At 42.9% G+C, this 288,358-nt stretch overlaps 2 protein-coding genes and 1 long non-coding RNA gene across 4 annotated transcripts; 2 read left to right on the top strand and 1 right to left on the bottom strand.

The window, feature by feature from the left end:
* Nucleotides 1-55,135: 55,135 nt before the first annotated feature.
* LOC138740703 (UAP56-interacting factor-like) lies at nt 55,136-92,438 on the bottom strand. 2 transcript variants are annotated; one of them, XM_069893747.1, is made up of 9 exons: nt 92,245-92,438; nt 86,259-86,405; nt 84,320-84,471; nt 84,125-84,219; nt 81,148-81,238; nt 77,744-77,793; nt 66,618-66,692; nt 60,120-60,237; nt 55,136-56,503 (listed from the first exon to the last, which is right to left on the bottom strand). In XM_069893747.1, exons 1-9 carry the CDS (start codon nt 92,315-92,317, stop codon nt 56,411-56,413), a joined length of 894 nt encoding a protein of 297 aa, XP_069749848.1. In that variant the 5' UTR covers nt 92,318-92,438; the 3' UTR covers nt 55,136-56,410. The 2 variants fall into 2 exon arrangements, with proteins under 2 accessions (XP_069749848.1, XP_069749849.1); XM_069893748.1 differs by lacking the exon at nt 92,245-92,438 and adding an exon at nt 91,510-91,632.
* On the top strand, nt 64,362-67,439 carry LOC138740704 (uncharacterized). The gene is made up of 2 exons (XR_011343122.1): nt 64,362-64,638; nt 66,923-67,439. It is a non-coding gene; the product is annotated as an uncharacterized lncRNA (long non-coding RNA).
* An 8,516-nt stretch (nt 92,439-100,954) lies between the features above and the next one.
* LOC138740702 (leucine-rich repeat and calponin homology domain-containing protein 2-like) lies at nt 100,955-278,193 on the top strand. Its single transcript, XM_069893745.1, is given in 23 exon segments — nt 100,955-101,183; nt 101,186-101,242; nt 157,428-157,572; nt 161,857-161,983; nt 172,019-172,124; nt 172,213-172,349; nt 172,491-172,621; nt 180,168-180,255; nt 195,529-195,640; nt 200,361-200,470; nt 203,034-203,098; nt 209,314-209,421; nt 210,059-210,136; nt 213,723-213,785; nt 219,422-219,470; nt 219,928-220,065; nt 226,279-226,329; nt 238,049-238,144; nt 239,424-239,484; nt 242,121-242,233; nt 244,010-244,147; nt 264,337-264,414; nt 270,799-278,193. Coding segments are annotated over 23 exon segments (2,298 nt in total). The 5' UTR covers nt 100,955-101,056; the 3' UTR covers nt 270,919-278,193.
* The last annotated feature ends 10,165 nt before the right edge of the window (nt 278,194-288,358 follow it).

The following is a 288,358-nucleotide window of genomic DNA, read 5'->3' as shown; positions in this document are numbered from 1 at the left end:
CTTCTGGGAGAACCTGGGGGACATCCTGTTACTCTGGGTTTATATTTGGTTTGTTGAAGGGTCACTAACTCTGTAGATTTTTTGTTTTATATGTTTGTTTAATTTACATTATCATTTCCTTGTGGTATTAGGATCTGGGAGGGATGGGCAGGGTGGGTGGGGGAATGTAATATATCATTGTTGAGAGGTTGTTTTGGATTTGCATGAGTCTTGGAAAATAAAAAATAAAATATTCAAAAAAAAGTATGAAATAGGGTCATTGTTGATTAAATAGTATCTTAAATGACCATGGAAATGCAGTCAATTTTACGCATAGCATTTTTTTTTTCAACACTGAGTAATGGAAATTTGGTCTAACTAAATGCAATATGTTTCCTTTTGATAAGTTTGTGGCCAGATTATACTGTCATTCATTCTGTGAGAATTAGTTGTGCAAAGCCATACTTGCAATTCTTAATAAATATTTGCCTCTTGCAAAGTGATAATAATTTGTTATTCTCAGTCATACAACAAAAATGTCATGCCTATGCAAAGAGCTAAATGTGAAATGTGCAAGTGTCAGCTGTTATGTAACAAGAAAAATGTTAAGTTTTCTTCAACTGTTCTGCATGTCCCCGCCAATAGCAATAATATACATTTCTTAAAGAAATGGCCATTTCTGCTGTGGGGACATTTAGCCCTGTCTTCAGCCAGTGTTAGAGAATGTACAATACTGATAGAGTCTTGGGCCTGGGTTTTCTCTAGAGAAATATAGGAGAAGGCAAGGAGGTGAGTGATTTATGGAAGGAATTCTGGAGGGGAAAGTAAAAAAGAAAATCTGCTGATATCACCTCCCCTCCCCAGTCTCTCACTTCCCTTCATCTCTCAGTCTCCCTTCTTCCAGGTCCTGACTCCCTTCCCTTCCTTCTATCTTTCTGATCCCTCTACTCTCTCCCCTATAGCTTCTCAACATGTGTAGAATATCCCATCACAGGCTCTTCAGCCCACAATGCCGTGCTGACCATTAGAACATATTTTCTCTTCCATGCTCCACCCTTTTGGTTGTGCTCCTCCCCCTTCCTCCCATCACCTTCCACCTTTTTATCCAGGTGGTCTGCCTGATTGCCACACAGCATCCTGAAGAAAGGTTTGGGCCCATAATGTTGACTGTCTTTTGCTTCCTATGGATATTGCATGACCTGCTGAGTTCCTCCATCATAACAAAAATATTTGTGTACTGCTCTGGTGGTGAGGGCCCAGGTAGCTGAAGCATGGCCATCAATCTTTTTAGGGATCTGGGTCCTCAGAAGATGGGGCATAAAAAATTAGGGTGAGATAGCATTGAATAAGGAAGGTGAATTCATTGTTCAATTTTCTTGCAAGTGTTAAGGAGTCTAAAAGTTGAAGGTTTTTGATACAACTTTCCAGGATACGACTGAGCCAACATCGGAACTACTGCGCACAGTTTTGGTTTCCCCTTTAGGAAGAATGTGCTTGCATTGCAGTGGACTGAATGAATCTTAAGGGGATATTTCCACAATAGGATATATCTAGGATCAGGGTTCATAGTATCAGATGAGAAGGGGTTTCTTTGTCTGAGGGAGCTGCAACTCTTTAACATTTTTTATGAGCCCAGAGGACCCCAAAATCCAGCAGCAATAGATACCCACCAAGACAAATGGTTAATTAAACAAAAGTTGCTTTTAATTATCTTTAAACATGAAAACAGAATCAAACTTTAACTTACCACTATTGAGTTAACTAACCTGACTAACCCATTCTAATTCTAAGCGCATGTGTGTGTAATATGTGTGTGTAATGGAGGATTAAAACCATGTGCCCAGATGCTTTTTGCTTATGTGGAACTGACGACACTGGGCCACACTCAGGTCACCTTACTGTCAGAACTAGCAGATGTAATTAAACTCAGCCATGGGGATTTATCTGAAGATACACTTTGAAATGGAATTCCACTGTGAGGCCCAGGGAAAGCAGTTGTCAAATGCGACACTCTGAAATTGACGAATTGGTCACAACCTGTCTTGCTCGAGAATTTTTAATAAGTCTTTGTATCTACGAGATAAACCAGGAAATCATAGCATCCTGGTTCCATAATAATTAATCTTCTAAATTGTAGAATAGCATGTTCAATTTTGATTTTGACTGACAAATGTTAGAAGGAGTAGGCGCATGATTAATTGTTTTTGGGGTATATAAGCCTGTGGTCCTGCTGCTGAAGTTTAGACTCTCCGAGGGGTGGGAACATCCCTTGTCAAGAAGGAAGAACAGTCAGAGTTTGAGCAATGTCCCGGTCGGGGGAGGTGAAGAAGCTGCTACCGGCGCCCCGGCAACCTACTATAAGTGTGCCGTCATTGCCTCGCTTTGGCAGTTGAGACCAGTCCAGGCATTGTTAAGTATGATTGGGGAGGGCTTGCATATTGTAGTTTGAAATCTGCTTAAGACTTTGTAATAAAGATTTGTGTAAACTGAAGTGCTCTCAGTGTGTGTCTGTTTTCTTTCAGTAGCTCAAACACTGTGACCAATCTAAAACGAACAAAGTGAAAGGTACAAGTTTGCCCAGAACAGTGTGTAAGTTCAGAAAAGTTCTTTGGTTCACAGTCCAATCTCGCTTCTCATTCCTCCAAGTTCACTGGTTGCAGGCAATTCTTATACTGTGCACAAAATTTAACATTTATAAAGTTCACCAGACTTTGGTGCTTGAAAGGTAAATGGTTACCACTCAGGAAGGTTGTCAGTTTTCAGAGAGAGATTTGTTGTTTGCTGGACATCCACAACTGATTCCTTTTTAATCAGCCACTCCAGTGTCCTGCTGACGAAACCTGCCCCGTCAGGGTTCTCCAGATGATAACCTCTTTCTTTCAGGTCACCACAGAATTCCTTTTTGTTTCACTTATTTCAAGTGAAACATTAGGCAGCCAGTCCTCTCCTCTTGCATGAACCACGAGGGCTTTGACCAGGCTGTATCAACTGTATCAAGCACTCACAACCCGTCTTCCAAATGGGGTTTTCCACAAGCTTACCAGCTTGTCCTGTTCCAGTCCCAGCTGCTGTTGCTGACTGTAGAACTGCAGAATTGATCTCTCTCTCTCTCTCTCTCTCTCTCTCTTTCTCTCTCTCTCTCTCTCTCTCTCTCTCTCTCTTTCTCTCTCTCTCTCTCTCTCTCTCTCTCTCTCTCTCTCTCTCAGAGAGAAAACCTGTTTTACTCTCTCTGCTTGCAAAACCACATGATCATCCTAGAACAGCAAATTCCCCTCCAGACAGTCTGCAGCTCCAACAAGTTCTTTCATCTGTTGCCTTTTTGTTAACAACAATCCATTAGTGAAGTCTCTTGGGCACTCTCCAAAGTTTTTGCAAAGTTTCTGGGCCTGACGTGTCTAGCATTAGCAGAGCTCCAGTATTTTAAATAAGATCCATTTTAAAGTGTTTGTATGTGACCTACAGAAAAACCCTGCCCCAATTTATCTCCCAAAAAGTTATCTATATACAATAAAATACCACATAATCTGTCACACATTCCCTACCCAAGAGAACTGTGAAGGCAAAATTATTAAATATACTGAATGAAGAGACTGACAAGACATTTAAACTCCAAGGATGTATGGGGGGAAAATTGGGAAAGAGCTGCAGAGGGTACGATTATATCAGCTGTGATCTCATTGAGTGATTTGGTGAGTTTCCTGGTCCATGCCTACCCTGGGTTCTTATGTACTAGGGATCTCAGGACATTAGAGATCCTGTAATTCAGAGGCAGGTTTCTGAGTTAGGAAGGATGAACCGAGCCAAGGATTTTGAGAACAAGCATTGGGATTTTATACTACATCCAATGATCATCAAGCAGTTGACCAAATTTGATCCATAGATGGTTGGATGATTGTGGTCAATTTCGGATTTTCTTGTCTGAGTCGACATTGTGGAATGTTCTAATGAGAGGACAAGTGTCCTTATCAGTCAATCCTCATTTCTTTATTTTTTTAAATTTAGACATACATCACTGTACCAGGCCATTTCAGCCCATGAGCCTGTGCCGGCCAAATACACCCAATTAACCTACACCCACCCCCCAGTACATTTAGAATGGTGGGAGGATTTACCCCAAGGTAAATCCACACAGACACAGGGAGAGAACATTCCAATTCCTTACAGACTGCCCTGAGTTCGAACCCAGGTCCCAACAACGTTGCATTAATGTCGTGATACACCACTAGCCTACTGCAGGGGGCGACCTGTGTACCTTCAGGAAGATCACCAGAGGACATACCACACCTGGTCAGCTGTCAATCAGCTGACCTGAATGGACCAAGCCCCACCCGGACGGCTGCCAATCATCTGCTGGGATATAAGCCACATCTGGCCCCTTGAGGTCAGTCAGACGGAATTGCAGCTAACTACAGCAGAGACTTTAAGTAGAATAAAGCCTCTGTAAAGTTCATTCTTCAGAATCTTGTATCTGCTTACTATCACTACAATGCATCAGAACTAACTGCTATGCCGACCATGCCACCTTTCAATATCATTCAATATCACAATGGATCCTCCTTTGTACAAGATAACACGTCAACAAGGGAATCTCTTGTTTGGTCCATTTTGATCAGGAATAGTCCTCTCTGTGTGATATGCAGACACATAAAGCCCACTGAAAGCACAGCAGCAATGTTGGTCTATGTGCAATGTTGGAAGTCATGTATGAGGTTTGTGTATTAATGGTGTGAAGATGCTTCTTATGTCTAAAGGTTAGCAGACACATTTTTATTGGGGTGATTCCAATGTCTGATGACGAATGTGTGAATTCCATCCTTTGGACACTGGGAGTTAGGCAAGAAGTTAAAAGGTAGGACCTCAGGGGTGGTAATCTCAGGATTGCTGCCTGTACCATGTTCCAGAAAGGGTAGGAACAGGAAGTTGTTGCAAATGAATGTGTGGCTAAAGAGTTGGTGCAGGGGGCAGGGGTACAAATTTCTGGATCTTTGGGATCACTTCTGGGGAAGTTCTGACCTATACAAAAAGGATGGGCAGCACCTGAACTGGAGGGGGACTAATATCCTGGCAGGGAGGTTTGCTAGACCTATTGGAGAGGGTTTAAACTAGTTTGGCAGGGGGGTGGGAGTCAGAATGTGATGGCAGAGATTAGGGTAGAAGGACAAGATCATGATGCAATGTGTTCTGAGTTGGTGAAGAAGGACAGACAGGGGACAAAACATAAAGGTAGCCAGTTAGAGGGGTTGAAATGTGTCCATTTCAACACTAGGAGTATTAGGAATAAAGGGGATGAACTCAGAGCCTGGATCAGTACGTGGAAGTACAATATTGTGGTCATTACTAAAACTTGGCTGGAGGAAGGACAGGATTAGCTAATGCAGATACCAGGGTATAGGTGTTTTTTAAAAAAATAGGATGGGAGGTAGAAAAAGGTGGAGTAGCATTATTGGTCAGGGAGAGTATAACAGCTATAGAAAGAGAGGACACTGCAAAGGGAGTGTCCACTGGTTCAGTGTGGGTGGAAGTCAGAAATAGAAAGGGAGATGTCACCATGCTGGGAGTAGTCTATAGGCCCCCAAATACCCCTCAGGACACTGAGGGGCAGATAAGCAGGCAGAGTTTGGAATGGTGCAGGAAATAGAGGGTTAACAGTGATTTCAACTTCCTTAATATTGACTGGCACCTACTGACTGCAAGAGGGTTCAATTGGGCTGAATTGGTCAGGTGTGTACAAGAAGGATTTCTGACACAGTATGTGGACTGGCTGACTAGAGGAGAGGCTATACTGGACCTGGTTTTGGGGAATAAACTTGCTCAAGTGGCGGACGTCTCGGTGGGGGAACCATTTTGGTGAGGTGAGAGTGACCACAACTCCATTAGTTTCAACATAGCTATTGAAAAGGATATAAACCATCAAATTCTGAAAGTGCTAATTATGACAGGATGAGGCAGGAAATAGCAAGAGTAAATTGGAAACAGATGTTTAAGGGTGACAGCACAGAAGTAACATGGAGGAAGTTTATGGACCACTTGTGCAGGGCTCAAGATAGGTTTGTCCCACTGGGACAAGGAAAAGATGATAAGAAAAGGGAACCATGGCTGACAAAACAGGTCAGACATCAAGTCAAGAAGAAAGAGGCTACATTAGATATAGAAAGCAAGAAACAGGAAGAGCTCATGAGAACTATATGGCAGCCTGAAAGGAGCTTAAGAGAGGAGTTAGGAGACCTCAAAGGGGGCATGAGAAGGCCTTGGCATGTAGAATTAAGGAAAACCCAAGACGTTCTATGCATACGTGAAAAACAAAAGGATATCGAGAATGAAGGTGGGGCTGCTAAAGAATAAGGGAGGCAACATGTTCCTGGAGGTGGAGAAGGTTGGCAAGGTCCTAAATGAAACCTTTGTGTCAGTATTCACAAGAGTAAAGAACCTTGATTATGGTGAGGTCGAAATTAAACAGGCTTGTGTGCTAATGTGGAGATTAAGGAAGCAGAAGTGTTGGATCTTCTTCTTAAAAACATCAAGGCTGATAAGCCCCAGGGCTGAACATAATATAGCCCAGGGCTGCTGTGGGAAGTGAGAGAAGAGGTAGCTGGGGCAGTAGCTATGATCTCTGAATCCGCTTTGGCCGAAGGGGAGATGAGGGAGGATTGGAGAATGTCAAATTTAGTTCCCTTGTTTAAAAAAGGTAATAGGGAGAATTATAAACCGGTGAATCTTGCGTCCATGGTGCGTAAACTAATGGAGAGGATTCTTAAGGATTCTTAAGTCCAGTCTACTCAAGGATAGTCAGCATGGCTTTGTGAAAGAAAGGTCGTGCCTCATATGTCTAATTGAGTTTTTTAGGATGTAACAAAATAAATTGATGAGCGTAGGGCTGTAGATGTGGTCTACATGGATTTTAGCAAGGCATATGTCAAGGTCCCCCATGAGAGACTCATTCAGAAAGTCATGAGCCATGGGATCAGTGGAACCATGGCTATATGGATAAGAAATTGGCTTGTAGGAAGAAAAACAGAGAGTAGTAAAAAAAGGAAAGTATTCTGCCTGGAGGTCAGTGACTAGTGGAGTGCCAAATGTATCTCTTCTGAGACCCTGCTCTTTGTGAATTTTATACATGACGTGGATGAAGAGGCGGAAGGATGCGTCAGTAAGTTTGCAGAGTTGTGGATGGAGCTGAAGGTTATCAAAGATTACAAGAGGATATAGACAGGATGCAGAATTGGGCAGAAAAGTGGCAGATGGATTTCAATCCGGATAGGTATGAGATGATGCATTTTGGATGGACTAACCAGAAGGCTGACTACAGAGTTAATGGTCCACACTCAAGAGTGTGGATGAACAGAGGGACTTTGGGGTGCAAATCCTTACATCCCTCAAGGTTGTCGCACAGGTTGATAGGATAATTAAGAAGGCCTATGGGATGCTGGGCTTCATTAATGTGGGATTGTGTTCAGGAGTAGAGAGACATGTTGCAACTCTACAAATCTCTGATAAGACCAAACTTAGAGCATTGTGTTCAGTTCTGGTCACCTCATGATAGGAAGGATGTGGAAGCTATGGAGAGGGTGCAGAGGAGATTTACCAGGATGTTGCCTGGATTGGGAAACATCTTATGAGGCAAAGTTAGCAGAGCTGGGACTTTCACTTCGGAGTGTAGAAGGATGAAAGAAGACTTGGTAGAGGTCTACAAGATTATGAGAGGCATAGATAGGGTGGACAGCCAACACCTGTTTCCCAGGGCAGAATCAGCAAACACCAGAGGACATCTGTACAAAGTGAAGGGAGGGAAGTTTAGGAGAGACATCAGGAATATTTTTTACACAGAGAGTTGTGGGAGCCTGGAATGCCTTTCTGGGGATGGTGGTGGAGGCTGAAACATTAGGGGCATTTAAGAGACTCTTAGACAGACACGTGGATGGAAGAAAAATAGAAGGTTACGGGGTAGGGAGGGTTTTGTATTTTTCTTTGCAGGGACTATATGGGTCGGCACAACATCAAGGGCTGAAGGGCCTGTGTTGTTCTACATTCTATATTAGTGGGGATTTCCATTGTTCTTCAAAAATGCTCCTTCTCCTACCACTCCAAGTCACATCGGCCCTTGAAGTATCGGTGTCTGTTTGAAAACCACTGTTACAATGTTCATGATGGTGGGACATCAGCTTTGTGATGCCTATCTGTAGCATGGAATTATGCAGGGGTAACAATAGTGTGCACTCTGGAAAACCGTTTGGCGGTGGTCATATCCAAAATTAGAGTCAAGGAGTCCTGCAGCTTGGAAATAAGTCCACAACAAGTCCTCCTACTTTAGTCCCACTAGACTGCATTAGGCTCAGACCCCATCAATCCCCTCCCATCCATGGAGTTATCCCAGCATTTCCAGAAGAAACCTAATGTCCCTACCTCCACCCCTATGTCTGGCAGATAATTCCTGGGCCCACTATTCTTTGAATGAAAAGTCAAATGGAAAGAGAATGAAAAGTCAATGAAAAATAGAAACAGGCCCTTCGGCCCACCAAGTCCACACTGATCAATTCTACATTTAGAATTTGACATACATGAAATTCTTTAACTTTTTGTCTACTGTAGGAAGACAGAGAGTCACCACATTGTCCAGCGCCCCCCACAGAAACCTGGTGTTCCCGGGTGGTCTCCCCTCCAAGTACTGTCCAGTCCTGAGTCTGCTTAGCTTCTGAGATCAGTCAATCTCAGGCGTATTCAGGCTACTGCAGATTTTAACACTCAGCAGCACACTCGGGGCCAATCTACACCCCTCCCCCAACCTGCAGCTGTTGGGATGTGGGAGGAAACCGGAGCATCCGGAGGAAATGGGGAGAACAGGGAGCACCCGAGGTTAGGATCGAGCTCAGGTCCTAGTACTCTGCTAGCTGTGCCATTCTGTCAATGCAGATCTTAAGGCCCATGCCCATGTTTATAAAATATTCTTGTGCTCCCATTAATCTATTTCCAGACTCCCAGTTACCACATTATTTCTATGAAACATTTAGTCTCACTCTCCATTATGAAGCTTAGAACTACCTTAAGATATTTTTCATCTCTTGTTAACCACAAGGAAAAAGAATTGATTATAGATTTCCTGTTTAACATGAAGGAGGCTGATTAACACTTCCACTGTTAACATCGACTCCTGACAACAGTGACTAATCAACTTGGGACATCCAGAAACATCATCAGCCATGAATCTAACTTCTGATAGCTTCTCCAAGATGCTCTCCACTGGATTACTGGCAGCCTGTCACTCTCCCACTGACTCCCCCTGGTGAACATTCCCACTAGGTTCCTAGGGCGAGCCATCATATGCTGATTGAATCCTCTTATTGGCCATCACTCTGCACCTGGAACCCGACAGTGAACTCCCTTGTTCACACTGGATCTCTGTAGTGAGGTTTAACCCTCACAGTAGGCCCACAAGGCAACCTGCCATTCTCCCACTGGACCACACCGAGACCGCTCATATTCCCACAGGTCCCCATGGTGACCTCTGATGCTTCCACTGGATCCTACGGTGGGTGACATCTCATGTTTCCACGATGACCTCTTGTATCCTCACTGGATCCCCACAGTGAGCTCTCGCGTCCCCACTGGGTCCCACAGCCAGATGGGGGAGGTGGATGAACTCAGGCCAGGGATTGTTCAATGGAACTAGGTTGTAATATCCACAAGAGAAACATGGCTAGGGGAGGGGCAGCTCATTATTCTGGGGTATACATGCTACAGGTATGGTAAGAGGCATAAGAAGGGACAGGGAGATAGATCCCTTTTTGATTTGGGAGAACATCATGGAAGTCCTTGGAGAGGATATTCTTGGGGGATCATCCACTGAGTGTAAATCAGCAGAACTTAAAAAAATAGAAGGGGATGATCACTTTTATGAGGTTATCAGCTCCCTAATAGCCCACGGGAACATGTGGGGAGATCGCCAATGATTATAGGATGATGATTCAATGATCGTAATGAATTATAGGATTTTAACTCGTTGGTAAATTCTATTTCAAACATATTGACTTGAATTCTCACAGTGCAAATGGCTTGGACTTGGTGGAATCTATTAGGTTTGTCTGGAAAAGTTTCCATAATCAAAATGTAGATGGGCTTACAAGACAGGACCTCCTATTGGGGCCAAGGCAGTGCAGGTGTTTGAAATGTCAGTGGGTGATCACTTTGGAATGGTGACCATAATCATATTATTATTTTTAGGATAATTATGGAAAGAGATAAAAGTAGTTTGTATGTGAAGGCATTAAACAGGAACTTGCAAATGTTGATTGGGGGAAGTTGCTTGCAGATAAAGGGACATCTGGGGAGGGCAGGGTGGGGGGGGGCGGTTAGAAAAAGATATAGTGAGAGTTTGGGTCCTGCAAGTTGTGGTTAGAGTGAAGGACAGGGCGAAACATTTAGGGAACCCTAGCTAACAAGAATTGGTCAGGAAAATGGTATTAGATATCAAACAAATCCCTTGAATAGGTAAGAGTACACGGAAGAGGAAAATCAGACAGCCAAAATATGCCTCCCAATATTCTTTGGAAAGGAAATTGAATAATTTGTCTGTAGAACTATGACAGATGAGTCAGTCAATGTTAAGTATTGTTTTCTGAGGTTAATATGAAAAGTGACAAAAGTTACGCCACTATCTAGCTTGTGTTGAATTCCTCAACATCTAAACTTAAAAATAGATGTGTTACCTTGTCATGGCTCAATATTTTACTTGCAACATATTTGAACTGGATTGTACTCCTTCTTTTCACTCACTACTTGTTTTTGACTGATTTCTGGGTATGGAATTGGCCTTTTCCTGCATTTCCTGTCATGTTATTCCAAAGTTTTCCATTGTATTCCTTGTGAGCTGTTCTGATCCAACAATGTTTGGCTCGCTTACTGTATATTTACAACTGATTCGCAGAGCACCTTGGTATTTTCAATCCTTTTGGATTTCATTTACATTTTAAATTTAAATTTAGACATATAGCACAGTAGCAGGCCATTTCAACCCACGAGCCTGTGCTGCCTAGATACACCCAATTAACCTACAACCCCCCCTCCCTCCCGGTATGTTTCAAGCGGTGGGAGGAAACTGGAGCCCTTGGGGAAAACCTAAGCAGACATGTACAAACTCCTTATAGACAGCACAGGACTCGAGCCCCGGGGCCGATTGCTGGCGCTATAACCGCTGCGCCAACCGGGCCGCCCCACAGTTGGCTAATTTCCTTTCATCAGCGAGGTTATTTCAACTTCAGTAAAAAGCACTGTGCAGATTGCAATCAACCGTTCCAGATGCTTAATGGGCATTCATAGGCTCATGGGCCGAAAGGGCCTGTTACCGTGCTGTATTAATTTTTTTATGTATTAAAGATTTAAATTTAAATTTAAATTTTTTTTAAATTGTTCCCATTACATAGTTCATGTGAAATGTGGTCCCTTTATATTTAACTGCTTATTTAGAGTATTTGAGAATTCCTTGCTGGAAAGGTTTAGCAATTTGCAGGTTTCCTGTTCATAAGAGTGGATCTGAATCCCACCCTTTCAGCTTCCACTTTGCTGACTGATAAATTGAAGCTAACTCATGGCATTGTCCATTAATTGTTTTCTTTCCTGATTTCCGTCGAGCATAATGAGATTCAAAATAATTCACGAACTGCGTCCTGGGAATTTGCTCCGTCAAGGCTGTGACTGCCTTCAATGAAGATCAAAAGGATGCTTGACCATTGATCTTCCAATCAGTCTCTCGGTGGCCCAGTGCTTCCTTCACTGATCTCTGGCTTCTCTCCTTTGTGTTGATAGCCTCCTCTTTCAGTGATGCCAAGAATTTTCAGTTCACTGAAGCCGTTGAATGGTGGGAGACTCTGGGAGGAATGGTGTCTCTGGCTTATTTTGGGTCCAGAAGGCATGGAGACATGGGTAGACATGTTGAGAGAGAGTAGATTATTTTGTGAGATCAGATACTATTTTGTTATGTAATAAAACAGAAATATATTATTACATAAGGCAGACAAAAGTTTGTCATTAGCATTGCCTGGTGCCCATTACAGTCAGAGAAAGAGGAGCAAAAGAGTGATTGAATTCGCATCTAGCATTCCCACATCTTCTGCCTTTCAGGAATTCTTCATTCCTTCCGCACCCTCTCAAATCCCAGTTCAGATATCTGGTTCTCATGAGCCAACAGCCTGCTGTGAGTCCTTTGATTGCAAGTCGCCAGCAGCCTGCAGCCTGCATGGGCTCCTTGCCCACAATTCACCAACCGCTCTTGATGCCTGTGTGTGTCCTTCAGCCGCAGAGTCCCTCGCTGGTCTTTTAAAGTCATGAGGTTGTTTCAGTTTGTTGATATATCCCCAAGACTCAGTGATTTAAATTTAAATTTTTGAAAATATAGCACAGCACATTTTGGCCCACGAGGCCATGCCGCCCAATTACACCCAATTATCCTACAAACCCTGGTACATTTCAAATGGTGGGAGGAAACTGGAGCCTCGGGGGAAAACCCACGCAGACACGGGGAGAACGTACAAGCTCCTTACAGACAGCGTGGGATTTGAACTCTGGACCCAATCTCTGGCACTGTAAAGGCGTAGCACTAATCGATACCCCAACCGTGCCATCTATCGATGCTCTCTCCAACTTCCCATCTGACCTATATCCTGTTGTTGCCTTAGGCAACCTTCCTCAGTATCCACAACACATCCAATTTTATTGGTTTAATGTGCATTTGACACAGATCCAGTATCACTCAGTTTATGTTGCATTGGCTTCAAAGGCCAATGAGGACAAAAGTGGCAGAATTGCACCGAAAAATACCCTTGTAGTGTGTGTGTGTGTGTGTGTGTGTGTGTGCGTGTGTGTGTGCACATTCTTTCTCTCTCTCTCTCTCTCTCTCTCTCTCTCTCTCTCTCTCTCTCTCTCTCTCATGTTCTGACAAATAGAGCTATATATTTCACATACATTACAGCAACTTCAGGTGAGAAGCAGATGTATGATTCAATGCCAAGACGCATAAATTACTGCCTATGTCTTCTTAATTCATTAAATAAAATATATTTGAAATAAAAGGAAACTAAAATGATCAGGCAGTATCTGGAATAATGAAATTTCAAAGATAACAGTTTAATATTGAACGATAGAATATCTTTTTCTTTGCCTGTCTTCGCGGACGAAGATTTATGGAGGGGTAATGTCCACATCAGCTGCAGGCTCGTTTGTGGCTGACAAGTCCGATGCGGGACAGGCAGACACAGTTGCAGCGGTTGGAAGGGAAAATTGGTTGGTTGGGGTTGGGTGTTGGGTTTTTCCTCCTTTGTCTTTTGTCAGTGAGGTGGGCTCTGCGGTCTTCTTCAAAGGAGGTTGCTGCCCGTCGAACTGTGAGGCGCCAAGATGCACAGTTTGAGGCGATATCAGCCCACTGGCGGTGGTCAATGTGGCAGGCACCAAGAGATTTTTTTAGGCAGTCCTTGTACCTCTTCTTTGGTGCACCTCTGTCTCGGTGGCCAGTGGAGAGCTCGCCATATAACACGATCTTGGGAAGGCGATGGTCCTCCATTCTGGAGACGTAACCTACCCAGCGCAGTTTGATCTTCAGCAGCATGGATTCGATGCTGTCGGCCTCTGCCATCTCGAGTACTTCGATGTTGGAGATGAAGTCGCTCCAATGAATGTTGAGGATGGAGCGGAGACAACGCTGGTGGAAGCGTTCTAGGAGCCGTAGGTGATGCCGGTAGAGGACCCATGATTCGGAGTCAAACAGGAGTGTGGGTATGACAACAGCTCTGTATACGCTAATCTTTGTGAGGTTTTTCAGTTGGTTGTTTTTACAGACTCTTTTGTGTAGTCTTCCAAAGGCGCTATTTGCCTTGGCGAGTCTGTTGTCTATCTCGTTGTTGATTCTTGCATCCGATGAAATGGTGCAGCCGAGATAGGTAAACTGGTTGACCGTTTTGAGTTTTGTGTGCCTGATGGAGATGTTGGGGGGGGGGGGGCTGGTAGTCATGGTGATCCCTCTGGGATCAGCTGAAGACTGCCATACTGCAATCCACTGAAGAGGTACTGGGCTTCTCCTCCAGGAAATACAAGGACTGGTTTGACGAAAACAACCAGGAAATCCAGGAGCTGCTGGCAAAGAAGCGAGCTGCCCACCCGGCTCACCTTGCAAAGCCGTCCTGGCCAGAGAAGAAATGAGCCTTCCGTCGCGCATGCAGCCATCTTCAGCGCAAACTCCAGGAGATCCAAAATGAGTGGTGGACTAGCCTCGCCAAACGAACCCAGCTCAGCGCGGACATTGGCGACTTCAGGGGTTTTTACGAGGCTCTAAAGGCTGTGTACGGCCCATCACCCCAAGTCCAAAGCCCGCTGTGCAGCTCAGATGTCAAAATCCTCCTCAGCGACAAGATCTCCATCCTCAACTGATGGTCAGAACACTTCCAATCTCTTTTCAGTGCCAACCGCTCAGTCCAAGAATCCGCCCTGCTCCAGCTCCCTCAACAGCCCTTAAGGCTAGAGCTGGATGAGGTCCTCACCCGGGAAGAGACATACAAGGCAATTGAACAACTGAAAAGTGGCAAAGCAGCAGGTATGGATGGAATCTCCCCAGAGGTCTGGAAGGCTGGCGGCAAACCTCTGCATGCCAAACTGCATGAGTTTTTCAAGCTCTGCTGGGACCAAGGAAAACTGCCTCAGGACCTTCGTGATGCCATCATCATCACCCTGTACAAAAACAAAGGCGAGAAACCAGAACGCTAGAATATAGAGAATTACTAAAGGCCCATTTAATACAGGAAAGATGTAGAAATGGAATTCTCCAACCAGAATAACAGGAGAATCTGCTCCCAAAAGGATAATATACAAAGGACATTTTTATTTTACATGGAAACATAGTTGGATAGAGGTGAAAACTTTCTCAAAGAGATGGCAGAGGCACGGGAGTAATGTCAAGGCCATGTTTTGTGAGTATTTAATGCCTCAATGATCATTTAGAAGTAGCAAATATCAAAATGACAGTTTGTAAACTTTTCTTTGTTCCCTATAATTTCCTCTGTTTTCCCCATTCTTCCCTCTTTCTCATTCAGTAGTTGATACTAAATCTATCCATTTTAACTGAAACTGTATTATATGCAGTTTAATGTCTTGTTTGCTCTTTCAAGGTGCCTCATTTCCCACACAGTTCAGGAAGAGCTCCTATCTTCAGCAAGTCAACTGAGCAGAAGAAATTTTGAAGGAGAGCACTGCTGTGCGAATAATTCTGACACAAAATCCACAGACTGTACAACAGGCTTTAATTAGCTTAAACTCATACACACCGAGTCACTGTATCTTTACTGGCTCCATGTGTCTGACTTTCTGAAGGGGCTGGCTCTAGTCTTTATATGGGCCAGTGATTGAATGGCATGATGGCCAGTCTCCCAGGTTGCCTACCTGCAAGGTACAGTAGTTGCCCCCTGCAGTAGGCCGGTAGGAGTGTGGCCAGTGTAGTGGTTGAATCACCACATTCACCCCTTCTTAAAATGAGTCCTGGTGTTCTCTGTATCAAGTAGTATCTAGAAGTTCAGGCTGTCTGGCGGTTGACTGTGCCTCTGGGTCCGTCGCAGGACAGGCTCCTGGTCAATGATCAGTAGAGGCAGAGGGCTGCCTGAGGATCAGCTGGGTCCAGGGTGGCCAGGGAAGCTGGCGGTGTGGGCAGGATGGTGTTTGGCAGTGTAGGTGTGGGGTAGGTCTGCAGGGAGTGGGGCCTTCTGGAGAGGCGGAGAGTGGGTGTCGGTTCCCAGAGGATCTTGGATGGGACAGAGATGCCCGGGCTGGGCCTTTGCTGGTGCCAGGTCCCTGATCGAGACGGTGTCCTCACATCTATTGAGGTACCTGACTTAGGCATAATTTGGATTAGCATGAAAGAGGTGCACCTGCTCCACCAGGGAGTCAGATTTGTGGGTCCTCATGTTTGTGGAAGATACTGGTCCCAGAGACGTCAGTCATCTATTTCCTAGGAAAGGAAAAAAAGGCATTTGTGAGGGGTCTGATTGGTAGCCATGCATAAGACAGACTGTATGGCATGGAGTGCCTTGGGAAGCGCCTCTTGCCATTAGTTGATGCACCAGCCTTTCGACCTCAGGGCCAGCAAGACTACCTTCCAGATCACCCCATTTTCACACTCCGTCTGCCCGTTGCCCTTGGGGTTGTAGCTAGTCGGGCGACTAGATGCGATGCCTCACACCATCAGGTACTGGTTCAGCTCTTCACTCATGAAGCTGGACCCCCGGTCGCAGTGGATGAATGCCGGGTATCCGAACATGGTGAAGATCTGCACCAATGCCTTGATAACGGTGGCTTTGGAGGTGTCAGGGCAAGGGATGGCAAAGGGAGAATGGGTGAATTTGTCTATCACTGAGAAGAAATAGACATTCTTATTCGTTGAAGGAAGTTGATGCTGAGTCGCTCGAAGGGTCGAGTGGACGATGATGTTGGCCCGTGGTAGGTGGAAGAAGCGCAGTTTGCACTCTGCACAGACCCTGCAGGACTCAGTCATGGTCCAGATTTCTTGGATGGTGAAGGGGAGGTTCTAGGACTTAATGAACTGGTACAGCGCATGATGTCTGGGTGGCAAAGGGTGTTGTGCAACGCCTGAAGATGTTCAGACTGCACGCTGGTGCAGGTGCGGGACAGGGTGTTAGGGGAGTTATTGAACTTCCCTGTTCTATAGTGGATGTTGAGCTGAATGTGGCCAGCTCGACTCTCCAGTGCAAGATCTTGTCATTCTTGATGTTGCCTTTATGGGTGGTGCAGAACATGAATGCCACTGAACGTTGGTTGGTGAGGAGGGTGAACCTCCTGCCTGCCAGGTAGTGGCACCAGTGGCAGACCATTTCCACGATGATTTGGGCCTCCTTTTCAATGGTAGAGTGCCCAAGCTCAGAACTGTGGAGGGTCCTAGAGAAAAAGGCCAGGGGCCTCCCCCACACCCCAGTTGATGGTGGCAGCGAGGGCAACATCAGAGGCATCGCACTCCACATGGAATGGGTGTACACGTTCTCGACATGTATCATGGCATCGGCAATGTCCTGTTTGATGTGGGCGAAGGCCACTTGTGCCTTGGCAGGGAGGAGCCTTGTCCGAAAAGTGAGGGACCCACTGGGGGGGAGTAGTAAGAGAAGAGCCCTGGGCACCTACGGAGGGTCTTGAGCGTGTGGGGGAGGGGAAGTTCCATGAGAGGGCATATGCTTTCGGGGTCAGTTCTGATGACACCATGTTCCACAATGCACCCCAGGATGGCAAGGTGGGTAGTGCTGAACACTCACTTCTCCTTGTTGCAAGTGAGATTCAGTGTCTCTGCCGTCCGGCGAAATCTCTCCAGATTTGTATCGTGGACCTGCTGGTCATGGCCGCAGATGGTGACACTGTCCAGGTATGGGAAAGGCACTTTTACATTGTGCCAGTCTACCATCTCCTGCTAAAACACAGAGACTACATTTGTGACCCCAAATGCTACCCAGTGGAACTGGTAGAGGTAGCCGTCTGCTTCAAAGGCAGTATAAGGTTTATCCAAGGAAGGTGGTAGGCCAACTTCAGGTCAATCGTAGAGAGGACCTTATAGTGGGCTACCTCATTGACCACATCTGATATTTGGAGTAGGGAGAAGGTGTCCAGCTGAGTGTACCAGTTGATGGACTGACTATCATCGATGACCATCCTCGGTTTGCTGCCCCCTTTTATAACAAGGATCTGGGCACTCCAGGGGCTAGTGCTGGGCTCTACAACTCCTTCTGCCAGAAGCCCTCTCACCTAGGCCTTGACAAAGGTCCTGTTGGTCACACAGTAGCACCTGCTCTTGGCTGCTATAGGTTTACAGACTGGTGTCAGGTAGTTGAAGAGGAATGGAGGGGACACCCATATGGTGGAGAGCCTGCAGGTGGACTGGGGGTGGTTGCTGGACTTCGTGCTGTGATAGTGAATGGGAGGAGTGGGCCACCGAAGGCAAGGAGGTGACAGTAGAAGTCTCGTCCCAGGATAACCAGGGCACAGAGCTTGGGCATAATCAGGAACCTGAACCCTTGATAGGTTCCCCTCCACTGTCAAGTTCACTGATCACCACCCTAGTGCTGTGAAGGAGTGGTCCTGGGCAGCAAAAGCGATAGCGAATTTCACTGAGTATACTTCAAGTTTCAACATATGGACCACATTCGGGTGCACAAAGCTTTCAGTACTGCCGCATTTTATTACCTTCCCGTTGACAGCGATGTCCATCATCGAGTGCTCGAGTCCATGGGGAATGTCCTTCATTAGTGTGGTGGTGCTAGGACTGCCTCGGGTCTGAGCCACTGAGTAGCGGCCAGTAGGTTTAGGAGCATAGGGTGTGGTTTTGCACATGCACGTGTTGACCACATCGTCCAATCGGCGAGACAGGCGAGTTGGGGTGGTTAGGGGTCAGATGGACCATGATGGCAGTGCCCCGGAGATGCACATGGCATTGGTGTGGCTGGGCGACTTGACTGGAAGAGATGTCGGAAGTGACACCACTGGTGTGGGTGGAAGTTGGACAATGAAAGGCGGCTCCTGTGGTGAGCACATGTTGGCGGCATGGTTGGACAGCTGGGCCGGAAGTGAAGTCGTCAATGCGGGTGGAAGTGGTGGGCGAAGTAATGGCCTGCCTGGCATCTACACGTGGAGGAATCCAGAGAGTCGGAAGGGGCTCCTGGTTGGTCGTGGAAGGCCACAGCACTCCTGGTGGGTTTGGAGAGGCACACTTTAGCGAAGTGGCCTTTCATGCTGCATCGGGAGCAATACAAGTTCCTCACAGGGCACCTCTTTTGGGAGCCCCTGTCCGACCCACACTGGGACCCACAGTATTTACAGCAGCGGACCGCATCGGAGGCGGCGATCATCTCTTCCACGTAGGACCCCTCAGAGACTGCTGTCGTCAGCGTTGGCCAAGCCGGAGTTGGGGGAGGCAAGCATCGAAGGCCTCTACATGGTGAGATTCAGCTTCTAGAGAGCGGACCATCTCTATGGTCCTAGTAAGGGAGGCATTATTCTCCTCCAACAGTCTCTGTCGAGTTGTCCTCGACCGCAACCCTCACATGCAGGCATCTCAGATGAGTCGCTCCACCTCCCCAGCAGACACTCCAGCTTCGACTAGGCACGGGCGTCTCACCTGGTTGCGGCACCCTGATGCCGGGCTTAGAGTATGTTCATTGGGGGCCAGTACATGCCCTCCAAGATGACCATCGCTAGTTTGAAATCCATGCAGATTCGGATCGCCTGGACAGCACGTGGGCCCAGCTTGGTGAATAGCACTGTGAGTTTCTTCTGGTTAGTATTGATGACCTCAGCCTGTGTGTGGATGATTGCTTCAATTGCATGCTTCCAAATCTCAAAGTATGCTGGAGCATCCGGGTGATGAGGGTCGATATCCAGCCTCTCGATGTTGAGGAACTTCTCCATGGTCCTTTAATTTTAAGCTGATTAAATTGTGAGTGCTGGCTGCCATGCAAATAATTCTGACACTAAGTCCACAGGATACAACAGGCTTTAATTAGCTTAAACTTGTACACATCAGGCACAGTATCTTTGCTGGCTCCACGTTTGAAATGCCCAGCTTGAGTCTCTATATGGGCCGGTGATTGACAACCAGCAGGTGATTCCAGCCTCCCAGGTTGCCTACCAACAGGTACAGCGGCCGGTAGGAATGTGGCCAGTGTAGTGGTTGTATCACCACAGAAGGCAACCACCTCCTCTGATACAACTAAAATCTGCCCACTGAAATCAGAGATGTGCATAACCAGAGGGCTCCATCCCGTAATTCAAAACTACAAGGTGCATGAGTACTTGCAAGCTTTCATTTGCTAGTGACTGCACCTGATAAACTCACTACACCTCTCAAAGCTGCCTCCATCACCATCAAACACAAGGTTACTAGGTGCCTTGTATCTCCTGTATTTGAGAATGGGTTGACTTTCAGGATAGCACACAAAACAAAGCTTTTCCTTTATGTTGGTATGTGCAACAATACACAATTGAATTCAATTCAGAATAAAATATAATAGGTGATTCAGCCCATGTACCTGCTCTCCCAAGTCATTAGATCGGAGCTGGGCTTTTATCTCAGTGCCATTTATATCCACAGATTAATTTATTATTCACAATTTCATCAATCTCTGACTTGAACATGCACAGGGTCTCCAGGTTCCACAGGCCTCTAGGGTAGATAATGCCACAGGATCACATGCATGACCTTGAACCGCTGCTGACCTTTTGAGGAGGATGCTGTCAACGTTCCACTGGGAAGGAGGATCCAAGAGTCAGCGATGGTGTAGGTAGAGCAATATAGCTCAAATCATTTGGGAGTGTAACGTGGGTGCCAAGTATCGGCGCCGGGATTCGAGAGGGTGCTGAGAGCAGGAAGGTCTTCTGAATGGCCTTGGGCGCTGAAGGCTTCCCAATCGTATCAAAGTTTTGGATCTGGAACTCGGGTGGCCAGTGGTCTGAACTGAATCTGTGCCACTGCAGGGAGCTGCAGGTGTGCTGTAGGTGAATCCATGGATACTCAGTGCCTCTGAAGGGGCACTCTTTTCCTTCTCTTTCTCTCTTACTGTAAGGGGAGCCGGGTGACACTAATGGCGACCTTACGGCAGGCAGAATTCAATTCCAATAAATATTGCATGTTCTGCACTATTGTAGCAATCTGGTCCAGCCCCGTACACAGGGGGCTCGGTGCAGACGTGGTCCTTTCCCTTCACACCATACAGTAGGTGCCATACTATTACATGATAATAAAGGGATCCTAAATCTTGAATCTCTTGAATAAAGCAGACAGACCATTGGTGGTCCCAGAACAGTGTTATGGTTAAGGAAGATAGGTAAAGGAAAAAAACTGTTTCAGGCTGTGATGGACCATCTGCACCTTCTGCCTGGGTGAGTAGAGATCATGATCAGGGAGACAGGGATCCTTTATAATGTTGACTGCTTTCCTGAGGCAGTACCAAATGCCAATGAAGGCAGGGTGGCAGAAATTGCCTATCCAGGTGCTATCGACGCACTTGCCAAGATTTTGCATAATAGGTTGCTCTCAGGATCAATGCACATGAAATGCAAGGAAAACAAACTAAATTATTCCAAAATTGGCTTGATGACAGGATAGAGTAGTGGTCGAAGAATGCTTTGTTTGGATGTCTGCCTGCTCCGAAGATTGGTGCCGGGACCCTTGTTGTTTGTGATATGTATTAACTACTGAGATGTGAATGTAGGAGCCATGAATGGTCAGTTTGCAGGTGGCACAAAGGTTAGTGGTCTTGTAGATTGGGAGGAGTGTTGTCTAAAGCCACAGCAGGATACAGCAGGATACAGATTAGATGTAAAATTAGGTGGGGCATTGGCAGATTTAAATTAATCCTGACCAGTGAAAGGTGATGCATTTGGGGAAGGTAAATGCATCCAAAGAGGGAAGCCAAGGATCTGATTGTTGACTTCAGGAAGGAAAAACCAGTTCTTGTGACTCACTATCTTGGAGGATCTTTCCTGGACCCAACACAATAATGGCATCATGAAAGAAGCACTATAGCGCCCCTACTTCCTCAGGGCTTTGTGGAGGTTTGGTATGACATTGGAAACCCTGACAATTTTCTACAGATGTGTGGTGGAAAGTGAGCTGTGTTGCCGTCTGATATGGGGACACCAATACTTCCGAGCGTAAAGCCCTTCAAAAGGTATTGGACACAGGCCAGGACATCATCACAGACTTCCTACCATTGAGAGCATAGTTTAGCTTAGTGTAGAGTCACAGAGCAGACACGATGGGCCCAGTGGCCTGCTCCTGTTCCTGTTCCTGTTCTTTTATCTTGTGATCTACAGGGAACGCTGCCGTCAGAGAGCAGCAGCAATCATGAAGGATCCACACCACCTAGCACATGCTCTGTTCTCGCTGCTGCCATCAGGAAAGAGGTATCGGTGGCAAAAGACATGCACCACCAAGTTCAGGAACAGCTGCTACCCCTCCAACATCAGACTCCTCAACGACAAACTCAATCAGGGACTCATTTAAAGGCTCTTATTTTTGCACTTTATTGTTTCTTTTCTCTCTCTCTCTGTATTGCACAGTCAGTTGTGTACATTGTGTACAGTTTTTTTTTGCCCTACCAATAAGTGCTAATTCTGCCTGTAGGGAAAATAATCTCTGGGTTGTATGTACTCTGGCAATAAATCTGAAATCTGAAATCTAAATAGGGGTAGGATATATACAGTAAAAGTTAGGGTGCTAAAACATTTTGATGAATAGAGAGATCTTAATATTCAAGTTTATCATTCTCCTCTGAATTTGAAGTGGCAACACAGGCAGATGGATGATGAAGAAGGTACATTGTATTCTCTCTCTCCTTCCCAGATTGGGAATTTAAAACATGGGACATGATGTTGTAACTTTACAAAGCATCGATCAGAGCACAGGAGGAATTTGGCTGTGTTGGAGTGAGTGCAGAGGAGATTCACCAGAATGTTGCCTGGCTTGGAGGGTGTTAGTTGTGGATAGGCTGGGTTTGTCTTCTCTGGCGTGAAGGAGACTGGGTGATGATCTGATCGTGGCATTTAAAATGATTGGAGGGATAGATAGAATCTTTATTTGCATGTTGGGAGTATCAACATCAAGGCAGCCTAGGTTTAGGGCAAGAGGAAAAAGTTTGAAAGGGGATTTGAAGATTTATTTTAAATGTAGAAGATGATTGAAACCTAGCACTCACTGCCAGAGGAAATGAAGAAACCAGCCACAATTACACTGTTAGAAAGAGCAAGGCGTGGGTGGATATAGTCCTGCTGTGGGCAAATGGAATTAGTGTCGATGGGCAGCAAAGGTCAGCTAGAAATGGGACGTTGTGCTAAAAAGTAAAAGAGTATCCACAAAAGGAACTGCCTCTTTGTGGTGCGATCCTGAGCCCACCCTTGATTGTTTGCTTCTAAATCAAAGAGGAGGCTGCTCTCCACCGACCTCAGAGTCAGCAGAACCCGAGTGAAACATTCAATAAGGTCAGACAATGGGAGTAATTTTAATCTCAGCTTGTGGCCAACAGGTCAGGCATCCAAGGTGCTGCACTGAACTCTAGTGGTTGCTTTAGTAATCTGTCCCAAACCTTTGCTTTGGAAGGGCCTCGTCCTGATTCATTCACATAAATTGTCATGTGGGCAAATTTTAATGGTGGTTTGAATGAACTGAGAAGACAAATGGAGTTGAAGATATTACCATTGTCCAAAACTTCTGGAAACCATTTAACACTTTCTTCCCTCGATTTACAAACAGTTGAAGACTCATTTATACACACACCTGTCGACCAGAGCAACACAGGTTTCACCAAAAAAACCAGTGGCTATGAGGCCGGAGCTGCTGCGGATGCTGGGAGAGCAGGGAGAGGAGACGCAGACCTCCCCCGCATCCTACTGCCCAGTATTCAAGGCTCCGTACAGGCCTTAAATAGCCTGTTAAAGGGGCTGACAGTTTTACTATAAATTCCAGAGATCACAGGATGTTGGCCCAACATGGATGCTGGCAGCAGCCTTGAAAGGGTTCAGAGTCCGGGGAAGCAGATATCGTAGCCATGGTGGTGGACCAGTGAGGGGCTTTGTAGCAGAAAAACCCACTGGCAGCAGGCTGTCAGCGACTTGAGGCTGTCAGCCACGCAGACTGACGGCTGCTTGTGACTGTTGTCAGAGAACTCACGCCAGACTGCAGACTGGCTCAAGACTGGCTGAAGGGTTACCAAGTGCAATGAACTGGGATTCACTGGTAGGGTGTTGTGCTGAGGGCTGGCCCCATCCCCCAACTCTGCCCCCATCTGCTCACTTATAGCCCTGGTTTCCTGCCTAAACCCAGAACCCTTTTGAAGACCACTGTGAGACCCAATCCATAGTTATAAGCTAATAACCATATAACCACTTACAGCACAGAACAGGCCAGTTCGGCCCTACTAGTTCATGCCGTAACAAATCCCCACCCTCCTAGTCCCACTGACCAGCGCCCGGTCCATACCCCTCCAGTCCTCTCCTATCCATGTAACTATCTAGTCTTTCCTTAAATGTAACCAATGATCCCGCCTCGACCACGTCTGTCAGAAGCTCATTCCACATCCCTACCACCCTTTGTGTAAAGAAATTTCCCCTCATGTTCCCCTTATAATTTTCCCCCTTCAATCTTAAACCATGCCCTCTAATTTCAATCTCCCCCACTCTTAATTGAAAAAGCCTATCCACGTTTACTCTGTCTGTCCCTTTTAAAATCTTAAACACCTCTATCAAGTCCCCTCTCAATCTTCTACGCTCCAGAGAAAAAAGCCCCAGTCTGCACAACCTTTCCCTGTAACTCAAACCTTGAAATCCTGTCAACATTCTCGTGAACCTTCTCTGCACTCTCTCTATTTTGTTTATATCTTTCCTATAATTTGGTGACCAAAACTGTACACAGTACTCCAAATTTGGCCTCACCAATGCCTTGTACAATTTCATCATAACCTCCCTACTCTTGAATTCAATACTCCGATTTATGAAGGCCAACATTCCAAATGCCTTCTTCACCACACCATCTACCTGAGTATCAGCCCTGAGGGTACTATTTACCACAACTCCTAAATCCCTTTGTTGCTCTGCACATCTCAATAGCCTACCATTTAATGCATATGACCTATTTAGATTTGCCTTTCCAAAATGTAACACCTCACACTTATCTGTATTAAATTCCATCAGCCATTTCTCAGCCCACACCTCCAGCCTTCCCAAATCACCTTTTAATCTACGGTAATCTTCCTCACTGTCCACAACACCACCAATCTTTGTATCATCCGCAAACTTGCTTATCCAATTCTCCACCCCTACTTCCAGATCGTTAATATATATAACAAACATTTATACGCACACCTGTCAACCAGAACAACACAGTGTTTGTTCTCCCTCCAGTCATGAGAGCTTTTTATTGTGCTACAATTTTATTAGCTTATTTCCTAAAAATTGGAAGAGCTACTTAAGCCAGGTATGCTACTGATAGAACCTCTGCCCCACCGACGTGGCTGAAGAGTTCACGTACTGGCTAGACTGCTTCCTGGCCTACCTGAATGCGAGCAGAGACGTCTTCCACACCAATGAACTCAGGAGGTCCGTACTCGTTTTGAGGGTAGGAACAAAAGGGTGTGCAGTCATCAGGGACTTCTCTACATATGATGCTGAGATCAAGGCATTGAAGGCTCAGAACCTGAAGTCGCAGAACAAGGTCCTAGTGAGGCACTGACTCGCTCTATGTTGCCAGCAGCCACAAGCAACCATCGATAACTACCTGCTGGATCTGTGTTCACTTGCCAAGAAGAGCAGGTACGAAGCAGCTACGGGCCATGTTCTTGAGGAAAAACAGATCCGGGACATTCTAGTCATGGGGGTCCGCTCGAGGTACATGAGGCAGTGACTGCTCGAGTTGGGAAAGAAGGACCACTTTGAACTGGCCAAATCATTGGAACAAGCCAAGCTTGAGAAAGACGACCTCGAAGCCAGTGAGCTCACTCACCCAAGAGATCCCTTCCAAGGACCAGCTGCTCCCACTACCCTAGACCTAACGGATGCCCCTTCCAGTGCCAGGGAGTGCTTTTTTCTGCAGCAAGAGCCAGCTTCCCCGATCACATTGCCTGGCTAAAGACTCAATGTGTTCCAGCTGAGTTGGGAAAGAAGGAGTATTGGGCGAGGGGTTGTCACGTGACAGGAAGCCCGGGGAAGTCCACAGCCTGCACCGCAGGCTCCCAAATCCAATTCCAGCCCCACGACATCTGCCCCGAATTCACCTGAACCTACTGGCTACGCGACATGCCAACAGTTGGTGGTGGTGAAGAAACAGCATGAAAACAGCAGCCATCTTGTCGTGACACAAATTCAAACTCGGCGCCTTCATCGTCGGAGGAAGGAGGAGGGTGGTCATCTTGCCACACCTCGAGGTCGATGCTATTTTACCCATGCAGGGCAACCCAGGATATTGGGGGCCACTCGAGTGTGGAGTATGGGGTCTCTGGGGACCTAGCCTCGAAGGTTCTAGATCAGGACAGACCTCACCAGCTCAGCAACTTCATAGTGACTGTGAAGGTAAACGGACATTCCACTAAATGCCTGATCAACACAGGCTCTACTGAAAGCTTCATAGACTCACAAACTGTACAAGAATACAACCTAAAGATGTATCCTTCCAATTACCACATAGTTCTCGCATCTCATTCGCATTCTACGCATGTTCAGCAACATTGTATAGTATATCTGTCATTTAAAGCAGGGGAATTCTGTAAATTTCACTTGTATAAACTTGATGAATTGTTGGGTCTGGACTTCCTGTGTCACCTTAAAAGCATGACCTTGAAATATTCTGGTCCCCTCCCCCCGTTACGGTTCAGAACAGAGGGCCCCTAAAATCAGAATCCACATACAGCCTCTCCACACTAAACATCGACACCCCCGCCCCCACTTCTCATCCCGAATCTGTCCTCAGGCTGCAAACCCATTGCTACCAAGAGCAGGAGGTACAACACAGCAGACAGAGATTTTATAAAGTCTGAGGGACAATGTCTGCTTGACGAAGGTATCATCAAATCGAGCATCAGCCCGTGGAGAGTGCAAGTGGTAGTGGTAAAAGGGGAAAACAAGTCCAAGCTAGTAATTGACTATAGCCAAACTATTAACCAGTACACACTCCTGGACGCATACCCCTCCCCTCGAATTTCAGACATGGTGAATGATATTGTGCAGTATCAGGTCTATTCAACCATCGACCTGAAAGCCGCCTCTCACCAGTTGCCAATTCATTCCAAGGACTGTCTATATACAGCATTTGAGGCTAACGGTCATCTCTATCAATTCCAGAGGGTGCCTTTCGGTATCTCTAATGAGGTTTCTATCGCCCAGAAGCAGGTGAACAGAATGGTGGATGAGTATGAGTTAAAGACTACCTTCCTCTACCTCAAAAACATCACCATCTGTGGCCACACCTTGGAAGACAATGACACCAACCTCCAGAGTTTTCTCCACATGGTGAAACCACTGAATCTCACTTATAACTCTGACAAGTGCATGTTCAGAACTGAATGTCTGGCTATCCTTGGTACATGGTGGAGAATGGCATCACTGGCCCCAATCCCGATAGGATGCGCACCCTGTTAGAGCTTCCCATTCCCAGGACCATAAAGGCTTTAAGAAGATGCCTGGGTTTTTTTTCATATTCTTTTTTTCTTTGGCTTGGCTTCGCGGACGAAGATTTATGGAGGGGGTAAAAAGTCCACGTCAGCTGCAGGCTCGTTTGTGGCTGACCAGTCCGATGCGGGACAGGCAGACACGATTGCAGCGGTTGCAAGGGAAAATTGGTTGGTTGGGGTTGGGTGTTGGGTTTTTCCTCCTTTGCCTTTTGTCAGTGAGGTGGGCTCTGCGGTCTTCTTCAAAGGAGGCTGCTGCCCGCCAAACTGTGAGGCGCCAAGATGCACGGTTTGAGGCGTTATCAGCCCACTGGCGGTGGTCAATGTGGCAGGCACCAAGAGATTTCTTTAGGCAGTCCTTGTACCTTTTCTTTGGTGCACCTCTGTCACGGTGGCCAGTGGAGAGCTCGCCATATAATACGATCTTGGGAAGGCGATGGTCCTCCATTCTGGAGACGTGACCCATCCAGCACAGCTGGATCTTCAGCAGCGTGGACTCGATGCTGTCGACCTCTGCCATCTCGAGTACCTCGACGTTAGGGGTGTGAGCGCTCCAATGGATGTTGAGGATGGAGCGGAGACAACGCTGGTGGAAGCGTTCTAGGAGCCGTAGGTGGTGCCGGTAGAGGACCCATGATTCGGAGCCGAACAGGAGTGTGGGTATGACAACGGCTCTGTATACGCTTATCTTTGTGAGGTTTTTCAGTTGGTTGTTTTTCCAGACTCTTTTGTGTAGTCTTCCAAAGGCGCTATTTGCCTTGGCGAGTCTGTTGTCTATCTCATTGTCGATCCTTGCATCTGATGAAATGGTGCAGCCGAGATAGGTAAACTGGTTGACCGTTTTGAGTTTTGTGTGCCCGATGGAGATGTGGGGGGGCTGGTAGTCATGGTGGGGAGCTGGCTGATGGAGGACCTCAGTTTTCTTCAGGCTGACTTCCAGGCCAAACATTTTGGCAGTTTCCGCAAAGCAGGACGTCAAGCGCTGAAGAGCTGGCTCTGAATGGGCAACTAAAGCGGCATCATCTGCAAAGAGTAGTTCACGGACAAGTTTCTCTTGTGTCTTGGTGTGAGCTTGCAGGCGCCTCAAATTGAAGAGACTGCCATCCGTGCGGTACCGGATGTAAACAGCGTCTTCATTGTTGGGGTCTTTCATGGCTTGGTTCAGCATCATGCTGAAAAAGATTGAAAAGAGGGTTGGTGCGAGAACACAGCCTTGCTTCACGCCATTGTTAATGGAGAAGGGTTCAGAGAGCTCATTGCTGTATCTGACCCGACCTTGTTGGTTTTCGTGCAGTTGGATAATCATGTTGAGGAACTTTGGGGGACAACCGATGCGCTCTAGTATTTTCCAAAGCCCTTTCCTGCTCACGGTGTCGAAGGCTTTGGTGAGGTCAACAAAGGTGATGTAGAGTCCTTTGTTTTGTTCTCTACACTTTTCTTGGAGCTGTCTGAGGGCAAAGACCATGTCAGTGGTTCCTCTGTTAGCGCGAAAGCCGCACTGTGATTCTGGGAGAATATTCTCAGCGACACTAGGTATTATTCTATTTAGTAGAATCCTAGCGAAGATTTTGCCTGCAATGGAGAGCAACGTGATTCCCCTGTAGTTTGAGCAGTCTGATTTCTCGCCTTTGTTTTTGTACAGGGTGATGATGGTGGCATCACGAAGATCCTGAGGCAGTTTACCTTGGTCCCAACAAAGCTTGAAAAACTCATGCAGTTTGGCATGCAGAGTTTTGCCGCCAGCCTTCCAGACTTCTGGGGGGATTCCATCCATACCTGCTGCTTTGCCACTTTTCAGTTGTTCGATTGCCTTATATGTCTCATCCAGGGTGGGAACCTCATCCAGCTCTAGCCTTAGGGGCTGTTGAGGGAGCTGGAGCAGGGCGGAATCTTGGACTGAGCGGTTGGTACTGAAAAGAGATTGGAAGTGTTCTGACCATCGGTTGAGGATGGAGATCTTGTCGCTGAGGAGGACTTTGCCATCTGAGCTGCGCAGCGGGCTTTGGACTTGGGGTGAGGGGCCGTACACAGCCTTTAGAGCCTCGTAGAAACCCCTGAAGTCGCCAATGTCCGCGCTGAGCTGTGTTCGTTTGGCGAGGCTAGTCCACCACTCATTTTGGATCTCCCGGAGTTTGCGCTGAAGATGGCTGCATGCGCGACGGAAGGCTTGTTTCTTCTCTGGACAGGACGGCTTTGTAAGGTGAGCCTGGTGGGCAGCTCGCTTCTTTGCCAGCAGCTCCTGGATTTCCTGGCTGTTTTCGTCAAACCAGTCCTTGTTTTTCCTTTTTTTCATATTACACCCAATGGATCCCTCAATACACTGATAAGGTTCGCCCTTTCTTAAAAGCCACTAATTTTCCCCTCTCGGCTGAAGCCCAAATGGCTTTTTCTACCTCTGGAACCACATTGAGAAAGCCGTCATGCACATGGTAGACGAGAATGTGCCTTTCGAAGTGGAAAGCGACGTTACGGACGTAGCCCTGGCCACTACCCTCAACCAGGTGGACAGGCCATTTGCATTTTTTTCTTGGAAATTACAACGCCATGAGCTCCGAAACCAATGGCTCAAGCCATTGTAGAAGCCATGAGGCACTGGAGTCACTACCTGGCTGGTAGAAGATTTACGCTCCTCACTGACCAAGAGCTCGGTCGCATTCATGTTCAATAATGTCAAGAGGAGCAAAATCAAGAATGAGAAGATTTCAAGGTGGAGGATCGAACTCTCCACCTACAATTATGACATTGCCTATCGGCTATGAGCCCTTAATGACCCTCCAGATGCCTTATCCAGATGCCTTATCCGCCAACTGTGGTCTATGCATAATGAGCTATGCCATCCAGGGGATTCACTGTAGGGTGTTGGGCTGATGGTTGGTCCTGCCTTCTAGCTCTTCCCCCATCTGCCCACATACAACCCTCATTTCCCGCCTAAACCCATAACCCTTCCTAAGACTACACGTTATAACTGTGTGTTCTCCCTCCAGTCCAAGTATGGGAACCGGGATACGAGAGGCTGGCAGGGATCCCTGAGAAGTCTCAGACACTGAAGGGTGTTACAGAGTTCTGTGTTGTGTATTGGCCTATGTGTTGTGTGGTTTTATGTTAAAAAGTGACAGTTTTCCTTAGGTGAAGGTGGACTGCTGAGAGAATGAGAGAAGGACTAGACATATGCAGAAAATGATCTAAAAATTTCTGGACTTGGACGATAAACCACCACTGGGGGTGCTGTGAAGTGGAAGAAGGCCCAAAGCATGAGTCATGGTCTGGAGGACAGTTTCAAATGTTGGGCATTTTAAAAGGGATGAATATTCTGAAGGCAGTCAGAAGGATCTGTACCAAGCCATTGTTCCTCTGCAAACAACACAAGACAACTTCGAATGTTGTGCTCTCTCTCTCTCTCTCTCTCTCTCTCTTTCTCTCTCTCTCTCTCTCAAAGATTGTAGAGCTCGTCGAAAGAACCAAAGACTTGTTGATCCAAACCAAGGCTTTTATTAGCAAAAGACCGGAGCTCTTCACAGGTGGCCGACCAGTCCGGAATGATCCGACCTGGCTAGGGACACAACCCTTTAAGGCCCAAACAATAGGTGTGGCTTAGCTCTCAGCCAATCGCTGTAAGCACAGTCTAGATACAGTAACTATATACACTATGTACATTGGTGATAGATCTGTACTATCACATTCACCCCTTCTTGGAGAATTGACCCTGGAAAAAAAAACAAAAACGAGGGAGAGAATGAAAAGGAAGGGGTAGGTCAAGGACTGTAGCGGTCAGGGGGTCTGACCATCCAGCGTGACCGCCGTGGTGCCGGGATTGGGGTCACTGGAGTGGTGTCGCCAGCGGGCTCATCGGGTGCGACTGCTCCGTCGCTCAATTCCCCAGTCGTTTTGTCGGCAGGGTGGCCCGAGTCATTGGGGTGCTGTTGGTCCTTCTGTTGCGGCACGGGGCCTGGAGCATAAGGAGTTGGGGGGTTTGCTGGGTCTACCGCGTCCTGAGCTAGGTCCCGCACCGAAACAGTGTCCTCCCGCCCGTCTGGGAACTCCACGTATGCGTAATGTGGGTTCGCGTGGAGTAGAGTCACTCGGTCGACCAAGGGGTCGTTCTTTGAGTGCCGGACGTGGCGTCGCAAAAGGACAGGGCCAGGGACAGTGAGCCATGCCGGTACAGTGGTTCCCAATTCAGATTTCCTCGGGAAAAGGAACATCCTTTCGTGGGGGGTGGCATTTGTTGCAGTACATAGGAGGGAGCGGATGGAGTGTAAGGCACTAGTGAGAACCTCCTGCCAGTGAGAGGTGGGGAGACCTTTAGACCGGAGAGCCAGTGTAACCGCTCTCCATATGGTGGCATTCTCCCTCTCGACCTGGCCATTACCGCGTGGGTTATAGCTCGTGGTCCTGCTTGAAGCAATACCACACTCCAGAAGGTACTGTTGCAGCTCTGCACTCATGAATGAGGACCCCCTATCACTGTGGATGGAATTGGGGTACCCGAAGATGGTGAAAATACTGTGAAGGGCCTGTATCACTGAGGTGGCAGTGGTGTCTGGGCAGGCCACAGCGAATGGGAAGCGGGAGTATTCGTCGATGGCCGTAAGGATGTAGGTATTACGGTTGGTCGACGGTAGGGGTCCCTTAAAGTCTACGCTAAGACGCTCGAAGGGGCGGGTGGCTTTGATGACGTGGGAGTTATCCGGACGGAAGAAGTGGGGCTTGCATTCGGCGCACACCGAACAGGCTCGGGTCATGGAGCGGATCTCCTCAACTGTGTAGGGTAAGTTGCGCGCCTTGACAAAGTGAGCAAACCTAGTGACCCCTGGATGACAGAGCGCCTCATGGAGTTTCCGTAGTCTGTCCATCTGTATGCTGGCGCACGTCCCCCTGGAGAGCGCGTCAGGCGGGTCGTTGAGCTTACCAGGCCGGTACAGGATGTCATAGTGAAAGGTGGAGAGTTCGATTCTCCATCTGGCGATTTTGTCGTTTTTTATCTTACCACGCTGGGTGTTGCTGAACATGAAGGAGACCGCGCGTTGATCAGTCAACAGTGTAAAGCGCCTCCCAGCGAGGTAATGTCTCCAACGACGTACCGCTTCAACTATGGCCTGGGCCTCCTTCTCGATCGAGGAGTGTCTACTCTCCGGACCCTGGAGGGTTCTGGAGAAGAAGGCTACAGGCCGACCGGCCTGGTTCAAGGTGGCTGCCAGGGCGAAGTCGGATGCATCGCTCTCGACTTGAAACGGGACAGACTCATCGATCGCGTGCAGCGTCGCAGCAGCGATGTCAGATTTGATTCGATCGAAAGCCGCTGTGGCTTCGGTCGAGAGGGGAAAAGAGGTGGTTTTGATAAGAGGACGTGCCTTGTCGGCGTAGTTTGGAACCCATTGGGCATAATACGAGAAAAGGCCCAGGCAGCGTTTGAGAGCTTTCTGGGTATGTGGGGGGGGTAAGTCCATTAAGGGACGCATGCGGTCAGGATCTGGCATGACTATCCCGTTTTCCACCACACAACCTAGAATAGCGAGTCGTGTGGTCCGGAAAACACACTTGTCCAAATTGTAAGTCAGGTTTAGCTGACGGGCAGTTTGAAGAAATTTGTCTAGGTTGGCGTCATGGTCCTGCATGTCGTGGCCGCAGATGGTGATATTGTCCAGATACGGGAAGGTAGCGGTTAGCCCGTTCTGGTCCACCATCCTGTCCATTTCCCGCTGGAAGACCGCGACACCATTTGTGACCCCGAATGGTACCCTGAGAAATTGATATAGCCGCCCATTCGCTTCAAAGGCCGTGAATGGTCGGTCCTCGCAGCGGATCGGGAGCTGGTGGTAGGCCGAACGTAGGTCAATAGTGGAGAAAATGCGGTACTGGGCGATCTGGTTCACCACATCCGTGATGCGTGGCAGGGGGTACGCATCCAGGAGTGTGAAGCGGTTAATGGTCTGGCTATAGTCGACCACCATCCGTAGTTTTTCCCCATTCTTGACAACCACCACCTGGGCTCTCCAGGGGCTTGAACTGGGTTCGATGATGCCCTCATCCAGCAATCTACGCACCTCACTCCTAATGAATTGCCTGTTTTCATAACTATATTGCCAACTTTTGGTGGCCACAGGCTTCCAGCCAGGGGTGAGGTTTGCGAAGAGTGCTGGCGGGGCAATCCGGAGTGTGGAAAGGCCGCAGGATTGGCCCCGGGGCACGGGGGCGGGTTGCTCGGGTGCTTCGGGAGTGGGGCGATGGCAGACCGAGAGGGGGGCGTGGGGTCCCCCAAAGTGTAGGGACACCGTTTGGAACTGACACTGGAAGTCTAATCCCAGCAACACTGGGGCGCACAATTGGGGAAGGACGAATAATTTAAAGTGGGTGACCGTCACGCCCTGTACTTCCAGCGTGGCGATGCAATACCCCTTTATCCCAGTCGAGTGCGACCTCGTCGCTAATGAGATCCTCTGGGTAGTGGGGATAATGTCAAGTCCCCAACGGAGGGCCAGATCTGGCTGGATAAAACTGTCAGTTGACCCAGAGTCAAATAAGCAATTGGTGTAGTGTCCATGCACTTTAATCAGTTCCATTGCTCTGGTGAGGGGATGAGAGCATTGCTGGTTTAATGTTATTGAAGCAGTTGACAGGCGAGTTTTGCGCGATGACGTCACGCAACGGGATGACGTAGTCAACGCTCGAGGAGCAGGTTGGAGAACCTCCCGGAAGTGCTGTTGTGGCGGGTGAATGGTAAGTAGTGGGGTTTGTAGTTGCTCGCGATCGGCGGTCGGGCCCTGGCGGTCGTCAGCGATGGACGCTAGGGTGAGCACCTGGTTGGCCGCGGGGGTGGCTGCGGCGGCGGTAGCGTCGGCCCCAGGGGTGTCTGTGGCGGCGGCAGCAGCGGCGGTAGCGTCGGCCCCGGGGGTGTCCGTGGCGGCGGCAGCAGTGGCTGTAGCGTCGGCCCCGGAGGTGTCCGTGGCGGCGGCAGCAGCGGCGGTAGCGTCGGCCCCGGGGGTGGCTGTGGCGGCGGCAGCAGCGGCGGTAGCGTCGGCCCCGGGGGTGTCCGTGGCGGCGGCAGCAGCGGCGGTAGTGTCAAGTGTTCTGCACGGGGGCGAGAGGCAGGCCATCACCATGGTTGCGACGGTGGGTTGCCCCTTCCGGGTTCGGCGTCTCCGTGACGTCAGGCGTTGCCGTGCAGGGGAGCCCTCGCTCTGATTGGACGAGAGCTCTGGGGAAGAAGAGTTTGAATGGGATAGTGGCGGTTGAGCTTCACACGAGGCACTGTGTTTGCTGGCGGCCATTTTAGACCTACAGACTGCAGCAAAGTGGCCGTTTTTAAGGCACTTCTGGCACCTGGCTTTTCTTGCTGGGCACTGGGACCTGCTGTGCTTGTCCCTCCCGCAGAAATAACATTTCGGGTTCGCACGGGGCAGGGTAGCAGCAGCCGACAGGCCGTCAGGGGTAGGGTAGAAGGGCACTCTACTCACATCAGAACGAGGGGTCCAGTCCCTAGAGAGCTCGGTGGACTTTAAGGCTGCATCCTCCATTGTGATTGCAATCCGGGCCACGTCCTCTAGTTTTTCTACCCCTTGTTCGAGCAAGCGCAGCCTCACTTCGTTCGATCGGAGCCCGGCCACATAGGCATCCCGGACGAGGTCGCTAGTGATCTCGGCAGCAGTTTTGTCCACACAGTTACAGTCCTTGCCCAATGCCTTTAATACTTGTAAATATGCCCTGCTGGACTCGCCGGGCTGTTGCTTCCTCGACGCAAGCATGAGCCGGGCATGAACTCTGTTCACCGGTTGATCATACAGTTCCTTCAGTACCTTTATGGCTGCGGTGTAAGTAGTCTCATCCTGGATGTTCTCGTAGACTCTCAAGGACACCATAGACAGCAATGCTGTTAGACGCTGGTTATCCTCCTCTACCTGAATGAATCTCAGGAAGTTTTCAAAGTTCAGCAGCCAGAACTTAAAGGCTTTGAAGGCTGTAGCTGACTGTGGGTCGATATCAAGTTTTTCTGGCCGAGTTAAACGCTCCATCCCTTTCAAAAAAAATTCTTTTTGCTAATAAAATTGTAGAGCTCGTCGAAAGAACCAAAGACTTGTTGATCCAAACCAAGGCTTTTATTAGCAAAAGACCGGAGCTCTTCACAGGTGGCCGACCAGTCCGGAATGATCCGACCTGGCTAGGGACACAACCCTTTAAGGCCCAAACAATAGGTGTGGCTTAGCTCTCAGCCAATCGCTGTAAGCACAGTCTAGATACAGTAACTATATACACTATGTACATTGGTGATAGATCTGTACTATCACAAAGATCTTTTGGCTTCAGTTTACCAAACAAACTGAATTTTGTTTCTGATCTTTGCTTCGGTTGAGATCAAAGTTTTGTGAGTCTTGTGTCTTTTGTGTCTAAGTTTTTCAGTAGGCTGGTTGAAAGTGTAGCTTAGACGTTAATTACATATGTTATATTTAGGCTGGGGAATTTATTAGTTTTACACTGTTATAGAAATTTGCATAGTAACCAGTGGGTATTGTTATAAAAGGGGGGATTTTGAATTAAAGTTTGAAGGTGAATTTTTGTTAATAAAGTAATTGTTCATCTTTACCCCTGTGTGATATGCCTTCTTTATGGTTACTGGTTTGATCTTGTAACAAGAGTTTCTGATCGTGTCAGAGGTTTGGGTCTGTAGCTTGGGTTGCCGATGGTTTGGACTGAAATCTGTGTAACTTCAGAGGCTTTGGGAATGCTGGAGGTGAAACCATGGCACTCAATGATTCTGAAGGGACTCTCATTTGTTTCTCTGACTGTAGCCTTTACAGCAATCTAAATACAATTTTGGTTAATATCACCTGTTTTATTTTGTGACAATAAAATAATCTTGAACATTGAATCTTGGGGGGGGGGGGGGGGCGTGGCAAGATGGCGTAAGGAACAGACGTGCCTTCCAGTCCTCTCCTGACTCTGATTTATTGTTTTGTTTCTAAGTGCCTGTTAAAATTCTTTAAAAAGTTTAAAAATAGTAAGAGATGTTCAATTAATGCCTAATGGTACATTTGTTAAAAAAAAGTAAAAGAAAACACCAACAGATTGTTAAAAAATTACATTTCCCGAAATTATCTGAGCCTACCTGTTTACAAGAAGCCAGGACTCAGCATGGAATGGATCCAGGAGAAGAAGCGTAGGATTCGGCATTGGAGCTCCGCTCTGTACCGGTAGGGCTCTCTAAAGATGGCACTTGGCAGCCTTTAGAACAAAGGGCTGGCCGGGTGCTTGTATTTCAAACAACAACCGCTGTGAGCGCTGTCACCGAAACTTTGACAGCTGAATCAGCTGGAGCACCGCCAGCTGGACAGTTAAAGAGCCGACCTCCGATTGATATAGCAGTGGCGCTGCGAAATGTACCACCACTCATGACATTTTCCCCAGGTATGGATATAATGGAGGCTTTTGATGACATATGGCTTAAGGATAAGGATAACCCTGATTATCAGCCTCCTGATATTACTGAGGGGGCTGTGGTAGGAGTTTCTACACGGAGCCATACTGCAAGAAAGACTGCTAAATCAAGGGAAGGTTCAGAAGACCCTTTGGTTTCTCAGAAACAGCAGGATCCTACTATGTCTGAATCTACTTTTGCTGATATGATTGTTAAGAATCTTGAGTTTAAGATATATTCTTCAATGAAACAGCTAGGTAACTCTATAACCCACATCCATTCTAAGCTTAATGAATTGGTGAATATCAATACTCAACAGATGGCTGACTATGGAACATTTAAACTTGAAACCACTGAAAGACTTGATATGTGTGATCAAGGTTTAGTTGATGTACAAGACGTAAAGATGTAAACAAAACAATTGAAACATTGCAGATTCAGAATAAAAATCTAGCAAAAAAAGTTGATTATTTGGAGAACCAATCTAGATGGAACAACGTAAAAATTGTTGGTTTGCCAGAAGATATAGAAGGGCCAGATCCAAGAAAATTCTTTACCGAATGGATTCCATGAGTGTTAGGGCAAGATAAGTTCCCTGAAGGTTTAATATTGGAACGTGCTCACAGAGCTTTAAGAAGGAAACCTCTTTCAGGACAGAATCCGAGACCTGTTCTGGTCCATTGTTTAAATTATTGTGATAGAGAGACAATTTTACGTGTGGCTATTAGAAACGCTCAGCAAAATAGATCTCCTTTGAAGGTCCAAAATAACTTTTTTTTATCCGGATCTGAGTCAAGAAATTATGTTTCAACGACGTGAATTTAATTCTGTGAAAGAGTTGTTGTGGAAAAAATGATACAAGGCAACTTTTAGGTACTCTGCGGTATTGAAGATTTTTCAGGATGGATATCAGCCAAAGTTTTTTGATAATCCTAAAGAAGCTATGGACTTTACTGATCATGCAATTTCAAGAATGACGTAGTCCTCCTCGGTCTCCAAAGAGAGTGGAGATACAAGATGGGAATCAGATTCCAAGAAGAAATGGAAACAATGGTGGTCGAAGTGATAAAATTGATTAAAAAAAAATACATCTTTTTTATAATTTTTTTTTTGGAAGATCTTAGTCATTGATAATAGTTTAATATGAAATGGGTGTTGGGAGAAGGAACTGGGTGGCACTATTTTCCAGAAGTTGTCAGCTACGTGTGAGTTATCTCACACCCAGTATTTTGTGGGAGTTACTGCATTGTGCAGTTTAAACAGGAGGAGGTAGTAGTAACCTCCTGCCTGTTTTTTTTTCTTAATTTTTGGGTTAAGGAGTGAAGTTTTTTTTAATTACATTTTTTTAAAAATAAATATTTTTTTCTTTTTTTTAATTTGTTTTTGATTGTAGTTTTAAGAGGGAATAAGAGGAAGGGTGTTTTGGGGGGGGGGTTCTTTTCTTCTTTTTTTTCTTTTTTTTTCTTTTTTTTCTTGTGTTGAGTTGCTGTAAGGAATGTCTAAATTGAAGTTTGCTTCTTTTAATGTCCAGGGTTTAAATAATCATATTAAGCGTAAGAAAGTACTTGCTTACTTAAAAAAAATAAAAGTTGATGTGGCTTTTTTACAGGAAACTCATTTGACAGATAAGGAACATTTTAAACTCAAATGTGAATGGGTTGGACAAGTTTTTTATTCTTCATTTAATTCAAAAGCAAAAGGAGTGGCAATTTTGGTGCACAAGAATTTATCATTTCAGTTACAAAATGAAGAGAAAAATGGTGGAAGATTATTAAAATTGAACTGTACAATTTTTAATGAAGCTTGGACTTTGCTTGACGTTTATGCTCCGAATGTTGAGGATACAGCTTTTGTTGTCGATATGTCTTTATTACTTGGACAATCAAATTCTAATGTGATGATTGGGGGAGATTTGAATGTGGTATTGGAGCCTTTATTGGACAAGTATCCAAGAGTAATTTGGAAATCGAAGATGGGAGTTCAAGTAACTAATATGATGTCAGATTTGAATTTAGTTGATATTTGGTGAAGATTTAATCCTACAGAGAAAGATTTTTCTTTTTATTCGTCACGACATAATTATTTTTCTAGAATTGATTATTTTTTAATTTCAACACATTTGCAGGATAGGGTTACATCTGTGGATTATAAGGCAAGACTGGTTTCGGATCATTCATTATTATTATTAGAATATCAGAGTTCACAGGATGTTCAGAGAGCTCCAAGATGGAGATTCAACACTATGTTACTGCAAAAACCGGAATTTATTAGTTATTTAAAACAACAAATTGAGGTTTTTATTAGTAATAATAGTAATTCTGTTTCTAGTCATTTTGTTTATGGGATGCAATGAAAGCTTTTTTACGAGGTCAAATTATTAGTTATGCTTCTAAAGTAAAGAAAGAGAGAATTAAAGAGATTGAAGATTTAGAGAAAAAGATAACTGTTATTGAAAAAGAATTTCAAAAAAATGCTACTGAAACGCAAAAGAATCAGTTAACTAAAAATTTTAATATAATGAATTGCAAACTTATCGGTTTGAATGTTTAATGAACCGAACTAAACATAAATTTTATGAATGGGGTGAGAAAGCTCATAAAGTTCTGTCATGGCAGTTAAAAAAGGAACAATTATCTAAATTATACCAGTAATGACAAAGAAATTGGGTATTACTTTTAGTCAAAAGGAAATTAATGAGGAATTTTTTAATTTTTATAAAAAATTATATACTTCGGAATGTAAAGAAGTAACTGAAGATGCTATAGATTCTTTTTTGAAAAATATTAAATTGCCACAATTGAATCAAGAAGATAGACAGGAGTTAGATAAATCCTTTACAGAAAAGGAAATATAAATGGCGATAAGAGATATGCCAAATGGAAAGGCACCTGGTGAAGATGGGTTTTCTATAGAGTATTATAAAACTTTTTATGCTGATATATTTCCTATTTATAAGGATGTTTTACAACAAATTTATGATACTTTTCGATTACCCGAGTCTTGTTCCAATGCAATAATTACAGTTATACCAAAAAAAGATAAAGTTCCTTTACAGGTTTCTTCTTATAGACCAATATTGCTGTTAAATGTAGATTATAAAATTGTAGCAAAAGCTATAGCTAATCGATTAGCTCAATATTTGCCTAAAATAATATATAGTGATCAAACGGGATTTATAAAAAATAGATATGCGTCAGATAATATTTTGCGTTTAATAACTTTGATAAATAAATCTAAATCTCAGATGAATTATCCAATAGTGGTTTCGCTGGATGCAGAAAAGGCTTTTGATAGAGTGGAATGGAAGATTTTGTTTAAAGTACTTGAGAAATTTTGTTTTGGTTCTTCATTTATTGGATTGATAAAGGCTTTATATAATAGTCCGAAGGCCAGAATTGCTGTCAATGGGCAAATTTCAGAATCTTTTAATTTAACAAGGTCTACTAGACAAGGATGCCCATTGTCACCTGCTTTATTTGCTATAGTTATTGAGCCTTTGGCACAATTAATACGTCAAAATGAAAATGTTAAAGGCATGAGAGTTTTGAATGAGGAATATAAGATTAATCTATTTGCTGATAATGTTTTATTATATTTGGTGGATCCGGGTATTTCTTTACCAGCAATTCAAGAATGTTTAGAAATTTATGGTCAATTATCTGGTTATAAAGTAAATTGGACCAAAAGTGAAATTTTAACAATTTGTAAAAATGATTATTCAATGTATAAAAGTATTACAAATTTGAAGTGGACCACACAAATTAAATATTTAGGAATTAATGTTAATACGGAATTTCATGATTTATATTCAATTAATTATCTTCCTTTAATAAAAAGGATTAAATTAGATTTGATTAGGTGGAAGGATTTGCCTTTGGGTCTATTGGGGAGGATTACTACTATAAAAATGAATATTTTTCCTCGAATACAATATTTGTTTCAATCAATTCCTTATTTTTTAAATAAAAGTTTTTTTAAGGATCTCTATGAAGCAATTAGAGACTTTTTATGGAAGGGAAAATTTCCGAGGGTAGCGATGAGAAAGCTGATGTGGGATTTTCAATTTGGAGGTTTAAGATTACCGAATTTTCAACATTATTATGAAGCAGCTCAATTTAAATTTCTTAGTACATTAATGAATATGGATGACCCGCCCAGTTGGGCAAAGATAGAAATGGCAGTTATTTCAGAAAAATGTTCTCATGAGTTTTTGTTTCGATTGAATAAAAATTTATTACGAACTTATGATGTCCCAATATTGAAGCATTTATTAAATTTATGGACAAGTAAACTTAATAAATTGGGGCTCAAAAATAAATGGTCTGGACGATTGCCATTATATAACAATCAACTTGTTGCTTTTACAGTTTCCAATATTACTTTGAAACAGTGGGAAAGGAAGGGAATAAAAAATGTATCCGATTGTTTTTCTGAGGGATGATTTTGTTCTTTTGATGAATTACAAAGGAAATTCAGTATTAGTGGAAACTCTGTATTTGTGTATTATCAATTAAGATCTTTTGTAAAACAAATATGTGGTCGACATATGATTTTATTGCCTGATTCTAATTTTGAGGAATATGTACTTTCAATACCACAAAAGGGATATATATCTGATTTGTATTGTTTTTTACAAGAAATTGATAGTAAAAAAGATTGGGATAAGGATAAGTTGAAATGGGAAAAAGATTTAGATTTTTTAATAGCTGAAGAAGCCTGGATGGAAATTTGTCAGAATAGTATTAGGAAATTGGTTAATGCTAGATTAGCGATGATTAATTACAATTTTATACATCAGTTATATTTAACACCGGAGAAACTAAAAAAGTTTGGTCTTAGTAAGTCGGATTGCTGTTTTCGTTGTGACCAGATGGCTAATACTTTTTTGCATACTGTTTGGTTTTGTGATCGATTGCAACAGTTTTGGAAGGGTATTCAATCTATATTTAATAGTTTATATAATATTTGTCTTGTATTAGATCTTGGTATATTTTTATTAGGGAATATGCAATCATTAATTGATTTGGGCCTACAAGATTATCAGACTTATTTTATCTATTTAGCTTTAGCTGTGGCCAAGAAATGTATAGCTCTTACTTGGAAAGATAGAAATATATTAACTTTAGATAGGTGGTATTTGGAGATGAAGTTCTGTTTGACTATGGAAAGGATATCTTTTTCAATTCAGGATATGATGTCTTTTTATAGGTTGAAGTGGACTCCGTTTGCTAAATATATGCATTTAAGTTTGATTTAAATATGTTTTTAAGTTTGATATTTTAGTATTGATAATTTTTTTTGATGTTAGTATTTTTATTTGTTATGTTTTATCTTTTTTTGTGTAAGGGTTTTTTTATATATAATATTGTTCATTTTATTAACTCTTCACTCTTTCACTCTTTATTGGGGGGGGGTTAGACTAACTTTAAGCTAGGTCATTAATGTTGTGTACTAATTTGGGGGGGGGTTTAGTTTATTTAGTCTGCCGATGTAGTATTGTAATTTTTATTATCTTATGTTTAATCTTTTTACTGTAACTTTCTATTTTATTCATGTTATAAAATCTTAAATAAAGTTTAAAAAAAAACATTGAATCTTGAACCATCCACCCTTCTCTCTGACAAATATTTCTTCATCATTTATCTATTCAAACCCCTGGCCACAATGGAAACCGCCTGAAGATATTGCATTCCAGATTCCAACCACACATAACTTTAAAAAGATTTTCCTTGTGTTTTCTCAATTCTTTGCCCTTTTACATGCACCTTGTGAACTTGAGTCTGATCCCTCCACAAACAGGAAAATCCATTCAGGCCAGAACCCATCACCATTTAACATCCTTCTTGAGAATAAACAGCTGCAGCATCCCAATCCATTCTTATAATTGTAGTTCCCCTATCCCAGGGCCACTATCTTAGGCCTCCTCAGGTCTCTTCCATTGTCTGCACATCTGGGGCGGCACGGCGCCAGCAATCGGGACTGGGGCTCAAATCTGCGCTATCTGCAAGGAGTTTGTATTTTCTCACTGTGTCTGCGTGGATCCCCCACCCCCCACCCCCCACCCCGGGATCTCCATTTTCCTCCCACCGTTCGAAACGTACCGGAGGTTGTTGGTCAATTGGGTGTAATTGGACAGCATGGGGACATGGGCCGAAAGTGGCTGTTACTGTGCTGTCTAAATCTAAATTGAAAATTTACATTAAACAATTTTTAAATGTAAAATGTAGATAAATTTAAATTTTAAAATCTTTATTATTGTGGAACTCCAGTTGAGAATGAACTAGTGTTTTGTACAATATCAGGATGATTTCCTTGCTTTTAAAATTCGAGAAAGCCAAGAATAGCCCTTGTCTTATCGACCTTTTTTTTAACTGTTCTGCTATCTCACTCATTCATCCCCCCAGGTCATTTCTACTCCTTCACAACTGTACAATTTATTCCATATTAGTTCACCTTATTCTTCTGACCAGAATGCATGAAGTGTGAGGAATGAAGTTTATTATCATGGGCATGTCCGATCTATCAACGGCAATGATTTAAATTAATTACTACAATGTGTCATGAAACATACAGAGAGATAATAGATCTAAATGAATAAATATTCTCAGTTGCAGCAAGTGATATTTTAATGGTGTCACAGAACTTGTGGTGGACCCAGAATACATTGCATTTCCGTCATGGAGAGAGTGGAGAGAACAAAGTTTGTTCATGAAATGAATGACATTTCTTTGACCCACAACACCTTCTCATTAATTGAAAAGTCACAGCAGTGCCTAACCTTTCTAAGGAGGTTGAGGCAGGCAAGGGTAGCGGCCCCATTGCGACTAATTTTTTTTAACAGGAACGCAGCTGAGAATGTTCTGTAAGGCTGTATCATTCTGCCCTTTCACATTGGGTTTCCACCCAGAGGCCAGCTACAAGTGTGGAGGGAAAAAATAAATGACCTTTCATGGTGCAGCTTCTCCTGCATTGCATTCATGTTGTGCGGTGTCTCGTAGCGCCCTCCGGAGCTGAAGGAGGTGGGGCGATAGGTGCCATAGCGCTGCCCGCCAAGTTGACATCATTTATACGTGCCGATACAGAAAGTGCATCATGGTGGTCATTAGAAGTCATTAATTCCTCACTGCTATTCCAAAATGTGAACATACCTGCAATGCTTCCCTATTGTTCACACCGTTGGCATTTTAAAAATCCCGCTCCTGCATCTCAGGCTGCAATGTCATCAGCCCGCCTCTAACCAGTCACTTTCAGCAGTATTGCATTCATGAGAGGCAGCGGAGCTCAGCGCTCTGCTGATTACCCTTCTCCAAGTGGCATCACAGTCAGTGCCTTGGAGCTGGCCACGGGGCATTCAAGGAGGTAAGTGTCTGGACGTAAGGGCAGAGAATCTCCACCTTTACATTCGGACTTTTTCACCGCAGGAAAGGACCGACTGTGTGGGATTGGAGCTGCCAAGCATCGGTCTGGAAGTTAATACAGAGAATCATCAAAATGGCCAAAAAGATCACTGGGTTCCCTTTTTCTCTATTGAGGGTGTTACTGGGATCGTTGCTTAAATAAGGCTCAAAGAATTATCAAGGACCCTTCCCATCCACTGCACAGGATCTCTGACCCACTACCATCGAAAGAAGGTACAAGAGCATCAAAATCAGAATGACCAGGCTGGGAAACAGCTTCTTCCCACAGACAGTGTAACCAAGTAACCAAGTAAATCACCTCAAAATATTTATATATATTTACTTTAAATGATGTCATCATGGATATATGTGATTATTATGCTTTCTGATTAGTAAGGGATTGCTTAAAGTGGTATGTGGGTGGAAAGAAAATGTTTGAAAACCACTGTTTTAATCATACCCAATTGACTCATTATGTGCACAGTTTCAGAACTCCAAAGGAAACGGGCCAAAAACATTTTTTCTCAAGCAAAATATTTCAGTAACAATTGGGTCTAGAGCAGTGATTCTCAATCTTTACATCCCACTCACATACCCTCTTAAGCGATCCTTGACTAATCACAGAGCACCGATGGCATAGGGATTACTTAAAGTGGGATGTGAGTGGAAAGAATAAGGTTGAGAACCACTGGCCTAAACCTTTCCCCTTTAACCCTAAAGCTATGTCCTCTCGTATTTATCTCACCTACGCTAAGTGGAAAGAGCCTACTCGCATTTATTCTGTCTATACCTCTCATAATTTTGTAAACCTCTAACAATTCTCTTCTCATTCTTCTACACTATAAGGAATAAAGTCCTAAGCTGATTAATCTTTCCCTGTAATTCAACTCCTGAAGACCGGGCAACATCATCTCTGCACTCTTTCAATCTTACTGATATCCTCCCTGTAGGCTGGAAGTCCATTTTAATTCCTTGGTCTTGTCCATTGTTTGGGTCAGGGCAAATATAAACTGGGGGAAACACCACATCATATTCCTCCTGGTCACCCTTAAATATAATGGTTTGAACATCATTTTTCTAATTGTATGCACCTCCCTATCTGGTTCCACTCCTGTTCTTAATCTCCTCCCTATCCTCCCCCCCCCACAAAACTCCTTACCCCATTGTTTCTCCCTCTACCTGGGTCTCCACCTCACTCACCTTCCTTCCAATACCCTATCACCTCTAAGCCATTCCCCAGCTTCTTCTACTCCATTTTTCTTCCCCTCCCATCTTTGGTCTCGGTAAAGGGTCCCAACTGATAATGTTGACTCTCCTTTTCTACCATGATCCACTAAGTTGCTCCAGCTTCTCATTGCTTGCTTAAAGTTCCAGCACGCAGTTTTTTCTGTTTCTTTTCAGTTTACTATTCGGTATCTCGAAATGAGAAAGGCCTAGGGGTGCAGTCATGGGAGGGGGTGGGGTTGGTGGCAGGTAGATGTGGCCTGTTTCAACCATTTGTGTCTTCCAAGCTGCAAGGAGCAGATTCATGATTCTAATTCAAGTTCGCCAGGAGTGCAGGTCTTGAGAAATTTCATGTGTTCAAAAACATGTAACTGAAGGCTGTGTTTCTCCTCCAATGGGATGCATACTAAAGTTCTGACAACCATCCCAGAGTACATTCCAATGTACATGCCAATTTAAGCACAGTTTTTAAGCAAATTTCTAACCCATGGAGTCCCAGTGACTTAAATCTTGTTTTCAAATTCTCTATTTGCACTACAATGCATTCCAAATATATTGTAATTATCTGGCTATATAACCAATCTATTGTTCAATTAAATAAAACATTGTGGTGATGCACATAATTGCAGCAGCGATCTGGCCCCGCTTGTCACGTGCAGTCAACGGGACAGTCGCAGCAAAGATGGCGTCGCAGGTCCTTCTCTTCCGATGCAGACCATAAATGCGTGTATCCACTTACGTCAGTGTGACATAAGCTCCAGGAAGGGAGGGACCAGGCTTCAGACGGCATTAAAGGCTGCAGTGTGAACTTCAAAGTAAATCAGTTGTGCTAAACGAGCACTCTCTTTTGCCAGCTTGGACCATCCTGCTTCACTCCAGGCCTAGAAATGTGGAAGGGTTCTGGAGAAACTGTTGGTAAGATGTGCACTTTTAAAAGGGTTGGGAGCATTTAATTAGTCTTCTGAGTAGCATAGAGCCATGCCTTCATCAATGGGCAGTGGGGCATCATAGTGATTTTACCCTGGTCAGTGTGTGTGTGTGTGTGTGTGTGTGTGTGTGTGTGTGTGTGTGTGTGTGTGTGTGTGTGTGTGTGTGTGTGTGTGTGTGTGTGTGTGTGTGTGTGTGTGTGTGTGTGTGTGTGTGTTGCATCAGTTGCCATTTTCCCACACTTGAACCCTTCCCTACTCAAAACTGTGTTCAGAGTCCTTGCCTTAGAGAGCTACAAAACCTGTTTCCTCACTCACAACAATGTCCCAAAGCCTTTCAACCATGGAGCACATCAGATGCAATATTACCTATTTCTCTGGATGAGAACAACTCCAACAGCTTTCAAAAAGCCTAACACCATCTTAGACAAATTCACCCATTTGATTAGCACCCTCTCCTTCCTCTCCATCACTGGTGCCTAGTGGCTCCAGAGTGCGGCATGGGATAAGGGCATGTTACTGGCGTATTGTGCTGAATTCCGGCCACTTCATTATTTTAAGGATGAGGAAGGACTGAGGAGGGGCAGGGGGAAAAAAAATTATGAGATTGGTTGCTGTGATGAAAGACTGTATTTCCAAGGATTGTTTCAAAAGGCAGAGAGTGTGGTCCTTTAGAGATGATGCTAAGGGGATGGACAGAGGGGACTGTGAGAGGCTGTTCCAGTTGCTATAGAATTGAGAAGTAGAGATCACAGGTTTAAAGGGGAAGTGATGTGAGGAAGAAAAAAAAAACCTTTTGCACAGTATGTGGTTGGAATTTGAAATAAAATTGCACATGAGGTAAAAGCTAAAATTTGCCTTTGAGTTGAAGTCAAGGGTATATTCTCTTCTTGAGCAATTTTAATGAAACAGAAGGACGACTCTCTGCCCATTCATGCCCAGTGGTTACATGACGTACTGTTCTATTTAAGCTTGGAGAAGATTTGATACTGTAGTCACACTGCATCAGGATGAGAGAAAGAAGTGGTCTAACTCGAATGGCATCCATTTGGAAAAACGTTTTTGGATCAGTTATATTTAACCCCTGAAAAATTGAAAAAACTTTACTGGCTTTTCACGTGCGCAATATTAGAGGGAGGGGTTTGATTAGTCCGAGGATTTTTTGCTTTCTTTTTATCTTTTCACCTTTGTTTAGATTAATTGGTTAAACGTGGCTTTAAATATGGGTAATCATTAAGATAAAATTACCCTAGATTAGCAAAGTATTTACCACAAGTACTACATTCTGACCAGACTGGTTTTATTAAAGATAGGTATTCTTCAGATAATATTCTTAGAGTGGTTTCATTGATCAGCGCTTCACATCAGTATCATTAGATGCTGAAAAAGCTTTTGATAGGGTTGAATGGAATTTTTTATTTAAAGTTTTGGAGAAATATAAATTTGGACCCTTATTTATTGGTTGGGTGAAGGCACTATATAATAATCCTGTAGCAAGGGTGGTGACAAATGGTCAAACTTCTTCCTTTTTGAATTAACACGTTCAACTCATCAAGGTTGTCCTTTGTCGCCAGCCCTATTCGTGTTGGTTATTGAACCGTTAGCTCAGGCTATCAGGCAGAACAAAAATATTACAGGTATAAGGATTGGACAGGATGAATATGATTAATTTATTTGCTGATGATGTTTTGATATATTTAACTAATCCGGATCAATCTTTAATTTATTTGCAAAATTGTTTAGAATTATGTGGTAAATTATCTGGATATAAAGTGAATTGGGATAAAAGTGAAATACTGCCAATTTCTGAAGGAAATTATGATCAGTGTAGACAAATTAGTAAATTTCGATGGACTGATAAAATTAAGTACTTAGGGATAATGATTGATGTAAATTTTCAATCATTGTATAATTTAAATTATGTACCATTAATGAGAAAGATTAAAGTGAATTTGACTAAATGGAAAGATTTACCTTTAACTTTAATAGGTCAAGTAAATTGTATAAAGATGAATATTTTTCCACGAATTCAATATTTGTTTCAATCGATTCCTTGTTCTCTTCCGAAGTCCTTTCTTCAAGATTTAAATAAAGTAGTTTGAGAATTTTTATGGAAAGGAAAATTAGCAAGAGTAGTGATGCATAAATTGACCTGGCAGTATGCTTTGGGAGGTTTGCAATTACCTAATTTTTTAAATTATTATGAAGCAGTTCAATTAAGATTTATTAATCGTATGTTAGATGTTTTGAATCCTCCTAGTCGGGCTAGGGTGGAATTGGGTGCGATATTGGAACCTTGTCCCCATCAGTTTGTATTTAAATGGAATACTGTCTTCCTACAGAAATATAATGTACCAATTTTGAAACATTTATTAGAAATTTGGACAAAAAGAAATTTATTAATAGGATCCAAAGGTAGTTTATCAGTTCAAACCCCAATATATCAAAATAAATGGATTCCTTTTTCATTGAATAATAGTTTTAGAAGATTGGTGGATTAAAGGAATAAAAAAAGTTTGCAGGATTGTTTTGAAGAAGGGAATTTTTTATCATTTAATCATCTTATAGAGAAATTTGGGATTTTAGAGAATTCTCTGTTTATTACCAAATTAGGACATTAGTGAAAGATAATTTTGGAAGAGAAACGAAAATTTCTAAGTTAATTAAATTTGAATTTATGGTTTCATATTTTTCAGATAAGGGTTTTATATCAGAAATGTCTGCATTATTACAAGATACGATGGTTAAAAAATTTAGATCCATCTAGGATTAAATGGGAGCATGATTTAAGTTGTGAGATTAGTCAGGTGGATTGGGAAAATATGTGTTACGATGGGTTGACTAAATTAATTAATGTAAGATATAGTATGGTTAATTATAATTTTTTGCATCAGTTATATTTAACCCCTGAAAAATTGAAAAAATATGGATTTAGTAATTCAGATTTGTGTTTTAGGTGTGGATTATGTGTTGGAGCATTTCTACATTCTGTTTGGTTTTGTTATAAATTCATCCTTTCTGGTTTAAAATTAGGGTTTTTCTTAAAAATTTGTTTAAAATTCAATTTCCTTTATATCCAAACAATTTTTTGTTAGGTTATTTTATTCAGTTAGTGGACTTGGGGTTGGATAAGTTTCAGACAGCGTTTATTCGTCTAACATTGACAGTTGCTTGTGAATGTATTGCTATGTCCTGGAAAGATGAAGCTGAGTTAAATGTAGTTCGATGGCATAATGAGGAAGTTGTGTATCTATATGGAGAAAATAACATATAATTTACATAATAATTATGATTTTTTTTGTTAAGATGTGGACACCTTATATGAAGAATATGAATTTGGTAATATTGTAAATTACTGAATGTTTTTGTTTATTTTTAAAGCTTCCCTTGAGGGATCTGTTGAGGGAGGGGGGAGGGGTGGGTTTGTTTTATTGTTTTATCATTATTATTAGATTACTTACTCTGTAAAAAAAAGATAAAATTACCCTTTGTTTATATAAAATGATTGTTAATTTTCTTATCTATTTTCAGACCAGAGTTATACTGGGATAGGTTAAGAAAAAGGGATAAACTGTTAAATACCATATTTATAGAATTTGATACTTTAAAGAAACAAGTCAAATAAACAATTATAGATAGGTTTTTAAGATTTACATTATATGTTTAATGTGTATTATATGACCTGTTGTTTGTTATTATTAGATGATTTTGTACGTAGGATTTATATATTAAATTCAATAAAGATTTTTTTTTAAAAGAAAGGAATTTGAGATAAAAATGTAGTGCAGGCAGGCTTAATTGTGGCCTTCAGGAAGGTGATTATTATTGATGCAAAATCAACTAATCCCTTTCACAATACATAACCTTTCCTTTAGAGAATGGGAGAGAAAAGGGATCAAAAGAATAGAAAATTGTTTTTTGGGAAATAATTTATTAACATTTGAACAAATGAAGTACAAATATGGAATAACTCACAGTACAATGTTTGCATATCACCAACTGAAAGCCTACTTAAAGGACAAATTGGGAAGCAGGCTGAGATTACCAGAAGGAAGCAGCTTTGAATATGTGATTACAGACACAATGATAATTAAAAGATTTATAACAAACATGTACATCAAGCTGCAAGAGAAAGAGAATGATGAAATAAGCTGTAAACCCAAATAAAAGTTTGAACAAGATCAAAACATAAAGATAAAAAATGAAAAATGGGAAAAGCTATGCTCCGGAACAATAAACATGAGGTTATGCATGATACAATATAATTGGTGCACAGGCTATATATTACACCTCAAAAGTTAAATAAATGGGACCCAACAGTATCAGATAGATGTTTTCACTGTAAGAAGGAAACGGGAACAACAGTACATGCAATTTGGATGTGAGAAAGTGAAAAAGTTTTGGGAAGATCTAAATTAGGTATTAAATAAAATCACAAAAAGCAACATACCAAAAAATCCAGAGATCTTTCTTCTAAATAATATAAGAAGTAAAGAATTAGGCATCAAACTGGATGAAGCGCAAAAAAGATTTATTATGTTAACCTGAGAGTAGCAAAAAAATGTATAATGTCAACCTGGAAATCAGAAGAGAGCCTGAGAGTATACCAATGGCACATAGAAATGAATAAATGTATTCCATTGAAAAAATAACATATAATTTAAAAAATAAAGCCACAGTATTCGAACAAATTTGGGAACTGTACATGGAACACAACAGAGAGGGCCTACCGAGGACCTCCACCCCCTAAAATGGTAGAATGAGAAGAGGACGAAATGAACTGACCCAGTGTGTCACAGTAGATGACACAATTTTTTTGTTTATTTTCATTGTGTGATGACATTGTTTAATTGATTTATTGTATGTTTAACGTTTAATGGGTTGGGAGGGGGTGGGAATGAGGGAGGGAAGGGAAGGGAGGGGGGAAAGGGGAGAAAATGACACTGTGTATATTCAAGAGGGAAATATTTGTGTGCAATTTGGTTAACATGGTTCATAGTGTGAAAAATTTAAAAAAATTAAAAAAGGAAGGTGATGAGGGAAAGTTAACAAGGCTATTGAGAAGGAGCCAGGAGATGGAACTAGTGAGTTGCCCTGGTATGCAGCTGGAGCAGATATGATGGCACCTTCTGTGTTGTAACAATTCAACAACTGATGCACCAATCAATAACTCCAAAAGATTGGAAGTTATGTAAAACTGACAGGCTTTTATCCGCAATAGAATGGAAGCTTGTACATGCTGGTCGACTGCCCTGAACTGGGGAGGGGGCAGTGGAACAGTCACCTTTATTCAGGAGTCTGTGCACTTTGCCTGGTTGATAGAAGTGCAGTTTACACTCTGTGCAGACCTGGCAGTTTCTGGTCATGGTCCTGATCTCCTCAACAGAGAAAGGCAGATTGTGGGCTTTGATAAAGTGGAAGAACCTGGTGACCCCGGGATGGCAGAGATCATTATGGAGGGTTTGCAATCGGTCTATTTGTGTATTTGCACATAGAGTATCTGGGGCCGAGAGGGTGCGGGAAAAGAAGGTGATGGGTCTGCCAGAGCAAAGTCAGCTGCATCGCTCTCCACCTGGAACAGGATGGATTCATCCATGGCAGGCATCATGGGCTTAGCATTGTCTGCTTCAATGTTGCTGAAGGCTGCATGGACCTCTGATGTCAGGGGAAAGGAGGTAGATATAATGAGGGAGCGAACCTTGACCCACAGGGCACAGTAGGAGAAGAAGCCCAGGCACCTTTTCAGGGCTTTGAGGCTGTGAGGGAGGGGGAATTCCAAAAGCGGGCACATGCAATCGGGGTCAAGGTCAATTACTCTGTTCTCCACGATGCAGCCAAGGATGGCCAAGCGAGTGATGCAAAATACACATTTATCCTTATTGTATGTGTTTGGCAGTCTGGAGACATTTTTAGAGGTTGGCATCAAAATCCTACAGGTCATTGTTCAGATACAAGAATGTGGCCTGCAGCTTATATTGGTCCACCATTCCATATAACCATACAACCATATAATCTTCAGCAGCGTGGAGTCCACGCTGCTGAAGATCCAGCTGCGCTGGATGGGTCACGTCTCCAGAATGGAGGACCATCGCCTTCCCAAGATCGTGTTATATGGCGAGCTCTCCACTGGCCACCGTGACAGAGGTGCACCAAAAAAGAGGTACAAGGACTGCCTAAAGAAACCTCTTGGTGCCTGCCACATTGACCACCGCCAGTGGGCTGATATCGCCTCAAACCGTACATCTTGGCGCCTCACAGTTCGGCGGGCAGCAACCTCCTTTGAAGAAGACCGCAGAGCCCATCTCACTGACAAAAGACAAAGGAGGAAAAACCCAACACCTAACCCCAACCAACCAATTTTCCCTTCCAACCGCTGCAACCGTGTCTGCCTGTCCCGCATCGGACTTGTCAGCCACAAACGAGCCTGCAGCTGACGTGGACATTTTCCCCCTCCATAAATCTTCGTCCGCGAAGCCAAGCCAAAGATAACTATATAACCATTTACAGCACAGAACAGGCCAGTTCGGCCCTACTAGTCCATGCTGTAGCAAATCCCCACCCTCCTAGTCCCACTAACCAGCACCCGGTCCATACGCCTCTAGTCCCCTCCTATCCATGTAACGATCCAGTCTTTCCTTAAATGTAACCAATGATCCCGCCTTGACCACGTCTGCCGGAAGCTCATTCCACATCCCCACCACCCTCTGCGTAAAGAAATTTCCCCTCATGTTCCCCTTATAATTTTCCCCCTTCAATCTTAAACCATGTCCTCTAGTTTGAATCTCCCCCTTTCTTAATTGAAAAAGCCTATCCACATTTACTCTGTCTGTCCCTTTTAAAATCTTAAACACCTCTATCAAGTCCCCTCTCAATCTTCTACGCTCCAGAGAAAAAAGCCCCAGTCTGCACAACCTTTCCCTGTAACTCAGACCCTGAAATCCTGTCAACATTCTCGTGAACCTTCTCTGCACTCTCTCTATTTTGTTTATATCTTTCCTATAATTTTGTGACCAAAACTGTACACAGTACTCCAAATTGGCCTCACCAATGCCTTGTACAATTTCATCATAACCTCCCTACTCTTGAATTCAATCCATCTCAGTTGCAGCAAGATCCATCTCCCTCTGGAAGACTGAAACCCCAATGGTGATGCCAAAGGGAACCTACAGGAAATGGTAGAGGTGACCATCTGCCTCAAAACTATTATATTAGTGGTCTTCAGGGGGATGGGGAGCTGGTGGTATGCTGACTTTAGATCAATATAGAGAAACCCAATATTGTGTGATTTGATTTACCATATCGGATTTGCGGGGGAGGGAGTACATGTCCAGCTGTGTGTATCTGTTAATGGTCTTATTGTAGTCAATAATCATGCTGTTTTTCTCCCCATTCCTCACCACCACTATTTGGCCTCTCCAAGGGCTGGTGCTGGCTTCAATTATTCCCTCATTGAGTAGCTGTTGTACCTCTGACCTGATAAAGGCCCTGTTTCCGGCACTGTACCATCTACTTTTGGAGGCAATGGGTTTAAAGTCAGGCAAACAGCGGTGGAGGGGAGATCTTGAGGGTTGAGAGTCCGCAAATTGTGCGCCGTGGGGCATCTTGGCTGGCGAAGGTGGGGGAAGAAGCCTGGGGGATGTGTTTTGCTGGTGGGTTATTTAGGAACTGCTGTTTTCAGACAGTAGGGGGCTGGGGGCCAACACATATCATTGTCACATTTTTTAAGGTAGCATTGGAAGTCCAGTCCCAGTAGCACAGTAGAGCAAAGCTGTGACATCACCAGGAGTTTAAAGTCATTGTAGAAAGTTTCCCACATGGTCAGGGTCTCTACCCAATAACCGCGAACATCACCTGTATGGGACTTCGAGGCCAAGGAGACTTTGTGACTCACTGGCGTAACTGTGAGGGAGTAGCGCTGCATCATGTCCAGGTGAATGAAGCTCTCCTTGCTCCCACTATTGAACAGACAGCTCGTCACATGGCCGTTTACTGGATGTTCATCATCATTCTGGTGAGCTGATGAGAAATGCCTTGATCCAGCATGATGGAGGTCAGTGTCAGGTCACTACCTGTAGCTTAGGTGAAGAGTTCGTGCATTTGGTTACAAGATCGCAGCATCCAAAATTGCAGCTCACGTGGCTTGCAAGCGGCGCTGATGGGTTGAGGTGGCTTGGATTTGCAAACTTTCACATCGTGCCCTTTCTTCTCGCATTGGAGCCAGCAGCATTTCCTCAGGAGCTTGCCCAGGGCACAGAAGTAGCACTTCGGATGCTCGTGGACTATTGCGGTCATGGTCAGGTCATTATCAGGATGTGTCGATGGCAGTATTAGGTGTTTGTGGAATAAAGTGGCTGTGATCCGGGTTGCTGACAGTGCGTAGCGATGGTGGTGTGTTGTAAAATAGCGGCACCCGGGACAACCACGAGGTGGCTTCATTGATGGCCAAGTAGGCTTCCATATTCTGGGGGGCCACCTCCAGCATCCCTGCCAGTTCAACCGCCCTCCGCAAATTGAACTCACCTTAATCTAACAGTCTCTGGCAGATGTAGTTGGTCCTGATGCCTGCGACATACACATCTCTAATCAGGTTCTCTGTGACAGTCACAGCCTTACAGTCACAGGCCTGTTCGAGAGTCCGTAGGGCTCGGAGGTACTTGGTGCTCTATTCCCAGGGTCGCCGTGTTTGAATAGCCAGGAGGTGTCTTGTGTAGGCCTTGTTTACCTTCTTCAGGTACTGGCCTTTCAGGATGTCCATTGCCTCCAGGTACGATGCAGCGTTCCTGATCTTTGAGTAAACCAGGGGCCCGACCCGAGAGTGTAGTACCTTCAGCTTGTCATTCTCTGATTGAGCGATGGCAGATGATGCCTGCAAGAACGTTTCAAAGCAATGCAGTCAGAGTTTGAAGTTGGTGGAAGTTTCAGGTGATTGAGGGTCGATTTCCATCTTCTCTGCTTCAGGATCTGCTCCATTGTCAAAATTTATTGTGAATAAAATTTATGCACCTTCAATAACTCTAAAAGAAGTTAGAGAAAACTGACAGGCTTTTATTTGCAATAGAATGCAATGGAATAGAATTTATTTGCAATTGCCATGCTGGTCGACCGCCCCGAACTGGGGAAGGGGCTGTGGAACAGGCACTTTTATTCACGAGTCTGTAGGAGGGGCCACAGATACAGTCGGGCAATTGGCGTGCCCAGACAGGTAAAATACACAAACAATGGTTTACCACAAGGACAGTGTGATTTCAAATGCTAATCTTATCGGTGACATCCAAAGCCCCAACTTATTGGTGTGCATCAGTCATGTATCATATATCCAGAATCTCAATTTGTACCAGATCCTTTGTAACTGTATACAGTCAGTAAAAGCCATGCTGTAACGTGATGCTCACACACTAGCAAAGAACTCACAACCCCAGTTTCATTGTCCAATTTGACAGATTAATGATGCAGAACCACAGTCCTCATCTTTAACATAATGTATTGATTATATTTATATTAACTGTTCATTTACATTGCCTTTAAACAGAAAATGTTGTTTCTTGATTTAATTTATTTGTTTCATATTCCTTTAGTTGATTGTTTCATTTGAACCAGTGGAAATGTCACTTTCTATGGGAAAGGCAACACTACATTAATGAGTAGACTGGGCATTTGTTGAATAGATTGCAGGGGATTCATAGACAGAGTTTCTAATTTTCTCTAAATTTAAACATAGTATGGTTTGGGTAAACCATTGGAAAACAGTGGGAGGATTTACCTCTTTCCAATTTAATAGTATAGATCTTCTAGCCATTAGTGTAAGAAAAGCAATCATACGATCCGCAGGAAGAGATAAATAAGTCAAATCTATCATAGGTAATCCAAAAATTGCAGTAATGGGATGTGGTTGTAAATCAATATTCAAAACAGTAGATATAATGGAAAAAATTTCCTTCCAATAATTCTGTAAAGAGGGACAGGACCAAAACATATGTTTAAGGGAAGCTATTTCCAATTGACATTTATCACATATAGGATCGATATGAGAATAAAAGCGATGGAGTTTATCTTTAGACATATGAGCTCTATGAACAACTTTAAACTGTATTAGTGAATGTTTTGCACATAGAGAAGAAGAGTTTACCAGTCGCAGAATGGATTTATTGCAGAGATTGCAGAGAGCATGTTAGACCCAATAAATATTACATACACAATATCTGCAATCAAATCCAATCTATTTTAAAGGATCACCAATAAATAAAACTCATCTTGTATTTGTTACCCTGAAAATTAAATGTGAAACATCAAGGGCAAACATCAGCCCATAGTGACAGTTCTGCCTCCTCTTGGTGCTGTTGAATGACGACGACTCTTCATCAAGGAAAATCGATCATTCAGAGTCACGTTTGTCTGCAAGAAACACTTTGTTAGAGCTTAAAATACAGATTAGTCAGGTATAAATTATTAGAAGAGACTTAGCATGATCATGTCAAACAAATCCAGATGAATTTTTAAGGAAGTGTTCGTGAATGCATGAATTATAAGTAGGGATTTGATCATTTTCATTTATTATAAAAATGTGAAATGAGACATATTGGGAGAAATTTCAATCAATGTAACTCCCTACCACAGGTTTTTAGCATATAGGTGACCCTGCATTACAGCTGGGGTTGTGGGGGGGGGGGGGGTTTGTGTTCCTAGAAAAGGGTCAATATTATCGTTTTCCTTAATGTGAAGCTATGCCATCTGCGCATATTTCAAGGAATTTAAGTTAGAAATAATAAAATTTGTTGATTTATTCGGATATTTCACATAAATTTCATGAGTGAACTTTTAATTCCATATTCCAGATTTTTTTGGTGAGGATTTATAAATTCTCCAAGGGCAAATTTTCATTACCTGAACTGCCTAATGTAAAATAACCTGCATATCTATGACTTAGATAATAGAAAAATCTATAAGGAGGCAGATGGTGTATAGTATAAGAGGAAGTATCAAGTGATTCAGCATCTTGGAAAGGAGAAATCATGAGGTCTTTATGAAATATATCCAAGACATTTAAAAGAAGCAGGAAAGAAAATGATAGAGGCTCTGTATCATACTTCTATCTTCATACCTTAGATAGTGTTAAAGGTTGTCATGAATTACAACAGGGTATAAACAGTTGGGCAGAAAAGTGGCAGATGGAGTTAAATCAAATAAGTGTGAGGTGATGCATTTTTGAAGGACAAACTTGAAGGCAGAAGACATGATTAATGATAAAGCATTTAACAGTGTGGAAGAACAGAGGGACCTTGTGGTCCAAATCCATAGATCTCTCAAGGTTGCCACGCAGGTTGATAGGATTGTTAAAAAGGGCTATGGTATTTTGGGCTTGATTAGGTTCAGGAGTTGTGAAGTCATGTTGCAGCTCTATAAATCTCTTGTGAGACCAAACTTAGAATATTATGTTCATTTCTGGACACCTATTGGAGAAAGGATGTGGAAGCATTAGAGAGGGTGCTGAGGAGATTCATAAGGATGTTGCCTGGTTTGGAAAATGTCTTATGAGGCAAGGTTAGCAGAGCTAGGCCTTTTCTCTTTGGAGTGAAGAAGGGTGAGGGATGACTTAATGAAGGTCTATAAGATTGTAAGAGGCATAGATAAGGTAGGCAGTCTGCACCTTTTTCACAGGGTGGGAGTAGCAAACACCAGAGGACTTTTGTACAAGTTCAGGGGAGACATCAGGGATACGTTTTCTTTTATACAGAGAGTATGGGTGCCTGGGATGCATTCCCAGGGGTGGTGGTGAATGTTGAAACAATTGGGGCATTTAAGAAACTTTTAGACAGGCACATAGACAAAAGAAAAATAGAGGGTTATGAGGTACAGAGGGTTTACTTTTTTTGGAGGGGAGGTATTAATATGTCAGACAACATTTTGGGCCAAATAGCTTGTAGTGTGCTGTAATATTCTATGTTCTATGTTCTATGTTCATTGAATCCAGGTGTGACATCAAAATAGTTGCTTAGATTGGTGCTGAACAAGTTGGAATGAATTTCAATTAAAAGTACAAGTCTTCATTTAAATTAAATTGGACAAACAATATGTTTGGTTGTAGAAAGTTTTATCTGCCTAAGTTGATTGGATTTTTTTAAAGAGAAAAAATAGGGTGGCATGATTAGCGAAGCATTTAAAGCAATGCCTTTACAGCATCAGCGATCGGGGCTGTACCAGGGTTCGAATCCTGCGCTGTCTGCAAGTTCTCCCCATGCCTACGTAGATTCTCCTCCGGTTTGCTCCCACCGTTCAAAACGGACCGAGGGTGTAGGTTAACAGGATGTAAATTGGGCGGCACAGGCTCGTGGGCCAAAATGGCCTGTTACCGTGCTGTATGTCTAAATTTTAAAATGTAATTAAAAATTAAGAAAATGAGAAAGCTTAATGTAGTCTGCCAAGATTTAGTTGAGGTCTTTGATAAAGCCTCACAAAGAAGGTTGTTGAAGAGATTAATAAATTGCCCATGGAATCAAAGGGAGAGTGACAGGTTCAGTCACAGGAAGAAAAAGATAAACACAAAGATATTTTTATTACATTTAGCCTGATACCAATGGAATCACACTGAGCTCAGACCCTTGCAGCTTATGTTACAAACTTGAAAAGGCTTAGTCTTGCGTGCAGATGTCAAAATAAAAGAGAATGCAGAGAATACAAAATTTGCAGAATTTTTGTATTCATGTAAGGGGGAAAGTTTAAATTGGTAGGATAATGAAAGCTCTGGTGACGGGCTAATGAAATTCTTTCTGGAGAAGTGTATGGTTATTGCATTGGGTGAGATACAAAAGGCAAGGGAATTCCCAATATCCTTGCATTGAAGAACGGGGGGACATTGAAGTGATGTCTATTTTGGTCAGCACATTATGGTAAAGATGTGTTTACACTGGAGTGGGTGCAAAGGAGACATATGAGGATGTTGCCAGGATGTTAGTCTGAGCCTGGGATTGTATCATTTGGACAGCAGAGACTAAGGGCATAAAATCATGAGTCATGGATAATAAGGCCATTTTAGAAGATGGATCAAATTATGTGGGGATAGATTTAAACTATTTAGTGGGATTGGAGTGACAAGTTATAAGGTCCCAGAGATGTACAGAATGTGTACTGTGGCCAACCTTTTTGACCATCTATATTAATCGTATTTGCATGCATTAGAATCTTATCCTCCAATTCCTTGCCTGTTTCAGCTCTGTCTAAATGCCTCTTAAAGTAATATTGTAATTGATTTCACCACCTCCATCTGGCCACACATTTCATGTAGCAACCACTCTGTAGGTAAAACATTATGTCTCAGATCCTCTTTGAAACTCTTGGCTTTCACCTTGAACCTCTTATGTTTTGACAAATAAATGTTACATCATCAGAGTGTAATAGGGATATGGAACTCATTGCCCAAAAGGAGAGTAGATCCAGAAATCACTGTCATTGTTTAGAAATAGTAGGTCATGGTTTCGAAGAACCCTGCACCAGGAACTGGGTGGTGGGATTAGATAGGGTGATTCTTTCTTACTTGGCATGGACATGATAGGCCAAAAGACATTTTAATATGCATCATAAACATTTTATATTCTATGACTCTCTGCTTCTAATCAACAACATTATCAAAATAAACAAATATCTGAGAAAAAATATGATCCTTTTATCGACAGCAAACTATCTTGCAAAGATTATACATTAAAATGCAATCCCAACCAATTTTGTCAATGTTTTTACTTCACGTTGTTTTATGTGATCATTTTAAAAGTACATGTTAAGATACTTCATTTTCAGTGTTACTAATTCAAGGAAATTATCAGCCTTGTTATCATTCCCTTTTGGAAGTATTCTTAGGCCTATAAACGTCTTTGCTGGGGCCATAAATGTAGATAACCCCTAGCATTGAAGATTCCAATAATGAAGAAGATTTAGTTCAATAACTATTCTCGTGCTGTTGAAGTTAATACTTTTGATGACTGAATCGCTGCACATTGGATTAGTTATAATCTGCTACCTGATTGGCTATACGCTTGAAGTTGAATCCAAGGTAAACTCCCTTTGGCTGTTTTCTTACTCCTTTTATTATTCTTTGGTTTCTTCCAGTTAAAGACTGCTGAATTCTTGATCTTTGGCTGTAGATACAGCATACATCACAGTTAAATCCCTCCATAGCATTCAATTAAGCTTTTATAAACTTTACACTGTTGTTTACAATGTATATCAATGGCTTAGATGTGGGAATAGATAGCAATATCTCAAAATTTGCAGGCAACACTACGTTGGGTAGCGGGGTTTTCTGTGTTGAGGACGCTAGGAGAGTGCAGGGTGATTTGGACAAGTTAGGCGAGTGGGTCAGGACGTGGTCGATGCAGTATAATGTGGATAAATGTGAGGTTATCCACTTTGAAAGTAAGAACAGGGAAGAGGTCTATAATCTAAATGGTATCTGTTTAGAAAAAGAGAAGATGCAGCGAGACTCGGGTGTTGCTGTGCATCAGTCGTTGAAAGTGGGTGTGCAGGTGCAGCCGGCAGTGAGGAGGGCGAATGGTATGTTGCCGTTCATAGCAAGAGGATTTGAGTCCAGGAGTAGGGAGATCCTGCTGCAGCTGTACAGGGCCTTGATGAGATCACACCTGGAGTACTGCACACAGTTTTGGTTGCCTTATCTGAGGAAGGATATCCTTGCCTTGGAGGGGGTGCAGAGAAGGTTCACTAGGCTGATACTGGGGATGGAGGTTGGATAGACTAGGCTTGTATTCTCTGGAATTTAGAAGACTGAGGTGGGGATCTTATAGAAACATAAAATTCTTAAGGGTTTAGACAGACTAGACGCAGGAAGGTTGTTTCCAATGCTGGGAAAAACCAAAACCAGGAATCACAGTTTAAGGATAAGGGAGAAGTTTTTTTACGACTGAGATGAGGAAAACTTTCTTCTCTCAGAGGGTGGTGGATCTGTGGAATTCTTTGCCACAGGATGCCACAGGAAGTAGTTGAGGCCAGTTCCTTGTCATTATTTAAGAGTAGGTTAGATTTGGCCTTTGTGGCTAAGGGGATCAGGAGGTATGGGGAGAAGGCAGGAACTGGGTACTGATCATCCATGATCATATTGAATGTCAGTGTAGGCTTGAAAGGCCAAATGGCCTACTCCTGCGCCTATTTTTCTATGTTTCTAATACGTATCCTATAAGGTGATAAAATTGATACTTCATGATTCATGAAGAAAGTTAGGTCTATACTTTGTTGTCATTATTACTCTGGTCTGCACCTATTAACATAAAGTATCTACAGTAAAATCCCAGTTATCCAGAATTCGGCAAGAAAAAAATTGAGGAATAAATAAAAAGTTAAATGAACATTGAAAATTGTTATAATAAATGTTCTGCAAAGCAGCACACAACCCCTTGGGAGCAGTCATTCAGCCAGCGGAGTTGTGCTTGAATAAAATGGCAGTGCCCAGAATGAAGAGCCGGTTGCTGCCGCTCACCACTGGGGTGACTCTCCCAAAGTGTCTCCATATTCCTGCCTTGTAAGAGTCTTTATCTTTATTGGTATATTATTAGGTTTATTAATAAGGCTTTATCTGTAAACTTGGGGGAAGGGTTTTATTATGATGGCAGCGCAGTTAGTGTAGTGGTCATCGCAACACTGTTACAGAGCTAGCGACTGGGGTTTGAATTTAAATTTTGGAATTACCTGATTAAAGTGAACTTTACATAATTAAGAATGATAATACTGATTTTTTTTTCCAAAATACATTTTGAACTTTCTTTAGATTTTTTAACAATTTATTCTCAGTGCTGGTGTATTAATAAGAGTGAGTCTCAAGCTACCGGAAAATTCACATATCTGGCATCTACCCATCCTCAGAGGTGCCAGATACCTGGGGTTTTGCTGTAACTAGCATTTTTAGAAGGTGTCACATAAGCAGTTATTAAACTTGAGTGCTTTATGTTGGGATAATATGCAGGCATTGATTGAGAATAAAGGGATACTCCAGGTCTAAAATATTCGAGCTAAACAAGAAAGGTTGCAGATTCTGACGTCGAATGTAATACACAATTGTGCTAGACTAATTCAGCAGGTTACACAGCATCTAGAAGTAATGGGCAACCAACATTATGGGCTTTTGAGTCGTGAGTCTATGACTAGTGGTGTGATGTTAGCATTGGACCAAGACTCCAGCTGTTGACCATTTATTATGTTAATTGGATGAGATCATGGGTAAAATATCCAAGTTTGATGTTGGTGCAAAATAATGTTTGAACATTAGGAGCACTAATAGGCCACTCATGACTCTTTTGCCATCAAATAAAAACATTACTGATTTAACTGTAACCTCAGGTTCACATTTCCCAAACCCTTTCACTTCCTTGAATGTCAAGAATCCATCTAACTTTGCTTGAGAAAATATATGACAACTCATCTTCCACTGCTCTTTCAAGAACATTTCAAAGATTCACAATCATTCATCTGATGGAAATAAAATGACTTCATCTTTATTTCTTATTTTGCCGTCTCTGAGAGATACAGCATGGAGAGAAGCTCTTGGGCCTGTTGAAAGTGTTCTGACTAATTTTTATACAAATCATACCCTAACAAATGTTATCTTGCCTACATTCCCACCAAATCTCCCCAGGCTTTACCACTTATTTATCCACTAAGGGGAATTTACAGTGGCTTACTAACTTATCAAGCTCCATGTCTTGGGGATGTCGGAGGAATCTGGAACACTCAAAGGAGACCCATGTTTTTGAAAGGAAGAACTTGCGAACCCCAGAAAGGCAGCACTGATATTCAGTGTTGAATAAAGCATGGGAGTTGTAAAGCATCCAAAGATTTTTTTTATTTCTCTTGCACTTGACAAGACTGATGTCTCTCTCAGCTGTTCCCAATCAAAACCTGGATTGTACACCAGATGTACCCTGACAGCTAATTGGTATGTACACTTTAGATGGCAAAAGTCTTCCCAATCCTTTTGTATCGTCATGATGTTCATGACACACACATTCAACAGGACGGAACCATCCCTCTGGAAGGAGGAGGAAATTTTGGGGGTATAGGAACACAGATTTTTCATACTTGATACTCAACTGAAATTCTTTCCTACCGGCAGGGGAATTGCAGCAAGTTTTTGTATTTCAGGATCAAGCTCATCCTTAAAATCAATAAGCAAAGGCCAGAGTTATCCATCTCATGTGAGGACATCTCAGGATATCACAATGAAGTAAACTATTGTGATAGTACAGACCTATCACCAATGTATATAGTTACAGTATCAAGAGTATGTAATGACTGTGCTTACAGCAATTGGCTGAGAGCTTAGCCACACCTTCTGTCTAGGCCTTAAAGGGTTGTGTCCCTAGCCAGGTTGGATCATTCCGGACTGGTCGGCCACCTGTGAAGAGCTCCTGTCTTTTGCTAATAAAAGCCTTGGTTTGGATCAACAAGTCTTAGGTTCTTTCGACGAGCTCTACAACTATTTTCTCTTTTCTACTGTGAAGGTTTACAAGGATATTGCCTGGCTTACAGCATCTGGATTACAGGGAAAGATTAAGGAGACTGGGACTTTATTCATTGCAACGTAGACGACTGAGAGGGGACTTGATAGAGGTATTTAAAATTATGAAAGGAATAGATAGATTAGACATAAACAGACTCTTTCCCCTGAGGGTAGGGGAGGTTGGAACAAGAGGCCACGAGTTAAGGGTAAGGGAGCAACACTTTTGGAGAAATATTAGAGGTGGCTTTTTCACTCAGAGAGTGGTGGCAGAATGGAATGAACTTCCGAATGAGGTAGTTGCGGCAGGGTTCCTTCTGTCACTTAAGAGAAGGATGGATGTGTACATGGAGGTGAGGGGGTTGGAGGGTTATTGGCAGTGAGCAGGAGGGCTGAGCTAGTGGAGTTGTTCTAGCGAACCGGTGTGGACTCGAAAGGCCGACATGGCCTGTTTCCACTCCGTAAATAGTTATATGGTTATATGATTGTAGATTTCCAAGGGAGTGGGGGCTGCAACACCAATGATTGTGGCTAGGAAGGGGAATTTCTTGGCACGTGGATCCAAAACTTGCTTGCATTTTACTTCACTGGGTTTTACACATCGATGTTATTCACTTCTGATCCTGTTTCTTTTTGTGATAGGAGTCAAATTGTGAAACAAATAAGCTGGGTTCTTTGGTTTCGGTTTCAACTGTCACTTCTAACCAAGTTTCATTTGGTTTGTTTCATTCTATAGTTTCCTTTTCCAGATATGGTTAATCGAGCAGTTCTATGTGGTGCAGTTCTGAGAGCAAAAGGTTCCCTTAGTCCTTCTAAGTGCAGCTTACATTTGTTGTCAACCTTAATACATGGAACGTTGATTTAGGTCAGACCATTATGCTTAGGTTATTTAGTTCTGTGCCCTTATTTGATGATCTGAGTGATCAGTATCACAAACTGCTCTGTGATTTCTGCGGATGTGAATAAAACCCACACTTTCTTGGATGGTGATCAAATTATATTTGTGTGTATGATCGGATCTTGGAGGGCACTGTTGGTAAGTAATGCTGATATGTGGCTTGGATAAGTGAATGAGCTGATGATACAAAACCCAAACTATGCCAAACCTCCAGTCATTATTGCACAGTTTTATCCCTCTTCAATGTCATAATGACCGGGACGATGCTGGCCATGAGTTTGCATCTGATCCAGGAAAAATCTATCAGTCACCCAAGGGAAATAACTTTTTTTTTTCACGTGATATATTTTCCAGGATTTTTATTTATTGGAATTCACTACCAATGTCAATTTATATCGCCGTTTCCTCAGGGGCTTTGAGAACATGGTGTTGAGGCAGCTTGTCAAATTCTTGTTGTCTTTTTTGATGAAGGTGTTCCAGGATTTAGCGCAAGTAAAGCTAGATGAACTGTAACACATTTCCAGGTCAAGATGGTGTCCCCTTCAGGTTTTTAACCTTCACTTTGGGAGATGTTGTTGAAGTAGCTTATGCAGTCACTGCTGTACATATATATTATGGTGATGGCTGGGGTACCAATAAAGTGGATTCCTTTGCCCTTGATAGAGTTGAGGTTCATGTGTGATGTTGGAGCAGCGCTCAGCTGTGTGGAGCATGTATATTCACCCTTCTAATTGGTGTATTGTAGATGGAGGATATGTTAGAGCACCCCTGCAGGATACTCCGTAAATGGTTATATGATTGTAGATTTCCAAGGGAGTGGGGGCTGCAACACCAATGATTGTGGCTAGGAAGGGGAATTTCTTGGCATGTGGATCCAAAACTTGCTTGCATTTTACTTCACTGGGTTTTACACATCGATGTTATTCACTTCTGATCCTGTTTCTTTTTGTGATAGGAGTCAAATTGTGAAACAAATAAGCTGGGTTCTTTGGTTTCGGTTTCAACTGCCACTTCTAACCAAGTTTCATTTGGTTTGTTTCATTCTACAGTTTCCTTTTCCAGATATGGTTAATCGAGCAGTTCTATGTGGTGTAGTTCTGAGAGCAAAAGGTTCCCTTAGTCCTTCTAAGTGCAGCTTACATTTGTTGTCAACCTTAATACTTGGAACGTTGATTTAGGTCAGATATGTTCCTGTAGCTATGGTATCCATGAGGCTGGTCAGGTTATGTTTCTGATGCTATTGATGATAGGAGACTCAGCGATGTTAATACATCAAATGTTAAGGGCGTCATTTCTTTGTTTGATTAGAAATGATAATTACCTGCCATTATTGTGATATAAGCATCATTTGCAAATTATCAGCCATTTCTGACTACTGTGTCGGTCTTTCTTGCCCCATGTGTCAGTTCTATGCCAGCCTCCAACAGAAAGTAAACAGGGACTCACTATACATCTCGACATCTGATGCTAAAGTCTACCAGCGCCATTCTAATCACTTCTCTTTTCCCCCTAACGTAAGTAAGATGACATCTTTTTTTTACCCAGTTTTCCCTTCTTCCCTCATTCCTCTGAGAGCCAAGCTTAGGAGCATACTTGCTGCCCTATGCATTTTAAAGGTAAGGGTTCCATTACTGTCACATAATATTACATTTAAAATGTAACATGCATGAAATTCTTAACTTTTGTCCACCATAAGGCAGATAGAGAGTCGCTTCTTTGTCCAGCGTGCCTCACAGAAACATATAGCACCTGGTGGGTGTTCCTTGGCGGTCTCCCCTCCAGTACTGTCCAGCCCTGAGCCTGCTTAGCTCCCTAGATCAGGCCATCTCAGGCGTATTCAGACTATCAGGTGCTGTCCAGGCTATTAGGTGATTTACATCAAAGAAAGCCAAGGCATGGCACGCCTCCATCATCACGACTTACAGACATCACTCTATAAATACATTACTAAAAGGAACTGAAGCAATAGGAATGAGAATGGCTGTTAAATACCAGGAAGTGGGATATGGACACATGAAACCTGACTCAGCTTCCTGTTCTTACAAGACTCTGGTATTTCTATTGGCAGCCACAAGATTTTATATTTTGACAAAAATGAATTCTTGTTGTTGACTTACACTGGTGGGTGGCTAGCTGGCAGATTGGGTACTGATATCGTTAAGATGGAGTTGGTATTTGACCATTGTCGCCTCCTGGAAAACCAGATACGCAAAGATCAGTCTGGAGTCAGCATGGTGTTGTCCTTATACATTGTATACTTAAATGAATGATCATTTGGTTCCATAAAAATGCTCTTAGTCATGCAGAGATATGACATGGAAACAGGCCTTCAGCCCACCAAGTTTACACTGATCATCAACCACTCAATGACATTAATCCTACTCAAATTATATTTTATTCATTCTTCCCACATTCTCAACAGCTTCCTCCAGGTTCCAATTCTGTCCAACATATTGGGGACAATTTACAGTGACTAATTCAGCTTTGGGATATGGGAGAAAACTGGAGTGCTCAGAGGAAACCCATTATAGTCACAGGGAGAGGATGCAAACTCCACAGAGTCAGCACCAGACTGAAGATTGAATCTGGATCCCTGGTGATATATTTTATTAAGCTATTGTAGCACCAAATGGGCACACAGCGCGGTATCGTGAACTGTCACCAGCACAGTTCTGCGGGCGTGCAGAACCATAATACAGACAGCTGAATACTCACCAAATGGACCGCATGCAAGAGATACTGAGTGATGAGGAACAGCAAGTTGATCTGCCAAGTCTCCTGCTGGAAGGCGCGGGACACTCACAAGGCTTAATTTAAACCTGCCGATCCCGTGGTTTGGCAGAATACTCATAGTGACATCCCACCTTGTCCCGTGGATCCCGGGACATGCGTTATATAAAAGAAGCTTGTAAAGTCTGAATAAATCATTCTTGAGTTGACTAATCTGGTGTGTGTGTTTGTATTACTTTAGTAGCTCTACCGTAGTAGCTGAAGTCTACTACATGAACATAGCTGTCAATACTGAAGTCCTTGGAAGATTTTTTTGAAAAATGGATTTGGAAGCAACATATTTTCCAGGCATATATTGAAGCTTTTCTAATCAAAGTACAAATTTGAGCTGGAACCTTCTTTCCATATCTTATTGTGTCAAAATTAAAATATTATCCATAAAAAAACAAATCTAAAAGCTATAGAAGCTGGAAATCTGAAATAAAAATTGCAAATGTTGTTAACATTCAGTAAGTCAGACTGCATATATGGAAAGAGAAGATGTTAATGTTTCAAGTCTGGGAATCTTCATTTAGGAGCAGAAAAAAAAAGAAACAAGTTAGTTTCAACAGGATAAAAGATGAGGTAGGGATGTTTCGAACCAAAGAATATCTCTTGAAGGGTGAATGAGTGAAGAGCAAGAATAGTTTTAGGTGTGGACTCACCCTATCAGTTTGAACTTGCCCTTCGCTATCTTCTCCCCAAATGAAAATTAATTCATTTTTTTTCCAGTCCTGAAATGTGAACTCTTTCTCATGACCTGTCTGAGGGTTTTACCAACATCTTCTGCTGTTATGATGACTCAAAAGATTATCAATTCAAATTCAGACACTTCAGATGTGAACAAATCATCTAAGCTGACATTTAAATGTTAATTTTTCAAGATGTGCACAATAGATGACACCTTCCTTATTCTAATATATCCTAATTTCATTGTATCATCTTCCAAAAGCATGAGCTACGATAATCCGAATTTTGATCTCTTTAATCCAATAAATCAAAGTCTGTGGCTGCTGCTTTATGTAGCTTTAATTTGATGATAAAACAGATAAATATTTTTCATAGCTTTGCATTAAGACTTTCAAATGATGAATAACAAAGCTTTTACTGTATAATGATACGAAATATCTATAAAGATACTTGCTTAAAGAAATACACAAACTTTAAAGAGATGCAAAAAAGTGTTTAAAGAGACAAAAAAAATTCAAAGATTTATCGTGCTCACGCTTCCTCTACATCTGGTTGAATAATGAGCGGATATTACGACACATTACATCATAGTCACTATGGTAACACTACAAACAATAGTCTCTTCAAGAGACAGGCACAAAATTAACTAAGTTAAAAAAACACAAGGTTTTAACCTTTACACCCACTTTCATATGAGGCTGCTTGAGACTTTGAATGTAGATGCAGCGAGCCCTGGTGAGACTCTATCTGGGTTCTGCATTCAGATTTGGCACAAAATATCAGTAATTATTTAATCTTGGAAAGATGTACAAAACATTGTTGAGGCCATGTTTAGAGTATTGTACACAGATCTAGGAAAGATGGAAGGATATTTATCAGATGCAAGTAGGAGAGTTTTAGTTTGATTTAGACATGTTAAATGAAGAGAGTGTTCCGATGTTGCACTGTTCTATATTATGGCATTAAAATTATCTACGTATTTATCTTGGTGTTAGTAGTGAGACTTAAATGTATTCTGGCTACTGCAGCTGCCTACATTGCCACAGACACTGTTTCAAAATTACTTCACTATTTTATGCCCATCAAACCTTCTTGAAGCTTTGGAAAAGCTTGAGAGAGAAGTCCCATTCGGAGATGGTGTGACCAGATTGTTATAAATTGATGACCAAAGGATAGTTGGATTCCCACGCAGCACTTTGTGTCACACTGTCCATCTGTGATTGTTGTATTTACTCAATGTTTGTTTACATTTAAATATGCTGTTAGGATTATTTGCAACAAAAGATGAAAGAACATTAATCAACATGGTTGTAAGAGTGAATATTGCTTGCCTTTTTTTTTCTTGCTCTCTGGAATTGCAGATCTGGATTTTTCAAATTCAATTTTTTGTGCTTCCATCAGTCATATTGAGGCAAGATGCAAGTAAAGATGATTATGTATAATTCTTTCAAAAGTTCAATCAAATCATGGATTGAATGTGGAAGAGATGGAAGTTTGTTATGGAAAAGACAGAGGTTCAATATGACATCAAAAACCTTGGCAAACTTTCACAGACGTGCAGTGGAAAGCATGCTGACCGGCTGCATCAGGGCCGAGTTATGGGGGCACCAATTCTTCTGAGCGGGAAGCCCTGCAAAAGGTAGTGGACACATCCCTGGACATGGAACACTGTCATGGATCCAAACCACCCAAGGCATGCCCTGTTCCTGCTGCTGCCATCAGGAAAGAGGTCTCAGTGCCAGAAGACTCGCACCAGCAGGTTCAGGAACACCTGCTCCCCCTCCATCATCAGACTCCTCAACAACAAACTCAATCAGGGACTCGTTTAAGAATTCTTACTTTGCACATTATTCAATCCTTTTTTTCCTGTATTCCACAGTTTGTTTACATATCTCTTTTGTATACATATCTATTCTCGAGTATAGTTTTTTGCACTAACAAAAAGTAGAAATTCTGCCTGGCCTGCAGGCAAAAGAATCTCAGAGTTGTTGTGTATGTATTCTGACAATGAATCTACACTTTGAATACTTCATCATTGATGATAGTGGTGGACATAAAAGTTGATAAAACGTTGGCTGGTTCCACCCAAAATTGGATAGATATTTGAAGTGTTTGTTAAGCTAAAGAAAGAGCATGTTCCATCCCCATGAGCTTTATCATGTCATGGTACAAGTCTACCAGCAGGAATCAGCATTCAGATTTAACTGTTTTTGTTAATTTTTTGTTTATTTGAGATGGTTTGTTCAACACTGAGGGTATGGTACAAATTTGGAGGAAATGTTACCAAATTATATCATTTGTGGAATCCAAAACTTGAAGCTCAAAGAGAGGAAAGTAAATTGTGAGCAGGATTTGATTTTGCCTGGGTAATGAAGATAGTAATCCAAGAAAGCATGGGATTTACATTTACATTTGTCAGAAAAAGCAGTGAGAAATAAAAGATGAAACCTAGCCTTTGTACATCTTCAGGGAAAATGAAGGAACATTGTGACACTTGTGGTAACATTTGACATGGAGCTGCACTGCCCTCCATATTTGGGTCAAATACACTACATTTTTTCTTTCTTTGCCCCTGTGCTCCACCGTTTTAAATTTGTAATCAAACAATTCGCATGTGATTAAAATCCACATTTCCGATTTTATTCAAGGTTATCTGAAAGCTCGGAAAGTAGGGGCTCATAAATCAAGGCCAAGATGGGAGGTAGATTTGAATAAGCAAATAGATGAGTGCAATTGGATGGAGTTATGTCGAGAAAGTATAAAAAGTACAATAAATGAGGTATAAATTGCTACAATATCATTTTTATTCTTCAATTATATTTGACACAACAAAACTTTATATCTGAAAAGATCTGGTTCAATTTATGTTTTAGATGTGAACAGGAAGTTGGTACATTTCTGCATTCTACTTGGCAGGGTCCTAAGGTTAAACCTTTTGGGTTGGAAATAGGCAACTTATTAGAATTAATATTGGGGGTTAAATTCCAACAGGATCCAGTGTTATTTTTATTGGGTGATACTAGAGAGGTTAACACTAAATTAAAATTGAATATGTATTAAGTGAAGTTTGTTCAAATTGCTTTAGCAAAAGCTTGAAATGTATTGCTATAACTTGGAAATCTGATACGGATTTTGGAATGGAGAGGACATGTGGAAGTTTGAAGCTTTATACCTCTTGAGAAAATTACTTGAGATAAATATATATTTTGTAAAATATGGTGCCCATATTTACAAAGTGTGGGCATGAGTATTTAAATTAAACTCAGACATTCTCTTTCTCCTAAAGGTTTCTGTATATAAAAATAAACCTTATAGTAAGGAGAATATCTCTTGTCCTATACTGTAGAGGGTTGGGGTGGGAGGGGGTTTACAAAGGGGTCTTTCTTTCTATCCTTTTTTTTCTTTTTTTTTAAATGGATTTGTGATATTGTAAAAGATGTGAATTTTTTGTGGTTGTAAATAATTTTTTTTTAATTTATTCAAAGTCTCCTCATTCCAGGGCACCATAATATGTGGGATATTGCAATGGTATGTATATTAGTCATGTCTCGTACTATTGTTGCATATTCCTTACATGCATTGACTGTTTGAAATCTGTGATTCCTAGACATCACCAGGTGCTGAGAATCCCACGCAGGCACAGAGAGAAAGTACAAACTCCTTAAAGACAGCTCTGGATTCAAACCCAGATTGCTTGCACTATAACACTTTAGCACTAACCACTATGCTAAAGCAATATGGTTGGTGTAGCAGTTAGCGCAATGCCTTTACAGTGCCAGCAATCAGGACCAGACTAGGGTTCAAGTCCTGCACTGTCTGTGAGGAGTTTGTACGTATCTGTGTGGGTTTTCTCCGGGGACTCCAGTTTCCTCCCACTGTTCAAAACAGACAGGGATGTAGGTTAATAGGGTGTAAATTGGACAGCACAGATGCGTGGGCCTGTTACCATGTTGTATGTCTAAATTTTAAAAATAAATTAATAACCATGCTGCCCTACATGATGGAAGCAGTGAAAGTTAACCAATGCTTTATTTTCTTTTTGTTCTGGGTCAAGGAATGAGAATCAGAATCAGGATGTATTGTCATGAACAAGTCATGAAATTTGGTGTTTTGCGGCAGCATCACAGTGAAAACATTCATATTATGACCATCTTACAAGATTACTATAAAAAAATAAATTAAAATAAAAACAATAATAGTGCTCAAAAAATAAGGCAGTGTCTTTAGTTCAATGATTATTCAGGAATCTGATGGCAGCGGGGTAGAAGCTGTCTTTGTGCTGCTGAGTGCTCGTCTTGAGGCTCCTGTACCTTTTCCTCAATGGTAGCAGAGTGAAGAGGGCCTGGTCTGGGTGGTGGGGGTCCTTGAGGATTAGATGCTGCTTTTTTAAGACACCATCTCATGCAGGTGTCCTCGATGAAATCTACTCCTGTGATGTCGCAGGTCGAGTTAACAACCCTCTGGAGTTTATTCTTGTCCTGAGAGTTGGCGGCTCCATACCAGGAAATGATGCAACCAGCCAGAATGTTCTGCATGGTACATCTGTGGAAGTTTACGAGAGTCTTCAGTGAAATTCTGAATCTCTTCAGACACCTCACAGAGTGTAGCCGCTGGCGAGCTTTCTTTGTGATTGCATCAACATGGAGGCTCCAGGACAGATCTTCTGAGATGTTGGCACCCAGGAATTTAAAGTTCCTGACCCTCTCCACTACTGTGCCCTCGATGAGAACTGGGTGGTATTTCCCCCAACTTTCTCCTGAAGTCCACTATCATCTCCTTGGTTTTGCTGACATTGAGTGCAAGGTTGTTGTTGTTAATGGGGAACCAATCTGATTTATTTTGTGATCCTTATAAGCTGAAGATCTATGGTATCACTAAACTATATTGAGACATAGGAGGTGCTTGAAGGGGCAGGGGCATTTTTCTGTTGTTTTCACTGGTTTTCAAGTCAAGTTTATTGTCATCTGATTGAAACGGCGTTCTCCAATCCTCAATGCAAAACACAGAGGCAAACAACCATCACACGCATATAGACAAACATCTGCAGGACAAGTATTCATACATACAGACAAATAAATAAATATTGTTTAATGAATATGAGAGCCTCGGATGGTTAATGTGAGCAGTTCCTTTGGACGCTAGTTACTTCTAATGAAGGACGAGGTCCTCAGTGCCATTATGGATGCTCTTACATTTTGATTCATTATGGGCCAGGAATTATCAGGAGTTGGTGAGGATGCTTTTCAAGATGGCTTGTAGAAAATCCTTGAAGCACTTCCTGTGCCCTCCCAGAAATCTCTTCGTGTGATGGTGCTCAGAGTGTGTCTGACGTCAGCATGTGTGTGGCATGGATTCTCCATTGGAGTCAGTGTGGATAATTAGCGCTTCCATTCTGAGAAAGGGTGAGGACACTGATGATGGATTTTTGTGAAAGGGGCATCCAGTTCTTTGAGCTAAAATAAAAGCACAAAGCTGGAGAAACTCAGCAGGTCAAACAGTGTCCTTTATATAGCAAAGATAAAAAATACATAACCAACTTTTCCGGCTTGAACCTTTCACCAAGGTATTTTTATCTTCATTCACACCAGCATTTGGACTGCATTGCTTGACACCAAAATATGTAGACATTTCAAGACACTCATCCTCTTAGACATACCTCATGGGCAACTTTCAAGCCAACTCTTTTGGCTTGTGTCTTATTTCAATTTTGATCTCATTCCTTTTCTGATTGTCATGGAACCACTTCTCCATTTGGGGACTTCAGCAATTTTTAGTCACTTGATTTTAAATGGAAAAACTACTGAAAACATGAATGTTGTGGTGACTGGGATCCAATTTTGGATTAGACTTGTTCAGCACACTGCTTTTGGCTACAGGACAGATGAATTTGTCCAATTCAGTTGTATTTATTTGGGATCTTTACATTATTACAAGCAGTTTTTTTTTCTTTCAATGCAAACATCAGTCATGATTCAGCCCAAACTGGTTGAAAACCTCACCAGAAACAAACTGTAGATGTATTACAATTGCTGATGTAATTTCATACCAGAAAATAGCACCAAGCGGCAAAAAAGATTCTGCACCATGACAACCATTAACTCATAGAGTTGGTTCCTGCTTTGTTAACATGGGTTTGCCTGCACAATGATGCTTCCAAGTCATGATCCTTCACCTTTTTTTAAGAAGGCATGTTACTGCTGGGGTAATTAACCCATTTGTGGTTCTGACTGTGTAGTTTCGAATGCAAAGGGAAGAAAAGGCTGTGAGGATGCCCAAACTATTCTATCGTGGTTCTTTAGCATATAGGTTTCCTTTTAAAAAGTGTTTTTAGATTATCCTGAAATGCAAGCATAGTCAAAGTTCCCTGCTCATTACCTAAGCCTTCTTGAGAAACTTAGTTTTCACAAGTTAAATTTTGTTACTAATGACTATATGGAACTCACTAATGGCTAATACTTTAAAAATGCTGTATTCATTGTTTTAAAGAAGAAAAATTTGCATTGCTGCTTTCCTAATGTATAAAAGCCCTTGCACCCTTCTGGTAGTGCCTTGAGACAGTCAAGTACAGTTGGCTGGTTGTCTTCTGACTCTAAATTCATGACAAATATGAGAATGGTGTCATTTAATCGCAGCCCAGAACAGTAGTATTTTGACAGCCAAAATACATTGTTTCAATCGCTTTTAAGCTGCAGATTTGGAAAATGCCAACACAAAACTGTATGTCACTCGAACAAAACTGCTGAGAGACTTGGAAAGCATGAAAAATAGGTTATGTTTTCATGACCAATGCTGTGAAAAGAACACCCAGGGTAACAGATATTTGCCAAAAACTACACCTTACTGTTAGTTTCAGCACACTGACAAAAGGCAACATTATCCATCGCAGAAATCAATGTTTGGCAGGAGTGATGATAGAGGTAGAAAATACTTTTAAATAAATGATGGAGATGGGTGGTATGAGATGCAGTACATTTTGTTGCAAGATGGATTTGCTCATAAATTCACTTACCTCAGCAATGTCATTGAACTTTTTCAGCACTGTCCTTTGATCTTTAATGTGGAGCTTTTATTTTCCTCTCCACCTCTTCAATTGGGATATTATGTGCTAAGTCTGAGAACTAGAGTTCAATGCAGCAAGAGTCAAAGGTATTGAATAGCTAGTATTTAAGAGGGGGAATCAGTTGTCAGACTCAGCCGGTGATAACAAATGGTGAAATCACTCTCCATGGATCCACAAGCGACACCAAGGTTTAACGAGGGAGGTTTTCAAAGCTGGTGAAGGGACCTGGACCGGCTGGAAAAATGGGCTGCAAATGAGCATATGGAATTTAATGCAGACAGTATGAAGTGTTGCATTTTGGAGGGACAAACATAGGGAGGATATACATGGTAAATGGTAGGGCACTGAGGAGTGTGGTTGAACAGGGGATTCTGGAAATTCAGATGCACCACTTTCAGGTAAATCGGGTCATCAAGAGACCTTTTGGCAAATTGACCTTCATAAATCAAAGTATTAAGTATAACATAGAAAACACAGCACAATACAGGCCATTCAGCCCACAAAGTTGAACCAAACATGTCCCTACCTTGGAAATTATATAGAGTTTGGATGTCATAATAAAGTTGTATAAGACATTGGTGAGGCCAAATTTAGAATATGGTGTGCACTTTTGGTCACCTAACTACAGGAAAGTTATCAATAACATTAAAAAGTACAAAGAAGATTTACTTGGATGTTGGCAGGATTTGAGTAACTGAATTGCAGGGAAAGGTTAAGCTGGTTAGGACTTTATTCCCTGGAGCATAGAAGAATAAGAGAAGATTTTATGGAGTTTTACAAAATTATGATGAATATAGATAGAATAAACGCAAGTAGAGGTTAGGTGAAATACAAAATAGAGGACATGGGTTAAGGGTGAAAGGGGAAACGTTTCAAGAGAACATTAGGGGAAATTTCTTGAATACAGGCTCAATTTTAACATTATGAAAAATTTTGGCAGGTACATGGACAGAAGGGGTATGAAGGGATATGGACTGGGTGTAGATCAGTGTAACTAGTATTATGGAGGGTCATTGCTATCATGTGACAGGATTGCTCATTACTTGGTCAGTCTCTCTCTCTCTCTCTCTCTCTCTCTCTTGCTCTCTCCCTCTCTCTTGCTCTCTCCTTGCTCTCTCCCTGGCTTCTCTCTGCCATCTCCACCCTGCTTCACTCCAGGTTGAGTACCGTGGAACAGGCACTGGAGAAATCATTTCATAAGGTGTGTACTAGTAAAGGGTTGGGAGCATCTTAGTTAGTGTCCCTAGTAGCACTGAGTCAAGGGGTGGCAGGTATTGTATTGTTTCTTTTCCTTGATTGTATGCAACAGCAACGGCTCTGTATACGCTTATCTTTGTGAGGTTTTTCAGTTGGTTGTTTTTCCAGACTCTTTTGTGTAGTCTTCCAAAGGCGCTATTTGCCTTGGCGAGTCTGTTGTCTATCTCATTGTCGATCCTTGCATCTGATGAAATGGTGCAGCCGAGATAGGTAAACTGGTTGACCGTTTTGAGTTTTGTGTGCCCGATGGAGATGTGGGGGGGCTGGTAGTCATGGTGGGGAGCTGGCTGATGGAGGACCTGATAGCAACTGAAAAACCTCACAAAGATAAGCGTATACAGAGCCGTTGTCATACCCACACTCCTGTTCGGCTCCGAATCATGGGTCCTCTACCGGCACCACCTACGGCTCCTAGAACGCTTCCACCAGCGTTGTCTCCGCTCCATCCTCAACATCCATTGGAGCGCTTACACCCCTAACGTCGAAGTACTCGAGATGGCAGAGGTCGACAGCATCGAGTCCACGCTGCTGAAGATCCAGCTGCGCTGGATGGGTCTCGTGTCCAGAATGGAGGACCATCGCCTTCCCAAGATCGTGTTATATGGCGAGCTCTCCACTGGCCACCGTGACAGAGGTGCACCAAAGAAAAGGTACAAGGACTGCCTAAAGAAATCTCTTGGTGCCTGCCACATTGACCACCGCCAGTGGGCTGATAACGCCTCAAACCGTGCATCTTGGCGCCTCACAGTTTGGCGGGCAGCAACCTCCTTTGAAGAAGACCGCAGAGCCCACCTCACTGACAAAAGGCAAAGGAGGAAAAACCCAACACCCAACCCCAACCAACCAATTTTCCCTTGCAACCGCTGCAATCGTGTCTGCCTGTCCCGCATCGGACTTGTCAGCCACAAACGAGCCTGCAGCTGACGTGGACTTTTTACCCCCTCCATAAATCTTCGTCCGCGAAGCCAAGCCAAAGAAGATGCAACAGCACTATGTACTCTAGTTCATTGTTGTTTGTGTGTGTGTGTGAATGTATGCCTTTCAAAAGAGGATGTGGATTATTGACATGGATCACATTGACACTAATTTCATACTCAATATTACTGCTTTAATATACAAAACTTAGAAGTTTTGCAAACAAGCCAAAAGTGGGGTTCCTTTCTAACTGTTAGAGACAAATCTAATCACAGACACTTTAAAAATAACATGGGATCCTCAGGTACTAAAATCTGTCACAAGTATAGACCCAAAATAAGTATTATGCACTCATAGACTGTATTAATTAGTTTAGTGTATGTAATCCGTTTAATGCATCCTGCACAATAAACTGAGGTTTCCAGATACTAACAATTGACAGTGCAGAGTGATTCAGTGCAATCGTAAAGCTATTAATAGATTTTGTAAAAGGTCACAGGAGTAACTTCCTCTGTAACTACAAAGAGTTTTATTCAGCAGGCAATTACTTACACTCGAGTCCACTGTTTCTTCTGTCCAGGTCTCAAACCCATTTGCAGAAACTTAAAAATTACAGACAAAACCAAATGAATAAAATGCTTTAAAAAAAATGAATTATCTCCAATACGATCTTACTAAAATTAATTATGAGCAATGATCTGCATTAAATATACCTGTAAAAATATTAAATTCCTTTTAACAGTCCATACCAAGTTATTTAAACACACTGTAAAACAATAGTAAAAGTTTAACAGTTCATTCTGGTTACTAAGTTTAGAAAGCAAGTTAACGCCTGAAATATGATGCAAAAAATATTTACAAGAATGTAATGTGGGGTAAGGAATTTCAGTTATATGTCGAGATTGTAGAATTTGACTGGAGTGAATGTGTGATGTTCGGCATTATTTGAAAAGTAAGATAAAAAATATGCTTGTCTGTTGGTACTTTTCCAAGTCATTTCATGATTCATGACATCCATAGCATTCTCGGCAAATATCTACACATGCATGACAGATGGATGCACTGTGGAATTTCAGTTCTATTAACAATCTGGAAATTAGGTGAACACTTGATCATTAATAATGATGATCACTGAAACTACTGAATTGTTGTAAAAATCAATCTTCAGGAAAGGGAATTTGCTGTTGTACCTGATCTGGTCTACCTGTGATTTAAAAACTCCTGCTAATGTAGTAGACTCTAAAATAGCCCACCAAGTCACTCTGTCATTGGGGCAGATAGTCAGCAAAAATAAATGGGCAATACTTTGAAACTTAAAGAACAACTCCTGGTGTCAGCCCAAAAATGGGCAATAAATCATCATTTTGATCACCACCTACAGTTCTCCACATTGAATGACACCGGAAAGAAGTATTGGAAGTAGCAAGGGCACAGAATGAATTCCAGAGTGGAATCCAATGTCATCACCAAAAGTGACTTTGTAGTACATGCAGTGGCTACATTCTGATAGACAAAGTTGCTGGATAAAATCTGCATGAAGTGAGTGAACCAACACAAAGGATGCGAAATAAACTGCCTGCAGTTCCAATGCCAAGGAAGCTTTCTATCACTTTATGTGATAGTAAAATGTAATAAATCTGTGAACCATCAGAATCCAATGATAAGCCACCTCACGGACTGGTGTATCCCTCAAACAGAAGGACAATCTGGAAGTAGCTCCAAGTATACATAAACATGATCAGGTGCCAACCAAGTGACACTGGAACACATACACTAAACAACAAAAGCAACATTTTGCATTCAGATCTAAGTGAACTCACAACAACCAATGGATCAAATTGAAGCTCGTATATTGTTGTAAAATGTGGAGGACAATTAAAGGGAGGAGGAAGGTCAACATTTAAAGCTCCAGCATGTGAGTGGAATGGAGAGAGCAGAAATATTCATAACCATCCAGTTTGATTCAGGAGATATCAAGAAGCAGCTAAGAGGATTAGATACAGCATAGGCAATATCCTGGTTCTAGTTCTGAAAACCTGTGTTCCAAAACTAGCTGTGCCTCCAGTCATGCTGTTCTAGTCCTGTTATAACACTAATGTCAACCTTACAATGCAAAAAAAAAACTCAGAACAAACCCAATCTGGCAAATTGCTGACAAATGAAGTCTTCATCAAAGAGACAAATGCCACAACTCGTGGTGCTACAAATTGGCACTTACCTGCTCACCCGTGCCCACCAGAACTGCTCAGACCCAACCTTATCACAGCTTTGGTTCATCACATACCGGCAATTTCAGAGTTGAAGTGGAAGTGACAGCCTTTAACGTCATTTGACTGTGTGAGGCAGCAAATTTAAATTACTATTTTTTACATTTAATTTTATTTATTTACGGCATGGTAGAAGCCCATTTCGGCTATATAAACCCATGGCACCTAATTACACACAAATTAATCTACAGCCCCATATGTTTTGAACGTTAGATGGAAACCAGAGCACTTGGGGAAAATCCATGCAGATACGGGGAGAACATACTCCTTACGGACAGCGCGAGATTAGAAACCGGCGCTCTAACAGCGTCACGCTAACCACGTCGCCCCAAAAAAAACAAATGAGAAGCTGGAGGGACTCAGCGAGTCAGCGAACATCCATGGAGAGAAATGGACAGTCAACATTGTGTGCAGAAATCCTTTTCGGAGACCTACTTGTCCCGAAAAGCCCTCTGTCCATTTCTCCCTATGGATGGTGCCTGACCTGCTGAGCCCCGCCAACTACTCATTTGCTCAAGATTACAGGGTCTGCAGGATTTTTTGATGTCCCTGGCATCAAGAAGCCCAGCTGAAAATGAAGTCAATAGGCATTAAAAACCAGCACTCCAGTGATTGAAATTATTCCTTGCACAAAAGAAGGTGATTTGGCAATTGTAGTTCTTTCATTAGAACACAACTGCAAGATTTCTCCAAGGCAGTGTCTAACCTGATCGTTTTCAGCTGATTCATCAATTACTTTCATTCTTCATGATAACACAAGCCACAAAGATGCAAGGAAATTACCATTTTCAAAAAGGGAGAATGGAAACACTACCCCTTGACATTGACATTACCATTTCCGTCCCACCATGAAGATCTTAGGGGTCACCGCTGACCAGAAATTTAACTGGTCCAAACAAACCACAATAGCAGATCAAGGACAGGGGATTCTGGGGTAATTGACTCACCTCCTGTGGTCCTAAACTTTTCTACATCTATAAGGGACGAGTCAACAGCATGGTGAAATACTCAGTTCACCTGGAAGAATGGAGCTCCAACAGCTCTCAAGAAGCTCAGCTCCATCCAAGATAAACAGCCCATTTGACTGTCATCATGTTTAGTTTGCCTCCCCCTGCCACCCCCCCCCCCCACAAGAGATTTTTACAAGCCTGATCAAAGGAAGGCTTCAACCTAGCATAGTGATTTTAATTGATGGTTACTTGGAGATCCACACCAGGCTAGACTGAGAGGAAGTTGAGAATGACGTGTTGTAAAACTACTTTGCTCATTGATTCAAAGTTTAGAGCAAAAATTGGAGTTTTTTTCTGCTTTATCAAGATGCTTGGGTTATAGCAGATTGGGAAGTGTAAGTTTGTGTTGGCAACCAGCATGTGCACTTGCACAGGTCCTCTGATTAGACATTTGATTGCCTCAGTGTTTGCTTGTAGCTTCTTTGGTATTTAGAAATGCAAAATCAATCCTGTCTCAACTGCACAAATACCAACAGATATACTGACCAAGTAAGCTGTCAGGATACTTTTCCCGAAAATGGTGGTTAAAATAAATGCAGCAAAATACAGTGACCTGCTGTCTGACAAGTGAATTAAACGCTTCATTTTCTTTTTCATTTACTTTGGTAAAATTTGGAACTATTTGATTATTCTCTGAAATTAAATGCATGCTTCCAAATTTATTCATAAAATGACGCACCCCTTTTTTAATGTTCACTTGTGTTTGACTCTGTTGATTCTGTGGTTGTTGTTTTTGCTGCTGGCTTGAATCTTTATTGGGGAACATAAACCTGTAACAGTTAATTCAAACACGGAATTAACATTTTTCAAAAAAAAAAGTATTTTGAAAAGAAGTGCACACAAACATATTCATATGGCTTGACTATTTCAGAATTGACCTTAAATCCTTACACACAGTATGAACTCTGAGAATCTTCTGAGGACTAGGCGAACAATATAAATTTACATTTTATTTCCGTTACATAGGGAGTTTAGCTACTAATATAAATTATGGAACTAGGAATGAGGTATGAGGAAATAGATGCAAATCAGAACCAAATTCAAATACTGAACTTCTAAAGATAGCTAATTAATTGTTAACAACCCTTATATAAAGTAACATATAATTCAATAGAGCAAAGTTTTCAGAGCATGGCTGAAAGTGTAAAACGAAGGCTCACCGGACGTTTTGATTAGGAAATAGGTTGGAACTCAGCTCCCCTGCCAATCAAGGATAGACCCACCCACAGGTGAGGCTGCCATGTAATTGGTTCTCTTTGACACCTTAGGTCACGTGGGTACACCTTGGGCGGCTGCAGTATAAGCCCACCACAACTCATTCTTTTTTCCCCTTGGAACTCCAGATTGTGAGCCATGGGCCACGCTGGAGAACAAATTGCAAGGTCTGTGCTGGTAAAGGGTTGGGGGCAGGGGGTGGGGGGGAGGGGGCGGGGGACAGGGTGGAGGGGGGCTGTTACTGCGCTTACTCAAGAGAGGCAGTCATGTCTCACTTGTTGTAGATGATAGTTTGTACTTTTTACTTAATGGGTGTGCCTGCTAGTGAGAGAGGGGTGGCGGGTATTGTTTCTTAAACCCTCGCAGTACACTTGGGAGTTAGGTTATCAGCAATGATTAGTGATAAACCAGAGTCCATTGTTGCTTAACTTGGTGTCAAGTGCTTGTCTGTGTGCATGAGTGTGTTCCCTTTTGCAAATTCCCCCGCATGTAAATAAAAGTCTTGTTATTTAACCGAGTAGAGGACTTGTCACTTCTTCAACCCTCCAAACCTGTTCTCACCATTACAAAGAGTCAATTTTGAGATTAGAGTTTGACTCGCGCAACACTGTACTGGGGCAAAAAGAGCTAGCTTTTTGCAATGAATTCCATTTAAACTGGGCAAAAGTAGAGTCTTGGTGAATCAGATAACCAAGGCAAAAGAGAGTACTTTAACTGGAAATAGAAGGGATCACAGGTGAATATAGAAGTTATAATTTCAAAAGGTTAAGACCAAAATAACAATTTGCTAACAATAGACAAAATGCAACATGATACATTATTAGATGATACAAAATGTTATTTTCAAAGATAGTTCCACTGGTATAATAGGGCATAATGTGTGCATTGCATTAATGTGTATTCCATCCCAGATCTATACATACACACAAGTGTTTGGCTAAATTCTTTCAGATCACTATGCATAAAATGTTGTAAGATCATCTGTTAATTGCCATAATCGCAGGAAAAGAGAGAGAGAAAAAACAACTTTGCAGAGTGTTCAGATGAGTTTAACTGAAGTTGGCAGAGAGATACAGCACAGAAACATGTCATTGGGCCCACGCTGACTTCAAGAGAGAGAGGAAGTGGCCCTGGAAAACCCAGGTTCAGAGACCATGTGACACAGTACACAGTTTGCTCAGGAGCCATTTTAAGGAAGCTGTGGAGCAGAGTTCTTGGAAGTAATACAGTACTGAAGTGGCCTTATGTGTGGCTATAGACAACCTGTCTGATTTCCCTATGTTATAGGGGAATGAGTAGTTGCCATTTTAAAGAGGCAGCACTTGGAAAAGCAACCTATTAAAGGAAACTGTGGTGATAGACAATTTGTTTAAATTCATACCACTCTATGACCAAAAAAAGTGAAGGTCACTGTGAATGGCTGACCCATGGAAAGGGTTTGTGGAAGCTTGGTGAAAAACACTTGCTTCGTGTCCCCTACAACAAGGAAAGGGGGAGTTTTGGTTGTCACTTGACAGAAAAAGACATTTCTCTGGTAGCATCTCGACAAGGATTTTGTGAGTTAATAAACAGTTTGTCATCCTGGTCTCTCCCACCTACTTGGTAACTTATTTGTATCCATCTAAAGCCTGTGTGTCACATTGATTTAAAACCTGCATGTCAACATAGGATTTTATGAGACTGAACTGCCTTTCCAGAATTAGGCCTGAGCTGTCGTGGCAAAGGCATGCCACACACACACACACACACACAAAGTTTAGATAAGTGTACATCAGGGGTCCCCAAACATTTTAGATCATTGACCACTTCAGGGACTATGTGGTCCCTCATTGACCCCAGGCATTGGTATCCTGGCATTAGACAATGGGCGGGAGGTGGATGGGGGAATGGACAGGGGAGGGGGCGCTGGATGGGTGGGAGATGAATGGGGGGGGCGGGCTGGACGGGGGTGGAGAATGCTGGGTAGGGTGGCCAGGTGTCCAGTCTTAGGCCAGACAGTCTGGCTATTGAGCCCTCTATCCTCCTTCCTGTGCCACCTCAAGCAGACATTAATTTGGGGGGGGGAAATGGAGGCCCTACACACCCAAATGGAGGACAAATTACAGAGCAGAAAGGGCACTTACCTGTTAAATGCAGCATCCTGGGGTCTGCAGGCCACTGGCTAGCGCATGTGCGATAAGGGAGAAGCATTATACCGTTGCATGAAGGTTCATGGCAGGTAAGCCTCCCCCAGCCCTCCCCCCGGGTGAATGGTGGGTGGTCTGGGCAGGAGACCCCTAGTGTACATAAATTAGATAAATTGTGGTATTATTGTTAATTAATAATTAAAAATATTATTTTAAATATAACTGACTGGGCTAATTTCTGTTGCTGCTGTCTGGTACGTAACAGGTATAAAATTCTGGCTGCAGAATTAAAGGAAACATTTGAGATATTGTTACCTCCTTTCCAGAATTTGAGGAAGCCCCTGTCTTGTAAGCCTGAAACTCTTCTTCGTCTGCTGTGATCTTCCTCGCATGATCCTTGGTGATCCTTTCTGAAAATCCAACAAAGAATGTCGGAAATTTGTATTTAAATTCTAAAATTTACTGTGCTAAAATGATCGTTCACATGGTCTGATAATTCATTTGCGTTACCTGGGAGATGTTGAGTTTATGATTTAAACGGCTCATTCGCTTGCCTGCTGCGGTCGGTCTAATTTTGAGATTTTTAGCCTGCGTTTGCCAATGTTGATTAATCCCTCCATACCCTTGTGATCCAGAAGCATTTCTCCATGGTCGACTGGATCCTAATTCAATTGACACAAGAAAATAATTTGCTGCCACTGCACCACAGTGTGGAACGTTTGTTGAGGAGCATCGAATCGGAGGTCAATCCACAGGACAATAAAAGCAGAAGAGAGAATCACTAGGGTCTTCCTTCCAACCCCTCCCCCCATTTCAAAACCAGATTATCAGAGCAAGAACCACCAGGTTGAGTGTGGTGATATGACTTCTAGCCTACTACAGGGGGCGATCTCTGCACCTATAGAAGGACCACCTGGGGGCTGACTTCACCTGGCCAGCTATCAATCAGCTGACCCAAATATAAGCCTGAGTTGGCCCCTCCTGACCCAGTCATTTGGGAACCACCACAGCTGAAATTGGTGTGTACAGACTTTTAGCAGAATAAAGTCTTTTGTGTTTTGTGTCTTGTGTCTTGTGTCTGCTTGCTGCTACCACAGAGCGTCACACTGAGGAACAGCTTCTTCCCACCAGCAGTGAGAATGCTGAATGCTAAAACAACTCTGCATGACTTTAGTATTTATTAAGAATATTAATTTTACTAGAAGTACATATGTACTGTGTACATGTATCATTTCTCTGTATGTGTGTTGTGTCTGTATGTGTCTTTTGCACTGTTCTGCACTGTGGAACTGAGAACGCTGCTTTGTCTTGTTGTTCTACTACAATTTGATGACAAGTAAACTTGGACTTGATAACATTTTTGATATGCATTGAATCATCATCTCTGGAATTCAGCACTAGGGTTAATGAGTAAATTGCTTTTGCCTATTTGGAGGTAAATCTCCTTTCTCCATTTCTCTCTCAGGTCCATCTTTTGCCATATGCCTTCTGACTGCTCAACAGTGCAAATTAATGCAACTTCGACAAAGCCAAGCCAATTGTCTGCAAGCCATCTATAATATCCTCCCTCCACTGTCTTAGCAGTCTTCCACCAGATAAGCTATGGGCATTTGAGTAAAACTGTTAGGAAGAAGAAGGAGAGATAAAGCCACACAGATTAATGGAATGGTCCAATGTGAATACATCAACTAATTTACAATTGGTGCCTATTTTTAACATTATGATCGAGCAGTGTCCTAGGCCCCAATCAGGCTGCATCATTAATAGGGTCAGTATGTTTTCTGATGATTGGACCACATACAATTGCATAATAGCTTACAAATTAGGTCCAGCAGTTGGCTACTTGGCTTCTCCATCATATGCTATCCTTTAACAAACTTGTGGCTGATGAGTAACCTCAACTTTCCAATTGACAATTCCCAGTAACTTTTCACCCTTTTGTATTATCTAGCTATCTCTGCTTCTCAAGACTCATAATCCATTTAAAATGTGTAACCCTATATTTTTAACCAATGAACCCGAGTTCCAGGTTTTCCGACAAGGGGAAACACCAAGTCTACTTCAAAGCACCTCCCAATCCTGCGACCTCGGCCATTTGAAAGAAAGATTGGTTTCAGATGTGGAGAACTGTACCCCACCCCCACAACCACCAGTCATGCATGGCACACCATCCCAATGAGGAAATATGTTGCTACTCCTCCATCCAGTAAAAAGTGCACACTTTGGCCGATAAGATTTTCAATAGTATCTCTCAAAGAAGGTGCTAATTCTCTCATTTTCTCACGTCAATGGTCAATGCACAATTCCTGGGGTCACAAGAGTAAAACAAAAGTCTACAGATGCTGTGATTGTATAAAAACACAAAGATGCAGGATGAACCTAGAAGATCACGCAGTGACTGAAGCAGGTAAAGATTTGGTGGTGTTGATTTTGATGAGGATGAACTCACCTCGTATTTTTTGCTGCATTCGTTGACCTGGCTGAATCTGTGGATTGCGAGGACGTAAATTCCATTGTCTTTTCTGTTGTTTTCTTGTCCTGTTCATTACAGTTGCAGCAGAGTTATTTTCCCTTATATTAAGTTCAATAATGTCATCTGAATAAAAGATAAACATATTTAACATCAAGATTATAATTCTTGCAAATACTACCACATATAATGCAGAAAACTGAATTGCATATTGGGACACAAAATAGAATGATTTCATGTAAAAAGTACAATGGTGGAAAAACTCAGCAGGTCAAATGGTGTTCTTTATATAGCAAAGGTAAAGATACAGAACAGACGTTTTGGGCTTGGGGCCTTTATCAAGGTATGGAAAAATGCCAGCAGTGTCCAAACAAAAAAATGGGAAGGGGGGGAGGCATGGTCACAAAGGCTGGAGGTTGTAGGTGAAGAAGGAAGGAGGGCTGGCTAGATGACTAGAGAGGGAAGGGGGGGGGAGGAGAGCTGAAGGGGGAGAGGGAGAAGGAAGTTAAAAAAAAAGGAGAGTAAGTTAGCAGAAACCAGAGAAGTCGATATTAATGCCATCTGGCAGACTGAAAATCAGGTTTTGTTCCTCCAGTTTACTTGTGGTCTTGGTGGAACAGTACATAAGGCCATGGACAAGTTTGTGAGTATGGGTGTGTGATACAGAACTGAAGTGGTAGGCTACTGGGAGGCCTCTATCACTGGTGCGGACAAAGCGAAGGTGCTCAACGAAGCGATCTCCCAATCTGCACCCAGTCTTTTATCTCAGTTTGCCAAAGGGAAAATGGAGAATAATGCAAGGGAAAAGGGATATTTTTGGCTGAAAAAATTCTAAATGACAGTTTCTCCATAAAAATAATGGGAGTTTTTGTCATAAAATTGTTGATACTATTACCATCCATAATATTTGTAAAAATACAAATACTACTAAATTAGAAACAATTACATGTAAAGACATTTTATGAAGAGTGCTTTAATATATAGATCCCAGCATGCTAGATTGCATTGAAAAAAATGTTTCAACAACAGACTGGTTGATAATATAGAAATTCAAATAATTTGACACTAAATATATTTTGCACAAGGTGCATATATAATCTTATTTATTTATTGCCTTCAGATTTATGTTTATTATTTTATTGCTTTTCTTTATAACTACCTGTTTGGCTGCAACAACTAAGAATTTTGGCACGGACTTCATTGTAAATGCGTGTGTAAACAAACTTATCGTCATCACATTGAGCTTTACTTGGCATCTATCGGCCCAGACTTGGTCATTGTCTGCACATTAGGCAATCAGCAATAAATCTATCAATTTTTAACTTTACAAATGAAGGAGCTTGACGAATTCACTGAAGATGGTTGGGAACTCCTGCAGATATGTCCAACAGCTGAGGTGACTGAACTCCAATCACCACAATTATCTTCCTTTGTGCTGTGTGTAGTTCTCACCAGCAGAGTGTTTTCCCAATGACTGCCGTTCAGCCAGTATTGTGGCAGATTCCCCCATTTTGAGGTATGCCTGATGGTGCATTTAGCATGCCCTCCTGAACTACGGTTGATTTTGGTTGAGTACAATTCTGCTGCAGACCTACAATGCCTGACAGTTGCCCAGTCCTGAATTGCTTGGTCTGTTCACAGCCTCACCTAGCATGGTGGCAGTATCACACATGGTTCTTAATGAATACATTGTGGTTACCTTCACAAAAGAGAATGTTGTTGGGGGGGAGGGAGGGTTGTTGAAATATTAGATGGATGAAATATAACAAGGAAATAATAATGGCACAGCATCTTAAAAGTGATAAATCATGAGGCATGAATGACCTTCATCCAGACTGTTAGAAGCAAAGGTGGAAATTGCAGATTGTTTCAGCATTTGGTTACAGCAATTGGTGACAGAGGGGCAGAGGAGAGCTAACACTGTTTAAAAAATGGAAAGAAGGATAAACCAACTTGCAGTGCCCTCAATAATGTTTTAGACAAAGACACTTTTATTTTTCCTTTATTTGCCCCAGAGCTCCACTGTTTTAAATTTGCAATCAAACAATTCACATGATTAAAGCGCACATTCCAGATTTTATTCAAGATTGACTTTGGAGAAATGTACACGATGTAGTGCTTTGAATTGAATAAGACTCTTCCTAGCGCACAATGATGAATTGTAAATCAGGCCCAAAATTGAAGTCTATTCTTCTTCTGGGGAAAAAGATATTCAGATAATTCTCACATTCATTTTTAATTCCACTTAAAGAAATTGCTTTCATATTCAATAATTTATAATATAAAGCATTTATACTGTTCAAATTTATTCTGATATTAGTTCACTTTGTGACAAATGTAAAATATTTGATGCCTTTTTGTTTTGGACTTTCTGTAATTTGCAAAAATATTGGGCCGATATTTTTAGAACTTTTTCAACCCTATTTAGGATCACTTTAGATCCACGTCCAGTCACTGCACGATTTGTTTTTTTTTCTAAAGATGTAAATATCATTTTATCTTCTAATCAAAGAGAAGTTCGAGCATTCTCCACTCTATTAGCAAGAAGAGCAATTCTGTTAAATGGAAAGATGAGTTCACACCCACACATCACCAAATCTGGAGAATATTAGGCATAATGTCACAAAAATCAAGACTTTTCAAAAGTCTTTTGATAAGACTTGGGGCCCATTTCTAGCTCACGTCCATCTTTTGACTAATTCGGTGCGATGATGAACGTTACTGGGTGTGTCAGATTTAACACTACAAACAATATGAATTTTAACCTTCATTGCTGTGGGTCTGAATTTTTTTTAATTTTTTTTTCTTGCTTATCTCTTAAACTGTACATATTATCATTTATTGGATTTAGAATTAAGTTGTTTTGCTACTGTTATTATTTTCAAATCTGCAAAGGTTTCATTGATTTACTGCTTTTTTGTTTGTTTTTCTGATAAAACTGAATAAAAATAATTTTAAGAGAAAGGCAATCATATGAAGATACATAAAAAAACGATCAATTTTTAAAATATTTATTATGTCAATTCAAGCCTTACTGTTTTTCAATCAGATCTGTCTTGTTTTCCAGAAATAAAGTTTGTATCCAGATCTTATTCAAGGTTATTTGTATACATTTTGGTTTGACCATATAAAAGTTACTGCACTTTTTATACCTTGTTCCCCTATTTCAGGGCACCATAATATTTGGGACATTTAGCTTTACAAGGGTTTGTAAGTACTCAGTTATGTTTAATTGCTTCATTGGTGCAGGTATAAGAGAGCTAGACTTGCTTTTAATCACCCTTAGAGTCTATAGTTGCCATTTTTCAACATGACGACCAGGCCGATGAAAGTCAAAGGACCCATTACAAGGCTAAAAACAAGAATAAAACAGTAAGAGACATTACACAATCCTTAGGATGACCAAAATCAACTGTTTAGAACATATTTAAGAAGAAAGAGTGTACTAATGAGCTCAGTAATCACAAAGAGAATGAGAGGCCAAGGAAGACTCCACTGCTGATGACAGAAGAATTCTCATCATAATGAAGAAAAATCCCCAAACGCCTGACGGACAGATCAGAAACACTCTTCAGGAGGTTGGTATGGCTGTGTCAATGGCCACAGTACTGTCCGCAGAAGACTTCATGAACAGAAATACAGAAGCTACACTGCAAGATGTAAACCACTGGTTAGTCAGAGAAATATTATGGCCAAGATCACAGTTTGAGAAGAAGTATTTAAAAGAGCCTGCAGAATTCTAGAAAAAAGGTCCTGTGACAGATGAGACCACAATTAACCTGGATAAGAGTGATGGCAAGAGCAAAGTGTGAAGAAGTAAAGGAACTGTCCAAGATCCAAAGCGTACCACCTCATCTGTGAAACAAGGTAGTGGGGGTGTCATGGCCTGGGCATGTTTGGCTGCCACAGGTGCTGGCACATTTATCTTCATCGATGATGTAACTGCTGATGGCAGTAGCAAAATGAATACTGAGGTGCATAGAAATATCTTATCTGCTCAAGTTCAAACAAATGACTCCAAACTCTTTGGACGGTGCTTCATCCTACAGCAAGAAACACTACAAAGGAGTTTTTCAAAGCTAAAAACTGGAAAATTCTTGAATGGTTAAGTCAATCATTCAATGCAAATCCAATTGAGCATGGCTTCCATATGCTAAAGAGAAAACTTGAAGATACAAGCCCCTGAAACAAGCAGGAGCTGAAGATGGCTGCAGGAGAGGCCGGGCAGAGCATCACCAGAGAAGATATCAGCACCTGGTGATGTCTCTAAATCACACACTTCAAGCATGCAAAGTATGTGCAACAAAGTACCCAACATGACTACCTTAATATACATCCATTGCTATGTCCTAGATATTATGGTGCGCTGAAATGAGGGAAAAAGTGTTGAAATTTCTACATGGGCAAACCAAATTGTACACAAGTAGCCTTTAATTAATTCTTTGATTACAAATTTAAAACTCTGGAGAACCGGGGGTGGGGGGGGGGGGGGGCAATAAAAGAGAAAAAAAATCTTTGTCCCAAATATTATGGAGGGCCTTGTATTCCTTGTTGGCAAATTGTGGGATGATCATTGGAATCAATCCCTGGATACTGTAAACTTTCAAATAGAAAGGCACAGACCAATCCGAGATAGTTAAATGAAATTGAACCACAGCAAGAAGTGTCTAAGGGTGTAGAAGGGTGGATAGGGAGAAAAACAGGGAGTCTTGGAGAGACTTACCACTGCGAAAAGCAGATAGGGAAGGGGGAGGGGGGGAGGAGAAGGTGTGGCTGGTGGGGAGGCAGGAGTGAAGTTGGCGGAAGTGTCCGAGGATTAACACGTCGGTTGGTGGGGTGGAAAGTGAGAATCCAGGGGAGCAGGTTCTTGTTACCCCTGGGATGAGGAGAGGGGATGGGTGGAGAACTAGAAATGGAGGAGATGCGGCCTCGGGCTTTATCAATGACAATCAGGGCAATCATCTTTCCCGCATCTACCTTTTCTAAGTGCATTCTGCAAAGTTCAATTCAATCACCTCTCGTTCTTTTAAAGGAAACCTCGAACACTGTTAATCGCGGACTGTAAACCCGCCAACACTCGCTGAAACTGGAGGTGAAGTGGGACAAAACTCCAAGCAGACTCTGAAATAGAACGATGGGAACCACGCACTAATTCCCAACTGATCGATCAATTGCTGGCAACCTCTTCCCAAGCACGAAATCGACGCCAACTGGCAATCCCCCGACAAACCTTTCACGTTTCAATCAGTTGACTTCTCGGATTTGACTTCGTGCTGTAAGGCAGCTCGTTTAAGAGCAGAAAACTTCCAAGCGAACCATTAGATTAGCCACCGACGACAGTATTAGTCATACATACAGATATAAACACACACCAAGCAGCACCGTAGTGTTCCTGATCGCTTCTCTCTGACGCTGGATGGATTTGATATCCCTGCTCTTAATTTAGCGCTGACTCCGACGACTTGAATCCGTGTAATGTCACGCCACATCTTCCACTTTCCCCCGCTCCCAGATCCCACTACAAACCATCATTTTAAAACACATATTCAATAGGCTTGTCACGGGAACCCTGCTCTCCCGGGGTGGGGGGGGGGGCTGGGGATTGGGGTGGGGTGGGGGGGATTGGGGGCTGGGGTGGGGTGGGGTGGAAGGGTTGGAGGCTGGAGGGGGTGGGGGGATTGGGGGCTGGGGTGTGGTGGGGGATTGGGGGCTGGGGTAGGGGGGTTGGGGGCTGGAGGGGGTGGGGGGGGGCTGGAGGGGGTGGGGGGGCTGGAGGGGGTGGGGGGGTTGGGGCTGGGGTGTGGTGGGGGATTGGGGGCTGGGGTAGGGGGGTTGGGGTCTGGAGGAGGTGGGGGGATTGGGGGGTGGGGTGGGGGGGTTGGGGGCTGGAGGAGGTGGGGGGATTGGGGGCTGGGGTCGGGGTCCGAAGTCCTGCACACACAATGTCAGGGAAACTTGTACTTGCCCAAAGACATGTCGATCTTTTCCGAGTTCCTGCCGCCTTTGATAGGAGCAGGTTCAGCAGTGAGCTCAGTCATTTTTCTTTAAGTTGGGAGCCAAGGAACTGTTCAAATAACAGCGAAGTTGCTCATGTGAAGGAGTCTGTCGCTGGTTCCAACTCACCGTCTCCCCGCACAGCGCATGCGCTGCATGCTGTCTGCGCTATCGTGACTTGCCCTGGCCACAATCAGGGGACCGGGGGCTGCAAGGGCATCGCACACATTCTTCTCCAGTTGTACACGAGGGCCAACATGTCAACAGATATTAAATATTATCGCCATGTGCAGTGATGTCTCAAATAACTTGGCTCAAATAAACTCGAAGTGTAAAGCCCAACTTTCTGCGATTTTTCTGCACTCTGAAAGTTCAGGATCAGGATATCTTGTCATGAGCAAGTCATGAAATTCGGGGTTTTATGGCACTGTCATTCATATTATAACCATCTTACAGGTTACTCTATTAAAAAAATTAAAATAACAGTGCACGAAAAGTAAGGCAGGGTCTTTAGTTCATTGATAATTCAGGAATCCGACGGCAGCGGGGAAGAAGCTGTCCTCGTGCAGATAGGAGCTTGTCTTTTAGGCTCCTGTACTTTTTTACCTGATTGTAGCAGAGTGGCTGGGTGGTGGACCTCTTTGAGGATGGGGGCTGATTTTTTTAGACACATGCAGGTGTCCTCCATGGAGTGAAGTCTGGTGCCTGTGATGTTGCAGGCCGAGTTCACAACCCTCTGGAGGTTATTCTTGGCCTGAGAGTTGACGCTTCCATACCAGGCAATGATAAAACCAGCCACAATGCTCTCCATGGTACACCTGAAGAAGTTTATGAGCGTCTTCGGTGACATACCGAATCTTTTCAGACACCTCACTAAGTGTAGCCACTGGCGGGCTTTCTTCGTGATTGCATCAACATGGATGCTCCAGGACAAATCCTCGGAGATGTTCACACCCAGGAACTTAAATTTCTGGACCCTCTTCACTACTGAGCCCTCAATGAGGATTGGGTCATGTTCTCCTAACTTCCTTCTGAAGTCCACAATCATCTCCTTGGTTTTGCTAATGCTGAGCTCAAGGTTGATGTCGAAACACCATTCATCGAGCTGATCTCTCTCCCTCCTGTACACTTCCTCATTGTTGTTTGTGATTCTGCCGATAATTATGGTGTCATCAGCAAACTTATTTATGCCATTGGAATTGTGCCTGGCCACATAGTCATGGATGTATAAAGAGTAGAGCCATGGGCTCAGCACGCATCCTTGGGGTGTACCTGTGTTGATGATCGGTGAAGAGGAGACGTTGTTTCCAATTCATATTGACTGTGGTTTTCCGATGAGAAAGTCAAGGATCCAGTTGCAGAGGGGGGTACAGAGGTCTAGAGTTTGTAGCTTCTTGATCAGCACTGAGGAAAAAATGGTGTAGTCAATGAAGACCAGATGGGATGTATGAATTGCTTTTTTTCGAGGTGATGCTGAGTGGAGAGCCAGCAATATTGCATTTGCTGTGGAACAATTGTGATGACAGGCGAATTGCAGCGGATCCAGATCATTGCTTAGGTACATGTATGCTGCTGTATGTATGCTGGCCATGACCAGCCTCTCATCATCACAGTAGAAGTTGGTGCTACTGGGCGATAGTCATTGAGGTGGCTCATACTAGTCTTCTTGGATACCAGGATATTTATGCCCTTTTGAATTCCCTTTTAATGTATTTGATAAAATCTCAGCTGCTGAACATGATTAATCAAATAAAGTTTTGCCCTGAAAAGAATGTGATCGTTTGTAGTACAACACTTTTAGTATATTGAAGGTAGGATTCTTTTAGTTGTTTAAATATATTTTACCAATCAAGTTATCTCCCTTTATGGCAGCATGTTTTCTAAACAGTGGGACTGAAGTGGCTGATGAAATTTACATTATATTTAATTTAAAAGTTGTCAAACATTTGTATCTTGATTTAGATTGTATATTTAAGGAGTAGAACTGTTGAATGATGAGCAATTAGATTTCAGATTTATTATATGAGTACATACAGTACATTACGCCATATACAACTCTGAGATTTTTTTCCTGCAAGTGAGGCAGAATTACTATTTATTTTCAGTGCAAAAAAACTGACTCAACCTACACATGTAAACAAATAAAGAAATGTAAACAAACTGTGCAATACAGAGATAGAGAAAAGAAAAATCTGTGGCGGCTCACCACTAAGCAGGCGAACCGGCCCCGCTTGTAAGCCACGCGGCAGGGCAGTCGGCCAAAATTGCGCCATCGAGGGTTTTCCCCTGCTTTCAGCACAGGGCTCAGAAGCCCATGCTGGGGGACCACGTGATGCCCAGGTGACGTCAGCGCCCTCCAGCACAGTTCTCAGCCAGGTCCGGGCTGGGAGTATAAGTGCAGCCCAGCAGCCTGCAATAAACTAGTCTGCTCACTGAGCTCAACCCGTCTGGTTGTGTGCGTTCTTTCAGGAGCTGCCACTACAATTGGTGACCCCAACTGGTTCAAACATCTTTGAAGCCATCAGGAGCGAGCCTGGGATCAGTGCTATAGCCGTGAAACTGCCTGAATTCTGGGTTCAGGAGCTGGAGATTTGGTTTGGCCACACAGAGGCTCAGTTTCACCGCTGCCAGATTTTGTTCAACACGACCAAATTCTACAATGTGGTCACTGCCCTGGACAAGCCCACCACCAGACATGTGTTGCACCTCGTTCAGCACCCACCCACTGAAGACAAATATGAGAACATCAAGCGAGTGCTTACTGGATCCCTCGGACTATCCAGACACCAGCGTGCCACTCGGATGCTGCACCTCGATGCCCTGGGGGATAGGTCCCTGATGGAGCTGATGGACGAGATGCTCACGCTCATGGGTGAGCACATCAACTGCCCACTTTTTGAGTGCATTTTCCTCACCATATGTCTGGGGACATCCGGCCGCTGCTGGTCGAGGAGAGCTTCACCAACCTGAGGAAGGTCGCCAGAAGGCCCAAGAGCTATGGCTTGAACGATTACCAGAGGGCTCAGCGGTCCAGCAGGTCACGAGGCATGGGCACGACCATGCCAAGCCCACCCCTAGCACTGCGGTAGAGCATCCGGTCCCTGCAGGGGCCCCCAAGAACATAACCAAGGCCACAGCATCCGCTCCAGGCCTCTGCTTCTACCACCAGCGCTGGGGAGCCAAGGCTCGGAAGTGTCATCAGCCCTGCTCATTCCAGGGAAACGACCAGGCCGGCCACTGTTAATGGCTGAGGACACAGCCTCCTCTGCCTGTGGGACTCAGTCAGTGGCCAGCGGTTCCTCATTGACACTGGAGCCCAGATCAGCATCATCCCAACCTCGTGGACCTCCCCTCTGTGCGGCCAATGCAACAGCAATTGAGACAAGACAATCCACTTCCTGATCGGCCAACAAGATTTTGTGTGGAGGTTCACCATCTCGTCCCTCCCGACTGCCATCCTGGGTGCAGACTTCCTCCTCGCACACGGGCTTCTGGTAGACATTTGAGGTAGGCACCTGGTGGATGCCTGTACCTTTCAGGATGTTCGCCACAACACCTCCCATGCAGAGCAACCGCAGATGGCCACAATCAGCACGCCCAGAGATGAGTTCCAGCGAATTCTGGACGAGTTCCGGACACTCCTCAAGCCAACGTTCTCCACTTCCTTGCCGCACCACGGGGTGTTCCACCACATCCCCACCCATGGCCCACCGGTTCACGCTAAGGCACGTCGGCTCCTGCCTGACAAGCTCCATGGGGCGAAGTAGGAATTTTCACACCTGTTGGAACTGGGGATCATTCGGCGGTCCGACAGCCTGTGGGCCTCACCGCTCCACCTGGTCCCGAAAACCTCCGGTGGCTGGCATCCTTGCGGAGACTAACAACGGCTCAACGAGGCAAACATTCCTGACTGTTACCCCATCCCTCACAGCCAAGACTTTACGGTCAACCTGCATGGTGCGAGGGTTTTTTCTTGACCTGGTGCATGGGTATCACCAGATCCCGGTGCACCCTGAGAACATACCCAAGACGGCCATCATCACCCTCTTTGGATTGTTCGAATTCCTGCGCAAGCCGTTCAGGCTCAGGAATGCCACTCAGACCTTCCAGTCCCTCATGGACTCTGTGGGCATTTTGCTTTTATTTATTTGGACAAGATCCTCATCGCCAGCAAGGACCTGGTGCCTCACAAGGCCCACCTACGTGCCCTTTTCTCCCGGCTGGCCTATTTCGGCCTTACCATCAACCCGGCCAAGTGCCAGTTTAGGAAAGAGTCCATGCAGTTCCTGCGCCATACCATCACGGCCAAAGGAGCCACGCCCGCTGCTGCGAAGGTCGTCGCTATCAGGGAGTTCCCATGCCTGGACAGCCTCAAGGGGCTGCAGGAGTTCGCAGGTATGGACAACTTTTACAACCACTTCATTCCGGGAGCTGCACGCATCATGCAGTCGCTATTCGCCCTCATCACAGCCAAGCACAAAATGCTCACTTGGATACAAGAAGCCTGCACCGCATTCGAGGACACCAAGGACGCCCTCGCGAAGGCCACCATGATCACCCACCCACTCACTGACCTGCATATGGCACTCTCTGTTGATGCCTCTGCCACAGCCATTGGTGCCATCTTGGAGCAGCAGGTGAGTGGACATTGGAAGCCGCTGGCATTCTTCAGCCGCCTGCTCCACCCTCCGGAACACAAGTATAGTACCTTCGACCACGACTTACTGGGCATGTACCTGGTGGTGTGGGATTTCTGCTATTTTTTGGAGGGGAGGACTTTTACCATCTTCACCGACCACAAACCCCTCACCCATGTGCTTGCAATGGCAAAGGATCCCTGGTCGGCCTGCCAGCAGCGTCACCTCTCCTTCGTGTCGGAGTTTACCACCGATATTCAGCACAAGGCGGGAAGGATAATGTGGTTGCCGATGCACTCTCATGACCGGTCATCTGCGCGTTGACGCCCGACCTCAACTTCGAACAGCTCACCCGGGACCAGAAGTCTGATGAGGAGACGAGGGCCTTCAAGACCGCCATCATGGGTCTGCGGTTCTGAAACCTCCCAGCACCGAGCTGAAGCCAGTGTACCTCGATCCCACCAAACTCCTGGTCATAGCCCAGCCCAAGAAGTGAGGCTGCCTGGCAAAAAAGGACATTGGCATCAGTTCTGGGGGTGGGGGCTGTGTGGTGGCTCACCACTAGGCAGGCGAACCGGCCCCGGTTGTAAGCCACACAGCAGGGCAGCCTGCCAAAATTGCGCCATCGAGGGTTTTCCCTTCCTTCCAGCACAGTGCTCAGAAGCCCGTGCTGGGGGACCACGTGATGCCTGGGTGACGTCAGCACCCTCGCTCAGTTCTCAGCCAGGTCTGGGCTGGGAGTATAAGTGCACCCCAGCAGCCTGCAATAAACGAGTCTGCTCACTGAGCTCAACCCATCTGGTTGTGTGTGTTATTGCAGGAGCTGTGTAACTGCCCCTACAAATCAATCAAATGCAAAAGTAAGAGTCCTTAAGTGAGTCCGTGATTGAGTTTGTCATTGAGGGGTCTGATGGTGGAGGGTTAGCAGCTGTTCCTGAGACTGGTGGTGTGAGTCTTGTGGCACTCTTGTGGCACCTCATTCCTGATGGTAGCAGTGAGAACAGAGCATGTGCTGGCTAGTGTAGGTCCTTGATGCTCCTGATGCCAATTACAAATAGGCACCTGTGGAACTGCATGATGTGGTCAGTAATCAAGAAACATGAGGAAACAGCCATGTTAACTTTCACTAGTGGTTTTACTGGACCATCTCTAGACATGAAAAGAGGCACAGAACAACCACTGACCTCCTGTCACAGGTGTAACAAATTTTGATTGAACAAAGAACAAGATAGCTTTAATGGAAAGAAGTGGTCAGTCAAAATTTTTGGTCAGGTCTTTTTATCTGGACTAATATTCAAGACCTTTATTGAAGATCCCAAGCTAAAACTTCAAATGACCACTTATTCCACAGCAATGGCCTTATGTAAAATATTGTGCTTCGTTCATTGCTTTGTTGTGAGTATGTGACTCTGAATATTGAATATGCTTCAGCAACTTAGGTCACTCCTGTCCAAGTGATGCCCTCGTTTTCTTCCAGGTGCTCTGGTTTACTCTCACAGTGGAAAAAGGTAAAGGTTAATGTGTAAAGTGACCACTGTAAATTGACCTTGGTGAATAGTAGAACCTGGAAGGAATTGATGGGAATGTGGGGAGAATAAAATGGGTTTGGTGTAGAATTAGTGTAAATGGTGCAGACTCAGTAGTCAGAACCTGTTTCTGTGCTGCATGACTCAAACCTAGGAAGTGATCTAATGCTTTGGGAATCTGGTGTTGGGCTGAGTGGCCCACTAAGAATAATTGACTATGTAGAACTCTGGCCTTCACATTGAGGATGTTGGGAGAAGCCACTAGCGTTGGTTCACTTGCAGAATTTAACAAGACACTTCAATGAATTGTCATAGAAAAGACACCAAGCTAAATATATAACTGTTAAATTAAATGGCCGAAGATGTCTTATCAAATACCACAAAGAGACAGGAAAGGTAGAGAATCAGAGAAGGCTTGGAGGAACAAAGTGCCTAACCAGGTGAAATATAATCACCAATTGGTATTGAAATTGGAACCGTGTAAGAGGACAGAATCGAAGAAACACTGGGGTTTTGGAGGAGATGTAAAGGGAAGTAGGTTACAGATTTGAGGAGTACTGAGCCAATGGAAGGATTTGAGCAGATACACTATTAGAATGTTCCTGGACTGGAAGCCTGGAGAACACAGAGACGTTGGCTAAATGCTATTTGGTTCTTCCTATGTCCGTGCGCTCATCCCTTTGTGATTACTGATCTATGCTGGTTCCCATTTAAACAACACCTCAATTTTCATATCCTCATTCTTGCTTTCAAATCTATGTTTTACCCAGCTATGTGTGTAATTGTCTCCAGCAACAAATCCTAACGTGGTTTTCGTTTGCCTCTGATGCCCAGTTCTTGGTCAATCACAAACTGAACAGCTTTTAAATACCGGAATTCTCTTTCCAAACTTTTCTACCTCTCCTCATTTAGGATGGTCTCTAAAACTATCCTGTTTGACGAAGCTCCTGGTCATGTGGTCTCATGTTTACTAAAATGACTTCTTTTCAAATTTTGTTTGATGACAATTCTGTGAAGCTGCTCATGATTTTACTCTGTCGAAGATATAATTTTAAAAAAAAAATTTTTGTTTTTGGTGAGGTTCGGAAATAGAGAATATAGGAGCGGGATGAGACAAATCCAAGAGGAACTAATGAGGTAGCTCAGTTCTGTGAGTTTTTAGTAGACTGGGCCGTTCTGTAAGCCTCAGCTTCTGAAATCCCACTGCTACACAGCGTCTAGCACTAAACCTCCCCTGTACTTACCTCTCTTCCTTTATTTTTCATTTCTGTTAGCTGTTTGGTGTCCAATGAATCTCCTGGAACTAATATACCCTGTAAATGTTCTGTGCAAATCATCATTTGTAGCAAGTTTCTTGTTGAATTACTGAGATCCTCAAAATATTCTTTGATTTAAAAAGCAGAACAAAGTTCAATTTTCGACTTGGAAACGCTGCTTTTGATGCAACTAGTTCCCTAAGGCTGTGGGAACTGAAACTTGTCAATTTAGAGTACTGTATTCCAATTCCATGCTGGTCGCCGGAGACTGTCTGCTGGACCATCAGGGTCAGGAACAGCTGCTACTCCTCCACAACCAACTCAGTCAGAGACTCTTACGTGTGGAATTTATTGGTTTTTATTCTCTCTGTTTTGTTTACATTCATTATCTGTTTAAATGTGTATGTTGTGTACAGTTTTTTTGCACTACCAATTAGTGGTAATTCGTCTGCGCCCACAGGAAAATGAACCTCACGGTTGTATATGATATCATGTATGTACTCTGAGAAAAGCTTGGAGACTGTCAAATTCTGTTTAACATTGTGCCATACCGTCAACAGGATGCAAGGTGAATATTTACCACTGGCGGAAAATTCTTTTGAAATTTAGACATACTGCATGGTAACAGGCCATTTTGGCCCACGAGCCTGTGCCGCCCAATTTACACCCCATTAACCTACACCCCTAGTACATTATGAATGGTGGGAGGAAACCGGAGCCCTCGGGGAAAACCCACGCAGACATGGGGGAAGCGCACAAATTCCTTACAGACAGCGTGGGATTTGAACCCCTGTCCCGATCGTCGGCGCTGCAAAGGCGTTGCACCAACCCTACCGGGAACAAAATCTGCCAAACTAATTATGTAATGAATTATTAATGTCGGAGACTCATAATAGCAGGTGGATGGAAAAAGCTAAATAAATGAAGAATGAATAACTACAACAAGCCAGTTGTAGATTTACAGCAAATTTCCCCTCTATGTGATTTGAGAAGTTATGATTTATTAAGGCTAAACTATTTGATTTTATTTAATCCTTTGGATCATCAAAAGTCAAGCTCCACATTCGTCTTTTTGCCACTGGACATGACCATATTATGAAAAAAGCCGCCCTGAGGGATCGACCATTATTGCTGCGCCACTCGACCTCCAGGCTCCGGGCTGAGCCCGGACCACTGTCAATCAATTGCGCAGGCAGGAAGCTGGGTCAGGTGACCAACGGCCCCTCGCGCCCGCCTCCCCTCACAGACCCGGAGGGTGGAAGACGCGGCGCGTGCGCAGCGGCCCGGCTACGCGAGAGGCCGTCCCCTCCCCTCCACTCACACCTCCCTCCCCTCCCCTCCCCCCCCACCCCTGCTTGAGAAATATGGCGGCGGGCTTGGGTGGGCATCAGCCCTGGTATTCGAGGACCGCCACCCCGTCCGCGCAGCTGAACCGCAGCCTGGAGCGAGTGCTGGAAGAGGCCGTTCATTCGGGGATCCTCAATCTCAGCGGCGGAAGCTCAAGGAGTTTCCTGCTGTCAGCTCCGACTTGACAGACACGGTGCAGGCAGGTGGGTTTGCTCGCACTTCCCCTCCCCGGGCCGGGCCGGGCCGAGGGGAGGAGAGGGCGGCCGTCGATGCAAGAGGGCGTTTATCATCTTCCGTGCAGACAAAAGGGCTCGGCCCCGGCCCGACGCCGCTGCCCGATAACGGGGATGCCCGGGGAACAATAGCTGGCATCCGCCGGAGAAGCGTGGTCGCCCAGTGCAGGGGCAGCGCGCAGCGTTTTTGTTTCAAGCGCCGCTGTTTCCCTCGCCCGGCATTGGTGAGGCCCCAGGAACTGTCAGCTGCACAAATGGACTCCCACCCCTTCCTCTTCCCATCCACCCCGCAGCGCCGTCGGTGCCTCGATGAAGGGCTCAAGCCCGGACCCATCCGGGAGGAAGAACACTTGATTTTCCTGAATGGCAATAACATCGACTTCTCTGGTCTTGCTATCCAAACACCCCCACCCCCACTCCCTTTTTTCCCTTACTTCTCCAACCCCCTTCCCTTCCCATTCGCAGAACCATCCCTCCTGCCCCTGCTTGCTGCAGTGCCCTCCTTCCTCTGGGACAGTGCTCTTCCCCCCCCTACTGCTCCTCTCCCCCCTACTGCTCCTCTCCCCCCTACTGCTCCTCTCCCCCCCACTGCTCCACTCCCCCCCACTGCTCCACTCCCCGACACTGCTCCACTCCCCCCCACTGCTCCACTCCCCCCCACTGCTCCACTCCCCCCCACTGCTCCACTCCCCCCACTGCTCCACTCCCCCCCACTGCTCCACTCCCCCCCACTGCTCCACTCCCCCCACTGCTCCACTCCCCCCCACTGCTCCACTCCCCCCACTGCTCCACTCCCCCACTGCTCCACTCCCCCACTGCTCCACTCCCCCCACTGCTCCACTCCCCCCCACTGCTCCACTCCCCCCCACTGCTCCACTCCCCCCCACTGCTCCACTCCCCCCCACTGCTCCACTCCCCCCCACTGCTCCACTCCCCCCCACTGCTCCACTCCCCCCCACTGCTCCACTCCCCCCCACTGCTCCACTCCCCCCCACTGCTCCACTCCCCCCCACTGCTCCACTCCCCCCACTGCTCCACTCCCCCCCACTGCTCCACTCCCCCCCACTGCTCCACTCCCCCCCACTGCTCCACTCCCCCCCACTGCTCCACTCCCCCCCACTGCTCCACTCCCCCCCACTGCTCCACTCCCCCCCACTGCTCCACTCCCCCCCACTGCTCCACTCCCCCCCACTGCTCCACTCCCCCCCACTGCTCCACTCCCCCCCCACTGCTCCACTCCCCCCCCACTGCTCCACTCCCCCCCCACTGCTCCACTCCCCCCCCACTGCTCCACTCCCCCCCCACTGCTCCACTCCCCCCCACTGCTCCACTCCCCCCCACTGCTCCACTCCCCCCCCACTGCTCCACTCCCCCCCCACTGCTCCACTCCCCCCCCACTGCTCCACTCCCCCCCCACTGCTCCACTCCCCCCCCACTTCTCCACTCCCCCCCCACTTCTCCACTCCCCCCCCACTTCTCCACTCCCCCCCCACTTCTCCACTCCCCCCCCACTTCTCCACTCCCCCCCACTTCTCCACTCCCCCCCCACTTCTCCACTCCCCCCCCACTTCTCCACTCCCCCCCCACTTCTCCACTCCCCCCCCACTTCTCCACTCCCCCCCCACTTCTCCACTCCCCCCCCACTTCTCCACTCCCCCCCCACTTCTCCACTCCCCCCCCACTTCTCCACTCCCCCCCCACTTCTCCACTCCCCCCCACTTCTCCACTCCCCCCCCACTTCTCCACTCCCCCCCCACTTCTCCACTCCCCCCCCACTTCTCCACTCCCCCCCACTTCTCCACTCCCCCCCACTTCTCCACTCCCCCCCCACTTCTCCACTCCCCCCCCACTTCTCCACTCCCCCCCCACTTCTCCACTCCCCCCCCACTTCTCCACTCCCCCCCCACTTCTCCACTCCCCCCCCACTTCTCCACTCCCCCCCCACTTCTCCACTCCCCCCCACTTCTCCACTCCCCCCCCACTTCTCCACTCCCCCCCCACTTCTCCACTCCCCCCCCACTTCTCCACTCCCCCCCCACTTCTCCACTCCCCCCCCACTTCTCCACTCCCCCCCCACTTCTCCACTCCCCCCCCACTTCTCCACTCCCCCCCCACTTCTCCACTCCCCCCCCACTTCTCCACTCCCCCCCCACTTCTCCACTCCCCCCCACTTCTCCACTCCCCCCCCACTTCTCCACTCCCCCCCCACTTCTCCACTCCCCCCCACTTCTCCACTCCCCCCCCACTTCTCCACTCCCCCCCACTTCTCCACTCCCCCCCACTTCTCCACTCCCCCCCCACTTCTCCACTCCCCCCCCACTTCTCCACTCCCCCCCCACTTCTCCACTCCCCCCCCACTTCTCCACTCCCCCCCCACTTCTCCACTCCCCCCCCACTTCTCCACTCCCCCCCCACTTCTCCACTCCCCCCCACTTCTCCACTCCCCCCCCACTTCTCCACTCCCCCCCCACTTCTCCACTCCCCCCCCACTTCTCCACTCCCCCCCCACTTCTCCACTCCCCCCCCACTTCTCCACTCCCCCCCCACTTCTCCACTCCCCCCCCACTTCTCCACTCCCCCCCCCACTTCTCCACTCCCCCCCCACTTCTCCACTCCCCCCCCCACTTCTCCACTCCCCCCCCACTTCTCCACTCCCCCCCCACTTCTCCACTCCCCCCCCACTTCTCCACTCCCCCCCCACTTCTCCACTCCCCCCCACTTCTCCACTCCCCCCCACTTCTCCACTCCCCCCCCACTTCTCCACTCCCCCCCCACTTCTCCACTCCCCCCCCACTTCTCCACTCCCCCCCCACTTCTCCACTCCCCCCCCCACTTCTCCACTCCCCCCCACTTCTCCACTCCCCCCCCACTTCTCCACTCCCCCCCCACTTCTCCACTCCCCCCCCACTTCTCCACTCCCCCCCCACTTCTCCACTCCCCCCCCACTTCTCCACTCCCCCCCCACTTCTCCACTCCCCCCCCACTTCTCCACTCCCCCCCCACTTCTCCACTCCCCCCCCACTTCTCCACTCCCCCCCCACTTCTCCACTCCCCCCCCACTTCTCCACTCCCCCCCCACTTCTCCACTCCCCCCCACTTCTCCACTCCCCCCCCACTTCTCCACTCCCCCCCCACTTCTCCACTCCCCCCCCACTTCTCCACTCCCCCCCCACTTCTCCACTCCCCCCCCACTTCTCCACTCCCCCCCCACTTCTCCACTCCCCCCCCACTTCTCCACTCCCCCCCCACTTCTCCACTCCCCCCCCACTTCTCCACTCCCCCCCCACTTCTCCACTCCCCCCCACTTCTCCACTCCCCCCCCACTTCTCCACTCCCCCCCCACTTCTCCACTCCCCCCCCACTTCTCCACTCCCCCCCCACTTCTCCACTCCCCCCCCACTTCTCCACTCCCCCCCCACTTCTCCACTCCCCCCCCACTTCTCCACTCCCCCCCCACTTCTCCACTCCCCCCCCACTTCTCCACTCCCCCCCCACTTCTCCACTCCCCCCCCACTTCTCCACTCCCCCCCCACTTCTCCACTCCCCCCCACTTCTCCACTCCCCCCCACTTCTCCACTCCCCCCCACTTCTCCACTCCCCCCCACTTCTCCACTCCCCCCCACTTCTCCACTCCCCCCCACTTCTCCACTCCCCCCCACCTCTCCACTCCCCCCCACCTCTCCACTCCCCCCACCTCTCCACTCCCCCCACCTCTCCACTCCCCCCCACCTCTCCACTCCCCCCACCTCTCCACTCCCCCCCCACCTCCCCTGCCCCCCCCACCTCCCCTGCCCCCCCACCTCCCCTGCCCCCCCCACCTCCCCTGCCCCCCCCACCTCCCCTGCCCCCCCCACCTCCCCTCCCCCCCCCACCTCCCCTCCCCCCCCCACCTCCCCTCCCCCCCCACCTCCCCTCCCCCCCCCACCTCCCCTCCACCCCCCCCACCTCCCCTCCCCCCCCCACCTCCCCTCCCCCCCCCACCTCCCCTCCCCCCCCCACCTCCCCTCCCCCCCCCACCTCCCCTCCCCCCCCCCACCTCCCCTCCCCCCCCCACCTCCCCTCCCCCCCCCCACCTCCCCTCCCCCCCCCACCTCCCCTCCCCCCCCCACCTCCCCTCCCCCCCCCACCTCCCCTGCCCCCCCCCACCTCCCCTGCCCCCCCCCACCTCCCCTGCCCCCCCCCCACCTCCCCTGCCCCCCCCCACCTCCCCTGCCCCCCCCCACCTCCCCTGCCCCCCCTTTTTCCCATCCCTTGATTAAGAGCTTAAGCCTGAAACGTCGGTTTTGCGTCTTTATCTTGACTATATAAAGTACACTGTTTGACCTGAGTTTCCTCAGCATCACCTAAGCATGGTATCTGCAGACTTTTGTGTTGTGCTTTAATATCGTTTTATGGATTAGACAGCTGGTATAAAATTTGTTTCTTAACACATGATGTTTCAAGTTTTATTGTGTTCCTGGTATGTTTGTGAACTTTTTTTCAGATTTAAATCATACATTTTTGTGGAATTTAACTCAATGAATTGGATAATTAAATTAAATTATTTTGTGGTCCTTACATATTATCCAGAAGTTTGCAGGTGTTTGAAATTTGACCATACTGCAAGTACTGATCATTTGAGAGAATAGGTTAACATTTCAGGTCATCATCCTGTTTTATCTGTTGTATTGTTTCATTATAAACAAGAATATCATCCCTGCTCTGTTTATAAACATTCATTGAAAACATGTTATTGTGGCGGTACACCATTTGGCAGGCAAACTGGCCCCACTTGTTACACACACGGTGGGGCAGCTGGCCAAAATGGCACCATTGGGGGTTTCCTCCCGACCTCGGCACCAGGATCGGAAGCCTGTGCTTGTGGACCTACGTGACAATTCCGGTGATGTTGGGGCCCCCCAGCGCGGTTCTCAGCCAGGTTCGGGCTGGGAGTATAAGACCAGCCAGGCAGCCTGCAATAAATCAGTTTTTGCTCACTGAACTCAGCCTGTCTGGTTGTGTGATCGTTCAGTAGCGGTGTAGCCATCGCAACAATTGGTGTCCCAGACAGATTCAAACGTCTTTGAACCCAACATGAATGACCCTTCGCTCAACCCTATAGCCATCAAACTTCCTGACTTCTGTGTTCAGGAGCCGGAGACCTGGTTCAGCCACTCAGAGGCTCAGTTTCCCTTCCACCAGATTTCATCGGATTCAACCAAGTTGCACCTTGTTCAGCACCCATCCGCAGAAGATAAGTACGGGACCATCAAGCGGGTGCTCACCGACTCCCTCGGCCTCTCCAGGTGCCAGCGTGCTGCTTGGATGCTGCGCCTCGACACCTTAGGGGGACAGAACTCCAATTGTGTTAATGGATGAGATGCTCGCGCTCCTGAGCGATCACATGAACTGCTCACATTTCGAGCGCATCTTCCTTGTCCATCTGCCTGAAGACATCCGGCCGTTACTGTCCCAGGAGAGCTTTGTCGACCCTAGGAAGGTTGCTCAAAAGGCTCAGGAGATATGGCTCGAACGATTCCCGGAGGGCTCAGCAGTCTAGCAGATTACGAGTCACGGGCATGACCACGCCAAGCCTTTCTCTATCGCTGCGGTGGAACACCTGGCCCCTGCAGGGTCCTCAAAGAGCATAGCCAGAAGCGAGTCATCCACTTCTGGCCTCTGCTTCTTCCACCAGTGCTGGGGAGCCAAGGCTCGGAAGTGTTGTCAGTCCTGCTCGTTCCAGGGAATCGAGCAGGCCGGCCGTTGTTAATGACTGCGGTGGCTGGCCAAGAACACAGCCTTCTCTACCTGTGGGATTCAGTCAACGGCTGATGCTTCCTCATTGACACCGGGACCCAGATCAACGTCATTCCGGCTACAGCCATTGAGTCCCGGGACCGGCCTTGAGACCTCCCCTCCGTGCAGCCAATTTGATGGAGATCCGGACGTATGGAGACAAGACCGTCCACTTCCAGATCGGCCAGCAGATGTTCTTGTGGAAGTTCACCGTTTCGTCCCTTCCAACCGCCATCCTGGGTGTTGACTTCCTCCTCGCCCATGGACTCCTGGTCGACATTCGAGGTAGGCAACTGGTAGATGCCTGTACCTTCCAATCTGTTTGCCTCAACGCCTCCCACACAGAGCAGCCGCAGGTGGCCACAGTTAGCACACCCAAGGACGTTTCAGCGTATCCTGGACGAGTTCCTGTCCCTCCTCAAGCTGCAGTTCTCTGCCGCCTCACCATGCCATGAGGTGTTTCATTACATCCCCACCCAAGGCACGCCGGCTCCCACTGGATAAGCTCCAGATCACGAAGGAAGAGTTCTCGCATCTGCAGGAGCTGGGGATCATTCAATGCTCCGACAGTCCTTGGGCCTCACCAATCCACCTGGTCCCGAAAGCTTCCGGCGGCTGGTGCCCCTGCAGAGATTATCAAAGGCTTAATGACGTGACAGTACCTGACCGTTACCCGATCCCTCACATCCAGGGCTTTACGGCCAACCTGCATGGCGCGAGGGTGTTCTCCAAGGTCGACTTGGTGTGCAGCCATTATCAGCCCCTTCGGCTTGTTTGAGTTCCTACACATGCCGTTCGGGCTCAAGAACACCGACCAGACCTTCCAGCGCCTTATGGACACAGTGGACATAGATTTGAATTTTGTATTCATTTACCTGGACGACATCCTTGTCGCCAGTGGAGACCAGGCACAACACAAGCCTCACCTGTGCACCCTCTTCTCCCGACTGGCCGACTTTGGCCAAACGATCAATCTGGCGAAGTGCCAGTTCAGGAAAGAGTCCATGCAGTTCCTGGGCCATAACATCATGGCCGAAGGAGCCACACCTGCTGCTACGAAGGTCGCTGCAATCAGGGAGTTCCCACATCCGGACAACTTCAAGGGGCTACAGGAGTTCGCGGGTATGGTCAATTTCTATAACCGGTTCATTCCAGGCGCTGCGCACACCTGCAGCCGCTCTTTGCTCTCATCGCACCAAAGACAAGACACTCGCTTGGACTCCAGATGCCAGCACGGCATTCGAAGCCATGAAAGATGCCCTCGCAAAGGCTACCCTGCTCGTCCACACACGCACCAACCTGCATATGGCACTCTCTGTCGATGCCTCTGCCACAGCCATTGGCGCCGTTCTGGAGCAACAGGTGAATGGACAGTGGAAACCATTCTTTTGCTGACATCTTCGCCTGCCAGAGCACAAGTATAGTGCTTTCGATTGTGAGTTGCTGGGTATGTACCTGGATTGTGTGATTTCCACTATTTCTTGGAGGAGAGGCCTTTCACCAATTTTACTGAACACAAACCCCTCACTCAGGCGCTCACTATGGCAAGAGATCCCTGGTTGGCCTGCCAACAGCAGAGTCTCTCCTTCATGTCGGTTATCACCACCGACATTTGGCACAAGGCGGGGAAAGACACCGACGCACTCTCACGACCAGCCATTTGCCCGCAGGCACCCAGCCTCTACTTCAACCAGCTCGGCCAGGGCTAGAAGTCCAATGAGATGATGCAGGCCTTCAGGACTGCCATCATGGACCTGCGGTTCCAGGACCTCCCGATACCTCATGGTGAGGGCACCGTCCTGTGCGATGTCTCCATGCGCACCCTGTGACCAGTGATTCCCCAACAGTGGCACAGGCAAGTCTTTCACCATATCCATGACCTTTTCCCACCCTTCCATCAGGTCCATGGTACATAAGGTGGCAAAACATTTCGTCTGGCACGGGCTTTGGAAGCAGATTGCGGACTGAGCCAGAACCTGCACCCATTGCCAGCTTTCCAAGGTACACAGGCACACCAGAGCGCCTGTACAAAATTTTGAACACATCTGGGAATGGTTCAGCCACATACACGTGGACATCGTTGGACCCTTACCCATTTGCCGAGGTAATCGTTACCTTTTCACAGTGGTAGACCACACCACTCATTGGCCCAAGGCGATCTCGATGCCAGTTGCCTCCATGGACTCCTGCTCCCGAGCGGTTGGGTTGCCGGTTTGGCATCCTGAACCACCTCACTAGTGATTGGGTCGCCCATTTCACCTCTGTACTCTGGGAACAGCTCGCCAACAGGCTGGGGATCAAGCTACATCACACCATGGCTTATCACCCACATGCTAATGGGCTAGTCGAGCGATTGCACCGCCTCCTTAAGTTGGCACTTATGTCCCGTCTCACCGGCCCCGACTGGGTGGACGAGCTGCCTTGGATGCTCCTGGGCATCCGCTCGACACCCAAAGAAGATCTACAGGCGTCATCAGCCAAGCTGGTCTACGGTGCACCACTAGCCCTACTCGGTGAGTTCTTCAACGCACCTCACAACCCCCAGCAGTCACCTCACGGTCTACTTTTCCACCTCTGGGCCCATTTGGACTCCTTCACATCCCCACCACCGCCCAGACACAGAACACAGGCCTCTTACGTCCCCAGCGAGCTGTACTCCGCAGAGTACGTTTTTATCAGACGGGGCCCGTCCACAGCACCTCTACAAGATCATACGAAGGGCCGTACAAAGTTGTCCAGCGTTTAGGATCTACTTTCCCACTGGACATCAGTGGTAAAAGGGAACTGTTTATGGTGGACTGGTTAAAGCCAGCCCACCTCAATCCCACCAAACCAGTAGTTGTGGCTCAACCGAAGAAGTGAGGCCGCCCGGCAAAAAGGACATTGCTGCTGGTTCTGGGGGGGGTGGAGTCCTGTGTGATGGTACGCCATTAGGCAGGCGAACCGGCCCCGCTTGTCATGCACGCGGCGGGGCAGCCAGTCAAAATGGCGCCATTGGGGGTTTCCTCCCAACCTCGGCACTGGGCTCAGAAGCCCGCACTTGGGGACCCACGTGACGCCCCGGTGACATTGGGGCCCGCCATCGCGGTTCTCAGCCAGGTCCAGGCTGGAAATATAAGACCAGCCAGGCACCCTGCAATAAATCTGTTTTTGCTCACTGAACTCAACCCATTTGGTTGTGCGATCCTTCAGTTAGCAGTGTAGCTGCTGTGACATTATTTTAATTCAGACCCTGGGACCAGAGAGATACAATTCTTAGATTGCAGAGATGACAATACAAAATCTCCCAGATATTGGAAATCTGCAGTAAAGAAAACACAAAACGATGAAAACTCAGCAGGTCTGGGAACATCTGTGGAAAAAGAAACAGTCTGGGTCCTTCATGAGAAGAGGTCTGACATTAATTGATTGCATATTTTAAGTTTATGTCAAAATGTAGAAGTTTGGGAATCTAACCTTTTTGAGAGGCAAGTAGGTATGATTTGGAAATGGAGCTTATTGATGTCTATTTACAGATAATATGCAAAGAAACTTTGTCATGAGTTAGTTGAAGGTAAAATATTCAAAATGGTATGCAAATACATTTTGTCAATGGTTGGTTGAAAGGAAAATGTTCTCAAGGGTTAAACAAACATTGAGCTGCTGGAGGAACTCAGTGGGTCAGGCAGCATCCATTGATAGAAATAGTCAGTCAAGGTTTGGGTGTTTCTCAGTCCTTTAGGATGTTTATTGTGACATGTAAATAGAAACGGGAAGATGTCATGTACCTCCTTATGTTGGTCTAATTTTAGAAAGACCATAACTAATATTTGAGAGACCACCATCAGAAAGGTCTCTTCTCCCAAATAATTTTTGTTAAAATCATTGATTTGCTTTTCATGCAACCTTGAATGCACTGACTGCATGAACAGAAGATTGAAGATTCTAAATATTTTCCAGGCCCTGAAGGAAGGAATTCAGACCCTTAGCATGAGGCTGTGCCTGCAGGTTGATGAAACTTTATTGAGAGTAAGGAGCATAAGTAAGGGCATGCTGGTGTCTACTAGATTCACACCATTGAGTCACAGAATTTAATGGAAGATTACCTTTGCAAAACAAATGGAGTCCTATTGATGATGTTATTGAAGATCAATAAAACATGGAAAATGAGAGATTATAGTGGTTTTTGAAGAATGATGTGTGTTTTGATTAAATAGGAATTTTGTGTACTTGTGGTGCTTTACCAGAAGAATGTAGAACAGGGCAGCCCATAAATGACCCTTTGTCCATAATATTGTTTTAAGCTATACACACCTGCTCCACATCAATCTAACCCTTGCACCCATATCCCTCCACTTTTCTTGCATCCATATGCCATCTGTAGCCATATTCCACTGACATCCTAGTTTATTAGCTGCGCAGTATCCCATGATAGGAAGCTGTTTGTGCTGTTTTTACTGGGCCACCTTTAACCCGACACAACTCAACCCCGGAGAGAGTCAACCTTCGATTGGAATGGATGGAAGTTGTCCTTTTTCCACTGGTTTAATCAGCACGTTGGGGATATGAGTTGGGGTAGAGGCTGTGAATCCCCGGTATGATTTGAAGTAATTTGACGCTGGCCTGCTGATTGTTTCCTTTTCCATTGGACCCTGAACTGGTTAATTCCCCCATTAATTCCTGGGACAAGGTGCCAGTGAAAAAGGGGCTGGAGTTAATGATTGAACATTGAATGTTGAGTGTAAAATTTAATTTAAGATGGCTGACTCATTTAACTTTTAAATAATAAGTATGGTAATGTTAACTATATCTTCTATAGTTCATTAGTTCAATTGTATTTATTTAACGATTGTACAAATATAACCCATTGAAACAACGTTCTCCGATTCTTGGTCCAAAACACTGTAAACACAGGTACAGACATAACACACATACAGACAAACAATACATACGCACAGTGCAAATATACAAATATTAAAATAAATATTGTAATAAATAATAGAGTCAAAGAGGGTTTGTATGAGCAGTTCATCAGTCATTCAGCAGTCTCACTGCCTTGGGAAGAAGCTGTTTCTCAGCCTGATGGTTCTGGCTCTGATATTCCTGCATCTCTTTCCCAACGGAAGTAGCTGGTAGATGCTGTATTCAGGGTGCAAGCCCTTTTTATACAACAATCCCGGTAAATTATGTCGACCCTGGTGATCCTCTCTGTGGATTGATCTCTGAATTGATGCTCTGCAGCCACTGTAGCATACTGTGATGCAGCCAGCCAGGGTGTAATTGATATAGCTACTGTAGAAAGTTGACAGGATGCTAGCTGGAAGCCTTGCCTGCCGCTGTCTTCTCAGGAAGTGCAATCACTGTTCCACCTTCCTAACAAGTGAGGAGGTGTTGCGTGTTGATTATATGTAATTTCTTTAGATTGATTTCATTGTGTATTTAATGAGAGTTTGTGAAAAGTTTTTGCTATTGCCTACAGAAATTCAGTATGTCCATAAGACTTGTATTTGTGTCTAAAACATGCATACAAGAATTAGTTGTGCCCACAGCCAACATTTTGGTACAGTTACAACAAAGGCATTTATCTACCCAAGGTGGCAGGACCAGACAACGTCAGGACTGACATAACCTGGTCAGGTACTGAAGTACAGCGAAGACCAATTGGCAGAGGTCTCCACGAACATGTTAAACACCTCACTGCAGCAGTCCATCAATCCCGCAGGGTTCAAGGCACCCACCATCATCCTTGTAGCGAAGGCGGCAACAATAGCAAGCTTCAATGACGACCGCCCTGTGGCAATTACCTCCACTATTATGAAATGCTTCATCTGTTGATGGATCTTATCAAAGAAAAACTCCCAGAGATGCTGAACCCATTTCAATTTGTCTTTTGAAGAAACTGTTCCACAGATGATAATGTAACCTTGTCATTTCACTCCATCCTGACCCTCCTGGGGAACAGAAATCAAACATTCATTGACTTCAGGTCAGCGTTTAACAGGAGACCAGAACTGCATGCAGTACTTCAGGGTGTTGTTCATTGACTTCAGCTTGGTGTTTAATATGATCATTCTTCAGAGGTTGGTGGAGAAGCTGTCCTCGTTGGGACTCAAAACCTCTCTAACTGGATCCTGGACTTCCTAATGGAAAGATCACAGTCTGTCCAGGTTGGATACAAAACATTGAGCATTGGCGTACCTCAGGGCTGTGTGCTCAGCCTGCTCCTGTTCATGGTTTTGACCCATGACTGCATTGCCAGATCAGTCATGAATCACAGAAGGTTGGTTTGCAGGTGCAGCAGGCTATCAAGAAGGCAAATAGAATGCTGGCCATCGTTGCTGGAGGGTTTGAATTTATATGCAGGGAGGTTATGCTGCAAATTTACAATGTATCGGTGAGTTAAGTCAAGTTTATTGTCATCTGATTGAACAAGTATAACCCAACAAAACAATGTTCTCTGGTCCTCATTGCAAAAGCATACAGACAAATAATACATATTCAGGACAAGTATTTCATCTATAAAAATAAATATTGTTTTATGCAAATGAGAGTCTTGGTCAGTTAGTGTGAGCAGTCCTTTTGGTCGTTCAGCATTCTCACTGCCCATGGGGAAAAAGCTGTTCCTTAGCCTGGCTCTGATACTTTGTATCAGTTCCCCAATGGGGGATACTTAATGATGCTGTAGGAAGGGTGAAAGGGGTCTTCGGTGATTTTTGCGTGCCATTTTCAGACAACCATCTTGGTGGATCATGACGAAGGAGGGAGACTCCAGTGATCCTCTTTGCCACTTTTATAGTCCTGTGGATTGACCTCCAATCCATTTCTCCGCAGCAACCGTACCACACTGTGATGAGCCGGCAGGATGCTCTCGATAGAACTATAGAAGGTTGACATAATGGTGGTCCTGCTTCTCAGAAAGTGCAGTCATTATTGTGCTTTCCTGACAAGTGAGGATAGGTCACTAGTTAAGTGAACTCCAAGGAATTTGGTGCTACGATTACAGAGTTGTTAATGTGTATTCAATGATCATCTCTGTCGTTGTTACTCTCGGATCATTTCACGAGATTTTCTACCTCTTTGTTATGCAACTTATTGCTGATGAGGCCGACAACTGTTGTCATCTGCAAACTTGATGACACTGTTGGATCTGGATCTGGCGATGCAGTCATGGGACAGTAGCATTGATATGAGTCCAGAGGACCCCAAAACCCAGCAGCAATAGATATGCACCATGACAAAGATTACTTAAACAAAGGCTGCTTTTAATTATCTTTGAACATGAAAATAGAATCAAACTTTAACTTATCTCTAATGACTCACGTAACCTACTTAACCCCCTTCTAATTCTAAGTGCACGTGTGTGTAATGTGTGTGTAAGTTCAGCAAAGTTCTTTGGTTCACAGTCCAATCTCACTGGTTGCAGGCAATTCTTGTTCTGTGCTCAGAAGTTAACATTAATAAAGTTCACCAGGCTTTGGTGCTTAACAGGTAAATGGTTACCACTCAGAAGGGTTCTTGTTGGTTTTCAGAGAGAGAGTTTTTCTAGTTCCAGTACATACACAACTGATTCCTTTTTAATCAGCCACTCCAGTGTCTTGCTGATGAAACTTGCCCCCTCAGGGTTCTCCAGGTGATAACCTTCTTTCTTTCAGGTCACCAAAGAGTGCCTTTCTGTTTCTCCTATTCCAAGGGAAACACCGGACAGGCAGTCCTATCCTTTAGACCAGGCTGTCTTCCAAGCTTTCTTCTCTCTCTCTCTCTCTCTCTTCTCTCTCTCTCTCTCTCTCTCTCTCTCTCCTCTCTCTCTTCTCTCTCTTCTCTCTCTTCTCTCTCTTCTCTCTCTTCTCTCTCTTCTCTCTCTTCTCTCTCCTCTCTCTCCTCTCTCTCCTCTCTCTCCTCTCTCTCCTCTCTCTCCTCTCTCTCCTCTCTCTCCTCTCTCTCCTCTCTCTCCTCTCTCTCCTCTCTCTCCTCTCTCTCCTCTCTCTCCTCTCTCTCCTCTCTCTCCTCTCTCTCCTCTCTCTCCTCTCTCTCCTCTCTCTCCTCTCTCTCCTCTCTCTCCTCTCTCTCCTCTCTCTCCTCTCTCTCCTCTCTCTCCTCTCTCTCCTCTCTCTCCTCTCTCTCCTCTCTCTCCTCTCTCTCCTCTCTCTCCTCTCTCTCCTCTCTCTCCTCTCCTCTCTCTCCTCTCTCTCCTCTCTCTCCTCTCTCTCCTCTCTCTCCTCTCTCTCCTCTCTCTCCTCTCTCTCCTCTCTCTCCTCTCTCTCCTCTCTCTCCTCTCTCTCCTCTCTCTCCTCTCTCTCCTCTCTCCTCCTCTCTCTCCTCTCTCTCCTCTCTCTCCTCTCTCTCCTCTCTCTCCTCTCTCTCTCTCAAAGCCTCTTTCTGCTCTCTGCCTGCAATGATCAGATAGTAAGTTCTGTTTTCCAGACAAAGCTACTTCTGCCTGTTGTAACATTTTTTGCCTTTTGCAAATGACAGTCCATCATGAGTCTGAGCATCTTGCAAAAGCTCCTGCAAAAATTCTGTGTTTTAAAGTGTTTGTGTGTGACCTGCTCTAACAAACCTTTCCCAATATATCTCTCAAACACCTCTATATACTCTGTCATAGCATGAATAGTCCTGAGGTATGACAGTGCTCGATATTCTGCCACTAACCTGGACAGACTGTGGCCTTTCCATTAGGAAGTCCAGGATCCAGTTGCAGGGAGGGGGATTGAGTCCCAGCAAGGATAGCTTCTCCACCGGCCTCTGGGGATTGATCATATTAAACACCAAGCTAAAGTCGATGAACAACACCCTGGCGCATCAGGAGTACTGCGTGCAGTTCTACTCTCCTAACTTGAGAAAGGATGTACTGGCTTTGGAGGTGGTGCAAATGAAGTTCACCAGGTTGATTCCAGGGATGAAGGGAAGTCTGTGAGGAGAAATTAGGTAATCTGGGATGTCCTCGCTGGTATTTAGAAGAATGAGAAGGAATCTTATAAAAATATAAAATTACAAAACAGATAGATAGGATATAGAGGTAGTTAAGTTGTTTCCATTGGTAGGGGGACTAGATCTGGGGGCCAAAGCCTCAAGTTTTTCACATGTAGAGGGTGGTATATCTGTGGATTTTGCTGCCTTAGAAGCAGAGGAGGTGACCTCAGTAAATATATTTAACAGACTTGTCAGCCACAAACGAGCCTGCAGCTGACGTGGACTTTTTACCCCCTCCATAAATCTTCGTCCGCGAAGCCAAGCCAAAGAAGAAAAAAAAGAAAGATTGGATAGACTTTTACATAGGGAATTAAGGAATATTAGGAAAGGCACGTAGAGATAAGCCTATCATTAGATCAGTCATGATCACATTAAATGGTAGAGCAGGCTTGACAGGCTGGATGGTCTAATTCTGCTCCTATTTCATATGCTTTCCCCACATTTCTATAATTTCCTCCAAGAGTATCACTCATTGATACACTTTTGTCATTTTAGAATGGCAAATTAACGTACCATCCTACATGGTCACAAGTAGAAGGAATAAACTGTACATACTAGATTGATGAACCCAACTTGCTGAAGCTGTGAGACAGTACAGATAAAGGCCACTCTACAGGCCAACATTTTCTACATTTGAAAACTATCCAAATTGATGCAAATTAAAGGGCTCCATTGTGGTCGATATCAACCCCTCATGGTCAATAGGACCATCCAAGGGGTTGATAAATGCCTGGGGATCAATAACACTGGTAGTGGCTGATAACGCCTGGGAGAGGGGGGATCGATTAAAAATGGGAGTGTTGGCCAACCTCTCACGAGAGTGGGCCTTGATGCCTGCCATGTTGTATTTGACTTTGACTTTTGAATTAGTTTAGAGCAAATGGGAGGACAGAAAGAGGTATGTGATCTATGTTTTATACTCCTGTAATCATCAAATTTTTTTGGACCACATTTTGGGGCAAAAAAACGGGGTCGACTTTTACACGGATGAAACTTTTGATCTCATGAGTACTTGCATTGTTCAAGGCATTTGGAGCTTGGATAGCTGGGATTGGGTGCTAAGTTTATGGTCAGGGTGTTGGCAGCTCAGATAGGTGGGCAGCAGGATGATCTGTGATGAGCGGGTGCCAGGGTGAGGATCTGCGGTCGGGAGTTCAGATGGGAGGGCAACGGGGGTGAGGATTTGCAGTTGGAAGTTTGGATGGGTAGGCAGCTGAGGCCAAAAATAAGGGGGGGAGTCAACATTTACATGGGATTGACTATTGCTCGAGTTTATATGATACCTATGTTAGCCCCGCCCCCACCCTGGTCCAGTGCAGCCTTGCCCCACCCCGGTCCAGTGCATCTCCGGAGATCGCTGATGCTCTCTGACGGCAATGTTCCCTGTAGATGTACTCTATGGTGGGGAGGGTTTTGCCTGTGATGCTCTAGGCTGTGTCCACTACCTATTGTAGGGCTTTACACTCCAGAGCATTGGTGTCCTCATTATCAGACCATGATGCAGTCAGCCAGCCAGCCCACTTTCCAACAATCATCAGTAGAAATTTGCCATTGTTTCTGATGTCATACCAAAACTCTGCAAACTTCTGAGGAAGTAGAGGTGTTCACATGCTTTCTTCATTATGTCGTTAAGTGTGTTGGGTTCAGGAAAGATCCTCTGAGATATTGACTCCCAAGATCTTAAATTTGCTCACCCTATCCACCTCTGATCCTCCCAATGAGCACTGGATCATACACTTCTATTTTTCCCTTCTTAAAGTCAACAATCAGCTCCATGGTTTTCGTGACAAAGAGTGCGAGGTTGTTGGTGCACCATTCAGCCAAGTTTTCAATCACCCTCCTGTCTTTTGATTCATTGCCCTTTTATATATAACCTATTACCATGGTATTGTCAGTGAGTTTATAGATGATGGTGTTGTACTGTGCCACGCAGTCATAGGTATTTAGCAAATAGACCACAGGGCTAAGAACTCCGCCCTCTTTTACTTCGGTATTGATGAAGTTTGTGGAGGAGATGTTCTTACCGATCTGGAGGCGAGGAAATTCAGGATCCAATTTTACAATGGAGCATAGAGTCCCAGGTCTTATTGATCAATTTTGAGGTGCATAATGGTGTTGCATTCCAAACTGTAGTTAATAAAGAGCACCCTAATTTAAACTGTCATTATTGAATTTGGATTATAGGATTATTGCCAAAGCCTTGTCAAAAAAATTGGGGAAATTTTTGCTGAAATTAATAAATATTGTTTGGTGGAAAAGAGACGGTCTGCTGATAATGTAAGCAGCCTGCTTAGCATAATCCATCTGGCTCAAATGAGAGGTGATTTGAGTATGCTGTGGCTCTGGATGCAGTAAAAGCATTTGATAGACTGGAATGGGATTTTTTTTTAATTTAAAGTGCTGAAAAGATTTGGACTAGGGCAATTTTTTATAAATTGGATAAGGGCATTATACTATGAACCTATAGCCAAAGCTGTGACTAATGGATATATTTCTCCTGCATTTCCATTAACTAGATCTAGTAGACAAGGATGTCCATTATCTCCGACTCTTTTTATTTTGGCTATAGAACTGTAGCAGAAGCAATTTGGCAAGGTCCAGACGTTAAGGGATTCAGGGTCAACTAGGAGGAATATAAGAGTAATTTATTTGCAAATAATGTACTTGTATATTTGACAAAACCAGTAACTTAATAACAACAATTGTACTCAAAGCTGGAAGATTATGGGAAAGTCTCCAATTATTAAAATAAATTGGGATAAAAACAAAATTATGCCACTTAGAGGTGGGAATTCTAGCCAATGTCAAAGAAATACTCTATTTAAGTGGCTGCTAAATGGGATAAAATATATAGGGATTATAATAGATAATTTATAACCATTCTGTTTTATTATCTCCCTTTAAAAATGTTGAAGAGGATTTAAATAGGTGAAAATGAACATATTTCCAAGAGTTCAATATCTCTTTCAGTCACTGCCCTCAGAGGTTTTTAAGGATTTAAATAAATATGTCAGAAAATTTCTTTGGAAAGGTAAAATGACAAGAATTTCCATAGAAATGAGCTGGGAGGTTTAGAATTTCCAAAATTTAAAAATTATTATTGGACAGTCCATATGAAATTTGTCACCTCCCTATTCACCTTCATGGGTGAAAATAGAACTGCATAAAGTGGGTGAAAGAATAGCTGAGGATTTTGTATATAAATGGGACTCAAAATTAATATCTGGAGAGAAAAGAAAGAAACCCTCTTGTTAAACCATATTATTAATATTTAATATAAAATAATTTATCAGATTGGGACTAAAATTGGTGGGGAGGGAGCTGGGGGTTATTTCCAAAATCACCCTTGACTCAGAATAGGTTAATACCTTTAACAATGAATAATAAGATTTTGGATACTTGGATTTGGATCCAAAATAAGATTTTGGAAAGCGATCAGATATATAAAAGACTTTTATAAGCAGAAGCAACTTATGTTATTTGATCAATTGAAAACTAAGTATCAAATAGTTAATAATACATTCTACTGCTATTTTCAGTTAAGAGCTTATTTAAGGGAAAAATTGGGCTCAACAATGATTGCTTAAATGGGAACCCCTAACAGTGGGTAAGTCTAGACAGAGATGGAAATCAGACTTGTATATTGAATTGGTGAACAAAACTGGGCTGATTTATGTTGGGATAATATGACAAACACAATAAATGTAAGATATATAGTGAAATATAATTTTTTTGCACCAGTTGCATCTCACCCTGCAAAAATTAAATAAATTAAAATCAGATCAATGTTTTAGATGTGGCGAGGAGATGGGAATCTTTTTGCATTCAACCTGGTTATATCCAACTGGCCAGGATGCTTGATAAAACTCAAGAAAGGTTGATGTAATGGTGGTCGGTAGCCTTGCCCACTTCAATCTTCTCAGGAAATGTAGTCTGTGTTGCGCCTTCCTGACAACTGAAGAGATGTGTGTCCATGATAGGTCACTAGTTAAGTGAACTATAATGAACTTGTGCTTTCCACTCTCTTAGCTATAGAGTTGTTGATGTTAGTGGAGGGTGGTCATTCCTGGTCATCTTTGAGACCTTGATCATCTCCTTTGTCTTGTCCACGTTTAGACTCTGGTTGTTATTTTCGCACCATATCACAAGATTTTCCACCTCTTTATTGATGCTGATGAGACCAACTACTGTTGTCATCTGCAAACTCGATGACACTGTTGGAACTGGATCTGGTTTTGCAGTCGTGGGTCAGTAGCATGAACAAGAATGGGCTGAGCACGCAGCCCTGAGGTGTACCAACTCACCATGACAGTGCTCGATATACTGCTACTGATCTGGACAAATGGTGGTCTTTCTGTTAAGAAGTCCAGGATCAAATTACAGAGAGGGGTGTCGAGTCCCAGCAAGGACAGCTTCTCCACCAGCCTCTGGGGAATGATCATATGAAATCCTGAGCTGAAGTTGATGAACAGCAGCCTAGCGTATGAGGTGTCGTTCTCCAGGTGGGCCAGGACGGAGTGAAGCAACAAGGCTATAGTTTTGACTGTGGACTGTGGAATGGTTTCTTATATAGGTGAATTGAAGTGGGTCCAGCATCTCTGGGAACTGTGCTTTGATATATCCCATCACTTGACACTTGAAACTTTTCATAATGGTGGAGGTCAGTGCCATAGGGTGTAGTCATTGAGGCCTAATATTGTTGCTCTTTTGGGTATCAGGATGATGGTGGGTGTCATGAACCCTGAGGGAATGATGAACTGCTGCAGTGAGGTGTTGAAGGTGTCTGTGAATATCTCTGTACATTGGTCTACACGGTCCTCAGTACTCAACCAGGTATGTTGTCTAGTTCCCACTGCATTGTGTGGGTTCACCTTGGAAAGGGTTCTTCTCACTTCAACCACAGCTATGCAGGGGGGCCAGTTGATCAGGGGGACATGAAGCTTTCTTTGGCGTCATCCTGTTCTTCTCATCAGGCCATGCATAGATGTTCAGACTTTCCGGAAGGGAGACATTATTGTCCTTAATTCGTACGGTTGACTTGTGATCTGTTATAGTCTTGATCCCTTGCCACAACACTTTTATCACAGTGTTGCAAAGTTGTCTGTCGATCTTCTATGCTTACCCATGCTTTGCCTTCCGAATTGCAAGGGCAAGTTCAGTCCTCGCTGAGCTTGGTGTCATCCTACCTCCTATTCTGAAGGCAACATCACGAACTCTGCGAAGGGCCGGACTTCTGCATCCAACCATGATTTCTGGTTAGCCCTGGAAGTGAAACATTTGATCTCAATGACATCCTCAATGTACTACATGTTGATGTAGTCAGTCACTGAGTTTGTGTACTCCTCTATGTTTACATGACCATTGGAGGTGGACACCTCCCTAAAACAGATGCAGACCATGGTCTCTAAACAGTCTTGCAGAGCTGCTGTGGCTCCCACTCCCCTCCCCCTTGGGACATCCTGATCTCCCTGTGGATTGACCTCGTTTGCTTTGTCAACGGTCTGTGCGCTGGAGTTAGCAGGAGGAGATAAGCAATCTGAGTAGCCAAGGTGGGGGTGGGATGCACTCTTGTATGCACCAGGGATGTTGGTGTACACCTGATTCACCGTGTTCTCTGGTGGTGAAGTTGACATGCTATTGAAACCGTGGTAAGACAGTTTTCAGGTTGGCATGATTGAAGTCACCAACAACAATCGTGGCACCGTCAGGGTGGGAAGTCCAAGCTTCACAGATGGCACCGTAAAGCTTTGTGGCTTCACTCTCATTTGCCAAAAGCGGAATGTAGACTGCAGCAATCAGTATGGCTGAGAATTCCCTGGGCAGATAGAAGGCAGCACTGCCATTTTTATCTCAAATGGTTATGCTGCAGTAGCTGCTGTAACGGCACTGCCGCTGCTGATGCAAACCCGTGGAGACATAACGCTCCTGTGACGTCCATCCAGGCAGTCCAACTGCCGTCAGCTCCGTACAGGCTTTGAAGGGCCTGTTAAAAGAGCCTACGGTATTTATATTTAAAATCCCACAACTATGGGGTCTGGACCCAAGATGGTGGTGCGTATGATTGGCAGCAGCCACAAGGGGTTCCAAACTCTGGGGAAGCAGAGGACTGGCGCAGTGCATCAGAAAACAGGAGACTGCCCCCATATGAGAAGAAGGAGAGGAGACAATCCACAGGATGGTGACCATGGCAGCGGACCAGTGAGGGGTATGGAGGCTGTGGGCTGCTGGAGACTCTCCAGGCAGTGGCTGAGGACCCTGTGATATCTGTCTCTGAGGCTGATGTCAGAACATCATTCAAGAGGATGAACTCCCCTCGTGAGATGTCAGGCCCTGACGGCATACCTGGCAGGGTTCTGAAAATCTGTGCCAAACTACTAGTCGGAGTGTTCATGGACAATTTTCCCTCTCTCATTGCTGCAGTCAGATGTCTCCACCTGCTTGAAAAGTCCACGAATCATGCTGGTTCCCAAGAGAACAGTAGCTCCACAGCAGACACAATATCGCTGTCTCTCCACTCAGCTCTGGATCACCTCATACAGCAACTCGTTCATACAGCTCCTTTTCATAGACTACAACACTCTGCACCCCCCTCTGCATCTGGATCCTTGACTTCTTCAGTACAGTCAGTACACATTGGGGAAAAAAATCTTACTGACAATCAACACAGGTGCACCTCAAGGATGCATGCTTAGACCTCTGCTCCACTCACTGTACACCCATGACTATGTGGCCACGCAGAATTTCAATGCTATCTGCAAATTTGCTGATGACACCACTGTTGTCGGCAGAATCACAAATGGCAATGAGGAAGTATACAGGAAGGAGATAGATCAGCTCATTGAGTGGTGTCATGGCAACAATCTTGCACTCATTGTTAGCAAAATAAGGAGAAGATTGTGGACTTCAGCAGGAAGTCATCAGAACACAATCCAGTCCTCATTGAGGGCTCAGTAGTGGAGAAGGTCCAAAAGTTCAAATTCCTGGGTGTCAGCATCTCCTAGATCCTCCATGCCAAGACAATCACTAAGAAGGCTCACCAGTGGCTATACTTTAAGTGTTTGAGGAGATTTGGTATGTCACGGAAAACTCTCAAATTTTACAGGTGCACTGTAGAGAGCATTCTTACTGGTTGTATCACTGACTATGGAGGTGCCAATTCACAGGATGAGAAAATGCTCAGAGGGTTGTTGACTTGGCCTGTGACATCATGGGCACCAGGCTTCACTCCATCGAGGACATCTGCAAGAGGGGGTGCCTTAAGAAAGCAGCCTCTATCCTCAAGGACTCCACCACCCAAGCCATGGCCTCGTCTCTCTTCTACCATCGGCAAAAAGGTACAGGAGTCTAAAGTCAAGCACTCAGCAGCACAAGGACAGCTCCTTCCCTGCTGCCAACTGAATGATCAATGAACCAAAGACACTGCCTTACTTTTCGTGCACTTTTAAAATTTATTGTTGTCAGGTGGTTTATATGAATATTTGCTCTGTGACGCTGCTGCAAAACAACAAATTTCGTGACATGTTCATGACAGTAAGTTCTGATTCTCGTCTGGCTTAAGGAGTACCAAGTATCGAAACTGGGATGCAAGAGGGTGGTGAGGGCGCTGAAGGGTTCCTAATCATATTGGAGGTTTGGATGTGAAGCTCTGGTTGCTGATGGTTTGGACTGGACTCCGTGTGGCTGTGGGAGTGCTGTAGGCGAATCCACGAACACTCAGTGACTCTGGGGGTTCTTGTTAAATTCTGCCTGCTGCTGCAAACTTATCTGAATAAAGAACACAGTAGAGAATCTCAGAATCAGTTTTAAAATACAAACAGTTTTAATGCTTCAATTGTAACAGTGGTGGGAGAGAGGGGGGACCCTGTGAAATATCAGTGTTATTCCTATCGAGCTGATTCCCTTTCTCAAAGTTCATACAGAAATTGGTCAATTTATATAGTAAATTAGATCAATGCATAAGTTTAATTTCACATGTTCTAATTGGAAGCAGCTTTCACATATGTTCTAAAGTTAGATTTTCTTGTTCATTTAGTGATTACTCCCAACACCTCTAATTGTTTAGCTTCAACTACTCATTCAAAACTGTCACAGCTAACGTATCTTGCAGATGTAGAATTGTCGCTCTTTCTTGATACAAAAGCCATTATGACTGATTTATGTGACACCCCTTCTGGGTAAATGTAAACCTTGATTGTTTTTTACAGAAACTGTACTAGAAAGTTCATCTATAGTTACAATCCCATAATCCTTAGCAATAAGAGTTGTCCACATATATTGTCAAAACTCCTAGAATTTTTTTACAATGTCACAAGATAATGCTTAATTAACCAGAGTTCTTTTACACTCTTATTTGCTTCTCTTTCTCTGTCTGAAAGAGATGCTTCAGGCAATTTGTACTAATGGCAAATCTGTCTGCCTTATAGCAGACAAAAGTACTTTTGTGTAAAATGACACTGTTTAGCTAGTCACTGGAAGCTTAATCGAGCTGGCTCAGGAGGTTCCAAGTGATGTCATGATGTCACAATGCGATGACATCATTTGGAACGCACAGGGTTTTAAAAAGCTGCATGTGACTGTTTGAGTAAACTTTTACTAAAGTTTGACTCAACTACGTTTGATAATTTTCTTGTTCTTCATTTCGCACTGCGACACAGTTGCTACATTGATGACCCCAACGGGCCCAAACAGATTTTGGACCCAACATGGACAACGCATCAGATTCTTTCAAGCTGTCTGTCTTTTGGACCACTCAACCTGAAGTTTGGGCAGGCTGAGGCGCAGATCCACGTATGCAAGATAGAAGTGGATGCCACTAAATACTATGTAATAAGTGCCCTCGACCACCAGCCTTAGGCGAATACGAAACCCTAAAAGCCCTCCTCCTCCTCCGGATTTACGGTCTCTCATGATGCAAGTGAGCTGCATGGCTCATCCATATCAATGGCCTGGGTGACCGTGTCCCTTCGGAGATAATGAACGACATATTGGCACTGGCATACAGCTATAGGCCTTGCTTGCTCCTTGAGCAGTTTTTAGATCATATGCCAGAAGACATCTGTCTTATGTTGGCTGATGAGGACTTTTATAACCCTTGAACAGTGGTCATCCATGTAAACATTCTACAAACAGCAAGGCCCATGGAAATTAGTGCTGCATCACACCCAAAGGCCCAGGCTCCACGAGTTCTGGCGACAAAGGAACATTCTCCCGGAGAAGCATGACTGTGACAATGGCTACGGCGGCTGGCCACTGTAACAGCCTTCTCTTCATCTGGGTCAAAATCTCTCAGAGCATATTGTAGATGACACTGGTGCAGAGGTTAGTGTCCTTCCTTCTTCAGGCTTTGATACCCATACCGGGAGTGCGGGTCTGGCGCTCACTGCGGTAAATAACAGTTCAATTCATTCATACATATGGCAAATGGACTATACCCCTGCAATTCAGTGACAATAGGTTCATGTGGAAATTACCGACTTTCTCCGAACTCAATCACTAATGGTGGACTTAAAAGGGCGCTGGTTGGTGAACACCACAACTTTCCAGACTTTCCGCCTTGGCAAAGCCAAGGCACCTAGACGCTGTGCCCTCAGCATACGGACAGGAGGTGCCAATGTCTGAAGTCTTAGGCAGACTGTGGGAGCAGTTTGGAAAATTGGCCCCAGTTCTCACATTAAGACATGGAACAACTACATCCTTCCCAAAGGAACTCTGGGACTGTGAGTTTGTTTGTGGGTAGAGATGCACATTGGCCACCCTTACAGAGGTCGTATGAGGATCCCTTCGTAGTGTTATGAAGCAATCCTATAACTCCAGGAAAAACAAGGACTGGTTTGACGAAAACAGCCAGGAAATCCAGGAGCTGCTGTCAAAGAAGCGAGCTGCCCACCAGGCTCACCTTACAAAGCCGTCCTGTCCAGAGAAGAAACAAGCCTTCCGTCGCGCATGCAGCCATCTTCAGCGCAAACTCCGGGAGATCCAAAATGAGTGGTGGACTAGCCTCGCCAAACGAACCCAGCTCAGCGCGGACATTGGCGACTTCAGGGGTTTCTACGAGGCTCTAAAGGCTGTGTATGGCCCCTCACCCCAAGTCCAAAGCCCGCTGCGCAGCTCAGACGGCAAAGTCCTCCTCAGCGACAAGATCTCCATCCTCAACCGATGGTCAGAACACTTCCAATCTCTTTTCAGTGCCAAACGCTCAGTCCAAGATTCCGTCCTGCTCCAGCTCACTCAACAGCCCCTAAGGCTAGAGCTGGATGAGGTTCCCACCCTGGATGAGACATATAAGGCAATCGAACAACTGAAAAGTGGCAAAGCAGCAGGTATGGATGGAATCCCCCCAGAAGTCTGGAAGGCTGGCGGCAAAACTCTGCATGCCAAACTGCATGAGTTTTTCAAGCTTTGTTGGGACCAAGGTAAACTGCCTCAGGATCTTCGTGATGCCACCATCATCACCCTGTACAAAAACAAAGGCGAGAAATCAGACTGCTCAAACTACAGGGGAATCACGTTGCTCTCCATTGCAGGCAAAATCTTCGCTAGGATTCTACTAAATAGAATAATACCTAGTGTCGCCGAGAATATTCTCCCAGAATCACAGTGCGGCTTTCGCGCAAACAGAGGAACTACTGACATGGTCTTTGCCCTCAGACAGCTCCAAGAAAAGTGCAGAGAACAAAACCAAGGACTCTACATCACCTTTGTTGACCTCACCAAAGCCTTCGACACCGTGAGCAGGAAAGGGCTTTGGCAAATACTAGAGCGCATCGGATGTCCCCCAAAGTTCCTCAACATGATTATCCAACTGCACGAAAACCAACAAGGTCGGGTCAGATACAGCAATGAGCTCTCTGAACCCTTCTCCATTAACAATGGCGTGAAGCAAGGCTGTGTTCTGGCACCAACCCTCTTTTCAATCTTCTTCAGCATGATGCTGAACCAAGCCATGAAAGACCCCAACAATGAAGACGCTGTTTACATCCGGTACCGCACGGATGGCAGTCTCTTCAATCTGAGGCGCCTGCAAGCTCACACCAAGACACAAGAGAAACTTGTCCGTGAACTACTCTTTGCAGACGATGCCGCTTTAGTTGCCCATTCAGAGCCAGCTCTTCAGCGCTTGACGTCCTGCTTTGCGGAAACTGCCAAAATGTTTGGCCTGGAAGTCAGCCTGAAGAAAACTGAGGTCCTCCATCAGCCAGCTCCCCACCATGACTACCAGCCCCCCCACATCTCCATCGGGCACACAAAACTCAAAACGGTCAACCAGTTTACCTATCTCGGCTGCACCATTTCATCAGATGCAAGGATCGACAATGAGATAGACAACAGACTCGCCAAGGCAAATAGCGCCTTTGGAAGACTACACAAAAGAGTCTGGAAAAACAACCAACTGAAAAACCTCACAAAGATAAGCGTATACAGAGCCGTTGTCATACCCACACTCCTGTTCGGCTCCGAATCATGGGTCCTCTACCGGCACCACCTACGGCTCCTAGAACGCTTCCACCAGCGTTGTCTCCGCTCCATCCTCAACATCCATTGGAGCGCTTACATCCCTAACGTCGAAGTACTCGAGATGGCAGAGGTCGACAGCATCGAGTCCACGCTGCTGAAGATCCAGCTGCGCTGGATGGGTCACGTCTCCAGAATGGAGGACCATCGCCTTCCCAAGATCGTGTTATATGGCGAGCTCTCCACTGGCCACCGTGACAGAGGTGCACCAAAGAAAAGGTACAAGGACTGCCTAAAGAAATCTCTTGGTGCCTGCCACATTGACCACCGCCAGTGGGCTGATAACGCCTCAAACCGTGCATCTTGGCGCCTCACAGTTTGGCGGGCAGCAACCTCCTTTGAAGAAGACCGCAGAGCCCACCTCACTGACAAAAGGCAAAGGAGGAAAAACCCAACACCCAACCCCAACCAACCAATTTTCCCCTGCAACCGCTGCAATCGTGTCTGCCTGTCCCGCATCGGACTTGTCAGCCACAAACGAGCCTGCAGCTGACGTGGACTTTTTACCCCCTCCATAAATCTTCGTCCGCGAAGCCAAGCCAAAGAAAGATAACTTGTGTACTGGAAATTGTGGGGCATCCAGAGACATTTACAATTGATCAACCAAACCCTTGCCATGACCCCCCATGTGAAGGTGCAGACGACTGCCCAAGAGCAGTGGACAGTAATGACACCAGAGGTTTAGCCTCCTATTGCCGGTTCTGGGGATGGGGGAGGGGGCATGTAGCAGCTCACTGGAGGCTTACTGGAGCCAGCTTGGGAGCTTCCGAGTGATGTCATGACATCACAATGGGATGACATCATTTGGAATGCGGGTTTTAAAAAGCTGCAGGTGACTGAGTAAATGACACTGAACTTTGACTATGTTCTCATTCTTCATTTCACATTGCAACACAGCTGCTACAACTTTTTTATTACATGACAATAAATTGAATCTTGAGGGCCTGCATTTCACCATCAGGTATTCTATTTCTGCTGAGCAGAAGGTCTTCAGAACAGAGTCCTTGATGTACCTGTTGTCATTGATGTAAATGCACAGTCCCCCTCCTCAAGTCTTACCAGATGCAGCAGTGTTTCTGTTTGCCCTGAAGGAGATAAGGCCATACTGCTGGATCTCCGAGTCTGGAATGGTGTCTTCCAGAGTTTCTCCAGTATCTGACACAGTTGCAACAGAACCTCCCAGCTTTTTAATGCAATCTTTCCAGCAATGATGGCCAACATTCCTTCTTGTTTACTTGCTAAGACTCCGAACCTTTTTGCACTTCCGAGTCTCTTTGTGGCATTTTTTCACGAATTATATAATAGTTTGATCTACTATTTTTCTTTCCAAAGTGAAACTAAAGTTACTGGGAGATAAAGTTGAGCTGTTATCTTAATGGTGAGTCACTTAAAATTGAATAACTGACTCCTACATTTCTTCTAATGCTCTGTTTACATTCCATGTGTTTCTACCTCTCAGGTAGTGAATCTCATATATTGGATAATGGCAGGTCTGAGGTATCTCGAATGCTACAGCTGAAAACCCACACCTGCCATCGTTGAATGATATCTTTTTTTGTAGGAAAATTATGATTTGAAAGATTTGCCTCCTTCTGGGTAAACTTTACCTCGACAAACGAAACATAAATTTTGTTTGCTTTCAGTCAATCCTTGTAACAATTTTGTAGCATTTTCATTCTTCTAAGAACAGAAGTAAGCCTGTGCAGCCTTATCTTGTGCACCTTCCCCATCATTTCCTGGAATCAATTAGGTGTGTCTTTGCTGCACTCACTCCATCTCACACAAAGGTTTCCTTTGGTTGGGAGAATGGACCTGAACATAATAGTTCAGATACGATTTCACCAGGGTCTGATTAAAATTTGATCAACATGCCTCTGTTCTTGACTGAAGTCCTCTGGCATATAAAAGTCTAGTGTCCCTCAGAACAGTGTGTGTGTTGTCCCATGGACTGATTGCCACTTTCACATGACTGAGACATTTAAATTTTTTTTAACCATGTGCTAATTTGCATGAATCATGGATAGCAATCTGGAGGTTATTACTAATATGGGCTAGCATTTTAATTTGAACTACATCTATTCTCATGGCCATCGTATAGCCTTTGCATCAAGTATTTGGGCCATATTGTCCAAGACACAGCCAATTATCAGGATGGACAGGCTAGGTCTTTTTCTGGAGCAAAGGAGGCTAAGAGATGTCATGATCAAAATATATAAAATTATGGGAAGCAGAGATAAATTGCCATTGTTTCCCATGGTAGTAGTGTCTAAAGGTAAGAGAAATGAGGTTGAAAGGGGTCTTGGAGTGATTTGTTCATGCAAATAGTTGCTATCGAATGAGCTGCTAGAAAGATGGAAGATTAGCAACATTTAAGAGGCATCTGGACAGTTATTTAAATGAGTAGGGCACAGAATGATATGGAATTAATGTAGAAAAACTCTGTTTGTATAGATGGGCATGAAAGTCTGCTTAGGCACAGTGGGACAAAGGACTTATTTTTATGTTCTATGTCTACTTGTGTCTTCTTATCCCGCTCCCAAGTTCCTGCTTGCCCTGAGGGAACACAGCCTTCAGTATTCTCAAGCATAGAGCACTGTATCTATTTCTGTTAGGGTATTGTTCCCTAGTATCATGCCATTCCTTTGTACTCCCTCTGCTTGATTGAGCCCCTGTACAGTATTACACATTGTTCTTGTCAATTTATGCATTCATCCTACAGACTACAAGAGCATTTCAACTATTATACATCTATAAGGACTCAGGTTTCTGGAATGTAGCCAGCTAGATTCTTATGTCACACCCTCCTACTCCTTTTGACTGTCCAATTCTACAGTACTTAAATTAATGGACATGAAGCTTTCTGAAATTGTCCAGGTAACTATCCCATGCCTGTTGCATTGTGATGTCAAAACCTCGATCCTGTTGATCAATCCTGAACTGAAGTTTTTCAAGCTGCATACACTTAAAACAATGTGGTTGCCATGGATCTGCATGATTTCAATCAAATTGCATGTGCTATAATGTGTTGTAAGAATCAATTGAAGATGGGGAATGAAAAGAAATGTAGCATTTGTATATTCAGCCAGAAATGCGTGGGCTGTATTACTTGTCTGGAATTGTCTTAGTCCACTTGGATGCAAGATTGTAGATCAAGATAATGAGGGTTTATCAGAAACATCCTGTGATGATTGTAAAACCACTTCCTTTACTTCCTTGTTTTACTTTTACTCCTGTAATAATTGCATGGGTAATTTTCACTGGATAAATCAGTTTGGTAACAGTAATCTGAAGAGTATGTCCAATGGGTGTTTTGGGACTTTTCAGAATACTGTGGTGGAACTGAATTGGGAACATAAGACTTCAATCTTGTTGGGAAAAATTATAAGAGTATCCTATTGGATGACATACAAGACCCATTTTTCCCCCAAAAATGGCTCAAAAAATATCCCATGCAAAGTTGGTGATCTGGGAGGCTAATGTTTACCCAGACGCCTTAAACAACCAGTAGTTGAAGCTAGCCTACCTCCTTAATACTGTAATATTATTTACTCAAATAGCATTATCATTATTAGTACTATTATTAATTTAAATGAATTATTATAAAAATTAAAGCTGAATGTTCTGAGACCAGCGAACCATGGAATACTACAGCACAGAAAACTGGTCTTTCGGTCCTTATAGTCTGTGCTGAACATCATTCCAGTAGTCCTACCAATCTGCACCCATTCCATAATATGCCAGACATCTCTCATCCATTTATCTATCGAATTTATTCTTAAAACTTCAGCATTTACCACATCAGATGGCAGCTCGTTCCACAATCCCACCAGTCTCTGAGTGAAGTTGTTCCCCCTAAACCTTTCCCCTTTAACCCGAAAGCTATGTCCTCTCGTATTTATCTCTCCTAATCTAAGTTGAAAGAGCCTACTCTGTCTATATTTCTCATAATTTTGTAAACCTATTTTATAACAAGATGGAGAGAGTGCAGAGAAGATTTACAAAAATGTTGCCTGGGTTTCAGCATCTGGAATACAAGGAAAGATTGAGCAAATTAGGTTTTTATTCCTTGGAATGTAGAAGGCTGAGAGGGGATTTGATAGAGGTGTTTAAGATAATGAGAGGGATAGATAGAGTTGATGTGGAAAGGCTTTTCCCATTGAGAGTAGGGGAGATGGATACAAGTGGTCATGGGTTGAGAGTTGACGGGCAAAGGTTTAGGAGTAACATGAGGGGAAACTTCTTTACTCAGAAAGTGGTTACTGTGTGGAATGGGCATCTGGGAAAGGTGGTGGAGGCAGGGTCAATTTTGTCATTTAAGAAAGAGTTGGATAAGTATATTGGATGGGAGGGGGATGGAGGGATATGGGCAGAGTGCTAGTGTGGGAGTAGAGGAGAGTACTTGGATCAGTGCGGACTAGAAGGGCCAAATTGGCCTGTTTCCGTGCTGTGATTGTTATATGGTAAATTTCCCCTCATTCCTCTATGCTCCAAGGAATAAAGTTCTAACTGTTTAATCTTTCCCTGTAACTCAACTCCTAAATACCTGGCAACATCCTACTAAATCTTCTATGCTCTCTTTCAATCTTACTGATATCCTTCCTGTAGTTTGGCGACCAGAATTGCACACAATACTCTAAATTTGGCCTTGTGGTCACGCTATTTACTTGTTTATAACAGTATTATTAACATTCCTCCCAGAAACCCCTGCATACTGTGGGGCGGAAGTGATGTCACCTTCTGGCCTGCGGTTTGCCCTGCAGCCAGAACCCTCCCAGATGCTGACATTGGTGGTTTACTCGTGACTTTCTTAGCTGGTTCAAGCTGCACTTAGGCAAGCCACCACTTGGCCCCCTCCCCACTCTCAGAATCTGTGATCAGAGGCAAAATGTCTGGTGCCTGTGCCTGTTTTAGTTGTTTGGGTGGACACACTTGCCTTCACATTGTGGGCACTGTTACTGGTCAGTCAGGGTCTAGGTGTGCTGCTTTGAGGCGGTTGATCGTGAATGTCTCTTCATGCCCGCCAATGTCCAAGATTCAAGTTGTGCCGTTGTGGAGTGCCACTTTGAAAGACCCTTCGTAGGAACTCTGTAGGGGCAGTCTGCGCACCTCTCCAGACAAAGACATACTCACAGCCCTGTAAATCCTTAGGCACAAAGGGTGTTGTAGTGCCATGGCAGGACGTTGGAATCAGGGCCGGTTTACTGAGCCACTCACGCAGTTTGTTGAGGACCTCTAATGGTTCATGTTCCTGCTCTCGAGCTGTGGGCATGAACTCTCTGGGTACTGTGAATGGGGTGCCTTATAAAAGCTCTGCTGATGTAGGCTTCAGGTCCTCTTTGGGCGCCGTTCATATGCTGAGCAGTTTGGTCTGTGGAGGCGTGCCAGCAGGGCGGCCTTTAAGTGCCTGTGGAAGTGCTCGACCAGACCATTCGAATGCAGGTGATAGGCCATTGTGCGGTGGAACTGTGTTCCCAGCAGGCACGACAATGTGGATGTGAATTGTGGACCCCTGTCCGAGGTTACGTGGGCTGGGAGGCCAAAATGTGCCACCCAGGAGGAAGTGAGGGCCCTGGCGCATGCATCTGTGGAGGTGCCTGGTAGAGGAATTGCTTCCGGCCATCTTGTGAATCTGTTATGGTGAACAGGTACTTTGATCCCTTTGACATTGGTAGGGGGCCAACATTGACTACATGTTCGTGCTCGAACTTCCACTGTGACAGGTGGAAGAGCTGGAGTGGAGGCTTTACGTGCTATTATACCTTGGTGGTTTGGCAGTCTGCACATTCTGGCCCAGTGCCCGACCTGCTTATGGAGGTTGTGCCACCTGAACTTATCAGACATAAGCTGAATGGTTCCCCAGATGGAGGGGTGGGCTAAACTGTGCAGGGTGTTTAAAAAAAAATAAATAAATAAAAATAAAAAAAAAATACAGTGCCTCCAAGCAGCCAGGACAATGAGCCGAGGCTGACTTGTGGATACATCACAAAGAAGTGTCGGACCCCCTGGTTCGATGGCGATGTCCTCCAGGTGAAGGCCTGAGACCGCAATTCTGTATGCTGGGATCTCAATGTTCTGATGCTGAGCTTCAGCTAGTGCCGCGAAGTCCACCCCCAGAGATAGGGAATGCACCGCCTGCACGGTAGTGCGTGACAGCTCATGGGTAACCACATTGCTTTTCCCAGAGGTGTGTTTTATCGTTGTGATAAACTGAGACATAGGAGAGGTGGCATTGTTGGCGGGCCAATCACTAGTCCAACAGCGGCGAAGGTTAGGGGCTTGTGGTCAGTGAAGATGATGAACTCCCTTCCTTTGAGGAAATACCAAAAGTGCCAGATGGTCAAGTATAGGGCTAGCAGCACCCTGTCGAAGGCGCTGTATTTGACCTCTGAGGGTCGTAGGTGCTGGCTGAAGAATGGCAGGGGCTTCCATTGGCCACTGATGAGCTGTTCCAGGACACCACCCACCGAGACGGAGGTGTCCACCACTTGGGGGTGGACCAGGAGTGTGGTATTCGCCAGGGTATTTTCAGTCTTCTCAAATGCTGTTGCCGTCTCTTGTGTCCTCTTTGGTTTTGCCGGCCAGGAGACCAAGCAGAGATTGAATGATAAAGCTGCCAAAGGTAAAAAGGGATGGTAAAAGTTCACCATCCCCTAAAACTCTTGTAGACCTTTAACTGTGTCAGGTCTGATGAACTGGTGGATGGCTTTCACCTTTGTTGGCAAAGGGATGGTGGTTGATGTGGTGACCTAAGAAGTCGATGGTGGACAACCCAAATTGGCATGGTGGGCTTTATCATGAGGCTGAAATGGTGGAAGAGCAGACGCAGGTGTTGTAGGTGTTACTTGTGGGTGTGGCTGGCGATGATTGTCATCCAAGTAAACAAACAAGAACTTCATGTCTCACCCCACATGTCCATCAACTGTTGGAATGTTTGGCCCAGCCTCACCAGTACTCCAGACCCAGCCTCCCCTGTACTGCAGGCCCAGTCTCACCAGTACTCCAGGCCAGGCCTCACATGTACTCATGGTCCGGCCTCCCCGGTGCTCCTAGCGCGGCCTTGCCGTTGCTCCTGGCCCAGCCTCGCCGGTGCTTCCTGGCCCGGCCTCCCCGCTGCTCCTGGCCCGGCCTCCCCGCTGCTCCTGGCCCGGCCTCGCCGGTGCTCATGGCCCGGCCTCCCCGGTGCTCCTGGCCCGGTCTCCCCGGTGCTCCTGGCCCGGCCTCGCCGGTGCTCTTGGTCCGGCCTCGCCGGCGCTCCTGGCCCGGCCTCGCCGGCGCTCCTGGCCCGGCCTCGCCGGCGCTCCTGGCCCGGCCTCGCCGGCGCTCCTGGCCCGGCCTCGCCGGCGCTCCTGGCCCGGCCTCGCCGGCGCTCCTGGCCCGGCCTGGCCGGCGCTCCTGGCCCGGCCTGGCCGGCGCTCCTGGCCCGGCCTGGCCGGCGCTCCTGGCCCGGCCTGGCCGGCGCTCCTGGCCCGGCCTCGCCGGCGCTCCTGGCCCGGCCTCGCCGGCGCTCCTGGCCCGGCCTCGCCGGTGCTCTTGGTCCGGCCTCGCCGGCGCTCCTGGCCCGGCCTCGCCGGCGCTCCTGGCCCGGCCTCGCCGGCGCTCCTGGCCCGGCCTCGCCGGCGCTCCTGGCCCGGCCTCGCCGGCGCTCCTGGCGCGGCCTCGCCGGCGCTCCTGGCCCGGCCTCGCCGGCGCTCCTGGCCCGGCCTGGCCGGCGCTCCTGGCCCGGCCTGGCCGGCGCTCCTGGCCCGGCCTGGCCGGCGCTCCTGGCCCGGCCTGGCCGGCGCTCCTGGCCCGGCCTGGCCGGCGCTCCTGGCCCGGCCTCGCCGGCGCTCCTGGCCCGGCCTGGCCGGCGCTCCTGGCCCGGCCTGGCCGGCGCTCCTGGCCCGGCCTGGCCGGCGCTCCTGGCCCGGCCTCGCCGGCGCTCCTGGCCCGGCCTCGCCGGCGCTCCTGGCCCGGCCTCGCCGGCGCTCCTGGCCCGGCCTGGCCGGCGCTCCTGGCCCGGCCTCGCCGGCGCTCCTGGCCCGGCCTGGCCGGCGCTCCTGGCCCGGCCTGGCCGGCGCTCCTGGCCCGGCCTCGCCGGCGCTCCTGGCCCGGCCTGGCCGGCGCTCCTGGCCCGGCCTCGCCGGCGCTCCTGGCCCGGCCTGGCCGGCGCTCCTGGCCCGGCCTGGCCGGCGCTCCTGGCCCGGCCTGGCCGGCGCTCCTGGCCCGGCCTGGCCGGCGCTCCTGGCCCGGCCTGGCCGGCGCTCCTGGCCCGGCCTCGCCGGCGCTCCTGGCCCGGCCTCGCCGGCGCTCCTGGCCCGGCCTCGCCGGCGCTCCTGGCCCGGCCTCGCCGGCGCTCCTGGCCCGGCCTCGCCGGCGCTCCTGGCCCGGCCTCGCCGGCGCTCCTGGCCCGGCCTCGCCGGCGCTCCTGGCCCGGCCTCGCCGGCGCTCCTGGCCCGGCCTCGCCGGCGCTCCTGGCCCGGCCTCGCCGGCGCTCCTGGCCCGGCCTCGCCGGCGCTCCTGGCCCGGCCTCGCCGGCGCTCCTGGCCCGGCCTCGCCGGCGCTCCTGGCCCGGCCTCGCCGGCGCTCCTGGCCCGGCCTCGCCGGCGCTCCTGACCCGGCCTCGCCGGCGCTCCTGGCCCGGCCTCGCCGGCGCTCCTGGCCCGGCCTCGCCGGCGCTCCTGGCCCGGCCTCGCCGGCGCTCCTGGCCCGGCCTCGCCGGCGCTCCTGGCCCGGCCTCGCCGGCGCTCCTGGCCCGGCCTCGCCGGCGCTCCTGGCCCGGCCTCGCCGGCGCTCCTGGCCCGGCCTCGCCGGCGCTCCTGGCCCGGCCTCGCCGGCGCTCCTGGCCCGGCCTCGCCGGCGCTCCTGGCCCGGCCTCGCCGGCGCTCCTGGCCCGGCCTCGCCGGCGCTCCTGGCCCGGCCTCGCCGGTGATCCTGGCCCGGCCTAACCGGTTCTCCTGGCCCGGCCTCCCCGGTGCTCCTGGCCCGGCCTACCAGGTGCTCCTGGCCCGGCCTCCCCGGTGCTCCTTGCCTGGACTCCCCGGTGCTCCTGGTCCGGACTCGTCGGTGCTCCTGGCCCGGCCTCCCCGGTGCTCCTTGCCCGGACTCACCGGTGCTCCTGGTCCGGACTCGTCGGTGCTCCTGGCCCGGCCTCCCCGGTGCTCCTGGCCCGGCCTCCCCGGTTCTCCTGGCCCGGCCTACCAGGTGCACCTGGCCCGGCCTAACCGGTTCTCCTGGCCCGGCCTCCCCGGTGCTCCTGGCCCGGCCTACCAGGTGCTCCTGGCCCAGCCTCCCCGGTGCTCCTTGCCCGGACTCCACGGTGCTCCTGGTCCGGACTCGTCGGTGCTCCTGGCCCGGCCTCGCCGGTGCTCTTTGCCCGGCCTCGCCGGTGATCCTGGCCCGGCCTAACCGGTTCTCCTGGCCCGGCCTCCCCGGTGCTCCTGGCCCGGCCTACCAGGTGCTCCTGGCCCGGCCTCCCCGGTGCTCCTTGCCTGGACTCCCCGGTGCTCCTGGCCCGGCCTCCCCGGTGCTCCTGGCCCGGCCTCCCCGGTGCTCCTGGCCCGGCCTCCCCGGTGCTCCTGGCCCGGCCTCCCCGGTGCTCCTGGCCCGGCCTCCCCGGTGCTCCTGGCCCGGCCTCGTCGGTGCTCCTGGCCCGGCCTCGTCGGTGCTCCTGGCCCGGCCTCGTCGGTGCTCCTGGCCCGGCCTCGCCAGTGCTCTTGGCCCGGCCTCGCCGGTGATCCTGGCCCAGCCTAACCGGTTCTCCTGGCCCGGCCTCCCCGGTGCTCCTGGCCCGGCCTCCCCGGTGCTCCTGGCCCGGCCTACCCAGTGCTGCAGGCCAGGCCTCCCCAGCACTGCAGCCCACTCATCCCAGCACGCCAGGCCCAGCCTCCCCAGCACTTCAGGTCCAGCCTACCCAGTACTCCAGTCCCGGACACCCCAGCACACCAGGCCCAGCCTCCCCAGCACACCAGGCCCAGCCTCCCCAGCACTCCAGGCCCAGCCTCCCCAGCACTCCAGGCCCAGCCTCCCCAGTACTCCAGACCTAGCCTCACCAGTACTCCAGGCCCAGCCTCACCAGTACTCCAGGCCCAGCCTCACCAGTACTCCAGGCCCAGCCTCACCAGTACTCCAGGCCCAGCCTCCCCAGTACTCCAGGCCCAGCCTCCCCAGTACTCCAGGCCCAGCCTCCCCAGTACTCCAGGCTCAGCGTCCCCAGTGTTTTTCAGACCAAATGGCATTCTGAGAAACTTGAAGGAACTTGGGCCTGGAGTGCTTGTCCCAGATACAGAGTAGACTATTACGGTGGCTAGCTGCCATAGCCATTAACGACAGCATTTCCTGCAAATGTACATGGAGGTTGGCAGCGACGCACTTTGGAACCCTACTGTTGGTGGTAGAAACACCAAGAATCTGCGCTGGTGTCATCTCTGTTTGAGCGTGCGTACAGCCTCACTGCTGGGGTGCCTGGATCCTGGGCTTTGGCTGTGACGTAGCACTCATCTTAACGGGGGATTCACCCTACTGCTTTGTGTGCCACACATTGTCAGCATGGGCAGCCGCCCTGTGGGGATTGCTGAAGTCCTCATTGGCTAGCATAAGGCGGATGTCTGGAAATATGTACTCAAAGAGAAGGGTCGAGGCGCTCGCCACATAATAGTACTTGGTTGTGTCTGCAATATCTGCCTGATTTGGAACTGTGCCTCAGCTTGTTCAAACTAGACCACTGACTGAGCCGCGGGATGTGGGGCGGAAATTATGTCACCTTCCAGCCTGGGTTCGCCCTGCAGTCAGAGCCCTCCTGGTAGCTGACATCCACAGTTCATGTGACTTTCTGAGCCAGTTTGAACTACACTTAGGTGAGATGCCACAGCCTCACCAATGTCTTGTACAACCTCACTATAACATCTCAATACTTGATCTATGAAGACTAAAGTGCCGAAAGCTTTCTTGACAACTCTGTTTACTATGACACCACTTTCAGGGAATTATGTATCTGTATTCCTAGATCCCTTTGTTCCTCCGCACTCCTCAGTGCCCTACCATTTACTTTGTATGTCCTGTTATGAACTAACAACTCTTAATTTTTTTGTTTGGGTCTAAAGGGACTTTGTTGGAACAAACAAAAGAACATCAATGGAAAATTCACTAGACAATGGTAAATTCAAAAGAATGGATTTTATTAAACTATCAATAACATGACTTGTTTATCTCTAAACTTAACCCCACCATGGTCCCAGCACTGATCCTTGAGGTACACCACTAATCACAGGCCTCCAGGCTGAGAAGCAGTCATCCACTAGCACGTTCTGTCTTCTCCCATTCAGCCAATTTTGAATCCTGTTTGCAACCTCTCCATGGATACCTAGCGTCTGAACCTTCTGAACTAACCTCTATGTTGGATGTTGTCAAAGGCCTTACTAAAGTCCAGATAGGCAACATTCATAGACTTTAATTCATCTACTTCCTTGGTAACCCCTAACCCTGGGCTCGCCCTCCTTGCCCCGTCCCCTCTTCCTAGCCCCCGCCCCAATCTCTCTGATTTGAGTTCAAAATTGTAAATATTGAGGGGATCCTTTTTGGGTTGCTTTTTAATCTTTGATTTGTTATGAAAGTAGAAATGTTGATTGAGATAATTTATCATTCTCTTGGTAGTGTGTTTAGATTTTCCTTTTTATAATAAAATGTCAATACAATATAATCTGTTTGAATAAAATGTGAGGTATTTTGGAAGAAATTATATGATTTAAGTGTAATGTATCTACTTGACTTTAAACACTCACAAAGTACCCACACTCCTGTTCGGCTCCGAATCATGGGTCCTCTACCGGCATCACCTACGGCTCCTAGAACGCTTCCACCAGCGTTGTCTCCGCTCTATCCTCAACATTCATTGGAGCGCCTTCATCTCTAACATCGAAGTACTCGAGATGGCAGAGGCTGACAGCATCGAGTCCTCGCTGCTGAAGATCCAGCTGCGCTGGATGGGTCACGTCTCCAGAATGGAGGACCATCGCCTTCCCAAGATCGTGTTATATGGCGAGCTCTCCACTGGCCACCGTGACAGAGGTGCACCAAAGAAGAGATACAAGGACTGCCTAAAGAAATCTCTTGGTGCCTGCCACATTGACCACCGCCAGTGGGCTGATATCGCCTCAAACTGTGCATCTTGGCGCCTCACAGTTCGGCGGGCAGCAACCTCCTTTGAAGAAGACCGCAGAGCCCACCTCACTGACAAAAGACAAAGGAGGAAAAACCCAACACCCAACCCCAACCAACCAATTTTCCCCTGCAACCGCTGCAACAGTGTCCGCCTGTCCCGCATCGGACTTGTCAGCCACAAACGAGCCTGCAGCTGACGTGGACATTTTCCCCCTCCATAAATCTTCGTCCACGAAGCCAAGCCAAAGAATCTACTTGACTTTAAACACTTATCTGTATGTAGTCTGTATTTTGGATGAGAAATTTGAATGTTAATAAAAATATTGAAAAAGCAAGATTTGTGATAAGCCAGAAAATGGGTACATTTTAGAAACTGACAGGTGTTTTCTTGTAAAGAGGAATGGATTGCAAATAAACTAAGCGGTAGAGATAGATTTACTGAGGTATAGGAAAGAGAATGAGCTTGGTGACATGATGTCCCCATACCAGATTATGATGCAGCTTATCATCCCAGTTTCCACCACACACCTGTAGAAATTTGCCAAGTTTCCAAAGTCATACTAAATCTCCGCAAACTTCTGAGAAAATAGAAGCGCTGATGTGCTTTCTTCACGATGCGATTAGTGTGTTGGGTCCAGGAAAGATCCTCCAAGATAATGACTCCCAAGAACCTAAATGTGCTCACCCTCTCCACCTCTGATCCTCCAATGGTCTTGGGATCATCCACCTCTGGTTTACCTTCCTGAAGTCAACAATCAACTGCTTGGTTTTGGTGACATTGAATGCGAAGTTGTTGGTGCGCCATTCAGCCGAGATTTCAATCTCCATCCTGTATGCTGACTAATTTTTATGCAAACCACGACCGTGGCATTATCGGTGAATTTGCAGGTGGTGGTGTATATAGTCATAGGTGTATAGCGAGTAGAGAAGGGGGCCAAGTGTGAAGCAATGTGATGCTCTGGTACTGATGGAGGTTGTCGAGAAAATGTTCTTTCCAATCCTCATGACCTGCAGAAGGCCATCTCTGAAGCAAAGTGGCCATTCCAGAGGAAGCTAGAGACAGATACACGCCAGCTGTGGCAGAGAGTGCAGGCCTTTACAGTCTACAAATTGAGGGTGAACACCATAGATGGCTGTGATGCTTCATGATCTTCTGCTTTGAGAAGGAGAACCAAACAGTGCCTATTAGAATCCCTGCAAAAGGCTGAGGACCCTGCGATATCAAAAGGATGGAGCTTCCCAAGGTGCCAGGGCCTGACGGTGTCCCTGACAGGGTACTGAAAATCTGCACCAACCAACTAGCCTGATGTTCATGGACATTTTCAACCTCGCATTGTGGCAGTCAGAGGTTCCCACCTGCTTCAAAAGGGTACCAATCATACCGGTTATCGCCCAGTAGCACTAACTTCTACTGTAATGTAATGCTTTGAGAGGCTAGTCATGACCAGAATTAACATGGTCGTACACATGGCTGCTCTTCATTGATTACAACTCAGCTTTCAACACCATTATTCCCTCAGTGCTGGTCAAGATGTTTCAAACTCTTGGCCTTTGCACCCCCTTTGTAACTGGATCCTTGACTTATTCATTGGAACACCACAGTCAATACGAATTGGAAACTGATTATCAACACAGGCGCATCTCAAGGATGCGTGTTTAGCCCACTACTCTACTTATTGTACACCCATGACTGTGGGGCCAGGCACAATCGACAAGTTTGCTATCGACAAGATTGCCAATTACACCACAGTTGTCAGCAGAATCACAAAGAGGAAGCTAAATCAGCTCATTGAGTGGTGTCATACCAAAAATCTTCCACTCATCATTAGCAAGATTGTGGACTTCAGGAGGAATTCAGGGGAACATGAACCAGCCCTCATTGAGGGCTCAGTAGTGGAGAGAGTCAAAATCTTCAAATTCTTGGGTGTTAACATCTCAGAAGATCTGTCTTAAAGCCTCCAAGTCGATGTAATCATGAAGAAGGCTTGCCAGCGGTGATACTTTGTGAGGTGCTTGAGGAGATTCGGTAAGTCTCTGAAGACTCTCAAACTTCTATAGGTGTAACGAGGAGAGCATTCTGGCTGGTTGCATCACTTGACTAGAATGGAGGTGCCAATTCTCAGGATAAGACAGTTGCTAACTTGGCCTGCAACATCACAGGCACCAAATTTCACTCCATCAAGGACATCTACATGAGGCAATGTCTTTAAAAAAAGCAGCCTCTATCCTCAAACACCCCACCACATAGGCCAGGCCCAACCTGGGGAAAAGGATACAGGAGCCTAAAGGTGAGCACTCAGCGGCACAAGGACATCTTCTTCCCCACTGCCATCAGATTCCTGAATAATCATTGAACCAAAGATACTGCTTTACTTTTTGCACACTATTTTCTTTTTTTAAAATGGGCAATTTGAACTCAATACTACTCGGCTTCCTCTGTTTTTGCTATCCTACATCTTTCATAACTACCTTGGAGCATCTCTGCCATCTACTGTCAGTGGAAGGGAAGCTCTAATTTCACTGGTAGCCAGTTTTACAATAGTGAAACAAGTCTTTTGCCCTACGTTGTCCTTGCTTACTCTTATATGTATCTACGCTACTCACATTTGCTCACATTATGCCTGCATCCCTTGATTCCTTTCCTGTTCAAGTACCTGTCTTAATAATTAATATGTTAGAAGAAAATCCTGAGGGACCAGATTAATCTGCATTTGGAATGTCAGGTTGAGATTATCTACATGGAGCAATATGTGAGATTAAAGTCCCATATAGGCCACTAGAACAAAAGACTAGAACCCAGAGTGAGTGGCAATCATTAGATTCAAAAGTGACATGGTAATTTGAGTCAGGGTGTGAAAAAGACTTGTTTTTGTGATGGAAGACTGTGACAACTGATGTTCCACAAGAATAAGTGTTGCAGCTCTTGTTATATAAATCAACAATTTAGTTATGAATGTAGGAGCTATGTTTGGTAAGTTTGAAGTTGAGGCAAAATCAGTAGTGTTGATATTGAGGAGGATAGTGGCAAGGAGCAGATGATATTAATGAATTAATAAGATGGACAGATTAATGGCAAATGGAGTTTAATTCTAAAAACATGTGAGGTGGTGCACTTTGGGAAGATGTACATAAATTTTATGGCATTCAAAATTATTGAGAATAAATCGGCCTGTTCCTAGATGAAGTATCTATGGAGATGGCAAAGTACCTGGCTTCATTAGCCAGTATGTAGAATGTAAGAGCAGGGAAGCTAAAGTACAATTTTATAAAGGTTTATTGAGCCGCAGCAGGAGTACTGAAAACAGTTTTGGCTACCACATTATCGGAAAAAAGCGATTGCATTTCAGTAGAATGGGTGCAAAGAAAATAAATCAGGGTGTTGCCTTGAATGAAGCACTTTAGTTTTGAGGAGCTACTGAATTCGCTAAGTTTGTTTGCCTCAGAGAGGAGGAGGTTGAGTGGAAATCTGATAGAGATGTACAAATTTTATGAGGGCAGATGGTAGGAATTTTCTTTCCTGTAGTTGCAGGCATCTAAAAACTGGAGGGTTTAGGGTAAAGGATTGAGAGGGGATCAGAAGAGCATTTTCACCCAGTGTGGTTGTAACCTGGCACTTGCTGCCTAATTTAGTGGTAGAGGCAAATACACTCACATTTGCAACTCTAACACGTTTTTTAAAAAAAATCATTGATATGCTGGTAAATGGAATTATTGTAGATGGATACTTGATGATCATCTATGTGGTGGCTAGAGGGCTTGTTTCTGTCTTCCATGATTCTTTATCCTCTGAGCAAATTGCTATTATTGCTATGCATGGGGCTTATTTGCCACTATTGTCCAGGCACTTACAGATAGACTGCTTTGCATTTGTTCTTTGTCTAATTCTAGTTTTACTTTGTTTCTCTGAAGTTTCATAAAGTGTTATCTCCAAAATATAATTTGCCCTTCTCTGAGATGCTTATTTAGGTAGAATCTTTATCCGATTCGCATCAATAATTATGATCTCCAGCTGCTAGATTGTTGAAAAAAATCTTCATAGTTTGGTAATGTACTTCAAGAAAACAAATTTGTTTTTCTTAATTCAGACTCTTTATCATGTGTTTGATTATGACCTCTGAAATGGTCAATTTTATGGGCATTTAAAAACACAAGAATATTTTGATCCTACCAGCAACATACATATCATGTGAATTATTAAACATGAATCTGATGTCCTCTATCCTGCAACATTTCTCCAGCCATGCGAATTGTTTTTTTTCTACTATTCATAGATTTCACTAATCGTGCCAATGATGGGTTTGAGTGTGCTGCATTCTAGAAGGCATCGACATTGTAGTGATAGTGATCATGGTTGCAATACCTTACCATTTGATTAGACTTGGCTGCCAGCAGGGGGCTGACACACAGTATGTTATCTGGAATGGAGGCTTACAGCTTCATGGCATGCCTCATGTGCTGTTTACATCAACTTTAAAGTAAATAACCTTTTCCTTCATCCATGTGTTGTCTAAGAACTCACACATACAAATACAAGATGAAACATGGTGTCACAAGTAGGATTAAGGGTATTAGGAAATACTTTAAAAGGTAAAATCTAAAGTCAGCAACTGATCAGTAAAGAGAAGCTAACACAGTGAAAAATGGAAGGATTACATCCACCACTGAAACTTCAATTGACAGGTAATGTGGCTGGAAATTGGAACAGATTTAAACAGCATTTTGGATTGTATTTAGTGGCACTCAGAGCTGATGAGAAAAGTGATAAAGTGAAAACATGGTTTTCTTACATCATAGTGGATAAACGTGTGCCACAGATAATACATCCAGGCAGAAAAGTTCAATTTGCGCTTCGAAAGCAACTAAAGGCAGAGTTGGACAGGATGGAAAGCCTGAACATGATACAGAAGATAGACGAGCCAATGGAGCGGGTAAGTTCATTCGTTGTTGTGGACAAAAAGAATGGAAAGCTTAGAACTTGCTTGGATCCAAGAGATCTAAACAGCAATAAAGGGAGAATACTTTAAGCTTCTGATGCATGAAGATATCATATCATAGTTTGCAAGTGAAAAGTTTTTCAGCAAGTTGGATACAGTTTGGCAGTTCAAATTGGACGAAGCAAGTTCAAGACTGTGCACATCCAACCTCTCAGAAAGGATAGCTCCATTACGAAGACTAACAGAAAAGAACATTGAATGGGAGTGGAATCATGAGCATGAAAAGTCATGGAATGAACTAGAAACTGCTCACAGAGGAACCAGTTCTGAGGGTTTACGACCCAGTAAGACCCATCAAGATACAATCAGATGCATCACATAGTGGGCTCGGTGCAATTCTTATGGAAAAATATGATGACTGGCAACCCACTATGCTCAATGACAGATGCGGAGATATGATATGCTCAAATTGAAAAGGAGCTGCTCAGCATCACATAACACCTATGAAAGACTTCATCAATTTGTGTGGGAGCAAGCAATCAGTGTAGAACCTGACCATAGGCCCTTCAATGCATTGTTCCAAAAGCCTTTAAATGAATGTTTACTGGGAATACAAAGAATGATTAGGCTACAACGCTATACACTGAATGTGGTGTACTCTCTGGGTAAACTAATGTACACAGCAGACACGTTGGTCTAGAGCTGTTGACACGAGAGAGCCTGCAAACACCAAAATGGATGCCTTCGTGGACGTGATCACAAGTGCGCTGCCCATATCAGATGCAAAAATGGAGTTCAAAGTCAGAGACAAACAAAGATGAAACACTGAGACAACTGAGAAAAAAAAATCGTGGATGGATGGCCCAACATGAAGTAGGACTGCTCACCTGACCTTTCAGAGTACTGTAACCGCACGCTGGAACTATCATTGGTTGAAGATATCATCTCCAAAAGAAGCAAAATCCTTAACCCAAAGAGTCTGAGAAAAGAGATGCTAAAAAGGATCCATGAATCGAAAAGTGAAGGAAAGGAGCACGAGAGGTGATGTACTGGCTAAGAATCAACAATGATAAAGCTAATGAAATGCCAAACTGTACAATATACCGGAAATATCAACAAGCAATCCTGCAGAATGACCAGCACCAGACAGACCTTACCAGAAGGTAGGTGCTGACCTATTCGAATGTCAAGGGAAATACTATTTTTAACTCCCTGTATCAGGAGGTGTGTGAACTGAACACCACCACTGCAGATGTTGTAATAACAGGTATGAAAGCCATATTATCCAGGCATGCATGGCAACCGAGGTCTTCACAGACAATGGACCCCAGTTTTGCGATTTAAAGTTCTGACAATTTTCCAAAGAGTGGGACTTTGTACACACCATGCCAAGTCCTCCTTTTCCATAGTCCAATGGTCTAGTGAAAAAAGCAGTACAGACAGTGAAATGACTGATGAACAAGGCAAAAGGCAGTGGAACGGACTTCTACTAGAGCACGCTAGTATACTGCACAATGCTGCTTGAGTGTGGTATGTCACCAGCACAACTCATTATGGGATGTAGGCTAAGATCAAACCTTCCCATTCAGGAGAACCTCCTAAAAACAAAAGAGGGGGAGAAAGTGAGGTAATTCAAAGAACAACAGAAAGAAAACCAGAAGTATTACTTTGACAGAGGAACTAAAAACCTACCAGAACTCTACACTGGTGACCAGGGAAGGCTAAAAGACAAAACAAACTTATGGACTCATAAGGGAACTGTTCTTAGTGAAGTCCAACCAAGATCATACACCATTCAGACAGATGAAGGTGCTGTTCTGCAAAGAAAGCATCGAGATCTTCAAATGGGACCAGCCACAGTCGATGGAAAGACGGATACTGTTGAACAATGTGCGTGCATATCTGAGAAGACATCGTCTGAGGCAATAACTCAGATTCAAGGGCAATCAATCAGGAGATCGTTAAGACACGTGAATCCTCCTGAGACTTATTGAACAAATTTAAAGACTCCTGTTATAGAATGAAGTAATGTTATCTTATTCACTCGTCAAGTTTTAGTGTATGTAAATGTGAACACACAAAACAAGTTTAGAAAATGTTAACAATGTTGATAATAATGAAAATGTAAGTTCTTTGTGTTAAAGTTAAAATTGCAGAGTTATACAAAGAAAATGTTAGTTAAAAGTTTTAAGAAAGGGAGATGTAATAATAATGATCGTGGTTGCAATGCAACTAGCAATGCCTTACCGTTTGATTAGACTTGGCTGCCAGCAGGGGGCTGACACACAGAGCAAGACACAGTATGCTATCTGTAATGGAGGCTTGCAGCCTCATGGCATGCCTCATGTGGCTGTTTACAACAACTTTAAAGTAAATAACCTTTTCCTTCACCCATGTGTTGTCTAAGAACTCACACATATGAATATAAGATGAAACAGACATGGCTTTTGTTTTTCTACCCTCTTTGCTACAATGTTACTGTCGCTTGAACCATCAGTTGACCATTTCCTGGAATGTGCACTGCAGCAAATTCTTGGCATCCCTTAGCCCCACATTGACTCTGACTCTCCTCCAAACTTAGAAACTAGCTTGAGTGACCAAAGATGTATTTTGTTTACTGCTATTTGGAATGAGTAAAATTTCTTGGTTGCCACATATTTAAAACTGAAGCACAGGGGCAAATAAAGGAAAAAAAATGTCTTTGTCCCAAATATTATGGAGGGCACCATAGCTGCATTGGCTTTGGGGATTTTACAAAGGCAACACTAATGGCACTGATCCACTGCTTTGAGCTTTCTACTTGTTCCATGGCTACTCGAGAGAAGGGATTAATGGTGCTTGATGAGCCTTGAGTTTAGTGCGGAATTGAAGGGTTCAATTTAACTTTCTTCATTGTCCACCATCCACCAAATTACTAACCATGTGACCTTCAATCTTATCCAAATTGTTTACATAACTGAAAAGCAGAAGTGGACCCAGCATTGATCTCTGGAGTACACCACTGGTCAGAGGCCTCCATTTTGAAAATCAACCCATCACTACTAGTGGTGGTGGATGAAAATTGAGTGTAGCAGCACAAATTGTCAATGAATTTTAGCCACAATAGGTAGATGCGTTGAATACTTTTTATAACGCACCTCGATCTGTATTTACAGAACCTTTAATTCCTGTATATTCTCTAGTCAATTTGCATAGATTACAAAAACCATGTGAGCAAATAGTAACTGATGATAAAAGCTTAGATCTTTAAGATGTATCATGAGCGAGGGAGGCAGATAGTGGTTTAGGGAGTGAATTCTCATGTTCAGGATTTTGTTGAGTATTATATTAAAGTGATTAGCTTCCCATGTTTCTTTTTTTTGCCATGAAAGAAAGCAATTCAGTCCATCTAGTCTTTGCCAGTTCTTGGACCAGACCTGTGAATCCCATTTTCTTTGTTTCCTTGAAAACTATTCCATCATGAACAAAAAAAAGTACCTTGACTTTTCCACGACACACCAATGCTGGGGGAATTTAGTGGTCAATTAATCAACCAGCCACATGGAGGAAAGACAGAGCACCTGAGGGAAACCCACATGGTGACAAGAATAAAATGCAAACTTTTCACATAGCTCTGCATGTCAGGATCAATGCTAGTTCACTGGTACTTTACACTATTACTTGAAGAGCCCTAGTCATTAAACCATCTTAAGGTACATGATTTTTTTTCGTTGTTCCAGTTAGTGATTGGTACCGAATTATTAAATGATCACATTAGCTCTTCATATTGCCTGGAAAAGTGCAACACAGGAATAGGATATTTGGCCCAATAGGTGAGTGCATCCCATGATGCGAATTAAAACATCCTATTTTCCTGCTCATGGTCTGTGTCCATCTAATCTTTGCTGTTCCTGTGTCTGTAAATGCCTCACCCAGCACCATTCTCCAGGTATTTATGACTTAAAAAACACTAATGCAAAACTCCTTCAAACTTTCCCTTCTTTCTTTAAACTTATGCCCTCTAATATTTGACATTGCCACCCTGAAAAAAAATCAGACTTATTTTCAGATAGGTTCTTGTGAACATGTGATTGTATCCTTTCAATTAATTTTACAAGTTTATGGAATTATTTTGCAGTGCTGTTGGTTGGTGGCAACAGTGAGTAGGATAATTAAACTTTATTTACTGTTCTAATTGTAGAAAGGACTACATTAGAAATGCAATAAAATAATGCAGATGGAATAAAAACAAAGTCCTGGAAATGCTTAGTAGGTCAAGCAAATCTGAAAACGAAATGGTAAACATTTCTGATTTGAAACTATCAGAACTGAGAGAAATAAAAATAAATCTACATTGCATAGAAGGTGACCAGATGAATAGACAGAACAAATGGAATATCTGTGATGGGATGAGACCAAGTCAAATGGATTGATGGGACAGTTAGAGGGTGTCATCAAATCAAGCATCACAGAAATGGGTTCTTCACTCTACCATGTTCAATTATTTCTCACTGCTATTATTTTCTAGTCCAGACAACATCTTCAAAATTCTCTTGTGCTTTCTCCATGGCTGCCTTGTTAAAAAGATTTAGATTTGGACATACAACACAGTAACAGGCCATTTCAGCCAATGAGTCTGTGCCACCTAATTACACCCAATAAACCTATGTTTCAAATGGTGGGAGGAAACCGGGTCCCCTGGGCAAAATCCACACCGACATGGGAGAAAATAAAAACTCCTTAAAGACAGCGCAAGATTCGAACCCTGTTCCCGATTCCTGGCGTGGTAAATGTGTTGCCAATTGTGTCACAGTTAGAACTTTTGAAGAATTGGGGAATTTAAGGGTTATGGAAAATAGGCTGGTAAGTTGAGCTGAGTTCATGACCAGATCTTGTTGAAGAATAGAGCAGGGGTTGGCAGGCCAGCTGTTATGTTTTGATGTTCTTTACTACAAGCACACTACATCAACTGCATTTCTATTGACTTCATTCAATTCAGACAGGTTGTAATTGTATGTAAAAGCATATTGTTCGTTCATGACCAATGAGTTTTATTTACATATAGTTGCAATGTCTCATCCGCTGGTGTTAATTGCCACATGTTCAAATTTATTATCATCTGAAAATAGCTGACTCTGTGGCAGTATTTTCCAACCTCCTAGTGAATTAATCAGGCTTGTCTCTTGCCACATTGCTGGGTTCCCCTGAGTACAGCATCTCTTCATTTTTTTGACATTCCTAATGGGATAGCATTATTTCCCATCAGTTCAGTCAGAAGCTATGATTTTTGATGTTCTTTATAGTGGAAGATGATTATCCTGTCTGGTAATTTTGGATGGGTTTAAGAATTTATTTTAGTTACTTTTGCATTTACAGTTTTATATAAATCCTTGTTTTTTATTCATTTAACCAAAGATTTTATTTCATCACAAACTCAGTTACGCATTGTTCATTACTACTTGGTGAATGTTTTGCTGTAAAATATTTTAGTATTGCCTTCTTTCACTTTCTTTTGTAATATGAAATTAATGGACATAATAAAGTTATGAGTATTGTTTGGCACCATGTATAGCTAAAGTTGGCCATCACTAAATACATTTATCAATATACCAATGTGACATGTATATCAATGAAAGCATGGGTGATTAATGTGTAGACATCTTGATGGATAATTTTTAAGATCAGTTATTGGATCGTGGATTTCCTTGTTTCATCTTGTATTCCTATGTGTGAGTTCTTAACACATGAATGAAGGGAAAGGTTCTTTACTTTAAAGTTGATGTAAACAGTACATGAGGCATGCCATGAGGCTGCAAGCCTCTATTACAAATCTCTCATACTGCAGTCTCCTCCTCTGTGTCTGCCCCTGGTGGCAGTCAAGTATAATCAAACAGGAACTATATCCTTAAGACCTTGCTAGTAGCAAATGCAACCATTCTTCACCTCCAGACTACAATCTGAAGATTTGTAAGACGTTTACCTCCATAATCTCCATCAATACTGGAGTACCACAGGGCTGTCTTCTTAGCCCCCTTGCTCTACTTATTTTATATATATGACTGTGTGGTTCAGTACGACAATAACACCATGTACAAATCTGCTGATGATACCACGATAGTGGGTTGTATAAAGGAAGGGGATGAGTCAGCAGACAGGAGAGAGATTAAAATTTGGCTGAATGATGCACCGACAACAACCTTGCACTCAATGTCACCAAAACTAAGGAGCTGATTGTTGACTTCAGGAAAAGAAAGCCAAAGGTGTATGATTCAGTAATCATTGGGGGATTAGAGGTGGAGATGCACACCACCCAGCACCCATTCTGTACTCGCTGCTGCCATCAGGAAAGAGGTCTAGGTGCCACAAGACTCGCACCAGCAGGTTCAGGAACAGATGCTACCCCTCCACCATCAGACTCCTCAACAACAAACTCAATCGGGGACTCATTTAAGGGCTCTTACTTGTGCACTTTATTGATTTTCTTTTTGTTCTCTCTATATTGCACAGTCAGTTTGTTTACATTAATTGTCTGTTTACAATTATTTAACCACATAACCATTTACAGAGCGGAAACAGGCCATGTCGGCCTTTTGAGTCCGCACCGGTTCACTAGAACAACTCCATTAGCTCAATCCTCCCGATTTCCGCCAATATCCCTCCAACCCCCTCACCTCCATGTACACATCCAATCTTCTCTTAAATGAAAGAAGGGACCCTGCCGCAACTATCTCATTCGGAAGATCATTCCATTCTGCCTCCATTCTCTGAGTGAAGAAGCATCCTCTAAAATTTCTCCAGAAGTTTTGCCTCCTTACCATTAACTCATGGCCTCTTGTTCCAACCTTCCCTTCCCTCACGGGAAAGTGTCTGTCTATGTCTAGTCTATCTATTCCTTTCATAATTTTAAATACCTGTATCAAGTCCCCTCTCATTCGTCTACGTCCCAATGAATAAAGTCCCAGTCTCCTTAATCTTTCCCTGTAATCTAGATGCTGTAAGCCAGGCAACATTCTTATAAATCTTCTCTGCACCTTCTCCACCTTATCTTTATTCTTCCTATAATTTGGAGACCAGAACGGAACACAATTCTCCAAACATGGCCTCACCAATGCCTTAAACAGCTATACTCTAGCCTATGCTATGATTTATGAAGGCCAGCATGTCATATGCCTTCTTAACTACCCTGTCTACCTGGGAACCCACCTTCAGTGAACTCTGTACCATAACTCCAAGATCCCTCTGTTCCTCTTCATTCCTCGACCCCCTCCCCTTAACTGCATATGTTCTATTTATATTATTTTTTTCCGGAATGCAGCACCTCACACTTGTCAACATTAAATTCCATCTGCCACCTTTTCCAAACAAACCAAATCCTTTATTCCAAGAAAATCTACCTCACTATCCACCACTCCCCCTATTTTCGTATCGTCTGCATATTTGCTTACCCAGTTAACCATACCCTCCTCCAAATTATTAATATTAATGATAAACAACAAGGGACCTAGCATCGATTTCTGAGGCACTCCTCTTGTCACAGGCTTCCAACATGACATACAGTTGTCCACCATGACTCTCTGCTGTCTATCTCCCAGCCACTTCTGAACCCATCTATTAATCCCTAATGACTGAACCTTCCTAAATAACCTTACATACAGAACCTTATCAAAAGCCTTACTAAAATTCAAATAGATCTCATCAACCACCCTACCTTCATCCACTTTTCTTGTCAACTTTTCAAAAAAAATTCAACAAGATTCGTCAAACATGACTTTCCCTTCACAAACCCATGCTGGGTGTCCCCGATCAATCCCTGCCTATCCAGATATTTGTACATACTATCTCGAAGTATACCATCCATAATCTTCCCCACTCGGAATTCAAACTTACTGGCCAATAATTACTTGGCCTACACCTACTGCCTTTTTTGAACAACAGAACTACATTTGCAACCCTCCAATCCCACGGCACCATACCCTCCTCCAGTGATCTTTGAAAAATCGCTGTCAGTGCCCCCGCTATTTGTTCCTTGACCTCCCTTAAAGTCCTGGGAAAAATCTCATCAGGACCAGGAGATTTATCCACTTTAATTGACCCTAGAAGCTCCAAACCTCTCACTTTACTAATCCTTATCCTTTCCGTAACTAAACCCTTTGCCTCTCTTATCTCGTATAGCCCAATGTCCATTTCCCTCGTGAATACAGACGAGAAAAAATTGTTCAATATTTCTCCATCTCATATGGTTCCTGACATTTTTCACTGGTCCCATCATCCAGTGGACCTATTCTATGTTTAACCCTCCTTTTACTGTTCACATATCTGAAAAAACCCTGAGGATTCACCTTTGCCTTATTAGCTATGGACACCTCATCCCTTCTTTTTGCCTTTCTAATTTCCCTCTTCAGGTTCTTAAGAGTATGTCAAAATGATCACTGGATCCGAAGTTCTCCCTAACGCTCACCTCTGTCACCTGCCCCATTGCATTCTCAAACAATAGATCGAACACTGCTCCCACTCTAGTTGGCATCTCAACATATTGCTGCAAAAAGCAATCCTGAACACAATGCATAAATACTAAGCCATCCTGCCATTTTACTGACTGCGTTTCCCAATCAATATTTGGAAAATTGAAATCCCCAACCAACACCACCCTATTTCACCTGCATATCTCACCTATTTCCTTGCACATTTGCTCTCCTCGTTCCCTTTCCCCATTTGGAGGCCTTTAATAATCCCCATAATAGTAACCTCACCCTTCTTATTTTTCAGCTCTCCCCACACTGCCTCTCTTGATCAGCCCTCCAGTCTATCTTGCCTCAGCACTGCTGTAATATCCTCCCTGACATGTAATGCCACACCTCCCCCTCTTAATCCACCAACTCTGTCACATCTGAAGCAGCAAAATCGTGGAACATTCAACTGCCAGTCACAACCTTCTTTCAACCACGTCTCAGTAAAGGCCACACATCATAATGCCACATGTCAATCCACACCTTTAGCTCATCCAGCTTCCTTACTACGCTCCTCGCATTAAAATAAACACAACTCAGGGATCTCCTACATCCTACCTTCTGCATATCCTCCTCTCTACCATTCTCACAATTTTCACTGCAACATCTGTTTACTACTTCCTGCTTTTCCTCCCTCAAATTATTTAAACTTGTCTCTTTCCTTATCCTACTAACCCTCACCCTACCGTCCTGCCTAACTTGAAACCCTGTCCCCAACCATAATAGTTTAAACCCCTCCTGTCAGCCCTAGCAAATGCCCCCGCCAGGAGACTGGTCCCTCTGAGATTAAGATGTCACCCATCATTATGGTATAGGTTCCAGCTTCCCCAAAAAAGGTCCCAGTTGTCCAAGAACTTGAAACCCAGTCTCTGACTCCACCCCTTGAGCCACATGTTTAACCTCCACCTAATCCTAGGTGCTCGCTGGAAGTGCTAGCTGTCTGATATTACTCTCGGAATAAGTGAAACAGGAAGGACCACTGTGCTAGCCTGAAAGAAAGAAGTTGTCATCTGGAGAACCCTGATGGGCCAAGTTTTATCAGCGACAAATTGAACTGACTAATGGTGGTAGCTCAGTTGTGAAAATCCTGGAACAACAAATCTCTCTCTGCAAACCCTACAGAACCTTCCTGAGTGGCAAAGCCTGGTGAACCCTATACATGTTCAACTCCGTGCACAGCACCAGAATCGCCTGCAACCAATGAACCTGGAAGAATGAGAAGCGAGACTGAACTGCTTGATTGTTAATACTATGTAGTTTTTTTTTGCAATACCAATAAGTTGTAATTCTGCCATGCCCGCAGGAAGAAAGAATCTCAGGGTTATATGTGATGTCATTTATGTACTCTGACAATAAATCTGAAATCTAATTCCATAGATTTTTTTGTTCTCCATATGCCTGCAAAATATTTGTTTGATAATTGTAAATGAAAATGAATCAATATTTAATAGCGACTCAGAACTCTGACCAGCCCTGCAATGCCTTTTTCTGTTTTTTCTGTTATGCCCATTTGTTCCTGGATTTTCAACCAACGAAAAAATATTTTTTACCTGCCCAGTCATTTCCTCTTCAAACACTGAAATTCTCCCTTTAATTAATGGATGGTTGGAATAATAAAAAAAAACTGAACTCTTTAAATATTCACTCAGTTGTGCAATGTCCATGGACAATAGACCATTTATTTAAAAATTATTCTGAAAGAAATGCTCTATGAAATGGTATTCAAAAGAATCTGTGGCATTGGTCTGATGTAGTGATTAGTAGCTACCTTCTACTCGACATACAAGAAGCAAGTTTTCTTTGATACAAAGGAACATGCAATTGAATTGTCTTAAATATTTGGAAGTTCTGACACATTTGGAAGATGGAGCCAAAATTAATCAAAGAACGATGTGGCAAAACAAGAACCTGAAGAACCAAATTAAATTCACATAATATTTGCACTGAATGTAATGAATTTTTGTATATGACTTGTAACATGGTAGTAAATCAAAAATATAAAAATGAAAGCTGCCAGCTAGTGCAATAATTAAGGGTTTGTTACCTGTTTCGTAGTAATTTTGGAGGCTGTGTCTTTAATAATCACAACCAGTGGCCATATTGTCCATATGCCAGCTGAAAGCTGCTTATACCATTGCATCCTTATGTACCCAGGAAACAGCCAGTGGACAGCAATCTAGCTCCTTGTGTTAATTAATTTTATAGCCTCTTGAAAACTTAATAACAGCCAGAATCATATGATGAAGTCGATTCAGGAGGTTGAGATGGCCTTCTACCTGTTTTCAGAAGTTTAAAAAACTTGACCAACAGTAATCATTCTTGTGTCAAATAACAACATCTAATTACAAAAGTATGGCATGATTGGCTTTGTCCGTTTTGCAGTTGCTAGAAACTTTCATTACTCATTTTTATATAAGTAACAAATCTTATTTTGGTTAGCGTGGACCTTGGCAGGAATTAAAGTCATTGATCCATGTTTGCCTATGACTTTGATTCATGTTGAGATCCATAGTCTATTATGACTGAATCATAATACTTCAAAGCAGACTGTTTAGTATGGGATCCAAACGATGTTGTCTTAAACAAGTCCTTGTGTTTAAAGCTGACAATATTTGGCATTGCGTCCCACACTACCTCATCCAAAACTTCTGCAAATTTTAGAACCATAGAACAATTGCAGCACAGAAGCAGGCCACCTGGGCCCCTCTAGTCTGTCCCGACCCATTTTTTTCCCTAGTCCCATTGATCTGCACCCTGTCCATAGCCCTCCATACCACTCCCTTCTTAAATGTTAAAATTGAACCTGCATTTACCACTTTAGCTGGAACCTTGTTCCGCACACCTACCATTCTCTGTGTGATGAAGTTCCCCCTAACCTTATCCCTTTTCACCTTTAACCCATGTCCTCTGGTTTGTATCTCACCTACCCACAGTGCAAAAAGCCTATTTACATTTATTCCTTGTATAACCCTCAATTTTAAAGACCTCTATTAAATCTCCCCTCATTCTTCTATGCTCCAGGGGATAAAGTTCCAACCTGTTTAACCTTTCCCTGTAACTCAGTTCCTGAAGTCCAGGCAACATCCTAGTAATTCTTCTCTGTACTCTTTCCATCTTAGTGATGTCCTTCTAGTTAGGTGACCAAAATGGCATGTCATACTCCAAATTTAGCCTCACCAATGTCTTATACAACTTTAACATTGCCTCCCAACACCTGTACTCAATACTTTACGAAGCTCAAAATGCCGAAAGCTCTCTTTACAATCCTATCCACCTGTGATGTCACTTTCAGGGAATTGTGTATCTGTATTCCCAGGTCCCTCTGTTCTACCATGCTCCTCAGTCCCCTACCATTTACCATGCATGTCCTTTCTTGATTTGTCCTTCCTAAATGGAATACCTCACACTTGACTGCATTAAATTCCATCTGCAATTTTTTAGTCAATTTTACCACCTGGTCCAGATCCTGTCTGTTGTCTATTGCAAGCTTTGAAAATCATCTTCGCTATCCACAACACATCCAATCTTAGTGTCAACTGCAAACTTGTTGATCCAATTTACCATATTATCATCTAGATCATTATAGATTGATATAACAATGATCCCAGTAACAATCCTTGAGGCACCACTAGTCACAGGCCTCCAATCTGAGAAGCAATTTTCCACCACTACTCTCCAACTTCTCCTGTCCAGTCATTGTCAAATCCAGTTCACTACTTCATCATGAATACCCAACATCTGAATCACAGGCCTCCAATCTGAGAAGCAATTTTCCACCACTACTCTCCAACTTCTCCTGTCCAGTCATTGTCAAATCCAGTTCACTACTTCATCATGAATACCCAACATCTGAACCTTCCATGCAGTCCTTGTCAAGGGCTTTACTAAAGACCATGTAGACAACATCCATAACTTTCCTGGTAACCGCCTCGAAAAACTCTACAAGATTGGTTAAACATGACCTACCACTTTGCCTTCATTTCTCATGGAATTTTAGGGTGCACATGCTATTGACTTCTGGTTTGTTTGGATTGTTACCCTCAGTTGATCACAGCTAATCTGATTTTTCAGATAATTTATCATAGAGTCCTTCCTTTTGTGATGTTCTGTCATTATAGAAATTAGACAATATGGAAATAAAAATAGCATTAAATGATTCATTCAAATAATGAATTCTAACGCATTTTAATGTAGTAGCAAGAATTGCAATTGAGAGAAATTGTAAAATTCAACTGACTCCACAATAGTGGCCTTATTTTTTCCACTCCATTAGTTCCAAGACTCTTTACAAATTTTGTTTATAACATATTAGTTATCTGAATGGAGTACAGTTGCACATAATTGTTCTATTGTTTTTTTTTCCAGATCTCTCAAAGAACAGATTTATTGAAATTCCTCAAGAGGTTTGTTTGTTTGCACCGTTGGAGTCATTACATTTATATCACAATTGCATTAAATGCATTCCAGAAACTGTTGTTAATCTGCAAATGTTAACATTTCTAAATATTAGGTAAGTGATTACCTTTAATCACAAGCAATTCTAAAATGTACATGGACTAATCTGATAAACCTGACTAATATGTAATGTTCTCATGGTATGCACTAATATGGCAACCCCTCAAAGGATCCTACTGAGAAAAGGTTGCATGGTATCATTAATATTAAGGGTTTTGAATGTTTTCTTTTATTATTTTTATATTGCTCTAAGGAAATAAGTATTGACAGTGAAGCATAATTTAAAAATTGCAAATGGACTGGTTTTCATCTATAAAAGCAGATTTCTCACCTTGATGAAAACCAGAGCAGAGTACCTCTCATAAGCAGCATTTCCTCAGGATGTGCATTTAGTTGTCCAAATTGAGCTCCAACCTGGAGTAGGGGTTTGACTTGGAATCATTCAAAAGATAGTCTATTAAATCTGAAACACAAGATTAAAAACTTGCAGCTATAACTCCTGGTGTAACATTATTTGATAAAAGCACAATAAATTTGATTAAGAAAAATTAAGGATGCATTAGATAGACTTCTTTACAGAGTTGTCCCTTTCTTTGAATAATGAAGGCAATTTAGGCTCCAAAAGAAATGATGGCGCTACCGGAGTTGCTATAATGGCAGTGCTCCATTTGGTGTGGACCCAGGAGGGCAGAGAGAGGAGACGCACGCTGTTCAGAAGGGTTTCACTGCTTGGTCATAAGACCAGTGGCTCCATACAGGTTTTAAGTGGTCTGTTAAAGATGCTGAAGGTGTTTGCAAGTAAAATCCTGAACTGCAGGCATCTAAGCCCAAAATGGCAATGCCTGTGCTCGGAAGCAATCACAGGGAGTTGCAGAATCTGGGAGCAGCGGAATAGCGCAGGGCACCAGAAGTGGAAAAGGAAACCCCTCGTTGAGAAAGAGAATTATTGGAGACGAGCCTACAGAAAAGGTGACCACAACAGTGGACCAGTGAGGGGATACGTGGCTGAGGGACCCAAACAGGCTGTGGGTTGCTGGAGACTGGGTCATGGGAACCAGGTATTGGAGCGAGGATTCAAGAGGGCAAGAAGTGCTCCCGAAGGGCCTTAGGCACTGAAGGCTTTCTGATTGTATTGGAGGTTTGGACCTAGAACTCAAGTTGTCAATGGTTTAAACTTGAATCTGTGCCAGCTGCAGAAGCTATGAGAGAGCCACGGAAACTCAGCAACTCTTGCTTTTCTTTCTCTCTTACTGTAAGAAGGGCAGGGAGACCCTAATGGGGGCTCTTTGTCTGCCTTATGCCAGCTTCGTGTATTATTACCTGTTCTATACTATTACATAACAATAAAGGAATCTTGAATCTAATTTGTACTTATAGGATTTTATGAGCATTGATTCATTACAGTGTAGCTAATATTTGGTACTTCCATGCAGTATTAATTTGATCATAATGTATTTGTGTTACTCCATGCAAAATGTGGACTCATGTGCCAAATTTTGGAAACAATTTTTTTTCTCGTGTTGAAATGTTTTCCATTAGAGGTTTTTTCCAAATCATGACTATTAAAGTCTTTGTTCATAGCATACTTTAAGACAATGTCTGGGCAAAACTTGCATTTCTTTAATAATTTAAAGAATGATTGATGAACATGCTTTGAGAGAATCAATCATTGGAAATCAAAGCCAATCGATAGAATGAAAGCAGTTGTTTCATGTTGGGAGTTTTGGGAGTTTATTTGCTTTCAATTTCCTTTATCAACATTTCTTCTTTTTCCTTCTTTCTACTTCCCTTTCAGAGATTTGGAAGGTCAATTTCGGTACAGTCAGTGAACCATTGTGACAAAGAGGTTATGGGCTCTTTAGAACTATCTTTTACCCCACAATGTCTGTGCTGAAAAAAAAACTCATTGTAACTCAAACTTTACTTGCACATGATATACTGTTTATTTTGACTTGTGTCGAGTCATGAAACCCTCAAAAATCTCTCAAATGCAGTCACTGTATTTAACAGGTATTTCAACACTTAAATAGGCATGGATTGGACATGAATCTAATATGGGCAAATGGCATTATTGTAGATGGACAAAAAAGCTTGATGAGCCAAAGAGTTTGTTAGTCTGTCTATCTTTGATGTGCCTTATGTAGAGTCTGAGGGAAACAGCATAGCAACAAGCCTTTTGGGCCATGGAGTCTGTGCCAGCTATTAACCACTCATCTTCACTAATCCTATATTAATCCCATTTTTATTCTCTGCATATTCTCAAACTCTCCCAGAATATTTGGGCTTTGGAGAAAGTAGAAGCATGTGGAAAAAGCATGGAGATCTTGCAAACTCCAGTCATTGCTTGAGTTCAAGATCAAATCTAGGTCTCCAGCACAGTGAAAATCTGCCACTGTATACCGTATTTTAAGAAAGACATGCTTTTATGGCTCATATACTTGGTGGGAACATGCTCTGATGGTTTTCCAAGAGCATTATCACAGTTCACAGCTACTGTGCTGGGAACCTGACCTTCATCCTCATCCAGGGCTGGTGTTCTTTCAACTACGAAGTGTGAGAAAACCACATGTAATTTAAAAAAAATTTATCCCATGCTGTCCAATTAACCTACAACCCCTGGTACATTTTGAACAGTGGGAGAAAACTGGAGCCCACGGGGAAAATGTACAAACTCCTTACGGACAGTGTAGGATTCAAACCCCTGTCCTGATGTCTAGTGCTGTAATGGTATTGCACTAACTGCTACGCTAACCGTGATGTCTTGGGTTGGAAGGGCAAGGATGAATGAGGCAACACAGGACTGTGCTCTGGCTAGCACAGTGAATGTGCGCTATTGCCAGGGACTGGCATCACCTACTGTTTGTGGACAGGCCAACCTGTTAGACCTCCTTCAGGTTTGTTTGATGTGTAACCTTAATGGCCAGTAATCACTGTTTGTACCAGAGGAAAAAATGGGTGAGATGGTAGGTTCAATTTCATCCAATAGGTGACATCCAAAGAGACTATATGATCAAGGTGATCAATCAACCATAAATACATGCTCCAATGCCCAACTGGCCTATAATCCTTCTGCTTGCCAAAGTGCAGCCCCAAGCCCCATCATTTATTGCTGAATGGCCCCACTGCTTGTGATGGTTTGGCCATGTCAGCTCTCTGATGGTCTCTCTTATGCAAGTCATTGATTGTATTCACACCAGATTCCCATTGCAGCAGGTTCCCAGGGAAGCCAGGTGTTCACACTAGGTTTCCTGCAGAGCAATAGTGTCTATTATACCTTTGTATAATATGCTTCAATGATCCCTTTTAGTACTGCTCCATTAGCTCAAGGTTCAATTGTAAAATATTACAAAAAATTGCTGCTTGATCAGTGAAGAAACTCCTTCTAACTTCTGTTCACGTGACTGACTTATCCTGAGGTAATGTTTCTTGGTTGCAAACTCTCCTGTCCAGCGAAACAGTGCAGTGAAACAGTCTGTTGAGTCCATTTGGAATCCTGTTTCAGTGACGTAATGCACACTGCAGAGTTATTTAATAGTGGATCTGTGGAACATTTTGCATCTGTAAATTCAAGTATAAAGTTGTTGACACTAAAATATTTATAGGCACGATAATTAAGCAAAAATTAAATTGGAAATTATTCAAAACATTAAACCAATTCAAGGACTTCCAGTTTATGGAAGACCTGACTTTATAGAAATCTGACTTTGTGCAAATTCTCCTATCAACACTTTGTTCACGTAACAAAGCATTCATGGGAGAATTTGTGTAAAGTATAATCCGCACAAAATGCGTAGTTTTAGAAAATGGATGGCAGCATGATGCAAGTTGGAGAGAGAACAAAATAATTAAGAAAGGGAGGCCCAACTGATTTGGGCCATTAGTTTTTTACTAGGTTTTATGGAAAATAATTTATACTGTATCTAGGCACTTCTACACAGCCACTGAGAAGCTGAAAATTTGTGAAAATTTTTGGCTCTGCAGGCAGTGCGAAAATGTCCTGATGGAATTTACTTGCTAATTTTTGCACCAAGACCTCCACATATTTTTATGGACCAGCTGCAGTATAAAGTGACTGCAAAAACTATGCGAATGAATTTGATGTTTACCCTCTGTAAAATTGCTTAGGAAAAATGCTGTGTAAGTGATCATTCCGGATGTAAGTATGCACATTTTTTATAGAATTTTTCCTTTATTTTTGTGTTTATAAAAAAAAAATCAGTTTATGGACAGTCCTCGGGAGCAAGACTGGAGACTACCTATTAACAGATTTTTTTGATCTTTTGTGGTTTAAAGGTGCTCTTATCAGTGCTTGGCTTTGAACTCCTATTTTGTCTTTTAGCCGAAACCTTCTATCAACATTGCCAAAATACCTGTTTAATCTTCCCCTTCAAGTTTTAGTTGTGAGCAACAATAAGTTAGTTTCCTTACCAGAAGAAATTGGAAAACTTAAAGATCTAATGGAATTGGTAAGTGTGGATTTGCTTCCATTCCCATAGGAAACTTGACTTTTTACTACACATGAATTGAATGTTTAAATGTTTTAAGTGCAAGCACATTTGACCTGATTAGACAGCTTTAATGATAGACTAAACTAGAGAGCAGTCATTTATGGTTTTTAGACTGCAGGCATATAATGGCACAATCAGAATTTTGCCACTACACATGCAGTCAAAAAAGGAATGTGCAGGAATTTTGATTCAATTTCTGCCCCGCAATTTACCCTGCAGGACCCTACAACTTTTTGGAGGAAGCTTGCAGTATAAATCGTAACCGAAAAATTCATCAACGGTCATCCATTCTACTGCATGCCCAACCACCAGGATTGTTGCAGTCTAAAAAGGCACAAAGTGTGAACAACCACACGGGCAGTAATTATGTTTTCTTTTCCATGATTTTCCTGGTATTGCAGTCTAAAAAACATAATTGAATAACTTTAAGGTGAAAATTGGTAGATGTTTTTAATGCAAAGGAGTTGAAGGATATGAGAGGAGAATGAGAAAGGTCAAGATGAGCTTGGCCATGATCCCATTCATTAGTGTAGGTGGTTCAGGAAAGCGCATGGCTGTCATCTATTTCTTGATTATCTATTCAAATCAAAGGAAGATTATTAAAGATTTGTTAAGTGCACCTTTCAGAGTTGGGCATTTAGCCCATGGTTCCTGGCCCATGTTCAACAACTTGATAAGTCTTGTCTTTGAGCACAGCCCAGTGCTTTATTGTGCATTGCTGACAGCCATTCCAGGAATTTCAGAGTTGCAAATGCATGCCTAGTATTTGCCACATTCCTGTTAGTTAATCAGGGCAATTATACTGTAGTCGTAAACAGTAATTTCTGCTAGTTGGTGAAAAGAGCACACATACAAGAATGACTTGAGCAGCTTGCATAAATATGCTTAAGCCTAAACATAATATTATGAAGTTGCAGCTGAATTGATCATTTTGGTCTAAAATTTGATGGTAAATATGGCCCTTTAAAATCCAGACAAAAACTTGCTGCTGTTATCTTGTATAACCGACATCAACTTTGGGATTTCAGTGCATGAGTGCTCAAGTATGGAAGTCATGAATTTATTATCAACAATTCTTGCCCAAATACCAGACCACATGATTCCTCATGGAGCTTAGCAAGGAAATTTGACACACTTGTATCTTGCACCATCCATAAAATTCTGTGTGCCCAGGCAGTTGTTAGAAATTGACAGAATCTTGAAATCAATAAAATTGAACAGAATCATTAAGATTATTAGATCAGAATTACAAACTAGTAAACTTATTAGATCAATAGAAATGAACAGCTGTGGGAGCCTGTAGCAAGAAGTTGAAATTCAAAAACAATCTAAGGCAATCAGTTTAAAAGTTGCCCTTTTTATAAATTTTATAAATGCCCTTGTAATTTTGTGGTATCTAGATTTTTAAATGGTTAAAGCTACTGTTTTGCAAGCAAGCTCTTTTGGGTCTAATTAGTTGTGAATGCCTTGCACATGGAAACCTGGCATGGTTTGAAAATTCCCACTGGGAGGGTTGACCTAGCTAAGCTTAGATTAGTTTAATGTGGTCAACAGACTGCAAAATCTGCCCCAATCTATCCTTTCTCAGTATCCGGAATTCTGCATGATGTGTCAGGCTTCGGTAGGAAGAAAGTTTTGCCCTTTTGTATTCATAGGTCCTAATTAAAATTTGTGGAGCAAGAGAATTATTCTCTCATTTGGTCAAACAGAATTTATTTGAATGTATATGTAGATGTAGAGATAAGCCCATTTGCACTCTGTGCAAAGCATAGCAGATTGAACACATTTGGAGACCAATGTACAGATGTTCAGTTATCGCTTCTTAACCGACCAAGATGATAGCTACTCCTGAATGCCTTGCCTACACCACTATCTGGTGCCTTAACAGGCTCTGCTTCTGGTCAGGCTCTAGTTGCCCCATGTCTGAAGTATCTTGTTCAGTTAAAGCCTTGTTTATTCTGGTGATGATGCACATGCTAGCTTATGGCTCTTGATCTTCAATTTACTACACTCCTCGTGGGGGCCTTCTGCTTTATCATGTGTACAATCCACGTCTAACTTGGTGAGATAAAAAAATCTTTTTGTCTCATCACGCTGAGCTTTTAAGGTAGTGAAGATGATTCTAAAACAATGGGACGGAGCAACACATGCCAGCATTATATTAAGATAACTATTTCAATGGAACACCAAAGTCTGCAGATGCTGTGATTTTAGTAAAAACACACAAATGCTGGAGCAACGGCAGGTTTCGCACCATCCATAGGAGGTAAAGATATTTTACCGACGCTTCAGACCTTCACGGTATAAGCAAAAAACAGTCAGGGGCCTGACAGGCAGGAGAAGCAGTGCAGATCAACAGACAAAAGGAGTTTATTGGATATGGATAGGAGGACAAGAGAGAAAAGGTGAGAATTAATTGGGAGAGGGCAGGGGTAAGTTTGGCCCTGTGAATACAGAGCTGGGAGAAAGAAGGAAAAGGGGGGAGAAAGAGATATGCTTTTTACACAGCCACTGTTCCAGGATATTTGTGGCTTTTTTATGTGCTACACGCTGTGTAAAAATGGACTGTCACGGAATGGGGGTCATTCCATTCCTGGCTTTTTTCTAACAGCAGAGGTAGTAACATGGCTAGAACACTGTTTAAAAGGCCAATTCAGTATTCTAGGACAAACTCAGGTAAGGATGTGTATGTACAGTATTTAGTGCATTATCGGACAAAACATTTAAGTAGGACAACAGAAAAAATCTTTTTAATAATAAAACTGCTGTCCTGCTCTCTCCCAGCGGCCTGAAATCATACAGCAAAGGTAAAAGGCAGAGTCGATCTGACTAACTAGGGAATACCTGACTGGCAGGCCCTTGGGGTTTCCTATCTCGGATGTCCATGCATGCTTCCGTAAATGCAGGTCTGAAATGAGTTGGCAATGAAATGGCTGGAGCAGGCGATGCTTTCTCTACTAGACTCACCGGTTTGTTAAGTGAGTGAAGCACTGATGTGTTGCTGGGAGGAGAATGAGAGATGATTTAATTCATAAATAAATAATTCATGGTTTTGACAGGACATATGGGGTGATCATTCATGAATAAGAAAAAGTATGCATCAAAGGGTAGTGAATTTGGAACACTGCAGAAGGAGGGTATGAATGCTCAGTTACTGAATGTATTCAAGACAGCCACTGACAGACCTTCAGATATTAAGGGAGAGGAGATTAGTGTTAGGGAGTGACATTAGGTGCTTTCAAACTGCCTTGTAAAATGGGGTTAACTGGGCAATTTGCCAGTTAGTGCCCCACTCACAAGGCAGCTTGAAAGGATCAGACCAAGTCAGCGTTGTCCAAAGTCAACCTACCTCAGAGGTAATCAGGGAACCCAGTTACACTTAACCAGGACACATTTGAACAGCAAAATTGCCAACTCGGTTACTCCTGTGATGTCAGCACTTGATCGGGGAGAGAGGGGTCGCTGCCAGGCCCCGGGGTGAAGAAGGGGAGGGTGAGAGGTCACTGCCATGAAGGGGGGGGGGGGGTGAAGGGGTGTCACGATCAGCAGGAGAGGGGTTGCTACCACTTGGGCAAAAAGGAGAGGGGTTGGCTGCAACGGGGGTGGGGGGAACATGATTGACATTGGGAAAGAGACTGATAGCTGGTGGGGGGGACGGGGAGACTAGTTTGTATGACGCGCATCGCGGGGGTGGTATCCCTCTTAAACTGCCAGGTTGGCGATTTACTGGGGCTATCCCCCCTCAGCTTAAAAGGTGCTGGAGGAACCTTTGTCCCACTAATCGTACCTGGGTCGCAGGAGGGCTATCTGGTGCTGCAGCTTAAAAGCAGCACTTACTGTGATAAAAGACCAACCCCACACTGATCCAACCCCACACTGATAACACTGATCCAACCCCACACTGATCCAACCCCACACTGATCCAACCCCTCACTGATCCAACCCCTCACTGATCCAACCCCACACTGATCCAACCCCACACTGATAACACTGATCCAACCCCACACTGATCCCACTGATCCAACCCCACACTGATCCCACTGATCCAACCCCACACTGATCCAACCCCACACTGATCCAACCCCACACTGATCCAACCCCACACTGATCCAACCCCACACTGATAACACTGATCCAACCCCACACTGATCCAACCCCACACTGATCCAACCCCTCACTGATAACACTGATCCAACCCCACACTGATCCCACTGATCCAACCCCACACTGATCCAACCCCACACTGATAACACTGATCCAACCCCACACTGATCCCACTGATCCAACCCCACACTGATCCAACCCCTCACTGATCCAACCCCTCACTGATCCAACCCCACACTGATCCAACCCCACACTGATCCAACCCCACACTGATCCCACTGCACCACTCTCTGCTGTCCCCAGGTGTCTCTAATCACCTTGTGCTGTGAGCAAGCTGGTCTGTGGGTTTATCCTCAGTTTGAACAGTCTGAAGCTCACTGCCCCGCACTGCCCCGCTCTTCCCCCCCCACCCCCAGCCCCTAAAAGACTGCCACCAGGCCCCAATAATAGATAATGGAGATTAGTAAGAGATAACTTAAGGTGGAATGTAAGTTGAAAGAAAACGTTTGAAAACTATTGTTTTAATCCTACCTCTTTGGCTTGGCTTCTCGGATGAAGATTTATGGAGGGGTAATGTCCACATCAGATGCAGGCTCGTTTGTGGCTGACAAGTCCGATGTGGGACAGAAGTACTCGAGATGGCAGAGGCCGACAGCATCGAATCCACGCTGCTGAAGATCCAACTGCGCTAGGTAGGTCACGTCTCCAGAATGGAGGACCATCGCCTTCCCAAGAGCGTGTTATATGGCGAGCTCTCCACTGGCCACCGAGACAGAGGTGCACCAAAGAAGAGGTACAAGGACTGCCTAAAGAAATCTCTTGGTGCCTGCCACATTGACCACCGCCAGTGGGCTGATATCGCCTCAAACTGTGCATCTTGGTGCCTCACAGTTCGGCGGGCAGCAACCTCCTTTGAAGAAGACCGCAGAGCCCACCTCACTGACAAAAGACAAAGGAGGAAAAACCCAACACCCAACCCCAACCAACCAATTTTCCCTTGCAACCGCTGCAACCGTGTGAGTACTTTGATGTTGGAGATGAAGTCGCTCCAATGAATGTTGAGGATGGAGCAGAGACAACGCTGGTGGAAGAATTCTAGGAGCACACAAAACTCAAAAGGGTCAACCAGTTTACCTATCTCAGCTGCACCATTTCATTGGATGCAAGGATCGCCTTTGGAAGACTACACAAAAGAGTCTGGAAAAACAACCAACTGAAAAACCTCACAAAGATTAGCATATACAGAGCCATTGTCATACCCACACTCCTGTTCGGCTCCGAATCATGGGTCCTCTACCGGCATCACCTAATCCTACCTAATTGACTTGATATGTGCATGGTTTCATAACTTCAAAGGAAATGGGCAAATGACAATTTTTCTCAAGCAAAATATTTCAGTAAGTTCTCACTCACATTCCACTTTAAGTAATCCGTTAGTAATCACAGAGCACCTAAGGCATAGGGATTACTTAATGGTATGTGAGTGGAAGGAAAAAGTTTTAAGTCCACTGCTATAGATCAGTACTTGCAGTAGATTTTCCCAAGCTTTTTTATAAATTGTACTTGTGTATGCTTTATTCCCTCTACAATTTTCCCACGCTCTTCAACCAATGGTTGATTGTTAATGAAGAAACATTTGATTGCAAACCCCTATTTCAGGAGAAACACTTCCACTTCTGCTTGTAATTGACTGCAAGGGTTGAGAATAGGCTGAGCACAGAACTCGAAACCTGTCTTCAAATGGGGACTTAGAGCAAGTCTGCCAATTTTGCAGCCTTCACCACAAACCTGCTGCAGTAAACTGACTGTCTCTCCCTTGCTCTTTCTCCAAATGTTTTTTTTCCCTCTTATTGCAAAACCACATGATCTCTATTAGAACAGCAAATTTCAACCAGACTTGGACCACTGGCAAAAGATTAATCAGTTTCTGAGCCTGGACATCTGTACCTTTAAAGACAATAGTCCATTTAAATTCTACAACATCAGTCCAATTAACACCTACTTGTGAAATCTTCATTGACATTCTTCATGCATTTCAAATGAGATGTCTTTTGTGAAATGTTACTGAGTTTCTGTGAAGTGTACCTAAACTAAATGCCCACCTTTTAAAGATATATTTTATCATAATTTTATTAACCCATTCCGTAACAGTTACATGCATTCTTTTTTTTTTGAAAATTTTATTTAAAGATTTTACAAAACATAGAAAAAAAAACCCTACAACAATAAAAGACATAAAAATTACCCCCTTCCCTCCTCTACTTGACTGTGTAATCCCAACCCCCCCCCCCCAACCCCTCAGCACCTTAAAAAATATTCTTTCTGGTATTTAAAATTAACTGTTCGATGTGCCAACTCTGTATCATATCATTTATTTAAGATCAATAGCTATATGTTCCAAATACAAACTCCACATTTTTACAAAAAAATGAATAATTATTTCGCAAATTCTGGGTTATTTTTTCCAAATATAAACATGATTGTAGTTCACTGTGCCATCTTTGTATATTCAACTCTACCTCATTTTTCTATGTAATAGCTATACATTTTCTTGTTCCTGCTAACCCTAATCGCATAAAAGCTAGTTGCGGTTTGTCCGCTCGCAACCTCACAATTAATACATTCCATATAACCTAATAAACACATCATTGGATCCAATTGCAAATCAATTTTGAATAAATCTCTCAAAAATTTTATAACTTTTTCCCAAAAAAACTTCTTTCTTACACGTCCAAACAGAATGCATAAAAGTACCTATCTGTTCCCCAAATCTAAAACACAAATCTGATGAACTAAATCCATATTTCAACTTTTCAGGAGTCAAATACAATTGATGAATGAAATTATAATTAACCATATTATATCTCACATTAATTAATTTTGTAACACTCTCAGCATACATATTTGACCATTCTTCCTAGGACAATTCAGTAACTAAATCTCCTATTTCTTTTATTTTATACACATCAACTTTATCCATTTTTTTCTTGCAACAACCTATATATATCTGATATAAACCCTTTCCTTTATTTGCCATTAAAATCTCAAATTTAGTTTGACCTGGTAAAACCAAATCCCTACCAAAATGTGTTTGTAAAATTCTTGAACTTGATAGTAAGCCAGAAAAGAATTTGATGAAATACCAAACTTCCCTTGTAATTGAAAGCCAGAGGAGTTGCTATTTTGATAAATAAAAAAGTACCTTTTATTTTATATTCCTTTATTGCTAATACTGGTAGAGTGCTGATGGTGAATTGTAAAATATTTTCTGAAACCTGGACGTTTATGCACCGAATGAAGATAAGGAAGTATTTGTTACAATTAACACCTTTTACTTTATTAAATTTGAACCATTCAAATGGAAATATCTTGATAGGAGGGGATTTTAATTATTTGGATCCATTGTTGGATAAATCTCCAAAAACTGTAAAGAGATCTAAAATGGCAAAGAGACTAATTGAAGTGATGAAAGATTTAATTTAGTAGAAATGTGGAGAAAATTGAACCCTACTGAAAAAGATTTTTCTTTCTATTCTGCACGGCATAATTCATTCTCTAGAATTGATCTATTTTTAGTTTCAGCACAGTTACAAGGTAGATTTACACATGTTGAGTATAAAAGTAGAACATTGTCTGATGACTCAGTGTTGTTGGCTTCTTGTTTAGGTACTGAAACGGTAGGAAATGCTTATAGTTGGATATTTAATGAATCGTTATTAAATAAGCCTGAATTTGTTAAGTACATCAGAGATAAAATTGTTTTTTATTTGTAAATGAATGAAGATTCAGTGCAGAGTAAATTTGTTTTATGAGGTGCTTTGAAAGCATATTTAAGAGGTCAGATTATTAGTTATACAGCAAAAGTTAAAATGCAATATCTGGTAGAGAGTCAAAATTTGGAAAAAGAAATCAAAATGTTAGAGAAAGAATTTCAGAAGAGTGTTACTGAGATACATTTGTCTAAAGCTTCGTTATAATGCCTTGAAATCTTATTTAGATTTGCCATTGTTGAGTGCGATGGATATTAAGGATTTAGATAATTCCTTTATGGAATTAGAACTTAAGGAAGCATTACAATCGATGCCGGAGGCGGGGGGCGGGGGGGGGGGGGGTGGGGAGTCTCCAGGAGAGGATGGGTTCACAACGGAATTTTATGAAGAATTTAATGATTTATTATTTCTGGTATATACAGCAGTTTTGAAACAGGCAACTGAAACTGGTTTATTTCCAGAATCTTTCTCAAGGGCATTGATTACGGTTATTCCAAAGAAGGATAGGGATCCTTTAAAAGTGGCTTCTTATCGACCAATATCATTATTGAATGTGGATTATAAGATTGTGGCAAAGGTATTGGCTAATAGATTAGCTAATTTTTTGCTGAAATTAGTACATGTTGATCAAGCTGGTTTTATAAAAGGTAGATATTCTGCAGATAATATTGCTAAATTGATTTCAATAATTAATACTTCAAGACAACAGGTTAATCAACTAAGGATAGTAGCATTAGGTGTGGGAAAAGCTTTTGATAAGTTTGAATGGAATTTTTTGTTTAATGTTTTAGAAAGATTCAACTTTGGACTGCTTTTTATTAGTTGGGTTAAAGCTTTGTATACTAGTCCTTCAGCAAGAGTAATGACAAATGTCTCGATCAACTAGTCAGGGTTGTCCTCTATCACCAGCTTTGGTAATAAAACCTCTGGGTCAAGCTATAAAGACAGGATCCTAGTATTAAAGGAATTACAATAGGTGAACAAGAGGATAAAATTAATTTGTTTGCAGATGATGTGTTGATATATTTGACATATCCTAAAAATTCTTTAAAATCATTGCAAAATTTGTTAAATCAATATGGTATATTTTCAGGTTATAAAGTTAATTGAGAAAAAAGCAAAATACTATCTGTATCAAGAAAATTATACAGATTGTAGACAAATTACTAAGTTTTGATTGTCTAATAAAATTAAATATTTTAGGATTTATAGTTAATAGAGAATACCAGGATTTATATAATTTTAATCATATACCATTGTTGAATAATATTAAAGTTGATTTACATAGATGGAAAGATTTACCGTTGACTTTAATTGGGAGAATTAACTGTATAAAAATGAATATATATCCATGTATACAATATCTTTTTCAGCCTATTCAGAGTGCGATATCAAATCAATTCTTTAAGGAGTTAAATAAAATAATTTGATTATTTTTTGGAAAGGTAAATTGTCAAGAATTTCTATGCAAAAATTGACCTGGTGGTATGAATGGGGTGGACTTCAATTACTACATTTTCAAAGTTATTATGAGGCGGCACAATTGAAATTTATTAATAGGTTATTTGACATTGAACAACCACCTATGTGGGAAAAAGTTGAATTGGATCAAATTTTTCAAAATGAAACTAGTCTTTTTATTTATAAATGGAATCCTTTATTGTGACAAAAATATAAATTACCTGCATTACGACATGTAATGGATATTTGGTATCAACTTATGTGCACAGTTTCATAACTCCAAAAGAAATGGGCCAATAACAATTTTTCTTAAGCAAAATATTTCAGTAACAATTGGGTCTAAAGCAGTGTTTCCCAACCTTTTTCTTTCCACTCACATCCCACTTTAAGTCATCCCAATGCTATTGGTGTTCTGTGATTAGTAAGGGATTGCTTAAGGTGGTGTGTGAGTGAGAAGGGAAGGTTGAGAATCACTGCTCATTTGAGTTTAAAGAGTATTCCCAGGATTTTCCAAACACCTTCTTGACTGTAGAAATGCACACTAAGTTCTGTGTGTGAATGCTTAGTGATTAATTAGATAGGAAAGTTTAAAATTCTTTCTCATTGTAAGGAAAATCAAGTACTTTGTTTAATTTTAGAATATTCCATATGTTTGCAGGATGTTAGCTGCAATGAGATTCAAATCCTTCCTCACCAAATGGAAAGGCTTCAGTCACTTAGAGAATTAAATATTAGGAGAAATCATCTGCAGGTGTTACCTGAGGGTAAGAAATGAACATCTATACATTTTACTTTTCTTCAATGATTTATTATGGATTTGATTCATTTGGATCTTGACGTTTTCTTTTCCAGAATTAGCAGAGCTGCCTCTCGTAAAATTAGACTTTTCCTGCAATAAAGTGACCAAAATACCGATCAGTTTTAGAAAGCTCAAATACCTTCAAGTTATAATATTAGAGAACAACCCAATGCAATCTCCTCCAGCACAGGTTCGTACAAAATGTGTTCAGGCTTGTCTAAGGTTACTTTAATTTGGAACAATCCTTTTTATTTGATGACATTTAAATATCATTCATTATTTAATATATCATATGAATGCACTGAGTTCTTTAAAAATTAATTTTCTACAGATATGTCTCAAGGGTAAAGTGCATATATTTAAATTCCTGAATATCCAATCATGTCGCATAGACAAGAAGCCAGATTCTCTGGATCTTCCCTCTTTGGATAAGAGGGCACATCCTCAAGCCCTTACGGACAGGTTAGTTTCACATTTAATGCAAAGCAATCATTGTTGAATAGAAACTAAAAGCAATGTGAACTTGACATCTAAAGTAAAGTGTCATTTTCCATTAAGTTTGCCTTGTGTGAAAACAATGAGTTCTCAAGTCAATGAGAAGTGGCTATAAACTCTGAGGATCTCAGACTAACTTTCCACAGTATCTGTTCAGGATTGAATACATTTCTACAAAATCAATTTGGGAGTACAATATGAATGAAAAGAGGCTTCGAGGATTATAAATTATCAAATGATAGCCATAAAATGTAGAAATCTAAAGTGAGGATGAAAATAATTCAACTGACCTACAATAAATAATGTTCAGTGCTGTAGAAATTGAACATTTCACCCATTTATCCAATCCTTGATCATAATATGGAAGGCCTGGGTATTGGGAGGACTTTCTTCAGGAATATTCAGGAACACTGTATTTACAATTCCGGTAACAAAATACATCAGCTGAATAGGTGGACACAGATGTGAATGAATCGAAAAGTAGGACTGAGATCAATAACCGTCAGTACACCAAATAGCAAAGGAAGCTCCTAATGAAGCAATATGCCTGAAATTATTCCGTTTGGTTTCTGCTTGTTCCCTTTTTCTGATCGCTGAATTCATTGGTAATATTACTTTTGAGAAAAGAATTGTAACTACCAGCACTTAACATCTGCAATGTACAACTTGGAAAGCGATCTTCAACCAGACTGGGATGGCTAAAATCCGTTTTTGAGTTTAGAATGTTTCAATTGAGTTAGGAAGTATTAACATATCTTTTCTAAACTATCAGAATTTGCACCAACTTCCACATTTAAGACTGTAACATTTAGATATACACCATAGTAACATACCCTTTATACATGTTGAATGACAATTTTGCAACCGAAGAAACTCATTAGTTCTTTGTGCATAAAGCAGGCAGCATCAGCTATCTGTAGCAGGCTGAGTAACCACACGAAGAAATGGGCCGAATCACCGCAACACATGGCCAGTCCAAGATGGCGCGGGCTCCCCTTCATTGCCGAGAAGGAACCTGCGCCTAGTGCTACATGTGGGCACCTGCGCCTAGCGCTACATGTGGGCTAAAGAGCCCTCCACTTCTTCATTGCGGCCAACCGGCAGGAGAGTGACACCACGATGTGATGAAGTCGGAGGGTACGTCACTGGAAGTGGGCGGGCCAGTGCACACGCGGAGAATTTAAACCAGTAAAGTCAGTCTTTGTTTTACACTCACCTTGTGTGGACATCTCTTTATTTGGTAGCACTGCCACAGCAGAAGCTACACTGATGACGCCGATGGTTCCAACATTTTGGAACCAGCATTGATCACAAGAAAATGCAGCAACCAGCTGAATCCACAGTTGCATTGCCTGCGACCACCTTTCAGGGCAAGACAGCCCAGGAACTGGCTACAGCTGGCTGAGTCACAGTTCCACATCAGGGGAATAGTTTCAGAGGGCACTAAGTTCTGGCATGTCATCAGCACCCTGGATGCCGCCACAGCTGCCAAAGTAAGCTCCTTCATAGTAAACCCAAGTACGAGCAGTTCCAATGTTTCGTCTTCGACATCCTAGAGCTCAGCTGACACGAGCGCCACTATAATCCTCAACATGCAGTGCCTGGGCGACAAACCCCTCGGAGCTAATGCATGAGATGGCGGCCCTGGCAGACGGACACACAGACTGTTTACTGTTCGAGGCACTATTCTTCTCTAACCTACCAGTGCACGTATCCTCAGCAGTTATGATTATGGATTTCAGCACCCCAGCAGACAGGCTGTTCCATATGCCACAGCAGAGTTCCCTCCACATGCAATGTCTACAAGATTGGTGCTGCCACCCCGTCCATCCCACCAGGAACACCAGTGGTAGCTGTGGCCCAGTGGCAATGTGAAGGGTGCGCAGAGTAGAACAGAGAGTACTGTTTCTACCACTGCTGATGGGGCAAGAATGCCTGGCAGTGCACCCCTCCACCCGTGCTCTTACCCCACCACTAAAACCAACACGGCAATGTGAAACAGCCTGGCCGCCGATTGTGGCCTCGGCTCTTGGCACACAAAGGCCTACTCTACCTCAGAGACCAGAGGACCAAGAGGGATTTCCTCGTAGACACAGCCGTGGAGATCAGCTTCATCCCGCCCACGTACTTTGAGGTGAGAAACAATATCAAAGGCTTTTCCCTTGCAAGCAGCCAACGGGTCCTCCATTCCCAGCTACGGCATCCGCCTGGTCACCATCCACTTCTCAAATGCTGTTTTTCTTTGGGAGTATACCATCACTGATGTGGGACAGGCACTACTCGGGTGGATTTCCTCCAGGCTCACGAACTGCTGGTGTACATGACAACATGCCGGTTAGTAAACGCCACAACGTTCCAGTCTTTCCCCCTCGTCCTACGAAGATGCTCTTTCCTGCCACTGGGAATCCACGCCCTGGCCAAAGACCCAGCTGTATTGCCACCGACCTCTCATGACTCCAACCCGCCACATGGTGTGGAGCACCACAGAGACCGCTGGCCCCCCTGGTGCACGCATGAGCCCGGCGCCTCCTGCCAGACAAGCTCCAATGAGCCAAGGCCGAGTTTGCTGTCATGGGGGAGTTGGGGATCATAAACCATTCCAACAGCCTGTGGGCCTCCCTGCTCCACATGGTGCAGAATAGCTCCAACAGATGGCATCTGCGTGACAACTACTGACGTCTAAATGAGGCGATGGTCCTGGGTAGGTACCCCATCCCACACACCCAGGATTTCACCACGAGACTACAGGGCTGCAGAGTATTCTCCAAGGTGGACCTTGTGAAGGGATACCACCAAATCCCAGTTTACCCCAGTAACGTCCAGAAGACGGCTATCATCACATTTTTTGGCCTCTTTGAATTCCTAAGAATGCCTTTCAGACTCAAAACCTCTGCCCAGACATTACAGTGGCTAATGGACATTGTCGGCAGGGACCTCGACTGAATTTTCATTTATCTAGATGACATCCTCATTGCCAGCACCCACAGGACGCACTTCACCCACCTGTTCGACAGACTGCAGCAGTTGAGGCTCACAGTGAATCCGGCCAAGTGCCAGTTTGGCCTGCAAGCAATAGACCCTGGGGCACCGCATCACCCCAGAGGGTGCCACAACAAGGTAGAGGCCATTCAGTACATCCCCAAGTCGAATACGTCCAAAGGCTTACAGGAGTTCTGGGGATGGTCAACTTCTAACATTGCTTCCTCTTGGGAGCGGCCACCCTCAAGCAGCCCCTGTTTGGCCTTGTCAAATTTGCCGGTAAGACACCGCAATGGGCGCCGGAGGCCACAGAGGCTTTCCACACCACCAAGGCAGCACTGGCGAAGGCCATGTCACTGGCACACCGGATCCCACCTGCCCCATGGCCCTCACAACGGTTGCTTCAGAAGGAGCAATGGGCATGGTGCTAGAGCAATGGGGCAATGAACAGTGGTGACCCCTCGCCTTCTTCAATAAGCACCTCCAAACACCAGAGCTCAAATACAGCATGTTTGATGGCAAACTGCTGGCCTTGTACCTGGCGATATGGCACCTCTGCTACGTGCTAGAGGGGAGAGTGTTCACTGCCTACACAGATCACAAACTGTTGACCTACGCGCTCAGCAAGGTCTCGGACCAGTGGTTGGGAAGACGTGTCGCCGGCAAGGCCAAAGTAGTAGCTGACGCACTGTCTCGGCCCACGATTGCTGCGACCTCGGGAGGGCTCGACGTCACGCAGCTCGCCAAGGAAAAGAGGGAGGACACAGACGTCCAGGCATACCGGGTGGCTATCACCAGACTGAAGGTCAGAGACTTCTGCCCCACACCAGGAGAACCAACCCTGCTGTGCGATATCTCCACCGGATTCCCAAGGCTGATCCTACCCATGACCTGGTGACGGCGGGTTTTCAACAAGGTACATGGTTTATTGCACCACTCCATAAGATCCACAGTCCGCCTGCACTTGGACAAGTTCATGTGGCATGGGCTCCGCTGAGATGTTACCCTGTGGGCTCGAACCCACTTATAGTGCCAGCGCGCCAAGGTGGACTGGCACACCATAGTCATCCTACAGTCCTTTAAGCCAGCGTAACGCAGGTTCAGCCATGTCCACGTCAACATTGTCGACCCCCTCCCAGTGAGCCAGGATATGAGGTATCATGACCATTAACAGATTCACCCGCTGGCCAGAGGTGATACCCATGGCTACATGCAACACAGAAACATGTGCCTGGGCTTTCCTCACCACCTGAGTTGTGCATTTTGGAGTCCAAACCCACCTCACATCGGACCAAGGAGTGCAGTTCACCTCCTCCCTCTGGCCCAACCCTGGTGAAATTCTACAGCAGCCAGGTCTACCATACGACGGCCTACCATCCCCAAGCAAATGGACTAGTCGAATGGTTCCACCACCGCATTGAAAGCCTGACTGACGGCTCCCATGGGTACTGCTCGGGATCCACACCGCACCAAAGGAGGACCTATCAGCATCATCCACAGAAAATGGTGGACAGCACACCGCTTGACATTCCAGGGGACCTACATTTCAACATCTCCGTACCACAGACCAGCATGTTAGACGTCCTGCACAAGCTGAGGGAGCAAGCGAGAGGATGACCCCCACCCCACCCCACCCCTCCCCCCACCATCCAGACACGGCTCACCATCTGGCCATGTTCCACCGGACCAGCAGTCCACACACTACATTTTCATATGCAGAGGACAGCAAGGACCCCCCCCCCTCCACAGTGGCCCTGTATGAGGGCCCCCTCAAGGTACCGCAGAGCGACGGCGTGGTGCTCACATTGGACATTGGCAGCCAACAGGACAGATTCACAGTCGACCACCTCAGTCATGCACCTGGACTCCATCCTGCCAACTCCAGACCCCTGGGTCAAGCTCAGGGGTAGACTTCCCAGGCACTGTAAGTCAGTCCGCTCAGAGAGCGGCAGCGATTTGGGGTGAGTGGGGTGGTGTAGTGGGCCGATCGACCTCATGAAGTAATTGGCTGAATTGCTGCAATACATGGCCGGTCCAAGATGGTGCAGGCTCCCCTTCACTGCCGAGAAGGTGTCCGCGCCGAGCGCCACATGCAACAGCAGCCAACCAGCCGGAGAGTGACACCGTGATGCGATGATGTCACTTCCAGAAGTCGGGGTACGTCACCGGAAGTGGGTGGGCCAGCGCACTTGGGGAATTCATACCAGTAAAGTCCGTCTTTGTTTTACATTCACCTTGTGTCGATGTCTCTTTATTTGGTAGTGCTGCCGCAGCAGATCTTTTCTTTCTTTGGCTTGGCTTCGTGGACGAAGATTTATGGAGGGGTAAATGTCCACGTCAGCTGCAGGCTCGTTTGTGGCTGACAAGTCCGATGCGGGACAGGCAGACACGGTTGCAGCGGTTGCAGGGGAAAATTGGTTGGTTGGGGTTGGGTGTTGGGTTTTTCCTCCTTTGTCTTTTGTCAGTGAGGTGGGCTCTGCGGTCTTCTTCAAAGGAGGTTGCTGCCCGCCGAACTGTGAGGCGCCAAGATGCACGGTTTGAGGCGATATCAGCCCACTGGCGGTGGTCAATGTGGCAGGCACCAAGAGATTTCTTTAGGCAGTCCTTGTACCTCTTCTTTGGTGCACCTCTGTCATGGTGGCCAGTGGAGAGCTCGCCATATAACACGATCTTGGGAAGGCGATGGTCCTCCATTCTGGAGACGTGATCTACCCAGCGCAGTTGGATCTTCAGCAGTGTGGATTCGATGCTGTCAGCCTCAGCCATCTCGAGTACTTTGATGTTAGGGATGAAGTCGCTCCAATGAATGTTGAAGATGGAGCGGAAACAACGCTGGTGGAAGCGTTCTAGGAGCCGTAGGTGATGCCGGTAAAGGACTCATGATTCGGAGCCGAACAGGAGTGTGGGTATGACAACGGCTCTGTATACGCTAATCTTTGTGAGGTTTTTCTGTTGGTTGTTTTTCCAGACTCTTTTGTGTAGTCTTCCAAAGGTGCTATTTGCCTTGGCGAGTCTGTTGTCTATCTCGTTGTCGATCCTTGCATCCGATGAAATGGTGCAGCCGACATTAGGGTTTTGAGTTTTGTGTGCCCGATGGAGCTGGCTGATGGAGGACCTCAGTTTTCTTCAGGCTGACTTCCAGGCCAAACATTTTGGCAGTTTCCGCAGATACTACATATCCATAAAAATATAATTTGAACCCTCAGTATGGTTCCTGTTCATGCAATATGAACCATTTATCATGCCATTTTTCTATCTCTTTCCGTCATAGCTGTATCCTAATATTCAAGTTTACTTTGGGGGAGTTTTGTTACTTTTATTTTTCTATCCCTCTCCTTCACATGGATTCAGATTTAGTGAAGGGCTTTGACAATGTGATAGTACAGATTCTATCACCAATGTGTATATGTACAAATTGTAGTGTTGAATGACTGTGATTGGCCTAGAGTGTAACCACACCTACTGGCAGGTCTTAAAGGATTGCTCCAAGCCAGACCAGGTCATTCTGGACTGGTCGACCTACTTGTGATATGCTCCAGTCTTTTAGTTAATAAAAGCCTTGGTTTGGATCAACAAGTCTTTGGTTCTTTCGACGTGCTCTACAGACAGAAACTGTATAAATTACAGTTGGCATTCAGACCTATTCTATGACGTAGTTCATTACTGGGTGCTATCGAGATATAATGAAACCTCTACCTGCTGCTGATTTAAGGGGACTCTTTGGACTTCCCTTGTGCAGCTCCTTGTTTTCGTGATCATATAAGCCATCACATCCTTTGAATAACTTGTGAAAAGCTTTCTCAATATAACTGGCATCACATGCTGAGGGGGATTGGGTGCAGAACTTGTGCTACTTTCAGTCTCTTCACATCTGCTCTAAACCTAGCCCTCCCATTTGAATGATTTCAAAGCTATTAAAACATTCTAACATCTTTACATTCAGAAACAGAACCTGTAAACACTTCAAACTATTTAAATACTGAAGTTAAAATGTTTAATTTAAATATTTAAAACATTATTTAAAAAATCGATTTATAAAACTCCATGTTTGCTTCCATAGCTCTTCCTTTAAAGTCAACAAAGAAAAATGTGCAGGTGTGTTTGAGCAGCCAGTGATGGGGAATCCCTACAACTTTGAATCAGTGATTGTACCACAGTTGCAGAAGGTTGCAAGCAGTTGCAGACGACTTCTAAGCTTCTCCATTTGTTTTTTTTAACTTTATTTAAAATTTTATAAGCTTCTCCATTTGTGAGGAAATCTCACAGGTGCTGTTATTTACTTGAATAACAGTCAATTTGCCACAAAATCTTCAGCAATAAGTAACAATTCAAGCTCATTTCTGCTGACTGGTGCTGAATTTACAGAGATTTGAAAATGGTGCACACTACGTTCTTATGGATGCATAGAGAAGATTGCAGGAATAATGCCATTATCAAGTTTGGGCCCAATACCAGAATTGTTGTAAATTAAATGCAGGATGTATTAAAAGTATAATTTTCCCTTTACACCTAAAATCTTCAATTTACTTTCCAGCATGGAAGATTTTTATCCAGTTAAAAACCATGGACCTGATTCAGGCATTGGTAGTGATAATGGTGATAAGCGATTGTCTACAACTGAAGTAAGTTCTTCAACTATTTGTTGCTTTTCAGATACTCATTTCAAATGCATTAAATTTTATTGCAGTAGTAAGTGTAAACTGCCCCTACCATTGTTGAGAATGCGTTTTTCTTGGAGCCATTTCCTTGTGTTCGCTGTTCAATTGTCCATGGGATAGAATTTCAACCTAATCCATTCATTGAGGTCAATTTAGGCCTATTCCTTGTTATTTAGTACATGTAGCCCTGTGCAGCTTCAATAAGTTAGCACCTGATATTTAGTATGTCCACTGCTGCTCCTGGCATTCCCTTTACACGTGATTAAAAAGGAGAGTGGTAGAAATATTAGTCCAAGTTTGTAGGTTGTATTGTTGATTTTTTTTGCCGTTAATGGTTCATAGGATCTCATGGATACTTAGTTTTGGAGATGCCAAATTAAGATACCAGACTCTTAAAATTGAGATTTTCCATCCCCGTCAGCATGTGATGCCATTTACAATGTGTTGCAAATACTACCATGAGAAGAATTACCAGTCTGGCAGAGGAAAAGATTCAAGATGTTCCTAACGCTTCCAGGGGCCTGTGGTATCAGAAGTGGTGGTGGAATCCACAGATTCTCTAACTCTAAAGGGGCTCTCTTTCACTTCTCTTGCTCTTTGAATGAGTATCAGAGTAGTGGCACCTCTTTATGTGCCTTTACGGGCAAACAAAAGTGAACAAATTTTGTATTTTTACATGACAGGAAAGGAACCTTAAGAGAACAATTGACATTACCAATGAGTTCTGGGAGTCGTTTGCCCAGATCATTCCAAAAGGAAAAGGATAGCACTCAGAACCTCAAATTAATGTGTTGAAACCACTGAAGAAATACATTACCTCCTAAATATCAACTGTTCATTTCCCTTCACATTTGTTGTCTCATCTGTTGAGTTCCTCCAACAGCTTGTTTTTCATTCCTTCTTAACTCCCCATATGTCCATCCCATTAAGCACTACCTGGTAGTAACATCTGTGGAAAAATTTGTGAGTTCACATGAGTTACTTTTGGACCAAAAAAAAACAATGGATGCAACATATCCTTGATTTTAAGGGACAACCTGATCACTAGCTGAAGAAAAAAATGGCACACTTTATCATATCGGGGTAGAGAGAAAGCTGGATTTGGAACTGGTGTAATGTTCTGTAGTGTCCATTGATATTTGTAGGTCATGATTAAGTCAAGTCTTGTTTATTGTCATCTGATTGTATAAGTACAACCCGTTGAAACATAACATACGAACAAACACCTAATACATATGCAGGACAAGTATTATCTCTATAAACATAAATGTTGTTTTGTACAAATGAGAGTCTCGGATGATCAGTGTGAGCAGTTTCTTTAGTACAGCATTTTCACTGCCTGTGGGAAGAAACTGTTCCTCAACCTGGTGGTGCTATCTCTTATTCTTTATTTCTTCCCCAAGGGGACCAGCTGAAAGATGCTGTTTGCAGGGTGGAAGGTGTCCTCTATGATTTTGCACACCTTCTTCTGACAACAATCCTGGTAGATCTTGTCAATTGTTTGGGGGGGGGCGGGGGGTGGAAGAGAGACTCCAGTGATCCTCTCCACCACTCTTATGGTCCTGTAGATTGACCTCAAGTCATTTCTCTGCAGCAACAATATCCAGCTGGCCAGGAAGCTCTCGAAAGCTCCTATAGAAGGTTGGCATAATGGTGGCTGATAGCCTTACTGCTTTAGTCTTCTCAGGGAGAGCTGTTGTGCCTTCCTGACAAGTGAGGTGTTGAGTGTCTACAATAGATCACTAGTGAAGTGAACTCCAAAGAACTTGGTGCTCTCCACTCTCCCTACTACAGAGTTGTTGATGTGTAGTGGAGGGTGGTCATTCCTGGTCCTCCTGAAGTCCATGATCATCTCCTTCATCTTGTCCAAAATGAGAGTCTGGTTGTTTCACACCATTTCATGAGATTCTCCACCTCCTCTCTGTAGTAGGACTGCTGGATGTGGCCAACTACTGTTCTGTCATCTGCAAACTTGATGACACTACTGGAGCTAGATCTGGCAATGCATTTGTGGGTCAGTACCGTGAACAGGAGAGGGCTAAGCACACAGCCCTGAGGTGCGCCAGTGCTCAGTGTGACGATGCTTGATATTCTGATATCAACGTGGACTGACTCACTTTTCTGTTAGGAGTGATTTTTGTTTTTTTATGTTTATTTTTAACACTGTGAACCATATCAACTAAAATATGTACAAACGTTTCTCATTTGGCATTTTCTCCCTTTTTTCCCCCTTCCCACCCCCCCCCCCTCCAAAACCACTAAATATTCAACATATACAAAACAATAAAACCATTAAACAATGTCCTCACACAATGAAAATAAACAAGAAAAATGTGTAATCTACTTTTACACATTGGATCAGGTAGTTTTGTCTTCTTATCACTTTAGGGGGTGGAGGTCCGAGGCAAGCCCTCTCTTTTATGTTCCATGTATGGTTCCCAAATTTGTTCAAATAATGTGACTTTATTTTTTTAATTATGCTATTTTTTTCCAATGGAAAATTATGTTATTTATTCATTTCCATGTACCATTGCTGTATTCTCAGGTTCTCTTCCATTTTCCAAATTGACATTATACATTTTTTTGCTACCGCTAAGGGTATCATAATAAATCTTTTTTGTGCTTTATCCAATTTGAGGCCTAATTCCTTACTTAGAAGAAAGATCTCTGGGTTTTTTGGTATGTTATTTTTTGTGATTTTATTTAATATCTGATTTAGATCTTCCTAAAACATTTTCACTTTTGTACATGCCCAAATTGCATGTACTGTCCTTACAGCGAAAACATCTATCTGATAATGTTGGATCCCATTTTTTTAACTTTTGGGCGTGATGTATAACCTGTGTAACCAATTATACCTTGTGCTTATTATATTCTTCATAGTTCCAGAACAACTTTTCCCATGTTTCATTTTTTATCTTTGTTTAAATCCTTTACTAACTTTTGTTTGGGTTTATAGCTTATTTCATCATTTTCCTTATCTTGCATCTTAATGTACGAGTTCGTTATAAATCCTTTTATTATCATTGTGTCTCTTATCACATATTCGAAGCTGCTTCCTTCTGGTAATCTGTCTGTTTCCCAATTTATCCTTTAAATAAGCCTTTCAGTTGATGATATGCAAACATTGTACATGAGTTATTCCATATTTGTACTTCAATTGTTCAAATGTTATTAAATTATTTCCCCAAAAAACAATTTTCTATTCTTTTGACTCCTTTTCTCTCCCATTCTCTAAAGGAAAGGTTATCTATTGTAAAAGGGATTAGTGGGTTTTGTGTCAACAATTTTGGTATTTGGTAATTCGTTTTTTTTTCCTTTCTACGTGGATCTTCTTCCACATATTAAGTAAATGATGAAATAATGGTGAGTTTTTATATTGCACCAGCTTTTCATCCCACTTATAAAGTATATGTTCCGGTACCTTCTCCCCTATTTTATCTAGTTCTTTCTTAGTCCAATCTGGTTTTTCCCTTGTCGGGTAAAAATCTGATAAATACCTTAATTGTGCTGCTCTATAATAATTTTTAAAGTTTGGTAACTGCAAACCACCTTGGTTGTACCTCTCTTAATTTATCTAACGCTATTCTCGGTTTCCCCCCTTTCCACAAGAATTTCCTTATTATTCTCTTTAGTTCATTAAAGAATTTCTCTGTTAAGGGAATTGGCAACGATTGAAATAAGTATTGTATCCTTGGGAAGACATTCATTTTATTGCAATTTACCCTCCCTATCAATGTTAGCGGTAATTCTTTCCAATGTTCTAAGTCTTCCTGCAATTTCTTTATTAGTGGCTGATAATTTAATTTGTACAGGTGGCTTAAGTTATTATCTAACGTAATACCTAGGTATCGGATTGCTTGCGTTTGCCATTTAAATGGTGATTCATTTTTAAATTCTGTATAATCCGTGTTACTCATTGGCATCACTTCACTTTTATTTGCGTTGATCTTGTACCCCAATATTTCTCCATATCCCTTCAATTTCTTATGTAGTTCTTTTATTGATATTTCTGGTTCTGTTAAGTATACTATGATGTCATCTGCAAATAAACTGATTTTATACTCCTCCTCCTTTATTTTTATCCATTTTATTTTATTTTCTGTGCTTATCAGTTCTGCCAATGGTTCTATTGCTAAAGGGAACAATGAGGGGGATAATGGACATCCTGTTAAGTTGACCTACTTAATTTAAATTGGTTCGATACATAGCCATTTACTGTCACCTTCGCCAATGGTCCATTATATACAGTGCTTTAATCCAATTAATATATTTTTCTGGTAGGTTGAACCTTTAATACTTTGAATAAATAATTCCATTCTACCCTGTCAAAGGCTTTCGCTTCGAACTGTCCGAGGATGTCGGGTTTCCAGTGGCAGCAGGGATATTGGGCTGCTGGCGGGAACGGGGCCTCAGTGGGAAGGTGTCAGTGATTGGTGGCGGCCAGCATTTTTTTGTTGAGATTTAATCATAATTTTAATGTTGAAAAAGCGTTTCCTTGTTGTTTGTTGTATTTTAAACACCGTTACAAGTGATTTGCTTTCACTACTGGGCTATTTTTTTTTAAATGACCAGTTTTCTGAAGAAACTGTTTATCCGACATCGGCCCGATCCTGACCTTTTTGGATCATTGGAGTTGTACTGTGCTCTTTTGCTGAACAGAAGGTATTCACAACAGAGACATTTGTGCACCAGTTCTCATTGATGTAAATGCTCCTCGATTCTTGCCAGAAGCAGCTGTGTGTGTCTCTGCCCTGAAGGAGGGAAGGCCATCCAACTGTGCATTAATCTTTTCGATCTGCTAAGGTTGAATAAACCCCATTTTAACAAATGTTAGCACACCATATAAAAATTCTATTGTCATAGGTCTTTTTAAAATACTTTTATTGATGTTTACATTGTGCACAATTGAACAGTACAGTTAAATATTGTATTTTAAAATTCAGAGGAAGAAAATAACCCTTATAATCTAAAACCCCTACTACTAAGCAAGGTTAAAAGCTGACATGTAAGAATCAAGTGACAACAACATGGAGATGGACAGCACAGCACCAAAGATTCAGAACAACCCAATTCTTTAGGTTCTGATAATCCATAAATGGGCCCCACACATTTTGGAATATTTGAGTTTTTAAAAGCTATCTAATATTTTCTGCAAGCTGGGACGTGGCAGCGAGGTCCTTGGGTCGTAGGTTTTATATCGGAGTGGCCTTCTCCTATGCAGGTTTCTTACCCGGGCTGGAGGGGCCTGCCTCCCCTCCTAGGTCGGTCCATACTGCCCGGACCGGGGCCGAGGCCGCCGCAGTTCACCCTGTGCCTGGACTGGGGCCACCGCCTCCCACTCCCTGCCCGGACCGGGGCCTCCGCCTGCCTCACTCGACCGAGGCCGGGGCCGCCGTCTCCCCCTTGCTCCTGCCCGTATCGGGGCCGCCGCCGTCTACCCTTCGCCCGGACCGGGGCCGGGGCCGCTGGTGCTCTCCCTGTGCCTGGACTGGGGCCGCCGCCTCCCACTCCCTGTCCGGACCGGGGCCTCCGCCTGCCTCACTCGACCGAGGCCGGGGCCGCCGTCTCCCCCTTGCTCCTGCCCGTATCGGGGCCGCCGCCGTCTACCCTTCGCCCGGACCGGGGCCGGGGCCGCTGCTGCTCTCCCTGTGCCTGGACTGGGGCCGCCGCCTCCCACTCCCTGTCCGGACCGGGGCCTCCGCCTGCCTCACTCGACCGAGGCCGGGGCCGCCGTCTCCCCCTTGCTCCTGCCCGTATCGGGGCCGCCGCCGTCTACCCTTCGCCCGGACCGGGGCCGGGGCCGCTGCTGCTCTCCCTGTGCCTGGACTGGGGCCGCCGCCTCCCACTCCCTGTCCGGACCGGGGCCTCCGCCTGCCTCACTCGACCAAGGCCGGGGCCGCCGTCTCCCCCTTGCTCCTGCCCGTATCGGGGCCGCCGCCGTCTACCCTTCGCCCGGACCGGGGCCGGGGCCGCTGCTGCTCTCCCTGTGCCTGGACTGGGGCCGCCGCCTCCCACTCCCTGTCCGGACCGGGGCCTCCGCCTGCCTCACTCGACCGAGGCCGGGGCCGCCGTCTCCCCCTTGCTCCTGCCCGTATCGGGGCCGCCGCCGTCTACCCTTCGCCCGGACCGGGGCCGGGGCCGCTGCTGCTCTCCCTGTGCCTGGACTGGGGCCGCCGCCTCCCACTCCCTGTCCGGACCGGGGCCTCCGCCTGCCTCACTCGACCGAGGCCGGGGCCGCCGTCTCCCCCTTGCTCCTGCCCGTATCGGGGCCGCCGCCGTCTACCCTTCGCCCGGACCGGGGCCGGGGCCGCTGCTGCTCTCCCTGTGCCTGGACTGGGGCCGCCGCCTCCCACTCCCTGTCCGGACCGGGGCCTCCGCCTGCCTCACTCGACCGAGGCCGGGGCCGCCGTCTCCCCCTAAGGGGGAGACGGTGTGGTAGTAATAATTATCAGCTTAAACCATAGAAAATTTGTCAGTTTTTTATTGATTGGATTGTGGTACGTGGAGGAAGTGGGAAGGGGATGGAATGATTAGGAGTAGGTAGGTTTTCCCTGCTACATTATTACCTGGTTAAGCAGTTAGCTCTCTCTTTTGAACCATGGGTGTAAAGGGTGGGGCCAGTACTGCGCGCACTGCACTCCACCTAAAAGCTCCTTTGCGCAGGCCCGAGGACAGGTCCACGTCCTCCCCCTCAACGTCCTCCCCCTCCACGTCCTCCCCCTCCACGTCCTCCCCCTCCACGTCCTCCCCCTCCACGTCCTCCCCCTCAAAAGATGCTCACAAACTCAAGCTAGCATGCTGGAACATCAGAACCATGCTAGACAAGACTGACAGCCACCGACCTGAACGTCGGTCTGCCCTCATTGCACATGAACTCCTCAGACTTGACATCGACATAGCCGCTCTCAGTGAAGTCCGCCTGGCAGATGTAGGCAGCCTCCAAGAACGCGGCGCGGGCTACACACTCTACTGGTCTGGCAAGCCTTCGGATGAACGACGCCTATCTGGTGTAGGCTTCATGGTCAAGAGCTTCATTGCCTCCAAACTCGAAAACCTTCCGACAGGCCTCTCGGACCGAATCATGTCCATGCGACTCCCACTTCAAAACAAGCGTCACATCACCCTCATCAGTGTCTATGCTCCAACCCTCCAGGCGGAACCAGCAGAAAAGAACAAGTTCTACACCGACCTGCGCAACCTCATCCAACGTACCCCTACAGCCGACAAGGTTGTCATCCTGGGCGACTTCAACGCTCGTGTCGGCAAAGACTCAGAAACCTGGCCAGGAATCCTGGGCAAGCATGGCGTCGGCAAGTGCAACGACAATGGGCGCCTCCTGTTGGAGCTCTGCGCAGAACAGCGGCTTGTCATTACAAACACCCTTTTTCAGCAGAGGGACAGCCTTAAGACCACCTGGATGCATCCCCGATCCAAACACTGGCACCTCCTGGACTACATCCTGGTGCGAGAAAGTGACAAACAAGATGTGCTCCACACCAGGGTCATGCCTAGCGCGGAATGCCACACTGACCACCGGCTGGTTCGCTGCAAGCTCAACCTTCACTTCAAGCCAAAGCCCAGGAACAATAAAGCCCCCAGAAAGAGGTTCAATGTTGGAAAACTGCAGTCAGACGAAGCGAGAGGAAACTTCCAGGCAAACCTCAAAGCAAAGCTCGATGTTGCAACCCGCCTCACGGACCCGTCCCCTGAAACCCTCTGGGATCAGTTGAAGGCTACCATACTGCAATCCACTGAAGAGGTACTGGGCTTCTCCTCCAGGAAAAACAAGGACTGGTTTGACGAAAACAGCCAGGAAATCCAGGAGCTGCTGGCAAAGAAGCGAGCTGCCCACCAGGCTCACCTTACAAAGCCGTCCTGTCCAGAGAAGAAACAAGCCTTCCGTCGCGCATGCAGCCATCTTCAGCGCAAACTCCGGGAGATCCAAAATGAGTGGTGGACTAGCGTCGCCAAACGAACACAGCTCAGCGCGGACATTGGCGACTTCAGGGGTTTCTACGAGGCTCTAAAGGCTGTGTACGGCCCCTCACCCCAAGTCCAAAGCCCGCTGCGCACCTCAGACGGCAAAGTCCTCCTCAGCGACAAGATCTCCATCCTCAACCGATGGTCAGAACACTTCCAATCTCTTTTCAGTACCAACCGCTCAGTCCAAGATTCCGCCCTGCTCCAGCTCCCTCAACAGCCCCTAAGGCTAGAGCTGGATGAGGTTCCCACCCTGGATGAGACATATAAGGCAATCGAACAACTGAAAAGTGGCAAAGCAGCAGGTATGGATGGAATCCCCCCAGAAGTCTGGAAGGCTGGCGGCAAAACTCTGCATGCCAAACTGCATGAGTTTTTCAAGCTTTGTTGGGACCAAGGTAAACTGCCTCAGGATCTTCGTGATGCCACCATCATCACCCTGTACAAAAACAAAGGCGAGAAATCAGACTGCTCAAACTACAGGGGAATCACGTTGCTCTCCATTGCAGGCAAAATCTTCGCTAGGATTCTACTAAATAGAATAATACCTAGTGTCGCTGAGAATATTCTCCCAGAATCACAGTGCGGCTTTCGCGCAAACAGAGGAACCACTGACATGGTCTTTGCCCTCAGACAGCTCCAAGAAAAGTGCAGAGAACAAAACAAAGGACTCTACATCACCTTTGTTGACCTCACCAAAGCCTTCGACACCGTGAGCAGGAAAGGGCTTTGGCAAATACTAGAGCGCATCGGATGTCCCCCAAAGTTCCTCAACATGATTATCCAACTGCACGAAAACCAACAAGGTCGGGTCAGATACAGCAATGAGCTCTCTGAACCCTTCTCCATTAACAATGGCGTGAAGCAAGGCTGTGTTCTCGCACCAACCCTCTTTTCACTCTTCTTCAGCATGATGCTGAACCAAGCCATGAAAGACCCCAACAATGAAGACGCTGTTTACATCCGGTACCGCACGGATGGCAGTCTCTTCAATCTGAGGCGCCTGCAAGCTCACACCAAGACACAAGAGAAACTTGTCCGTGAACTACTCTTTGCAGATGATGCCGCTTTAGTTGCCCATTCAGAGCCAGCTCTTCAGCGCTTGACGTCCTGCTTTGCGTAAACTGCCAAAATGTTTGGCCTGGAAGTCAGCCTGAAGAAAACTGAGGTCCTCCATCAGCCAGCTCCCCACCATGACTACCAGCCCCCCCACATCTCCATCGGGCACACAAAACTCAAAACGGTCAACCAGTTTACCTATCTCGGCTGCACCATTTCATCAGATGCAAGGATCGACAATGAGATAGACAACAGACTCGCCAAGGCAAATAGCGCCTTTGGAAGACTACACAAAAGAGTCTGGAAAAACAACCAACTGAAAAACCTCACAAAGATAAGCGTATACAGAGCCGTTGTCATACCCACACTCCTGTTCGGCTCCGAATCATGGGTCCTCTACTGGCACCACCTACGGCTCCTAGAACGCTTCCACCAGCGTTGTCTCCGCTCCATCCTCAACATCCATTGGAGCGCTCACACCCCTAACGTCGAGGTACTCGAGATGGCAGAGGTCGACAGCATCGAGTCCACGCTGCTGAAGATCCAGCTGCGCTGGATGGGCCACGTCTCCAGAATGGAGGACCATCGCCTTCCCAAGATCGTATTATATGGCAAGCTCTCCACTGGCCACCGTGACAGAGGTGCACCAAAGAAAAGGTACAAGGACTGCCTAAAGAAATCTCTTGGTGCCTGCCACATTGACCACCGCCAGTGGGCTGATAACGCCTCAAACCGTGCATCTTGGCGCCTCACAGTTTGGCGGGCAGCAGCCTCCTTTGAAGAAGACCGCAGAGCCCACCTCACTGACAAAAGGCAAAGGAGGAAAAACCCAACACCCAACCCCAACCAACCAATTTTCCCTTGCAACCGCTGCAATCGTGTCTGCCTGTCCCGCATCGGACTGGTCAGCCACAAACGAGCCTGCAGCTGACGTGGACTTTTTACCCCCTCCATAAATCTTCGTCCGCGAAGCCAAGCCAAAGAATATTTTCTAAACTTAAACAAGACATAATATCACTTAACTTGTGTATAATTGGGTGGAGTATTGCATCCATTTAATCAAAGTTGCATGTCTGGCTATCAATGGAGTAAAAGATAAAATTTGATTTTGAGTTGGAATCAGTAAAACATCATCTTGAAAGGATCCGAATAGAGCAATTGAAGGGCAAAGTTCTACTTTGAACTTGAGAATCACCGAAAATGTTTGAAAGATAATTTTCAAACTTTTTTAAATAATACAGCAAGTCCAGAACATGTAAACATGTGAACCAAAGAAACATCACCAATTTTACATTTGTCACATAGAGGATTTGTATCTAAATAAAAATGAGTCAATTTATCTTCAGACATGGATTTAGTGATTAAGGAGTTTACTTACAGAAGTTGCTATTCCCTGGTATTAAATGCTTCATTTAATAACTTTGAATGACGTGGATTTGCTGCATAATCGGCAACATCACAACTTCAGACCTCATGATAGAGAAATTATTTGGAATTTGAAGTAAAGATTGTGGAGTGTTTTCACCCACACAGCCAATGTTTTTGAATATTTTAATATGAGATTTCACATCCAAAGTACAGAGAACCTATAAAATTCTCAAAGATACACTACACTTAAAATCACCAATGCCTGAAGAGGGCGCACAAAATCAGTGAACCGGTGCGGACTCGAAAGGCCAACATGGCCTGTTTCCGCTCCGTAAATGGTTATATGGTTATATGTACTCCATGGACCACTTTAAATTGCAACATTACTTCCAAATTGTCTTCAAGATTTGTAATGTATTTTACTAAATTCTCTCTGAGGAACTGGAAAGGATAAGGATTGTTGAGTTTCAAGGTAGTTTAATTGATGTTTGAATGTTTATGAAAAAGGACCCTAGATGTTACTATACACTCAATAGAGCAAATAATGTTTCTGCTGTCCAGTGTGGTTTTGTGTAGCTAGCTATACTTTAAATATATGAAATTAACTGTCAACTTCTATTCATGACTGGCTCAAGGCTCTAATGTTTTGTATCTCCTTGTTTAGTCATCATTTTCTTGCATTTTAAACCTGGTTTGACAGAATTGCCCAGCAGATGGCAACAGGGATCAGGAAATGCTATCTTTAGGATTTTCCTTTACCGGGGAACTCCTTCAGCTGTAACTCTTATAAGGCCCTTTTATTGAGTAGGGCAGAGATTTTCTGCCCTCACGCTGCTGACCCTACCTTCATAAATGCTCCGGGAGCAGCTTCAAGATGCCGACTCCGATCCTTCGTGGGGGATGGGGGGAGTGTAGTCTCAGTAGTGGAGTGGAGCACTCCACCTCACTCCATTCTTTGCAAGGGGCTGGTTAGGGGAGGACTGATGACATAGCGATGACACTGTCAGCCTGTGACTGAGGACCTTAACAAAGCTGTTTAGTGAGTCTTGGGAAATTACTGCAGACATTTGTCTAATGAGCAACCCCCTGAGGTCGTTGCCTCTGTGGCTGCCTGTGCTAGTTCTCCTTCCCCCCCCCCCCCCCCCCCCCACGATTGCAATAGATTTTCATTGAGATTGTTATTGAAAGCAACACAATTAGCACTCTTCAAAATCACTATTATTGTCTGAAAACAACACATTTAGAACCCTTCAAAATCACTCTCACCATCATTGTCTGAATCAAAGATGGTGGCGAGCACATCCATACTCTTACTGTTTAAATAATCATCATATGGGTCCCAGTTTGTATCTGATGAGGCGGTTTCAGCTTCGTCATCAGTGGCCCACAATAAATCATCTTCCATGCCATCAATTGCACAAGAGATACCACAAGTTTTAAATGATTTTATCACAGTCTCTAACTTTGTCTCATTCCTTGAGCACAAAGTTATACAGCATATCAAGTGATGCAGCACACATTGCCTCACCTTTTATAAACACACGATATCCATGCATGCCATTCCTCGCGCACATGATCTTTGAATAGCTTGTTCAAGCAGAGATTGAGAGGTTGTAATATAGATGTCAAACCACGCTGGATAACTGCCTTGTAAGTATTATGTCCTGCTAATCTACTTTAAGTCTTCTCAGTTAAGTGGCTACGAAACATATCCGAGACAGCAAACTCCATTCTTTGCATAAATTGCCTGACTGCCTGTTAGACACATTGTCAATCCATATTTTTACACCATTTTCATCCATCCATCCTTTTTCATGAAAATGTACAAAAATACCTGCAGGGAATTTCATTTTTGGATAAATTTTGCTTTTGAAGATTACCATGGGCCGAGCATGATATCACCATAGTAAACCTAGTCCTTTTGTGGCCTGTACTTCTGGTTTGCACAGTTTTAACTCCTTTCAATTCCACTATTCTATTGCCTATCAGGTCGAAATTCATGGGTGTTTTGTCCATGTTTCCCATATTGCCAATGCAAGCTGGTGTTTCTGTCAGTTCCGTACAATAAACTGGTGAAATCTTACAACTTTATGATCAAGATCTTTTGGTAGTTTCTGTGCAATTTTTGTTTTTTAACATAATACCAGAATTTTTCTGTTCATGAAATTATAGCACCAGTCTACTGTAGCCTCAAAATCACTACTGAGGTCTGGATGCGATTGGCCCACTTCAGGGCAAATGCTCATTTTATTTAGTGTGATTATGTAGCAATCTTGCCCCTGTTTACGTATCCATTCTGCAACGTGATTTTCCAACTCTGGTCAACGAGTGATTCTTTTTCTCCAAGAACATTGCCTTTTTGGTATGTTTCTTAAAGTTGCTTCTTCTAATCTCTGACCAACTTCTCGTTCTCATCAAATTTTCTCGCAGCAGCTCAGATGTTGGTTTTCTTGACCATTTCTATCACTTTCAACTGAAAGGGCTTTATATTTTTCTCGCATGCTGCATTGTGTCAATGGACCCTCGGTGATAGCAATCACCTCCAACCAACGCCTATCAGGTCAATCCACGTGATCTATGGGTGGGGGGGGAGGTCAACATATATGCTGGTCAACGGCCCATCTCAGTCATCACAAGCTTTGGGGGGGGGGTCAACTTATATGCCAGTCACGGGGCACCCTCAGGAAGCCAGAAAATTGGGGTTGACTTGTATGCCGGATATACCATAAAACCCCTAAAATGAGGCTGAAAAAGGGAGTTCAACTTGTATGCCAAAATGTATGGTATCTACGCTTAACTAAACTTACCTAACTTGACCCTCTAACTGTGTGCGAATATAGTGGTGTGTGGGTGGAATACCCCAAACCACTACAGCTCAAGGTACACTTCTCGAAAGGCAGTTCACAGTTCAGTTTCAGAAATTCAGTGATGACTGCAGGCTTTAGATGAAATTAGCAGCTCATGAAGTGGGTGACAGTATGTTTATAACTCATGAAACCCTTGTTGAGGTGCTTCCAGCAAAATTACCTTTTTAGACAAGTGCCAACCAAAACTCTGCTCTTCTTTGGCATGGGGGACACAAAGTAAGTGAGGCTCACAAAGCTTCCCGAGCTCTTTCTGTGGGTCAGCCGAACTCTGGTGATCCTCACTCTGACCAATGTCCAAGCACAATATATCTTCTGCCTTCAGAACCCTTTTCGTGGGTCAGCCAAACAAGTGACCTTCACTCTTTTGGTCACAGAGTGGTATTCTCATTTCTCTATCATAGATAGGAGGAAATAAGACAGACTGCTGATCTTCTCATTATAACAGACAGGAAGAAATCAGAGAGATTGTAACCACACGAGGCCAATCCAGCACAGTATTTCTTCCAAGAGTTGTTTGCTCCTGTGCTATCTCATTAAAATGTCCCGGTGAGCAAACTGTGTACTCAGTCTTGAATCTGTGGGTCACATGGTCTCTGCACCTGGGTTTCCTCTCTTTTCAAGATGTATCCAATTTAGGAAAATCTTGTCTTCAACCTGTTCACAGACACTTCAAAGCCTACAGAGTGTAGTTAAATCTTTTCTCTTAAAGTGACAGTCTCATACAAATGAAAATGGACTGAAAAATGGAAGTACATAATACAAACAAATGTGTTGCTTCATGAATATGAGGGTATTGGATGGTTAGTGTCAGCAATTCCTCTGGTTGTTCAATATTGTTACTGCCCGTGGGAAGAAGCTGTTCCTCAGCCTGGTGGTGCTGGCTCTGATATTCCTGTATCTCTTTCCCAACAGGAGCAGCTGAAAGATGCTGTGTGCAGGGTCGAAGGTGTCTTCAATTATTTTGCGTGGATTTTGAAGGAATAATGGCAGATTATGATCTTAAATAATTTATTGTGACTATATTCATATTTGGAAACTGCATAGGCATACCTAAATAAGTGAAACAAATTAAAAACCTACAGCAGAGAAACTCCTCTTTCAATGCATTTTAAATTTCAAATTAATTTTTGACCAGAGATGTTGAGAGATGTAGATTGAAGGTTGGTTTATTGAGTGTCAGAACAATGACCAGAATTCTATTGACTGCAAAATTCCTGACACAAAATTCAATACAAGTCCAGAGAATCTGGACTTTTCAAAATCTCTCAAACTTTTAAAATTTAGCAGGCTTTTATGTGCATGCACCAAAGATGCAGAGCGGCAACAAACGACCATTTTATTTTTCTTTAAAACAGCTCATTTTGATAAATAAAGCATTTTGATTTCATTTATGAACAATTTCTCAAACTGTACATGTTTATTTATTCTTAATTCCTCCTTAAATTTGAATTTTAAGAGTACTGCCCGAGAATCTGGAAAATCCACAAAACTGGACCGATCCAATTCCCGAGCAGTCCAGATTTTCAGACTTTTGTTGTAAAAAAAAAAATAAAATTAGCAGTTCAGATGTTACACTAAACAGCTGGCACTCAATGATATTTTTCTCTTATTCTCTGCTCCTTTGTGTAACAAGCCGACCCGCGAATCGGGCATCTTGCATCAATATACAGGTACTTTTAATGAGGTATATCTTATGATGTCTTTGGAAATCCTGCAATGTCTTTGTTCCTAAGACATCTTTCTTTTTAGGCAAAACCTCACTGGCATTAATGACAATAGTTGAAGTTAACGTGCTGATCTAGCAGTAAGTTCCACAGTTGCCCTTCTTTTCTATCCTGAGAAACAAGAAAAGAACGATGGGAAATAGTGAAATATTTGATGAATATTTTGGCGTTGGGTGAGGGACAGATAGTGAGGTTGTGTTTGGAAATTGATCTCGTGTTCATGTTTCTTTATTTAGCCCTCAGATGATGATACAGTTAGCCTACATTCACAGTTATCTGAAATAACTAAGGACATCCCTCTGAAATCAGACAATCATTTACCTGGGAATAAAGCCAACTCCCATAAAAGTAAGTACATTGCCTATGTTTTAAATTGATGAATTTTATTTTATATTTAAATCCTATTGTTTATCTTCAGTTTCTCCCCTCCATTTTTCATTGAAAATTGCTGACTTCCTGCAGGAGTAACATTTGTGGGAAATGGGTGTATTTTTTGCTAGTTGTGATGAGCCCAGAGGACCCCAAAACCCAGCAGCAATAGAAATTCACCAAGATAAATAGTCACTTAAACAAAAGTTTCTTTTAATTTTCTTTAAACATAAAAACAGGATCAAACTTTAACTTATTACTAGTAACTTAACCTAACTTAACCCCCTTCTAAGCACATGCGTGTGTGTGTGTGTGTGTAAGTTCAGAAAGTTCTTTGATTGACAGTCCAATCCCACATCTCACTCCTCCAAGTTTACCAGTATCAGGCAATTCTTATGCTGTGCACAGAATTTAACATTTATGAATCTTCACCAGGCTTTGGTGCTTGAAAGGTAAATGGTTACCGCTCAGGAAGGTTCTGGTTGGTTTTTAGAGAGAAATTTGTTGCTCGTTGGACACACAGAAACTGATCCACTTCATTGTCTTGCTGAAGAAATGTGCCCCTCATCAGGGTTTTCCAGATGATAACCTCTTTCTTTCAGGTCACCACAGAGTTGTTTTTCAGTTTCCCTTATCTCAGGTGAAACATTATACAGCCAGCCATCTACTCTTGTATCAACCACAATGCCTTTGAACAGGCTGAACTCAGAATTCACAACCTGTCTTCAAAATGGGGTTTTGAAAGAAGCTGCCAACTTGCCAAGGCCAAGCTGCATAAAGCAGTTCTCTCTCTCTCTCTCTCTCTCTCTCTCTCTCTCTCTCTCTCTCTCTCCCTCCCTCCTTGCAAAACCACATGACCTTTTTAGAACAGCAAACTGCATTCAGACAGACTGCATCATCGAACCCAATCTTCTGAATTTGTTTATCTGTTGCTTTCCAAAACATAATCCCTTACTCCACAGCATGTCCAATTAACACCCACTTGTGAAGTCCTTCAGCAAAGCAGTTTCCATTGTCTTTACAAAGGCACTGGGAGCCTGGACTGTCTGGCTTGAGCAGAGCTCTAGCATTTTAAATGAGATCTGTGTTGTGAAATGTTTGTTTGTGACCTACACATAACCCCCCCCCCCTGCAATTTATCTCCTTTAAAACATATATAAAATATAACATAATCCATCAGTGTTGACTCTGATAGAAAATTGGAAGGTTTTTTGAGAAATCAAATTCATATGAAGTCTGTTTACTCCTGTTGGTTCCCAAAGAAAAAATAACCTGTAAGGGACCACAAGGTGATCAAGACTGCTACTGATCTTCTCCTCAGACATAAGCCCGCAAGTGGTGAAGTTTAGATAAGCTAAATCCATGTAAACTGAAGCCAAATGTTCCAAATCTAAGTCGATTGGCTTCTTGTGTAATTATGGCATTATATAAAACAGAACACACTGCGAATAGCAAAATGGACACTATCCATGGAAAGAGAAACAAAGTTAACAATTCAGATCCATGACTTTTTGTCCAAACTAGCACAATTAATTTTTGTTTTCAAGTACCTTCCCATTTCATATCTTTGGATCTGTCTCTAGTTATATTTCTGTGCTTGTACTTTTCACCTCTTGCCCAAACCCCATTAAAACACTGTGGAGGGAGTTGAAGACATGCCTGTCAATCTCGAAATCTAGTACTTTCCCACTCGACTCCTCATCTAAAAACATGTACTTCAAACCTACCTCTTTAACTAAGTGTTTGCTCACCTGTTCTCACTTCTACATTTGTGGCCACATCAGATTTGGTTAACTAAATATTAGTAACATGGGAAACTTTCCATAGTATGTTCTTAGTTTATAAATTCATATTGCCATTAAGTTCACTGAACCACAAAAGATCATATGTTTTTTTCCTGTAAAATAGAACATTTAGCAAGGTTAAAGGCACTATTCCGCAGTTTGTCCTTGGGTACGTTATGTTAGTTATTCAGGATCATGTCAAATTTCTTCTTCTTTGACCCAGAATGCTATTTTTCATCTTCATTTGCTACTTTCTGCATTTCAAATACCTGCAGGTTTATGATTGAACAAATTAAGGTGAGAGGGAAAAGATTTAAGACTGGCAAGATGAGGAACTTTTTAACTAAGTCTGTATATGGAACAAGCTCCCAGTGAAAACTGTGAAAACATGAACAATTTCAACATTAAAAGGGATTTTGATAGATATATAATAGAAAGGTTTTAGAAGAATATGGATCAAATGCAGACGAATGGGATTAGCTCGGAGCGCCAGTTTGTTCAACATGAACTTGGACCAAAGGGCCGTGTATGACTTTTACTCTATAAATAGTTTCATTGTATAAGAAACTAACACGTCTTCCCTGCTGCCGAGGAAAGGCAGCCAGCATACTGAAAGGCCCTTCATGCCCCAGAACATTTTTTTATCCTCCTGTATGGGAGCTTAAAAGTACACACAACAGCCTTACAACAGTTTCTTCCATGCAGCCATCAGGCTGGGAATTAACTCCTTAGTAGTGCTCTTATTTTGCCTTTGTTTGGTGCTAATTGATTCTCCTTTATATTATCCTACACCCTGTATATTGTATTGTCTATATGGCCAAATGCAGTGTTGGCAATAAACTGTTGGTCTGTTTTACTACTTACGGTACTACGTATTTTCTGACAAACTTGAATAAGCAGAGAATGAACACCACAATACCAATGGTGAAGAAGGTGAAGGTATGATCAAGAGAGGTAGAGCAGCATCTGTAGGACTGCTTTGAACAGTGGTCTGGAACATATTCAAGAACTCATCATCCATCGACTTGAATGAATATGCGACAGATGTCACTGACTTCTTCAAGACCTGCGTGGATGAATGTGTGCTCACACACAAATATCAGGTGTTCCCCAACCAGAAGCCCTGGATGAATCAGAGAATCCGGAACCTGCTGAGAGCAAGAACAAGGGTGTTTAAGGCCAGGGATCAAGATCTTTATGAGTCCATGTGGAAAGGCCATCTGCAAAGAAAAGTGGCAATTCTGGAGAAAGGTAGAGACAGAAACATACACACCAGCTATGGCAGGGAGTGTAGCCCATTATACCCTACAAAGCGAAGGCAATGAGCTGAACACCTTCTATGCCCTATTTGAGAAGAACCAAACGGTGCCTACTAGAATCTCTGCAAAGGCTGAGGACCATGTGATATCTGTCTCTGAGGGCAATGTCAGAACATCATTCAAGAGGATGAACCCTCGCAAGGTGTCAGGCTCTGACGACGTACCTGGCAGGCTACTGAAAATTTGTGCCAACCAACTAGCCGGATTGTTCAAGGACATTTTCAAACTCTCATTGTGGCTGTCAGAGGTTCCCACCAGCTTCAAAAGGGCATCACTCATCCTGATACCCAAGAAGTATAGCTTGAGCTGCCTCAACGACTACTGTCTAATAGCACTAACTTCTGTGATAAAATGTTTTGAGAGCTGGTCATGGCCAGAATTAACACATCCCTAACCAAAGATATGGACCCACTGCAATTTATCTATTGTCACAATTGCTCCATGGCAGGTGCAATATCGCTGGCTCTCCACTCAGCTCTGGATCACCTCAAAAACAGCAATTCATACATAGAGCTACTCTTAATTGACTACAGCTTGGCCTTCAATACCATTTTTCCCTCAGTGCTGGTCAATAAGCTACAAATTCTAGGCCTCTGTACCCCCCTCCGCAGCTGGATGCTTGACTTTCTCAATGGAAGACCACAGTCAGTACGAATTGGAAACATCATCTCCTCTTCATGATCATCAATACAGATGCACCCCAAGGATGCGTACTTAATCCATTGCTCTACTCATTATACATCATGACTGTGTCGCCATGCACAATTCCAATGCCATCTCCAAGTTTGTTGATGACACCACAGTTGTTGACAGAATCACAAATGGCAATGAGGAAGCTTACAGGAGAGAGATACATCACCTCGTTGAGTCGTGTCACACCAACAACCTTGCGCTCAACATTAACAAAACCATGATGTTGATTGTGGACTTCAGGAAGAAGTCAGGGGAATATAATGCAGTCCTTATTGAGGGCTCAGTAGTGGAATCGGTCAAGAACTTCAAATTCCTGGGTGTCAACATCTCCGAGGATCTGTCCTGGAGCCTCCATATTGATGGAATCACAAAGAAGGCTCGCCAGCATCTATAGTTTGAGGTGTCTGAGGAGATTTGGTATTTCACCAAAGACTCTCATAAACTGAGCGTACTAGTTGGTTGCATTATTGCCTGGTATGGAGGCACCAACTCTCAGGTCAAGAATAAACTCCAGAGGTTTGTTAACTTGTCCTGTGACATCACAGGCACCAGACTTCATTGATGATATCTACATGAAGTGGTATCTTAAAAAAGTAGCCTCTATCCCTTAAAGACCCTCACCACCCAGGCCATACCCTCTTCACTCTGCTACCATTGGGGAAAATATTCAGGAGCCTAAAGATGAGTACTCAAAGGCACAAAGACAGCTTCTTCCCCGCTGCGATCAGATTCCTGAATAATCAATGAACTAAAGTGCCTTATTTTTTGTCCATTTTTTTTAAGAATAATGTCGTCAGATGGTTATAATATGAATGTTTTCACTTTGATTCTGCTCCAAACACTGAATTTCCTGACTTGTTCATGACAATAAATCCTGATTCTGATATATTCCTTATATTTTAGGCTCTTTGGATCAGGAGCATTATGACTTCATTGAGAATGCAGAAGAGGAAGAAACGCCATCATCTGAAGTAGATGTTCATCTAAATGCTCCATTTGTGACCTGTGTAAAGGTAAGGTGTTTACTTATACATATGAGCAACTGATAAAACCTACATTAATGTGAACAAAAATTGTGCTGGTTTGTGTAGTGGTTAGCACAATGCCTCTGCAGCCCCAGTGATCGTGACCAGACCAGGGTTCGAATCCCATGCTCTCTGTAGAAGTTTGAATGTTCTCCCCGTGTGTGCTTGGATTTTCTCTGGTGACTTCAGTTTCCTCCCACCATTCAAAACGTACTGTGGTTTTGGTTAACTTTAGGTTAATGGGGTGTAAATTGGGTGGCATGGGCTCAAGGGCCAAAATAGCTGCATGTCTAAATTTAATTTAAAATTTAGGAAGAAATTTAAAAATCTTATGATTGCATCATTTTGTTTCTTAAAAATACTTTAATGCAAACCTTTTTTCCATGAAGTTTGGTTGCACAATGGAGCAAATTTAATTGCTGCTGTCTCAATTCCATGGACCTGTGTGGGCTTTATTTGGGTGATCTGTTTGTCTGCCATATCCCATATTTGTCCAGGCCTTTTAATTGGCTGCTGTAAATGATTCTGTGATGTAGATAATTGGCAAAAGAATCACAGAGATTTAATGTGTTTGTGTGAGAGAAATAACTTGGCTGGGCAGAGCGAAATGGAGAGCAGGAATGAGACTGATGGGAGGTTTCAGGTCAGATATAGAAACATTTTCAAAATTATTGAAGATTAATTTGGTCAATCACACCCTGCAATTTACTTTGCGACTCGTTCAAAGTGATTGTTTCTCTTAAAAACATGGAAAACAAGATTTTTGGATGGGTTTAATTTTGCATTCTCAGCTAAAACCTTCTGAAATTCCAAATTAAAGTTTCTAACTATGTACACAAATATGATAGAAATAAGCCCTTCATCCTACTGCATCTCTGTTGACCCTCAAGGCAAACTATACTAATCCCAGTTCTTTATTTAATTCCAAATTCCTCTGTGCCCTGTTCATGTCAAGTTGCCTCTTGAATGCTGTGCCTATAGGTGTCTCCAACACCAAGTCCAACAGCACATTTCAAATACCAATTACTCTGCGTGAAAAATGTATCTTTCAGATCCCCTCTGAGTTATTTGTGCATAACGTCTGTGCCTCAGAATTGGGCCACTGTGGGCAAGCAGCTGCAGAAATGTGCACATGATGTCTTATGATTTTATAATCTTGTATATCCCTCACTCAACCATTACAGTCAAGCCTAAGGACCAACCCTGATTAAGGACATACAGTGATTAGCTTCTGGTATCTCTGGAAATTAACAACTATCAAATAACTCATCTCCTTCCAGGACAAACCAGCCCACTTGATTGACATCCCATCAACAAACTCTAAATATTCATTTTTAATTTTTTTTAAAAAAATTCAGATATATAGCACAGTAACAGGCCATTTTGGCCCTTGAGTCCATGCTGCCCAGTTTTCACCCCATTACCTACGCCTCCGGTACTTTTTGAACAAATGTTTTAATAAGTAGAATTTCCTCCATCATTGGCAGGGCTATAGTGTACGAGCCTGCAGCTGACGTGGACTTTTTACCCCCTCCATAAATCTTCGTCCGCGAAGCCAAGCCAAAGAAAGAAAAGTGTATACTGTAATCTATCAGTGGAAAGTATTGCATTTATACACCCAAGATGATCCACTAGTATCTGCCAAACCATTGATCTCTCCCCACTGAATAGGTTACCACTACCAGGTAGTTAAGAGCACCAGCATCTTCAGGCTTTCTTCAAAGTGGTGCTCTATCTTGACTTGGAAATAAATTATCTCTTCGTCATTTATCTCCTCATGCATTATTTTAGCATTGATGACCAGGTCCCAAAATTAAATTGTTTCCAGCATTAATCCTTGAATATGGAGGCAAGTGAAAGGGAGGGTGGAATTCATAAAAATTACAATTTACAAGGGAAGCCGTACTGATCAAAGTGCAGACCAGCAAGTCTCTTGACCAAGATAATTGCGTACAAGTTAAAGTTTATTGAAAAAACGCAATGCTGGAGAAACTCATCAGTTCAAACGTGTCCATTATATAGCAAAGATAAAAGTACATATCAGACATAGGGCTCAACCTTGAAACTTTGGTTATATATCTTTATCTTTGCTATATAAAAGACGTTGTTTGACCTGCTGAGTTTCTTCAGCATTGTGTTTTTACTTAAACTATGACTTTCATGTTTTACTTCAGGTTTATTGTCACATATACCAAGATGCAGTGATAGTCGTGGTTTTGCAAGTAGACATCTAAGTATTTTCACTATTTTGGATTCATATTAAGCAAAGAAACAATCCTTGAATCTGCTATTAAACAATCTCATTCTTGTGAATTTTGCTGCTGACAGGAGTGGGGGGGAGGGTGAAAAGAATATGGCAGGGTAGGATGTCTTTTGATACATAGAAAGCTTTTCCAAGGCTTCAGGAATTATAGTTGAAGTTAATGGTGTGATCATATAATAACATGATTTTTGGTTGGGACACTTATAACAATGAACTCTTGTTTGATACTTTTTAATTTGTAATGTAGCTTGGATCATGATCAAATTTCAAGGTGGCATTTTGTTTCAGGACCGAGGAAAGTTGTCTGAAAAATCACAGCTTATGGACGAAAATAATTGGGAAGATGAACAAAGGTACAAATGTGTAGCTGCTTACTTAGACCCAAAAAAGAAGTAATATTTCACTTTATACTTCTGCAATAAGGCTTTTCGTAGTGTTCCAGAGGAGGTGGGAGTTGCTCAATTCATTCTGTACGTGTTTCCAACACAGGTATACCCATTTTACCAATACTCACTTTACTAAAATTCACTTTTATGAAGAAACCTGCATTTGCTTTTACAAAAGGATTTGAATGGGTTTTTGCTATTACAAAAATAGCCTTCACGACTAGTGAATGAGTCTTTGCTTTACGCCATTTTGGTTTATGAAAGGTTTCATACTCTAGTTTCATAAAGTGGGGTATACATGTACATGTTTGAATTAACATCTGTTGAGTTTGTTGGTAATAAGAAAATCAGCAGAATGAGGTTCCAAAATTGCATTGGCTTTTTTTAAAAAAAGCAAACAACTTTGCATCTACTTTAGATGGAAGGAAAACATCCCATGAAGCTGCCCAAGATTCAGATAAGGGATGCAAACTGTTGAAAATATGACTGGTCTTTTGCAATTGAGTCTATGGGTCCAAATAAGCAATGTTTAGAAATGTTGTTAATAATAAGGATTCTGATAAGATTTCATGTAGTTCTTGACAAATTAATTGAATGGGTATCTTGGTGATAGTTATTCAGTTTAGTAAAGATGCTGCTCAATAGATTTTGAAAGCATCAAGGATTCTGGTAATGTTAATTCACCTTTGCTGAAAAGCACAAATCACTGCCCAAAAATTTGAGATACAAAATAAAATTTGCTCTCAGAACTTGAGGTAAAAATAGGTAAATATAAAATTTTTCAACTCATTTTTTTGCTTCATAGTTTTACTTCACAGAAAATTATGAATTTTTTTTTTAAGGCAGCCACCCCCCCATCAAAGGTGATTTGTATCTTTAGTTTCTTTTTACTCGAGGTCCAAAATTTTATAAATAGTGACCTAGACTACAAGAGCTGGGCATTATGGTAAATTGGACACTATTTGGCGACAGTTTAAGTATTGGATCCCATTCTGTGCACCACACTTGGAAAGGATGTGATGATGTTTGACAAGATTTTAAGAGATTTTCTCAATTACAGTATAACTCCAATTATCTGAAATCAGATTCTGCAAAATCCTCATTTATCTGAAATTTTTAAAAAAACCACATAAATGAGGATATCGGAAACAAATCAGAAATCCTCACTTGTCTGAATGTTTTTCGGGGCCAAACTGACCTCACGGGTTGGAAAAAAAAGTTAACTTGACATGAAGTTACCATGGCGGTTGTCCTTGTTTCAGGCAACTCTCCTCACCTCTTTCCATTTCTTCTTTACCTTCCTCTATTGACTTTTCTCTCCCACTCTCCCTTTCAAACTATTCACAATGGTCTCCCAGCCATAAACATTCAGAAGAATCCCTTGTCCCAGCATCATCAAGGAGAACGGCTTCTCAGGCAGGAGCGTGACCTCGAGCTCAGTACACTGAACGATGACTCCGAATCCACCCCTCGGCCTACTTCTCTGGTGTGTGTGTGTGTGTGTGTGTGTGCGGTAGGCCAAGGGGAGGATTCAGAGTTGGGACTCTGGCATCGTGAGCTCCAGTGACCGGGGAGATAGGAGCCTGGCGACTTGCCAGTGATACCGGCCCAGGAAGCCTCCCCAGGTATCAGCAGCAGCAGTGGGTTTGTGTCGGGGATCGGCAGTGGCGGTTGCGTGGTCTCGGTGATTGGCAGGAGCCAGCATTTTATTGGTTAGAATTAAACATTATTTTAAAAAGCCTTCCCTTGTTGTTTGTTGTTGTTTAAACATTGATACGTGATTTGTTGTGCTACTGGGCTGTTTTTTTTTTAAATGACCAGTTCTCCAAAAAAAAACCATTTATCTGACAGGCCAGTAATTTCGGATAATATGAGTTGTACTGCATAGTTCCAGGTCCAATGATATAGCTTTGTGGATACTTAAGAGAAACATTAACTTTTTAATTTGCTAATTGTTAAAAGAACAATAAAGCCCCTGATATCCAGCACCTGTTTAGGTTGGCAGATGTCGCATAAGTGAATTTGCCAATTGGTTTAGATTGAGTGTTGCGTGATTGGTGAACTGAGCACAAGGGGCGCCAATTTTAAACTTTCATTTTTTTTTTAACCTATTTATTTTCCACAATTTTTCCGGCTGCTTGAATTCCAGATAGTGGAGATTTTGCTCGGTAGATAAAAGGAATGTTAATAAAGTATCCAGGCCAAAGTTGATGGGTAAAGGAACTGGAGAAGACATTAATAAAACTATTTATGGAACAAGAAATTATAATTTGAACTGTAATGTTTTTTTTCTCAATGGAGAAGAACGTGAAGATGGTAAGTTCAGAGAGGGTACGTGAATAATGCAAAACAAGTCAATATGAAGAAGGAGCTGGTGTTAGATGCTATAGGAGGTGAAGGGTTGATAAGTGCGATCTATTCCAGATTGTAGAAGAGATAGGTGGGGCCTTGGCAGAGATTATTTTTTTCTACTTTGTTAGACAGAAGAGGACATGGTTAACAAATGCAGGAGGAGGGCAAGCTGGATGCTGGTAAACCTCTCAGCAATGATAGGGAACATTGGAGAAAATTTGAAGGTATCAGGGTAAGTCTGCATTGCTTTATTTAGAGGCAAATCCTACCTCATTAATCGGTTGGAAATTTTTGAGGAGATAACCAAGAGGATTAATGAAGGCAGGTCAGTAGACTATGTGGCCTTCCTGAAGGGTTTTGGCAAGATCCCATAGAATTAAGTAGTCCAGAAGATTAAAGCACATGGTATCTGAGATCAATTGGTTAATTGGATTCAGAATTGGCATGGCAATAAAAGGGAGAAAGGGTGAAAGGATGCTATTCTGATTGGTAGTTGGTGTCCACTGGTGTCGTACAGGGAGTGGTGTTGGACTTGTTGTTTGTGATGTATATTAATGACAATGTGAATGTAGGAGATATAATTCAAACGTTTATGACTGACATAAGGGTTGATAATGTTTTGGACAGGGAGAAAGATTGTCCAACACAACACCAGGATATTGCGCATATATTTGAGTGGAGAGATAGCGGTCAGATGGGTGGGACATCACTAGTAAATAGTGGACACTGAACAAAAATGATTAATCTTGTGTTTCGTCGGTAGTTCCCTGATAAAAAAACAATGCAGGTGAAAAAGTTATTTGAAATGCTTGGAATGGCAGAATTGGGGCATTTTGTAGCATTTTTGCAAAATACTGATGAGGCATCAAATAGAATATTGCGTGCAATTCTAATTGCCATGCTATAGGAAATAGGTGGTTTCATTGAACCGAGTGGAAATGAAATTTACCCGGATGTAGCCTTGATATTGGATTTTAATTATGGGGAGAGATTGAGCAGTCTGGGTTTGTTTTCCCTGAAACAGTAGAAGCTGAGTATTGACTTGATAGAGGTGTATAAAATCACAAGCAGCACAGATGGTATTTAGTCAGAATCCTTCTCCCATAGTAGTAATTTTAAAAACTAGAAGGAATAAGTTTAATGTGAGGGGAAGGAATTTTTAAGGGGCATTTGAGGAGAAAGTTTTTTCCACAGACTGGTAGGTATCTGGAAGCCATTGCTAAAGGAGATGATGGAGTTGGTTACATTTAAGGGACATTTGAAAAAGCACTTAAATTGGCAGGATCTTGAACTGCTAATGTGAGCAAATGGGTTTCATATGGATTGACTATAGGTCAGCATGGATTCTGTGGGGCAAAGGACTCTCTAAGATAATGAATTTATTTCTTGTAGCAAGATGTCTAAGACTAATGGAACTTGGGTCTTTGCTGCAATAAAAGTAGGGAAGTTTTGATCCAACCTTAAAAGGAACTAGTGAGAATATGCTTGGAGAAGTCTGCAGTTTTGTGCTCCATGTTTAAGTAATTCTTTATTTGTGTTGATGACAGTGCAGAGGCAATCTCGTAGAACGATTGCTGGGATGAAGATGAAAGGAGTCAGATTGTGACCATCTATTTGGAATTGTAATGTTCTTCCTCTGACCACATGGGCTTGCTCCATGTGCTCCAATTTTCTTCCACATACCACAAATGTGCAGGTGGATAGATAGATTGAGTGGCCATTGCAAATTGCCTCCAGTGTGTGGTGACTGTTAGAATTTGGGGGTGTTGTTGAGTATTTGGGAAAAGAGAGAAAAACAGGGTTAATGTACGATTAGTGTAAATGGTTTGCTGATGATTGGCACAGACTCAGTAGACTGAATGGTCAGTTTTTCTGATGGAGATTGGACCAGTTTGAAGTTTAAAAGAATGTGAGACGTGATCTTATTAAAGTCTAAGATTCTGTGAAGGATTGACAAGATGTTTTCAAAGAGGATGTTACACCTAAATGAGCTGTCTTGAACGAGAAAGCATATTTTCAAAATAAGGACTTGCCTAAGGAGATGAGAAATGTCTTCTGAGTTGATCGTGACTGGAATTCTGCAACTCAGAGAGCTTTGGGGAAGAATCATTGAAAATATATAAGAGAGATGGACAAACATTTGAACGTCAAAACAAAGTTGAGGGATGTGGACTGTGATATGCATATAACTTGGTGGAATTCCCCAGTCACATGGGTGACTGGAATACAAAATGCATTTATATCTCATGTTGAGCATGTGATGTGCTTTAAATGGAACTACAGGGCCTGCAAGCTCACACCAAGACACAAGAGAAACTTGTCCGTGAACTACTCTTTGCAGACGATGCCGCTTTAGTTGCCCATTCAGAGCCAGCTCTTCAGCGCTTGACGTCCTGTTTTGCGGAAACTGCCAAAATGTTTGGCCTGGAAGTCAGCCTGAAGAAAACTGAGGTCCTCCATCAGCCAGCTCCCCACCATGACTACCAGCCCCCCCACATCTCCATCGGGCACACAAAACTCAAAACGGTCAACCAGTTTACCTATCTCGGCTGCACCATTTCATCAGATGCAAGGATCGACAATGAGATAGACAACAGACTCGCCAAGGCAAATAGCGCCTTTGGAAGACTACACAAAAGAGTCTGGAAAAACAACCAACTGAAAAACCTCACAAAGATAAGCGTATACAGAGCCGTTGTCATACCCACACTCCTGTTCGGCTCCGAATCATGGGTCCTCTACCGGCACCACCTACGGCTCCTAGAACGCTTCCACCAGCGTTGTCTCCGCTCCATCCTCAACATCCATTGGAGCGCTTTCATCCCTAGCGTCGAGGTGCTCGAGATGGCAGAGGTCGACAGCATCGAGTCCACGCTGCTGAAGATCCAGCTGCGCTGGATGGATCACGTCTCCAGAATGGAGGACCATCGCCTTCCCAAGATCCTGTTATATGGCGAGCTCTCCACTGGCCACCGTGACAGAGGTGCACCAAAGAAAAGGTACAAGGACTGCCTAAAGAAATCTCTTGGTGCCTGCCACATTGACCACCGCCAGTGGGCTGATAACGCCTCAAACCGTGCATCTTGGCGCCTCACAGTTTGGCGGGCAGCAACCTCCTTTGAAGAAGACCGCAGAGCCCACCTCACTGACAAAAGGCAAAGGAGGAAAAACCCAACACCCAACCCCAACCAACCAATTTTCCCCTGCAACCGCTGCAACCGTGTCTGCCTGTCCCGCATCGGACTTGTCAGCCACAAACGAGCCTGCAGCTGACGTGGACTTTTTACCCCCTCCATAAATCTTCGTCCGCGAAGCCAAGCCAAAGAAAAAACAGGGCCCTGATATGTCTTAATTTACTTAAACAAAATTTAAAGCCTAATTTCACTTTCAGGCCAACATAGAGCTATTTTAATAGTTTAATTTGTCATATGTTCTTAATTTACCATCTTTTAATATACTAAATAAAATTACACTTTTCCTATTCTGGCTTATTCCTTGAAGAAGGACTCAGGCCCAAAAAGTCGGCAATATATCTTTGTCTCCAGTATATGCTGAAAAGACTGGCTGAGTGTGTTTTTACTGCAATCACAGCATCTGTAGACATGTGTTTCACAAAATTATACTTCAATCCACTATGCACTTCGAAATTGCACTCAACTGAAGCTACAGCCACTTAATATTTTGAATTTTAATTTTTTTGTCTACAGTGAATACCCTCTTTTTATTCTCCTAACATTGACCATCTTTTGCAAGGAGAAAATTGTAGGTATTATTTCTTCTGGAGGAGTTGGAGGGTGTTCACAAAATATTCATTGTTTGTGCAATTACAGGCCCGCAAGCAAAATTCAGCAAATACTTCGAGATGAGGATGAGTTGAAGGAAGTAATGGATTTGCGCAAAATAGCTGCTCAACTATTGCAGCAGGAACCACAAAACAGGTATTATGAATGTTTGTATTTCTGACTCACTAAAATCTTTACAATGTAACAACATTTGAAAACCAAGAAATGAATGTCATTAAATTCTCACTAGGGATTTTAAGTTGTTTAATTCAATGCTTATGAATATTTTAAGCCTGTAACTGCCTTTCATTATGTTGCTTAATTCAGTCACAGTTTGATATCTTTATGGGAGAAATAATGCAACTTATCAGAATTGGACTGTGTGGAAAGATAGACATTTATAATTATTGAGTCCTTTGTAATATTTGTAAAGGTAATCTGAGTTGTGGTTTTAAACATTTTGGATTTCAAGCAGATTTTTACCATGTAAGTTAATCTGTTTATGAACTTAATTTGAGGGCACTTTCTGTTTTTCCCCTTTTTTGTCCTTTTCCTTTCTCTTGTACTCTCTCCTTGTCATTAATCTTTTGTTTAATAAGCATTCCCCTTCCAAAGTTGCTGTACCTTGTTCTGTGTACTTCTATAATGCCAAACACGGCAATTTAAAAAATAATACTAAATACCTTGTCTTAATTTTTCACATGTCATTACTAATAACTTCCATATAATTTCCCAATACCTTTCTTACTTGTTTCATATTGGAATGATTGGTGCTCATGATGTGTGAGTACAGACGGAGACCAGTAACTTTTAAAGCATCATTCAATGAAAACTTAATCCAGAGGAGAAGGGGAGCAGGACCAGGATCAAGGTACATTTATGGACCAACCAGAAATTTGAAAACAATTTTTGTACCAATATATGAATATTTTTAAACTTGCATTGGACATTTTTCACGAGTTAGCATGTGTAACATCAGGACAAGATTGTGTTCAGAATCTTGTGCTTTTGGAAAGTAATTTTATTGGAGTGCAATTATAGATTTTAGATTTAAATATTGTGCCATATTTTCTATCTTTAATTTGTTAGAGAAAGTAGAACAGTAATGATAATTAAAATAGATATACACATGTTATGCAAGATGAAAGCTTGCTCAGGTGGCAAACTGGGACATCAGCATCTTCCTTAACTGCATGCCATTCATTTCAAAGGTCTCAAATCACTTTAGGATTCAACTTCCTTTCAGTTTCTAGGGCCAATATGCTGAACCATTGACTGCCTGATTGCACTTTAATACAGAGGTGCAGCTATTTCTCTGAACAGGTGTATCTTGCTTTATGAAACTAGAGTGTACCTAGGAAACCTTTCATAAGCCAAAATGGAATAAAGCAAAGACACATTCACTACTCTTGAAGGCTATTTTCGTAAAAGTGAAAATCCATTCAAATCCTTTTGTAAAAGTGAATTTTCGTATTTCAAGTATTTCTAAAGCAGGGTATACCTGTACTTCCGAACCTCCCTAAAAACGACAGATGCTGAAAGTCTGAATTAAAAGCAGAAAATTATGTGTGCAGAGAGAAATAAATTTAATATTGCAGGATGCTGACATTCCATCAGAAATGGAAGAATTAAAAAAAGAAAATGTTGTAAATGAGGAGAGGGGTACAAAGTACAATTGGAGCATCTGCAGCAATGTGGAGAGCAGAGTTGCCCAGGTGACCACGTGCTATTGGATCGTCAGAGAGAGGATGAATGCCTATTAATCATAGTTGATCTGATTGAGGGAAACAAGAAAAAAAGCAGCCAAGACAAAAAATTACTCGAATATTTTGGTGCAGAAAACAGCAGCTGTCAGAAATTGGAAATAAAAGTATTTTCAACATTTTCTCATCAGGCTTCCAGCAGCTATGTTCTGTATCTAACAGTACCAGCATTGTTTTTCTTATATTATGACAGACTATGTTGTATTTTATATTGTATATAGATATGTTTTAAAGGAGATAAATTGTGGCAGGTTTTTTTTAGTGTAGGTCACATACAAACACAAAGCAGACTCAAGCCAGACAGGCTAGATCCGAGTGCCTTTGCAAAAGCTTTGGGGAGTGCCTATAGAGACTTCACAAATGGATTGTTGTTTTGGAAAGCAACAGATGAAAGAACTTGGAGGATTACATCCGAAGTGGCAGGCTGTCTGAGTGCAGGTTGCTGTTCGAAGAGGGTCAGGTGATTTTGCAAGCAGAGAGAGTCAAACAGATTTTTTTCTGAGAGAGAGAGAGAGAGATCGAATTGAGTTCTACGGTGCTACAGTTCAGCAGCTGGGACTGGAACATGGCAACCTTATGGAAAAAGCCCATTTTGAAGATGGGCTGTGAGTTCTTAGTTCAGACTCGTCAAACCCTTTGTGGTCCATACAAGAGGAGAGGACTGACTGCCTAATCTTTCACTTAAAATAAGAGAAACAAAAAGGAACTCTGTGGTGACCTGAAAGAAAGAGGTTATCATCTGGAAAACCCTGGGTCAAGTTTCTTCAGCAAGACACTGACATGGCTGATTAGAAGGAATCAGTTTGTGTCCAGTGAACATCAAATCTCTCTCTGAAAACCGACAAGAACCTTCCTGAGCTGTAACCATATACCTTCCAAGCACCAAAGCCTGGTGAAATTCATAAATGTTAAATTTTGTTCACAGTCTAAGAATTCCTGGAACCAGTGAACTTGGAAGAGTGAGAAGTGAGATTGGACTGTGAATTAAAGACCTTTTCTGAACTTGTATACACATTACATGCACGTGCGCTTAGCATTAGGAGGAGGTTATGTTAGGTTAAGTTAATAGTAATAGTTAAAGTTTGATCCTGTTTTCATGTTTAACGATAATTAAAAGCAAGTTTTGTTTAAGTAACCATTTGTCTTGCTGCAGAGTTTTAGGGTCCTCTGGGCTCGTAACACTATTCCCTTGTTTCCAATCCTCCAAATAAATCATCTGTGATTAATCAACATTCATTCCATATTCTTAATATGGCACTGGGGAAACATTGCAAAATCCTGCGACCTCCAAGCAAATCCTCTCTTCTTATAATATCCAACCATTCTGCTCTCATTAGCTTTTGTCTCCACAGATTCTGCCTGGACCTGCTGCGTTTTCTTAAGTATCTGCTATGCTTATTCTTTCACATCTATTGGTATTAATTGAGCTAAACCCTTGTCATCCCATGGGTTCATCTTTATATTGGTTTTCAAGATGTTTAATTTAACCATTGAAGATGTCCCTGTTTCCATTGATACAAACATGACTTGAAAGCATTTTTGCTTCCAAATATCTAATGCAGTTCAGTAGGAAAATTTTAAATCCAATTACACAAACATTCACTCACAAGAATTGCTTTACACCTTAGACTTCCCACACCCCAGATCTACATTAATCGTGATTTGTATGTACAGTTGAAAGAGCTTGTACCCTTTTAATTTGTGATTTTTATTTTCAAGCCAAAGAGCTTTGAAAATAAAATATCTAATAGTTAAAATAACAGAATTCTAAAATGAATGAAGAAATGTGGATTTGGATGTTTAAACCTCTGACAAAATTGATTCAGTATTTAAAGAGAATCTTTCAAAAATCAACATCTTGAATTTTTCACTGCTCCAAGATTTTCATTCAAGCTACTCCATATTGCTGCTTGACTTTTAGTAACTGATTTTTTCTGCCTTGCAGAATCTTTATAGTTTTGTATCATCTTTCGAGTTTCAGATTCTACCATTATCTTGTTCAAGGATCATATTACAAATTCACTTTTGTTATTGTTGATGACTAGTTACTTGAGATTAATTTGTAGTAAAATTACTTTAAGACTTCATGACAGTCTATAAATGTTCATCCTTGACATATTTTATAAGTATTATTTAAGATTGTTGGGAAAGAGCATGCTGTAAAGCAAATCATGTCTTGTTTGTTATCAATGGCTGTATGTACAGGTTTATCATAATAAAAAAATCAGAAGACTCATGTAAAAATTGGCCAGAAAGCTTGAGATGCTTTTATCAGTCAGGATTCTCACGTGGAAGAAAATAGTTTCTCATTGGCTCTGAGCAGCTGACAAAAGATTCTGAATTCTTAGCCAAATATCTAATTTAAATATATCTACATTTTAAGAGGGTGTAATTTTGATTTTAATATATTATGTTTCACCTCATTGACCAGATCATAAAAATATAGTTCATGAAGTTAACAGCCTCCACCAGCAAATGATTGAAGGCTTAGAAAATAGGAAAGAAGGCAGCTATACAAATAATATATGTAATAGATGAACAATCAGTGACGTTCACCCTCGTAAATTGTTGCTTCTTAATAAATTTAAATAGTCCATGTATAGAAACTGCATCTCTTGCAGTATTTTTCATGGGGGGTCAAAGGAAAAGTGAATTTTGAGTTTGTTGACATATTTCTCACTTTGTGTTTTGCAGACTGCTAGCACATTCATCAATAAATATAAGGGACAAGAAGAAAAAAGGAATGGAATCTAATAGGTATGTTTTTTTATTTATTCTGCTTCACATCCACATCCAACCTTCCTCCCTTCCATTGCATCGTTATTTAGGATTCATATCTGCTTAGTTCTTAGGTTACAGAGGGTTGTAAACTCAGCCAGTGGTAGGGCATTACTGGTAGTAATGAGGTGGTGTGTCAAGAAAACAGCTGTCATCAAGGAACCTCACCACCTAGACCTTTTTCTCATTCTTACCATTAGGGAGGAGTTACAGAAGCCGAAAGTCACACACTCGATGTTACAAAGACTGCTTTTTCCCATTCGACATCAGATTTCGGAAAGGAGAATGAACCTATGGACACTACCTCATTTTTTCTCTTTTTTGCGCTAATTAGCTTTTTAAAATCTTGTATTTACATCATTGTAATTTCTAGTCATTTTTGCACCTTGTTCTGAACCAGACTGCTGCTGTAAAACAAATTTTGTGATACATGTCCATGATGATAAACCTGATTCTTAATGTAAATGCTTTTGTACATATTTCAAATTGTACCAGGTAAAATCAAACTTGTCTTGACATTTAAGTAATGCAAACTGGTTCTGTTTACCAAGGCCAATCTAAACAAACCTCATGCAAGGCTTTATTTTCAAGCTATTAAACATTGCTTTTTTATACTAAGAGTTTTAAATTTCACTATTTGCATACGACAGAAGCCTAATACAATGCAAAAATTTTCACATAAAAATTTAGTTAAATTTGAGCTCGTGTCTACTCTCATTTCACCTATTTTCAATTTATTGCCTCAAAATTATATCTTATATCTGGAATTTACATTTTATTTAAATTCTTTTCATGTCCATCAGGAACAATGCTATCAATTCTTAAACTGTCCATATGAGCAATGCAGCAAAGTTTCTTAACAGGGGATCTGAATTCTAAAACAAATCCAAGACATAGATAGGATTTTAGCTACTTTACCTATCACACTGCACCCCATCAGCTAAACCTGCAACACCCACACTGAGCAACAACACCAGTTCTGAATCTTGGGTGGTTTTACCATCAAAGATGGGGATCTGGGGCCTGCTGATGCCAATCACCATGTTTGTTTCAGGGAAACAAAAAGATCAGCTGTTGCTAATGGCTATGGTGGCTGGCCATCGTGATAGCCTCCTGTATGCCTGGGACAGACACTCCGGGTGCAGATTCCAGTGGAAACAGGAGCTGAAATCAATGTCCTACCCTTCTTGAGCCACAATACCAGAACTAGAGGTGCCGGGCCAGAGCTAATGGCAGCACCATCTGCACTGCCGCCTTGCAATTTGGTTCCAGCTGTTTCATGTGGAGTGGTATCACAGCCATTGCTGGGGGAAGACTTCCTCTGTGCGCACAGTTTGCTGGTGGGCCTGAAGGCAAAGAGACTGGTTGACGCCAAGACTTTCCTAACATTTCCCCTTGGGGAGGCCAAATTGTCAGCTCCACACCTTGACTCATTCACATGCTCAGACAACAAGTTTCCCAGGGTGTTATCAAAGTTCCCATCCATCATCATGCTGCAGTTTTCCACAGCAGCCCCCAAAGATGGTGTGACACACCACATCCCCACGTAAGGACACCCCCTGCATGCCCAGGCCTGCAGGCTAGCAACAGACAAACTCTGGCTCGCAAGAGAGGAGTTTAACAAGATGGAGGAGATAGGGATCATGTGGTGCTCGGACAGCCCATGGGCCTCCCCGCTCCATATGGTCCTCAGGTCCGCGGGAGGATGGAGGCTATCTGGTGATTACAGAAGACTGAATGATGTAATGGTTTCGAATAGATACCCAGTCCCACACATCCAGGACTTCTCGGCCAAACTGCATGGGGCACACATCTTTTCCATCATAGACCTGGTGAGTGTGTATCACCAGATCCCAGTCCATCCTGAGGATGTCCCGTAGACGGCCATCGTAACCCCTGTTCAGTCTGTTTGAATTCCTGAGGATGCCATTTGGCCTTTCAGCGCCTCATGGATGTGGTGGGGCGTGACTTGGACTTTATGTTCATCTACGTGGATGATATTCTGGTAGCTAGTCATTCCCGCCAAGAACATCTGACCTATCTGTGCCTTCTCTGCCACTGCCTCAGCAACTATAGACTGATGGTCAACCTCGCCAAATGCCAGTTTGGTCTGTCCACTATCGACTTCTTGGGACACCGGATCATCTATCACGGAGCTGTTCCTCTGCTGGGGAAAGTGGAGGCCATTCACCAATTCACCAGATCCAAAACGGTTAAAGGTCTGCAAGAATTTGTCAGGACGGTTAACTTCTACCACTGGTTCATTCCCTCAACGGTCCGAATTATGCATCCACTTTTCAGTTTGATGTCCAGCAAAGCGAAAGAAGAGGCAACAGCAGTGTTCGACCAGGCCAAGGATGCGCTAGTCAACACCGTGTTCCTGGTCCAATCCTGGATGGATGTCCTCACAACCCTCACTGTGGACGCCTCTGAAATGGCAGTCGGCAGCATATTCGAACAATTAATAGAAGGGGAATGGAAGCCATTCGCCTCTTTCAGCCGAAATCTGTGGCCCCCAAAAGTCAAGTACAGTGTTTTTGACAGGGAGTTACTAGCCCTATACTTGGCCATTTGGCATTTCAGGTATTTCCTAGAAGAGAGAGAGTTCACATTCTTCACGGATCACAAGCCCCTCACCTTCACTTTCGCCAAAGTGTCTAACCCTTGGTCAGTCTGCCAACATGTCTGAATTCACCATCACAATCAAACATATCACAGGGAAGAACAACGTGGTGGCGGACGCACTGTCAAGAACAGCCCCAGGAGTGGATTACGCAGCACTAGCAGAAGCCCAGAAGAAGATCAGCAAAATACTGGCATACCGAACTGTACTCACTGGCTCTGCCTCAAAGACATACCCATTTGACCCAGAGGTAACAAACTCCTCTCCAACACCTTCACAGGGCAACCACGGTCGCCTGGAGGTGTCGAGTGTTTGATGCCTTACGCGGGTTGGCCCACCCTTCCATCCAAGTGACCACCCAGCTAATTGTAGAGCGGTTCATGTGGTATGGCCTACACAAACAGGCCAGACACGGCCAGGGCGTGCATACACTGCCAAACCTCCATGGTCCAGAGACACTGCAACCCTTCCAGCTAACGCACAGGAGGTACAAGCATGTGCACATGGATATCTCGGTTCACTACCTGTTTCAAGAGGTGTGATGGTGAACTAAAGGCTGTGTAGCTACGGGAAAGCTGGAAGCGAATCCATGAATACTCAGTGACTTTGGGGGAATCTCTTTTGCTTCTTTTTCTGACTGTAAGGGACAGTGGACAATTTCTGCTGATAGCGAATCTTTGCCTTACAGTAGACTAAAGGAAATTTCATGTAGTACTACATTTTCTGTTTTATTACATGACAATAAAGAATCTTGAAATGATCACAGTCTTCTTCCCAGGATGGGGAAATCTAAAATCAGTGGGCATAAGTTTAAAATGAGAGAGGAGAGAGTTGAAGGACGAATAGTGGTTGATGTGTGAAATAAGCTACAATACTGGGGAATCTTTTGACTGCATTTGTGGCATTCAGAAGCTGTTTAGATTGATATTCAACAGGAAAGGATATTGAGTCGAGGCAGGCTAATTCAGATTTTGGATTTATTGTCAGAGTTCATACATGATATCACCTGGGGTTATTTTTCCTCAGAGAGGCAGAATTGCCACTTTTTGGTAATTTAAAGAAACTGTACAGAATGTACACATATAATCATTTTTAAAAAAAGTTTAGACATACAGCACAGTAACAGGCTGTTTCGACTCATAAGTCCATGCCACCCAATTTACAACTAATTAACTACAACCCAGGTATGTTTCAAATGGTGGGAGGAAACTATAGCCTCCCACCTGGGGAAAACCCACACAGACAAGGGAGAACATACAAACTCCTTAAAGACACCGTGGGATTTGAACCCCCGTCCCAATTGCTGGCACTATAAAGGTGTTGTGTTAACCACTGCGCCAACTGTGCCACCCACAGTTAATTAAAGAAACGTAAACAAACATGCAAATCAGAAAAGATTTAAAAAATCAATGAAGGGCAAAAGTAAAATACCTTAAATTAATTCCTGATTGATAATGGGACTAGCTTTGATGAGCAATGGGATCCAATGAAATTAGGTTTAATGGAGCAACCTAGTCAGCATAGGTGAAATGGGCTGAAGGGTCTGTTTCTGTGCTACATAGCTTGATGACTTCTTTAACTGTTAGCATGGCTTAGAGTCAGCATCGTTGGGATAGTCAAAAGAGCGATTTAGTCAGAATTCCGGCTGATTGTGGTTTTCTATTGATCATAGTTTTGCAAATCCAGGATGAAGTCTGTAAATTTAAGTTTAGAGATACAGCACAGTAATGTCCTTTTGGCCTATGAGCCCATGCCACCCAATGACATACACCCCCCCCCCCCCCCCCCCCCCAGTACGTTTTGAAGGCTGGTAGGAAACCAGAGCCCATGGTGAAATCCCACACAAACACGGAGAGATCCTTACAGACAGCGCGGGATTCAAACCCAGGTGTTAGGAGCCAATCGCTGGCTCTTTAACAGGATTGCACTATCCACTATGCTAACCATGCTACGGACATTAATGCAGCTCAACAGCTGGTGCCTAGATTTGATTTTAATTCTTCAGTTGAAATCATATTGTTACCTGGATTTTGAATGCATGATAAATTTCTGACTCATAAAAATGCATATTAATACTTTGGGTACAATACTATATATACTCGTGAAATCATTAAATTTTTTGGACTGTAAGCATCGTTCAGATGTTGGGAGCTCGGATGGCTGGGACTGGATGGTCAGTCCGCAGCTGGAGCATTGGGAGCTTTGATAGGCAGGAAATTGGGGCCAAAAATGGGAGGGGGGTGTGACATTTACACAGGTCATACAAAAATACTAGACTTTTGGGCCAAAAGAGGGGGATTTTGTTATTTCCTTTAATTATTATAGAGATTACTTATAAATTGATTGATGTTTCAGAAAATTAAAAATTAAAAAAAATCATGGCAGGTAATCGGAAGGCATGAGAACTGATTTTATTTAAAGTTATTTTCAGATGGAGGTGAGCTGTCATCTTATGGCTTATCTCCCCCTGAAATTGGAAATTATAGTGACCTATAATTTCAGGAGGAGATAGAACTGCTAGCAGGAGTTTGGCAGAATATTTAGATTGACAGTTTAAAGTCTCTCTGTTTACATTGCTGTCTCATTCTTCATTAGTCCATAAGTGCCGAGAGCCCTATACATGAATTTAATAATTTCAGGGTATTAAAATTGAGTTCTTGATCACACAAAAGAGCTACTATTTAGCTTGTGTACCTATTGCAAATCGAAGTACCAAGACTAATGATATCTTATTGATATATCCTTGCCTAATGTTGTTTTCTGCAGATGCTTCCTTATCTGAGTGTTTCTAGCATTGTAGGCCAAAGCACAATATGACTATGGATGAGTCTCTGTTGACCGTAGTTACCAATAATGCTGTTTGGAATATGTGCAAATGTTAAACAAATATAATAATCCCTTGAATAAATTCCCTCCTTTTTTTGGAAGTAAGTTTGCATTTGGAAACAATATTGCAGGTATATTGATATAAACGTGTGATGTTTTCTTTCAGTAGATCAACAGAAAAAAATACATCTCCAGGATCACTGTTCAGTTGTCAGGTAAGATGCAGCTTTGGCTATTTTACCATGATGCCATTGTTGATAGACTATTCTAGTGCTTTTTTGTTAGTTAATGGATAAATTAGTCATGGAGCATTCCTGGCCTTCTTGAATACTTCCTTGACATGTGTCAATTGACGGGCAGTGATGATTTGGCAAATACTTTTTCTCCTTGGTGGTAACTTGAAGCAGTTCTGTACCTTTCAATACACCATGAAAGATTAGTACGTTTATCCAGTTTGTGGATAAACTCGATATGTTTCAAAACTAATGAATGCAGTAATCTTGGTGTAAATCCAGTGGAGTGACATGCTGCTTGATAGCAGTTTTATGTTGAATTCATTTTGCAGTTTAAACTGAGCTCAGTAGAGAAATGTGATCTGATTGATTATATTCACTGTTCATACTTAATAATCCTTTCAGCTGTTTATCATTAGCTTTTTTGAATCAATTGCAGTCGACAGGTTTCTCTGGTGAAGGTGAGAAACAAGATATGAATAATGCAGAACAAAAATATGGTGAGGCACAGCGACATGTAGAATGGCATCATGAAGAAAGGAAACATGCTAAACAGATCAGGAAAGATCACATTAAGGTATCTTAAATATTTTTGTCCATTTATAAAACTCTTCTCAGAAATGTAAAATGATGTTGTGGCTTTAAATCCTATTTACAAGCCGGAATTATAAAAGTTGATTCATTTACAATGATGTCTATTTAGCAAAGTTCTCTTTAGGATAAGGTGTGAAAATGCAATGGGCTTGAGTGCTGAGATTGTTCTGCAACATTTGGGGCATATACATTAGTCAAAACTATCATTTTACTATATAATTTGCATGTACCGATAATGTATCGATCGTTTTTATCTGATATAATCTTATGGTGCACGAAAGGAACATTTTGGTTAATTAAAATAGAGACTCCTCTGCCTTTAGTGTTGAAGGAAGAATGAAAAAGTTGTCTTCTCATTTTCATATGAGACTAGAATGATCACAGTTATGAATATGGGTTCACACCATCAGATCCCAAATGCTTAATATGTTCCAAGATCTTCCGACATTTAATTGGGCTACTTAAACCTTTGACATTCCATGAAAGGGCTTTGATAAGATTATTCATGATTTTTAATGAGTGTTATGAAGAATTATCACTAAACTCAATGTGACTACCTTGAAGCCACGCAGTAACACAGCTTACACAGAACTCAAAGCCATAACAACCTTGCAAACCTGATGCCTGAAACTAAAACACTCACCCTCCTTCCAAAATCTCCAACATCGAAAGGCTGCTGTTTAAGACAGCAGTGAGCTCAGAAAAAGACATTCTAATTATCGCTCCTTTATTTAAAAAAAATTGTAGTATTTCAAAACAGTATAAATCTGTATTAGGTTTACAACCAGAGAGACAAAGAATTTACATTAAAAATTTACACTTAAGTACCTAAATGCTTGAACATGAATGTTGTGTTCATGGCACTTTACCACAGTTGGCTGCAAAATAAAAAGCATCCTTAATATATTGATGTCTCAAGTATTCCTAAGCAATGAATATCCGAAATAACAAAAAAGTGAACCATTGATAATAAAAGAACAATGAATGTATAAATCTCCATCTATTCCCATTTGGATTTGCAGGCTTAGTGGAGCAAGTAGCACATACATGGCAAACTTTAAAGTTTCCCGCATACAATTTGAACTGTGCACGTGTTATAAGCGTTAGCCTTGTTTCCCACTGTGGTCTAATAGCCTGAGTGCACAAGTGCGACCAGCATTTCATACACTATTAAAGTAGTGAATGCAAATATTATTAAAATATTCATCTTAATATTTCATCCAAAAAAGTAAATTAAGTGTCATAAGATTAATAGAAGTAAAACAAACTTGCGTAACTATAATCCAAACGAATATGTTACCCCTTACAATAACAAAAGGGAGAGAGGAGCCAAACTTCACCCAATCAAGAGAAGAAAACAAAAAGCTTCAGACATCAAATAACAATTCATGCAAGACTTGATGTTGAAGGCAAATCTTCCAGGAATCTTTGTGCTGCTTCTACTGAGTTCAAAAACTTCTTGTGACCATTAAAGGGTGTAATTCAGAGACATGCTGGGTATAACAAAGCAGGCTTGAAACCTTACAGTTCAGCCATGACTTCTTTATATTGTATATGGAAACTCATCACTTCAGGACAAAGGTCGTCTACAAGTCTAATTTGTTGATCAGGCTATTGAAGAGTTCCTTTCTGACGAGCCTCATGAAATACAAGATCTTTTATTTGGAAGTGATGAAACCTAAGAATAATTGAACATGGCCAGCAACCCGGGGCTGGCCTTGGAATTGAAGAACAGTGTGTTTTGTCAAAGAAAAGAATTTCCAAAAGCATCTCTGAAAAGAAATTGGTCAGTTGGCCAGTTACAGTATTTTGAGCCAAGCCCAAGATTCGTATGTTCTCTCTTCTGCTTCTTCTCTCCAAGCCAGTAACTTTTGAAGTTAGTTTAGAGTTGCTAGCAGATAATGCCAAGCGAAGTTCTTCTAATTAATCCACATAATCATTATCTGTTTCCAAGTTTTGCTCCACAGAACCCAGACATATATCAATTTCTAATAATGCGTCCAAAACTTTTTCAAATGTAGATTGTACTTACTTAATCTATACAAAAAAAGTGTAGATTGTACTTCATGTTGGCATTCATTAACAATTTCAGTTATCTCACATGTATTAAAAGACCAGAAATAGAGTCCATAGTCAAAGTAGCTGCCTCTTCCTCCTGTTTGCTGCTTTTATCAACTTTTGCTCTCTTGGTAGACATTTTAAAGTAATCAGCAAAAAATGGTAACAAAGGGGTAAGGTTTAAAACAATTTGGTTGAAAAGTTGGAAATGAATGAATGGGAAATAATTTTAAAAAGAACAGGAGCACCTAGCTACTGCTGCTCATCCAGGCAGTAGCCAACCAAAAGCAACCTGGATATTCCTGAATCACTGAAACATAGCATTTTGCAATAACAAACATTTAGGTTTGGTAGGGCTGTTTCCTGAGTGTACTGACAGAACTTTAGCAGATTGATTCCTAGGATGGTACATATGACATATAAGGGGCAATTAAGCAAACTGGATCTTCCTTCGTTCAGAAGGATGAGAGGTAATCAAATTGAAATTCACAAAATGCTAATGAGACACAAGAGGTTGGATGCATTGTTGCTGTTACCCATCACTGGACTGTCTATAACTAGGGGTCTCAGTTCAGGACAGGAGTCTTCCTCTTTCTTTACTGTTGCAGAGATGACTGCCGACTCTGCAGAAGTCCTGATTATGCATTTTTAGTGAGTGACAACAAACCATGCTGAGAGATTTTTGCAACCTTATTAGCTGACAGCAAGAGCACTTTTTTCACTCAGGTTAAGTGAGAGGACATGGGTTAAGGGTGAAAGAGTAAAAGTTTAAAGGGGGAGCTCCTCACAGTGAATTTATTAGATTAGATTCAACTTTATTGTTATTGTGCCAAGTAAAATACAAAATGAATGAAATACAATTTGCATCCATCTAGAAGTTAAAAAAAATAGTGCTATATACAAATAAATACATTCAAATAAATAAAGTACATTCAGCAAACAATTATGTGAATGCAGTACCACTTAGCGCTGTGATTCAAGGTTCAGCAGGGTCACAGCCTTGGTTGGGGGGGGGGGGGGGAAGGGGGGGAAACTCTTCTTGAGACTGGTGATTTGAGAGCGAAGGCTTCTAAAGTGCCTACCAGATGGAAGAAGAGTAAAAAGTCTATAATTCGCGTGAGATGCATCCTTGATGATGCTCTTTGCCCTGCCCATACACCATTCCTGATTATTGGATGCCAATAATCCACTGGGCAGTTTTCACAATGCTTTATGATGATCATACCCTTTATGTGATTATGCTGGCATACCAGTCAATGAAACATAATTAGCAATTTTACAGAGTTCAGAGGACCCCAAAAACCAGCAGCAATAGATATGCATCATAACACAGGGTTACTTCAAAAAGTTTGACTGGTTTAATGCAACCTAGATTGTATACCTAAAATGGATGAGGGGGGGGGTGGGGGGGAGAAAAAGTCACTGTATATGTGTGAAAAAGAAAAAGTGTATATCATGGCTAATGTGATTTATGGTGTGAAAAATAAAAAATTTAAAAAAAAACAAAAGTAGTTTTTAATTATAATTGAACAAAAAAAACAGAATTAAACTTTAACTTATTACTTAACCTGCCTAACCTACTTAATCCTCCCTCTAATACTAAGCGCAGGTGTGTGTGATGTATATTTAAAATTAGAAAAGTTCTTTGGATCACAGTCCAATCTCACTGGTTGCAGGCAATTCTTGTTCTGTGCGCAGAAGTTAGCATTAACAAAGTTCATCAAGCTTTGGTGCTTAACAGGCAAATGGTTACCACTCAGGAGGGTTCTTGCTGGTTTTCAGAGAGAGATTCCTTTTGTTCCAGGACATCCGCACCCTATTTCTTTCCAATCAGTCTTGCTGACGAAATTGGCCCCCTTCAGGGTTCTCCAGATGATCCTCTTTCTTTCGGGTCACCTCAGATAGCTAGTCTTCTCCTTTGACCAGACAGCCTTCCAAAGGTTTGCCAGCTGTATCCTTCTGGAACTGATTTCTGTGTCTCTCCTCTCCGTTTCACTCCCTCCCTCTCTGAGTGCCAGGCTGTTCTCCCCTCTGCCTGCAAAGATCACTGCTCTCCCAGGCCAGCTGGATTCTGCAACTTGGTGGCTCTTTCTGCAAAAAGTCCTTTGTTTTGAAATGTGTGTGCAAGCTGCTCTAACAATTCCTCCCAAGTCACCTCTAAATACTCTGTCACAGTATCTTCAGCCTGAGAGATTCCCCTCCTGAAGTCTTCAAGACTCCAGATCTAAAGGCTAAATCTGTCTTTGAACAGAAGGCAAACCTCACTGTTCATGGATTTTTATTAGCAAAGATTTTTTATTTGTTTTAGTGATGTCACTCCACCCACACACTTGTTGATGTACTTGAGGACAGAGTTGGTATATAAATCAATATCAGTCTGAGCAAATACTCTCTAATTTGTATGTTCAAAATGTTTCTGAAGAATTAAATTGGTACCCTCAGGCCAGATCTTAATAGTGGGTAGATCTTAATAGTAGACATTGAGGGTTTTACATTTAATGACTGGGCAATACTTGAGAAATATAAAACAATGAAAGATAATCAGACTGTCCCAGGGGAGGGAAGGCTGTGATTTAGTAAGCATTAGCTACATTTTGTATAAATAGGATCTCAAGTTTTATTTCCCCTCATGGTACATAGATTGAAATGAGTTCCCAGCTACAGATAGAGTGGTGGAGCGAGCTGCTAGCTGCATTGGTAAATGCAGACTCATTTTTGACTTAAAAGAAAATTTGGACAGATGCATGGATGGGAGGGGTATGGACCAGATGCAGGTCAGTGGGACTAAGCCAAATAGAAATAGAATAGAAAGGCTGAAAGGTCTGTTTTTGTGCTGTAGTGTCTATGATTCTATCAACATTCCCTCACTTTACTTAAAATACCTGCTTGATGCAAGCCAAAACCAGCATTATATTTGTGACCATTCTGATAATCAATCAGTCATCAACCCATGACTTCCTACTAATGATATCCTATCAACTCCTATCAATGTCAACTACTTTTGAGGAGTAACCAGTTCCCCTCTTCTGACTAGAGTAACATTGAATGAATTGTCCTTTGAAAATAAAATTTTACAGCCACAAAATAATTCTTCTCTGTGTTTGCAGCGATAGGATTTTGGCTTAAAAGAAAGAAATGGCTGAGAAAGGAGCTAGATACTCCACAAAAGACATTACCAGATGGATCACTGAAGCAAAAGTTGCAATGAAAAGAACTAATTTCTCGTCATTTAGTGTGGATTAACTACTAGAAAGGTCATGAGTGTAACTCGATCCCTCTGCATAACAATAATTTTAAATTGCATAGCTGTTGTTCAAATAGAATTAATGCAATTGTATTGGGTTATTTCAGTATTTTGAATATTAATGTATGCCCTGTTGAATTGTATGTTTACATTGAGAATTGACTTTAAGTGATAAAACATTAAAATTTCAGGAACCTTTGAAATAACCAACTTCACATCTAATTCTAAAAACTTTCAAATAGAAAATAGAATAATACTTATTTGAGGGTACTAGATCATATTTCAATAGGCATACATCTCACAGGCTCAGATTTATAGACTAACAACCGCAGTTCTGTTTCTCACAATATTCAGAGCGCTTAAATTTAGTTTCTTCACTGAATGATGGGAAGCTGTAGTTTTTGGTAAATTTCTGGATTGTACACAAATATTCTTTTCCTTGCGGAAACAAAAGGTTTGAACTGCTGTATCTGTGTGATATGTACAGCCTTTCACAGCTGTTGCATCACCAAAGAACACATTTCGACCAGGTGCACACGTACATCTAATATTGCTGTCAGCTTCTGGGCTTGTGCAAATCTGATATGTTGCTGTAAGTGACTTTGATACTGCAGACTCTGCGTTATGTACTTTAATAAAACAAATAAAATCCTCATTATTTGGAATTCAAGCAACCAGCAAAAAAACTCAGAAAATAAATAGGTAAAAACATAAGTTTAAAATTTGCATCCCCTCGTACTCAGTTCACCAATCTGCACAACCTATAATCTCAAGCATTCGGCAAATTTATTTATCTGGCATCTACCACTGCCTATGGGTACTGTATACTAGGGGTTTTACTAAACACCAAATGAAACTGTTTTCTAACTTAACTGTCATGTTTATTTTCCTCAGCAGCTGAAATCTTCAAAGAAGCCAAAAGAGGAAGTTACTTATGAAAATGAGGTATGCATTTTGTAATTTGACATTTTTTATAAAACTTGACCTTTCGTAACTATGCTGCGAGGAGTCGACAATGCAAAGTGCAGGTTGAAATTGTGTGAAAGTTAACACAGCAAAGAGACGTGTCAAATGAAGGAAAACCCCACTTTTATAGATATAAGAAGGCATTCAACAAATTAATAAGATCTTCAAAAACAAAAGATTGTTATGAAATCAAGGGGTGGGGCAGAAAGGGAAGCAAAAGTTCTATTAATTCTCTTGGATTGCTCCAAGTATAACCATGGTGTTGAAAACAGGTGGTGATTTCTTTTTTTCCGAAAGAGAAAAGGTGGTTAGTTGTTACAGGTTGGTCAGCCTAACTCTAATGGTGGGTAAATAACTGCAAAATCATGATTGGACCATTTGCCATTTCGATAGGCATGGATTAATTGAGGAAAATTAACATGCATTAAAATGAAGGACATTTGGCTCTGAGTAATATCTGAATTTTAGAGGAAGTTTAAGTTTCTGTTAAGAGGAGGAAAGATTAAAACAAGAGGACATGAGTTAAGAATTAAGGGGCAGAGGTTTAGAGGTAACATGAGGGGGAACTTCTTTACTCAGAGAGTGGTAGCCGTGTGGAATGAGCTTCCGGGAGAAATAGTGGCGGCAGAGTCAATTGTATTATTTAAGAAAAGGTTGGACAGGTTGGACAGAAGAAGATGGAGGGTCATGGGCATTGTGCAGGGAGGTGGGACTAGAGAGGGGTGTTTGGTTCGATGCGGACTAGAAGGGCCTAATGGCCTGTTTCCGTGCTGTAATTGTTATGTTATTTTTATGTTATGAAAGATAATTTAGATTTTAGCAAAACATTTTGATCAGTTAGAGTGTCTGGCGAAGTATAAGTGTCTGGTTCAGAGCAAAGAAGCAAGTTGAATATAGAATTGGCTCAGTGGCACTAAACAAAGGTGACGTGTTTTTGTGCCTGGAAGACTACTGTCAAACTTAGACCCTTTGTTTTTTTTGTAAGCTGTTATCAATGATTTCAACTTGTAAAACAGTTCATGAACAGTTCAGATGATGAACACATTTAATTTAAGTTTCTTTTTAAATAAAGACATACACCACAGTAACAGGCCATTTCAGCCCACAAGTCTGTCCTGCACAATTTACACTCAATTAAACTGCATCCCTGATACTTTTCAAATGGTGGGAAGAAACTGGAGCCCCCGGGGGAAAACATACAAACTCTTTATAGACAGCACAGATTTCGAACTCTGATTGCTGGCACTGTAAAGGCATTATTCCCTAATAATTGGGAATAAAACAGTAGTTTTATGCTGCAAGATATTAGTGGTCTGGTCAGATAGGATGAAAAGTGCCAATTGGAATACAGTCAGAAAGTGTAAAATGCTGTATTAGATAAGGGGAAATAAGAGGAAAGGAATAACAGGAAATAATATGATACTGAGAAGAAATATTTTAGTACATGTCCTAGATCAGTGAAGATCAAAACATGCTTTCCTTTGTTGGCCAAGATATTGAATGCAAGAACAAAATGGTAAGGAAATATTTAGGCCCCAGTTGGAATACTGTGTACAGTTCCTTCACCAAATTATACTGGACACAATTTTTTTCAAAATATTTGCTTCCTGAAAATAAATGAGAAATTATGATAGACGACTTCAAGCTGAACACAAAGATAATTTCAGATTTCCTGTTCCATGCAGTAAGTTGGAGAAACAGTAAATTAACTTTTATTGAATTTAGCATGTTTAATCGCATAATAATGCTGACACATTACATTAGTTCAACTGACCTAAAAATGTTTGCTACTGATTCTGATGCCTCTCATGCATTGATGCATTCCATGATTGCAATGTCTGGTGAAATCTTTCACCATGTTCATCACTGATTGAACCAAACTCAGCTGAGATGAAGTCCAAGTGCGAATACAGAAAATGAATTTTCAGTGACATGTTGCACTTCAAAGTACCTGTGGACTTATAATGTGACAGCGAGTAGGTTATATCTAAGAACCAGTATGATAGGAAATGTTTAAGGTGATTTTCATGATTAGTGGCCAAAAATCCATAAAATACACCCAAAAGTGTTCAGAAAACAGAATTTTCATTGTCCAAGGAGGGAAAGATTTGGCTCAAGAGGATAGAGGGGTACCAAACATGTTTGGAGAAAGAGGAAGATGGTGAGTTACAGATCCATTAGTCCAATACTAGGAAGAAAAATGCCAGAATCTTTGTAGTCAGCATGTATGGATGAAAGGAAAATCCTATTTGAGAATTTAGTAGTGTTCTGCCTTTGTAACTAATTAAGTCATGAAGGGGCCAGGTAGTGATGTTCTTTCAGATGGCCATCCAAGGTCCCACACAGGATCATGTAAAATTAGTATATGGATTTGAGGGATGATTTATTGGCATGAATTGAGGTTGGAGCTGTGACAGGTGCATGATTGATGTTGGGGATTATTATCAGGGATTTTAATGAGCAACTGTTGATTATGTGACATGGTGAACAAGTCTTCAGAATGAAGAGAAGCTTCAGCGAGATACAGGCAGAATACGTGAATGTGTGAGGACAGAGATGGACTATAATATGGAGAAATCTGCTTAATTAGAAAAATAAAAAATCATGAATCATAAATTATTGAAAGTTAATCAAAAATTGGAAGGCAAGATGTAGCTTTGGTTGAATTACAAGAATAAAGATATTTTACTGTATCTAGCTGCTACAAACTATGGCTCTGAAGAGTTATAGCTGCACACAGGTTAGCTCAGAAAGAATACATTGTTCCCAGAAAGAACACGTTGTTCGCAGAAATAACAACACAAACCCCAGTTGATCGTAATTAACACTGAGCTTTATGGGTTCACAGCCCTGCTTTTATGCTCAAACTGAGGGGTGAAGTCAAAACCTCCTCAGCGCTGATTGGTGCTTTGCGATCCGCTTTCTTTGATAGGCCAGTTAGGCTCATTTGGTTGTGGCCAATTGGAGGGCAGCGCTGCGGGCCTCGTGTACCCTGCTGGTTAGTACTTCATTTGTGAGGCACCCGAGGGGGCTGCCACATTACTGTATTTATAAAGGGTCTTGGTGCAATCCTACCTGGAATAATGTCTGCTTCTCTGTTTAAGACAGAGGAAATGTTATGAAGATTCAGCAGAATGAGTCCTTGGAAGGAAGCCTTTTTTCCAGTAAGAAAAAAATCAAGCCTACTGGCCTTTACACCCAAATTTGGAAGATTGGGATGTGATTTCTGTGAAATGTGAAATTCTGTGAAGCTTTACAGGGGAGATTTAAAGATAATGTTTTTATCTTGCTCAAGTTGGGAACAAGTTTGGCTTTTCAGGACCAAGTTGAGAAGTTGTAATGTATCTTCATGCAGAATGAAGTGAGTCTTCAGCATTCTCAGCTCCAGGGCTGTAGAGGATGATAAGTTAGTACAGGAAAGTAGCACTGAGGAAAAAGACTGTGGCTCTTTTATAATTGAAGTACAATATCTTTATTCTTGTACTCAAACCTTGTTACAACAATGATTATAATATTGTTTGCCTTCCTAATCAACTTTCAATGATTTATGTACAATTATTTCTTTTCAGTTTTCAAACAAAGTAGATTAATTCGCATGTTATTGAATGTCAGACCTGGGCTGAATAGCTTCAACTTGCTTTAGCTTTTCAATTGCTTTTGTGAGAATTAAAAGGATGTTGCAAGGTCCAGAGAATTTTAGCTATGTAGAAAGGTTGAAATAGCTGGGGTATTTTTATATTGAAATTGAGGGTGATTTGAGTAGAGAATAAATTAAGATGTAAACTGGTTGACCGTTTTGAGTTTTGTGTGCCCGATGGAGATGTGGGGGGGCTGGCTGATGGAGGACCTCAGTTTTCTTCAGGCTGACTTCCAGGCCAAACATTTTGGCAGTTTCCGCAAAGCAGGACGTCAAGCGCTGAAGAGCTGGCTCTGAATGGGCAACTAAAGTGGCATCATCTGCAAAGAGTAGTTCACGGACAAGTTTCTCTTGTGTCTTGGTGTGAGCTTGCAGGCGCCTCAGATTGAAGAGACTGCCATCCGTGCGGTACCGGATGTAAACAGTGTCTTCATTGTTGGGGTCTTTCATGGCTTGGTTCACGGCTGCACCATTTCATCAGATGCAAGGATCGACAATGAGATAGACAACAGACTCGCCAAGGCAAATAGCGCCTTTGGAAGACTACACAAAAGAGTCTGGAAAAACAACCAACTGAAAAACCTCACCAAGATAAGCGTATACAGAGCCGTTGTCATACCCACACTCCTGTTCGGCTCCGAATCATGGGTCCTCTACCGGCACCACCTACGGCTCCTAGAACGCTTCCACCAGCGTTGTCTCCGCTCCATCCTCAACATCCATTGGAGCGCTTACACCCCAAACGTCGAAGTACTCGAGATGGCAGAGGTCGACAGCATCGAGTCCACGCTGCTGAAGATCCAGCTGCGCTGGATGGGTCACGTCTCCAGAATGGAGGACCATCGCCTTCCCAAGATCGTGTTATATGGCGAGCTCTCCACTGGCCACCGTGACAGAGGTGCACCAAAGAAAAGGTACAAGGACTGCCTAAAGAAATCTCTTGGTGCCTGCCACATTGACCACCGCCAGTGGGCTGATAACGCCTCAAACCGTGCATCTTGGCGCCTCACAGTTTGGCGGGCAGCAACCTCCTTTGAAGAAGACCGCAGAGCCCACCTCACTGACAAAAGGCAAAGGAGGAAAAACCCAACACCCAACCCCAACCAACCAATTTTCCCTTGCAACCGCTGCAATCGTGTGTGCCTGTCCCGCATCGGACTTGTCAGCCACAAACGAGCCTGCAGCTGACGTGGACTTTTTACCCCCTCCATAAATCTTCGTCCGCGAAGCCAAGCCAAAGAAGAAATTAAGATGTACAAAAATGATTGATTGACAAGCAAGAAATCCATGACAATTTTTACTGTAGTAAATTTACAGCAAGGATTTGGACTTTGGGTAAGATGTGTAGACAACAGCAATTTGGGAAGGTTGGATAACCTGCAACAAATTGCCTGACATTAATAAATGTAGGAAACTGGAGTCCCTGTTTCCTTTAACATGAATATCATCAAAAATTTTTAATTTTCAAAAATTTAGACATACAGCACAGAAACAGGCCATTTCGGTCCTCAAGCCCATGCCACCCAATTATATCCAATTAGCCTAGAACCCCTATCCCCAGAACGTTTCGAACAGTGGGATGAAGCTGGAGACACTGGGGAAAACTCATGGGGAGAACATACAAACTCCTTACAGACAGCTATGGATTCTGTTATATCGCAGACCAGCAGCACTAGAAATTCACCAAGGGACTGTTATTGTTTCTTTTAAAACAATATATATATTTATTAATAACTACTAATTATATAATAACTTGGCTAAACTTAACTCCAATTATGCGCAAATATGTGTGGTGTTTGTGTGTGTGTGAAATACCCAAACCATTACCACTTGGGCACAATTCTAGAAAGTAATTCCATATTCCAGTCTTAGAAGTCCATAGTTGAAATGTAGACTTTTAAACTGATATACAGAAGTAATCACAAAGAAGGTTGTAGAGACTGAGTGACAGGTTTGATGAAAACTCACTAATCTTGGTCGAGTTTCTTCCAGAGAAATATCTTTTCGCAACTCCCCTTTTCCTTGCATAGGGGAAACGAAATGTGTGACTTCCATGATGCTTCTAAAACCCAGGAACGGGTCAATAGAAAGAAATGACCATCACCATGGTTACGATGCAATGCAGGGACTCACCTGTTTCCTTTACCCAGATGTGGATCAATTAAAATGACTATTACAATGGTCACGGTGGTTCAGTAATTCCCTTGATAAGGAGAATCAGTGAATTGTCTATTTCACACCAATCACTCCACCTCTATGTTCATCAGATAGCTGGTGGTCACTAATTAAAATCTATATCTTTTAAGTGTCCCACTCACAGGACTCTCTGTAAGTGTCCCATCTGTTTTCTTCGATGAAAAACCATTATTCTTTTGTCTTCTTCCAGAGTCTCAACTTTGGGACATGTCTCTACTTAATGGTACCACTCTGTCTCACCACAAGCTGTGAATGGTTGTAGCCTTCTTTAACCCTTAAAGTGATATCACACTAAATGAAATGGGAGCTCATAATAATTCGGACCCCGGTCCTGATCGCTGGCACTATAACAGTGTTGTTCTAACCATGCCGCCAAATCTGGCTTAATGTTGGATGGAAAGATTAGGAAATTGCACCATTACTTGAAAAGTAAGAATCTAAATGGGATGGAGGAGAAAAAGAATGTGGGACTGAAAATGCAATAACAACAGTTAAATAAGGAAATATAGCAATGAACTAAACATTGGGGTTTATTTTTTGAATGATAAGTTGTTAAATTGCAAAGTTATGCTAAATTTATTACAAACCATTAAAAATTTAATTATTCTCCTCATTTTACACGAGCGAACAAAATTGGCTTGGATTTAACTAATGTACAAAGTGCAGGATGAATTCAAGGAATCAGACAGCAGCCATGAAAAGAAATAGCTAGTCTACATTTCAGGCTGGTACCCATCATCAGGAATAATGATGCAAATGTTGACGGTTTATTTGTTTCCATGGATGCTGCCTGAACTGCTGAGTTCTTTCAACACCAAGTATTGTCTCAGTTTTCTGGTGAACTTGGCTTTGATTTGCCAAGCTTTCACCCTCTAGGATGTCACGGTTGGTGTAGCAGTTAATGCAACACCTTTACAGCGCCAGCGATCAGGACCAGACTTCTGTCTATAAAGAGTTTGTACGTTCTTCCCGTGTCTGCATGGGTTTTCTCCGGGGCTCCGGTTTCTTCCCAGCTGCAATTGAGAGGTGCATAAATGAATGGGTTAATTTTAACACAACATTTATTAATAAACTAACAATAATAGAATTAACCCAATAAAATTAACACCTGAACACAAGCCTTAATGGCAACTCTATACGAACAACAGGAACACAAATACCTAGACCATTACAATCCAAGCTCAAATGCCCCGAAAAATTGATAAATTTTCCCAAAATAAAACCCCCAAGTCAGTCATGTCAAGTTAATCAAGAAGGAACAGCTCACGAATCTGGTCTCCAGGCTTGGGATTATCTGTTTCCATGCCCACTGATCTTTTACTTTGAGGCTGTATCCAGATGACTGTGGTCCCTGTGGACTTTCAACCCTGCCAACGGAATGTAAGAGTGCCTTGAGGTTCAAATGTGGCAACAACCACCTTCATTTTCTTCACCCAGGAATTTTCACAGTGACCTTCTAGTCACCACATGAGGTTCACACCTCTGAAGCCCTCTTTAAGGTTACCAAGTGACCTTCTGTTATACAAATCCTCTCCTTTGGTCACCCTGGCTTGAGTGGTCCCATGATTACTGCCACACGAAGTCCTCCTCTTGAAAGGGGATGGGAGAGGTACTGGTCAGTCCCACACACGTTCTCTGTATCAGAGTTCCCCAAACTGCTATCAGAACAACAGTGCTGGCACCCATGGACAAAGTAGCTCAGTCTTCCTTTTCCCACTGAAACTACTGGATGAGCCCACTGACATACAGCTCCAGACAGGAGTGCTAGCACCCGTGATCAAAGCAACTCAGCGTGTGACTTGCTGAAGCTGCCAGGTGAGCACACACAGTCAGACCAACTCTCTGACTGCCTGCGGTCTAATCCATCAACTAACCTCTCCAAAACCAGTATACTTGGCTTTTAAAACTGCTCAGCGCATGCCTCCAGCTCTTCCCATTGGTGGAGAGAGGTTAACAGCCACAGATTCGCTCTCCTCTGAGCCCTCGACTTCCAGCACATGGTTGCCATGCGTTGACAGCTGTCAAAGTTCCCCAGTGATAGCCCAGTCCTAGGAGCTGTCAAATCCCCCATGGTAGTTTCAGTCCTGTCTTCAGATAAAAATAAAATTGTCCAAGGTCCATAACACCGGGGTGCAGATTAATGGGGTGTAAATTGAGCAGCAGGGACTCATAGGGTCGAAAAATGCTGCCTGAATTTTTGTTAAAAAATGTTACCCACAACATCCGTGCCATTCCTTTTCTCTTGGTTTCTCTAAAAGAGCAAACATTTGCATTGTTCTCCATCAGCTCCCCACACGCTCTCCCGACAGCCTGCTGTTAGTCCCCACACTGATCCCACTGACCTGCACTCCCGACGGTCTGCTGTCCGTCCACACACTGATCCCAGTCGCACGGTCTCCCAACAGCCTGCTCTCAGTCCCCACACTGATCCCACTGACCTATGCTCCCGACAGACTTCTATCAGTCGCCTCACTGATACCATTTCCCTGCGTACTCCCAACAGCCTACGATCAGTCCCCACATTGATCCCACTTCCATCCAAACTCCCAACAGCACAGTCAGTCTCCACACTGATTCCACTGCCCCGCGCACTCCTGACAGCCTGGGATCAGTCCCCACACTGATCCCACTGCCTCGCACACTCCCAACAGCCCGCCATTGGTCCCCACACTGATCCCACTCCCTCGCAGACTCCTAACAGCCCCCTGTCAGCCTCCACACTGATTCCACTGCCCACGCTCTCCCGACTGTCTGCTGTCAGTACCCACACTGATCCCACTGCCCCGCGTACTCTCGACAGCCTGCTATCAGTCCCCACACTGATCCCACTACCCCGCAATCTCTTGACCACCCGCTGTCGTTCTCCACACTGATGCTACTGCCCCGCGCACTCACAACAGCCCACTCAGTCCCCACACTGAACCCACTGCCCTGCGCTCTTCAGACAGCACCCTGACAGTCCCCACACTGATTCCAGTCCCACGCTCTCCCAACAGCCTGCTATCCATCCCCATACTGATCCCACTGCCTCGCGCACTCCCTACAGCCCACTGTCAGTCTCCACACTGATTCCACTGCCCCATGCTCTCCTGACAGCCTGCTATCAATCACCACACTGATTCCACTCCCTCACACTCTCCCGACAGCCCGCTATCAGTCTTCACACTGATTCCACTGCCCCATGTTCTCCTGACAGCCCACTATCAGTCTCCACACTGATTCCACTGCCCCATGCTCTCCTGACAGCCTGCTATCAGTCACCACACTGATTCCACTCCCTCACACTCTCCTGACAGCCCACTATCAGTCTTCACACTGATTTCACTGCCCCATGTTCTCCTGACAGCCCGCTATCAGTCACCACACTGATTCCACTCCCTCACGCTCTCCCGACAGCCCACTATCAGTCTCCACACTGATCCTACTGCCCCACGTTCTCCCGACTGTCTGCTGTCAGTACCCACACTGATCCCACTGCCCCACGTACTCTCGACAGCCTGCTATCAGTTCCCACACTGATCCCACTACCCTGCAATCTCTTGACCACCCACTGTCGTTCTCCACACTAATGCTACTGCCCCGCGCAGTCAGTCCCCACACTGAACCCACTGCTCCGCGCTCTTCAGATAGCACCCTGACAGTCCCCACACTGATTCCAGTCCCATGCTCTCCCAACAGCCTGCTATCCATCTCCAGACTGATCCCACTGCCTCGCACACTCCCTACATCCCACTATCAGTCTTTACACTGATTCCACTGCCCCATGCTCTCCTGACAGCCCGCTATCAGTCTCCACACTGATTCACTGCCCCATGCTCTCCCGACAGCCCGCTGTTAGTCCCCACACTGATCTCACTAACCCGCACACTCGACAGCCCACTATCAGTCCCCACACGGAACCCACTGCCCCGCGCTATTCTGGCAGCCCGCTATCAGTCCTCACACTGATCCCACTGAACTGCACTCCCGATGGTCTGCTGTCTGTCCACACACTGATCCCACTGCCTCACACACTCCCAACAGCCCACTATCATTCACCACACTGATTCCACTGCCCCACGCTCTCCCAATAGCCCGCTGTTAGTCCCCATACTAATCCCACTAATCCACACACTCTCGACAGCCCGCTATCAGTCCCCACACTGATCCCACTGTCCCGCGCACTCCCAACTGCCCGCTGTTAGTCCTCACATTGATCCCACTGTCCTGCGCACTCCCAACTGCCTGCTGTTAGTCCTCACACTGATCCCACTGCCCCATGCTCTCCTGAAAGCCTGCTATCGGTTTCCACACTAATTCTAGTACCCCGCGCTCTCCCAGTAGCCATTATCAGTCTCCACACTGATCACATTGCCCTGAAATCTCCTGACAGCCCACTGTCAGTCCCAACACTGATCCCCCTTCCCCACGCTCTCCCGATGGCCGATCGCTATTTTTGCTTTTTATCTTTTTTTGCAATAGTGAAAATTCTCTTTGGATTTCTTTCTTTTAACAATGTAAGGTACTAATGTAGGTCTTTCATTAAAGCGAAGTGCTGTGAAGAAACTTCCGCTAAGCGGGGGATACCTGTATTGTGTGCATTTCTAGTGTAATTATTAAAAGTTCAAGTTTATTAACTGTACCACCAATGAAGCAGCAGGTCCCCAGACCATGGGGCGTTCACAAAACCACACAATGCACAGTGCATAAAGATCACGAAAATAATCAAACTCGAAAGGGCTCTGGCCATGGAATGAATGCAAAAAAGAAACAAGGTTTGACCTTTCAGAAATAGATGAAGTCTCAGAGTTTCTTCCAAAAAGAAAAGGCTTCGATCATTTTTTAAAAATATGGATAGTACTGATAGGTATTGAATCATTTCTACTTACAGAATACTTAGTGACCATCTTTTGGTGACTTTTAACTTCACTCCTCTTCAAGAAAATTCAGAGTATCACAATGTGAAATTCTTTACCATGATAAATAGCTGAGGCAAGTAGTATTGATGTATTTAAAGAAAGACCAGATAAGTGCTTGTAAAACGGTTATTATGATTAAATGGAGTAAGAAAGGTCAGGATAGGTGTCATTCTTGAGATCAGCTGAACACATTTAACGAAAAATGAAAGATTGAGTTATTTAGCTCAATAAAATGTAGTTTAATGGAAGTTGTGAAGCAAATTGTGTCAAGTTTTATTACCCTCATTAAAAATGAGTTACAGCACAAATCTCTAATGTGTTAATAGAGTTGATTGCACTTCATAATGAGAGCAAATTAGATTTGAAAATCGAACTTCCTGAAGAATGTCAACCTCATGGTGGATAATTTGAATGTATTTTTGGAAAGTAAATAAACATTATTATCTTAGTCTCTGAGCTCATTTATTCTTTAATGGTTTATGAATTAGAGATGTGAAATGGCAAATTCTGACAAGGAAATGGGTTAAAATAATTTTCTTTACCTCTACTGTTAGATCATTCTTTTGATAGTGAATTAGACTAGCAGTGATGTACTATATTTCACAAGATCAAAAAGTAACCTGTTGATTTGTGCAGACCGAATGTTTTGATGATTTGTTCCTATTTTTGATGTTAATTTGGCGGTCATCTTAGGCCAGGACATGGACAACTCCTTAATCCTGTTCAAAATAGTCTCATAGAATCATTGCAAAGGATTTTAGACTTGCTAGTTCATGGAAGTAATTCCTATGATGCAACTCATCTCTGTTACATTACAAGAGCAGACTAGGTTTTTGTTTTCACTGAAAGAGAAATGTGCTACCAACTGAGTAATGAATGAAAGAAATGTGTCTACTGAATGAATGATGTCTAGCTATGTGCTCGTTTAACATAATACTTATTATTCTCATTTGTTTCACCCTTACAGTCAGATATTGAAACTCCATCGATGCCTTTGGCACCACCCGTTCAGATCATATCTTCCTCTCCTTCTGTCCAAATTATTCGTAGCCTATCTTTTGAGGTATTGTTATTACATTTGAACATTTTCTATTTTGCCCTTCTAAATGTTTCATGATCATTTATGAAATTACTCTTGTGTTGTAAATTCACAAGTCTTGCATTTTGCACAAGGGTATTTTTTTATGTACACGTTACTCATGATGTTTTGGCATATATTTGAAATGGCTTATAGTTGTAGCTTGTTTGTTGCTGTACACTTTTTAAACATGAAATGCAAACATGAAATATATTGGAAAAGAAATGGAAGCACATTTCATAGTCTCTACCTCATCCTCTCCTACACTATTTCTTGGCTCAGACAAATGACTTGCATTCTGGTCAGGAACTTGACTCTTTTGATGTAGAAGAAAGTCATTGGGTCCACATGGTTCCCAGCAGACCAATTCCATCAGTCCCTTTCCCCATCTTATCTCTTATAATCATACAATTGGCACGGCCATCAACTTTGATTCTTTGCCATTCATTTGCACTGGCCAATTGCTCATCAGCACTTTTTAGAATGTGAGAGGAAACTCAAGCACCCAGTAAAAACCCACAGGGACATGATGTGATCGTGCCAATTCCACATGGTCATGGTTAGAATCAAATAGAGTGAGAGGAAGGGCACTGAGACTCAGTGCCACCTTGTATTGAGTGAGTGAAAGCAGTTTTTAATCTCCTACTGATTTGGCTGCTTTCTTGCTTCATTCCTCTTGGAAACTGCTGTATCTGTATTCAGCTGAAAATCATCAAACTAGTTTACGAAAACCAAGGCACAATCTAGGTGAGGCATCAAATCTATATTAGCCTCATGATTTCACTTCCCAAAATTGAATTTTTGATGCCTTCATGAAGGATTCAAGAAAACAGTTTTTATTGTTTTGACCATTTTAAATAAGGGGCAATATTTGAAATCAAAGTTGTATGTGCCCTTGTGTTTCTCTTATGGTTGGCATAAGTCATGATTCACACAGATCAAATTAGAATTGATTTGGTTTGATGATCCTAACTAGAGGTAAAAGATATTACAATTTGACCTTTATACTGAACTCATGAAGGGTAAAAATCCCTAAGTTGATAGTTTTGTGTGTTTATATATGCATTGGATGCGATGGATGCAATTGAATAAATAGTTTGTCATCCAAATAATGCACACTTGAGAGAAAAGGATTAGGAACCAAAAAGAAATTTCAAAAGTAACTTTAACCTTTTCTTAAATTGCTGAAATTTGACTTTATAAGTTTTAGAATTAAAGCTTTAACACAAAATAAAATATTGGTTGCAAAATATTGTGTCAACAGGAGGAAGGTAGGTCCATTGCATTCTCCTCAACAGTTCCTTTTGGTCTCAAGCCTCGATCTGGTAAGTTGCATATTGTTTCCTCTGAATCTCTCTCCTGATACCACATAATCTTGAGCACTTTATTATGTATAAATATTGAGGTTGGAAATTAATCTGGAAAAAATAATCTACATGCTGAATTTAAAGGTAATTTTGATACATCAGTAAATGTGGTTATGATGAGATATGATAGCTATTCAGTTTCAATATTGCATAAATATGTTATGTATCAAAAGATCAAGGACAGTGTATAAAACTAGTCTGAAAATTCTTAGTTGAATACTACAGATCATTCAAATAGTGATAACCAAAGAAAGGACAACTGAAGTTCTATTTAAAAATCCCAGACTTAAAAATTTGCCTTTTATTTTAAAAAATCCTTCTTTTCTCCGGCATCTATTTGGTGTTTTTTTGAATTCAAGGAATAGCTGATTAGTCTCTTTGTATTACTGTGAGTAATGGCAGAAAACTGCAAGATCTAATGGTGTTTCAACATGGCAGAAAATTTACTACTACTGCATATGAATTAAATATGATATTTTTAAAAAAAATCTAAGTTTATAGCAGAAAGACATTTTGTACTTTAATAATTTCACAATACAGATACTTCCTGACTTACGACCTACTCGACTTACACCGATCTGCACATATGACTAAATTTTTAATAAAATCTATATATAAGAAAAAATCTAAAATGTACATGGTTTGTGTTGTATTTGACAAACTTTAACAGGGATATGGGACATGTAAGAGCCAAAATATGTGTATTTACCTTGTTATTTGGCGTCCTGGGATCCATAGGGTGGGCGTGGCCATCTTGATTCCTGTGCACATGCATTAGTCTCCGGTTGGTGCTTGAACAGTGGGTTCGCCTATTGGGGTTCAAGTTGGCACATGTCTGGTGGTTTAGTGTATTAGAATTCAGTTGGCACTTGCGTGAGAGTTAAGGGCATGAGTTCAATATCATCAGAGAGTTTAACTATCCTGCATGTGCCAAACAAACTCCAATACGCGAACCCACCACGCATGCATCGACCGAAGGCTAACACATGCACACAGGAATCAAGATGGCTGCGCCCAGCCTTATCTGTTACATCTCTTGTCCACTCTAAACCTTAATACTTGACCCACCTCCTGCTCTCTTGACAGTTTCCAAAAAAATGCTGACTACACAGTTATAAAAGCCAGCAACCCATATACTTTCATCGCCATCTTACCTATTTGTGCCATCACTTTAGGGATCTGTGGACATGTGAAGCAAGGTTCCCATACCCCTTCCATTTATGCCCATTTAAATCTCTGTGACATCATAAGGATGCGATCAGAAAAAGTTTTGCAAAATTAATTTGAAACTATCCTTTTCATTCAATAAAATGCATTATGCATGGAGTCACACAAGGCAGAAATGTGCCTTTTGACCCACCAGGACTATACTGGCCTTTTTGCCTTTCTGCACTAATCCCATTTGCTTGAATTAGGACCATATTTTCTGTTTCTTTGCCTTTTTGATTGCTGTCTAAATGTCTCTTAAATACAGTAATTGCATCTGAATGCACCACCTCCTCTGACAGCATTAATAAAACCTACCCCCTAGATCTCATTTAAAACTGTTTCATCTTGTATTAAACCAATGCTGTCTGGTTTTCAAATGTGGGAAAACTATTTTGAGTATTTGCCCATTATATGCCTCGCACAATTCTTGCATCATAATCTTGTCCTGCAGAGAAGTGTGCCCTTCAGCCCAACTCATCAATGCCCATTGTGATGGCAATCTATGCTAATCCCATTTGCTTGCATTAGGCCTAGATCACTCTTTTCCTTTCTTGTCCAAATGACTTTTTAACATTATCATTGCATCTGTCTCTACTACTTATTCAGACCATGGTTATTTATAATCACAATCCTCTGTGTGAAAAATAAATGCCCTTTATATTTCTTTCCAAGGCCATCCAACACATTTTACTTGTTTCCGGGGCTCCTGAACTACCCGCCTTCTCATACCACCCTTCCTGGTATTCATGCATCTCCTCTCTCTCCATTTGCATCTTAACCATTTGCTGAACATGTATTTTACCATTTTTATTGCCTACCAAATGCTCCAATGAGAGACCAGCCACAACTTCAACTGCTCTATGCAACCTGACAGGCAGAATAATTCCAGCAGATATATTCTTCAGTAACATAGGAAAGCATTATGATCTTCCATGTCCTGCTAGAGGAGCACACCACTCCCCTAGCCTCCATAACCTTCATCTCCAGTCTATTCTCAGAAAAGAAAACACATTACCTGGTCACTACTCACCTTCCTCACTGACCTGATGCTCAGCAAAGCCAATGTAATGACCTCAACATTCCCTCTTAAAATGGCTGCTGTAACACTACTTTCATACCTATTGATGATCCTGTAGTTGCCTCCTATCTCACTACCACCTTTTATGCCTTACCCTTTCCTCCACCCTTTCTGGTGTTTCTTTTCTATCTCCCACAGCTACTGTCAATCTCGTGGTTACCTCTAAGCAGTTGAACTTATTTCACCTAAAGCCGTCTCACTATTTGGAAAGGACTGTGCTGGGCAAAATGTGACACACAGCACAGTTCTTGTGGTCTTTACCCATGTCCCAAAATTTCAGCTGATGTAGGCTTTTTTTTTTAACCAGCTTTCACGCGTCCATCTCGTCAGGAGTTTGGAGCAATGGATCCAGGATTTACTATTCGAAGGAAAATGGAACACCTAAGAGAAGAATTAGAACAAATTAGGCAGCTTAAACAGGTGAAAATTTTGAAATAATTTCTTCTTATCTGTTCCCCTTTCGCCAGGTCTTGAATTTACCAGAATTACAAAAATAGGCAAGTAATAACCAACATTGTCAATAGAAGGTGCTGGCTTTTGTTTCAAATCGTACTGTAGCAAAAGAGTATTTTTTAAGAGATGAGCCAAGGATTTATGAGGGCAGGGTGGTGGATGTTGTCTCTATGGACTAGGAGGATTTTGGTCTAGGTTTCACATGGTGGACTCATCTGGAAGGTTAACTCACATGGGATCTTAGGTAAGTTGGCTAATTGGATTCAAAAATAGTTTGGTGGAGAGTCAGACGGGAGTAGCAGAGGGTTGCTTCCTGGTTCAGCCTATGATTAGTGGTGTCTTGCAAGGATCAGTGCTGAATACTCTTTTGTTATCCATTTTAATGATTTGAATGATGTGATTAACATGATTACTAAATATGCAGATTTTACCAAATGGGTGATTCATTGGACAGTGAAGGAGGATATCTGAGTTTACAAAAGAATCTAGATTAGTTGGACGAACGAATGGTAAATGGAATTTTACTCTTACAAGCGCAAGGTAAATCAAGCCAGGAATTGCGCAGTGAATAGAAGAATCCTGGAGAGAGTTGTTGAAAGAGGGCCCTAGGAATACAGGAGCAAGTTCCCTGAAAGCGGAGGCTCAGATTTACAGGATGGTGAAGAAAGCATTTATTATTATTGAATTCATTGGGCAGAGTGTTTGAGTACAAAGCTTGAAACATCATGATACAAATAAATGTCACTAGTGAAACTACACATGGCATTCTCTGTACATTTCTCGTCACATAGCTATAGGACAGATGTTGTAAAGGATACAGAAAAGATTCACCAGTATGATACCAGGACTTGTGTTAGAGCAAAAGTCTAGATATGCAGCGTTTTTATTCACTGTAGCCTAGGATTCTGAAAGGTGACCTTATAAGAGGAATATAAGATCATGAAGATAAAGTGAATGGTTGCAGGCTTTATTGCCAAGAGAACTAAAGGACATATGGTTAAGGTGAAAGGAAAAGATTTAAAAAGGACCAAGGGACAACAGCTTCATTCAGAGGATCATTTGTATCTGGACTGAACTACAAAAAGAAGCTGTAGAAGCAGGTAACATTACAGCTTTCAAATGACATTGAATAAACCAAGAAGGATTCATGTCAGGGTCTGAAGGAAAAGTCCATTTACACATGCAAATAACACCAAAATGCTTCTAAAACCATCCTGATAAAACAAGCTAAGTTCACTTGCACCTTATCCATTACATTCCTTTCAATATCTCTGTCAGCTCTACCATTTAAAAAAATTCAGTCGAGTATCTCACCAAATCACTTTGACAGGAATGGAAGATTGATTAAAATAATATTGATAGATTTCTCATGGTGTTCCCCTGGGTGATGGGTGTTGGGGAAGGGAAATGACGTGGTGGGATGGAATAGTCCAGGCAGTGTTTTGAGAGTAATTCGGAATAAGTTAGTCATCCAAATACATGTTATGGAGAAAGTAGCATTAGTTGTGATTTTTTTATTTTTATTTTGGGCATTCATTTGACTATTGCAAGTTAACTTGCATTGAATATATTTTATCTGTCATATAAAAGGATTTCTCACATTCCTTATTATGGTTTTATCTTTGGTAGTATGAGATGTCTGAAATTTTGATTCTTGTTTAGCATAAAGCTGGATAAAGGAAATCTAAAGCATGAAAAATATTAAATTAGATATATAATAAAAAATTTTGTCCCTTTCAACAGAATCTTGAATTAAGGTTAAAAGTTGTTTTGCCAGAAGACATAGGTGCAGCATTAATGGATGGTGTGGTACTGTGCCATCTTGCCAATCATATTCGCCCACGATCAGTGGCCAGCATCCATGTCCCATCACCAGCAGTGGTAAGTTGAGCTGCGTTAACTGCAAACATCACAAATGAAAAATGGTTCAATTCCAGCAATATTTAATATCACCATGATTCCTGATATCATGGGATAAATTTTGCTATCCTTGCAGTGCCCAAATTTGCTGTGTTCATTATGTTACAACAGAAGCACATTTCAGATATATTTCTTTGGTGGTAAAGCTCACAACAATAATTTTTACACCAATTTTAATATTCTTTGTCTATTTAACTTAAAATGTTATTGACTTTTGGTTCAATTCTTTAAACACGTGGAGAGCATACCCAGCACTCAGCCTGAGCTTGCTCTGCTTGCAGCCAGTTTTAACAGAGTTTCTATACAATAAATGGCAGTGCCTTCCTGCATGTGGGCTTCCTGTTGAGGTCAACCTGACAATAGTTTATCATTATCAACATTTGGCAATAATTTAATCATTGTTTCACAGAATTCCAAAGCTTATCATGTCTGCAGATAAGCGTGTCTGCAGATAAATCGCAACCCTGAGGTTCCCTCCCTCCACTTAAGCAATACTGACTCTTGTATGTTAAGCAACTTATGGGTGAACCCTTAACCCTTTGTGTTCAGATTTTCCTCCACACTTCACTCTTTGTTGATCCAGAGATCAACATCCCATAGCTAACTCCACTAAATCAATATGTCCTTTTCTCCTTCTCCCCTTCTAGGACTTTCAGTCACCTTTAACAACTTATATTGTACCTTTCTTTCCTTCTTCTCTACCTGCCATATCAGCCGCTTAAGTCTTATCCATAGGCTTCTAATCAGGAGTAACTGTTACTAACAGGGCAATAATCAGACCGACGATTGGGTGCAGTGTTAGCTTTAGGGGACCATCCCTTACAAATATTCCACCAATGATGGATGGAGAGCTGAGTGACCTGGTCTGCGACCCGGATCAACTGTCCCTCCTTGTAAATTAAATCCACTCGGGCTTGACTTATGGTTTGTCCTAATTTTTTCATCAGGTGGGTAATTTGGTCATTTTCATTAATCAGTCTATCCAAACGGGTATAGTTAATAAGGGGAGTGAGGCATTGCTGGCGGTGTGCAATGTGATAATCTTCTACCTGCCTCCAGGTTCCCAATACAATCCACCTCTTGGAGGTCACACCACTTACCATTCATGAGACAATAACTATGTATGTTACGTCAAAACATGTAAAAAAAACAATACTGATCAAGTGGGTCAATATGTTCACTAGTGCCATCCGAATGCTGGACAAGGCACAAAGTCAAATTCAATGACAACACCTCACCAGTCCCCACACCCCTGACCAAACAGGGTTATTGTGTTACCAATGGGGCAGGGTGCTGTGTGAGCTGCTATCCAGTGTCAGAGGGGAGGATAGAAAAAGGAATTTATTTGGTCACCAACTCCTATGCTGAGTTCTCTGGCTTAGCTGGCAAATGTTAGCATCCTTACCAATGTCTGCGAGCAGGCAGTGCAAGGTTATCTATCAGGTGCCAGAGCCCTCTCTTGGGCTGCGCATCCCACGCCTTGGCCTCATGCTTGGGTACTCTTCAGGCACAGAGCCCAGCTGCCTGTCACTGTGCTAGCTGGCAAATGTGAGCATCCTTACCAATGTCTGCGAGCAGGCAGTACAAGGTTATCCATCAGGTGCCAGAGCCCTCTCTTGGCTTGCGCATCCCACGCCTTGGTCATGCTTGGGTACTCTTCAGGCACAGAGCCCAGGTGCCTGTCACTGTGCTACCCCATGGTGAGGCAGGGGGCAGGCCAGCAGGTCTACATCCGGGATGTACCTGGGGTGTCTGCTTTTCTGGGCTGATGTTTGACACCAGGATGCCATTCCTGCTGACGTTCTCTTTCAACGGGGACCCCAAGTGCCTGCGTTAGATTCCTGTAACGTTAGCCAGGAAGAGTCAGTTCGTAAAATTAGCCAATTTAGAGTTTTTAAATAAAGGCTCTCATAGCCCCCACCCCATGAAGTGTTTTTCTGTTAATGGGAGTTTCTGGGGTGATGCCATCATTGGAAAACAAAATATATACGATGTTTCCTACCATTGACTGGACAGCTCACAAACTGTAACTTTACATCCACACTGGGATTATGTATCTATAAATTTCAGTTTCTCTGAGTGTACTTAGAGACATTATGCATTGTAAAAACCACAGCAAAACATGCAATTTTTAAAAAGTTGAAGGCTTGACAAGATAGAATGTCCAGTGATAGTTTCCAGAGCAACAGCTGTTCTCTTGCTGATTTTTTTTTGTAATTCATGACGAACTGTCTGGTTGGTCAGTCGTCAGTTCAGTGTCACTGTACAGGGGCTCGCTAAATCATAAACAACCCTGAGGAAAGTGTTGGCTGATGTCCCGGTCTCAAATGGGTTGTAGGGAGTGGCGGCACCAGGCAGAGATTTTCTCCAGAAGACTAGCAGGACTCTGCACCCTTGGATCTTCTGTTGGAGATTCCATTCAGCACCTACTTTACTGGCCAAGATCTGTAATTTAAAAGTGGGCAGGGGGCAAGGGGCAGTGCTTGTTCAAATGCAGCCTGTTGTTTTGGTCCCCTTAGGAATGTGGCTTTCCTATGGGAGGCCCTATAGGGTGGTTCAAAGAGTATGGTAAGGTGGGGTAGGTTCTGCTGCCAATAACTTAGGAGGCCCACAAGTCTCTGGGAGTCTGTTTTATTTGAGGGGATGGTGAAATTCAAAGTTTCACTTTTGGCTGTCTCTGAAATATCTCTGGCCTGAACACCATTGGATCCCTCATTATCTCAGTCAGGGCTACAACTATCTTTCCTGTAAAATGGGTTGCTCTATTGCTATTTATCCCTCTGGGGATCCCGTAGCGGGGAATCAATTCCTTCATCAGGACTTTGGCCACGGTCTGGGCATCCTGATGCATGCATCTTTGCTGTCCAGATGTTCCAGGGCTTTGTATAGGGCCAATGAGATGGTATCTGTTGTAGACCTGTTTCTATGATAGGTGAACTGGAATGTATCCACTGCTCAGACAGGAGCTGATATAATTCATCACCAGCCTTTGTCACTCATTCAGGTTTACAGCAGAGTTTTTTTTTCTTGTTACCATTTGTTTATTGGCACACTTAATGGCAAAGCATACATAAAATACATCCGTATAATGACACAAAGACTCATTTTGTGCTGAACATTTATGTGAATGAAATTGTGTCTGCTCAAAATGATATTTTAAGTCCCCTTTATAAAAAGCTTACATAAATACACAAGCAAAAATTTGACCAGCAATGGGTTCCTTCAAAACCTGATCATCACCATGAAAGTCCCATGAAAGTAACAATTCAAACTCAGGAAAAACAAAAAAGGAACCACAAACCTGTCGTACTAAAATGCCCACAAAATATAGTGGGTTGCATGGCTTATAATCCCAGCTCGAGTTTTTTTCTTAAGCTTTGAATCAAATTACTCACTAAATCAAATTAGGGGATTTAATATTACAATACTGCTTAAAGCAGACATTTTAAAAGAATAAATTTTGGATTGCAGCCTGGATAAAGAAGGGGAAAGCACAAAATTTAGTATTAAAACTGATATATTCTGTTTATTGAGAGGCCTGTGGTGTGGGATTTTCTGATTTACTCTCCTGACTAGGATTGCGCTTTGCTGTTCCAAGGACTGTTACTTCTTAGTGCAGGGGAGTTACTGAAATCTTCCTCGTCATCAATGCCATTTGCTGCATCGTACTGTGTATTCTCTAATCAAGAGATCAGTCGCTCATCCTTTTTTTTTAAAGTTTTTTAAAATTTTTCACACTGTGAACCGTATCAATCAAAATACATACAAACATTTCCCTCTTAAATATACACCGTGGCATTTTCTCCCCTTTTTTCCCCCCTACCTTCCCTCCCCCCTTCCCACCCCCCCCAAACCCATTAAACATTCAACATATGCAATACAATAAAACCATTAAACAATGTCATCACACAATGAAAACAAACAAGAAAAAATTGTGTCATTTCGTCATCTTATAATTTTAGGGGGTGGAGGTCTGAGGCAAGCCCTCTCTGTTGTGCTCCATGTCCGGTTTCCAAATTTGTTTAAATAATGTGACTTTATTTTTTAAGTTATATGTTATTTTTTCCAATGGAATACATTTATTCATTTCCATGTACCATTGCTGTATTCTCATGTTCTCTTCTGATTTCCAAGTTGACATTATACATTTTTTTGCTACTCTCAGGCTATCATAATAAATCTTTTTTGTGCTTCATCCAGTTTGAGGCCTAATTCTTCTTATATTACTTAGAAGAAAGATCTCTGGATTTTTTGGTATGTTGCTTTTTGTGATTTTACTTAATACCTAATTTAGATCTTCCCAAAACTTTTTCACTTTCTCACATGCCCAAATTGCATGTACTGTTGTTCCCATTTCCTTCTTACAGTGAAAACATCTATCTAATAATGTTGGATCCCATTTATTTAACTTTTGGGGCATGATGTATAGCCTGTGTAACCAATTATACTGTATCATACGTAACCTTCTGTTTATTATATTCTTCCTGGTTCCAGAGCATAGCTTTTCCCATGTTTAAATCTTTTTCGCACTTTTGTTTGGGTTTATAGCTTATTTCATCAACATAGCTTCTCTTGCAGCTTGATGTACATGTTCGTTATAAATCTTTTTATTATCATTGTTTCTGTAATCACATCATCAAAGCTGGTTCCTTCTGGTAATCTCAGTTTGTTTCCCTATTTATCCTTTAAGTAGGCTTTCACTTGATAGTATGCAAACATTGTACCATGAATAATTCCATATTTGTACTTCATTTGTTCAAATGTTAATAAATTATTTCCCAAAAAACAATTCTCTATTCTTTTAATTCCTTTTCTCTCCCATTCTCTAAAGGAAAGGTTATATATTGTAAAAGGGATTAGCTGATTTTGCGTCAATAATAATTTTGGTAGTTGGTAATTTGTTTTTTTCCTTTCTAAGTGAATCTTCTTCATTTCATATATTGAGTAAATTATGCAATACTGGTGAGCTTTTATATAGTATCAGCTTTTCATCCCACTTATAAAGTATATGTTCCGGTACCTTCTCCCCTATTTTATCTAGCTCTATCTTAGTCCAATCTGGTTTTTCCCTTGTCTGATAAAAATCTGATAAATACCTTAATTGTGCTGCTCTATAATCATTTTTAAAATTTGGTAACTGCAAGCCACCTTGGTTGTACATCTCTGTTAATTTATCTAACGTTGTCCTCGGTTTCCCCCTTTCCACAAGAATTTCCTTATTATTCTCTAGTTCATTAAAGAATGTCTCTGTTAAGGGAATTGGCAACGATTGAAATAAGTATTGTATCCTTGGGAAGACATTCATTTTAATGCAATTTACCTTTTCTATCAATGTTAGCGGTAATTCTTTCCAATGTTCTAAGTCTTCCAGCAATTTCTTTATTAGTGCCTGATAATTTAATTTGTACAGGTGGCTTAAGTTATTATCTAACGTAATACCTAGGTATCGGATTGCTTGCGTTTACTTTTTAAGTGGTGATTCTTTTTTAAATTCTGTATAATCCGTGTTACTCATTGGCATCACTTCACTTTTATTTGTGTTGATCTTGTACCCCAATATTTCTCCATATTCCTTCAATTTCTTATGTAGTTCTTTTATTGATATTTTTGGTTCTGTTATGTATACTATGATGTCATCTGCAAATAAACTGATTTTATACTCCTCCTTTATTTTTATCCCTTTTATTTTATTTTCTGTGCTTATCAGTTCTGCCAATGGTTCTATTGCTAAAGTGAACAATGAGGGGGGATAATGGACATCCCCGTTAAGTTGACCTACTTAATTTAAATTGGTTCGATACATATCAATTTACTGTTACCTTCGCCAATGGTCTATTATATAATGCATCACCTACGGCTCCTAGAACGCTTCCACCAGCGTTGTCTCCGCTCCATCCTCAAAATTCATTGGAGCGACTTCATCCCTAACATCGAAGTACTTGAGATGGCAGAGGCCGACAGCATCGAGTCCACGCTGCTGAAGATCCAGCTGCGCTGGGTGGGTCACGTCTCCAGAATGGAGGACCATCGCCTTCCCAAGATCCTGTTATATGGCGAGCTCTCCACTGGCCACCGTGACAGAGGTGCACCAAAGAAAAGGTACAAGGACTGCCTAAAGAAATCTCTTGGTGCCTGCCACATTGACCACCGCCAGTGGGCTGATAACGCCTCAAACCGTGCATCTTGGCGCCTCACAGTTTGGCGGGCAGCAACCTCCTTTGAAGAAGACCGCAGAGCCCACCTCACTGACAAAAGACAAAGGAGGAAAAACCCAACACCCAACCCCAACCAACCAATTTTCCCCTGCAACCGCTGCAATCGTGTCTGCCTGTCCCGCATCGGACTTATCAGCCACAATCGAGCCTGCAGCTGACGTGTACTTTTACCCCCTCCATAAATCTTCGTCCGCGAAGCCAAGCCAAAGAATCCAATTAATATATTTTTCGTGTAGATTGAGCCTCTGTAATACTTTAAATAAATAATTCCATTCTATTCTGGCAAAGGTTTTTTCTGCGTCTAAAGCAACAGCCACTGTTGGCTTCTTATTTCCTTGAACTACATGAATTAGATTAATAAGTTTATAGACATTATCCGTTGTTTGTCTTTTCTTAATAAATCCAGTTTGATCTTGTTTTACTATTTTTGGTACATAATCGGCCAATCTGTACCCTAATAATTTCACTATTATCTTATAGTCTGAATTAAGTAGAGATATTGGTCGATATGATGCTGGTGTTAATGGATCCTTCCCCGTCTTTGGTATTACTGTAATTATTGCTGTCTTCCAAAGGCGCTATTTGCCTTGGCGAGTCTGTTGTCTATCTCATTGTCGATCCTTGCATCTGATGAAATGGTGCAGCCGAGATAGGTAAACTGGTTGACGGTTTTGAGTTTTGTGTGCCCGATGGAGATGTGGGGGGGCTGGTAATCATGGTGGGGAGCTGGGTGATGGAGGACCTCAGTTTTCTTCAGGCTGACTTCCAGGCCAAACATTTTGGCAGTTTCCGCAAAGCAGGACGTCAAGCGCTGAAGAGCTGGCTCTGAATGGGCAACTAAAGCGGCATCGTCTGCAAAGAGTAGTTCACGGACAAGTTTCTCTTGTGTCTTGGTGTGAGCTTGCAGGCGCCTCAGATTGAAGAGACTGCCATCCGTGCGGTACCGGATGTAAACACAAAAGAGTCTGGAAAAACAACAAACTGAAAAACCTCACAAAGATAAGCGTATACAGAGCCGTTGTCATACCCACACTCCTGTTCGGCTCCGAATCATGGGTCCTCTACCGGCACCACCTACGGCTCCTAGAACGCTTCCACCAGCGTTGTCTCCGCTCCATCCTCAACATCCATTGGAGCGCTTACATCCCTAACGTCGAAGTACTCGAGATGGCAGAGGTCGACAGCATCGAGTCCACGCTGCTGAAGATCCAGCTGCGCTGGATGGGTCACGTCTCCAGAATGGAGGACCATCGCCTTCCCAAGATCGTGTTATATGGCGAGCTCTCCACTGGCCACCGTGACAGAGGTGCACCAAAGAAAAGGTACAAGGACTGCCTAAAGAAATCTCTTGGTGCCTGCCACATTGACCACCGCCAGTGGGCTGATAACGCCTCAAACCGTGCATCTTGGCGCCTCACAGTTTGGCGGGCAGCAACCTCCTTTGAAGAAGACCGCAGAGCCTACCTCACTTACAAAAGGCAAAGGAGGAAAAACCCAACACCCAACCCCAACCAACCAATTTTCCCCTGCAACCGCTGCAATCGTGTCTGCCTGTCCCGCATCGGACTTGTCAGCCACAAACGAGCCTGCAGCTGACGTGGACTTTTTACCCCCTCCATAAATCTTCGTCCGCGAAGCCAAGCCTAAGAAGAATTATTGCTGTCTTACATGAATCTGGCAAGTTTTGTATTTATTCTATCTGGTTCATTACTTCCAGGAGAGGAGGAATTAATAACTCTTTAAATGTTGTATAGAATTCTATTGGAAATCCATCCTCTCCAGGCGTTTTATTGTTCGGCAGTTTTTTTTTAATATATCCTGTACTTCCTCTATTTCAAATGGTTTTATCAGTTTGTTTTGTTCCTCTTCTTGCAATTTCAGCAGTTCAATTTTAGCTAAAAATTTCTATTTTATCATCTTTCCCCTCATTCTGAGTTCGGTATAATTGTTCATAAAATTCTTTAAAGTTCTCATTAATCTCCATTGGATTATATGTAATTTGTTTGTCCTTTTTCCTTGATGCAAAATACAGTTCTTTTAGCTTGTTCTGTTTTAAGTTGCCAGGCTAATATTTTGTATATTTTTTTCTCCTAGCTCATAATACTTTTGCTTTATTTTCATTATGTTCTTCTCCACCTTATACGTTTGTAATGTTTTGTATTTTATTTTTTTTGTCCGCCAATTCTCTTTTTGTTATATCGTCCCTTGTTGCTAGTTCTTTTTCTGTACTTACTATCTCCCTTTCCAACTGTTCTATTTCCCGACTGTAGTCCTTTTTCATCTTAGTTACATAACTTATTATCTGCCCTCGAATGAAGGCCTTCATTACATCCCATAATATAAATTTGTCTTTCACTGATTCCATATTTATTTCAAAGTACATTTTAATTTGGCATTCAATAAATTCTCTAAATTCCTGTCTTTTAAGTAGCATGGAGTTTAACCTCCATCTATATGTTCTTGGTGGGATGTCCTCCAGTTCTATTGCTAATAACAGGGGTGAGTGATCAGATAGCAATCTAGCTTTATATTCCGTTTACCTAACTCTCCCTTGAATATGTGCCGACAACAAAAACATATCAATCCTTGAGTATGTTTTATGTCTACTCGAATAATCTGAATATTCCTTCTCCCTTGGGTGCTGCCTCCTTCATATATCCATAAGTTTCATTTCCTGCATTGATTTAACCATAATAGCCACTTTATTCTTTTTGCTAGTCTTTTGTCCAGTTTTATCCAACATTGGATCCAAATTAAGGTTAAAATCCCATCCTATCAATATATTCCCCTGCGTATCTACAATCTTCAAAAAAATATAACATATAACATAACATAACAATTACAGCACGGAAACAGGCCATTAGGCCCTTCTAGTCCGCACCGAACCAAACACCCCTTTCTAGTCCCACCTCCCTGCACAATGCCCATAACCCTCCATCTTCTTCTCATCCATATACCTGTCCAACCTTTTCTTAAATAATACAATTGACTCCGCCGCCACTATTTCTCCCGGAAGATCATTCCACACGGCTACCACTCTCTGAGTAAAGAAGTTCCCCCTCTTGTTACCTCTAAACCTCTGCCCCTTAATTCTTAACTCATGTCCTCTTGTTTTAATCTTTCCTCCTCTTAATGGAAATAGTCTATCCACATCCACTCTGTCTATCCCTTTCATAATCTTAAATACTTCTATCAAATCCCCTCTCAACCTTCTACGCTCCAAAGAATAAAGACCTAATCTGTCCAATCTCTCCCTATACTCTAGATGCTTAAACCCAGGTAACATTCTGGTAAATCTTCTCTGCACTCTCTCCACTCTGTTTATATCCTTCCTATAATTAGGCGACCAGAACTGCACACAGAACTCCAAATTAGGCCGCACCAACGTCTTATACAATCTCAACATCACCTCCCAACTCCTATATTCCATGCAATGATTGATAAAGGCCAGCATACTAAAAGCCTTCTTCACCACCCTATTAACGTGAGTTTCTACCTTCAGGGAACGATGTACCGTTACTCCTAAATCTTTCTGCTCTTCTGTATTCCTCAATGCTCTCCCATTTACCACGTATGTCCTATTCTGATTCTTCTTACCAAAATGAAGCACCTCACACTTATCAGCATTAAATTCCATCTGCCATTTTTCAGCCCACTTTTCTAAGCAGCCCAAATCCCTCTGCAATCCTTGAAAACCTTCTTCATTATCCACTATTCCACCTATCTTAGTATCGTCTGCATATTTACTAATCCAATTCACCACCCCATCATCTAGATCATTAATGTATATAACGAACAACAATGATCCTCTTCATTAGGTGCATACATATTGATCAAATTCCAAAATTCTGAATAAATCTGACACTTTATCATTACATACCTCCCTGCTGGATCTATTATTTCCTCCTCTTTTGATTGGTATATTTTTATTAATTAATATAGCTACACCTCTGGCTTTTGAATTATATGATGCTGCTGCTACGTGCCCTACCCAGTCTCTCCTTAATTTATTATGTTCCATTTCAGTTAGATGCATTTCTGGCACAAATGCTATATATATTTTTTTCTTTTTTCAGGAAATTTAATGGCCTTTTTCGTTTAATTTGGTTATGTATTCCATTAAAATTTATAGTCATATAGTTCAACATGGGCATCTCATGTCCTGTTACACCTCATTTCCGCTTCCTCACCACCACCTTTCCCCTTTTCCCCCATTTTCTACTCTCAGTTTTCCCTTTTTGAACTCAATGTATGACAACACTTTTAAAACATAAAATACTTCAACAATTCCCACATCTAAAATTCCCTTAACCCTAAATGTACCCCCCCCCCTCCCCGAATTGCCCCTTATCCCTTGCCGGGCAACGACAACTCCCCTCTCCATTTGGATTGTGAACCCGCTCACAAGCGTCAACTGATTTCGCAATGACGGTTATTCTCTCCCACCCAACCCCCTCCAGAAAAGACTTTTATCTTCACATATAACAAACCTCACCCTCTTTTTACCCCCTTCCTTTCTTCCCTTTTCTTTCCCTTCTTTAGTTCTTACTTATACATTATTTTTACATCTTTATATCTATTTTATTGTCATTCTTTGTTCTTGTTACATCTCTTCATCTCTCCTTCTATTCTGGAGGCATTCTGCAAATTATCGTACTTCCTCTGGGTCCGAGAACAGTCTATTTTGCTCTCCCAGGATAAATATTTTAAACACAGTTGGATATCTTAGCATAAATTTATAACCTTTTTTCCATAGGATCGATTTTGCTGTATTAAACTCCTTCCTCTTCTTTAAGAGTTCAAAACTTATGTCTGGGTAACAAAATATTTTTTGATCTTTGTATTCCAATGGGTTTTTTTGTCTTCTCTAATTTTTCTCCTTGCCCTCTCCAATATATTTTCTCTTGTCGTGTATCTCAGAAATTCTACTAAAACGGATCTTGGTTTTTGTTGTGACTGTGGATTCGGGGCTAGTGTTCTGTGTGCCCTTTCTATTTCCATTCCTTCCTGTATTTCTGTCATTCCCAGGACCTTTGGGATCCATTCTTTTATAAATTCCTTCATATCTGTGCCTTCTTCATCTTCCTTTAGTCCCACTATCTTTGTTGTTTCTCCTACTACAGTTTTCCATCATATCCATCTTCTGAGCTAACAACTCTTGTAACTCTTTAACTTTTTTGTCACTTTCTTCCACTTCTTAAGTCATTCACTTCCATTTCTACAGCCATTTCTCGTTCTTCCACATTTTCTAATCTTTTCCCTATTTCTGTCATGACCAGCTCTATTCTACTCACTTTTTCTTCTGTACTTTTCATTTCACTGAATTCTAATGTCAATTTTAATGCTCTCATTTGTTCTTGAAATTTTTAAAAATCTATATTCTGTCCATCTATTTTACCTTCTATTTCTCTGTGCAGTGCTTGGTCTTATTCCTCTTCTTCTGTGTCTGCACCTGTGTTTTGTGTCTTCTACTTCTCTTCCTTGTATCTGTGTCTCTTCTGACTTTCCTGTTGAGTTGCTTGCCTCACTTTGCTGGGCTTCTTCTTGCTTGGCTTCTTGTTGTTGGTCCTCTCCTTCTGGGCTAGTCATCTGTTGGGCCTCCTGTTGCTGTTCTTTCCTATCACTCCCTCCTGTTGCTTTCCTCTTCTTCCAGCTGAGAGCCCTGGTGTCGGGCATCCCTCAGCTGGTCGCGCTGTGTTTGCTCACTCCTCAGCTGGGCCCACCTTCCGTTGGTGTTCTCTTTTTCCTTAGTGTGCACACTGCTCGCTTTTGTTTGGCTCAGAGAGCCATTTTTGCAGTCCAGCGGTCAGGAGGTCGCGACTCTGTGGGGTCGTCACCAACCTTGGAGAACGAGCTCTCTTCTCCATGATGGCTACTTGTTTCTTCATGCAGGTAAGGCCTTCTCCTTTCTCTTTCAGTGTCTTCTTTTTTCCCCATTGTTTTTACTTTTTCCTTCTTGGGTGCCATTTTCTTTCTTTTCTCTCCAACTTTCTTTTATTTGTTATGTTTTGTGTTTCTTGAACTTTGTATTTTCTTCACTTTATTTCTTCTTTTCTGAAGAGGGCTGGTATTCTCCTACTGGCCTCTACTCCATCACATGACTCCTCCCAGGCGAGTTCTTGAACACTGTCCATTCGCTGGCTCGATGAAGTTCTGTAACCATTCTTCAGCCTCCTGCGACCACTTTCTAGCTATCCTGACCTCTAAGGCCTCTCTTTTTGGGTTCTGTCTGGATGAAGGCAGAAGGAGCGTAGCCAGATGATCAGACTTGACAAAATGCAGTCTCGGGGAAGAATGAGGTAGGCATTCCTTATCTTGGACTGGCAGTAATCAAGTGTGCTGGGACCTCCGGTAAACAGGTTACATGCTGGTGGTAGTTAGGCAGGATTCTTTTTGACATAGGCCTGGTTAAAGTCATTGACTAAGATTTGTAGTGCATCAGGCTGACCACATTATGCAGCTCCGCAAGAGCCTGCCTGCAATCGGCATTAGGAGGGATGTAAACTCCGGTGAGAGTCACTGATGTGACTCTCAGGGAATATAGAAGGATCTGCATTTAATTGAGATTTGCTCCAAGGCTGTAGAGCAGGAGGTCAACATAACTCTAGTGTCTGTCCACCAGCCAGTATTAACAAAAAAAAGCACACACCTCCTCCTTTCCCTTTTCCAGAATCTGGGTTCCAATCCAGTCTATGGATAGTGAAACCGTCTGGTCGGATAGCGGTGTCTAGTGTGTTCTCCATTAGCCAGGTCTAGGTGCAGCAAACAACTGAGATTTGTCTTAGTTATCTCTGGAGGAGTAGCCTTGCGCACAGGTCATCAATTTTATTCTCCAGTGACTGGACATTTGCCAGTAATATGGTCGGTAGGGGAGGTCTCAGTCCCCTGTGTAATGTGTATGACGAAAAAACATAATGAGCACTTTGTCATTCCCTTTTCCTTTTGAAATTGTATTTCCACACTTGCTGTACTCTTTCAGGCTTTCCACTCTAATAATCTTTCAGTCTGACATTAACTTCCTTTATTTGCTTTATTGTTCGCTCTATGCTTCGCTCCATGCTCCTTATTACCTGAAGTACCTCTTGATTGGCTTGGGATTGCTACTCATTTTCTTTGTGGAAATAAGTTTACCCTGGAGCCCTTGAACCTCTATGAAATGCTGTGACATTGACTGGCCTTCAAGTAACTGTTTCTATTCTACTTTCGATTAATCACTTTTTAGTAAAATTGTACACCAATTTTGAACCTTTGTTCTTATTTTTCTTTAACTATGTTAATTCTACCTGAAGTATTGTAGTACAAAAAAAATTCTCTCCCATTTGTTCAGTTTTACATGTGCCAGCAAAAGAAAAATGATCTTGAATGCAGTTTAGGAATTTTGGCCTCTGTTAACTAATGGTGCTCTAGTTAGTATGAGGGAAGTTTAAAACTTCCAATCCTAACCCTGTTCCTTTTGCCTTATTTTGCTTGCAAGATTTTTGAACTTCCCCTTTTTCATCAACCTATTGAACTTAATTTTGTAGTTTAAATTTAAAATTTAAATTTAGTCATACAGCACAGTAACAGGGCCTTTTGGCCCACGAGTTTATGCTGCCCAAATATCCCTAATTGGCCTACAACCCCTGGTACGATTTGAACAGTAGGAGGAAACCAGAGTGCCCGGAGGAAACCCATGCAGAAACGGAGAGGATGTACAAACTCTTTACAGATAGCTCGTGATTCAAACCCCAGTCCTGGTTGCCGGCACTGTAATATCGTTGTGCTAACCACGCTTCCCGAAGTATCATCCCTTGTCATCGCTTCACAAGTCTCATCATAACTTTTAACCAATATTGCCATCCACCACACTATTTATTCTCCCCAAATCTAATTTTAAAACCCTTTGACCAAAAATCTTAAGCTGCTCACTGCCTCTTTCTGATGCATTATCATATGTTTTTATAATGTCAATTAATCAGGATCCCTGATGTAAATGCAATCAAATTTTCAAAATTGATAGCATTTCAAATGATATAATTTTTTGGTTTAGTTTCAACTTGTCTTAGCGTGAATAGGTGTAAATGATCAATATAAGCACACTTATCTGTATGTTAAATATCTCGAGTTATTTGACAGTCTTGAAAATTGGTCCATTTAAGTCGATCACATTTGGAAAGATAAAAATATGATTGATATTAATAGATGGCATAATGAGATGAGATATTGTTTAATAATGGAAAAAATTACGTTTCGCATAATAATTATATTTTTTTATTAATAAGTGGTTGTTATATTCAGAATATTTACATTTCAATTTACATTGATTAGATCTTAATATGTATATTTAATTTTTCTTTAATATTTTTTCTTTTTTCTTTATGGCTCTCCTTAGGAGAGTTGGCTGAAGGGGGGGGGATTCTTTTCTTTTTTTTTCTTTTTTCTATATATAAAAATAATGTTCATGTTTATGGTTAATTGTTATATATGTCATATATTATTTGTTTTTTGAATGAATAAATAAAGTTTTTTTTTAAAATGTTGATCACATTAACTGGCAAATCGGAGAATTTCCAGTCCTACATGGAGTATATTTAGAAATCTAATATGATTCCACTTCCTGCAGAGTATGCCAGTCCAAGATATAGGTACTGCAAATGAAACTTCATTTGTTGGAACTTCTAAGACTGAAATACTGTGTCCCACCATAAATTGTCAAATGAATTGTTGTAATTACTCCCAGAATGCAAGATAATGATTTGTTGCTGATACATTTCGAACATCATTAATTGTTACAGGAATTTGTCTACCATTCGTGAATATTTGTGGAAGAAATGTCTGATTTAATTACATGCCACCAAACTTGTCTTTGTTTTAATGAGTGAAATGGCACTGATCCATATTTTTCAAATGGGTGTATTTTATCCTGGCAGGAATATGATGCAAATTAATTTGAATTTGTTTGAAACAGTCCTTTCATTGTAATAACTATATGGTGTCGCGGCACCTCTGCTGCCAACTGAATGATCTCACAACCAACCGGGTTGAATTCAGTGAACAAAATCTCGTTTATTGAGGTCTGCCTGGCTGTTCTGATGCTCCCAGCCCGGACCTGGCTGAGAACCGCACCAGGGGCCCTGACATCGCCGGGGCATCACGTGGGCCGTGGAGAAACTCCCGACGGCGCCATTTTGGCCGGCTGCCCCGTTGCGTGCATGACGTGTGGGGCTAATTCGCCTGCCTAATGATGTGCCGCCTCATAGCCCCACCCCCCCCCCCAAAACTGCCGCCAATGTCCTTTTTTGCTGGGCGGCCTCACTTCTTGGGTTGAGCCACGACCACTGGCTCATTGGGGTCGAGGTGTGCTGGGTTTAATCTGTCCACAGTAAACATTTCCCTCTTACCACCGATGTCCAGTGTGAAGGTGGATCCTGAATGCTGGATGAATCTGTTTGGACATTGTACGGTCTTTGAAGGGGTGCTGTGGAAGGGCCTTGCCTGATAAAAACATGGTCTGCGGAATACAGCTTGCTGGGGACATAAGAGGCCCGTGTGCCATGTCTGGGTGGTGGTGGGGGTGTGAAGGAGTCCAACTGGGCCCAGAGGCAGGGAAGTAAACTATGCGGTGACTGTTGCAGGTTGTGAGGTGCATTGATAAACTCATCGGGCAGAGCTAGCAGTGCACCTTAGACCAGCTCGGCCGATGACGCCTGCAGGTCTTCTTTGAGTGTCGAGCGGATGGCCAGGAGTATCCAAAGCAGCTCATCCACCCACTCAGGCCCGGTGAGGCAGGTCATAAGTGCCGACTTAGGTGGCGGTGCAATCGCTCGACCAGTCCATTGGCCTGTGGGTGATAGGTCATTGTGTGATGCAGCTCGATTCCCAGTCTGTTAGCGAGCTGTGCCCAGAGCGCAGAGGTTAACTGCGTGCCAGAGTCGCTGGTGAGGTGGGTCGGGACACTGAACCAGGCAACCCAACTGGTCAAAAGTGCTTGAGCAGAAGTCCGTGGAGGCAATTGGATCATCTTGGGCCAATGAATGGTGCGGTCTACCACCGTGAAAAGGTAATGGTTACCTCGGGAAACTGGTAAGGGACCGACAATGTCCACATGTATGTGGCTGAACAATGTCCACATGTATGTGATGTATTCAAAATCCTGCATGGGTGCTCTGGTGTGCCTGTGTACCTTGGAAAGCTGGCAATGGATTCAGGTTCTAGCCCATTCTGCAATCTGCTTTCGAAGCTCGTGCCAGACGAAGCGATCTGCCACATACGAACCGTTGACCTGATAGAAGGGTCGTGGATATGGTGAAAGTCTTGCCTGCACCACTGGTGGGGAACCACTGGTCGCGGGGTGCTCATGGAGACATCGCACAGGACGGTATAATCACCAAGAGGAGTCGGGAGGTCCTGGAACCGCAGGCCCGTGATGGCAGTGCTGAAGGCCTGTGTCTCCTCGTCGGACTTCTAATCCCAGGCAATCTGGTCGTAGTCTAGCCCAGGTATCAGCAAGCAAATGGCCGGTCGGGAGAACACGTTGGCAAACACGTTGTCTTTCCTCACCTTGTTCTGAATGTCGGTGGTAAACTCCGAGACAAAGGACAGGTGATGCTGTTGGTGGGCCGACCAGGGATCTCTTGCCATAGCGAGCACATGAGTAAGGGGTTTGCGGTCGGTAAAAATGATGAAAGGCCTCCCCTCCAAAAAATAGCAGAAATGACGCACTGTCAGGTACATTGCCCAGCAACTTACGGTCAAAAGCACTATACTCGCGCTCTGGCGGAAGAAGAAGTCGGCTAAAGAATGCCAGTGGTTTCCACTGTCCGTTAACCTGCTGTTCCAGGACGGCACCAACGGCAGTTGCAAAGGCATCGATGGAGAGCGCCATAGGAAGATCGGTGCGTGGGTGGACGAGCAGGGTAACCTTTGCGAGGGCACCTTTTGTGGCTTCCAATGCCCTGTTGGCCTCTGGAGTCCAGGTGAGTGTCTTGTACTTGGCCGCAATGAAGGCGAAGAACGCCCGTGATGGTATGGCCCAGGAACTGCATGAACTCTTTCCCGAACTGGCATTTGGTCTGGTTGATCATTAGGCCGAAGTCGGCCGGTCGGGAGAAGAGGGTGCGGAGGTGAGAACTTGTGTTGGGCCCAGTCTCTGCTGCCAACAACAATGTCATCCAAATAAATGAACACAAAATTCAAATCCCTGCCCACAGTATCCATGAGGTGATGGAAGGTCTGGGCGGCGTTCTTGATCCCGAATAGCATTCGTAGAAATTCGAACAAGTCGAAGGGGGTGATGATGGCCATTTTGGGGATGTCCTCAGGGTGCTCCGGGATTTGATGATACCCACGCACCAGGTCGACCTTGGAGAACACCCTCGCGCCATGCAGGTTGGCTGTAAAGTTCTGAATGTGAGGGATGGATTAACGGTCTGGTACTGTCGCGTCGTTAAGCCGTCGATAATCTCTGCAGGGGCGCCAACCACCGGAGGCTTTTGGGACCAGGTGGAGCAGCAAGGGCCAAGGAATGTCGGATCGTCAAATGATCCCCAGTTCCTGCAGATGCAAGAACTCCTCTTTTGCTATCTGGAGCTTATCCAGCGGGAGCCAGCGTTCCTTGGCATGGACTTGCGGGCCTTGGTGGGGATATAATGAAACGCCCCGTGGCATGGTGAGGCGGCAGAGAACTGCAGCTTGAGGAGGGACGGGAACTTGTCCAGGATGCGCTGAAACTCGTCCTTGGGTGCGCTGACCGTGGGCATCTGCGGCTGCTCTGTGTGGGTGGTGTTGAGGCTAACTGATTGGAAGGTACGGGCATCGACAAGTCGCCTACCTCGGGGGTCGACGAGGAGTCCGTGGGCGAGGAAGGTCAACACCCAGAATGGAGGTTGGGAGGGACGAAATGGTGAACCTCTGAAGTTCTCATGGAGGTTCTGGAAGTGGACGGTCTTGTTACCATACATTTGGATCTCCATTGAATTGACTGCATGGAGGGGAGGTCCTCGAGGCTGGTTCTGAGACTCGATGGCTGTGGCCGGGATGACACTGATCTGGGCCCCAGTGTCAATGAGTAAGCGTTGGCCGCTCATTGCATCCCGCAGGTAGAGAAGCCTGTGTTCTTGACCAGTTGCCACAGCCCTTAACAGCGGCCGGCCTGCTCATTTCCCTGGAATGAGCAGGGCTGACGACACTTCTGAGCCTTGGCTCCCTAGCACTAGTGGAAAAAGCAGAGGCCTGAAGTGGATGGCTATGCTCTTTGAGGCCCCTGCAGGGGGCGAGTGTTCCTCCGCAGCGCTAGAGAAAGGCTTGGCGTGGTCATGGCCGGGACTCATAACTTACTGGACTGCTGATCCCTCTAGGAACCGTTCAAGCCATTGTTCCTGAGCCTTTTGAGCAATCTTCCTAGGGTTGTCGAAGCTCTCCTGGGACAGTAACGGCCGGATGTCTTCGGGCATATGGTCGAGGAAGGTGCACTCGAAGAGTGAGCAGTTGGTGTGATCGCCCATGAGTGCGAACATCTCATCCATCGATGCGATTGGAATTCTGACTCCCAAGGCGTCAAGGTGCACCATCCGAGCGGCACACTGGCGCCTGGAGAGGCCGAGGGAGCTGGTGAGCACCCGCTTGATGGTCCCGTACTTATCTTCTGCAGGTGGGTGCTGAACGAGGTGCAGCACTCGTTTGGCGGTGGCCTGGTCCAGGGTGGCGACCACATGATAAAACTTGATCGTATCTGATGAAATCTGGTGGAAGTGAAACTGAGCCTCTGCGTGGCTGAACCAGGTCTCCGGCTCCTGAACCCAGAAGTCAGGAAGCTTGATGGCTATAGCGTTGATCGAAGGGTCGTTCATGTTGGGTTCAAAGGCGATTGAACCTGACGGGGTTACCCGTGTAGCGGCGGCAACACTGCTAACTGAAGGATTGCACAACCAGACAGGTTGAGTTCAGTGAGCAAAATCTGATTTATTGCAGGCTGCCTGGCTGGTCTTATACTCCCAGCCCGGACGTGGCTGAAAATCGCGCTGGAGGGGGGCCCCGATGTCACTGGGGCGTCACATGGGCTGCAGAGTGTGGGCTTCTGAGTCTGGTGCCGAGGTCGGGGAGAAACCCCCAACGGCGCCATTTTGGACTGCTGACCCGCTGCTTGCGTGACATGCTAGGCCGGTTCGCCTGCCTAATGGCGTGCCGCCACAATGGAAACAATTAAACAAAATGCATCTATTATCTTTGATACCCACTTAATCTTTTGAAATTCTAATAAAAACTACGCACTTCCACAGTTTCTGTGATTTACAAAGTTAAAACTAAATTGTGCATTCTTTTCATTACATCACTAATAATATAATTTGTACGTTGTAATTGAATTGAATAAATGTTGAGTTATTTAATTGTTTAGCATTAGTTTTATTTTAATGGAAAGTAAATGATGTGGATTTGACAAAAAGTGCAGGATTATTATCTAGGCCCAGGCATTGAAACCCCCTGCAAATCTTGCATCATTGCAGCACATTTTTGATAAATTATTTTTAAAATCTGAACTTTCCTTCCAAAGGTGAATACTGCCGACAAAAACAGTATTTTGCTTCAGCCCGTGATGTTACTGTTATTTCTAAACTTTTAACTGAATAATTTGTTTGATTTAAAATTGGAGCTGATGCAATGAGTGTTGTTTATTTTTATATTAGACCAAAATCCTCAAGAATAATTAAATTGGGAAAGTACCCAAATTGTTTAGAACTGTTAGGCAATAACAGAAGAAGTTGGAAAATTATATAAAAGCTTTGTGTCTTCACTCTGGAGTTTTTCAATTTTCTTAAATAGCCATGTTAAATATTTTATTTTTACAGTTGTTTCATTTTTATTTCTTCAGGTATCATTCACTAGATATGGTGATAGATTTGTTTCTATCAACTTGAAACCTCCGAGGAAAATAATGACTCCATTTTCTTTATTCTCCAGCCTAAACTAAGTATGGCAAAATGCAGAAGAAATGTTGAAAATTTTCTGGAGGCTTGCAGAAAATTAGGAGTTCCAGAGGTAAAATGTTGCTGGTACTTTATATTAAATCCTGCTTTAATAATGAAAGTTAACAAACAACTGTAATTCAAAGCTGATGGTATAAATTGAAATAATTGCTTTTATGTTTATTAATCCCTCAGTCATGTGTAGAATATGGTGTTATAGGCCTATTCAATTATCATATTTTATTTCTTTCATGCAATGTGAACCATCTCTAATTGGGTAATCTTGAACAGTTTCTGATCATCCTGGTGCTGTAGATATATCTATGGACCATTCCACCTGACAGTTGATTATGATAAATGAAGTCCCTCTTCAATGTAATCTATGAAATCAAACATCTAGATACTTGGGTCTATGCACTGGAAGGAGATTTTATTTGACAAAATTAGAGAAACAAAAGCAAATTATTGTTCATTTTGGATAGATAATACAACACCAGAAATGGCAAAAAAGAGCTAATTTTTCAGGTCATTTGATTTTTATCATAGAATTTTTGTTGATCTAGATTACTATCTGAAGCAGGAAGATGTTCAGTCAGTCTTGTGCCAACATTTGAAAGGGAAAGCACAGTACAAGCCCTTCAGCCCTCGATGTTGTGCTAACCCATATATTTTTTTAAAAAGGACTAAGCCCTCTCTACCTAGTAACCCTCTGTTTTTCTTTCATCCGTGTGTCTGTCTAGGAGTCTCTTAAATGCCCCTAATGTTTCAGTCTCCACCACCATCCCTGGCAGGGCATTCCAGGCACCCACCACAACTCTTTGCATCTGATGTCGCCCCTAAACATCCCTCCCTTCACTTTGTACAGATGTTCTCTGATGTTTGCTATTCCTGGCCTGGGGAAAAAGATGCTGGCTGTCCACCCTATCTATGCCTTTCATAATCTTGTCGACCTCTATTAGGTCACTTCTCATCTTATCCACATCCTGCTGATAAAGAATTTTTCTTTGAAACCTGAGTTATTTCCAATATTGCATCAGCAGTCCTGTAACATCTTGACTCTTGTGCATGGTTTTGGTTATTTAGATTTGACTCGTGTATTGAATTGAAATCGTAATTTGCACATTTGACCAGGTCATGGCTTCCATCCATGTCAATACTACTACAGCCCCATATGTTTTTGCACATATTGCATTTGCATTTTTGACTAAGTAACTCCTAATATTGTATCTTCCTGGCTGAAACCCTTCCACTTAGACCAGTGGCTTGCAGGCAGTGGAAATTAAGAATCTGTCACAATCATTGTTTTTGGCCTTCTAACAGTTTCAAGGTTTGGTTTTGTTTGCTTATATGGAAATTGTACCTGTATACCCAAGAACAAGTCTTAAATATTGAAAAAAAAGTTGGTCAGAATACTGGGGACACTGTAAACTTCCCTCAGTCCAAAAAGCATGTGCTCTGTTACTGATTCCTATTAATTAATTCTCAGTTGACAATGCTAATGCACTTTTAATTGATGGACTTCAATTTACCATTTATTCACTTTTTTCCATTTGTTTATTTATTAGCTATGGGGTTCATTAGCGAGGCCAGCATTTATTGCTCATACCTAATCGAGAAGGGGCTGATGGAGCTCCACTTGAATCAAAACAGTCTTATCTGGTAACGGTTCTCCCAAAGTGTTCGTGGGCAGAGTTCCAGGAGTTAGAAAGAATAATTATGTCATTCTACCACACGATGATGAACAGCTTGGACTGGTGCCTGCTGGTTCTTGTTTTCCCACAGACTGCTGGCCTTGTCCCTAATGGTCAAAGACATAAAAGGACATATAACACACAAGTGGGCCTCTCAATCTACTTTTTCCATGGTGACTGTGATGTCTACCTATGCTAATCCCATTTGTCTACATCTGGTCCTTTTCCTCACAAGAACATAAGAAATAGATGCAGAGTAGTCCATCTGGCATTCCAAGCCGGCCCTGTCATTCAATAAGATCGTGGTCATGGACTCAGCTCCACCTACCTGCTTTTTTTCCATTACCATTCTCCTGCTATGCAAAAATCTATCTAACTCTGTCTTGAATACATTCAATTAGACAGGCAACCTCTACCTCTTCCTTGAGCAGAGAATTCCATAGATTCACAACTCTGAGAAATGCTGTTCCATAGAACCATAGAACATTATAGCACAGAAACAGGCCGTTTCAGCCCTTCTTGTCTATGCTGAACCATTTTTTTTGGCTAATCCCACTGACCTGCACCCAGTCCATAGCCCTCCATACCTCTCCCATCCATTAACCTGTACAAATTCCTCTTAAATGTTAAAATTGAGCCCAGATTCACCACTTCAGCTGGAATCTTGTTCCATACCCCCACCACTCTCTGAAGAATTTCCACCTCATGTTCCCTCTAAATCTTTCCCCTTTCACTCTTAACCCATATCCTCTGGTTTGCATCTTATCTACCCTCAGTGGAGTAAGCCTATAACCAAGTGGTTTTCAACCTTTTTCTTTCCACTCACATACCACTTTAAGTAATCCCTATGCTATCAGTGCACTGTGATTAGTAAAGAATTGCTTAATGTGGTTTGTGAGTGGGAAGGGAAGGTTGAGAATCCCTGCTATAGACCCAATTGTTACTTCACCATGAATACCTAGTGTCTGAACCTTCCTTACTAAAGTTCATGTAGACAACATCAACTTTCCTGGTAACCTCAAAAAAAACTATAAGAATGGTTAAACATGACCTACCATGCACAAAACCATGTTGTCTATCCCTAATCAGTCCCTGGCTATCCAAATAATTGCATAACCGATTTCTTACAATACCTTCCAATAATTTACCTATTCCTGACATCAGGATTACTGGCCTATAATTTCCAGGATTTACTTCCGGAGCCTTTTTTAAACAATGTGACCTACCCTCCAATCTTCTGGCACCATACCTATAGCTAAGGACATTTTAAATATTTCTGCTGGAGCCCCTGCAATTTCTACCTTAGCCTCCCTCAAGGCGCAAGGGAATATCTTGTCAGGCCCTGGGGATTTATCCACTCTTATTTGCTTTAAGACAGCAAGAATTTCCTCTTTAATCTGTATAGGTTACATGACGTCGCTGTTTGTTTTCCTTACTTCCCTCTACTCTGTGCCCTTCTCAGCTAAACCTGCTACTCTGATTTTTGAGGCTATATCCCCAAGTTATAGTCTCACCTACTATGGAAACAACTTTCCTGCCTCTCTCTTGTAGAATCCTTTTCATAACGTTATATTTCTATAAATTCCCCTCTCATTGCAGCAAATATTGTTCCAGGCGATTTAACCTCTCCCCATAGGGTAACCCCCTCATCTTTGCAATCAAAGATGGTGAACCTCATTTGCACTGCTTTCAAAGCCAGTATATCCTTTCTGAAGTAAGGAGTCCAGAACTGTCCAGCTACTTCAGAACCTCCCTGCTCTTAAATTTAATCCTTCTAGCAACGAAGGCCAACATATCATTTGCTGCCTTAATTACCTGTTGCACTGGCATACCAACCTTTTATAATTACTGTGCCAAAATTACAAAATTCCTTGTACACCTTTCAAATTCAAGTACCTGCCGAAGTCCCTTTTCAACATTGTAATTTTGTCTACTTCCATTAACGCCTCTAACACTTCGTTCCATATCACTGCCACTCTCGATGTGAGAAAAACTTGACCCTCAGATCTCCTTTAACTTCCTCTCATTTTAAATCTGTGCCCTCTTATTTTAGTTTCCCCTATTCTGTGGGGGAGAAGGGGGGAAAGAATCCCTCCATCTATCCTATCTGTGCCCATCCTCATCTTACAAACCCAGCCCATTCATTCCTTGTCACTAAAGCTTTCAACTCTAAAGAAATAGCTTGATGAATCTCTTCTGTGTCCTCAGTGGCCAAAACTGTATGCAATACAACAAGTGCAGCCTAACAATGTTTTGTACAGTTGTAACATGATATCCCGGCTCTTGTTTCAGATTATGAAGGTGCGCATTCCAAATGCCTTTTTCATAATCCCATCACCATTCCATAAATCATTCCAAATAACACACAAAACCTAAAATAACACTAACATTTATTAAAAGCAGGAATTATATGATAAATGCCCAGCCTATAAAGTAGATATAATATATGTATAATATAGTTAGGCTGAGTCTTTGGAGGTTGGGGTGGTGGGAGGTACAGGAGAGAGAGGAAGAGAGGAAGAAGGAAGAAGAAGGAACTACTTGAGGTGCATGTGCAGCCTCTATAATGGTAACGGTGTTTTTGCCACATTTTTTAGTAAAAGCGAACACAGGTTTCTTCATAAAAGCGAATTTCTGTAAAATGAGTTTGTAAAGTGGAATATACCTGTAGTTTGTGTATATATATTTTATACATATCAAATGGATATATTATGCACAGATCCCTGCAGCATACCACTGGTTATGATGTTCCAATCAGACGAACAACCCTCAAGTTCCACCCTCTCTTTCCTTTTCACCAAGCCAAGTTTGGTTCTAATTTGCTTACACATCTCAGATCCCATGTCATTCTGGACCAGCCTGTCACATGTTTAAAAAAAATACGGCAAAATCTCTTCTACCCTGCCGTCATCAGTTTTCTTAGTTACCTCATCAAAATCCTTACACATTGTGAAGAGTTTCCCTGCACAAAACCATGCCGTCTTCCCCAGTGCCTTTCTAATGAACTGAATTTTTGTTACCATAATTTCTGTTCTACCATTGATTGAATTATAGTTTCCTGTCTTATCCCTACTGATCTTTTCAAATAAAGGAACAACATTTTCTAACTTCTTGTCTTCTGGTACATCACCTGAGATAGTTGAAGGTTCAAAAATCTTTGTCTGAAACCCAAAAATCTCCTACTTTCATCCAGCATCCAGGAATAGATCTTAGGGATTTATGTTTGCCAAAATTTACCTGGTACAAACTTGTTTCAGACTATCAGCATGCCCCTCATTTACTATTTGATCCTACACATTCTTCTTCCTGAGAAGTATTCATTTAGAACCTTTCTTTTATTCTCTGGCTCCACAGATAGTCCCTGAGCAAACCTTCTCATTTCCTAGTTACCCTCTTCTAATGTAAAAGATTTTGGGATTCTCCTTAATCTTAATGCCAAAGCCATTTTTTAAATCTCTTTTCTGCCCTCCTGGCTTTGCATTCTCTCCTTTATTTCTACAAAGACCTTATTTGATACCAGTTTCTTGTACTCATTCGCATTTTGTTTTTTTTTGTGATCAAACCTTCTCACAGTTTCATATGTTGGATTGGGATAAGATTATGGGAAAACTGTTATCTTAGTTGTTGCTGTTCTCTACGGTTGCAAAATAAGAAGATGTTGAGAATGAAACAAAAGAAAATGTTGCAAAAAAAACTCAGAAGGTTAGGCATCCATCTATTGGAAAGAGATACAGTTAATAGGCCATTTCATGTCAGGCCTCTGCCTGGAGGCCGGCTACAAGTGCAGATTGAAAACTTAAACCTCACCTTTCAGACAGCAGCCCTAAAAGGTTGCTCCAGCATCGCATTCATTTTGAGCGGTGCCTCGTAGCACCCTTCGGATCTAATGGAGGCAGGGCGACTGGTGCCATAGCACCACTCATCATAAATACGTGGCAGAGCAATAGCTGTCTTCCCTACCCATAATCCCCCAAACAGCTGGAACTGTTCTGGGAAACATCAGTTCCAGGTGCATTGGGGGATTATGGGTAGGGAAGACTGCCATTGCTCTGCCACATTTTTAGCTGCAAAGAGTGGCGCTGAAGTCCCGTGGTACCCCAATGGCTCCTGCCCGCTGCCTCTGCCTTGAAGGGATCATAGAGGGAGAGGGGTGAGTGGGGAGATGGGTCGTGGGCAGATGGGTCGTGGGCTGACGGCGTCATCAGCCTGTCCCTAACCAGTCGCTTGCAGCAGCTGTACATTCAGGTCAGGCACTAGAGTGCAGCGCTACACCGATTAACTTTCCCCGAGAATGGTTGGAATCAACGCCTCGGAGCTGGCCACAGCACATTCATAGAGGCAAATCTTTAGGCTTAAGGGCAAAGAACCTCTGTCTTTACAGATGGACATTTTCCTTGCTTGAAAGGGCCTTATGTTTCAGGTCCACAGATCCTGTCTGATGAGTTTTTTTTACCAGTATTTCTGTTTTTGCATCGATTTGCTGCTTCTATAGTTTTTTTTTGAACCTGGGCCAAATTTATAATTTAATGATATGACTTAATTAATGATTTAATAATGCATTTGTTTGAAAACGAGTTTGTTAAAAAAATTTCAAATAGGTAAAGTTTTGGGTCATGCCTTTTAAAGTTAAGTATGTGAAAAGTTATTTAAGATTACGGTCTGTGTGAAGAAATCTTATACCATGGGCACTGACAGTAAAATTTTGAGAAGAGGCAAAATTGTGTAGCAACTTCAAAGATTTTCTAATCAAATATTTTTTTTAAAAGGATAAACTTTGTCTGCCTCATCATATCTTGGAAGAACGTGGATTAGTGAAAGTTGGTTCTACAGTGCAAGCTCTACTTGAACTACCTACATCTAAACACACACAGTTATCTGCTGTGTAACTAATGTTTCAATACTTGGTCATTTATTAAACGAGCACATTCGTTTCCGTTTTATGGCCAAGTCCAAGAAAAGCTGTGTTCAAAACTTATACATGCAGAGATGACATTCAACTCAGCACTTCCTTTTGAAACAAAATCAAATCTAATAGCTCTCACTGCTTAAGCCAATATTTGTATAAAATATCAATGTTTGTCTGTTTAGCCTGTTGTTGCACCCAGCTTGCCATGACTACCATATAGGCAAGTCTAGAACAAGTTATTGTCTTTACTCAATCTCCATGAAGATACCAGATCCTCCTTCCACCCAAATTTAGAAGGAGAATACATTATTGTGGCTTCACCCATCCAAATATTCATCTATTAAAATATCCTGCTCCCTCAGATGTTTAACACACTCTTGTGAAAAGAGAACTTTTCAGTGCCATGAAGACTTTTGAATCATGTTTTGTTTTGTTCATCTGATCTCCACTAGTTGCCCTTCCTATTTGTGATTTCAGTCTTGATCTGGAAGCTGATCAATTTTAAATTCTTCTATTACTCTTTTTTAAGGCCCTACAGAATTCTCTGTAGCAATTTTGTCTACCATTTCGTAGAATATTTCTACATACTCCAATACCAAGGAGTTTTTTAGTATCAAATATTATTGACATGTTAACATTGAATTCCTTGAGATTTAATGCATGCCAGGTTTGCTCATACTGGTTAAGACTGACAACCACTGAAGGGTTAGAAGCTTTCTTTGCTTCTGTATTGTGCACTGGATTTGTTCAAACCTCTGGAAATCTCATCAATTGGTTCAGTAAAACAGTCTTCAACTTCTAATTTAAAGGAGGGAAGCCAGATAATATGCATCCTTATTGAAAAAGTATACAGCATTGTTCATTGCATGGTAAAGGGCTGTAAATACCAAATTCTGATCATTTGGCATTGGTTGAGATAAATGCCTGCTTTAAATAGAACTTTCAATTTGTAGTGAACTAGTCACTGGTTAACCCAAGAATCATCAACACCTGTTATACTGCCTTATTTATCCATTTTTTTTTTCAATTTAGGGTAGTTTGAAGCCTATGGGAAATTTCAGTATAATACTGATAATTTAGTCACCCTCTTCAACCTTTCCACAAACAGAAAATATGATCTGATTTTTCAGTGTGTTTCGACATTGCATTTTGGTTTGAAACCCATATGCAAGGAAAACAGATTACCAAGAAACACTAAGATCAATACCATATTCTACAGCTTATCATCCACAAAGTCATTAAAATTCATTCCAAGTCTGCAGAAACTGTTTCTAGTCGACCCACTTCCTGTTTGTAACCTAGCAAAATGCAAGATTGTGGTCTTCTATTGTGAACAAAACAGCTTTTGAATATTTGCATTTTTCTGTAAATGCATGCACACTCTTTTGTGTGATTTGAGTATTTCAATTGTTCAACCAGCCACTTGATAATGTCTATACAGAAATTGAAGCTTTCCCTGAATCCAAGTTAAAACTCAGACATTATCTGATTTTTTGAGTTGCAAGATCTAGGTGAAAGTGCTGAGTGTACAAAAAGATGAACAACCTCTCATAATAAGGCTTTACGTAACTGTCTGTTCGGTGGACAAATGGTCTTTTGACCATTTGCGTTTGGTTTTTTAAAAATTCACTTGTAAGTTGGTTCCAGATTTACATAGAAAGCTTTGAATTTCTATTGAGTCACCTTTTTTATTTTTATTGTCCTCGATTTTGTTTTAGTATATTGTAGAATGTACCGTTGTATTTTCTATTGTGATAGCGTGCCATCCAACCCACTGAGTATGCTGGCTCTCAGAGCAATCCCATCGATCCCATATTCTAATTTAATTCCCTGTAAGATTTATTCCACTCCTCTCCCCACATTTCCTACCCTCCCCTTAGATAAGTGGCATTTTCGGCAGCCAGTTACCCTACCAAGCAAACCTGTCTTTGGGATATTGAAGGAGGCAGGGTCACCTGGAGGGCATCCATTCTATACAGCACTGGATATCAGGATTGGACCTGGATCAGAGAAGCTATATGACATTAACTGTTCAACCACTTTGACCCTGTCCCAGCCATTCACCACCCTTAGGTTGAGGTTCCTTTTGAAGTTTATCCAGATGATGATATGGGTTTCTGCTGCCCAGCTATCTCACTAAAAATTAGTACAAGGCTTGGAGTCCAGATTAAGGGAGAAAACATGCACCTTCCCATCAGAGAAAGATGACATGAGTATTATACATGATTGCAACATCCTTTTGTTATTTTTGTGACCAAGGATTTTCAGACAACACTGCAGTTTAGAGTTACAGCATTTCAAGCATTTGAGATGACAGTAGTCAGTGGGCATCTTGAGAATTATACTAGAAGAGAACTTTTGAATTCAACCTCTTTACATGTACTCAAGAATTAGGTGTAGGAGACCTAGCCAGTAGTTTAAGTCATAGTTATGCAGCAGAGAAACTAGCCCTTCAGCCCAACTTGTCCATACTACCCATTGCTCCAATCTGCACTAAACCCATTGACCATTAGGTCTGTGGCCTTTGGTTTTATTTTTTTTTTAAGTTTTAAGACTTAATGGATAAAACTCAACTCTCTAGCAGTTAAAGAAGATATCTGCAGATGCTAGAGTTGAGTGCAATCCACTAATGTTCTGGAGAAACTCAGCAGGACACATAGTACCCATAAGAAGTAAGCAGTAACCAGATTTTCAGGCCTGGGCCCTGTGTCAGATATGCGTTGGTTATCATTTAATTCTTATGGATGCTGCCATGATCTGAGTTTCTTCAGTATATTTGTGTTTTTCAATTCCAACAATTCTTACGGCACAATATCTCATCTTAAGGCCCTAGTAAAATTTGTATTTTACAATTGCTTTACTTTCATTCCACACACAAAAAAATCAAAAGGATATACAAAATAATTGCATGAAAAATTAATAAATTACCTATTGTGTTGTCAAGTAAATCTAGAACTCGATGGCAGACAAATACCACTGAATTATAAAGCTTAGATGACAGTCAGTCTATAATTTTTTGAGGAATTAAAGTGCAGAAAAGGCTAGTATAACAACTATCAGGGCTCAGCAAAAATCATTTACTTACCCAGAAGACAATTGTGTTAATTAAAAAAAAACAAATTCAAAGCTACAATACACGTCAACTGCTTATTGCTTTCCATGGATGCTGCGTGGCCTGCTAAGTCCCTCCAACACCTCTTTGTGTTCAAGTATTCCAACATCTGCAGACTCCTTATTGACCTAAAACCAAAGCCGTGATATTTCTCATGCCTTGAAACAGGCATCCGAGTATAATTTTATGGGCTTTGAAATGGAATGATTCTTACATGATATTTTACCTCAGAACTATTTTCCTGCACTGTCCCTATATCTCTTGAAATCCAGAAGTCTCGATGCCTGTTTTGAATGAACTCAAGACGAAACCTCACAGACAATGTGGTCATGATTTCAAAGATTAAACTGCTGTTTGAAAGAAAACAATTTAATTTCGGTTCTAGATAAGGAGGATCTTGTGTTCACACTGTAGAGGCACGAAATTCCAATCAGGTCACCTTTCTAACTTGGAGGACACAAGCCAAATCTACTTAATACTCATTTGACAAATTTGCCATTACTGAAGTTTAGTTTAATGAACCTTCATTGCATTCCTTTGTGGCATATACAAACGTTTTTTTGGGGAAGATGACCAGTGACAGAGATTGATAGTATGTACCAACTGTGGGTTACTAAGACTCACTTTATCATGGGACAATACTTGGAAGGAACTCCAATAAAGAGCTCCAGTTACTTTGAACCTATTGTGAACAGTTCATGAATTTCATTAAATGGTGCATTGGCAGTAACTATTCTTTCAACGGAAAAGGTGAGCTGAGTTTAGCAGTTAGATTAAGTTTCTAGTTAAGGATGGTAAGGTGTGATGTTCTTCAGCTCTAGACTAAATGCAATGTGGAAATTAGGGAGACGACCAGTCTTTGTATTCCAACATAATTATAAAGATAACTGGAAAATAATTGACTAGATTTCCAAAGTTCAACAAATGTTCAGTGTAAAACTATTCATTTTAATAGTCTCATCAGTAAGGATATGATTTGTGGAAAAAATTTTGACAAACAAAAATTTAGCATTTTTTTGGATCTATTGATGACTTTTCAAGTTCATAAAATATGCATATTGATTTTATACAAATGAAAATGAAAGGTTTCTATCAATTTTTCTTTATAAGCAATACAAAAAAATTCTTAATTTTGCAGCAGTTTGACCAAGAGATTTTAGACTATCCTCAAGCATTTTGATCCATTTATATAAACTAATATGACTAATATTGTTATGGTATTATAAATGGAATTAATTCCCACCTGCTTCCATAGAATTCATTAAACTAGAATACCATGTGTAACCATAATTTATTACATCTTTGATGCAATCAAATGTAACAATTCTGAATTAGCAAATATATATAAATTTCATTATTACTTCAGTGGGTTTGCCAATATTAAAAGAATTCCCCTGAAAATAAAACCTGTTTTGATGCTGGCATAGTATCAAATCTCTTAATTCTAAACTGTTTTTAAATTTCTCTTTCTCCCACCAAATTGATTTTATAGGGTATAAAACTTGCTCTGGCCTGTTTAATTTGGTGTACAATATTGTTTATTTATTTATATGTATAGTATAAGGTTTTGTTCATTTTTTTTCTGTTCATTGCAAATTATTTATTTAATTGTAATGTTTTGGGGTACCCTAACATCTCAATATATGGCAACATTTGTTGGAATTTGCAGTACACAGGTATAAAACACTGAAATGAGATGTGTATCTTGGCGTGCCAAAGCTTTTTTGGAATTGATGCTGTCAAAAATTATTTTTCTGAATAGTTTAAAAAAACTTAAGAATTATCTAATTTATTTCAAAGAGCTAATTGCAGATAAGCATTTTAATGAGGATACATTATTAATTGGAAATACTGAAAATTAGCCTTAAATGTACACATTTCTTTTTGATTTTTATTGAATTTATTTTGTGGGGAGTCTTAGTTACTGCAAGAAGCAGAAGACAAGAATATTATTAGACTGGGAATATGCAGTAGTATTTTAAAATTAGATTTGAAATGCAACTAATATTGGCTCATCTGGACTTTGGATGGTAGGAAAGTTGACTAAAAAGTAAATAGATTGCAAAGAAGACCCTTGGTTTCTATTCTGCAGATCTTTGGAAGAAGGTATTTCCTTTCACCATCTGTACATTATCAACTATGAAAACTTTAAAGCCTAGTTCAGTACAATGTTTTGTTCAATAAGTATTAATATTAGTTTTCAGCATCTGGCCATTAATTTTTTTGTTTCAATATGTGACACCATTTTTTGAACCTTTTGGCTGCATGGAATTTGAAACTCTTAATTCCAGTTTATCTTAATTGAATCAGATTTTGACTGACATTTTATCACTAAGAATCCTGTTTTTGATTCATGTCTTTGAAAGGTTGCCACTTGCATTGTGGATTTATGCAACACGGGAACAGGCCCTTCTGTTCGGTTTGTCAATGCCAACCAAGCTTTCTCACTGTACTCATCTCATTTGCACGGTTTGACCCGTATCTCTCTAACCCTGCCTAAATGTCTTTTAAACGTAACAGTTGTACCCAGCTGTACTATTTTCTCTGGCAGCTTGTTCAATATATGCACCACCCACTGTGTGGAAAAGTTTCCTCTCCTGTCCTTTTGTAAATTTTGCCACTCTCACCTTAAACCCTTGCCCTCTAGTTTTAGATTCCCGAACCCTTGGAAAAAGGCTGTGACCGTTCATATTGTCGAGGCCCATGAAGATTTTATCTACCTCTACAAGGTTACTCTTCAGTCTCCTTTGCTGCGGGGGAAAAATGTTCCAACTTCTTTCACTCGAGCCCTTGTGTCCTGGTAACATCCTGGTCAATATTTTCTGCACCCTCTCGGCTTAATGGTATCTGCCCCGTAGTTGAGGCAGCAAAATTGCACACAGTGGTTCAAGTGTGGTCTCACCACCGTCTTGTACAATTGTAACATGACGTCCTAACTTCAGTACTTGCTGTCCTTCGTGATGAAAATAAGCGTGCCAAAAGCCTCTTGAATTTTATTTCTTGTGGCATTTTTTTAAACCAGATATTTTAAGCAGTAAAAGTAGTTGGTGTTGTGAAGTCAGTGGAGCACAGTTTGAATAGTGAATATTTTTGTTACCACAAGCATTTCTCTACATTTGGAGCACTTTTGTGAATATAATGCAAAATTACAGAACAAACTTTTGCACAGAAATATTAAACTGAATTTATAGTAACAGTTAAGTTGTTTTGATTTCATTATTGACAAAGTTTCAAAGATTTTTCCTTGTCGTTAGGAGGCCACCAACTTCCAAACTAGTAAAAAAATATAGCTTGTAATAAGTTTTCTGTATGTAGATTTCTGGTTATTGAAAAATGTTTGATTGTACAGGTATAAACATACTGGGAAAACATAACAATAGCGTAAACAGGGCAAAAGGAACTGACCTAATTCTGGGGTTGTAGGTAATGCATATTGCAGAATCTACTGCAAAGATTAGATTCCACATGAAAGTTAGTCAGCATTTTGGATTGTGGAATTCAGATGTCCCTTATTGCCTATTACCCTGGAAATTTCAATCACATTAGCCAGTTTATCCAGTTGTCATTTTAGGAGAATATGCCCCACAATTCTTTTAATAGTCAAGTGTACATAAAAGGCCATGGTCTATATGGAACATGTTTGCAATTTGTAAAAAAAAATATCATTTTGTAATTATAATTTTTATTGATTGCAAATACTGATTATTTACAACCAACAAAAGATTTTGAGTAATTTCAAATTTGGTGACAGTATATTGTTGGTAGTTTGAAAAAAGTATGAAGTTCAATGTTTATCACTTGACCCTTGAAATGCAAAAGATGCAAATCATGTATAAATAAATGTAGAGATGTCCCATTTCCAGCTTGACTTAATACAGATCATTTCATTCACTTTTAATGTTTTAATATAAAATTCTGTATATTTATGTAATTTTAGTTGTCTTACAGATGAATTTGATGGTTAAACTTTCTTAAATATGTAGGGTTCCTTCAAGGAGCCTATCAATGTCTGTAAATAATTTATATTACATTTTGCTTGCATGGGGTTATTTGACCAAACCCAGGACTCTATACATATATGTATAATGTACAGTATGTTTCATAAATTGTTTCATGTTGAAGGAATAAATCGATCTTTTCGGACAGTTGTGTTACAGTTTCATTAAGAGGCTGTCAGGGGGAGTGATGATAGTAATTGCTGTTTTCACTACATCAACATTGAGTTGAAAAGAAAGCACTATGTATATAATATGTATATAATAGCAACCTCAATATAGTGAACACAATCCTTCAGGCGTGTGTCAATCTCATTGAGCTGTAGTTCAATGACCCTTAACACTCAGCAATCCACCAATTCCATTTTCTCAGAATTCCTCTTTCCTTCATTGCTTTTTCACACTCACTACTCACTTTTCAAAGTTAATTTTATTTTGTGCTTGACATACTGCAAAGGAAGAGGAGCAAAGGCTCACTATGTGGCATTTGCTGAGACTGAGGTTGGGGTGAGAGAGCGGGAGGAATGCTTTTGTGGCCTTAGATCAGAGGTTTGTAGTTTTGATTGTTTGATGATGATCACTCGCAGTATTTAGAGCCAGTCAAACGTAGATTTCATCCTTTTGTCTGAACCTGCATTGCACTTTAGTGAGTGTTATGTTTTCTGGACTTCTCCAGTTTCTGTAGGACCACTCCCTGTTCCCGCTCCCTTCCCATTCCCTTTGTTTTTTTTACAGTGTCAGCCCCTTTTCCTCTTCATTAATGGCCATTCTCTCTTCCCCCCCCCTTGTTTGCTGGTGTCCCCTCATTCCCTTATTCATCTATTACCTTCTGCCTGTCAGACTGCTCCTCCCTCTGCCCTTCTCTTCCCCCCCCCCCCCCACCATTTTATTTGGACGTCTGCGAACATTTTTTCATACTTTGGCAAAGGTGTTAAGGCCAAAATCTTATGTATCTATCTTTGCTCTATAAAGTACACTGTTTGACCTGCTGAGTTATTGATTTAAAGTCAAATGTAGGAGGCATAAAAGAGGATACAAGAATTAGCTGAGGTTCACACAAAGTTTTGACCAGGAAAATTGTAAACAAGCTGCTAAGTTCAGTCGAAAGTGGTGAAGCAGTTTGAAGAAAAGGACTTTTGGATGGGAGGCAAGGAAATCCACAACCATCCAGTGGTTAGTGCAGGAGCACCATGTCAAATATGTCCACAGATTGGTAACATTACCAAAACAGGTCTCAGGTGATTTTAAAAGGGCAGGATTTTTTAATGATATTTATAATTCTGGTCTCGCTACAGAGAAATTGGGGGGGTGGATGGAGATGTTTGTGGGACCTGGTTAAAGAAAGTAAATCCTTTAGAGGGGTCAAAAACTGTAGAGCATCCACGTTGCTCGGAGTTGCATCACAACCCCAGCAGTTCTCACAACTTAGACAGCAATGAATGATTCCCTTGGTGATAACTTGGACACATGCTTGCTGGAAGAGAAGGAACTGTACTCCCCTTTTCCAGTCATGTGGATAGCAGAGGAGGCCTGAAAAATGTCCCACTTTAGAACTGTATCATACTTTGTGCAAGTTATTTCATATTCACAATCAGTAAATGCCATATGGACTAAATAGGGCGGAAGTAACAGTGATAATGGCTTAACTTAAACCATCTGCGCTCTCCCTTACCCCACCCTCAAAACCAGGATGAAAAAGGCCCCTTGGATGATACGAAAAAAGCAACGCATGGTTGTGGAATTTATTAGGGTAGGCTCCATGTCAAACCACTTTTGGTTCATTTTTATGGAGTTTCAAGGTCTAAACATAAATAAACAAGATTGGTGTGAGATTAAAGGACCATGCTAGACTCTTAATTTAGTTTGTCATTCCACAGAAAGGTCCCAGCAGGCTTGTGATGATTGTGACCTGACCAACAAGTCTCACAATAAGGCATGAGTATCACACAGGAATTTAAACACTGTGGTTGAGCTGTAAGTTGGGCAAGACTTCAGGAATAGTAAGAACGTAGACGGTATCATTTGGAGAAATCGTCACTAACTGTGACGATGTGGAGATGTCACACTTTAAACATGTTCAGTGTTTACTTCTGCATGATCCATAAATCCCAGCATCCTCTGTCTTAAAGTGTTATCATTTCAATGTTTATTTAAATTTTCTCTATAAAAGGAAAAGAAATAACCCAATTATTGAAACAATTTATATTTGGGATAAATTGTGGGATTAAAAGAGGGGTTATCCTCAAAGACAACTCTTTCTTAAAACAGTTTAATACCCATGACTGAGTAATAGAATCTTGGCTCCCTGGAACCAACATGGTATCAGGTGCATTGAAGATTGTAATGATCAACAGGAGCAGTTTGTGTCTTTTGAGAGACAGAAAAATAAACATAATTTACCTAAAAACACATTCGTCTTCTATCTCCAATTGCAATTATTTTTGAGGGAAAAGTGGGATCATTTATGGTCCTACCAGTGTGCTCCAACATGGACATTCTAATTTGAAAGGAGAATGCAACCAAATTTATCTCTAGTATATATGGTCTGATCCAAGATCAAAGCCCCAAATCTGGATGACATAGATTGAGGGAGAGGTGGGAACGAGATTTGGGCATTGTTATCGATCCATAATGCGGGTCAGAACTATATGGAGATAGCAGATGATTCTAGATACAGACTGATACATTATAATTTTCTGCACCAAATATATCTCACACCTCAAAAGATACATAAAAATAAACCAGAATTTTCTGCTGGGTGTTTTAGGTGTGGTATAGATGTTGATACCTTTTTACATTCCACCTGGTTATTCACAAAATTAAAATCCTTTTGGATAGAATTGGGAGAAAAGTTGACAAAAAATTTGGGGGTGAACTTCCCTCAAGACCTGAAATTGTTTCTTCTGGGGAATTTGATAGTTATAAAAGTTAACTTCTACAGTCGTAAATCTTAATTTATTAGAATTGCTTTGTAAATAACCAGGAAATATAGAGCGGTAACATGGAACTTCCCTACTTCACATTGATCGTTGGAACATGGACATGCAAAGCGGTATTCCACTTGAGAAGATAACTTATAGACAGGAATAAATGTAGTATGTCTGTCGAAATTTGGCAACCTTCTTTAGATTAATAGCGAGACTAGAATTTATTTTGATATTTGTCAATTAGTGTACTCCTTATTGGAAATTTAATAATTTTGAAATTATGTGACTCTGAGATGTCGAACCTTGCTCCTGTTGCCTTTTCTTATTTTCTTTCTTTTTCTCTCCCTCTAATACCTGCAATGTGTCCCCTTTCCAATCTGTGGAGGGGGTGCTGGGAGAAGAGGGACTCTTCTTTCGTTTTTATTCTTTTTTTGGACTTTATGAATATTTTTCTATGATTTTATATTCAATTTATAATTGTTATTATATTAATTGAGCGATATATCCTGTCTTTTTATAAAACTTAAAATATTTTTTAAAATGTCTGATTATATTATAAAATGTCTTGTTAACTGTTTAACCCTGGCAGAGTAGGACATTTGCTGAACTGAGTGTTAATGAGCTAGGTGCTACAGGAGGTGTCTACTTGTGTGATCAATTTGTTTTGAAAAAGGAGAACGCAAAGGTGACAAACTGACACTCGAAAGATGTTTTGAATGAATCCTGCGCTCCAGTGATTAGTGTGTTCTTAAATTGGGCAGCATGGTTGGGGTAGCGGTTAGTGCAGTGCCTTTACAGCACCAGTGATCAGGGCTTGGGTTCCAATCGCGCGCTGTTTGTAAGGAGTTTGTACATCCTCCCCGTATATGTGTGGGTTTTCCTCAGGGGATTGGGTTTCCTCCCACATTTCAAAACGTACCGGGGGAGCGGTGTAGGTCAATTGGGCCGAATGGGCTCATGGGCCAAAATTACCTGTAACCCTGCTGTATGTCTAACTAGTGTCGGAGCTGCGCAATTGCTCAGCTAAAGGAGGTGTCAGGCACTCCTTCCTTCTGATAGCCTATAGGTCACCCTTGGGCAAGGTGTAGTACCTGCTTAGCTTCCCACTCAGGGTCATGTGAAGCCATAGATTGCAGGTGGTGGATGGTTTTTACAAGCAGATTCTACAAATTGGAATTTACAGTTGTGAAACAAAGTGTCAGGCAGACAAATCTGCTGATTGAAGGCCAGGTTGAACTGTCCAGTGTGGACACTGCAACTGAAGAAGGCAACAGGAAACCACTTTATTATTTTTCCCTTGTATAATCATGAACTCAACATCGACGACAGTCTTAGCTCAATGACAGAGCCTTCCCCGAAGGAGAATGGAGGCAACAACTACAATTTGGAGGGTCAGAGATCATGACAGATGAAGACACATGATTGCCCAAGCCAAACGGTTGATGTCTAATTTAAATGTTTTTTTTTAAAATATGGGTATTTTGGAGCGTAATCTTAAAAGCTGCTTTCGCTAACAAAGTTTATATTTCTGAAGGTTCAAGAAATTGATCAATATTTTTGACATGTTGATTTTAAGTTCCTTCTGAAAACTTGCTTTTGACATTATCATAGTGTTTGTTTTGTAAAATACAAACAGGTGGTTCAATTTAAATTAGTGATCAAGTCGTAGAACTAATTTGGAACATCCTCTGGGTTCTGACTAAGTGAGAATTTACAACAGGCCCAATATAAACGTTGTCAGAGAGCATTTTGGCTGCTCAAAGATTGGACGCCCCTCTAGTCCATTATCATGACAGATGGCTCATCTTGGTTCGCTTTTTGGTGATCAAATGTAACGGTTTAATTTTGAACTGTACATTAGAGGAGAAACTGCACTTATTTTTCCTTTTCATTTTCTCCCCTGGGATGACTGTGTTTATGACCATTGCTCTCTGGATTTTAGCTTCATTACTCCACACCATTTCAACTGAGGTCACCATAGCCAGATATTCTGTATCATCCCAGTGACCTTGAAATGTCTGTTTTGCCCTGGTGAATGTATTTGACAGAAGCTGTGAATTTTTCCAAGATTGCTAATAATGGCTTTATTTCTATTATTATTGTTATAATAATACAAGTTTTTGCACATTACACATGAACCAATTGTCATCTCTGATGATCAAACTTTGACGATATTTAGCACAAATTAATCCCAGAGGTCTTTAACATCTGTATTTTTTTTTACAGATTGGAATCCAAAAAACATTTTAAAATTCTTGAGATTTATTTACTGACTTTCGTGAGAATTTGACATTAATCCCCCTCCAGTTCATGCGATGTGAATTGGATCCCATTAGGTGGCAAATGACTTCCTTTTCAATTAGGTTTAGTCTGTCCCAGCATCTTCAGAAGATAACATTACAGAAACATTGGAGAAACACACAGGCTGCACAAAGTAGAATGCAGTTGACATTTTGGGCCTGAGACCATATTCTGGAGGGCTGATAATGAGGCAGGTTCCTGAATAAAAAAAGGATGGCATGGGGGGCAGGAGAAGGAGAAGGGGAAGAATATGGCCATAGATTGCAGGTTGAACACAGAAATTTCTCTGAAGACAGGAGGAGAACATCTTCACGTTTGACATCTCTTGAAGAGGCTGCTGTTGAGCAGCCCAATAGAGGTTGAGAAGAAAGTCTGCAGATGTTGGGGTCATATGCAGCTTCCTCAGAAGTCTGAGTAAATTTGGCATGTCACCAGCCTCCCTTAACTTCAAGATACTCATGACTATTTTGTTGCAAGGTGCATGAATACTGTGATGGCCATAATCATACTTTTTTTTAAACTTTATTTAAGATTTTATAACATGAATAACATATAGGATTACATTTAAAAAAATTAAGAATAAAATAATAAAATTACAATACAGTATCAGTAATCTAAATAAACTTTACCCTCCCCAATAATTATTACACATTAATAACCCAACTCAAATTAGTCCAACCCCCCTTCCCCCCAAAATAAAGAGTGAAGAATTAATAAAGTTAATAATATATGTAAGAAAAAAAACCCACTTACAAAAAAAACAAAAACATAACCGATTAAAATACTAACAAAAAGAAAAGTAATTAATACTAAGATATCAGACTTAAAAAACATATTTAAATCAAACTTAAATGCATATATTTAACAAACGGAGTTAAAATGAAACATATTTAACTCAAACTTAATATAAAAAATTAGTAAAGTTAGTAACATTATCTATCAAAAATTCTTAAACAATAATCAATTCTTAAAAAAATATTGTAGCATGGAAAAAAAAGATGAAAAAAAACTTTCTCTATAGAGATAAACCTTCACCAAATATCAACTAACTTCACATCTATCATCATATTAGTCACATAAACCACCATCTTAAAACAAAATTCAAACCTCATTAAGCATTGTACAATTCAATTTTAGTACTCTTCCACCATTTTTCCCTTTTACTCTTGAATAGTTATCCAATAAAAGCTCCAATACCACATTTAAATATCCCCAATCATTACGTTAAAATTCAGATATCCAAATAATAAAAAGCACATCTACAACAAAATCTATATCTTCAACAAATGGAGCATAAACCACAAACAAAATTCAAGCCTCATTAAGAATTGTACAATTCAATTTATAACTTTCACCATTATTCCCTTCGTTCTATAACTAAAATAGCAAAATAATATACACCAGAATTACCACTCCTTTCACCTTAAAGTTAAAGAAAAAATATTTTAAAAAAACTTATCCATCCCATTCACATTTAAATTTCAGATATTCCTTATCTACTGAATAAACTTTACAAAAAAGACCACATCAATTTTTAGTTTTTTAAACAATCAAATACTTTCTTATGCTTTTTTTTTATATTTAAACAAAAAAAAACCCCTTCACTCTTTAATAATACAAAAAAAAAGGAAAAAAACGGGTAGGAGGTTAAAAATACCCCCTCCCGTCTAAACCGCGCAATGCGGTAACTCCCAAAAAAAAATGGGTGTGAGATAACTCACACGTAGCAGATGACTTTCAGGAAATAGTGCCTATCCAGTTCTCTCCCCCAACTCTCACTTCATCTTAAACTAACATCATCATTATTTAATATCCCTTTTTTTTAAAAAAAATTAGAAAAAAAAGGACAACTCTTCTTTTAATCAGCTCCAACTGCCGAGTCACCATTACAACCATTCCTTCTTGGAGCACGGCTCTTTTCTTCCATCTCTTGTCTCCTTAGAGATCGCGGCGGACTATGTCTCTGTTGAAACTGAGTAATTGGCAGCTCTTGAGCAAATGCTATAGCTTCCTTTGGAGAATCAAAGAACTTTGGTTGGCAACCATCTTGGAAATCCTTCAAAACAGTTGGATATCTAAAGGTTGCCTTGTAACCTTTCTTCCACAACAACTCTTTAGCAGGATTGAATTCCCGTCATTGGAACATAACTTCTTGACTCAAATCCGCATAGAAGAAAACTCGATTATTTTGAATCATCAAGGGTGATTTTCTCTGTTGTGCATTTCTAATAGCCACTCATAAAATTATTTCTCTTTCATAATAATTCAAGCAACGAACCAAAACAGGTCTTGGACTTTGACCTGAAATAGGTCTTCTACGCAAGGCTCTGTGAGCACGTTCCAGTATTATACCTTCCGGGAAATGTTCTTGACCCAACACCTGCGGAATCCATTCAGTAAAAAATTTTCTTGGGTCTGGTCCCTCCATACCTTCCGGCAAACCAATAATCTTTATATTGTTCCATCTGGATTGGTTTTCCAAATAATCAATCTTTTTCACCAAAGTTTTATTTTGAGTTTGTAAGTCTTCGACCATTTTGGTCACATCAAAAACTTAATCCCGTATTTCGTCTATATCTTCTTCACACGAATTAAATTTATCTCTCACTTCAAGCTTAAAAGCTCCAAACTCAGCCATCTGTTGAGAATGTAATTTCACCAGAGTATTAAACCTAGTACCAAGTTCAGTCATAATCTTGGATAATCCCTGCATTGTATAAGATAATTTAGATTCAAGATTCACAAAAATCTTTTCAATTGGAAGAGATTTTGGCTCAACAGATTCCTGCTTCTTCTGCATAACCAAAGGATCTTCTGTTCCTTCCTTCGTTCTGGTTGCCTTCCTTGAAGTATGACTGCGTGTGGACTGGAGCAATGACTGGAGGACGCTGGCCGGGGTTTCCCCAGTCCATAATGTATTAAGTTCTCCCAGTACATCAAGTTGTATAGGTTCTTCTATCTCAAGAGATGCAGTTTGCAGCGCCACCTCTACAGTTGACAAAGGCCTTTGAGTAACTCTTTGTTCTAAAGGCTGTTTGGCGCCCTCTTTAGGGGGCTCTACCGATGTAACATAGAGCTCTACATCCGAACACTGTACCTCTCTCCTGGGATCCATTTCACGCTGAGTCCCGGTGTCTTTCCTGTAGGTAGGCTCCAAAACTTGAACTTTTTGAAAATGTAGTTTTTTGATGATCTGTTGTCGTTTTTTTTTTGCTCTTTTCCACCAATTGTACCATCATAAGTTAAATTAACAGCACTGAAATTATCTAAACTTTTAAAGAATTTTAACAGGCATTTCTAAACAAAACAATAAGATAGAGTCAGGAGAGGACTGGAAGGCACGTCTGATCCTTACGCCATCTTGCCACGCCCCCGGCCATAATCATACTTAATGTGCACAGATGCATTAATGTATTCTTACACATGGCATAATTACAACAAGAAAGTTAACTGTAAATCGTGTCTCCCAAGTGCTTTATTTTGTCATCCCACTGACAAAAGGCATGGTGACAGTGGCTGATGTTGAAAACTGTGCCATACAGGTGATTTTTGGATCCCTACAAACACTAGAAATCCACTTTAAAAAAAATCATCACCTGATCGCCAGCCAGGAAAGAAATGGCTACTGTCACGGCAGCAGCGCTGGACCTGGTAATGGACTGGGAAGCTGATGATGTTGCAGAAACCTTCAAGACATTTCGGCAGGGATGTAACCTGGCCTTCAAAAGGTTCCTCAAAGGGGCCACACGGGAGAAAAAAGTTAGTTGTATCCTTCTCGGGACGGGGGTTGGGGGACAAGGACGAGACCTATTCAACAGCTGGGAGCTTGCAGAGATGGCAGAGAATGATCTAGAGAATATATTTGAGAAATTCTTCTCTCATCTGGAACCACAGAATTAAATGATATGAATTCCAGAGCCTAAAACAAGAGCTCAGTGAAACAGTGGAACCTCATTAGGTTGAAGAATGTGGCCACAGAATGCAAATTCAAGAAAATTGAAGGAAGGCTGGTCAACCAACTGACCTTTGGGAAGGATAGCTTAATCCTGGCAGATGTTGTAGTCACAGCTAGGGGCTTCAAGCCACCAGGAGGCAAATGCAGTCCCTCTCTGTACAGGCCAATACACAAAAGAAATGGAAGGGTCAACATTATAAAGCACACACATCAAGAAAGCCACAACCCCCCCCCCCCCCAAGACCCACTCAATGACCACAGGAAATGCTACGAATGTTCCAAATGCAGGACCTGTGGGAAGGCCAATCCCTGGGAAAAGATGTGTAGGTCTGGTACGAAGAAAACAAGAATGCCAGTGAAGAAAGGATACAAGCAGGAAATACAATGGGGACTTTGACACACGGACACTAGTCATAGAAACAATGCACCTTCATGATATATCAAAGAGTGAAAATAGAGATAACTAAGTTGCACACTATGATCCAAGTAAAGAGAATAATAAGAAATAGGCCTACAACTTTCAACCTGGATCACAAAGCAACATCTTTCCACTCAGACTCTACAGCCAGATGTTCCCTGAAAGCATAAGGAATGGATACGTGGAGGAAGGTATCACATTTGCAGCCTATGGTGGACCCGTGATCAAACAGCGAGGAAAATCCAAAATCAGAGACTGTCATTAAAGGAAAGAACATCACATGTACATTCTTCGTTGCAGACACTGATGGACCAGCAATTCTAGGTCTGAATATCTGTCAGGAGTTACAGTTAATCTCCCTAAACCATGAGATCAATGAGAAGAAAATGTCCAAGAAAATCAACAGTGACATCCCGCTTGAGCACTGCCCCCCAATCACAAACAAAGCTGAGCTCATGAACGTGTACCTTGAATGTTTTGATGATGCAGTCGGGTGCTTTGGAAACTTCAAGTACCACATCACCTAGACTGTAAACCAGTCGTCCATACTCCAAGGAATGTGCCAATAGAGTTAAAGAACAAGAACTGAAGGAAATGGAGGAGATCCAAGTGATAGCAATGGAACCAACTGACTGGGTAAGTTCCACAGTGGTAAAGGAAAACCCAAATGGCTGCCCGACAATATTGCCTGGACCCTAAAGACTTAAATCAT

Source organism: Narcine bancroftii, chromosome 8, assembly GCF_036971445.1.
Source record: "Narcine bancroftii isolate sNarBan1 chromosome 8, sNarBan1.hap1, whole genome shotgun sequence".
NCBI lineage: Eukaryota > Metazoa > Chordata > Chondrichthyes > Torpediniformes > Narcinidae > Narcine > Narcine bancroftii.
Note: the sequence above shows the minus strand (reverse complement) of the source record. Positions and strands in the feature narration are given on the sequence as shown.

Excerpts from the sequence above, each read along its gene's own strand:
- LOC138740703 (XM_069893747.1), bottom strand. The coding sequence starts at position 92,317 with ATGACTGAGCTCACTGCTGAACCTGCTCCTATCAAAGGCGGCAGGAAC. Across the intron at positions 66,693-77,743 it reads AAGAAACAGTGGACTCGAGT|GAGGCGACAATGGTCAAATA; the intron begins GTAAGTAATTGC and ends CTGGTTTTCCAG. Across the intron at positions 56,504-60,119 it reads TCAAGCGTATAGCCAATCAG|ACAAACGTGACTCTGAATGA; the intron begins GTAGCAGATTAT and ends TGTTTCTTGCAG.